Below are 283,674 nucleotides of genomic sequence, written 5' to 3' on the forward strand. Positions count from 1 at the left end.
TGGTTCTATCCGCTGTCTGTTCTTACCGAAACTTCTGTTATCTGATTTCATCGCGTGACGCGAGAAATGCAGAACTTTGTGCAAGACACGCGAGTCCCAGGGATTAGTCTGGCACATTCGATGACTGTTGTATAAAAGCCGACACGCTTGACCCGCTGATCATACAGATAGAAATTCAACAAGAGCGTGGTGGTAATAAAAAACCTTTGGGACACGGTCAAAAACTGGCAAAAGGAAACACGTCACACCCAGTGTCAACTCCATGCGTTAGTTGACGCGAGCATCAGAAAAAAGAATGCGAAATGAACGTACAGACAACTTATTTTTTATTCTTTCCCGCTAAAACTAAAAGAAAGTTTTGCATTAAACGAACTTATACTTTGATACTTATTTTTCTTGCGTTGCCTAGCAACAAGCTAGCGGCACGCCAGACGCGCGTGCGTACGTCATGCACCAGACATGCCACATGAGCGAGCGAGGTCGGCTGCGCAAGTGAAGCTCGCGTGCTCGGCGACCCGTCTGTTTTGTATATACCCGTTCTTTGGGCTCCCGCCGTTCTCTTGTGTTCCGTCTGCATTTCTACACGGCACCGCTGCAATACTAGACTACAGCAAGGTGAGGAATTTTGTTTGACAGTCTGCGACGCACTTCCGGCACATTTAGGCTTACTGCACAAAACTGAACCTACATAGTGACGCAGTTATCGAAAAACGGCTCCCCCGGCCAAGCCTAGTTAGTTCGAGTTAATTACTCGTACTGGGAGTTGTCTGCGGCGCTTCCTATGTGCCCAAGCTTTATTATAACTTATTTCGGTAGTTTTTAGGCACGCTCGCCGCACCTGACTTTGTGACGAAAAGCACCTCGGCCGTGTGATGCAGTTTCGCGTGTACTGAATCTTACCGGGACAAGTTTTGGCGCTTTCTCTGACCCCAGACATTATAGTAACTAATTTCGCTACTTCTTGGGGTACTTTTCAAGCACAGTGGCCGTGCTCGGCGTAGAGGCGCAGTTAGCGAAAAGCACCTCGACCGCATTTCGCGTGTACTTAATCTTACTGGAAGAAGTTCGCGACTCATTCTCTGACCCCAGAAATTATTGTAATTCATTTCGTGACTTTTTGGCATACTTCTGAGGCATGCTCACCGCGCCTGGGGTTGTCAAACTGTTAGCAAAAAAGCAAGTCGGCCGTGGTGAGTTAGTTTTGCGTGTACTGAAGTTTAGTGGGACACGTTAATGACGCATTTTATGGCCCTGCGACAACATATACTTTATTTCGGTACTCACGCTTGTCGAAAACGCGACGAGCGATTGCCGAGAGCGATAACACGCAAGTGTGTTGCTAGCGCCGGCAGGACGCGTAAAAGATAACACCGAGGAGCTCAAGAACTTGACATTTCTTTCTTCTGAGCGACTGAAAACAGGCTTCGCGCCCACGACTCTGTCTTGAGTGCGACTACAAGGCATTCTGCGAGCGTGTAACATGGTCTGGTCTGTGTTGTAGCCACCTACGTGTATTTTTGCTCTTAAAGTGCAGGAAATAATGCCCGGGAAGGGAGGGATGCTTGAAAATCGGATGTTTCCTTCAAATTTCATGGCATTGTTTGGGAGGAGTCTATTTGCTACGAAATGTATGTAAAAGTGAATTTATCTGTAATTCCGTTCATTCGCGACTTACGCACCTTTCGCCTCTAGACGCAATATTCATCTGATGTCAATATACCAAAATTATACATGCTTGTAATTTACTTTTTTTCAGCTTATGGCATCCGGTGCAGCTTCGTACTCCTACGACTGCTGTTTATCTGTTGCCACAACTTTGGATGAATGCAGAAGAAGCCCGGAACGAGCATGTAATAAAGTAAAATAAGCATTTCATCATTTCAGAAGCCGCATTGCGTTTTCTTTACAAAATTGCACGTGATACAAATTCGGTGGAGACTTGTAAAGATCGTTCGCAATCATTTTTACTAAATAATAAAACGATTCAGCGCCAAGGCCGCGCGTGGTTGAACAGTACAAAAGGAAAAAAGAAATGCCGCGCCGATCAGCGGAGCCGTCGTGGCATGTACCAATTGGCGTTCCAAACACGCGCGCCCAAAACCGGAAGGTGTTAATACCATCCGATTGATGCGCTACAGTCAATTCGGCCGCTGGACTCTTTGGGAGTGTCCGCTCTTGTTGAAATTTCTTTCTCTATGCGCTGATCAGATTTTCACGATCGCCGACTGTGTTCGCCGTTGTCGCCGTTCTTTAAGTGTAGCCTGTTTTTGTGGGCATATGTTCGCCCAGTTAAAGTTAGTTTCGTCTTTACAGCATTGCTACTGTGTTCTTCATACGTCGCTACCACGTGACAATAGTACGACAAGAGTGTATGACGAACATAAATTAAAGGTCGTGACATGAATGTCATGGCATGCGTGTCATGCAGGTCATGAAAGAGCGGCTTACGTCTTGGTGCTCTCATGGCCGTTTCGATAGCTTGGTATAGGCTCCCTGCGCACTGCTTCGCATAACACCAATTCCCGCCGGGCGGGGGATCTGCCGGCATTTTTTCTTCTGCCGCAAGTGTTCCCTTCGCGCACAGAAGGCGCTAAGCCCCATGAACCGCCGATGAACCACCATGTTTTGGAAGTATGGGCTTCTATAGAAGCTTGGCTACGAGGTATATTTACCTTCGTTGCACACCCGATCCCCATGCCTCTGATTGGTGCTGGCTAACACTGTTAGGGCTAGATCTAGTAAACATAAATACCAAAGTCAATGGACGAATTGTTAGCCGTCGCCGTAGCATAATTGCTTGTGCGACGCACGCGTAATGCGGAGGTGGCGGGTTCGGCTCCCACTGCCTAGAAGTTATCTTTCCTTTCACTTTAATTTCGCTTTTTTTCATTATTTTGTACATTCTAATTTCAAACACAGTTGATTTTACCAATCCTTTCCTTGGCTTCATTGTCTCTTGCCTTTATGTGTTCATGATAAAAAAATCGAGGCCCACGGTTTCTCTTCTCTCGTTTATTCATTACGAGGGTCTCGAATCTGGTAACACTGTTGTCATTAGCTAGCATTAGCAACGTGCTTGCTCTCCTAAGGCACGTCTTAAGCGACGTTACCGGCAAAAGGGATGTTCCACATCCGCCCACCATGGCTCTGAGCGGCACTGGCTAACCCTCCTAGGGCTAGATCTAGTAAACATTAAAAGCAGGCAGGATCCCACGCCCTATGGAAATCCAGCTTATGCGAATCAGTGTGCGGGGAGCATACCAAGTTAACGAAACGAGCATGACAGCTTCAAGACTTAGGTGGCTATTTCATGGCCTACATAACACACGTCATGATATTACTGTGATGACCGATCGTTTATGTTCATCACACACTTTTCATACTATGCCAATTTTGGTTCATACCAGGATGCAGGCGGCTGTTTTGACCTACATGATACGCATGCCATGACAGACCAATCATTTATGTTCGTCATACACTGTCGACTCACTGTGGCAATTTTGGTGCACACCAAGTTAAAGAAACGACCATGAGAGTACCAAGAGCTAAGCGGCTAGATAGATAGCTACTGTCAATGTGAACAAATGTTTGCCAAGAAATGCTTCGCATTTAATATCGAAGTTAGTGGACGAATTGATAGCCGTCGCCGTAGCACAGCTGGTAGTGCAACGCCCGCGTATTGCAGGGCTTATGGGTCCGGCTCCCACCAGCGAAACTTTTTTCGTCCACTTTCATTTCGCTTTTCTTCATTATTTTCTGCATTCCAATTTCAACCAGAGTTCATTTCCGCGATATTTTTCTTGACTTCATTGTCTGTTGTTGCCTTTATGTGGTCACGATTTACGAAATCGAGCCCCTCGGTTTCCTTTCTCTCCTTACTGGAAATGAACCTCCGGCAAGTGATAGAAGTTGAAACATTCTCGCTGTCTTCCGTGTTCTTGTCCAGTGTCCTCAAATAGAAGCACAGCGTAAAGAGTAGTTTCATCCCGCATATTGTGAGCACATCCCTCTTCACCCCGCATTTTTTATCAGCTACGAGCCACTTCTTAATTTCAAAGCAGTCCTATATAGTTTTCACGAGACGTAAACACCCTACAAAATATTTGGCCAGGTTACCTGTAGCGCTGCCTCGCCTTGCGGGCGGTAGCTGCAGTGCAATAGGTTTTCACAGCGCGTCCCTCTCTTTGATTTGAAGGACACTCTTGAGGCACAAGTTCTATTGTATACGTTTAATATATCATCCCTTCCTAATGCAACTCGTATGCTCATAGCACACATCCTTAGCCATTGTCATTATTTTAATACTCGTAGATTTTACGCAATTCATTGCGAATTATTCTTAGGCCTTTATACAGCCATGGAACATCTACCAATTACCACTCGTTTAATCATTTCATATTTATCGGGTGTCCCAGCTACCTTGGTCCAAGATTTTTTTAAAAAATAACCAAGAGCTCTAGAGAAATCGCACCGACTGTATAGTAGTGGTAGTCATGTGTACTTACAGTCAGTATTGTTTCCGTCACAAATTATAAAATAATTGTTTTCACTTAGTGATTTCTTTAATATATTGCGTTAATCGCAAGCATGTCAATTACAAAGTGGAAGGGCACCCTAAATAATTTCCTAATCAAGCATTTATTTCGTGCTGAAGTGCCGGGGTCTTTTTTCCAAGAAAAACAAAAGCCCGCGAAATATGAAATAGATGTGCGCTCGCGCGCCTCTACTCAAGCGCATCCAAACAGCCTTTAAAAGATATGCGGCTGCATTCGTTTATCGCCGCATCCTATAACGCTTCGTCATGTGTGGTGGGTCGGGAGGTTTCGCGATCTAACTAGCGTGGTGCGATAAACGTCAGCATCTGCGGACGCAACAATGTTGCGCTCGATCAAGGGGAACTCTGGGTTGCTTTAACATTCGCATATCATGAAACAAATCTACAAAATAAATTCAACGAATGTTAAGAGATACAGTGCGCGACAGGGCAAGAAAAAAAGAAGAACATAAAATAGCTACTCAGGAGTTTATTTCTATAAAAATCAACCGAAAGTACGTAAGGCGTCTCAGCCGCCCAAGAAGAAATATCCAAAGGCGCAACTGGTGCAGGTGTCTGCTCTTTCTGTATCTTGAACTTCGGAAAAGAGGCAAAACAAAGCAGGTTTTTACCTATTCCTATCTTTGTCGCAAGCTTTTTTTACATAAGGATAGGATTACATCATGAAGGTGCGCTAAACAGTCACGTTTTACGCCAGTATTGAGTGGTTATTTTCCACTGCCACTTATAGCAAGTGCTCAAACAGGTCATTGTCTGAAGCCAATACAGTACTTGCTTCTTTTTAACACTTGTGCTGTTGAAGCTTCGACCAACGACATGGAACCTCACGGCAGATTCTGCTTATTTTTGCCTTCAGTGTGTCCGGTGTGTTATTTTGGCTGCTATGCATGCGATCTTTCACGTCGTCTTACAAGAAGTCCGCGGTGTCATGTCCGGTGAACTTGCAGGCCAGGATACAGGTCCGTGCCAGGCAAACCACTCTCCAGGAAAAAGCTTGTCGAGCCACGCTCGGGAGTGACTACTACTATGCGCAGGAACACCATTTCATGTTGAAACCAGATGTTCCGAAGGTGCACAGGTGGAACGTTGCAAGGTGCAACAGATGTCGTTCACGGGGCCGTCGAGGATGTCGTTGACGTAGCGTTGCGTCGTTAGTGTGTTGTCAAAATAGATGGATCTGATGATGCTGCCATTAAAAATACCGCACCACTCACGAAACGACAATTGGTATTGGTGTCGTCTTTGTGCCAGCCAGTAGAGATTCCTATCGCTCCAGTAGTGCACGTTATGAAGATTCAATTGTGTGTTTCTGGAGAAATTGGTCTCATATGTCCATAGCACGCGACAAAGAAAGTCCGATCCCTCTTCACATTTCGTGAAAATCCAATTGGCAAACTCAAGTCACTTTTCAAAATTTCAGTCCAAGTATTTGATGAAGATGTACAGGTGCATATGGCCTTTTTTAAAAAATCCTCCACACCGACGACCTTGGTGTTCTGCCCTCCGCACTTGCGTCGTGTACACTACCGTTATGGTTATCAGCAAAGAATGCCAAAACGTTCGTTTCCGCTTTTTGAACTGCCGTCGCAGTCCTGTGTCGCTTTATTGTGAAGGCAGCCGTCTTGCAAAGGGCTTCGTACGTTCTAAGTATTGTTGACGGACTAAGGCGTCCTCCACAATGCCACATCTGGAATGGCTTGGCTGCGTTCCTTCTGTAGCCGTGCGCCGCCCCCAAAGCAAGCATCATTTTAGACTACTGATCATTCGTGAAGGGCTTGACTGTCTTCTTGAGGAGCAGGTCACTAGCGTGGAACCGTTGAGATTTCCGTTATTATGTACGCATTGACACGTCAAGCAATAGTGATTTCGTCAACATCTAGTCGACAACAGCATATGTTGGCCGCACAGATCCGCCAAAACGCATTAGATGGACATATTGTGCGCAAGGTTTGCCTCTATTGCTATGAGAACTAAAGGAGCATACGTTCTGGACGTGCCTACGTACAGAAGAAGGTGAGTGCGCAAACTTAGTGCCCACGTTTGCCGTCCCGGCTTCGAAATCTCCCCCCTGCCCTCCCTACGGCTCCGCTACGCTTATCAATACGTCAGCGGCGTGTTGTCATGATGCCGCGACCATGACATAGCGAGAAGCCCTGTGTCGAGCTGCCGCCTCCAATAAAGCCGTGTATCCGTGGCTATTCGCTTGGGGGCGCTTGAGTAGCAGCGCGCGAGCGCGTATCTATTTCGTATTCTGGATGTTTCGCTCACTTTTCTTTTTTCTCGGAAAAACCAACAAGTCAAAGCTGAGCACGAAACAAATGCTTCATTCGGAGGTTATATGAGGGGCCCTAAGACGTTGTAATTGATGTTTGCGACTCAAGCAGTTAAACATTTCGCTAATTAAAAGTAATTAATCATATCTCGTGATGAAAAAAGTACCGCATGTAAGTACGCACAACTGCGGCTACTATGCCCTCGGTGCGGTTTCTCTAGAGCTCTTGTTTTTTTTATATATATTGCTCCAAGTTAATTAACTGGGTCACCCGGTATGCAATTTATGGGTAATTCATCGCGATAAGTCATGGCGTTCTTTGGCCATAGCTGACACTTCCGCCATTAAACATCACATACATCATCATCATTGGCGCTATCTTACCTGATAAAGTTGACCTAGTGGTGTTTCCCTTATAATGGTTACACATTAGTACATGGCTGACAAGGTTACTGCAACGATATCCATTCAGCAATACTGCTGCATCATACTTGAAAGGTTCACAACTGCTTTAAATTATTCTTACTTAAGCTATGGTGCGTTTGTTGTGCGTGCAGCTTGGTTTTAATAGTAGTGAATATCCTATGTGGCTATGGTGTTGGGCTGCTGAGCACGAGGTCGCGGGATCGAATCCCGGCCACGACGGCCGCATTTCGATGGGGGCGAAATGCGAAAACACCCGTGTACTTAGATATAAGTGCATGTTAAAGAACCCCAGGTGGTCGAAATTTCCGCAGTCCTCCACTACGGCGTGCCTCATAATCAGGAAGTGGTTTTGGCACGTAAAACCCCATAATAGATATATATATATATATATATATATATATATATATATATATATATATATATATATATATATATATATATATATATATATTATCCTATCATTACTGCCGGTTGATTACACGAAGCTATGAGAACGCTTACCGAAGCTGTAGGCGCTATAATTTAGTTTTGCTGTTTTTACTCACTCTTAAGAAGTTCAACAAAAGCAAGGAAAATAAGGACTAGAGTGTTGCTGCTGAGTGGCCGGGTCTGATATTCACAAGACGTGTGCATTTCTGCAGAATAAGGGAAGAAAAAGAAAGCGTATCATACCTACACATGATGGTTGTTCGCGCGGTTTTTTCATCGGCGATTATTGAGATAATACACAAACACGAACAGTAATTTTTCAGCTGTTAGTACGTTTGTAGAACGGTGATACACAGAGAAAGCACTCATGGGGGGATGGAAAGATTGGGAGAGAGAGAGAGAAACAACTTCATGTAGTCGCCTGCATAACGACACCATGACTAAATGACGCCGTGACGTGGGCCCTGACGTCTTCCCAGCGGGTGGTCTCTACTCAACTCCAGCGCGTGTTACTCCCGCGGTCGGTCACACTGAGGGGCAACGTTCCGTCGGTTTCGCTCGGCCTTTGTCTTTCAAGAGCCGCCGAGGCCTGCTGGACGGCCCAGGTTTGGCTTTCGTGGCCGTAGCATTCCGCTGCAGCCGCGAGTCGCGGCGGAATAGTTGTACTTGTCGAAGCTTCGTCGGGGAACTTGGTGCAATCCCATAGTATGTGCGTTAGGGTGGCCCTCTCGCGCTGGCACAATGCGGCACACATCACTCACATGTAATTTCGGGTATAGATGAGTCATTAACATTGGGGTGGGTAACGAACCAGTTTGCAATTGTCTGAACAGCACCTCCTCCGCTTGGCGAGTTACTGAAGTTGCATAATGAGTACTTCAGGCACAGAAAAACACGTCATAGACCAGCTGACAATGAGAAAGAACATCTATTTATCAGCTTTCTCTACCGGTGAAAGGGAAGTGTAGCACAATCAAGGTGCAACGACATCGGGATACTCATGAAGAACACACATGCACAGGGGCGTGTTCGTCTACATGTGCGTTCTGACGTCCTTGGGTCTGCGCAATCACCTGTTGTCTTTAGGCACCCAGAACGACGTTATAGGGCTTGTTTTAACCCTTTCAGGCGCCACTTGCAATTATGCATAGAAAAAAATCTTTTTATATATAAACATTCTTTTTGGGACCTAAGAAACACAAAACCATCGAATTCTTGAAAGTTATTATGAAACTTTATTATTTGCAACATCGTACACAATTGTGTACACAGCGCCTCGGTGGTCACAAAATTCACTTGTGGAATGCGAGGAAGCAATTGCTCTCTTTCGTCAGGCACAGTTGCACGGCGCATTTCATGCAGAATATCCGGGTGCCTCATGTGCACTTCTCGAGCTTGCACCTAATTCGCACGTTCTGGTCGCGGGATTCGGACCAATGGTCAAAGGAGTCGTAGTGCGCGTCGGTGCAAGGACGCGATATTCTTGCTTTTTTGCCATATCTTTGGTTGTGGTGCTTGGATCTCTGCAAGAGAAGGCCTTCCACGCTTTTTCTCGGGTAGTACCGATTTAATTAATGCTTCGGCAGCTTGCAAGCGAGCGAAAATTCATCAAATATAGGAGGTTAGCTCCAGGCAGCGTTTGATTGTCACGGTGGTAGTCCAGCCAAGAATTGCAGGTACCCAGGTTCACAAAAGGAAAAAAACACTCTGTGTCCATTTCTTCAGCTTGCGTTTCCCCTGCAGCAGCGTCTTCCTGTTCTGTGAGGTTGGTGAACGCAGCTGCAACGCAGGCGTCGGTCGCTTCGCACGTGGCTTCTTCTTCGTCACTTTCCCCAACGTCTGAAACATTTATCAGCAATGAGCTCCAAAAGCCTTTCAGCTGTCTTTTGGGTTTTCTTATACTTGTTTGCATTGTAGAAAGAACGACGAATGGCCAAAAAACCTGGAAAGAAAATCAAAGCAACTCTGAGCGTTCTTCATTTTTGCAGCGATCACGGCGCTTTGTACACAATCGTGTACACATGCGCGTGCGAGCGTTAGCGTTCGGTCATCTCCTCAGAAAGGATAAAATTATCACTCCTCGGTACTTCATGTGATGCACAAGCGCATCTAATTTTTTTTCGCTTGCCACAATAAAAAAAAGTGGCTCTAAAAAAAATAAGAACTTGACTCACCGCTCTTTGCTGCTCCGGCGTCCGCCATTTCTTGTTTTGATATGAACATCTTCACCGAAATGCGACAGATGGTGCCCAAAATGCACATGGTTGTCAGTTTAAAGTTTGGGAATGTGCTAAAGCCAACCTAATAGAAAATTGCGTGCCCTAAACGCGAAAAAAACACCAGAAGTACAATGTACACAATTGTGTACAAGCCGCCTTAAAGGGTTAAGAGCTATTCGTGTACCACTGCACGATGCATGAGCGGTGCGAGTCGTGAAACGGGTGAAACATCGCGGAGCACAAGCACACAGCTATCGAGGATCACGAAACCGACGAAATTGCCCACGTGGGTCAACGCACAGCAGCACACGCTTCAGCAGCTAACGAAACATGAAACGTCATGCAGCGGGCTAAGCTGGCACCGGGCCGGCAGGCAGGCACAAAGACAGTCGAAGGTGAGGGAGTTGCGAGGGAGGGCAAGGAGAGAGGAGGGGTGAGAGGGCACGGCTTCATAGATCAGCGCGCGCCAATCTAGGAGGTCGTTTAAGGTAAGCGGGGGCTCTATTCTGGACACGCATGGCGGCTGCACGGCCGCCATTACCCGCCATGTTTACTCTCTGATTGGCTGTCGAGAGGTCACGTGTTTTGAAATTTGTGCCGGGAAACGGAAGTTTTGCGAAATGCCATTTTGCGTTTTCATCAAGATGACGAAACGTGACGTGGAGCTGCAAATTTTATGGACTAATACATTTTTTTGGTCCTTGGCAGATATATTGTGATGTTAGTGCTTCAAAAAGAATGTGAGCGGTAGCGTGCAGAAGCCAGTGCAATGCATCTGCGATTGCGCGAATATGTGGTGGCGATTCAAGATATGCGCCATGCCAGCTTGCTGATTGGCTGAAGGAATACCTCGTGAGGAGCGTCACAGGAAGGGCTGTTTCGTAATCGTCATTTTGACGATGCGTGACGTTGCACTTGGCCGCCATTGCTGAGATTTTCCGCCATAATTTTTGCTGCGACGAGCCGCGCGAATTATGCTAATGAGCAGCCATATGCAATGGCAGCCGAGAGGAATGCGTATCGCCACATTTTCCCTATCGTTTGGCGCCACGAAAATTTTTTGTTCATAACGCGTGCTCATAGTATTTGCATCGCTCTCGGGTGGTGTTGGCATTTGTGTTTGGGGCCATCATTTTTTTTAAAGAACGCGTTTATACAAAATAATATTGGTTGAACATAGCAAACTTTCAGCAATATTGTCCACTTTTCACTGCTGCATTTGTATTGTAATCGAGATTAGTGCCTTTTCGCACAATCAGACGTTATGACAACGGCCTCTTTCTAATTTATAAAAAGAAATGTACGCAAGGCGGCGCCTTGAAGTTTCCTCCCGCGGTGCGAGTAACCAGCGAAATGAACAAGAGATGGCAGCGCCGGCGCTTGCGTCGCGCTAGTGGTTATCTCTGGCGCCCGCAACGCTATCAGTGATATTCGGCCGTTTCTCTGCCAGCCGAGTCGGGCTGAGTCACTTACGTTTCACGAAATAGCGATAACGTGGCCTAGAACGTGCGCGCATCACCACTGGTAGGTCGCGTATGTTGTCTCAAGCAAGAAAACAAGCGCGTTGGCGCCAACATGCGATGACTCATTGCATTTTCCGGGGACACGCATCCTAGCTATTGAAGCAGACGACGGCTTGTACGCAGCAGACGACGGAAGCGCGAAGCGTTTTCGACGGAACAATCATACGCTTTGAGATAGCTGCTTTATTTTTACTGCGGAGGAAAACTGTTTTGCGTTACCGATAACGCTACATTCAGTGTCTTCATTTCAGTTTCTTAGGCAAAACGTCAAGTTGGCGTCACGTTACGTAAGCAAAACTGGGCCACCAGCGCCATTTTGTTTGCGTCGCGCCTACGTCACGCACCGAAGAAAATGGCGGAATGTCCAGAATAGCGCCCCGGATTTGCTTTCCCGCCCTCCTAATGGATGGCGCCAATTACCTCTGCCACCGAAGCGGCCGAGTTTCTGAGGCCGGGTGGGATCGCGGGTGGGATCGCGTGTTCGTTCGCCTCGTACCTGCAGTTTCCCGCCAGTTCAGGCACAGCAGTCAGGTGGGGAGGCTGTGTTCGGTTCGTTTTGCCGAAGAGCAGGCTGCGTTGAATGAACGGCAGCGGGCGCGGGCCGCGCGTTCGGCCGAAGAACAGGGAGCGTATGATGAACGCCGCCGGGAGCTCGTTCGAGGAAGGGCTCGTCATCGACGTGCCGACTTCGCCGTGAGGGAGCGCGAAGCCGAGGCGTTACGACAATGAAGTGCCGCGGAACTGAAGCTTCGCTTGCACACCTCTTTACAACAGTGGAAGAGCGGTCATTTCTTTTACAAAGAAAGAGTGCCTTGTGTGAAGCATTTGTTTGAAGTAAGCATCTTTTCTGTTCAAACAATATTGTGCCCCGACAACCATTGCGAGGGGTACAGACATGCTGCCGGTGTGCAGTGTGTAGCGAGACATGTCATTGTGGTCAATGTATTTCACGATTCCTGTGCATTTGTAACGGTCATGCTACATCAAACGCAATCGATTTGCTGACTATCAGCTTTGCCACTTGTTTCTGTCTCTGCACACGTCGTATAACGTGATGAGTGCACATATTAATATACCCAGTCATGTCATAATATACGCCATGCGACAGAGAGAAACAAATGACCAGCGTGATCGAGTCAGCATATTGCTGGACTGATTTCACGTGACCCATGAAAATGCACGGGAAGCGGTAAATACGGAGGCCGCAATAACATGTCACTACATCCTGTTGTACGAACAGCGTGAGTACCGCCCATAATGGTTATAGGTGCACGTAACTTGGCTCGTACGTTCGTATGTGCTTTTATATGTCCAAATGGTAGTGAGCGAAGCGGTTCATTATACTCCATAAATATATGGAAAAATCCCTGGGAGAATCTTTTTTGTTGGAAAGTGCATGTTGCCAAATGTTAGGTATGGTCGGACGCCAAGGGCCATACGTCATCCCCATAGCCTCTACTTGGTCGGACCCCACGGCGCAGAAGAGGTCATTCACCCGACCTTCTCCCAGGATTCGTCGAAAAGAGGATTGACTTCTCCTGCGAAGGGCAACGCCAGTCAGCTTGCGCACAAAGGACCTTTTCCCAGGATTCGTCGAAAGGAGGATCGACTTCTCCTTCCCGTGCTCGGTAATGCAGGAGGAGGGGCCCTCTCTCTGTGCCTGTCACGTGTCCTCCACGGAAGCAAGAGCCCGCCCACCCTTGTAGAGACCCTATTTAAGGGGCTCCGAAATCTACTTGTGATATACTTCATACTCTTCTTATTTCCTTTCAACTACCTTTGAATAAACAGTGCAAGTTTCGCACTAGCAAATCGTCTCGCCCTTGCTCGGTCGCCATGGTCTACTGGATGCCTGCAGCCCGCCTATAACGCTACGCTACCCCATTAGTAATGTCGGTCGCGCTTCGAAAGGCAGGCGTCGCTACTTCTCGGCAGCAGTACGGTACGCTACCTTGGAGTACGCAACAAACTGGTTGCTAATGGTGGGATCGCCCCTGAAGCGCAACACAACACTTACTTGGGACGTTTTTTGGTTCCCTCGAGGTCTCCTAGGGACGTCCAAAATGTCCCATCGGAACATCTGTGGGACGTTTCTAGCAGATAAGTGGTTTGATCGGCTGTGTGACTCAGTCCTACCATCTCCAAGGTGTTATAACAAATCATTATTTTATATCGTTATTACGCTATCCTGTCTAAAATAGAAGATCATTGGACTGAGCGTACCACTAGTCGCCACAAAGAGCCAGGCGTAATCAGGCAGCAGTAACCAAATAAACTGCGTTGTTTACTTCCTGGAGGATATGAATGACGACGTGTATGGATGAAGATCTACCACAGCCATACTAAACGAAGTCATTCGTGATCGCTAGTAACTTAGCCCTATGACTCCTAGGTACCATAACGGAGTCACCGTCTGAATGGCTTTTAATTTGATATCCATGAGGCGTAGAGACACATTTTGCCACTAGCGATAAGAGTGGAGCACTTGCATTCGCGACGACTACGTCGCTTACTGGAAGCTCAAAGGTGTACAATTAATACTTGATTTACGGCAACCTTGCGCCCGCAAGTTGCAGTAATACACGAAACAGTGCACGATTTAACAAACAGCGACATAGACCAAGAAATACACTGCGAAACGCATGGACTGACATTTCAATTCGTAGACCTAAAATTTTCGCATTTGCGAATAAGGAGAGAACAAACAAAGGTATTAGTTGATGCTCACGAAAAGGCAGTGATGGAAATTTGAAGGTGGTGTGTTGTGGATGTTGCGAAGACACATTTCAATGGGCAATTCTGTGACGCTAATTGCAGGGATCCCCGCAGGGGCGTCTGCGTGAGCAGGCGTTTGGTGTGTTGCGACACCACGGACCCGAGCACACGAGGGTTGGACCCTCCCGCGTATAGCCGTGCGCGGCTTAGCCGTGTCTGGGGAAAAGGGGATCCTGGGGGTTGAGCCGATGCTGGGTGTTTGGACCTTTAAGGCCCCCCGGCGGAGGCAACACACCCCTTTGGCCTCTGCTTCACATAGACGGCACCCCCGGACTGACCCACCCGGGGGAAATCGGCAGTCGCCTTTTCCTGTCCTCCTCTCCAATCTTCGTCTTTCTCTCCCACTTTTCCATCTTTCCTGTCTTCTCTTCACTTCTAATTACTTCCGTATTTCCTGGCGGCAAGGGTTAACCGTGTGTATCTACCCAGCCTTGGGTACATATATTAGGTTATAGCGGCGTTGTATAGCTGACGTCTACAGGTATGTTCGTAACCTCGTAACGTCCCCTTGTTGGGCTCGGTGGTGGGTGGCTACCATCGCCGCTGAATATTCTAAAAATACATGGCAAATGCATTCCCCTCCCTTGCAGATCGTCCTTACAAAAGAGGGCGCACCGAAGCAATCTTCGATTTCACTTTGAAAACCAACGCAGAAACGTTCCCACGCTACCATGTGATCCACAGTGAAGGATCTCTGCCAATGAGAAAACTATCCCCATTCCTAATAGTAAAATGCCTAATAGAAAAAATCGGAAAACAATACAAAGCTTCAAAGATGTCAAGTGGGGACCTCCTCCTTGAACTCAAAACCAAAGATCAAGTTGAAAAGCTCGCTGATCTCACCTGTGTGGGAGACATCAAAGTCACAATTTCAGCACACCGTTCGCTTAACACAAGCAGGGGCGTAATATCAGAAGAAGATTTCTTAAACCTGAGTGATGAAGAACTCCTGGAAGGTTTCCAAGAACAGAATGTAATCAAGGTTCAAAGAAGAACTCTCCGAAGAAATAACGAGCAAATCCCGGCCAAACACGTTATACTTACCTTTGGTACCAGTATTGTACCTACTACACTTGAAGCAGGCTATCTGAAGATCAACGTAAGACCATATATCCCAAACCCGAGGCGGTGTTTCAAGTGCCAGAGGTTCGGACATGCATCGCAGTCATGCAGAGGTAAATCAACATGTGCAAAGTGTAGCGCCAATGACCATCAGTCGGAGAACTGCAATGCTGCTCCACACTGTACAAACTGCAAAGGAGAGCATCCAGCATATTCAAGATCTTGCCCCTGCTGGAAGAAAGAGAAAGAGATAATTGCACTCACAGTGAAAGAAAAGATTTCCTTTTATGAAGCAAGAAAGAAACTAGCACACCTACCTCTAACAACCTACGCCAGTGCGGTGCGGCAGGGGACAGCACCGCAGTGGTCACAGGAGTCTACAGGGACCGCATTCAGTGGCCCAGTAGTAACTCCATCCGTCCCCTTGGTGGCAGCAGCCAGTGCTGCGCCATCATCATCACAGACGGGCCTGCAGACCCCGGTCCCACAGGGTCCCAGGCTAAATCGAACTCCCAGGCCTGAGACGCGCGTCTCAGCGCCCGGTTCTCGATCATCCAGCGTTCTCGATCATCCAGCGCCAGGGATGTCGACACCAAAACTCCGGCGTCATCGACGCCAAAACATCAGCGCTCCCTGGAGCGCAATAAGAAAGACAAACTCACAATAACTACGCGAACAAAGGGACTGGTAACCTGAACGGTTACCGTTCTTCCAATAGTACATTCCCACTAACAAATGTCACCTGCAATTACTTAGTACATATATGTAAATTACCATTCTCATTCTGCCACTATGGCTTTTATCGTACATTGGAATTGTAGAGGACTGATTCGCAATCTAGGTGACATTAAAGACATAACAAAAACCTTTTCGCCAATCGCATTTTGCCTACAGGAAACAAACTTAGGCCCTAAACACAGTCAATTCCTTAGAGGCTTCACCGTTGTCCGAAGGGACCGCGAATGTTCCAGCCGTTTGTCAGGAGGAGTAGCAATAGTCGTGCAGGGCGGCACTCCTACCCGAAATGTCCCATTAAATACATCTCTAGAGGCCGTAGCTGTCACCATTCTATCCTACAAAACAATCACCATCTGCTCACTATACATTCCACCCCACACACATTTTACTATCAAAGACTTAGAAAATCTAAGAGATCAGTTACCAGAGCCATTTGTCTTGGTAGGAGATTTTAACGCTCATTGTACTCTTTGGGGCAGTGTCAAAACTGACGAAAGAGGGCAACTCGTTGAAGATTTTATTCTTTCAAACGATATCTGTATTTTAAACTCAGGTGCGCCAACTTATTTCTCACCGACTTCTCGCACTTTTAGTTGTTTAGATTTAGCTTTTTGTTCACCCTCTCTTTTTACTGATTTTAAATGGGAAGCTCTCGACACGTCATATGGTAGCGACCACTTACCCGCACTCATCAAACACCTATCATCACCACAAACCCTGGTAACTAGACCACGCCGATGGAAATTACAGCTCGCTGACTGGCAGGTTTTTATGCAGAACGCGAAACTGGAAAATATCTTTTCGCCAGAGCTCAGTATTGATGAACTTAATAAAAAAATCACTGAACTCATAATCACAGCGGCAGAAAAGGCGATACCGCAGTCTTCCGGCATTGTGCGCAAAAAGCTAAATCCTTGGTGGACAAACGAATGTACTAAAGCCAAAAAAGAACAAAATAAGGCCTGGGGAATCCTACGAAGGCACCCCACTTATAACAATCTTCTAAATTTCAAACAGGCCAAAGCCAAAGCACGATATATTCGAAGAAATGCAGAAAAATTATCATGGCAAAAATACATATCTTCAATCAATAGTACAGTCACATCAAAACGAATGTGGGACTAGGTGAGGAAATTTAGAGGAGAGTACTCATCATAAACTATACCACTACTTACATGTCCAGGCACACAAACAACACTACAGGACCAGGCCAACTTATTAGGTGAACACTTTCATAACATATCCAGCTCAGCAAACTATTCAAGTACATTTTTAAAATATAAAGAATCGGCTGAGAAAGAGAGGCTGCCTACCACTGGGGCTTCAGCTGAAATGTACAATAAACTCCTCACAATACATGAATTGAACAGAGTTCTCTCTGGTGGTAAAAAAACGGCAACAGGTCTTCACCGTGTGCACTACACAATGCTGGCACACCTATCCCAAGCGTCGGTAGGGGCACTTCTTAAATTTTTCAATAAAATATGGGAGTCTGGGGTAATGCCCACAGATTGGAAAAAAGCGGTAGTAGCGCCTTTTCTAAAACCTGGTAAACCAACTACATCCCCTAGCAGCTATTGACCCATTGCACTAACAAGTTGTCTAGCCAAATCTTATGAGAGCATTATAAACATAAGACTAACATTCATCCTAGAAACAAGAAACCTAATAGATAAACACCAGTGCGGATACCAAAAGGGCTGTTCCACCACTGACCACCTCGTGCGACTACAGCATGAAATACGTGACGCGTTTCTTCACAAGCAATACTGCCTCGCGGTTTTCTTTGATTTTGAAAAGGCATATGATACCACATGGCGACACGGAATTTTGAGAGACCTGGCTGACATGGGAATTCGCGGAAGAATGCTAAGTTGTCTGTGCGATTTCATGTCAAACCGAACATTTCAAGTACGTCTCGGCACAATACTCTCGCGCACATTCACACAAGAAAATGGCGTTCCTCAAGGTTGCATTCTTAGCACGACGCTCTTCATAGTCAAAATGAACTCTGTAAATAAAGTCATCCCACCATCAGTTATGCACTCAATATATGTCGACGATTTGCAAATAGCTTGCCGCGCCTCAAACCTACCCACCTGCGAACGACAACTACAAATAACAATAAATAATCTTACACAATGGGCTGATAAAAATGGTTTCCGGTTCTCAACACACAAAACTGTCACAGTTCTCTTTTCGCAGAAGCGAGGGTTACACTGCACTCCACGTCTCACTTTACATGGTACAACGCTGCCCGTCAAAGAACACTATAAATTTCTAGGCGTAACGTTTGACACTAAACTGAACTTCCTGTCCCACATTAACGCAACTAAAATTAAAGCAAATAGAGCGCTAAATATCCTTAAGGTCTTATCACGTAAGCACTGGGGATCTGACCGAACATGTCTATTACGTATATGCCGGTCCCTTGTACGTAGCATCCTAGACTACGGTAGTGTAGTTTATGGAGCAGCTAGGCAGTCCTACATTAAGCGACTTGATCCGGTTCACAATCTTGGCCTACGACTGGCGAGCGGTGCCTACAGGACATCGCCTGTACAAAGTTTATACGTTGACGCTAATGAGCCTTCATTACAGCACCGCAGAGCACAACTTACACTTTGCTATGTACTAAGAATTCGGTCATCACCACAACATATATGCTACAACATCGTAACACAGTGCCAATCACGAATACACTACACAAATAAACCAAACATGATTAGGCCACTCATCTTAAGACACGAACAATATTGTCAGACCTATGATGTTCCTCCCGAAGCCCTGCAGGTTGCCGAAAGGCCAGCAAGATTGCCCCCCTGGTGCAATTTTACACAGCTGTGTGACTGGACGTTAACACATATAAAGAAAAAAGACATTCCACAAGAGCATATAATACAAGAGTTCGGAGCTATCCAAGAAAAATACAAAAATTACACAGAATTTTACAGTGACGGCTCTAAAACACAAGAATACGTAGGTGTCGGGATCGTAACAAAAAATTGGGAAAATAGCATTCGCATAAATAATTTTTCTTCAGTCTTTACCGCCGAAGTTTATGCTATATGGATGGCAGTTAAGAAAATTACTTCCTACAAGCAGAAGAATGCTATCATTTATACCGACTCGTTAAGTGCCCTAAGAACCCTTAACTTAAACTCCGCGTCTGCTTGGCGATATCTTAAACATAGTATTTAACAAGAAATACGAAGGAACCATACGATTCTGCTGGATCCCAAGCCATGTTGGGATAGCACGGAATGAAGCTGCAGATAGAAGCGCATCCATGGCAGCGCACAAAAGCATCACACACATAACACTTCCATACAAAGACAGCATCAGAGCGGTTCGTAAGGCCCTTGCATCAAAATGGCAGCAAGACTGGAACTCATGCGTAAATAACAAGTTACATATAACTAAACCCCTGCTTCGCGAGTGGAAATCATGCACACACCAAGAACGGTTCTATGAGGTAATGTTATGTCGACTTCGAATTGGACACACGCATCTAACACACAACTTTTTACTTCGAAACGAAAGTCCACCAACATGCGAGAAATGTCACGAAACGCTCACAGTAACCCACATCATTATATCATGCCCACACACTGAAACACAGAGACAGAAACATTTCAAAAATCTGTATCACTTACATATACCTCTGCACCCTGCCTTAATATTGGGCGATGACCCACTAGTGCCATTCACTAACCTGTTCCAGTTTTTAGGTGAAACCGATTATCTACATCGACTTTAAGGCAATACAGCTATAACTACCTTAACATTTGATCTTATACTGTCCTGTGACTGGCGCAGCATGGCCTTAGTCGCCTTTGCGCCATTAAACCCGAATTAACTAACTAACTAACTAATTGCAGGGATTAACTGTCTGTTAAGATGGAATATGCAAGCGATAAAATCAGAACAATGAACACGAACATCTAAAGACTACGAGTTACAATAATGTTACAATGTTGGTCTTATTTCCATCTTATCCGAATCTACACCGAATTCCCTTCCAAAGGCCCTACGACGGTGTAGGCTTTGCACGTACTGTAAAGGCAGCCACGTCAGCCTCGCCCCATCGTTCGTCCATTCACACTGCTGTGGGCGCAGTGTGCACATAACAGAATTCCAGGGTGACACTATGCGGAGTTCCAATGTCTTGAGGCCGGTACCATAAATCCTTTGCAGTGCAATAAGGTCTTTTGTCGCACAACCTCGAGAAACACTTTCCCCCCCAAAAGAAAACACTTCCCCGCACATTGGGGCATCTGGTCCGTTCGCAGAATGTCTAGGCGTGGTTGCGATTCAGCGGCGATGGGTTGACTTCAAAGCCACAGCACTGCTTCGGCGAACCGAATGGCGGCAGCCGCGACTCAACCCACCTACCCACTCCCCGTAAACCGCGACTGCCCAGCCTCCGCAACTCTTTGCCGCCGCTTTCGCGTCGAGCCGCGCGTCTCTTTTGACAACCATGCACGGCCCTTACAAGTAGCCGCCCGCACACACAACCCCGAAACTCCACTGTAATAAACACACTTCACACGAACAGGAGAATATTCTTGACGCACCGCTACTTGTTAACACTGTGGGAACACGCTGCGTCGTCTAGCTGGTCCCGCAGTTGGTTCAAGCGGTCGATCCGGTGATACTTTTGGTCCAACCCAGCACAGGCTAAAGGAAATTATCAGGCGCGGTGCTAAAAAAATGAAGCTTCGTTTGCCACCGTTCTGTCGTCCGTGATGCGGTCGCTAATTCCGCACGTAAGCGGCGATTCACAACCGCCGACAAGGGGCCAGTTGGCAGTCAGTGGGCCAGTGGGTACGCCGCTCTGCCGCGACGAAACTTGCATCTGTGCGCAAAGTTGACGCGCAACGTTTGGTTGGAAGCAGACGACGCGGGCATAAAACGAGGGTTCTTCTATTACCCGAGTTCACAGCGTTTGGGCTGCATACTAGGACCACGCCAGGCGTGCGCTACCCGGCGGCCCAGGAACGCGGTACACACGGTCGCTGAATCGGAGCTCCGGCTTTGTGGGATATAAAAGACCGGAGCACCAACGCGACACTGCTGATAAAAACGAAGCGAGCCGTATTAGTGCTATGCTCCCTCGTGGCTGCGAGCGGAGAAGGAACGGCGGCAGATTGCAACAGCGTTCAACTTTCCCTCAGATCTGCCCTCGTATCATTAACAGCGCAGTCATGAATCGTGCCGGCGCGAAAGAAAGCTGCGCGAGCGTGACTTTGCAGTTTCCAGCTGTGGACCCAAAACGTAGAGATAAGCAATCTCGCCTACAACCACGCCTACAGCGGCCGCCTACACAGTTTTCGAAGTGCGCGCTTTAGGTTGGTCGTATTACTCGCCGTGGTGTGCGATTTCAATAGTTTTTTTTTCGTTTTCTTTCTTTTTTCCATGCTCTCGTTCCTCCGTTTCGTCTGCTGCTCTAAGGTTCCTGTGTTGCCTGAACTGTGGACACTTTCCTAGCTTCCCATAAAGCCAGCGATGTCTGTGAATTTCGTGGTGTCGGACAGTGATGATTCGGTGCGTCGGTGCAGCAGTTCGTCCGATGAAGACACCGCTTGCCAGGATGCGGACGCTGGAACTCCGGCCTCCTCGTCGCGTCAGCATTGGTAAGTGGGAACACGCAGGGGCGTTTCGACGCTTCGCGAACAGCATTCGGTTCCCTGAAAGTACTTTTCAGCCGCCACGCTCTTGGTCCATGACTGAAAGCACACTTCCCTTCGCTCGACCAGCGCTTGGACGCCACGAGACACTAGCGGATAAGAGTCCGTGGCTGTGAAGGCAAAGCTACGGGTGCTTAGCTACCGCACCTTCATCAGCACATAAGTGGTACGTAATATACAGTACACCCTACATTTGTTTGTAGCGCCTTGTTCCTCGTAGCGGCGCCAGCACCGTCTGTGCGCTAGCAGAAGGCGCCCTGCCGGCCATGCGTGCGAGGAACCAGGTATGTTTGCTGCCATATTGTGAACTGGACGATCTTCTACTTGATGGTGGCATATATAAGAGGGTATGGTTTACTTATGGACATAAAAGCTGCGTTCAAGATTAGAAATGAGGTCACAAATAATCGATTGAAGCATGGGACGCTACGACGCGCGCTCTCCGGCTCTGTTCTGCGTTTCGCCGTGCATATAGCAACAGAAATATTCCGCTGGTAGAGACACCCACCGAACGGGCCAGTGTTGCAGTAAGACAGGAGATGCCTGCGGGCGAACCCTGAAGCTGTCCTCGTTCAACAGTACCGTTTACGATAAATAAAAAAATAATAATAAACTTCGAAGGCGCCTTCTCACCGTATGTAGTCGGCTCTCGCGACGGCTGCGCAAACGTGCCGTAGTCCACAGGCACCAGGTTTGTTTCGCTTGATGACAGCTGCGCGCAGAATTATCGGTTAGTTCAGGTCGCACGGCACGCTGCTGTTCACTCCGGAGGAATGTTCTCCTCGCAAGGTCGCCACCTTCTAAAGCTACTGCGTTTCTGAGGCGCTATGGAACAAAGCATGTAATGGGGACACGCGCACGCTATCGTAATTTTTTTTTCTAAATCTATCGCGAGACCTTCGACAGCCAGGCACTGTGTGACGGTGCGCGAGGGAAGAAATATGCGAGATCGCAAGATCAAGTGCAAGCATACTGAGCTATACGATTCTGCGAGGCGCATTCAACCACCGTCGCATTTGCGCTAGTCATGTACCGCCTTTGCAGAACGCCGCCAACATCACGTATCTGAGAAGAACCACGTGGTCGAGAGGAACGCAGCTTGCTGATAAGCCCATCCACCGATATATCCGACAGTTCCGTTTTTTTTTTGTGCCTTTTCATTGCTTCGCGCTAGGAAAGCGATTGCTCGCGAACACAAAAAAAGATTAATGCTGAAACTTGGTAACGCGACTTGACGTACAGTGCGACAGCATTTCCAGTCGCCGACATTGCGCTCATGCAACGAATGACTGAGCGCCCGAGCTACGCACGCCGCAGCTTGCTGTGTCGATGATTATGCAATGTGCTGCAATGTATTGCAACGATTTGTTGTAATTAGCTAATTGTTGAACCCAATTACCCGGACGTAACATTATTGGGCGGAATTAAGGTAATTTTAATTATTCTGAATTAGGGTAAGTAACGTAAAATGAACAATGCTTCATTACATTTATTAATCTCGATTGGACTTAACTGATGTAATCGTTTTTATTCTCAATTAGACCTGACATCTTAACTACCTTTAATTAATCACGATTGATCTTATTGAATTTAATGGCGGTCGATCTAAACTAGGCTTAATTATACCAGGTACTCTCAATAATGATTGATTAGGCTTCATTAATTTAAGCTCGTTAACCTCGAAGAGGCTGACTAATCAAAATTCATCTTCACCTGACTACTATTATTCATCCTCAATCGTCATGCTTAAGGGATTTCATCGTAATTAATGTCTAATCGTTCTAAGAATTTTTTGGCTTAGTTGCATCGAAATTATAGTTAGGCTTAAGTTAGCTTAATTTATCCTTAATAATCTCGGTTATCTTTAATCACTTCAATCAAAATTATTAACTTAGCCTTTACTAGCGATTAGGCCGAACTACGTTAGCCTAAATTAAGAATCATTAACATCGTTCAGTCAATTAGCAATTAGCCATGATTAGTAATTAGTATTCTCCCTTAGGCTAATTTACTCTTCATTGGTCTTAAGGAGGCTCGCTTATTAATGTTACCTTAACCTTGTCCTTTATTTACCTTAATCACTCCTAATACCACTTCAGTACTCATAATACAAAGCCATAATAAAAATCTCACTAGTAATACGTATTCATAAGGCAGTTTCATATACAGGGTGTCTCAACTATAATTCACCAAGATTTAAAGATATGCAAACCAAGGTAATGTTGTTTGCCGTCGCTTTGAGATACTCAGTTTCTTGAAAACCAGCTAATTACATAATTAGTCTGAATTAACCAACTTCTCAACTTTTTTAATTCGATTTAAACTATCAATTAGAAAATCGCACAGCAACATAAAAATTCCGATGCAGCTTTCTGTTGCTCAATACGTGCTACATAAAAGTGTTTTTCCGAGCGTGTAAGAAGCCCGCGAATAGACACATAACTGCCGCAGTGATGTCTATTAATATTGCTAAATACGTAATCAGGCGCTAGGAAAAAAATATGAATACCTCCAAGCCACAGCTACCAACATTACATCTGTCCTGTACAGCTACGTGGCACTTGCATATTTTAAAATATTTGTGCATGATAGTTGGGACACCCTGTACACCCCATACGACCCCACGTCTATGGACCTATAGAGCGCATCTTGTCACGCGTTGCAGACAGACGGACTGTTTTTCGAGGAAATTAAGTAGCCCGAGGATGCTTACCCATTGAAAACAAAACACGCCTGTGAATAATGAACCTCGGTAGCGATTTTGTATCGTGCGCTGGTTACGCGCTTTCAGTGCAAATCTGCCGTGCCATTTGACGTCTTTCCAAGTGTAACTCGTTTATCTTCATACTACACTCTTAAGCAAAATTACACCCTTCTGCCACACAACAATAATCGTCATCTGTCTTGTCCGTATTTCCTTTCTTTAACGCGGCGAGCCCGGTGCTTTCCAGTAACGAACGGCATGCGCGTTATCAGCATGACATAGCATTTCCGACAGGAAAGTAGCGGGCGCGGCGTTTTGAAGAAAAGACACGCAAACGAGACAGATGATTATTGCTGTGTGGCAGATATACACACCAAACGGCGTAACTTTGCCTAAGAGTGTATTGCAAGAAGAGTTGCGAGAAAACTTGTGTCGCATTTAGATATCGTTTCTGGCCTCGAAGGTATACGCTTTGGCATAACTGTTCAAAAATTTCAAATGGAGCTCTGGTTTTGCTAACCATAACCACTTTATGATTACACTCTTAAAACTGTTGCACCCTTTGGGGTGTAAATTTGTCCCACAACAATAATCGTCATCTGCCTTGCTTGCGTTTCCTTTCCTGAAAACTCGGCGCTCGCTACTTTCCTGTCGAGAACGCTGCGTCACACTGATAACGCGCATGCCGTTCTGACTGGGAAGTACCGGGCTCGCCGCGTTAGGGAAAGGAAACGCGGGCAAGACGGATGACGATTATTGTTGTGGGGCAAGATAAGCCCCAAAGGGTGAAAATTTTTCTAAGAGTGCACACTCTAAAAACGGTTACTCCTTTTGGGGTGTATATTTGCCGCACAACACTAATCGTCAGCTGTCTTGCCCGCATTTCCTTTCGTGAAAACGCTGCGCTCGTTACTTTCCTGTCGACAATCATCTGTCATGCTGATAACGGGCAAGCCGTTCGTGACTTGGAAGTAACGGGCTCGCAGCTTTAAAGAAAGGAAATACGGGCAAGACAGATGATTATTGTTGTGTGGCAAATATACATACCAAAGGGTGCAACTGTTTTTAGAGTGTACTATCAGCGTCAAATGAAACTTGAACAGCGGAGCGCGTGGCCCAAGTGAAGATATAGTGCGCGCCGTGCAGTCATCACCATTGACAGGCGCGCACATTCGGTTCGGCCGCACTGCGCGATCCCCCTCTAGTTAGATCATTTCGTTTCTTTTCTGGTTCTTACATTTGAAAGGGAGAAAATAAAAAATAAAAATGGAGCAAGTATATTGCAGTTTACGGCTAGTCTTGTCGCGCAGATCGCCGAAACCACAAGTGCTGTCGGCGCGAACAGCGGTGCTCGTGGTGCAGTTTGCATCGTCATCGCAAGTTAGATTCGCCCGCGCGGCGCGGCCGATGACGGTGCAAAGTGCGTCACGCGCACTTTGCACCATCAAAAGGCGCCGCCGCAGTGCTGTCGCACTGGCGGCGTTTGTGCGGCTTGCGCTCGGATGTCTAGGGGCTCTTCAGAGACGCGGAGTACCTTTTGCTAAGAAGAAAACAAAAAGACCAAGCGAAGTGGTCGACAGGCGCAAGACGAACTACATAACTTACTACGTTCAATCAACGACGGTGATTTCGCCGGTAGACGAGAACAAGTGCACAGCATGCAGCTCGTATAAACAAACCAAGCCTCAGTCATAAGACATTGCTATCCTGTGTGCGCAGTACGGTTCAGTGCTACATGACACTGGGGAGCACGGACACAACAATGAGATGCCTTATAGCCGTCAGGGCGCTGTCCTTAGGCTCTGCAATAGTGGCCTTGCCTTAGTTGCCCTGCAGTAGTTGCGATGGCCACAGAACTGATAATCAGTTGCCGGAAAGCGCATGTTTAAATCTCGTAAGGTGCAGTAAATATCACCGTTAAAATGGGATGACACCGCCATAAGAAATGATTCATTGCTGCGCATACAGCACGCGTCAGATATGTGAGGTGTGACTTCTGCGCGCGCTTCTGCGCAACAACTTGGTAACACAGCACATTTACGTGTCTTACCAGGAGCTGCCGGTAGACAAGCAAGGCGGGCATAAACACGGAGGTTCCTAGCCCTGCTTCTGTCAACTGGAGTATCTGTCCGCTCTTCGGTCGCGGCAACGTGGTCGCGGCGTGCCCTAGACACGACAGCAGGTAACTGACCTGTATGGAAAATTCAGCAGACAGACTTCAGACTGCTTACGTGTCGGAATGCGAAAGCATTGTAGTCGCTTCGGTGAAATGTTTTAGATTCATGCTTTCGACATGAAGTTCATTCTGTTGAATCGGCGTATGTGTGTTTGCGTATACGTTGGCCATAGGCTGGAAGCATACGGACCATTTTGCAGCAGAACGATGAATTCTAGTTTATTCCTATTGGTAGGTCTGTCGTGACTATGTCGTCTTCTTTTGTGTTCCATTGCTTCAACTTCTGAGGAGTGCTTCAGTGGGCGGCCACGTTTCACTGCTGCCTCTGAAGCAAACGCTTCGAAGTGCATCGCAGTAGACACAGCACAGATGAAATCTGAAGTGCCAGTGACGCGTGGGAGGCAGCGACAGAGGCAGTGACGTGACGCGTGCAATGACGCACGCACCAGACACAAATCCAGCGAATCATAACTGTGGAGCCACCGTGGCGTCGGGGAAGCGTGATCGTCTTGCACCACAGAGGCCCTGGCTCGATTCCATCCTGGACCAAAATTTACCTGATCTTTTATTCGAAGGCATTAGCTCACTTTGTTTACAAAACCATGCCCGACAAACTTGACGTCGATCCGAGTATTTTTTGGCGGGCTGTTACTCTTCGCGCCGTCGTCCATTTTTGGTATCATCTTTCGGTCATGCCGCCTACGACAACGCCGGATTTTCGCGTAATGGAGCACATAATGCTTTCTGATAATCAACAGCATTTCCTAGAAATTGCGCGTGGCAGTGCGCAGCCGCATCTGATTCCGCAAAACCGGCCGTCTACGTAGGCCACCCAAGTAAGGTACACTGCTCGCAGAACTGCGTTGCCAGACGAAATGGTGCGACCAAGCGCAATTCGGCGGATCGAAGTATCTGCCGTCTACTTTTGGCGTCAGTGCTGGTAGTTGTGACCGGTACGCCTCAAGGAAATATCAGGAGAGCTTACGGGCTGGTGCAGTGGCGGAGCAGTGAAGTGGCACGCTCAGGATGGACCAAGGCATTAAGTCCTTTAGAATAAGTCCCATTTTCGAGAGCCTGTTCGTGGCGCTGCCCAGCCAGGTTTAAATGGTTTCGTTGTGCCCTACTGTACGGGGTAGCTAAGGAGTACCTTTTTGCAGCACTCTTAACTTTCTTTGCGCTCTTGAAAGCAAGCCGAAACGGCATATATTCGGAGCAAAGTTTGCAGTAGCTCAAGTGTCTGGCCAAGCACGGCTAGAACTTTGCAAAGAAAACGAACACGCCCCGAAAATGCTCTGCTCATTCTCATTAAGTGCTTCTGGCACTTCTAGAATCGCTTGCATCTTTTCTTTCACAGGCTGAAGTCTCTGGCTGCTGATCTGACGTCCGAGATATTTCACACTACCGTGAAACATAGCGCATTTTCAGAATGAACGCGTATTCCGTGCTTCCGCAATCGTTCTAGAGCACACGCTGTGTTGTGCGCGCATTCCTATCGCGTTGGTCCTGCGATAAGAACTTAATCCAAGTGTCAGGTTGTTTTCGGAATACGTTAACCAATCTTATGCATGGTGAACTGAAAAAACGCAGGCGTACTCTCTACGCCGTAAGGAAGTTGTCTGGACCGAAACAACTCAAAATTAGTATTCAGATAGTATTGTGGGAGTGTTCGCCAAACTGTAACTGAAGATATAATTTCGACAAGTCAAGGACATTTACTGATTTTCGCCCTGCTGTATCCACGATAATACCTTCAGGCGAAGGAAGAGGGTGGTGGTCTATTTTGGGATCTGGATTCACCGTCGCGCGAAAGTATTCGCACAGCTGCATCGTCCTGTCTTGATTCTATGAACTACGACCAACAGCGTTACATATTCGCTCTGATGGATTTGACAGAGAGAGAGAAAGAGAAAACTTTCCTTTCGCTCAGTTGATTAATGACCAGGTGACCTCAGCCCGGGCTACCTTAAGCAATGCATAGGGTACCGGCATCGCATTGCATATTATGTATACACATATAAACACGTGGACTTCATTATATTTTTCAGGTAAGTCCTTTTCACCATCTTAGAAATGTTATCGCTCAGCGTGGGACGCGCCTGCATATATCGGAAGTTTCTCGAATGTTATGTTTGTTACCGAGCCTTCTGTAATCTGATTGCATGTATGCGCGACGCGAATGTTGTAGAACTTTCTGGAAGCCACGCGGGCACCAGCGATTGCTGTGTAACGTTCGATGGCTAGCGTATCAAATCCGACGGACTTGACCGGTAGATCAGATTTTCGATGAACGCAGACTGTGTTGGCCACTGTCACAGCTCTTAAATTGTAGCCTCTTTTTGTGGGCGCACGTTCGCCCAATAAAATGTGAGTTTCGTCATTCCCAGTTTCGCTGCATTCTTTACCGTCACTAGTACTTGACATCTGGTGGACGTGCTGGGTACGTTCGTGTACCGAACGCCCCCGCAATGCCGCGATCCAAGCCCTGAGCCCGAGGACAACACCAACGTCGCCAAGGACCAGTGAGCTAGCCGTAAGCAGCAAAACGGCTACCGGAATACGGACCTCTTCCCGAGAAGACCAGAGGGACTAAGCCCAAGTCAGCAACGCCAATGACTGCCCCAGCGACCCCCCCCCCCTCTGCTGCAACAACCTCGGGACCCACTAACCCTCCATAGATCATCGTCTGGGGACCCAGAAACCTGACTGGAGACCTATGAACGAACCGCGACCTTCAACAACTCAGACTCCGACGGCAAGCGGCGACATTGTAAGACGCCGCCAGGACATGGTTGAGAATAGAGAAGCCACTTTAACGATGTTGGACCTATTCCGAAGCGCCTTCCTGCAGACATTCACAAACGTCGTGCGCAGAGAACGAGCCCAAGCTCTCCTAGAAACCCGAGTGCAGCTGCCTAATGAGACCATCGCGATCTTCACGGAGATAAGCCGTCTATTCCGCCACGCCGACCTGTAAATGTCCGAGGACAAGAAAGCCCGCCTACTCATGCGTGGTGTAAAGGACTAAGTTTTCGCCAGAATGGTACCGAGCCCACTGAAGTCCATCGACGAGTTTCTTCGCGAGGCCACCAGCATCTAGAAGACACTGGAAATCCGGAACCGGCTATTCAACCGCCGCACGAACTCAACAAACTACGCCAGAGTTCAGTGACTAGCCACCGCGACGACCTCCGAGATACTATCAGAGCGGTCGTGCGGGAGGAGCTGCAGAAGCTGTTCCCTTCAGACAGCCTCAAGCGGCTTCGATTGCCGACGTCGTACGCGAGGAGCTCCAACAATCGCTCGGAGTACCTGAATTCCCGGAGCCTCAGCCGGAAGCGATCACGTACGCCGCCGTAGCCCGCCATCACGTTCCCCCTCAGCGCCTGCGCGAGGGCGCTGTAACGACGCAGTTCCGCCGTCCACCGCCGCGGCCAGCTCGCCCGCCCGTCGCTCAGCGCAGACACCCGAGGAAGACGGACATTTGGCGCGCCCCCGATCACCGCTTGCTCTGCTATCACTGGGAGAAGCCGGACGAGTCTACCGCCGATGCTCATGACGCGAAATGGCACTACAAGGGTTCGCCGTCAACGTTCCGCGCCCGCAGCAAGGTGAACACCCACGTTATATCACCGACTACCTCGCTGCTACTCAGTGGAGCCCTCGACGACCATCCCGTTCGCCGTCACCATAGCCACCCGTACACTGGCCCGGCCCGGGGCCGGTCTGTCAGCCCATATCCGGAAAACTAAAAGCAGCAACCGATGGAGGTGCAGTTGGTGTTTGTCGAACTAACGAAGATCCTCCGCGACGACGAAGACGCCGAAGAGACTATCTCGACGTCATAACAACGACACGCCGCCATCCCGACGAAGCATGAATGCAAAGAATGCACCGGCCAAAGACCTGGCGACGCGACGTACCAGCCACATGTCAAGACGGCGCAGCCCCGATTCGACGCCAAAACCTAACTGCAACGCAAGACAAAGGACAACCGACTTCAACGTGCTTCTCGACGGCCACGCAGTTGCCCCTTAGTGGACTCAGGAACCTACTACTCCGTCATCAATGGATTATTCGCCGCCAAGCTGAAGAAAGTCAAGACTGCATGAGACGGCCCTCGGTGTAGACAAGACGACACTACGAATCGTAGGCGAAAGTAACATCACCGATCACTCCATCATATGGCTCCCGGCACACATGGGCAGCTTAGGTTGCTGCGGAGTTGCTGCGGAATCTCAAGGAGATCGCACACGAGGCGGCGTGAGGACTCATCGACCGCGTCCCTCCGGTTACCCCCGCTAGCCCCGCTACCCCGCATATCGAGTACAGGAATCAATTCGCTTACAACGAGCTCACTAAGCACTTTTATCTAGGCAGACGAGAGTCCCCCCTTCCCGAATAAGAAATTAACGAGCAGCCAGTCGCTCGCATTACGCTTCCTCCAAACGAACTCATACCCCAACCCCTGGCGCATGAAGCACATAGACCTAGACTACGACGGAGAACATGTGCGTGAACATTGCAGTGAACGTGTAGACTTGAACCATAATCTGTGTGGTTGTGCATCGAGTGACGCTTACGCCAAGAACAAGGAACATTGGGACAAAGCGCCAAAAAGTGCCTCACCATACGACCAACTTCGGGGCTGTCCAGGAGGCCCGCGCGGCAGCGGAGAGCTTGGGGCTCTCTGTGCCGACGTGGGAGGTGCCCTCTACACCTGGCGCCTAGGCGAGTGTACTTCAGGACACCTACTTTGGGAAATAAAGTTTTACCACCACCACCACGGCCTTCATATTCGGACAGCTGGAGGACACCTCATAACGCCGACGGGATTCTGCACGGCATGAAATAGAGTTCATGACCGGACCTACCTTGCAACGTTCGTTCTCATCCAGCAGTGCTCGCGAGACGTAATTCTTGGCATGGACTTCTTCAACCAACACGGCGCAATCATCGAGTTGTGCAAGCAGTGCAACCCGCTGTATCGATTACTGATTGCAGACTGCGCAATTTACAAATATGTTACTTGTTTCTCTGATCAAGTTATGCTTAACTATAATTTGCAATTATTGCCACATCATAGTGCGAAAATTGGGACATGTCTATAAACTTTGACGAAAACGTAAACCTAAGCGTAACTAATAGCTACACTTCATTCAAACAAGCTACATTTTCCACACAGCATTTTAGAAAAATTCGTCAGGCTAGTAGAATTCAAGAAGTTGGATGTCGCCACAAGTTTAGGTTTGAAATGGACGAAGCACATCGATCACATATGTTGTGCGGTACGAGTGATGTTAGTTTTCTTAAAACATAAAGTAGAAGAAATGAATAGTTCACTTCGACTAAAGTTACAAAAAGCAATTAGACCGGCTGTCGAGTACGCAAACGCAGTGTGAGGTCCGCACACGTCGAACTACAAAAAAAAACTCAGCATCAAAATATTGTCCGTCCGATTCATATGCAATAGCTATAAACGTCATGCCTCTCCAACGGCAATGCTAGAACTACTACATCTTAAATAACCGTCAGAAAGGAGGAAGGTTGAAAGGTTAAAAATGCTTGATTCGATTGCTTTGGCTAGCTGTGAATTCGACGTGAGGTTGCTTTTGTCGAAGGTTCAAGAAGAGCATCCCGCCACGAACATATGCATAATATTAAATAAATTTTCGCACGCACCGGCAAATATTCCCTTTTTCCAAAGACACTCGCCGTGTGGAATGCATTACCAAATAGTTCTCATTTTCTTACGCCTTCTCAGTGAATTATACTGAACTGAAGTTGCATCCCGGTTTTCATTATTGTGGCGATAGCAATTATGGGATACTCCTGGCGAATTTCTGACGTCGACGCCGACGTGACGTTCCGCATAAAGTCCAAGTTCCACAACATCGCGGCCGCACGCCTTGTGCTTAGGTACGAGCGAAAGCTTGTGAGGGTGAGCTGGGAAGTGTGGTGGCTTGGTGCGGGGGTGTCTTCACACGCTCGCAAGGGAGGAAGGCGGGGAGGGTGCGTGCCGTCCGTCATTTTTCGAGCGCAAGTGGGGGAGCAGGTGACATGGGCGCGCTAGGAAAGCACGGGGGGAGGGGGGGCACGTTAGTGCGCATCTCTTCTACTCCAGCTGTAGCGGCTGCGCGCGCTCATCCTGGCCCCAATCTATGCTGGGTTAAAGGAGCTGGCCGGGTATAGCTGATGGCTTCGTGTGCGCTTTGTTTTCGTGCCCCTCATTAGCAATGAAGCGATGCAGCACGAAGAATTCGTACGCCGCTGTTGCCGCTCTTCATCGCACCAGCCTTCGGACAGTGAGTGTCCGCGGTCACCGAGTAAGATGTGCCCATGCTTGCTTGTGCGCGCGTCACGACGTGTTTGTCGATTTAGTTAGAAAGCGACTGTTTACAGCACTTTATGAAGCTGATAAAACGGCTAACTTTGCTTCGTAGAACTGTATAATAATTTGCTATCTCAATCAACGCTTCGCCTGTCCGGTGAAACTGTGGTATTTGTAGATTTTGGTTTATTCTTGATTAGAAATTTTTGATATAATGTATGTATGCGTTGACAGATTTGTAGCGTCCTGCTTGGACCCTAAGTAGTCCGCAGAATGTAGCGGACAAAGTAAATAAATACATATTTTCCCAATGTGATTTACCCCACTCAGAAGACTTATTCCTGGTTCTTGCGGCGTTTTACGGTAAGCAACCGTGACAGCGATAGGTCTACAACGGTTTACAATGGTTCTCTCTGAGCCTGATAATGTCATTGTCATGTGGAATCTCCATAATATTACCGCAATTCTGGTAGATTTATTTATCTCAATATCAACAGAAGTCCCGTAAAACTTAATTACACAGCTGTTGTAACCAATTTTCGTCGTGTAGTGCACTGGAGCTCTACTGGTCAATGACACGTGCGATCAAATAAACTTCACCTGTGACACGGAGCTCTCGTTTTCGCGATAATCCTTGCCTCACAAAGTACGCTGGCTGCTGCTACCTAGAATACCTCGAACATATATGCGCAGAGATTTGGCCCTCTCAGTCATGCTCGGTCAGTGTCCGTTTGCGCCGCCTTTTTTCGGCCTAGTTGTGTAGAACGTATCGTAGGACTACTTAGATATTTCCTTGTTTCAAACAGTGACTGCCGGAAATCTTGTCTTAGGGTACGTAGACGAAGCATGTCTGTCTGCACAATGGGTGCAGCTGACGAGCATGCAGTGGCCGTTCTTGTCCCGATGTCCCTAGCATTGCGCCGAAGACATCAGCCGCTTGGCGGCAGCAGACGTCTTTCCTCGTTGGACTGAGTGTTCATGTTCCCCAGATATTTTGTCTCAATATCCTTGGCATTCCCAAAATGGTCCTTAGAATATCAACGGCGTCAGTTTAGCTGATTTTGCTGGTAAAAATCCACGCGATAGCTTTCACCATCCTGCCGTCCATCAGAGAACGGAGATAACGGAACCTGTCACCATCACTGTGTCGGATATTTCCATGCACTGATTGCCGGAACATGTCCCCAAGAAGGCTGCCACTATATTACTATCCCTCGCACGACAGGAGGTTTAATGTGGGCAGTTTTGGTACGAGAACGTTAGGGGCACTGACTTAAGGTTCTATTCTCAGCAGCCCGTTGGTAGACAGTATTGAGTGTAGAGAAATACGGACATCTGTAACGGCGGTTGGAGGACTAGATAGCCCCAAAATATGGTGTCGCAACAGGTACTTGGCCCTTCTGGTCCGGTCTTCAGATTCTTGTACGCACTCGTGGTCAGCTACGACATGATTTTCGGTCAACTGGGCATGAAGATCACCATTGATGATCGTGAGATCACTCAGGCCCTTCCCATAACACTGACGGTTTATCTGGAGCCACACGAAGTTGAAATCGTTGAAGTCGATCTGGTCGCTCATCCAGTTGACAAGGATTGTGCGCTGACCCCTTAGAGATTTTCAGCTGCACCATGATCCGTCCAAGTCCAACTCGCTGCTCCCTCGTTCTACACAAATAGGCGAGGACCTTGTTATTAAGCGAGCAGGTTCTGTCGTAGGCACAGGTCAAAGCCTTCGGGCAAGAGACAGACAGACAGACAAAGAACTTTATTAATGGTCCTGAGGAACCGGCGTTAGGGTACCCCCCTTTTCAGGGAGTCCCCGTAGCCGTCGCGGGCCGCACCCACGTCGGGGTCGGAAGATCGTGGTCCTCCGCCCTGTCGCAGGCCCTCTGGACAGCCCGTAGTTGCTCTGAGAGGTCGCCGCTCTTAAGGGCTGCCTCCCAGTCGGTTAGAGTGGTTAGCGATGAGCTGCGTAACGCAGGGCATTGCCAGAGCATATGGGACAAGGAGCAGTACGCCTCCCCACAGTCTGGACAGTGGGGTTCTACGTTAGGCGCGAAGTGACTGAATCTGCCCCTGGAGGGAAATGACCCCGTCTGAAGCATGCGAAACGCCGACGATTGTGGTCTATTAAGTTTAGGGTGTGGTAGCGGAAAGGCCCGCCGAGCAAGTTGATAATGTGTCAAGACTTCGTGGAAGGTGAGAAGCGAATCCCTATACAGCCCTAAGTCGCCGCCCGTGAGTCCACCTGAACCGCCGCGGTGTGTAAGACCTCGCGCACAGTCATGGGCCAACTCATTGGCGTTAACAAGCTCAGAGTGTACATTGATTCCCATATGTGCAAGAGAGCGCATCTGCTCGAATATAGCTTCATTCTCTTTTACGCACGCGTGCTGCTTGGCATGCGCGCTTACCCCGACTTCTTCCTCCTCCTGTCCGAAAGCCGCTTCGTGGAGCAGACGACACTGCTTCAAACGTGTTTCAACAGATGGTTAGATATTTGGCTTCAGGTGAACCTTATAGTCGTCCTTCAGAGTGCTTAGTTCGCGTAAGACCTTGGCTGGCCGTAATGCCTTGGTGGTTTGTACTCTGACAAGTAACTTGGCAACGCTAAGGGCTAGTATTGCCGGTATTCCAAGAAGATTCGCAGAGGAGGAGGAGGAGCAGAAACTTTATTATTGCAGAAACCGTTGTGCGGTTTCTTCCTGGGTGGTTCCCTCTGACAGGGCTCCACTGGCGATCGCGGCTCGCCGGGCCTGGTCGAGGGTCGCCAGTTGGCTTCCCAGGTCCAGTTCGGAGAGTCTCGCCTCCCAAGACCACGTAGTGAGTGTGTGTGTTGTGACTAGTGGCAAAATTGCGTCGCCCGGACGGTCGGTGCATTTGTCTGTTATGTGCGCGAGTGTCGCTGTGTGGTTGCTACACCGGGGTCATGTTCGGGACGTATAACTGTCTGGGTAGATTGCGTGTAGACGAGACAAGTGTGGGTATGTGTTAGTTTGCAGGCGGCGCCAGTCCCTTGCCTGGAGTTTATTGAGAGCTTTTGTTTGTGCAACAAACAAAAGAGAGCAACGTTTGTGCAACATGCGGGCACGCGCTGCTCTTCTCTCCTGATTGTGGGTGGGGTGCATGTTCTTGGGGATAGGGTCTACTGCAATGTCCTCTCTGATGTGGTTAGGCAAGAGTTGTGTTTCTTCTTTGCAGTACTGAGGTGTCAGCGGGTACCCTAGCCGTTGAAGAAGGTGTCTCCCTGTTGAGTCTTGTTGAGGCGCTCCCTCTGCGCTATGAGCGTGGCACTTGCTAGCTCCTCAAAGGTGTTGTATACGCCTAGCGCTAGGAATTTCTTTGTGCTTGTGCTTCACGGTAGCTGTAAGGCCGCTTTGTACGCGGTTCTTATAAGAGTGTCCATGCGTTCTGTCTCGCTTTTGCGCTTGACTTGATACGGTAGCGCGTACGTGACGCGGCTGATGACGAGGGCTTGTACCAGTCTTAAGGTTTCGTCCTCTGTGAAACCATCTTTGCTGCGCGCTACTGTGGCGATGAGTGATGTGGTGCTTCTTATAACGTGATTTAATTTCTCTGAGGCTAGCTTTATGTCGTTGTTCTCCTGGATGTGCATACCTAGTATGCGTGTGGTCGGGACGCGCTTTATAGGTTGCCCGGCAATCTCGAGATGTATTGGCGGGGCTCGATGTTCCTTAGTTTGCTTAGGCCGGACTTGAAGGTACTCCGACTTGTGTGGGGCACACCTCATTCCTGCTGTGGTTAGGTATGACTCGATGTATCCGATAGCTGTGAGTAACGTGTTTTCTCTGTCGCCGTATGAACCCTTGGTTGCCCATAGTGTGATATCGTCGGCATAGAAGGCACATCCGAGTTTTGGGATGTTTTCCAGTTGTAAAGCAAGTTTTCTAAGTGCGATGTTGAAGAGGAAAGGAGATAATATTGACCCTTGCGGAGTACCCTTCTGCGGTAGATCATATATGTCCGATTGTACGCCTGCTATGCCGATGCGAGCTTTGCGGTGGCTGAGAAAAGCCACGACATAATGGTATACTCGCTCTCCGCATCCTATGGCGGCGAGGCCTTCTAGGATGGTTTCGTGTGCTATATTATCAAATGCTTTTTCTACGTCGAGGACTAGGAGTATGTTGTTGTTGCTGCCCGGTTGTGGGTTGAGGACCTCTTCCTTAAGGAGGAGGAAGACATCCTGTGATGACATGCCTTTCCGAAATCCGTACAATGCAATTGGGGTGTAGTCCATGTTCTTCCATGTGTTGTTCTATTCGAGTGAGTACAATTCGTTCAAGAGGCTTGCCTAGGCAAGACGTAAGCGAGATCGGTCTTAATTGATCGAGCCTGCGCGGTTTTCCTGGTTTGGGTATAAGGACTATGTGAGCTGTAGTCCATTCCTCGGGTAATGTTCCGCCCAGTGCCCATATTTCTTCGTTTAGCTGCTTTGTAAAGGCTCGCAGGGTTTCATCGCTTAGGTTTCTCAAGATGACGTTGGTGATCCCGTCGGGGCCCGGTGCCATGTTTTTCTTGAAGCTCTGTGCTGCCGCGTATACCTCCGCATACGTGATGGGTGCATCAAGTATCTCGTTCGGAGCTCCCGGATATTGAGGGTATGGTTTCGGATGCCCGGTCCGGATTCCCGTGTACGTTTGCTGGAGTTCCTGTATGAGTTCATCCTCGGTTCCCGGATATTCGCCAACGAGTTTTTGTAGGGTTATGTTTGTTTCTGTTTTGGTATTTGAAGGATCGATGATGCTGCGGAGTATGTTCCATGTCTTTTTGGTGCTTAGCGTGCCTTTAAGCGAATCGCAGAACGTGCGCCAATTGTCCCTGTGAACCTTCAGGGCATAATCGTTGGCCTGTTTAGTGACGTTTGAAATCCTAAGTCTAAGTTTTTGATTTAGCTTCTGTTTGCGCCATCTTCTTGTGAGGCCTCTGCATGCTTCCCATAAGTGTATTAGATGGTTGTCGATTGCCGGCGTGTCGGTATCGGTTTGGTAGACTTTGGTGTTGGTGTCATATAATTCTTTGATGCGTTTGGCCCACTCCTTGATCGTCGTTAGGCGGCCTTGATGTTCCGGGAAGGGCAGACTTGTATCTAAATCGAGCTGTTGCCTCTCCCTAAACTTAGGCCAATTTGTAATTTTGGCCTTCCCTAGGGGTCGGCGTAGTTTGGCCGAGGCGCTGGTGATTTCGATAATGTAGTGATCACTACCCAGTGAGTCGTCTAGGACCCTCCAGCTTGTTCCCACGGTATCGTTGGTGATGGTGAGATCAGGAGTCGTGTCCCTGCTGGCACTGTTTCCTATTCGAGTAGGCGTACCTGGCACTGTAATTAGTGTGTATTCGTGGCGCTCTATGGCTTCTAAGAGCTTGGCGCCCTTGGTGTCTGCTTTCGAGTAGCCCCACGTGTTCTGCTTTGCATTGAAATCTCCGGTTATAATTAGGCGATCGTGGTGCTCCAGCATTCGCTGTAGGTGCCGGAACAATGACGCGAAGTCAGCCTTTCTGTCGCGGGGGGGACTGTATACGTTGCATACGAATTGTTTAGGTCTTCCCTTCTTGACAGGCCATATCGTGGTGATGAGATGTGTGATTTCCTCACCGGGGAGCACTGTGAGGGTTGTTGCCAAATCTTTGCGGACGAGCGTGGCCACACTACGGTAGCTGGGGTCGTACTGTATTTTATACCCCATAATTGGCTTCAGTTGCTCTCCCGCCTCTTGCAAGCAGATAATATCCGGGTGTACTAGCGCCACCTGTACGTATAGCGAGAGGGATGCGTGCTTGCTTTTAATGTACCTACAGTTCCAAGACCAGATCGTGATGCTTTCGGTTTCCATTTGAGGTTTACGGGCCATGATGGGACTTAGAGGGTATTGTGCTGTCTGTGTCGGAAGTTAGCATGCTACCGTGATCTGTCGAGAGGGTATTTTGCTACTTTTTCGTTTACGCTTGGGTTCCTTGGTTAGGGATTCGTTAACGTATTTCTTTAATTCTTGGAATTCCTTAAAGAACTGTTGAAATTGTTGCTGTATTTGTTGTATTATTTGTTGTTGTGGTTGTTGCAGTGCTTGTTGCATTTGGTCCTGGGTTACCAGGTTGCTCTCAGACGGTGAGTGCGCCTGAGGCTGCTTTGGCTGTGTTGTTTGGGGGGAGGGGAGCAGTTGTGTTTGTAGTGGCGGATGTCCGGTGAAAGTGCTTAGCTGTGGTAATTGAGATTGTGGCAATCGCTCACAGGTCGCAGCGTGTGCCGATTCAAGCATGGCTACTCTTTTCATTAAAGTTTCGATTTTGTGCTCGTAGTCGATTAGACGGTGTTTTTGCTGTCTATTTTCCTCAGTGACTCTCTGGTATTCTGGGTTTTCTGCGATCGGTGTGGATGTGTTTCGTGGCTTGGGAGAGACGACTTCCGCCCAGCTTACCTCGTGTGAAGGCTTCTGCTTCCTTGCCAGAGGCGACGGGTTCTTTTTGGGTGTCGGTGGTGCCCGATGCTCGCGGCTCGCTGACCGGGAGCGGGAGCGGGATTGGGAGCGGGAGCGTTCCTCAGTATTGACCGGCCGGCCGCGAGTGTCCGCCCTGTAGGTCTCTTCTTCGTCTTCCGAGGCGAACCATCGTGGGGCTTTCGACTTCATCGGGGCTGATGATGGTGTGGGTCGGCGTCGAACCGGTTTGAGTGACTGCTTGCACGAATGGTCACCGGTTGGGTGGGCCTCCCCGCACGAGGCGCAGTTTATCTCGCATTTGTGTCCGTCGGTTGGGTTAAACAGTCCGCACAATCTACAGATGGGTCGGTCTGGGTTTGGGCACACGTCGGTACGGTGTCCCTTTTCCCTGCAGATCTTGCAGACTTGGAGCGTCGGTCGAAATGGGTAGCAACGGAGTTCACCTCCGTAGTAGTACACAAATCGTGGTAGATGGGGACCAATAAAGGTAAGCGCTGCACTTTGAGTGGCACCGATCATCCTGGCTGTAAGGATTTCCACGCCTTGTGTTCTCACTCTGAGGTGGGCCATGAGGGTTTCAGTGGTTGTGTGCAGCGGTATTCCATGTACCACTCCTCTGAGGGCGCCTTCTCCTTGAGCGGTGTATGCGCGCACTGCGTGATTTCTGCCACTAAGCGTTAAGGTGTGGATGTGTCTTGCTTTTTCGGCGACCTCTTCGTACTGGGTCGACAGGATGGCTATGTTGGATCCCGGGTTGATTCTCAGTATGAATTTGTCATCCGTGAACTCGTTGTGGCACGCGTCGATGATCGCTCGTGCAAGTGTATCAGTGAGCACGTTTCTTAATGGCAGACCTTAGTTTGGACGAATGATTATTTTGTAGTCATTTTTCGCAAGCGGCGGAGGTCTAGCGACTCTCCGCGTTGTTGATGTCTTAGTGGTAGTTTCGGGGTCTTGGGGCTTCACACTACCGCGTCGCCTCTCCAAGGCTTCTTGCTTGCGTTGCTTTTGTGTTCGTACGGATTGCCAATTGAGATCTTCTCTCACGGTGCTATGGTACAGAGTTTCTTGGCTCACCGGTTCGGTAGTCTGGTCCATGCGTTCTTCTTCGTGTCCTCCGGAAGTTGTATGGAGGGGGTCAACGATCGTAGTCGCTTCGTTCACCATGGTTAGGCCAAGTGCCGTCGCGGGAATCCCCGTCGGCGAAGCGAGCGGCTGCCACCGCCGGTTAGGGTTAGCGGCTCACCCGGGGTGACGAAACTTTCAAGAATCCTCCTGGGGCCCTCGGTGGTCGGATTTCCACGGGGGTGGCGTCGATGCGGTCCTTATAACGTTAGGAAGTTGGTGAAAGCGTTTCTTGTCGTTTTCTGTTGAAAACACCCTAAAAAACTCACGAAACTACGGAGCCCGACGCGAGCCGGTGTTGACACTGTAGTCTTCTCTTCGTAGAGAGAAAATCATTGACAAGACTGAAAGGTAGCTCATCTTTCCGCGCCGCTAAAGTCAGGACGAGTAGAAACCAAGTGACCCAGAGCTTGGTTTTCGGGTCCATGGACGAGCGTCTCAATCTTTCCGAGCTTGGTAGGAAGCGTGGGGATTGCAGTGGATTGGAATATCAGACTTCTTTTCCAGCGTCGACTTAAAACTGAATTATCTAGGCGATGTCCATGAAGATCACTTTGGCTGGCGTACTAACGGCCACGCAACTTTCCTCAAGTTTTGTACAAGCGTTTAACGCTTACCTTCGCACAAAACCTGCAAGGCGAGCTGAACACTGGGTCCTGAGTGTGCAGATGGCGCGAGCAGCCGCAGAGCTCGCATGCCAGCAGCACAGCGCGGCGTTCGAAGGCGTCGCAAAGGCGCCGAGAAAACTGTAGCGACTTCGCAGCGTCGTGTTGTGCGCCACGGGAGTGTTGTGTGGCAAGTTGCGACTGCCGTTAATTTTTTGTCAGCGTCCTCGGCCTGATGCGCCTAACCCCGTATTCAGAAATGCGTCTTAACTTGAAGCCCATGCCTGACTTGATATGAATGACGTCTTATACGAACGCGCCGAAGACGCTCATTGCGTTTCTTTTGGTGCGTTGACGACAGGCGTCGTTTAAATCAGGTCAAGCATGGGCTTAGAATGAAGATGCATTTCTGAATGCGGGGGTAAGTGTACATGCTTCAGCAAAGGTCAATTTGGTCTCCGTACGCAAGTGATCCTAGAAACGCGTATCGCACAGGCCAAGGGCGAGTTTGTCGCACCGTAGCCATTCTTCGATACCAACTCTGATGGGTAGACGTGGCGTTTTACTCGACTGCTTAGTTCAGCATAGTACGCGTCCACGAATCAAATTGCTGCTGCATGCGTCAGTGAAAGCGCGGCCGGCGATCATACGGATCATTACTAAAAAACGCCTGAAGCGTCCGGCTTAAACGGGAGACGACCACGTTGTCCATAGAGACTGATGCTGCGTCGAGCGATAACGTGTCGAGGAATTGGCACGCTTCGCGGCCTTACAGTACCCGAACAAACGCAGCCACGTGTCCTCTGACGCATGCTTGAGTCCACGAATTGAGGCGTAGTCCACTAAACGGATTTTCCGCGTTGGACAACTCCAGGCTCTCGCCAAGTCGAGTGGTCCGGCCCGGCGTCTGTAGTTGATATCAAACTACTCCGGGATTGACTGACTGGTCGACATGATGACACCGTTAGCTAAGCCGCAAGCGGCAGCGTTCGGACACAGCTGAGCTGGCATTTTTCGGGCTAGGCCCAGGGAAACAGCACAGAGAATGGTTTGCTACCACGAAGCAGCAACTTTCCATCATTTTATTTGAAGATTCACGGTACCCGTTGGCGTTGCGCCCTTCACTGACAAGCTGCAAGTTAGGCTGTGGCAACCTTTACGCTCGAGCCGCTGTTGCGAGGCGCCGATGCAGGCGAACAGGAGGCAGTTGTACCTGCATCAATAGAGAAGGGAGCAGCAGAGGGGACAGCAGCGTCCAATTGTGGCCAACGTTAAGATGGCGTACCTGGCGATCACAGTGGCGATAATGGCACGTCGTGGTGGCGTCGTGCCATGGTCAAGATGGTGGCACTATAGTGTCCTTTGCGTATGTATTTGAATAACGATGGTCCTGTTTCCGGATGGTCGTGCGGCGAGGCGCAGCGTCACTACGCCAAGCTCGGTCTGTGGGCTAGCGGAAGAAGCGGGAAGCACAGTGTAGATGTTCCTCTTTAGAGCTCGAGCGTTCGTCGTCGTCTTTTGCCGCCAGCCATGCTCTGCTACTTATGATGATGACCTTGGAAAAGGTGGCACACGCTCAGTGTGGGGGACCGGTCAAAAAAATTATTGATAGAGACAGCGAGTGTCATCCAACAAGTTCTCGTTTTCGATCACATCTCGGTTTGCAGTTGTCCCTAGTCTATAACCTTAAGTATGTTCATGAGTCTCGAGTCTGTACAGCGGCACCTATTACAGATACCACTTCGCACACAACAAATTTGTTTTCAAGTTTGAAAGTGTGTTAGACAGAGGGAATAATGTTTCACAGCACAAATGCGCCAGGTTGTTATGCACCTTATGACTAAGATTATACGCGAGACACTTAGGCCGTAATGGCGTCATGCGTCTTTATGTCCAATGCGCACTCCAGCACTTGGCGAGAACTCTTTGCGACAGAGAGCTCCTGCCTAAATGTAAGAGGAACTGCCATCACGGGAGTGAAGAAATAAGCACACGTATGACGCATTAGCACGCCACGCATGTGCCTTGAGCACCATTCATAACGCAGCTCTTCTATTCCTCCATTGAGCCACATTCTCTACAGCACAAAATTTGAACCAGCGTATAGCGCGACGCGTCCCCAGTCACCGCGTATGAGAATTTTAACTCTGCATGGCACAATTACGCGCTCACCATCGAGTAGAAAACGCCATACAAAGCAACGCTCACCCGATGTGTGTACTTGCACTGCGCTTTTGTAGGAACTGCCTGCTGGGCAACAGAGTATCGCAAGCGCCATACACAGCAACGCTCACCCGATTTGTGTACTTGCACTGCGCTTTTGCAGGAACTGCCTGCTGGGCAACAGGGTCTGTAGCAGCCATTCCCATGCATAGGACTGCCAACCACAAATGTAAAGGGCGAATGGCATCCCGACAGGGTAAAAGCCACGAAAGCGCGGCACATGTGCTGAGCAATCTCCTAGCTGACGAGGTCTTCGTACGCCCATCTTCGTGCGTCCTTGGTCAAGACACGCTCCACCCCGGGCGGAGCTTCGAACGCGGTCACTCAGGAACGCGCAAAACGCCGAAAGGCATTAGCATCGGGCAAAGGCATCGCCACAATATCGCGGCCCTCTCGCTTTGCTCCGGTGTTCGATCGGCAAGCGGCCATCGTGGTCCACGAACGCCGCGAGCAGCTGCACACGACACGCTCGCTCACGAGCCGCGAGCTGGGGCGCGTTTTCTTCTTTTCTCCGACGAATACCCTATCATTCAGAAGTGTTCTCTTGTCAGTGGTGGTACGTTTTGTGTAGAGACTGTGCTTTCTCACGCGTACTCTCGCTGGATTCGGTACCCGCCTACGTCTGAGAACCCTGCCTCGGTCGCCGCATTCGGGCAGCACCTCCTGCGAAGTACAGGTCATCTTTTCGCAAGGTAAACCACTTCCTTGAAATCGGCCCATCGTGAGAGCCACGTCACCGTAGAGGAGACCAAGCTTTCGCGTCGGTTAAATCGCACGGTGCTTGCATACGCTATAGATATACGGTTCTGTACTTTAGATGAACGGTATGGAGAAATATTTTGCAATATTTGGGATAGTAGATTTCGTCTCGCACACTATCAAAGGCGGTAGCTTTGGCGAATTCTTCGGAAGTGCATCATTGATCTCATGACAGCCGGTGCACTGTAGTACCAATTTTAGCAAAGGAAGTCAGTCATTCCCCACACAATATATCGGGTATCTACCAACCCATTCTCAGACGGCCCCGCTCACTCTTTGTCGCTGACGGCTTTAAGGCGCAAGCAATCATATCTGCATTAATTTATCGTCATTACTTCAAGCTTTGCGACATGATAGCGTTCATTCCTGTTTTAGAGCGCAGCTCTTAAGGACGCCCCACATGCAGCGTTTTTACCGGCGTTTCCTGGCGTTGCGTCTCTCGGCGTCATTGCATGAACGCAGTCAGAGAAAGCGTCCAGCCACGCGCGCGGTAAGCGGACCAGCGCTGATTGGTCTGTGCTCATCGAGCCGCTTCCGGCGGCAGCAGCGAGATCTTGTGTCACTTGCACGCGCCTCCCTCGGGGTCGACGCCGAGCTGGCCGAGCGACGCCAAGAAAACGCTGAATGATGGGCGGCCTTTATGTGCGCCCGTTCCTGGGTTGAGCGTTGGCGTCCCTTCGCGTAGCCACGCCAACGCGCTCGTGCCATTGCTCGCGCTTTTGTCATCGTCGTCTTCCACAACTGGCTCTGATGCCGCTCATGACAGCGTTCGCATAATGCGTCGCCCTCTGCAAAGGCGATGACTGCATTGGCCCAGTGCCAGTCGGTGCGGTGATTTCGGTCCCAAATTCTCTGCCTCAGTATATCGCGAAATGAAAACATGTATACAGCTGCGCTAATATTTTCCGTTAGGGAATATCGCAATTATTGTAGGACACTTTTTTTTTATTACAGTCTTCCTCAGCGAGCAATCACCACTGTTACGTATTTGGTGTTTCTAGCCGTTTTTGTGGCTCAATCCAGGAGATAGTGCAGTGAGAAAATTTAACGCCTACACTCCTCCTACTTCCCTCACGTGAGGGGTGACGCGATAGTGCCCTGCCCAATAACTCCACCCCTGTCACAGCCCCAACTCGCTCAGGACACTGTATTTCATCGACTTCAACTACAGGTCGGATCGCCTTCCAGCACTTCGCCTTTTCCGCGTCAAGCTTGTACGGTTGAGCGCGCGATTCACTTGCAGCAATTTGGTATAATCAAGCCGTGCTTCTGAAATTGTGGACAATCGATAGAATGCTTGGAGAAGCCGTAGCGTATTCTGAGCCATAACGTAACCTTTTGAGCGTCCAAGTTAGCGTTAGGTAACTTGAACTTCCGTTCTTCGCGCAATCAGTAGCGATTGCTGTACATGTGTTACAAGACATCCGTGTCGCCGCCGAGCAATAAGACGATGGCAGAAACAATGGAATGGCGATGACCGCGTAAAGAAGACAACGTAATACCGACGTTGTGACGATGATGACTTCAAAACGACAGTGGTGTTACGGCCACGGTGTGACAACGTCCGCTCGACTAATGATATGCATGACAACAGACTGACTATAGCGTCAAGACAACGACAGCGCAACAATTACGGTGTTACAGCGACGGTATATAGACGCCCTGACAGTGTGACGACGACGATGATGGCGCGACGGGGACGTTGTGACGGCTGCACCATGACGAAGATGGCATGATAATAATGGATTGATGTCATCGTGACAAGGACAATGGTGTGACGACGACAGCGACAACGGCGCGATGGTGACAGCAGCATCACAACAATGGAATCACAAGAGCGGGACGATGACCGCGCGACCACGACGGTGTTACGACGAAGCCATGACGAAGATGGCATGACGACAGCGCGAAGGCGATGAAGTTCTGACGGCCGTCGCATGACGAAAACTGCATCATGACAACGACGATGACGACAGTGTGACGACGACGGAGATAACGATGACGCGATTATGACGACATGACGAAGACAGCAAGAAGAAAACGGATGTTACAAGTAGCGGCGACGTTACAAGCAGCCATTAACCCCCGTGGTTGCTTCGTGGCTATGGTGTTGGGTTGCTACGCATGAGGTCGCGAGATCAAATCCCAGCCACGGCGGCCGCATTTAGATGGGGACGAAATGCGAAAGCAACTGTGTACTTCGATTGAGGTGCACGTTAAAGAACTGCAGGTGGTCCAAATTAGCGGATTCCCCCACTACGGCGTGCCTCATAAGCAGATAGTGACAATGGTATGCAATACCCAATGATAGTTTTACAAGCAGTCATGGTATTACATGGATTTAAAAAAAAATGCAGTTGCGCCCGAAAGGCGAAGCACTGTTTGCGATAGCAAATTAGTAAATAGCGGTATGAAGTAAGGATAGCAGTCTTATCGGCCGTATAAACTTGTAAACATTCTCTTACTAACTAAATGAACACTTATAGAATGTGTAAGCGTGACACAACGAGGACGTAGAAACAGACACAGACAGCGCTGTCTGTGTGTCTGCTTCTTTCTACGTCCTTCTTCAGTCGCGCTTACACAATCTATCATGGATTCAAACAAACTAGCGTGTCATCGTGTTTGAACTAAATTAAGCAGCACGATGTCAGGCGCGCACAAGTAAACATTAACACATTTCGCTCGATGGCAGCGGAAACTGTCTGTGAAAACGCTGGAGTTCAGAATCGCGGCAGCAACCGCTAGCCAATTGACCTCCGTGCATCTGTCACGAACTAAACGTCAAAAGTGCAGCGCATACGAAGCTACCGGCACTATGCGCACTCTGCAAACATCGCAGATCGCTTTGAAAATGGGACCCGCGCCGGCGCACACTTCGGCCACATTGAAGGTCGCTTTCAAGACAAACGAGTGCCGGCAACGCGTACTTATGCGCCTGCTACGGCCTCCCCAATTCGTGTGGCCAACGCCGTAGCGGACGCGGCGATTGTCTCCACTCTGTACGGAGCGACGGGCGAGGAGGACATCGAGTACATAGCAACATCCTCTTAATTTTCTTGACAGAGGGTGTTGGTAATAATCAACGCCTTCTCGTGCTGGTAGTAGCGGTTACCTAGCAGCCGCCGGAAAGAAACGCCCCGCCTCCCTCGCTTGACCCCCTGCCTCGCGCGCCACTTGACAGGGCACGCATCTGGGCGGGAGTCTTGTCTGAACCGCCGTTGGAAGATGTCAAGCCGGAACGCGTTCTGCTGTTGCACGTCCCTCTCCGCGACGCCAGTCGCGTCCCCGCTCTCTCAGTGCGCGGTGTTTCCACCGCACCCTTCGAGCTGCCAACTGGTGGGACACAGTGGACCACACGTGGACTAGTTGCTTTTGATCGACGCTAGCGCATAGCGCCACCCCTTCGGCCACAACGATGGAGCCAGACACGTCCACCCCCACGGTATCAACTGTGAAAGGAACACAGCGGTCCGGTGAGCGTTCAAGGTAGCACAAGCGCTCGGAGAGCGTTGCGCGCCCGCGGTCTCTTTGGCACATGATTGCCCAGTGCGTGGAGACCCTTCAACGCCAGGAGTAGGCACGGCGGCTCTGCGCGGCCGCCAACTGGCCCAAGCGTTCACGCGGATCATCCGCTGCTGACACGATTACCGGCACGATACCGCAGTCTGCTCCGGCAGCGTCGGTGGCTTACGACACCGGGGCACGAGGGACGCCAGCCGTGACTGAGTGTCAAGCTTCACCACCGAAACGCCAACTCGCAACACGGCCGCAGACGCCGGTGCATACGCTGCCTCGCTGATCCTGCCTGCTGCTGCGTGGGTTCTCGCACCGCGTGAGACGCCGAACACTCCAGTTCTTCTGCCGAACTCCGTAACTTCCGCCGCCATCATGAGTGCTACCGTTAGCGCTTGCCCAGCTGCGGATGCCAGCGAGCTATCGAGCGCTCCACTCCCGGGTTCGAATGACGATAAACACGTGATCGACCCCTCGTCCTAGCGCAAGCACTCGCGCCCGAGCGAGTCCTACAGCGACGACGACGCCCCGCGAGAGCTAGCGACGACCGGTTCTGACGAATCATCACCCCCTCCTGAGACGCCCGTCTAAAAAACGCCGTGATGCAGGCGGCGGACTCTGTAGAACATTCAGACGACGGCACGGACAATACAACGCAAATCCAGAGCAGCCCACGTGCCACGGAGCTCCGCGATGAAGAGATCTTCACAAATGTCATCTCACGCAAGCAAAAACCGCGCCTGCTTGCATCAACACGAGAAGGGATTGCCGTTGGTGTCGCCCCTGCCGTCCACATCTCGGGACCAGCTGCGGCATCAATGCCTGCTGCCGGGCTGCCTGGTGACGATGCTGGTTCCCGCCTAACGGCAGTTCCTGCTGCTGCTGGGACCACAGGGGCTGGCGTGCCTGCACCCAGTGTCGCTGGCACGGTGCTCTTCAAGCCGGCATCCGCGGCATCTTCGCTTCACCGAACATATCTCCTCGCCATCGTGAAAGCGCTCTCCGCGCTGCCTGGAGTCCAGGAGGTGCGTGTGAATACGGAAATGAACATTGTGGTGGCTGACGCCGCAAAACCCGCGCGGCTACAGTTGCTGCTGGCTACGACCGAGCTGGCCGGGATTGCTGTCACTGCTCGTCTCCGTGCACACAGTTCCCAGAGCACGGGCACGGTAGATGGCGACAACGGTGACTTCTCCGACGAGGCCCTGTTGGCGGCAGTGACCTCGGTCGTGCCGGTGACTGCGGTCAAGCGGAGCAGTCGCACCCTGGTCTTGCGCCTCGCCGCCCCGAGCCCGCCGGCCCGCATCCTCCTTTTCCGGTTGCCGTCACGGCCCCGGCCCTTGCAGTGCCGGCGGTGTGGACGCTATGGCCACGTGATGGTGGCGTGCAAATGGCCGGAGCGGTGCCTGCGCTGTGGCGGTCAGCATGCGAGGGATCACCAGTGCACAGCCAAGCCAAAGTACTTCCACTGTGTAGGCGCGCACGCTGCCGACGCCCCTACATGTAAGCTGTGTCAGGCTGAGAGGCGCATAGCCATGATAAAGGCTTCAGCGCCGACCCACATGCCTCACCGGGAAGCTCGAGCAGCTATGCGCTCCTCCACAAAGACACAAGCCTCTCCCATCGCTTCGGGTGTCCGTGCACTGGAATCGGCGGCGCGCCCCAGCTGTGCAGCTGTGGCCACCGGCTTTGCCAAAAGCACCTTGTCGAAAGGAACCCGGCGTGGCCAAGATAAGCCGGGCTGCAATGCGGCCTCGGCAAAGGCAGCAGGCGCACCCCCAGCCGCAACTGACATGGCGCCGTCCAGGCACACTTCTGAGCAGCAGTCGGGGGCCACCAGCCTAAGGCTTCTTCTGCGCTCCGTTGCTGACCTACTTCCACTCGACAACAAGTTGCGCTCAATTTGCCTCCAGGCAGGTGGGCAGTCTCCTCAGCAGAGCCACCATGGCTAACGCCCCAGCTGCGAACCACCGCCGCCGGCCGAGCGTGCTTCAGTGGAACGCGCACTCGTTGCGGCGGCGACAAGCAGACCTCTCCTTGCACCTCCTACAAAGCGACTACGACGTACTTGCTTTGAAGGAGGTGTACGTCACTGCAGATGATTTGCGCCTACCTGGCTATGTGGGCTACAGCAGCTGCACTTCGTGCACGTTGCAACCCTGCGCGGCGACCCCTTGTCTCCACGAAGAACATCCACAGGGACTCCCCCCCCTGCGCGGTGTGCGTGCGGGCGGGTGTGCCGCAAGCTGAGGTCGATGTGGCGGATCTGAATGGAGGACCACTCGAATGTTGTGCTGTTCGTGTGCGTCTTGGAAGCATTGACACCACCGTGGCCAGTGTGTATATCCGACCGTGCAGGCCCTGAGATCTGACGTGCCTGCTGCAGCTAGCCTGACGTTCCTGCAGAGACTTCGTCCTCTGCGGAGACATCAATGCTCACCACAGCATCTGGGGCAGTCGCCGCTGCTGCGGGCGAAGTAGCAGCCTTGTGGACGTTGTTAACCAGCTGGGTCTGAAGATTCTGAACACCGGGGCTCCCACTTTCGTGCGTCGCACTTACCGTGCCGTCAGCGCGGCAATTGACGTGAGCCTGGCCACTGAGGGCTGCCGATACACTTGGACCCCGCAGCCAGACACCTGAGGGTCCAACCACTTCCCTATCGTGCTGGCCCCGTTCAGAGGCAATACCCCCAGGATGCGCGTGTACTGTCGATTGGAGTGCTTTCCCTAAGCTACGCCAGCAGGACACCAGTACCAGAGACTTTCTACAGCTTGTGGCGGACAGCGGCCGCAGAGCCACAGTGTGGTCGACTGCGCAGGAGGGCCAACCAGCACCACACATTCGGCACCTCCAGCTACGAGCTGCCAGGTGGAGGGCTGAACGTAGGGCATTGTGAACCAATGAGGCAGAGCACTGGACGGAACACCGTCGCATCGACGCCGCCTGCAGACGACACACCCGGCAATGCAGGCGCCAAAGCTGGGCATCTGTGCCACGATCATCAGGGCGCCGGATGGAGCTCGTGCCTGCTGCCTGCTGAGGGTCTTGCTGATAGGACCTCGTGTACAACGCCAGGTGCTCTCCGCAGCCATTTGCCTGTGCATCCCCGCATCTACTCTGCCCGAGTTACTAGCCGACCGGTTTACCATCAGGCGCCTGGTACAGCGGGTCCTGCCTCCGGCAGCTGCTGGGCTTCCGTACCTCCCCCGCGCCTATCACCACCCGGAATGGGTGCCCGAGCAGATTGATGCCCTTTGCTGCGAGCCCACCCGGGTGCATGAGCTGAAGGCCACCCTAGGACAAAGCAAGTGACGGAGCGCTTCAGGAGCCGATGGAATCACGTTCCAGATGCTTCGGTTCCTGTAAGATGCAGAGCAAGATAGTCTCTTGGAGTACCTCAACACCATCTGGAGCACTGGGGCTCTCCCGGACAGCTGGCTCGCCGCGGTGGTGGCGCCAGTCCTTAAGCCACGGAAAGCTGCGTTGTCACCCTCCTCGTACAGGCCAGTGTCTCTCACCTCTGCCATCTGTAAGGCGATGGAGGATTTTCCTGGCACGCATGAAATGGATCACCGCGCAGATGCAATACTTCCTGGAGCAGCAGACCGGCTTCAGGCGCCATCGCTGCACTACCGACTCCATCGCCGACGTCGTGGCCACACTGGAGGATGCAAAGAACAGTGGTGACGTGGCCCTTTTCGTGCAGCTTGACATGCAGAGCATCTTTTACAGCTTCCCCCATGTGGTCACTGAAGCCTCATTAGATATTTTCGGGATCACTGTCAGCCTCAGGCGCTTTGTCTCTGCCTTCCTTGTGGGAAGAACGTTCCGAGTACGAGTGAACCAGGCGCTCAGCGCCCCTGGAGCCATCGCCACCAGCGTGCCGCAGAGATCGGTGCTGAGCCCGTTTCTCTTCAATGCAGCCCTGGCAGGTCTGCCAGCCACACTACCGGCAGACACCCGGTACCACACACATTGTTCCATGTACGCCGATGATGTGGCCCTCTGGGTCCAGGTACAGAGGCGGTGCCTTCCAGCCGTCCGGAGATCACTACAGGGAGCCCTGGACGCGATGACAATAATCCCGGGGAGCATCGGCTTAACCGTCTCTCCTGCAACGACGGAGGCCCTACTGATGCACCCGAAGGCTGTCTCCCGCCTCAGCGTCCACCTGTTGAGAATCGGCACCAACCCCCTTCTGTGGAAGCAGACAGTGACGTACCTTGGCCTCATCATAGACCACCGGCTGACGTGGATCCCGGCTACTAAGGCCCTCACCGCCAATGTGTGCCGAGTACATGCAGCCGTGGGCCGACTCCTTCAACGAGGCCGAGGATGCTCCACCAAGTGGGCCCTGCGCTTGAACAAGGCTGCAGCAACATCGTCCTTGTTGTATGCCCTGCCGCTGGTTTCCCTGACGCAGGCTAGGAAAGGGCAACTAGAGGTCCTGCACAGGACGACCATCAGAAATGTTCTGGGGCTTCCAAGGCACTCCAAGATCGCCCCAACACTGGCTGAGGCAGGCGAATGGCAACTGTCACTGTTCATGTTTCAACGGGGACTGGGGCATACTGACAGGCTACATCGCGCACCAGACGGCCAGGCTCTTCTAGACCGGCTCAGGAGCCTGCCGGCATCACGTATGGGCAGCCTGTGCGGCCTCCATAAGGAGACAGTTCCCCACCTACCTGTGGCAGTAGCTCTCCCTCCTCCCCATCGCGGACATCCGGACATGCATCTCTCCCTCAAGGGGATAGCCATGAGGAGAGCACCATCCGCAGCCCTGCAGCAGGAGTCAGCCTGCAAGCTCCAGGAGGAGTTGGAAGGACGCCTGCTGGTATTCACGGATGGTTCAGTCCTCCCCAGCGGGTCGGCAGCAGCGGCGTGCACAGTTCCAGCTCTCGCCTGTCACAGACAGCGTACGCTCCCGTTTACAGCAAGTTCTACTGCAGCTCAGCTCGCGGGGCTGCACCTGGCTGCCGTCCTCCTTGCTGAGCATCCTCCCCAGCAGCCGGTGGCGGTGGTGTGCGACTCAAAGCCAGCGCTCCGGGCCCTCGTGAACCCACGGCGGGCAGGACTTACACGTGTGCTCCTGCTTGCCAAGTTAACGGCTCTAGCTACCGCCAGAATGCGAATATCCTTCCACTGGCTGCCCTCACATGTCGGGGTAGCGGGTAACGAGGAGGCGGATACCTACGCCAAAGCTTCCCATCACAATGTAGTCCCGGTTACCAGAGCGGTAGCGGCTTCGGACTACATGAGCCATCGGCTACGGTGCCTCCTCACCTCCATTTAACCGGACCCCCGATTGGGTAGTGGCAGGGCCCCCAAGCCGCTTCCAGAGAACGGCCTCTCCAGAAGAGACCGTTCCACACTCCTGCGCTTGCGGACTGTCTGCACCTGGACTGCGGCCCGGCTGTACGCCAAAAGCCGCGTCACGTCACCTGCCTGCAAGAGGTGCGGGGACTCCGAGACTCTGGAGCGCCTTCTCTGTGCCTGCCCATCCTTGGCGCAGGAACGCTTCACGGTGATCAACACTTACAGACGCCATGGCCTTCTAGCGGCCACAGTGACTGACCTGCTGTTCCCGGTGTGTCCCCAGCTGCCTGCGCTGCGAAGCCTGCTGGAGTTTATAAATTCCACTAGAATAGACACCCTACAAGAATGGGGACGCCGAAGACTTGAAAAATTATAGACCGAGCAGCTTACTGTCTGTTGCCCACAAAGTATTTGCTAAGGTAATCGCAAATAGAATCAGGATCACCTTAGACTTCTGTCAACCAAAAGACCAGGCAGGATTCCGTAAAGGCTACTCAACAATAGACTATATTCATACTATGAATCAGGTGATAGAGAAATGTGAGGAATATAACCAACCCTTATATATAGCTTTCATTGATTACAAAAAGCATTTGATTCAGTTGAAACCTCAGCAGTCATGGAGGCATTAGAGAATCAGGGCGTAAGCGATCCGTATGTAAAAATACTGAAAGATATGTATAGCGGCTCCACAGCCACCGTAGTCCTCCATAAAGAAAGCAATGAAATCCCAATAAAGAAAGCCGTCAGGCAGGGGGATACGATCTCTCCGATGCTATTCACAGCGTGTTTACAGGAGGTATTCAGAAACCTGGATTGGGAAGAATTGGGGGTAAGAGTTAATGGAGAATACCTTAGTAACTTGCGATTCGCTGATGATATTGCCTTGCTAAGTGGACTCAGTGGACTCAGGGGACCAATTGCAATGCATGCTCACTGACCTAGAGAGGAAAAGCAGAAGGGTGCGCCTAAAAATTAGTCTGCAGAAAACTAATGTAATCTTTAACAGTCTTGGAAGAAAACAGCAGTTTACGATAGGTAGCGAGGCACTGGAAGTGGTAAGGGAATACATCTACTTTGGGCAGGTAGTGACCGCGGATCCGGATCATAAGGCTGAAATAATCGGAAGAATAAGAATGGCTGGGGTGCGTTTGGCAGGCATTCTCAGATCATGAACAGCAGGTTGACATTATCCCTCAAAAGAAAAGTGTACAACAGCTGTGTCTTACCAGTACTCACGTACGGGGCAGAAACCTGGAGGCTTACGAAAAGGGATCTACATAAATTTAACATTACGCAACGAGCTATGGAAAGAAGAATGATGGGTGTAACGTTAAGGGATAAGAGCGGATTGGGTGAGGGAACAAACTCGAGTTAATGTAATCTTAGTTGAAGTCAAGAAAAAAATGGGCGTGGGCAGGACATGTAATGAGGAGGGAAGATAACCGATGGTCATGAAGGGTTACGGACTGTATTCCAAGGGAAGGGAAGCGTAGCAAGGGGCGGCAGAAAGTTAGGTGGGTGGATGAGGTTAAGAAGTTTGCAGGGATGACATGGCCACAATTAATACATGGGCGTGGTATTTGAAGTATGGGAGAGGCCTTTGCCCTGCAGTGGGCGTAAGCAGGCTGATGATGATGAAGCGCCCGCTACAACGCTGGCAACATTACTGAGGACTGCCACCTGTCGCGCATAGTGGAGTCTATTAGGCCACATCCTCCCTCTTTCTCATGTTTTCTTCCCACTCCCTCTCGCCTGACGACGCTTCGCCGTGCTCCCTCACGGGTTTGAGAATCAAGCGTCTTTCTTTATCACTATCATCATCAACATCATCTGGGCAGCGTTCCTCGCTCGCGTGGCTGGCTTCCCTCCATTCGGCTGTGGACATGCTGGTGGACGACCAGCCGAATTCCCCGGTTGTGATCCTCTGCGACTCGCGAACGGTGCTCCTTGCTCTTCATCGACCGGAGACCGCCGGCCTTGGCGTTGCCCTGCTGGCCAGAAATCTTCGCGCCCTTGTTTCGGGTGGCTTGAAGCTGTCGCTGCAGTGGCCCCCCTCTCACGTTGGCGTTCAGGGGAATGAGGAGGCTGACGCCCTGGCAAAGATAGCACACCAAGCCACTGTACCAGTTAGCACCACTGTAACCGTCTTCGACTATGCAAGGCCCACGTTTCAGCGACACCTGACGGTGCTCCACCCGGATCGGCGCGTCGCCAGCGGTCACCCTTCCCGTCCACTTCCTGAACGCGGCCTCACAAGGTAGGAGCGGTCTCTCGTGCTGCGGCTCCGGATCGGCTGTTCTTGGGCGGCATCCCGGAGCTAAAGCGAAGGCGTGGCTTCATCCCTGGCTTGCTCAGTGTGCGGCGAGGACGAAACAATCGACCATCTACTTTGTTCCTGTGCCGTCTTCTCCAAAAAGAAGGCTTCTGTCCACGTCTCGTTCCGACGCCTTGGACTCCCAGCGGTATCGGCATCCCAGCTGCTGTTTCCCGGTCGGCACCGCGGCTCCGCCTTCAGCCACCTTCTTACGTTCCTGGCGGACACGGGCCTGTCGTGCACATTGTGAATGCACCGCATTGCTACCGCTGACAGCGGTACCTAACGGTACCGAGCTTTTCAATCACCTCGACCTTCTCTCTTTTTTCTTTCACCTTTAAGTGCCCCGCCCCTTCCCCAACGCGCGGAGTCGTGCTTCCTAATGGGCTGCAGAAAAGAGCGTCTCTTCCTTTCCACAGTCACTCTCTCGCAAGATTGAACCGCGTTCACCGGGACACCCTCACACGCTTTCGCTCATACTGAACCGGCGGACAAACGGAGGGCGACGGCAAAGGCAGAAATACGCTTGGTGTCTCCGTATGATTGCTATCGCAATAAATGTAGCGCCTCTGTTGAAAGCAAAACAAATAAATGCAATAAAAAGTCCGTTTCTCCCGACAGGTGAAGCATTGATTGCGATAACAAATTATTAGTCAGTTATATATATTAACTAAAGTTAGTCATTTTATCAGCTGCATAATCTGCTGTAAACATTCGCTTCTAACTAAACTAACCAGCACATTACGACGCGCGAACAGGGACACATGAACGCATCTCACTCGATGACTGCGGACACTCGCTGTCAAAAGGCTTCGTCGAAGAAGAGCAGCAGCAGCAGCGAGCGAATTGTCCTTCCTACTGCGATTCGTTTCAACGCGAACCGGCGGGAGCACAGCGCACATGAAGCTATCATCCCTAGGTACACCTAGACTTTGTACCCTGTGCCTAGCGCAGATTGATTTCAATACGTACGGGGCCCGCGCGGCCGCCCCATGTGCAGCCGCAGCCAGAGTAAAACGCCTCCGTCCCCTGCTGGTTTACACGCGATAGAAGAGGGCGCACTTTCTCCCCGTGCTTCTCCCATGCGCTCACGAGATCGAGCCACCATCCTTCTCAGCTCGCACTCGCAAGTTTTTACTCGCACCCCACAGCACACGGCGCGCGGCCGCGATGTCATGGCACTTGGACTTCGTACGAAACATGGCGGTGCCGACGCAAGAAATTCGCCCGGAGTGTCCATATACCTGCTATCGAGTGTGTTAGGCTCTGGGGTAGCAGAATAACGTGTTGGAACGTACAGAAGCAGCAGGTGAAGGGAGCATCCGAAACAGACACCTCCGCGTCGCTCCTAACCAATTATAGGCGCCCCGTGTACTTCCCGCGTGGGGCAACCGCATCGGAAGTGATTAGAGACTATTAGCAGTGCCGTATTACGGTACGGTAAGTGCGGTATACGGTACAGTGTTACCATTCCGTACTAATTTACAGCGATGACCGGAGACGTTTTAGCTGCGTGTGCCGCTCGATACGTACGGTAATGTGATAATGATGATAGCGGCTAACATTCTGGCTTTGCAGAATGCAATAAGTATGCGCTGAGCGCGAAATATTCATTTTGGCGAATACTTTTAGGCAGCTTTAGCTTGTCCATACGCTCATTATTTTTTTACAGAAGTGCCCGACTGCGGCAAACTTAGACGCCAGTCACAAGACCGATAGCGACATCTTGTGACACTTGCCCTGCAACGCGTGGAACCTTTTGTTACACAGGTGTTCTTATCTAATCAATACATAAAAAAGGGTATGTTTCTTGTAAATTGCACCGCTGCTGTCACTTTACACCAGCAAATAAGTAGAATATAGTTAGTTACTGCAACAAAAACTCTGCGTCTCCTCTAAGTAAACTCTGCATAACTAGATGGCACCACCTGCCTGGTTATTTTTTTTATGCCACTGTTTACTTTTTGTCACTTCGTCCCTCCGCAGATGGTGATTTAAGTAACCTCTTGCCTTGGTATTATCACGGTAAAAAAAAAACATGTGAGACGTGGACTCTGTAGCCGTCATCAGCTTCTCTCTGTTTTGGCTTGGTGCATCTCGGTTCGCGACACACGGTGCCAGCGGAGCCTTACCGACTCCTTACCGTCTAGTATGCCGTGCGGAAAGTCATTCCGTACGGTAAGGTTGGCGCTTCGCAGTCCTCGACCGGTACGGTATTACGCACTTACCGTACCGTATACCGTACTTTCCGTAGCACCGCTAAAAGTCCCTATTGAGGAACGAGTTATACGCTGAATCTGGGAAGTGTCTATCGATCGAGAATAGGGACTTTTAGCGGTGCTACGGAAAGTACGGTATACGGTACGGTAAGTGCGTAATACCGTACCTGTCGAGGACTGCGCATGCGCGAACTTTACCGTACCGAATGACTTTCCCTACGGCATACGAAGCTGTAAGGAGTCGGTAAGGCTCGGCTAGCACCATGTGTCGCGAGCTGAGCTGCACCAAGCCAAAACAGTGGGAAGCTGATGTCGGCCACAGAGTCCACGTCTCGCGTGCTTTTTTTTTTACCATGGTAATACCAAGACAAGAGGTTACTTTAAACCACCTTCTGCGGGGCGACGAAGTGGTAACAAGTAAACAGTGGCATAAAAAAAGACAGGTAGGTGGCGCCATCTAGTGATGCAGACTTTACTTAGAGGGGACGCAGAGTTTTTATTGCAGTAACTAATTATATTCTACTTATCTGCCGGTGTAAATTGTCAGCAGCGGTGCAATTTACAAGAAACAAACCCTTTTTTTATGTATTGATAAGATAAAAACACTTATGTAACAAAAGGTTTCACGTGTTGCAGGACGAAGTGTCACAAGATGTCGCTGCCGGCCCTGTGACTGGCGTCTAAGTTTTCCGTAGCCGGGCCCTTCTGTAAATAATAATGCGTGTATGAACAAGCTAAAGCATTCTAGTATTCGTCAAAATGAATATTTCACGCTCAGCGCATAGTTATTGTACTCTGAAAAGCCCCAATGTTAGCCGCTATCATCATTATCAGATTACCATACGCATCGAGCGGCACACGCAGCTAAAACGTCTTCGGTCATTAGACAGTTTTAGTTTAGCGTACGCTATACGCTATAAAATAGCGTACGCTAAGCAGCGCACGTTTTCTACAATTTTAGTTGGCCGACGATATCTTTGGATCTCTGAGGCCATATTCCGTCGTTGCGGCTATTTGGCGCCTGTAGCGATAGGTGGCGCTGACATCTCAAACGTTTCTTTCGTTAGGCTTCGACTCGTTCGAAACGAGAAGCGATCTCGAAAACACCACGAAGTTATCCATAATACTCTGTCGTCGAAGTGGCCTGAGACTAAGCGAAAGCCGTTTACACAGTCATTTGCTACGAACGAAGTGCATTTTACAAAAGCAACGTCAAATTCAATTCGAAGCGGGCAGCCGGGATCGCCGCCATGTTTCCCGCAAACTCCACAAACCCCGCAAAAACGCTAACGCTAACTCGTTTGCGTTGCGTACGCCCGCTATACCCGCTATTTCGTTTAGCGTTCAGCGCATGCGCAGTGACGACCCGCTGTTTTTTAGCGTACGCAATGGAATAGCGTACGCTATACTAAAACTGTCTATTGCGGTAATTTAGTACGCAACGGTAATACCGTACCGTATACCGCGCTTACCGTACCGTAATACGGCACTGCTAATAGTCTCTAATAAGTACTAAGTTGTGACTTATGCTATAAAGAACTGAAAATCTATCGGAGCGTTCCTCATCGCGACATGTAGCACAGTATCGTTTATTTGGCTCGGAAGCAAGCGCTAATAGATAGTTTTAGTTTAGCGTACGTAACTATAGCGTACGCTATACGCTATGATATAGCGTACGCTAAACAGCGCACGTTTTCTACAGATTTAGTTGGCCGGTGATATCTTCGGATCTCAGAGGTCATATGCTGTCGTTGCGGCTATTTCGGACCTGTAGCGATAGGTGGCACTGCCATCTCGAACGTTTCTTTCGTTAGGCTTCGACTCGTTCGAAACGAGAAGCGATCTGGAAAACACCACGAGGTTATCCATAATACTCTGTCGCCGAAGCGGCCTGAGACTAAGCGAAAGCCGTGTACACAGTCATTTGCTACGAACGAAGTGCATTTTACAAAATCAACGCCAAATTCAATTCGAAGCGGGCAGCCGGGACCGCCGCCATGTTTCCGCAAACTCCGCAAACCCCGCAAAACGCTAACCCGTTTGCGTTGCGTACGCCCGCTATACCCGCTATTTCGTTTAGCGTTCAGCGCATGCGCAGTTACGACCCGCTATTTTTTAGCGTGCGCTATGGTATAGCGTACGCTATGCTAAATCTGTCTAATGTGTCTCTGGCCGCCACGAGGGACGCCGGAGAAGAGAGAATAGAGAAATGCTACAGACATTTATAAATGTTTCCGACAACGCGGTGTTGAAGCGGACGCGAGCAGGCGACCACGAAGACGCTCATAGAAACTAGACAATTTCGACAAGCTTGGCATTTGAAGCAGAAAACCACGCTGGAAAGCGCTCGAACGCGATCACAAAGATTTCTTGATTTTGAGTCTTGATGCTGGCTCGACAGAGATTATTCTTCAGTGCTCGGTACCATGTTAGCTAGAAAATAGCTAAATATAGCTAAAGATAGCTAGAAAATATTTGGCAGAAACCATCGACGATGATTGTCGATGTAAGTGAATAGCCCGAACGAAAGAGTGAGCGAACGCTATCCTTGTTGAGTCCGGCCACAGATCATTGCCTTTGTAGTGCAAAGCCGCTTTTCAAGAGGAGCATTAGCTCGTTGTTATTTAGGCAGTTCTACGCTCCTTTTTTCGGGGCACAAAGCTTTTAATTTCATTCAAGCAGAATTAAGTCATTTACTATGACTAATTTAAACAGGTGTTCCGTTTTTTTTCACTGGCTTATTTTTTCTTCTCGGAACTGTACTAGGCCGCGTTAACACTCATTCACACTATAGGCCCACACGACATCGCGACGCCAACCGTCGGCCGACTAGTCGACAGACTGCTTCACTGCGATGCACTCTGCCGACTAGTCGACAGACTGCTTCGCTGCGATGCACTCTGTCACACTAGGCCGACAACACCACCGACCCGACTGAGGACAACAAGTCGTCGTGGTATGAGAGGCTTGACGCCAGAGTCTTTCAATGAAGGACTGTGGTCTCAAAGATATTAGGTCACAAACTCCATGCGAGTCACGACAACGACAGAAAAAAAAAACAAAGGAAAAGCTCCTCCCTTTTCCGCCTTTGATTACCCCCCAGGCGACGCCTACTGAATGGAAGCGTCACCGAATGGTTAGTGACACACAATGAACACTCGCCTCTTCGAAATACGCAGGTGGTCATCTTTATTGACTGGCTGACACGAGCCCCGCTCTTCCCTGCACTTTCCATTTGGGGGAGAGCGGACCTGGTCTGTGAATCGCAGCATGCGAGAACAAAGCGCAGTGATGTTGCCTTTTGCAATGCTCTTGAGCCAAGGCCCCGGGGCTTCACATCAGTCCGCATAACATTATGCCTAGGCCCACGGAGCTTTCATCCGAAATCTCCGAATTTGAGCTTCGCGAAGCATTTGCCGAGCAATGTTTATTACCCATATTCACAGGACAAGTAACGTGCGTGCACCGTTGTGTTGTTGGCTCACTGCAACTTCCGCTGCGCGCTCCCTAGCTCACTGATCAAGCTATACTCCCCCACGTACAGCCATAAATACATTGTTCTCGCATTTTCTCCTGTCGGAGAGAGCAACGTGACGCCTCTGATAACACGCGAATACAGCGGCACAGATGTCGATGTTGGCGACTCCTATAAACGAAACTCAGCTGCGGGCGGAATGTCATGTTCGGCACAAGCCACAAATTGCATCGCCGTGGTGTCCCTGGAAGCGCGCCTTATAGAACTCCCGTTGGCCGGAACGTCTGCGTCAGCGCCTCGTAGATCCGTGCAGCGAGCGCGAAACAATGCGGGGGACACGGGCAGCGATAGTTCCCTCAACGGGCATCGGGGCCCCGATTTACGACTTCGAGTGCGCGCCAGGGACTGCGACTCGGCCGAGCGTCGTCGCCCAACGACAGCGGTGGTGCTATATCACGACGGCTGGTGGCGTTTCTGTGCCGCGCCTTGACCGCGGTACCATGACTCTTGTTCGCGAAAGCCGTGAATGAGAACTGGAGGACCCCGTGCAGCAGGGGTCTTAAGCAGGCCTTAGTGAGAGGGTCTGGGGAGACGGATTTCGGAACGCGTAGAGTGCGCAGCGTACAATAAACAAGTCGCGTTTATTCCGGTCCAAGTCTCTTCTCCTCATCGACGAAGGAAAGAGCCGGCGTTCTCTGCAGCGTTCTGCACTGGAGAAGAGGCGGCTCGCGAACATCATACTGTCTCCATTCTGTTTCTAATAAACTGCAAGCAGGAAACGATCTTAAAGGATCGATATCTAGAGCAAGCGCTCCAAACAATGTGTTCACAATAATCCACCGGTCTCTCGCTATGCCTGTGCACATGTTTTGAGATTCCTATCCAAGAACGAGCCGAACGTTCTCACCCTAAAATTTTCTGTTTCGTCAGTCTTCATTTTCCGTACCCTGCATGAAGCATTTTCATGTCACAAAAAATATTTTAAATTAACCTGCAAACCCGAGCACGCGCGGACCACGTAAGTCGCAGCGGCGGAACTTTCTCGATTTGCAAATTCCTGTTCAACGTGTTTTTTCTAGACTACATTAGTTCAGGCCAATAGTCTTAATTTGGGAAATTTAAAAGAAAATCGAGGATAGCCTTTAAGAAAAATTTGGAGCACTATTCATCCAACCATAGGCCTATCCTTGAGCACTTCATGTGAATTTTCAATGCCGCATAGGACAAAGATACTTCCCTTAAATTTCAACGACTTTCGTGGCAACAGGCTGACAGAATTTGAAAACTGTTCCTTTCACAGATGCGGAGAGAAAAAATCTCGACTTATGACCAATATTAGGTAGTGTTCGAGTTTCGCGATTGCCACTCAGCATATAGTCGTATTACGCAATAATAAGTTAAAATCGATGCTATTGACCCGTACGCTATCATTAAATATTTTTAAAGAGCCGCAGCCACGACACCTCTTTTTGAGCTAGCCGAAATTCGCAAAAAGCGCTTCTGACTGACTTTCATATTCTTTTTTCCGCGAGGACAGTTTTTTTTTTCTCTCAAAAGTAATACTGATTTCATCTTTCTTGGCACTCAAGCAGCAACGAATATTTTTTGTTGTTGTTGGAAATCAAAAATGGCAACCGGACATGCTTGGCTATCTCCACGTGCGCTGCGGCTTCGCTCACGAAAGCTCGTGCTAACCGCTAGCCGCAGTATCTCTGTCGAGCGGCCTCAACGAGCAGCTCCTTCACACCGCACCTGCCTCCGCGTCGCAGGTTCGGCGTCAGCAAGATTTCCCTGCGACCTTCATTACATGACGCCTCGATCTAGCTTAGCGCCGTGCGCTCTACGCCAGGTGGCGTCATTATGACGGAATTAGCACAGCTTAGAGAGAATGTAACCGCGTATAAAACTAGTTTCCTACGTAGAAGGAATTCGATTACCTTCTTGAGGCGAATCACTGGCCGCACTGTTCACAGCACTTCGCCCTCGGTCAAGCTAAAGCCCCTGCATCTACGCGCCACCGCCGGCCAGGTTAAAGGGACACTAAAGGTTACTATTAAGTCAACGTGGACTGTTGAAATACCATCCCAGAAACCTCGAAACGCTTGTTTCGTGCCAAGGAGAGACTTATTTTAAGAGAAAATGCGTTCTAGAGCGTCCGCGTACCTCTAGCGCAGTTCAAGTCGCCCGCCCTCCGATCGAGGAGTACTGACATCATGGTCTCATAGTGACGTTGCGCCATCGGTGAGTAGAACGGCGTCCGCAGATGGCGCTACGGTTTTTCTGCGCAAAACGCAAACGCGCGGCCAGAAACAGAACCAAGACAGAGCCGACAGCAGAGCGAAAGCGGGAGTATGGTGGCTAGCGGGAGGAGAAACGCGCGACCAGGGGGCGCTGCGAGAAAGGTGCTAAAAAGCGCCATCTGTCCTTACATGGGTCGTACCAAGCTCGGTCGTCTGCTTCGGAAAGCACGTTTACAATATGGACCCGCCACTTTCGGTTGTGTTGTAGCACGGCCTGCTGCGTATATCGGAACCCGAAGATTTTTTCAGTGGTGACACGCTGCGTAAAGGCAAGAAATTATGCAGTGCCGAATACGTGTATACGCCGTTCAAGAATTAGGCAGTGAAGTTTTAGCACGGTGTCAATCGCAAGAGAAGCGAGTGGCGTACGAAGTGGAACTACAGGTATGGTTTGCACGCTAGCTGCTAGATTCAGGCGCACAGACGCGAGGAAACGCGTGCTATAAATGAATCCACAGCAGCGATAAGCAGACATCATGTGTACGGAACTGCTCGAGCACACGACGGTACGCGCCGCGATGTACGAACTGCTCGAGCGCACGATCGTACGCGCCGCGCAGGCAGCGGTCTTTCGACATGCCGCCAAACGGCGGGCCTCCTGCAATCTTTGTTGACTGCATGCCGGTAAACTGATGCAATGGATATGAGCTCGCACGTGCGTGCGAATCGCGCTGTAGCGCGAGCTTGTGCGCTGCTCGCTTGATGTAGCTTTTAATGGCAGCGCTCTAACATCGATGTGCTGCAATCAATACTGCCTTGCTGCGCTGCCTCAACGTGCTCGCTTGAGATCAAGGATGAGCGCATTTATCTCTCTTAACCTGTGCTGCTCGTAGTGGAGTAGTGAATTGTCATCGAATGAGCCCGACCATTTGTGCTCATTTGCACACACTTCACCACTTCGCATCGGTCGAATTGTTAATTGTCGCTGTGGCCGGGTCTCGAATCGTGAATTACCAGCCATGCCTGCTGCTATGTCGGTCTGCTGTCGGGACTGTAAGTGCAAAAGACCGAAATTTCGAACGCAGATAATCAAGTAAGCTTCAAGACAGGCGAAGCAGTCAGCGTGGCACGAAGTTTCGCTTATTCAGCGCGACGAACTGCAGCTATGCAGCGCGCCCGACGCTCCACTTCGTGAGGCCTTGAAGGAAAACGGTAGAATCTGATGTTGAGATTCAGGCCTCCTTGTTCATGGCAGCCCACGACGCAGAAGTAATGACGGTGACGCCTTTTCGAGGCTGGGCTAGGTCTCTCCGAATCGGCATCACCGATTTCTTCTGCTCCCAGCCTTACGTCCCACGGCACACGGAGAGTCCGTTTTCGTTAAAGTATAGGCTGCGGCGAGCTCGCAGCGTGGTCGGCGTGGTCTGTGAGAAGTGACGAGCCTTTTCGTACTCGCAACAGGGCATAAAAAAGTGCGAATCGACGCAAAACTCGGCCTCAATACGATACAAGCTGGTACGACCCAGATGTCGTTTCCCGCACCGCCACCAGGCGCCTCTACTATACCTCAAACTCTAGTGCTCCCTGCGGGAACATATACAGGAACACTATCAAACTCCAGCGCAAGACGCCCATAAGCTGGTACTTCATTCTATGACGCAAACTTCGACGCTCGTCGCAATGGACCCTGACACCGACAGATTGGCTCGCGATGGTGGGCTCAACTTCAGCGATTTGAGCACTGCCGAGCGCGACCTGCTGCTGAGGGCTCGCGCTGCCGGCGTCGTTGCGTACTACGACGGCGGCCTCGACACCGGCTCTGCGGAGCGGGAAAGCAACGAGGGCTTCCCACGACATCACATGGACGTGGCATTCTCGCTGCTTGTTCCAAATGAAAGTTGCGCGAGCCAGCAGAACTCTCACAGCACGACGCGATAACCAAACTACTGAAACTCCAAAGCGTGCGCGGCGCAGAGTCGAGCGAAAACGAAACCTTTCGAACACCCATATAACTGAAGGGTAACGTCAAAATGTTATTTTTTCTTAGAATCGAATAGACGTAGACAAGTAGCATTTCTTCCGTCTTATAATCGAATGACATGATATTTTTAATACGAGTAGTTGAGTATTAGTAACACAAATTACGAGGAGTGCTTTCGTCATCGGGCTAGTACCGGAATGTCACTGGGGGGTCTCAAATCGTGTCATGCATTTACCTCAATTTCTCGGTTACTAAAGCTCTGTTCGCGATTATATTGACGCCTTAGACGTTCTAGAACATTGCTCTACCACTTTAACTTGAGTTTCTGGTAACCTTTAGTGTCCCTTTAAGTACCGCCAACCTACCCTCCTCTTCCACGCTCCTCTCCTTCTCACCCCCTTAACTTCCGGCGTCAAGCGGAACTTACGTAGCTTCAGCTTCCTGTTCCGAGTGGAAGTGACGCTATGTTTTTTAGCATTGTTTACTTTCGCGTCGATAGAGAGCTGCGGTTGAAACTGTTAATGCGATTCCATCCAAGAACCAGATTGCCTATCGTAATCGGCGATCTGGTCGTGTTCGCTGCTTCGCGTCAACCTGCGACAGCTTGTGCCACGAGAGACAACGTACAGTGGAATGTAGTGCCTGGGTGCTTGGAGACCGCTCCCGTTTTTCGTGCATTTGGAAAACAGCGACCGCAAACTACTACTTCAGCGTAATACAACAGCTTGTCCCCTTTGAATTCTTGTTTTGAAGCATAAATCCCATCCAGCCGGCACGTATGGCTGGAGGGCATTTTAGCGAAGGAGTTCGCGAGGCCAATTTGTACGGCAGACGCATAGAGTTTATGCTGTTGATTCTGAGTTTGAACTTGTCTCGTACGGCAGATCGAAGGTAACGAACGTCTCAAGTGCGTGCGCTACGTGAAGAACTGCAATGACGTGAAGCTATGAAATACAACAAGTTCAAATTTGCGTTGAGGGCGTTCAGTGACATGGTGAAAACAAGTGTGCTTTTCTTGCGTGATATGAGCGGAGGTGTGCAGTGAATTGGTGCGTGCGCGCGTGTTGTAACGCGTGCGAAGGTGTACGGCGAATTGTGTGGATGACGCGAGCAGATGCGCACTGCGAATTGTGTTAGTGTGTTAGTGACAGGTGAGTCATTCCAGGTCGTTATCGCCGAGAGGCGCCGGGCGGGTGATTTCCAACATGCCGGACACATGCCCATGGCTCTCCGCACTTTGTCAGCGAAAGAGGACGACAGGCAAAGCGTACGGGCGCAGCGTACGCAAACAAGCGCGTAGATGCACACGAATGACGCTTGGTGGAATGGCTAGTGCGAGCAACTCAGATTTGTACCGGTTGCTTAGCACGGGCGTCTCAGCATCGTCTGCAATCGGAGCGGAAATTCTCGCAGCGCAACTCCAGGAAGCGGAAACGCCGGAACCGGAAATGCCGGAAGCGGAAAGACCGGAATCGGGTTTGGTGTGAGGGGAAAAGGCGGCGCACAACAAAGGTTATCGCTACTTAAGAAAGCGGCGGTGGCGCGTAGATGCAGGGGCTTTAGGTCAAGCCACCTTGCTTGGGCTCCGATTCTGATGTCCAGCTACAGTGTACTAGAATAGGGGCAGTGTGTTCAGGAAGCGCTCGCCGCTGAGGCGCTTCATGTAGACAGCACGAGATGGCGCTGTAGGAACATGGGCTGTACGGAACGTACGGCGCAGTGCCAGCGCTGCACGCTGATATTTTGATAATCGTTTTCTGTTGCAATCAAATAGACGTGCAAATGCTCGGCGGATGCTAGGATGCATCCCCGAAACTCGCTACATATAAGAGATGAATGGTATGTGCACTCCTAGCGCATCTCAACGCCCATTAGACGCATTTATTAACCTGACAGCAAAGGTTTTGCAGACACAGAAGTAATGGCGTAAAGCCGTTAAATTTGTTTTGAGCCACGTTGCCACGTAACCAGAAATTATTCGAACAGAAAAGTCGGCTGCAAATAACGCCGTAGTAAAGGACATCGAATTAATTTAAACCAGCTCGGATTCTAGGTGCACACATTTTCTTTTGCGGTTCTCATTCATAAAAAAGCGGCCGCGGCATCCGCGACCCAACGTCAAGCGCTTAGTTCCTCAGCCGCTGTTGTAGAAGAGAAGGCAAAACAACATGTACGTACATAGCCCAAAGCCAAAGAGCTTCCCTGCTTAGCATTTACCTTCTTTCGCGATAACATTTGTCCCTCGTTCTGTTTCGCGAGCCCCCTGCAACTACATAAGTTTATTCGTGATTTTTTTTTATTTACATCATGAAGTATTCCTGAACGTCAGGCTCATGTGCGAGTATGAGACACACCGACATCCTACATTTCTATGGAAGGAATAAAACAGGTAGGAAAGGCGCTAAGTAAAAGGCATCTCTGCAAAACTACACACAGTATGCCAAAACACAGAAAAACAGTGCAAGTACATTCCTACCCAAACAATGGAGACCTACAGCGGAATTAATATGCGCATATAAATTACTTCATTCATTTTTAATTATATTAACAAAATTAGCTTTTTGAATGCCCCAGAAAAAGTTGTGCATTCAGATGAAAAAGACAAAGAAGGGTCAGCATACATATGTTGCACCAGCCTGCTAAGAACAGTATCGCTAACTTTAAAGTGCAATTTCTTTTTTCGTCATGCTTCTCTTCACTGATTAACACTTTTTACGTAAAAGTGCAGCCTTGTTAGGACATAAAAACGCACAAATGCTGATGTGAAATCATCAGCATGTAATTTGCAGCATATATGGCATAGCCAAATTTAAAGCTTTCACTAGAATCATGACATCAACTATGCTGTCGCTGCAAAGCTCCTCTTTGCGGAAGAAGGTTGTGAATATATTCCCTCAAGTTTCTTTAGTGCTTCGAAAAGCAACTTGGACGGATACAGCAATCCTCCCCTGTCACAAATTTCGTGAATTTTGAGACTGCTACTGACACTAGAGTTCTGCAAAAGAAGAGAGCGGCAGTCCTCGCATTTCTTGCGAGCAAAAAATTTCTTCGCGACATACCCTGCCGTATATAACGGATGAGGCGGTCACCGCTCCTTTCCTCCACATAAGCCCGGTGCTCTGCCGGAGTATTGTTTAGCCTTTGCTCTAGCAGCGTAAGATTTCCAGCTTCAACGAACGCAACAATTGTGGCACAACGTCCCCTTCCTTGTCAGAATTATCAAGTGAGTGAAGTAGCGATAACAAGTGTTTGCTGACCTTTGTGTTCCCTGTTTGCATTGCCTTCGCCAAGATATAAAAAGGCAATTCACAACAATTAAAAATTGAGGCGGCGTTGGGTGATCGTTGGATCCGCACGACTACTCCCCCTTCACAAGAAGTTCTCCAACTTTTATTGGCTTAGTCTAGATGTCAATAGGTATTTAAAACCCTCTCCTTCCAAGTATTCTAACAGAGCCAAAGTGCTGCACAATGTCGCACGGAGCTCATCTGCCGTCGACTGGCTCAAGCCGCAAAGTCCTTTTGCAATGGAAAGCATATTTAACGCCAGCGAACAGGGACAGAAGGAAGACGACACCAGAATGCGCTAACTTCAACAACTTGATTTTCAGGAAACGCCCACATATTTAACCCATGCACAGTTAAATAGGCGGGTGTTTCCTGACAATCAAGTTAAAGTTAGCGCATTGTGGTGTCGTCTCCCTTCTGTCCTTGTTCGCTGGCGCTAAATATGCTTTCCAAGTCAGTCTACCAACACGCCCAGCAATCATTTGCAATCATGCAATCATTTTGCACGTGACTCCCAACGAGACAGTGAACTCGAGAAATTCCTTCAGAGCCCTTCAGAGCAAGCACATATATGGCAAGCACGCTGCAACTGGCCGCAACACCACAGAACGCAACACACGGAGAACGCGTCCGTACAGCCCGTGCGACTGCAGCGCCGCCGCATACATCCGGGACCTGTCTACGCTCCCGGCTTCAAAGCGATGCGTGGCGCGCTGCGCCGTCTGAACACACTGCCCCTATCTAGTACACTGTAGTCCAGCCTTCGAACCCACCTACGATGCAATGACGGGGCAAGAGGGAAACGTGGGTCCACACTGTTACCATGAAAGTCATCGACGTAGGCTCCTTGCCGCAGTTAGTGGGCTCTCCGTGACGGTCAGCTTGTCGAGGTCGGGAGCCGGGCCTTGGCGGTCGTTACCGCTTGCACAGAATGCGGGGATTGTTGTCACCTAGAAGGGGGCTTCTTTGTTTACCCGCAAATAATCGGCGTCGGGCACCGTCGCCGTCTTGGCGGGTGGAGGCGAAGGGGTCACCTCCTGGGAAGCACCTAAAGAATACCCATTGCCGTTTTGAGACACGACACTTTGCAGAACACCTAACAGCGGATGGAGCATGGCCCCCGAGGTCGGGCGTGCTTTCGGAGTCCATGGATGCTGGACAGCCACAACTACCTGCAAAATGGGGTACATAAAACATTGCTTCCCAGAATGCGCGGAATCGAAACAAGTTTGTTTTTTTCGATCTTTTTTATCTTAATTTTTCTGACTTTGCCAGAAGCGCAGGCTATAGGTATGCTAACACTGCGGGTGCAGACGAGAGGCTTAATTCGCAGCATGTTTAGTTTGCAAGTGGTTTCTGCCATTCGCCAGCCGTCTTCGCTAAAGTATATGTGCAGCCTCTAGGTTGGCTGAAATTATCTATTTTCGAAACAATCCTAGCGTTATAATATTTTTGTAAATGCGCGCCCAGATGCAGTCTTTTTTAAAGACCGAAAGAGGTCATTCAAATATCAGCCAATGATTTCATCTTTAATTTCCTTCATATATACCTTTTTTCGATATTCCTAAGTATTCCTAAGTTTCATGTATGCATTGTGACCTAATGGATATATTACATATGTGTCGTTCTTCTCTCTGTCTACCTTATTCTGCCCCTCCAAGGATCACACAACGCCGACGTATCACAGAGGGTATACACATGAACTGGCGGTTGCATTTCGAAATAACCATTTTCTTTTTTCAATTTTAGATGTAGAAACATGGGAATGTAGGCTACGTGAGAGGCGGCTATCTCCAAATCCCAAATTCCTTACTCAAACAACAATAAAAAAGGAAAGGCAACAGTCAAATTTAACAAGCCTTATACGCACACAAACAGAAGCACACAAAGAGGTTTTCCTAAGGTTTTACTTCGTTTCATCCGCCGGCACGATAAAGGTGATCGCCAGACAAGGCGCGGAGATTACATTGATATTTAATTCCTATTCTCCCCGATTCAGTCCGCGTCCGTTTATTATCGTTTCTCTAATACTATTCTTAATACTAGCGTCCAATAGTTGCGTTGATGGAGATCAGAAATAAATAAATTATGGGTATTTACGTGTCAAAACCACGATCGATGATAAGGCACGCCGTAGTTGGGGACTCCGGATCAATTTTGACCTCCTGGGGTTCTTTAACGTGCGCCTAAAACTAAGTACATGGAAACGCTGCCGCCGTGGCCGGAATTCGACCCGCGATTTCATGCTTAGCAGCGCAATCGATGGGCATTTGCTGGCGGAAGACAAGACACTCATACTATGGCACATTGCGAGCCGCTGCTCGGTACGTATGGCGTGGTCCGGACGCGCTCCGAAGAAAGTTCTCGCTTTCGAGGCAGGTGGCGTCGTAGAATATGAGCCCTTCCTTGCGAGCGATCGAGTTCCACAACACGAACCCTGCACACCACGTACCGTGGCACGGCCGTTGCAATCGCCGGACGCGCGACACGTTCGCCTGGAGTGGCCGTATGCGTGTCCCCGGGGATGGCTTTTCTCGAAGGGGGGGGGGGGGGGGGGGGGGGCTGCACGTGCGTCCGCCGGGCCCGTGGCACGTCCAGAATGGAAAATGAATGAATTGGAACGTTTACAACATAACGGTTTCTTATGCTACCGAATACCTTAAGTGCAACGGATTGTGTGCGGCCAACGTCTCCTCGCTGTCTCGCGTAGCATTTCTACATAAATATCCTGAAGCGTGATGTCGGCGCTAGTGTCTATATTCATCTGCGCTCAGCGATATGCTTCATCCATTGTGGGGAATGCTGGCAAGCGCACAGATCTGCCCAAATTTTGTTCTTCCTTGGCCTCGAACGACCTTCCTTGTTTATTCCATTGTTGGCCTTCTTGCACGGTGCTTCCTCCTCACAGCGAAATCGTTGTATGGCGATAATTACTCTCATTTAGCCCCCGCATTCTGCGATTCGAATATTTGTGTGCAGATTACAAGCAGGAGCTGTTGTACAACATAAAAGAAAACCGCGGTGTACTGAACCTTTAAAGTCGATAGGTGATTTTAATGCTATTATCAACCTGTCTTATGATTGGTGGCATGGTGAACGTCGCCAATCATCTCCGAAGGACGAATGCACTGCCAATTTCTATTTTCTTGTTTCTGCCCCAATGTTGACACAAACATTTTCTGGTAGCATTGCTGTTTTTGCTTAAGATGCTGCCTTTTTCGGGAACAATAGCAATGGTACTGATAAAATATTTGCCTTGATGTCCAATTAATTTTGCTGCTTTTATACCATTTACGCGCCTTTTGAAGCAATCCAGTTTTTCTTTACAAGCATTACATTCTCTGCGCGTTTGTTCACTGGAAGCTATAGGCTCGCAGCAGATGAGCTTCAGCAATATAGAAGCGTGTAAACATCATCGCCATCATCGCAAGCTCATATTATGACAGTCCGATAGCTAACCCGTTTCGCGCGCGGGAAAGGCGCCTTCAAGGCCTATCTCATCCGGGTGACGTCACCCCAGCGTGCGGAGGTCTTGTTGCACTCCCTCTCTCTCTCTCTATCTATCTCTCTTTTAGAAGTGGTTTTGAACTTTCCTAGATGATATTTCAGTGCTCAGGCACCAGGGTTGCCAGGTTTAGCGGTTCCTCGCCAAATTGGCTACTTATAGAGGCTCTCGGCAACCAAAAATCGTGCTTGGTGACTTGGCTGTTCTCTGGCTACTTTTGGCGGCGGTAATTCGTGTAGGTAGTGTCGGGATCACACTCCACCCGGCGGGCCCCTCGAAGCAACAGCCCCAAACGCCAGATCATGAACGCCGTGCCTTTATGTGTTGCAAGCTTCGGAAGTAAATTTAGAAAAGGTATATCGTATAGCAGATATATGATCAGTGGGCCTCTTCGACTTGTCCTGGGCTCTGCAGGACTGCCTTAGATGTTTCATATGCAACGCTTGCTGACTGAAATCAACGCATCGGGCAGTCCGGGACTGTCATGTACGGATACATAAACAGAAAAAAAAGTTCAAGCACCTCCCTCTGAGTGACAGGAATTAAGCAATCTTAAAGACAATGCTTTTGCATCCTTCGTAGGACAGAAACAATAGATATATCGTATAGCAGATATATGATCAGTGGGCCTCTTCGACTTGTCCTGGGCTGTGCAGGACTGCCTTAGATGTTTCATATGCAACGCTTGCTGACTGAAATCAACGCCTCGGGTAGTCCGGGACTGTCATGAACGGATACATAATTAAAAAAAAGTCCAAGCACCTCCCTCTGAGTAACAACAATTAAGCAATCTTAAAGGCAATGCTTTTGCGTCCTTCGTAGGACAGAAGCAATAGGTGGTGTCCGAATATCACCCCTAGGGATGGCTAAGTCTATAAAGAATCTCCATGACCAACATTCTCGGCGCTAGAAACGACTGCAACAACTGATAACACGTCATGGCAGTCATGACATTACAGGTGCCAATGTCTACGTGACTGCGTACGAGGGAGAGTAGGGCGTGTGTGACGTCACATAGTTCGTAAGTGAACGTTTAAATTGAAGTCATAGTGGTGCAAGGAAGGCGTTCGGCGAGCTTATTGCAAGGAAACTGGCGACACCGCTTCAGCTATGAGAAAGCACGCAAGCGTGCGGCAGAAATCATCACAGAACGTCAGCTGGTCATTATGGTAAATTACGGAGTAATAATATGTGATAACATTTGTTTTGTTCTGTTATTTTTCTTTGCCATCTTTGCAGCGGGAATCTACAGGTCCTTTTCGTCTTTTTCTTCTTTATTTTGGTGTAAAAAATGGGCAATTTTTGGTTTCTCCCACCGTGGCTGCATTTTTTTTCTTGGCTACTAATTAAAGCTTTTACCCTAGTTGGCGACTTTCTTGGCTACTACTTCTCCCGAAGAGCTGGCAATTTAACCCACTCGGTCACGGCCGCTCGATGCAAAGGAGTTTCACTGAGCGGCCGTCGTTGCTAGGGCATCTCTGTGCCTTCTTCAAAGACTGAGAGAGGGGAGTCGTAGTAGGCGACACCCCAAAGCAGGCGCCGCCGCGGCCAGCGTGTCTTCGACCACCCGCGCGTTGCTCCGCACATGGCGTCGCCCCCCCTCCCCCCCGGCGAAAGCACCGCGTCTCGACACATCACTCGACGCCGGCGCCGCGAGGCATAGGCGCCCATTGCCTCCGCTGCCACCGGGGCCACCCGGCCGTGCTTGGTCGCTGTTTGTGTGCACGGAAAGGTGGTTACAAAGACAACGTAAGGGAATACAAGTGCGGGCGAAGAAAACAACTTGGATTTTTTTTTTTCGTTTTCGCCGCGAACTAGTGGCCACGCAGGCGTCGTGTGCGCGGAAACGAACCGGGCGCCTCGCTGTCAAGTTGTCAACGATTGTCCGTGCTCCCAAATGTTCTTTTTGTTCGCGCTGCACAAACTCACTTTTCGAGAAGCATGTAACGTGCCTTAACGAGGCAAATAGTTCAGATACAAAAAAAAAGGGAGGTACGTGAGAAAAAGAGAAAAGAAGCGGATGTATCTGTTCCCTTTTGTTAGCCACATTTCTTCCTACCCTTCTCTTTTTGTAGCAGTTTCATTCCAACTAACTTAAGAGCAAACTCTAATGCACCATCTAGCCCGTCAAGGCGTATTCCGTCCTTTGGAGCTTCCAGACAGCACCGAGTTTTCACGCAATGTTCGGTTTCCTTTTGTCTATAAATCACACCGATTTTGTTAAGGGGGGGGGGGGGGGAGTTCCCTAAAGGTTGTCGTGCGGTAATGAAGGCCAGCGTGCGATGGTGTGGTCGATGCTGGGTAACTACCACCGAATATCGATTATACTAGTATTTGCTAAAGGTATTGAGAAAATGTTGCATTTCCGGTTCTCAAATTTTTTTCAATAAAGTTGACATTATTAGTACTTTCCAGTTTACTTTCTGCAAAGGAAGATCTGCGGAGTTAACCTCTGTTAAGGCTCAAAGAGTTCATTTTAGAAAACATGGACAACAAACTCTATACATTACGTTTGCTCATGGATTTCACTCAAGCTTTTGATTCACATGACCACAATTTACTATTGCATAAGCGAGAAATGTATGGTGTTCGGGGCACTCCTCTGGATTTAACTAAATCATATTTAATAGATAGATCACAATGCGTGTGTCTAGGCAACTATCGCTCATCTTCATTGCCGATTAGTAGAGTGGTCCCGGAAGTGTATTAAGCCCACTTTTTTTTAATGCCTTTATAAATGACATTGTAAACATTGACATGACAGTGAAATTTACTTTATGTGCTGATGATTCCACAGTCTTACTGTCTTGCGAAAATGCAGGTGAGTTGGCAGAAAAATGTAATCTTTTATTAGATAACATTAAATCATGGTCACTGTCAAGTAAACTTCGAATTAACCCCAGGAAAACAAAAGTAATAATTTTCAGAGCTAGAAACAAGACATTGAACATTAAACAAGATATGATGTGCGCAGAACAGAAAATTGTTGATGAACACAAGATCCTTCGTGTGACATATTCATCTCATCTAAGTTGGTATTCTCACGTAAATAATTTATGTAAGAAACTTCCTTTAACTACGGGAATTTTATCGCGTTGCCGAGAAATTGTCCCAACACAAATAAAAGTTGCAATGTATCATGCACTATTTCAATAACACATAAACTACTATAGATTGGTTTGGCTTGCTATAACTCAGCGTAATATAAATAGAATACGGCTCTTACAGAACAAAGCTGTCCGTCACATTGCTAACATTAGTTGTTCATCTCCGTCCTGTACATACTTTCGCACTCACAGGATAATTAAAATCCCATATATGCACGAGTTTCGCATCCTGCGTTCATTGAACATCTGCTCTTCTTCATTGAAACACTTCATTGAGACTACTATATTTCTGCAGCGCAACAGCCATCATATGAATACTGGTAATGTGGGAGAGTGGCTTATACTCCGTTTTCGTACCGTCTACAAACACCAGTACACGTCGCAAGTTCCGAGAAACGGCACGCGAGCACAGCTGGCGTAACATGTGCTAACAAAACATGAAAGCCAGGAACCGTCGGGATCGTGTTGTCAGTGCTCGAACACGTGCGCGACGCGACCAGATTCCCAGGAACAGAAGGCCATGTGGGGCCATAAACAACCACTTGTTTGCAAGCCAAACTGTCACTGAGGAGCGCGGGATAATTGTCCGCCCGCCAAGGCCGGCCCCGTGTCCGGGCCGTAAGCCGAGGAAAACATTCCCTCGGCGCCTCGGAACCGAGACAAAGCCGTAGGCTCTTGTGCGGTTCCAAGAACCCTCACGCCGGTCAGCGTGCTGTGCAAATCCATAAAAAGTAAGGAAGCTCGCGCTCCCGGCTGTCGTCGCGCGATCCCCGCTGCCCGCGTCCAGACCCGAACCACGCATACTCCAAGGTCACCCGCCATAGCACCGCGGAAGTCAGACGCGCACGCCTCTGACGCCCATTCGGGGAACCTCTAGCTGTGACTCAGTTCACACCCGCCAGCCCGCCGCGCGCAAGGAAAGCGCCTGTGGGGAGGAAGCGCAACGCGACGCAGGTCCCAAGCTCCCTTTTCACTGTGATGCGCGCAACCGCTACTGTGGTGCTGGTGGTCCACTCCGCTCCCCCGAGCTCCGCGGTAGTGTTAGGGGTGCCGGCAACGTGTTTACTTTGCTTGCGTGCAAGGTCCCGCTCGGTGCCAACTGTTGACAGCCATTACACAAGTGTGCCAGACAAGCTCGTCGACACGCAAGCCCACTGCCCAGATGGCCGGCGCCGTGTTTCTGGGTTTGTGCTGTCGCCGCCCGAAGCGGGGCTTACAAGCAGTCTTTCAAACATAACCTTCCATTTATTCTAAATAGACATAATGATTTAGACAAATGCACAGTAAATATTTTATGTGAAATATTTCGAAACTACTAATTAATTTTTTCATTCAATTTATGTATTAAAATGGCGTCTTCATTTGTAATGGACCTTGTTTACAAAATAGGTTACTCTGGTTTTTTATCCCGTATGTATTATTGTTTTATTTTTGTTAATTGGTATCGATATAACTGATGGTATTTTATAATATTGCGATTAGATTTTGCATTAGTGGCGCTACCATTTCTTTCTATTATTAGAGTTAGCGTTACGTATTATGGTAGAATTGGTACTTCGTTAGTCTCTTCAATTTCCGTATCTTGTGCATTGCAACACAAATGCATTGTTTCTTTTTCGAGTAAGAGTGCACGTTATTAACTAATGTATAATTATATTCTACTATCTGTATAAATAACTTTCATGTGTGATGCTTTTAAAACATCTGTTCTCAGTTTACCTGTCACCTGTGTGTATGGTCTCCTGGGCCCCCTCAAGCTGTTTTCTTTCAGCTTTTAGCCCAGGAGTCCAGCCAGGATATTTTCTGGTAAATAAAGAGAATTGCATTGAATATAAACGTAAATGCAAGACAGAGCCTGGGCCTTAAGTGTTATTTGCAGCGTAACTGTAAATGAGTCTACCAGGAAAGTTACCCTTCGTATATCTCATTCGAGTAGACAACTAATTTGTGCCCTACCTTAAGTAGTACTCCGTTATTTTACTTTCTCATGGCGCGTTACCGCCGGCTCCACCTTGCGCATCGGCTAGGAGATTGTGCGGCTTCAGCGGTGAAAGCTGAGGCCGTGGTAATAAAACGTAATTATTAATGATTGTAAACTAAAACTGCCTCGCGTATGCACCTAGATTATAGCTTGCGCGCTATTTTCAGCCAGTAATTCGTAATTTATTTCTTCTCACGCCCCCATTTGGCGACCTGACTTTGGAATTAAGAGTTCTTACGACGGTAAAAAACTGACGACGTTGTCAAACGATGCCGCCTGCACGGAAGCCCGGAGCGGCCTGTACGACCAAGCTCATCGGTGAGAACACGCAGGCGGTGTGGGTGATTAATCATTAGAATCAAGACTGCCAACAAACATGAGCTTACTAATTCTGGAGCATTAAGTGCCAGAAGCACAGTAAGACTGTGAGACACGCTGTAGTGGAGTACTCCGGATTAATTCTGATTTGCAGGCTCAAAATACAGAAATAATGTGCGTTTTTATCAATTTTTTCTTCTCGCCGCGAGGTGGCGTCACGTCGCGGAAGCGCCTTCCGGAAGGCTAGAAACGCATTCCATTACATGGTCTCGAAGTTCCCTCGGCTGTCTCCTTAGGTGTCTCCGATTCTGGCCACAATTGGAACACACCAGAAGTATCAACGGCGCGCGTCCATCGGTCCGGTGCCGGCAGTACCACCTATCGACGGCACGATGCAACTTCAGTTAAAACTACAGTTAAAAGGCGAGAAAGGAAAACGCGGATCACACAGACCATGGCGTCTGCACGCGCTGCCCCCATTTAGCTCTCTCCTCACCATGGTTACCTACTTTCGTGCGTCACTATAGTCTTAGTGTGTCCACTATTCCGGCAAAACGGGGGTGGTTTAGGCGGAGGCGTTAACGTGAGTGGCCGGAGTGGTGCAGCCACCTGGTGGTGTATAGCTCGGCTAGACAAACACAGAGCTAAAATTGCAGTAACCAACTACATGCTCTGCTGCTGGTGCAATTTTTTGGCAGCGGATTAATTGTGAACACGATTACGGCACTGTCGAAAATTTACGCCAGCAGCTAAGCAGATTATAGTAACTGACTGTGTCTTTATATGGTTGAGCGTTGCACCACGAGCTGGCGCCACCAATCTGGCCGCTCACGGTTACGCCCCCGCTCATCCGGCAAACCGCCCGCGCTTGCCGGAATACCGGACGCAATAAAATTCTCTACTCAGTCATTTCGGATTTCCCGCGAAACGTCGGTTGCTATACCAACGAGAAATAAAACATTTTCTGTCTTGAAGTTGAGTCGTACCACCGATAGGTAGCCGTTGCCGTGGACGCGCACCGGCGTCGCTTCATCTGGTCTATCACATCTCGCAAGGAAGCCGAGGAGTGTCCCCACCTAAAGAGTATACCGGGTCTTTCAGCGAACGCTTTCAAAAATTTTTTAAAATTTATACAGTTTAAACAACTAAATAAAACACATTAAAATTTAGTTAAAATTAAACAAATTAAACAACTGACACAGCTGAGGCATCGAACTCGTCTTTCGTATATAAAATTAACGAAAATCTTGGCTGTGATTCCAGTAACGTCATGTACAAAATTCGATGCGAGGTGCGTAGGCAGGAATATATCGGACAAACAGAGACCCCTTTTCGCCTGCGGTTCAACAATCACCTCGCGCATGTGAAAACTCTCCCGAATTTACCCTTCTCCAGGCACGTCCAACTACCAGATCACTCCTTTGAACGCGTGGGCGTTGTGCTCTTGCAGTCTGGTTTCCAACAGACCCGTGCACGCGAGCAGAGTGAACCTTTGTTCATCCACAAATTTGGAACGTACGCTGAAGAAATTTATAAGAGTCCGGGGCGGCTGAAATTCCATCGGTATATGGAGTGAGACTGCATGGGGAGCGCGAATACATGTTGTCTACTAGAAAATTGATACGCTGGCCACGCCTGCTGCTCCCTCCGCCTGCGCCTAACGGGGGCCAGCGGAAAACTAATAATTCCAGGTTCCTCCGCTTTGCCACTCAAGTAGTCATTCTGAGTGACTTACTGCCCCTTCTGGGAATCCGCACGAGCTGACGTGGTGTCAGTTGTCCGTTAAACGTTCGAAAACTGGACCACAAGGAGGCTCCTTAACTCGGCCCCCTAAAACTAAGCCCAGGGATGTATTTGCTTTCCGAACCCCGCTTGTATATTCTCTTTATATTTTTTTTCCGCACCTCAGCTGCGCAACAATGGTGCCGGAACGGGCCGTGCCTTGTACATGTGTATTGTAACAGTGTTACATTCCACAAATTGCCGCTCTTCTGTCTTCCTTACGGGCCCCTTCTCTATTGTGCACCCCGCCACCCTATTCATCTTGCCCTCTCGCCCGCTACAACGGCGGCACGCTGTTGTGACGGTGACGTCTCAACGCAGCCGCCACTGTTGCGAAGGAGGATCCAAGGCGACGGTGATTAAACGAAACATTTATATGCAGTATGTACAAGGGCGCTACATGAACGGCTCAGAGGCCGCGGCATAATAGACTCGCACAAAAGCGTGCGGTGAGAAACGGGAGCGCGCCTCTGCTTGCTTTCGTCGTTGTCGTCTCTTCGGCATCCCGTGGTTCGGGCTTTTATAACCGCAGGAGTCGTTGCAGTTGCCATCGGTGCGAACTCCTTCAATCAGGACCCTCCGCGGGTTGCTGTGCGAATTTCGACGAATGGACGAGAGGCACCTGCAGCAGGCGATCCCGGTGAAGTGGTTCATCGGCGCCGCTCCGGCGGCGCCACCGGATGTAACCCGAACACGACTCGCCGTCGGGCCCGGCCAATTCGCTCGGCGCCCACCTTCAGCCGCATGCCGGCAAAGCGAACTTTTGTTTGGGAGCTCTAGCACAACAACGCACACTGGTGCTGCGCAGCGACCGTTTTCTCCCTCCTTGCCTCGTGTCAACGGGACCCTCGCTGCCGCTACTCTCCTCCCCCCTCCCTTCCATTCTCCGACTTATGTATCCTTGCTTTTGCCCTGCAGCGTTGCCAATAAGGCAGCTTTAAATCTGCCAAAGCGGCGAGTCAATCCCGGTCACAACTGTCGTTTTCGGTGTGATGTATCTCAGACGACCGGGCACCAGGTCTGCTGTCTTCACTATCCGTGCTGAACTGCCATTTTCTTATAAACCCTGATGAAGATCGGTCCACCGCTCTAAACTGTGGAAATTCAATACTTATTCTGTTTACCTTGCAGAACGCTCCAAGTTCTTTACGTTTGAAAGGTAGCCTGAAACATTCGTCCATACACACGCACACTATATATATATATATATATAATCTGCAGGCTTTCTGTGGGTGTGTGAACACACCAAGAGTCTCGAACTGGTCAGCAGAGTCTGCCGCATTTCGCCACACTTGTCCGAAGGTCTGTCGCGATGCTTTGAACTTGAGCGAAAGGAGCACGAGCGAACAGGGGATGGGGGGAGGGGGGCGCGTTCGGGGTGAAAACTTGATCGGGGCTGCAAGAGAGACGCGCCGTGTGGCGCCGAACTATACGGCTTGTACACTCAGACGCTCGTTCGCTTTTTTCAAAGATGCCAGGCTGACGTCGTTTGCGCGCGTGTTTGTGTGTGTATGCGTGTGCATGCGTGTGTGTGTGTGTGTGTGTGTGTGTGTGTGTGTGTGTGTGTGTGTGTGTGTGTGTGTGTGTGTGTGTGTGTGTGTGTGTGTGTGTGTGTGTCACTTCATTGCCCCGAGCCCTCTGGCCCCCTGCTATGGTGGCTAGAGGGAGAGGTGTCAGCATCGGCTGGGCTGCACCGCGTATGGTGGAGCGACCTTTTTTCATGACAACGACACGTGGCGCGCTCGTCGTCTTCGAGATGCCTAGCGCGATGTTGTGTTTGAGCAATCTCTCCGGCTCTAAGCGAGCGTCGTGAAGTTAACTTCGCCTGCCCCACTTTTGTTTGCTTGTCACAAGGTGTTCTGAATAGCCTTCTTGACCCAAACCACTGGAAAAATTTGGTCGATATGCAGAGTAAGCTGGATGATCTCCTGGATGTGGGCCACCTAAATGAAGTTCAAGAGATGGTAAAGGCATGCGATGCGATGCCAGATCATCATGAAATGGTAGGATCAAATACCGACTCTCCCAACCTACTACGTTAGTGGGTATGTGGCCAGGAAAATGCTAATGAGAACAAAGTGCGAAGAGTGTTCTCAGCTGCTGCTTCAAGCAAAAGACTCGCGCTTGCTTCCGGAAGAGTCGTGCCGTAGCAACCACATGGGTAGAGGTGGCCTACTTTACTCATCTCAGGCACTAAAAGACTTGGTTGCTGCGATGGAAGATGACTTCACGCATTGTTCCAGCTTTAACAAGTTGAAGGCTGACAGCATCATGGACCTTATTACTTGCCTGTCAATGAATGAGCTGGCAATGGTTGGCTGTGCGCAACATGGTGTAGAAGTCACCAACAAAGTGATACGGTTTTTTGTTATCACGAGGTTGCACTTCTTTGTCGCAGGAGAGAACGCATTGAATAAAGGGAAGCTAGAAAAAATGAAGTACATCAAGCTGAGATGCATCACATAACTGCATAACTGCAAAGTTTATATCTGCAAGACCAACACAACGCGTTTGTATATGTCAATTGTTCACATCACATTGTATGCCCAGAAATATCTGCATATCTGAACAGAACTTCCCACTCGACAAATTATTATTGTTTGCACTGCACCTTGTTCACCGTCTGTGGCCACTATATATTAGATTTGCGCTCCACTTCATGTCATATTGTTTGTTTCAGAGCTAACAGCTATGCATATACAGTCGTGTGCATTATTTTATTAAGAATAAATATTATATTTTTTTCTAAGGCATTCTTGGCATTATCTGAGCGGTACTACATACGCGAAATTAGTTGTTTGCAGGTTTCTAATATTGGAAACCAAATTTTCCTTTACACTCTCGTTATGCTCAGTTTTGACCATTGATGCCTACAGGTCCACCTTCCATTGCAAAATTAAATAAACTTGAAATAATCTCGGTTCACTCGAGCAGCCCGTTTCAAGTGCTGAGGCGCGCACCATCCAGTAGACTATCAGGACAAGCGTCTGTAGCTAAAGGCACTAATAAAGTCACCGCCAGACACAACTGCATACGGCACCTCATAATAGACCCTTAAACTGTAAAAGCGGCACTGCCAAACCGCAAACGACCGACTGCGGAAGCTTTCCCTGTTCGGTGCAAGTATGAGTTTCATAATTGTTGCACTGAGCGCGAAGCTAGAGCAAGGCGATAAAATAAGCAAAATTTAGTAGTACGTTAGGCCAGCTGCAGTGATAAAGTCCCCTAACCTTTAAAATGATTTGCGGAGCGAGAAAGCTGCGGAGCGAGAAAGCACTTCACAGCGAACCAAATAAGCGCAGCGGACCTTAGCCAGCGTACGGAAGGCATCTCGGAGCCGACAGGAGCGTCGCCGCATTGTCCTGAACAAATTCTCCTTCTCGGGCGCTCCGATGCCGACACCTCCCCCTCTAGCCACCATACCACTGCTTCAACGTCATAATGGCGCTGGAGGGAAACGACTGTTACCCATTGCTACCCATTGTTACCCAATGTTACCCACGCCGCTACCCGTTGGTTCGGGCACTTCCTCTATGGTAACGCGGATGGCGTTTGACCATAGAGATTCCTTGGAAAAGATTACTAGAGATGTGCGAATATTCGAAACTTTAGAATTACGAATCGAATATTGGCCATTTCGATTCAGTCTTCGCACCGAATAGTCACTATACGTAATTACGAACATTTGAGTGAATTTCGAATATTTCAAATCGCCAACTGTGGTCAATTAGGCATAAAATTGTAGCGAGGGTGTTTAAGTTACATCCCCCGCCCGCCTTATAGTAGACAAAATACGAGTAATGTAGCCTTGACACGCTATGTCGCGCAGGAAACCAGACATTTCCGGGTAACCTTTCTCACTTATAAAAGAACCCGGAGAATGCGAAAAGTCCATATTTGCGAATAATGCACCATCAGTGGTTTCATTAAGCAAGGCTTCGTAGTGCGATGTAATTAAAGAGAGTTGCTACCGCTGTGGATGCATCAGGGTGTTAAAGTTGTTTCATATTTACGCTGAAAAACGCAGTTGATTATTCGATGTTTGAAAAGTATTCGATATACGATTCGATTCGCTTTTGGCGTTATTCCATTCGTATTCGAAATTACCATAGGGAGCTCTGGCGTTGCGGTACTTCGTGTGGTTTCGAACGCCCCGATGACGTTGCTTACTACGTTTTATCAATCTAAATTTCGAAGTACTCATACTTCTTTAAACACGAAAAGGCCATTTCTCCGGTGACACGGGTAGTCGCGGCGAGTTGCTACAATTCTAATGCTATAATTTGTCGCAAATGTTGAAATTACAAAAGCTGCAAAGCCGTTTGAAGCCAAAAGGTCGAACTTTAAGCAAATCTACGTAACTGCCCATCATTCTTACGCTGGTTGAGACGGCATATGCTTGCAGGTACTGTAGACACTGGCTGCAGAGTTCACTCTAGTAATTTTTGTAGAAAACTGTCTGCCGTCGCCACGCCGTGTGGAGGCATGCTCACTCGATGGGCGAGATTCAAGACTCTCCTTCAGAGTATGAAGACCGAAGGTAACTAAACTTCCCAAGGAGCCCTCGGAACATAAATGTGCGATGTGCTCCGTCTCTGCTGCGTCTTCTTCGACATCATATACTGAGCCCAGTAGGGACGTGAAGTCGCCAGTAAGCCGCAGGTTTTTTCCGTCTTCATGGGATCCGCTTCTCGGTGCTTCGCTTCCACGTACGAACGGGCTTTCCACATTGTCTATATGTTCAAAACATGTAAAGCCTGCATATTTTTGGTGTCTATACAGGGTTATAATTTTTTACGTTTTCCGGAATTTTTCAGAATCGTCTTTTGCACAGAACATAATACTTGTTTTTCAGCTGTATTATTCAGAGAGGCTGGCAATACTTGCACAACAGATCAAACCCATATTCAACCAATCAAAGAATTTCACTAAATAACTTCTTAACTATATATATATTTTACGGTATATCTTGTAACTTACGAATTGTAACCGGTGAGTTTGCAACGCGTGCCTCCTTGTAATGAATTGTCAGATTGTCACCGGTTTGGAGATATATATGCGCCATCAAACTTGCCCTATATATGCATTGTTGTTCCACTTACTTTTATTACAAAACGCTCTTCCATTCGCTGAAGCACAAAAGAACTGGAAGGCCCATGTATTTCGTCCCATATAATGACAAATACATCGAAATTAATGCCTTGGGGAGATTCATTTGAAGTGGATACGTCTTGCAAATTCACGGGCCACAATTAATAAATTATAATATGTGCTGTGAAGTAATTAAGACGAAAGTTAGTGATTTTCTTTAATTTGTTGAATATGTGTTTCGCCTTTCGTGCTAGTACTGTATGCCTCTTCGAATAAACCATCTCGAGAACAATTATTGTGCTATCTAGCACAGGTGATTTTTAATAAATTCCCGAAAACTTAAAAATGATCACCCGGTATATTCGAAAACCTGCAAGATATGGAAACAGGTTTACCTTACAGGTACACTAAATAGAAATAAGCAGCCGGGTAGCATAGACAGGATACTGCTGTGTCACAAAAGTCGCGTTATTTCTTGAATTCTCCACCCCCACACCTATTAAGCATCGCTTCTTTACGAATGGGCCGCAAGCCTACGTGCTGCACCGTTTAGCAAACTGTAGGCAACGTGATTTTGGGTACATCAAGAGCACGTGAGCTGTGTGCGTTCGTGACTGCTGTTTTGTGTGTGATTAACTTGTTCGACGGAGAAGGTGACTGCTGGCAGGGTAGAAACCATGGTGGCTACACACCCAGGCTACGTGAATTTGGCTGCGTCCGCAGCTGTTGTTTTATGTACTATTAAATTGCTTGCCAGTGAAGGTGACCGCTAGCAAAATCTGAACCATGGTGGAGGCACGCCCGGCCTACGTGAAGCCGTCTTCGTCCGCAGCTATTGTTTTGTGTGTGATCAAACTGACTGCCGGTGAAGGTGACCGCCAGTGGAGTCTGAACTATACGGCGAGATCCAGTGTGCGCGCGTGAGAACCATGTCTGGCCGCCAGGAGGGGAAGGCCGACGCCTCGAGAGTTTTGTAGAAACGCACCGATCCTACACTTCAGCAGCCTGCTCCGGGGAGAGAGAGAGAGAGAAACGATAAACGAACACCGAGCAACTCCCGGGAAAATAAGCTGCTGACATCACGCCCCGACACCGAACACCGCCAGCCACCGTGGGAGCCAGCCGCCGACGTCTCGGCGCCGACTCGAGGGTCACTTACAGGCCGCATCGGTTGGGACGGACTGTTGGCGTTCCCGGTTTACTCTGTCACTTTTGATTGTATGGACTGTGGACTGTAAATATTTGCTTTCCCGATTACTGTTTAGAAATGCAGTTTGAACTTATGTTCATTGTTCACGTTGTGATTGCACATAGTAATTGTTCAACCTTGTTACACCTGTTCATTGGAATTGTAACTCTCATGCTTTTTCTGTCTAACATATTCACATCCACTACTTAATAACGCCAGTTTGATTTGTTGCTGAGAAATCACATCAAATTACTCCTCTCTGCTTGATTTCATCAGTTCACGACGGCAATTGGCGAAAGCCAGGCACCAGACCCAACCCGTCGTGTCACTACACAGGAAGAGCTAACGCATCGATTCTGAGTCATGACATTATGCTGCTATGAAGAGCTCACTTTCAGTTATTTGGCGAAGATAGAGTTTCGATCGTCTGCTGTCCTTGGTTTTCCGTTGGAACGGGAATTTGTTCTTGGACAATAACTGGCAGTTGTTTATCGAATGCAGACAGGAGGCGATGGAGATCAGATGGACCACAAATATTTATAGGTAAACTTCTTTACATACATGACAGATAAATTGATTACAACTTGGAAGAATTGAGACACAGTCTCACCCTTCGACTGTCTCAATGACTGTTAGAGCCCAGACTCATTTTAACGTACATGATACAGAGCCTCAGTCATCTGTCAACGATCCTGATTTCAGCCCAGTCTGAGGGGCAGCAAATCATCTCGATTATTATAGCTCAGACGGACTATGAAAAATGGTAGTAGGGCCGTTGGCCCGTAAGTTTAATGTTCCCATAAATATTTGACGCCAAAGGCGCACTGACTTTTCCAAACTCGTTCGTCGGGCCATACAACGAAACAAGCCAAATAAACACACTATCAGACACACGGAGGAAGGAAACTAAGGAGAGGCCCTGACGTCACTCTTGGTGAAGCAAAAGTGAAGCTGGCAGTTGGCGTTGCTCATGGCGATGCTCCGCCTTTTGGGCCACCCTCCTCTCTTGTTTACATCTTTAGCGAAACCACGCCGTGGTAACGCGCGCGGAGCGCGCGCGCTCGCTCTGCAGCAATACTAAACAATCTCGATGTCTCATTGCGTTGCCGTTGCCGAACCCATGTTAAAAGAAGTTCATAATGATCTTCGCAAATTGGGCCATGAGGTAGAATCAGCTGCTTTTACCGGCTTTTATGAAAATAAACATTCCTTAAATATAAGGCCAGCCAACTGAACTGTTCTCATTAACCGCAGGTACCGGCCGCTACCCAGCTCTTGCGTGTTCTTTAAGAAAAGGTCCCCTTTATCGCTGCCTTCTACTTGCTTTTCTCTGCTTGGGCTTCCTGGGGCCCTCATACGGTCTTGCGAGCTGAACGTCTGGCGATGCCAAAAAAGATGTACGCATTCTTACTGCACTGCAAGAACGCACTGGAGACACGTACGACACACCAACCCATTTGCGATCCATTCGGAGTTTACGAGCACAAACACATTCTCGCTTGAGGAATCGTCGTGCTTTATTGAACAAACTTCGGGTGGCCGCGCATCACTTCGACAGCGCGCCGGCGAGGAGGCAGAATGTCATTTCTGACTCCGCGTTTAGGTTCATTGACTGCGGCTTGAGGTGCCTTCTTCGCACGATAAGTGAAGCGACAAGGAACCAAAGTTTTGCGATAGCCGGCGCACAATGCAGAACAGTACGCGCGTGGAACCGGCCTACCCGCGACCAAGGAACAGCCGTTTGCTGTGTTCGCAGGTACGCTCTGTGGAGCCTTGCTCACTTTTGCGGCGCATCCGCTAACCTTCCCTGCGCTTCGCGCGCGCACAGATAAGTTACGCCTGCGGTAGGGAGGATTATTTCCTTAATAAGTCAAAGCAGCCTCTTCTTTCCCATCTTCCCGGATGAAGAGTCCACTGGCCGGCGCACGGTGCGGAACAATACGTGCGAGGACCCGGCCTACGTGGGAGCATGGAATAGCTAGCCGTTCGACGTGTTCGCAGGTGTACCTTCTGTGGAGCCTTGCATATTCTTGCAGCGCATCCGCTAACCTTCACTTCCCTGTGCTTCTCGCACGCACAGATGAGATAAGCTTGTGGTAGGGAGGATTCGTTCCTTAATAAGTCAAAGCAGCCGTCCCGGATAAAGAGTCGACTGACCATGACTGCTTTTTCTGCGTTTCTTTCCCAGCGAACGATGCGCGAAAGGCACCGTTTTTTCAGTTTTCGTTCCGCGCACGAGTTGTGCGGACGCTTGCCTAGGTATCCGCTCATCCAATGCCTAGTTGTTGTGTGCCAGGATGCATGTCGCGCACGCCGAAAAGTGGACCGCCCATATCTTTTCACGTGTAAGTGAATTTCCTTATGTGCAGGGGCGTAGCCAGGGGGGGCTTATGGGGCTTCAGCCCTCCCCCCCCGAAATTTTTTCGTGCTGTCCATGCACCGCCGACCAAAGCGCCCCCCGGCGCCGGAAATCACTCTGGATTTTGTCTCGAATGTTTAGAATGTCTAGAATGTATACTTAAATATACTGTTGCGAGGTGTTGTGTATACATGCAGTGAACTTTGTTTCCAGTGACACTTTTTTGTCTTTTATCAAGCCGTATTTTCGCATTTGTATATCCCATTATATCTTTGCATTTCTAATGTACCAGGGGGAGTCAAATGAAAGTGCGCCTGCCCTAACCGCGCAATAATGGTTCGGTTCATTATCTGCGAGGCATGCGCGTAGGAGAACGGCATGTCTCATTTGCAAAAGTGACACGCAGGTGTGAAGATAAATATTCTTTAATGCTCTCATACACTGGGTTGAATATGGTTGCGTCACATAATGGACACTTCAAAAGTTGAACAGCTCGGTGTCACGAAGTTTTTGACAGCTAGAGGTGTTTCCAAAACAGAAATTAATCGCCGTATGGCTGCCTTTTACGTCGAGCACGGCATTTAATTGACCACTGTGAAGTGTTGGAGTAAACGGTTTAAAGGACGTTGTAAAGACATTCCAAGACCGGGCAAAACCATCGTGCAATCACCCCCCACACAATTTCAAAGGTTCATGAGCTGATTAAACAAGAACGGAGGATAAGCATCGATGAACTGTCAGACCGTCTGAACATCAGTCACGGTTCGGTTCACGCCATAATTCATGAGCTTCTCGGTTATCGGCTCTTTGCTGCGCAATGGATCCCCAAGATTTTGATCCATCGCGAGAAGACGGAAAAGTTTCGTGCTGCCTTGACTCATCTGATCGGGTATCACAATGAGCATGACGACTTCTTGTTTGCAATTCTGATCGGGGTCGAACCTTGGTGCCACTACTACGAGCCTGAAACACGACGGCAAAGCTTACAGTGGAAACATTCGAATTTACCACGTCCAAAGAACGCAAAGGCCATCATTTCCGCTGGAAATGTGTTGTTGACTTTTCTTTCGGCCGTCAGGGTCCATTACTGATAGAATTTGCTAAATCTTGAGAGGCTATCAATTGTTTCCGATATTGTGAAACGCCAGAACGGCAGTGTGTCGCAGTCAAGAACGAACAACGTGGAAAATTGACGAATGGGGTCATCTTGTTCCACGACAATGCCTGTCCCCACGTCGCTTATGTGGTTAATACAAAACTGGCAAAATTCAAGTGGGAAACGCTGCAGCATCCGCCATACAGCTCAGACCTGTCACCTTGCGACTTCTACATTTTGGGGCAGCCAAAAAAACAGCTCAAGGGAACCAGATGCAGACTTTTTGAAGCAGCAACCCAAGGAGTTTTGTAAGACGGGAATCACGCGACTCGTTAGTCAATGGGACAAATGTCTAAATTCTCATGGAGACTACTTTTAAATAAAGTACCCCGTTGTTGGCTCACATTCATTTGACTTGCCCTCATATATCATGCAGAATTCCTGCTTTTTATACGTGCCCTCTGTTGCGACTAGGGTTTCGGTGCAATTACTCACGGTGCAATTACTCACGGTGACAGCTGCTTTTGCGTAATACATTAAAACAAATTACAGCGTCATTGAGGTTTTTCACTGGCCATTGCATATATACAAGAATGTAAGCACGGTTCTTGAATGACAAAGTTTCATTAACATATTTGTCCTCAACTTGTTCAGTTCATTGACTTTTAATTTTTCATATCAGCGGCATGCACTGCTTTCCTGGGTTCGAAATGATATAGTTCTAAAGTTCGTGTGATATTTTCTTTACCTAATAAATAGACAAAAAACATGGAAGCATTGACGTCAGTTACGTTGGGCACAATTTTTGGCACATACGAGTATAATATTTTATGAAAAAATACATATTTTACTTGTATTTACAATGCGTAGCTTTCAAGAATTTGTTTACAGCCTCTTTGGCAATGACAATGCAGTTATTATTCATGTATTTGATCCCTCGATAAATTGTTTAAGAGGAAGCTTTAGCTCGGGCCCAATCCGACGCGGCCTATTCAAATACTTGTAAAACGCAGAAACGCTGCTCTGAGATAATCCTGCTAATCGCTTTTATTGAAATTGGTTGCATTTGAGAGAGAAAGTTAAATCCTAGTGTCTGTTGGAAACAGAACTTCGATTTAGGGCCTGAATTTTGTTTAAAATATTTTGGAAAATTCGAAAGTTTGAAAAAATAGAAGCACGGCGTTTACAAACTAATAGCTATGCATGAAGAACAGATATTGTGGTTCTGTAACCGGCATTTATTATAACAGTCAAAGCGGACAAGTTTGCTGTGTCAATTTGTATCTTACGTTAATTGGTTACGTTGTGTACAAGGGTTCTGCACAAGCCGTATTTCCACAATACTGAATTTTTCTGAGATTCATGTGTAACATATCCATTTTGTCCGCTGTAGATGTGCTATTAGATGCAATTCACAGAATTGTGATATCATTTTTCATTGTTGAGTCACGGAGTTTTAAACTTGATAGTTTCGTTTTCTGAAAATTTTCGATTTGGCCAATTTTTAATAAATAATGGACCACCTAAGTGAAAAATTCGAAACCAGTAGTCACTAGAATCAAACTTGTTCTTTTAAATGCAACAAACTTCCTCAAATTTGGTGATGTGGTTGCAGGGAAAAACGAAGTCCCCTTCTACATGTATTGAAATAGGAGCACCCGAGCTAAACCTTCCTCGAACAAAATTTCTGGCTACGCCACTGGCCCCATATATATATATATATATATATATATATATATATATATATATATATATATATATATATATATATATATATTACGTCTAAGCGCGTAAAGGGGACGTGTGGATCAAGAAGAGAAAGAAGTAGGAGAACGAATACTGTGCAGCGGCCCTTCCTGTGGTTCGTAGCCTGCCGTTCCTGCTCTCGCACGCCTAAATCAACCCCTTTTCTCCGTGCTTAACGTAAGAATATATATATAGATATATATATATATATATATATATATATATATATATATATATATATATATATATATATATATGGGGCCAGTGGCGAAGCCCCCCCCGAACAAAATTTCTGGCTACGCCACTGCTTATGTGGTTGGTGTTTTATCAGAGGAAAAACTAGAATTTAAGATACAGGTATTCACATAGCGCTAATAATTCTATAGTTATAGTATAACAGCAAAATATTTTATTCGCGCAGTATAAGTTATCATCTAATACATATGCACGTGATTCTTCATTAACAGGTTTCCCGGTGACACCGTTCGTGCCACAAATGCAACATGCGCTGTCAAAAGCAGGAATCACAGACCTGCAAGGCGTTCACTGTCAGATTCTGAACCGCATCGGTTTCGGTCTGCGATGGCACGTTAGCATGATTCCGCTGAACTGGAGGCATAATTTCCCGCGGATATTTGTTCGTCCGTGGTCAGTGCCGTGGCGCGGTACATTGCGTACAGCGTGTCAGGATTGGGGGCTCAATCCTATCGCTCGTGGTCCGTTGTCAAGATTGGAGTCCGGCATGAATTCGAAGGTAGCTGGCCCATGCCGTCGTCGAACTTATCCACGCTGAGGACGTTGATGAAGGGAAGAACTGCTTCTCATCGAGAACGAGGAATATGGGTTTATTTACAATATATATCAGTCTAACATGACTGTTTGAGAAAGATTGTCAGTCCAACATGACTGCTCAAGAGAAGTGCCCCGAGCATTCGCACCACAGCAGTTTTTAAACACTCGGTCCTCCCGCGATACAAGGTGACGCGAACGTTCGTTTACTAACTGTAAATTCGCCACCGCCTCGCAGAACAGTTTACGCACACAACGGCACACACATTCCGATGTGCGGAGGCGACGTCAGAGGGGCGCCGTTCCGGGAAGCTCGGAGCCATTCTGGGTAGCTCGTTGTCTTGCGTCGCGGTCGGCGCGTGGGAAGCAACAAAAAACGGCTTTCCCGTGGCACCTCGCTCACGCGTACCAGATCAGGTCCGCGCTGGGGAGTTCGGGCACAATAGTTCGTCCGCCGGACTCATTCCGTCACAACGGCGATGGGGCTAGATGATGGCGGCGGTTTTCAGCACAAAGCCCGCTTCATCGAACGCATCCTAGCTGAAGCGACGGAGAGTGGGGGATGCGCGTCTTGTTCTCCAGTCCTAATTGAGTGGCAATCCTGCATTGCAGCTCGCCATTCTTAACAGCGCCTCCATGGCCCGAAAAATCTCGACTGTCTAGCGCTGACAACCGCAAGGCAGGAAGAGAACGGCTGGTGGTCAAGGGGGCGGGGGGGAGATTGATGCCGTGGCTCGCAGCGACCACTTGTGTATTGATGTCACCGCCCCAAAACATCCACCAAGGACGGGGAACTGCAAAATGAACCCCACAACACGGCTCTGCGCCGAGATGACGTGCATTGGCTCTCACTTTAGACCCGCTAGGCTTCAAAAAACAACAACATAAGTGCAGAAACAAAAAGATTGCTGCATTTCGCTATGCCAATTTTTGAAGCAAATTCCTGCTGACAAATTCAGCAATCATGGAGGGAATCCTGCTAAATGAGAGGGGATCTTCTTCGCTTAAAAAAAATTAACACTAGTAACCCTAAAATTTAGGCGGGACCCTCAAACGCAGAATTCAAATTAGCCTGCTCAATCCATCCGCATTGCTATGCAACTATCCCTTATATCTAACGGAGAAGTTCTACTCTTGGAGAGCGAGGCTCCATCGGAGCAAGCGACAATTTTTGTGTGACATTTGATTGAGCCACATCAGAGGACAGTGGGCGGTCTCGAAGATGAACTTCGCTCCGTACAAGTAACACGACAATTTCTGTGCGGCCCAAACCAAACAAGCGCATTCCTTCTCTGAAGCGCTGTAAGCTTCCTCTCTTACATTTAGTTTACGGCTGGCATAGAGGATAGGATGCTCCTCGTTATCGTCGCCGACCTAAGTACCACGCCCATACCTCTGTCGCTTGAGTCGCATTGAACTATGAATTCCTTTGTGTAGTCTGGCGCGCGAAGCCCAGGGCGAGAAACCAATAGCGTTTTCAAACTTTGGAAAGCGTTCTCTTTGTCCTTATCCCAGTGTTCGTTACTCGGTGCTCCCTTTCGGAGGGCGTCCGTTAATGAACTTGCCATTTGCGAGTAATTCGGAATGTGCCGTTGATAGTGCCCCACAAGTCCCAAAAATGAACGAAGGTCTGTTTTCGTGCGCGGCTGAGAAAATTCTCCAATGGTAGGTATTTTCAGCTCGGCCGGCCGTCTCGTGCCCTGACCGACAACATGGCCCAGATAAGTAACCTGCGAACAACCAAACCTACACTTTCCCGCTTTCATCGTTAAGCCGGCTTCCCTCAACCGTGAGAACACCTGTTTGAGGTGCGATACGTGTTGTTCCCAGCTGTCCGAAAAAATTGCTACATCATCAAGATAGGGCAAGGCGAACTCCTGCAAGTCTTTTAGGACAATATCCATTAACTTAGAGAAGCTAAACGGCGCGTTCTTCAGCCCGAAGCTGATTGCGAGAGGGCGAAAAGTGCCTACAGGTGACATGAATGTGGCATAGCGGCTGGCACTTTCTGAAAGGGGAACTTGCCAGTACCCCCGCACGAGATCTCTAGTTGAAATATATTTAGCATCGCTAACTCTTTCAATTCGTTCCTCAATATTGGGTATCGGGTACAGCTGATCCCTAGTGATGGCATTTAACTTCCTGTAGTCAACACACGGACGAGGGTCCTTGTTAGGGGTTTCTACGAGTATTAGCGATGACGTGTAGTCACTCTCAGCGGGCTCAATAACTCCCAACTCTAGCATGCGCTGTATCTCTGCCTCCGTAATCTCTCTTTGTCTTGGAGACACCCTGCAAGGCTTTGATCTTACTGGTTCGGTTGATGTCAGCTCAATTTCATGCGTTATTAGTTCGGTTCTACCCGGCCGATCGCTGAATTTGTCGAGATATTCCCCTAACAGCTCTTTTAGCTCATCTAGCTGCTCGGGTCTTTGAGCGTGCGAGCTTACCGAGTGTTCCACTACTTCTTCTAGGCCAATTTCAGAGTTGGAGGTCGCGCTATACTCCTTATACTTGGTACTAGTGCCATCCTGCTCTTTGATGGTATAGTTAACGACTCCGCTCCGCTCTATATACGGCTTCATCAAATTGCAGTGATATATCTTCACCTCCTTCCTGCGACCGGGCATTTTCAGAGCATAGTTAGTATCTGAAAGTTTGTGCAACACTTTAACGGGCCCGTCCCAGTGAACTTCAAGCTTGTTCTTTCTTGAAGGTTAGAGGATCATTACCTGGTCTCCGACGTTAAACGTACGAAGCCTCGCATTCTTGTCGCAATAGAATTTGGCGTTCTTTTGAGCTACTCCCATGTTCTTTCCGACTAGTCCTTGGGTTGCGCTTAGCCGTTCCAGCAAATTTAGCACATATTCAACCACTGCTGGACTCTTCCCTCTTTCCTCACACATCTCTCTTAACATTCTCAGTAGAGAACTGAGTGTCCTCCCATACACTATAGTTCTGCTGGCGAGAACCCTGTCGCTTCATGTGGAACCGTTCGCAAAGCAAACAATGTTGCCGGCAGACAGTTCTCCCAGTCCTCCTTATGTTCGTAACAGAGCACAAGCAAAACTCGCTTAAGCACCGAATGCCACCTCTCTACACTGTTTGACTGAGGGTGATAGACAGAACTTTACTCCGCACTTCTTCAAGAATGTGGAAGTCAGTGCGCTCGTGAATACTGACCCTTGATCTGCCTGAATTTCGGCTGGAAACCCAACTCGTGCAAACACTGTCAAAAGCGCGTCTACTACTTCGGTGGAACTGAGCTCTTTCAAAGGGATTGCTTCTGGAAACTTGGTAGCCGGACACAGCATGGTGAACAAGTACCTGTAGCCCGATTTTGTTTTTGGAAGAGGCCCTACCGTGTCTATTACAAGTTGTCTGAAAGGCTCTGTTATTAAGCGCACTACCTTCAGTGGAGCTTTCCATGTCTCTCCTGGTTTACCAGAACGCTGGCAGGCGTCGCATGATCTTACAAAGTTTTCTACGTCTTTGAAACAGCCAGGCCAGTAGTATTCCATAAGCAATCTTTCCTTTGATTTGTTTATGCCTAGGTGGCCGGACCACCCATTTCCATGACAGAGACTCAAAAGGTCCTCCCTGTACTTAGTAGGTACGACTAACTGATCTAAAATCCTACCCTTTCGATCTCTGTAATTTCAATATAACAATCCTCCTCTCTCATGTATCGTCATGTTGCGCCTAGCAATGCCTTCTTTAGCTGTGTCATGTAATTTAGCTAAGCTCTCATCATTCTTTTGCTCGACTGCCGGTGACTGTCTATCCACACGTAAAAGCTGATCAAAGTTCTTCGAGGCCGGTGATAATAACGACCCTGTCACGCTTGTGAGTGCGTCAGCTTGCTCTTCCTGCAGGCTAGAACTTTGACACTCTAGTGCTACGCTTTCATTGAGCTGGTCAGGTGGCAGGCTCTCCTCGACTGTTCTTTTGTCCCTAGGGCCTAGCTCGGATTCGGGTATTGAAGTTATCCCCTTTTATGTTTCCGCTGGAGGAGCTTGTGCAATTTCAGCCGAAAGCGCCGCGATCTTACGAGCTTGGCCTCGGGTCAATGCTTGTACTATGCAATCTCCCAGTTTGAGCCCTTTGTCGCGCAGTAACTGATTCGAATGATTCGAAAAAATGTAAGGATACTGCAGTGACAAAAAATTGGAAACTGCAGCCTCAGTCTCTGGCTCCCCGAATGGTCCATTGATTTTGACTTTGGCCATGAGCAGACATACGCTGTATTCTTCTACAATCTGTTTTTTCCATGCTACTTCTCCGGTGAAGTCATCTACCGTCACGTAAGATGGATGGACAATGTCCATCGTGGCGGCCCTGTCTCTTAGCACTCGGCATGGTTTTCCATTAACTTGCAGGTCGTGAAGATATGGACTTAAAAGTTCCATATTCTCATCTTTTTCCTCCACGTAGGAGAAAACTACGCTAGACTTCCCGCAGTTTACAGCTATACGTCCCAGTTTGTGGCATTTGTAACAGCGAATTGGTCTAAAAGATTCGAATTTTCTTTTCTATTCTTTTTGTGCGGTTTCTCCATTAGGTTTCTCCTCGTTCTTTTCTACGGGCTTTTCCGCCATGCCTACAGGCTCCGATCGTCTAGTCTGCTCACCCCTTTTGAACGGAAATGGTTTCCGCGGTCCACTTCGACCGTCCAAGTTTCCGTCCTCGGCGTTCAACTTTCTACGGGTTGCGTACTCTTCGGCTAATTCGGCCGTCCTTTCCACAGTGTTTACCTTCCCTCTGTCTTGCACCCACAGTTTCACAACTTGGGGGATGGTTTTGTAAAACTTCTCTAGACACATGCATTCAATGATCATGTCTCTGCTGTCGTACGCTTCCGCGCTTTTAAGCCACTCGACTACGTTGGCCTTTAAGCTATATGCAAACTCCGGATATCCCTCGCTATCTTTCTTGCCTGTGCTCCTAAACCTTTGCCGAAAAGCTTCGGCTGAAAGGCGGTATGTCTTTAGGAGACCAGCCTTAACTTTTGCATAATCATATGTATCCGGAGCACTCAGTCTGCCGATTGCTTCCGCCGCCTCACACGGCAACATAGACAGCAACCGCTGTGGCCATGTACTCGGGCCGAAGTTCATCTTTTCGCCAGTCCTTTCAAAATTGCTTAGGAACACGCCTATGTCGGTCCCGACCTCGAATGGCTTTAACAGCCTCTCCATGAGGTACGATTCTGCCTCACTTGATCGTCCAAGAGCGCCTTCACTTCCTTGAGACAACTCCAAACGTTTGCTTTCAAGTTCAAGTTGCATTTTTCTTAACTCGCGATCTTTATCGCGTTCCTCTCTTTCTCTTCCCCGCTCTTCTCTGTCCCGTTCTTCTCTTTCTCTGTCCCGTTTCTCTCTTTTTTTGAGAAGTTCAAACCCCATTTCAATTTCTTCCTCACTGGCCTTTTCGGAAATTAGCTCCAATAATTCCGATTTTAGCATTTCCTTGCGCACATCTAGGCCGAGTTCCTCACCAACAATCAACAATTCGTCTCTCAGCAGTGTCCTTAACTCCATGATTGCTGCTTTACTGCCTTGATTCTGCTCTCTAAATCTAGCTAGGAAAACACAACCTAGCTAACACTCAACAATCTAGCTTCCCTACAGTTCTAAACAGAACAACCACAAAATGAAGCCTAGAGAGTCAAAGCAAGAACCAAGCACTCACCGCAGATACAGCACCATGTCGCAAAGTCCATCTCACCGCTATCAGCCAGTTGTCCGGATTGGGGGCTCAATCCCATCACTCGTGGTCCGTTGTCAAGATTGGAGTCCGGCATGAATTCGAAGGTAGCTGGCCCATGCCGTCGTCCAACTTATCCACGCTGCACTCTAAGCCAAAAAGGACTAAAGCGGGTATGGCTGTTAGTCTCTTGGGGGAATAAATGATCTGCCACAGATTTTGAACCAATTTTGGACTAACTGCGGGAGCTAATGCGGCGGCCTAACTGGGGGAGCAACTACTGCAGACTAAACGTGAGGGCAACGAGTGAGGACAACAAGTGAGGGTCCCTCCCAGTTAGTCCCTAGAGGATCAACGGTTAGTCTGTTAAAGTTAGTCTACAGGAGTAACTGCAGGAGCAACTTTTAGTCTTTCCCAGTTAGTCCCTAGAGTACCAACTGTTAGTCTGTTCAGGTTAGTGCACAGGGAGTAACTGCAGGAGCAACTTTTAGTCCATCCCAGTTAGTCCCTAGAGGATGAATGGTTAGTCTCTTTAGGTTAGTTCAAAGAGAGTAACTGTAGGAACAACTTTTAGTCCCTCCCAATTAGTCCCTACAGGTTCAACGATTAGTCTGTTTGGGTTAGTCCACAGGGACTAACTTTACGAGCAACTTTTAAGCCAGGGAGGACCAATGGTTGGGCTGGTTAAGTTAGCCCAGAGACTATCTGTTCGCCCTTCTCTGGAGAAATGTTCTTCCTTTCAAGTACTTCCACTAAACCAACAATTTTTCCCCCAAGATTAAATGCTGCCCACCATAAAGGTAATGGTTATACCACCTTAATGTTCTTCTAGAGGCTAACGGTTCAAACAGGAACGATTAACATTCAATCCGAAACAGTGTGTTTCGGATTGAATATAGTGTTTGGAATAAATCATACTTTTCAGTCATGCACCGAAATCACTTTTCCAATGATTCCAGGTTGCCATAGCTTTTCAAGCAAAAACAATGATCGAACTCAAGTAACCCATGTTTATTTTTAATTACATATTGCCACCATCATCTTGAGCCACAATTAACAAAACAAAAAAGGAATACTAGAATACAAATGCCAAGTCCTTGCTGTACAGTAATGACATATAAATACCGAAGATAAAAAAAAAATTGCCTGAAAATCTGCAGCAGTTCAAACAAAATAAAACAACTCCAAAGTATACAGCAGATGAAACGTGTCATAGCCAGAGTAAAATCATGAAAATAAGATTAAGTCAGGAGCAGTCACAGTCAACTATAAGTTAGAAGCACTCTACAATAACCCCCGAATGCAGAGATCTAACTTGGCTCGAACTTGACTTCTGGCAGTCTCAAGACAGCTTCGCCGTGCGTCGTAAATCGTGCTTGATCTTGCGGACGACTTGCGAACAACTTGGCTGTGTCGAAGTCCGCTCAAGTTTGAAGTCTGCTCCCGGCTAGCTTGAAACTGACTTCGTGTGTTATTCCAACGTGGCAGCCTCTCGAACGGACGTCGCACGGAGGTTAGCTGCTTTCGAGTTTGCTTGCTACGCCACGGATACGGCATTTTCAGAGGCGCAGCCCTTGCCGAAAATTCCGCGACCCACCCTACGTGACCGAGGGAATCCGATGGAGCTGTACGACAACGAACAATTCCTCGGTCGCTAGAGATTCACGAAGAACGCCGTGCGACTTCTCGCTATGTTGCCTATCCGGGTAAGCGGGGACAACACAGGACCGACTGTGTGCCTCCCATGCTGCAGTTGCTGATGGCTGTGATTTTTTACGGCGCTGGCACGTTTCAAACAGTCACCGGAGGTCCGGTCCGCATTCCTCAGTCAACAGTGTGCCGCGCAGTTGGAAAGGTGACTCTGCTCATCGCGAAGCACCCGCGCCCGATGCTGGTGCGCTTCCCGCAGTCGCGGAAAGATTGATTGCGAGCGTATTTTCTCATTTCCTGTGACTACACATAATAAAAAGTAGCCCAAATAAGTCAGTCATGCAGATCATGTGCGCTTACCAGTATTGTGGCGCTTTCCCTTCCGCAGCTTCCTCTTTCCGCTTTTGCTTCAGGTTGGTCCAGCATTTTTTCAGTTGCTGGTTATCGCGCCGCGTAATCCCGTGGTTGACATTCTACACTCTAAGAAAAAAAAGGACTAAAAGGGGTAGGGAGGTTGGTCCTTTCGGGGACTAACTGATTTGCCACAACCATTAGTCCTTTTGGGGACGAACTGACATGGGATGAACTGTTACTCCCCATGCACATACTCCTTCGGGGACTAACAGTTGCCCCTGCCCGATGGTCCTCAAGGGGGTAACGGTAATTCGTTCCGATGCTCCGCAAAGGTGGAATTAATTAAATTAGGCATTTATACCCTAATAAAAAAAATTAATGAGCTGAAAAAGAAAAACGTGCCCTAGAGCAGGATTCGAACTCACGTCCTCTCGCTCACATCAGGCACTCTAACCACTTCACCACGCCGCTTGGTTGTCAAGGCGAGATATTTAGACGAGGTTAAGCATGGGAACACAAGTGCGGTAATATAAAAGCGACTCCGTATTTTGGGCAAGCTATGCAGTGAGAGTGTAACGTTGAGTGTACTTGCAACCATAAGCGACTGCGAAAAGAAATCAGCCTGAGTATTCTTAGGGTGATTTAAAATGAGGCACTACGCCAGGTATACATGTAACGACCTCAAACGGGGCACCGAAGACGACGAGTAGGGCAATTTCTCTGTCGCTTAGGGTGTGCCGCTTGAGATATATACACATCGCTTCAGTTCGCAACCTCCTTGGAACGGAAGGAACTTAGGTACTATTCACCAAGAAAATCTAGCCGTCTATCAATGACTTGCGCGTTTGGTGTGTATCGCTCACTTACGGGGTGCGCACGAAGGGCATGCCTCTTCACATTCCAGTTTTAAGTTTCACGTAATTTTCTCACGAAGAGGCAAGGTGCTGCTTTGCATGTAGTTCAATAGACAGTGCACGAACTTCGAACCATTCACGATTTATAGACAATACTGTTTTCGCCGCATCGCTCCATGACACGGACGAAAACAGCGAAGTGCCTGGGGAGTAAATGTTGCCGTTCGTCCTCCCATTGCTCTCTTTCCGAGCAGGGACTAAACACTTACTCTCCGAAATTTGCACACGGCACGCACATTCATGTAGTTAGTCCTTTGAGGGACGAAAGCGCCCTTTTTAGTACTAACGGCGCACTTACTCCCGTTTTCCCCGGGATTTTTCTTAGAGTGTAATGTTTTGTTATTTCTTTCCATGTCTGATTCTTCTTGGTCAACGACGCGACATCAGTTTTCTTGCATTCCACAATATGCTTGTAGTCGTTCAGGAGTGTCGTCGGCAGGCTCTTTTCGTCTTCTTTAAAACGGGCTGCCGTCTGGCGTTGCCGTGCATTCTCTTGGGAGGAGACCGTACGTGAGTGCGACATTTCAGCGTCAAAGCCTGTTGACAGAACAGCAATTTCGTACCAAATGCGGCGCGCGGCCGTCGCGCGAGCCCCACAACTTGTTTTCCTAACAGACGACACTTTCCTAGCAGACGAAACTCACTGCCAATTTGCGATGTCTACGACTGTGCCGCACTCTCCCTCTCGTTGTTCTCGACAAACCCTCCATGTGAAGCAGACAAATCGTTTGCACGTGTCATTTTATTTATTTATTTTGTTTTTTATCGGGTGTTGTCACCCATATGGGTCCGGGCAGGGGACTCAACGGCGCTCGGTACTCTTCGTTCGCAGCACATGTTGCAGTTTTTTTCTTGTTTGTGACTCCGGCCTAGTGCGTTCGAATAGGTTGGCATTTTCTTCAAAGGGTCACGTAGCCCGAGCAGAACACGGGCCGTCGCCTTCCTCCTGGAATGCCTATAGGCGAAAAGGGACGCGCGAGCTCCCTCAGAAACCGACCGTATGCCTCGTCTCGGCCTCTTGTATCCGGTTGCCGGCCCAGACGGCGCATGAACGCCTTGCGGCAATCGAGAACAAAAGCCGTTTGAAGACGACCATACGAACCAACCATTTCGTTCGCTTCTCTACGGCAACAAACATGCAACAAGACCTCTGAGTTAAAGATAAACTAAAACCAAAATAAATGTGACGATAAAATAGATTTGCACTCAAATACACTGTCGCCTAAAAGTGTAGCGGCGACTTGAAAAGATGGTGAAACCTGCAACTCAAAAAGCGCGCCAAAACACCGAAACTTAAAGACCACTTAAATCCGCCGGGAACGCGCGCGTTCCGCAAGCAACACTGCCCATCGCAGCGGCGGACGTAGCCAGATGGAATAAGCTTACGCAAACTATACTTCAGCACTTATGCCCTGGTGAAAATTTGGAAAGATACATACTTTTTTGCTGTACAACGTGCCTTACGCTAATAAATTTATTGTTTACCTCGAACACAGACGAGCAACCTGCTTTTGTATTGAAGCACAGTCTTGACTTGACGAAGCAAGTCAGCTTGAGCGTCTATGAAACGCGAAAGCCGACTTAGGCGTTTCGAACTCCGCCTCTTGCTTCGGGCCGACTTCGTCAAGTCAAGGCCAAGCCCGATCCAAGTTAGATCTCTGCATTCGGGGATTAGTGTCTCTTTAATATCCTGGTCAGATGCGCAAACTTAGGGCACCTTGAGTGAATTTAATTTACTTCGTTGAGTGTCACTTCAGCAGCAGGGTGCTAGGTGGCAAACCAAAGTGCCATTCAGGTATACTGAAAATGATCCTACAGTGAAATCTTAATATAATAAACTTCAGGGGACTACAATAAATTGTTCGTTAATATGAAAGGTCATTATAGCAAAAGCCCCAGAATTAACAATTCCGTGCATCAAGGCATAAGTGTGTAAGTTTTGACTGTGTGGGCCATCCACAAAAACTTGAGTTGGCCCTCTGCCTATTCTGTTGCTATTTTCCATTGACTCGGCCACCATATACCACCAAAGCACCGCGGCGCACATGAAAGAGACGCTGTCGACAAAACCACAGACAAGCTCCCAGACGCCTTCAAAGCACAATGTTCTTTTTTCTTCTTATCTTTTTTGTCACTTTCATTGCCGCATGCGGTCACAAAACCTATTATGTCGTCACCTCCAGAAAGAACAAAAGAAAAATTTGTGGTCTCCTCGCTACGCTCACGGCGCGCACGCTCCGATTCCGCGTGCTCCGGACGACCACCGCGGGTTCGAGCACTCCGAGGCGCCATGCGTGCAGGGCACCGCGTCCGCGCCTGCTGCGGCCCGCTCCGTGTGCCGACGCACAGCTGCGCGCGTACGCGCCCTGCCGGCCCCAGCTCAGGGGGAAGGCGAGACCGCGCGCGCAGCAAGGGAGACCCTAGGCAAAGCTCTCGAGAAGCCAGAAAGTACATTTATTAAACTGGGAGTCAATACAAACATCAATTTTAACGTCCCGTCCGAATCTGAAGCTAGTTACACAAAACATGGCCGAATGGTCGCCGGTCGCCACTAACGGCGCACCGCGACAGAGAGAGAACAAAGAAACGAGGAACAAAGAAAAAAGAACCCCAGCAGTAAGAAGTTGCCTATCCTTCGGTCAGCGCCTGCCATCGCGCGCCCCACAGCAGAGAAAAGGGAAACAGAAAGAAACGACAGACGAACAGACGGGGGCACGATCGGCAGACGCTGCCTCAGGACATCGAGACGACGGAAGAGTGCGCGCGTGCCCGCCGATGTCGGGAGCCCGACGAGCCGAGGTAACCGTCGGCCGGCGGCGGACAAAGGCGGCCGCCGCCGGCAGAGAGGAACACGTACGCACCTTCAGACGCCCCGATGTGGTCTCCCCGGGACCCGACTTGCGCGCGCTTACCCGGAGTGCACGCAAGCAGGGCCCGAATCCCGCAAAAATGTTAGCCAATGGCGAAAGCCTGTTGACCTTCGTGTGGGCGGGATGACAGCAGAGCGACGGTGTTTTATGACCCGCTGCCACCCCGTCCAGGCAGGGAGGAGAGGGAGTCAGAGGACTAAATTGCGCCGTTGATCCCCACCGTCGACCGTTACCTTGCAAGGACGAACATTTGGTCCCTCAAATTTGCGCACGACACTTGGCCTCTTCACACGGCACGCACGGTGGATCAACCGTTGATCCAAAGGTCCAACGGCTGCCGTTAGTCCCCTTTTCCCCGTTTTCGACTTAGAGTGTGAGGACGTTGATGAAGGGAAGAACTGCTTCTCATCGAGAACGAGGAATATGGGTTTATTTACAATATTTATATCAGTCTAACATGACTGTTTGAGAAAGAGTGTCAGTCCAACATGACTGCTCAAGAGAAGTGCCCCGAGCATTCGCACCACAGCAGTTTTTAAACACTCGGTCCTCCCGCGATACAAGGTGACGCGAACGTTCGTTTACTCATAGTAAATTCGCCGCCGCCCCGCAGAACAGTTTACGCACACAAAGGCACACACATTCCGATGTCCGGAGCCGACGTCAGAGGGGCGCCGTTCCGGGAAGCTCGGAGCCATTCTGGGTAGCTCGTTGTCTTGCGTCCCGGTGGTGCGTTGGAAGCAACAAAAAAGGGCTTTCCCGCGGCAGCTCGCTCACGCGTAGCAGATCAGGCCCGCGCTGGGGAGTTCGGGCACAATAGTTCGTCCGCCGAACTCATTCCGTCACAAGGGCGATGGGGCTAGATGATGGCGGTGGTTTTCAGCACAAAGCCCGCTTCATCGAACGCATCCTAGCTGAAGCGACGGAGAGTGGGGGACGCGCGTCTTGTTCTCCAGTCCTAATTGAGTGGCAATCCTGCATTGCAGCTTGCCGTACTTAACAAGCGTTACATATGCGCGTTCATTTCACGAGCTTTAGTTCCTCCTGTCCCACATGGCCACTGCAACATCCGGCAGAGCACGGTGCAGGTAACACAGCGCAACAAGACACGGTGACTAACGCAAACCCGCCCACACAGCGCCTTTGCCACGGCACGAAACCTACCAGAGCAACACGTGTGAGCACTCAAAACCATAACAACGCCGCCATTGTGGCCCAAAAGGCGTGGCCATACGGCTAAAAAAATAAAAAAGCAGCAAAAAAATGAGAGCCTATACGTCATTTCCGCCACACTTTTCTCCTAGCGCGCGGAGGGGGTAGGGGCTCTCCTTAATTTCCTTCCTCCGTGATCAGACAAGTTGACAAAGCCCGCAGCAGGGCCCGATGGGACGAAGCGTTGTGGTGGTTCCTTCGTGCCATCGTGTCACAAAAATATATCAACATTTTTTTTTTCACGTGCGCCAAAGCATCCAGTGAAGACACTAAAGCCAGCCAAGGTAACTATGTTCTTATTTATTGTTTCTACTTTGACTTTTAATCGCGAGGACACGTTGAGTCTCATCAATTTTTTTGTGCTCGCTCCCCTATCAGGGGGCTTCCAGAGCCAGGAAGAGCGCATGCATTTTTCTCGTGTTGCACCGACCACCGCGCGGCGCACTTCGGTACGCGTTCGGTTTTCTCTGGCCGAGTGCATTTTCGCCTGGCAGATTTTCGGGCGCCTTCTAGCTAGCGGACGAGAAAAAGAAACAACGGTCGCTCGCCGTCATCACTCTGGGGACTCGACGGATTGCACGGCGTTCGCTTGAGCGCAACCTCTCCAGAAAGTCTTGTCTCGCCGGCGTAGGGTACCGAGCAGTATGCGCATGGTTCTTGGTGGACCAAGCGTCTCGTGTTTTCTTCGATATTCTTTTGACAGCCACATTAGTTGCCCAAAGTAGGCATTCGATTGTGACCAACATACCTTCCTTTGCGTTTTTTTTTCATTACGATTCCCCGCCCAAAAAAGGAAAAAAAAAACGTTGTGGCGCAGCAAGTTGTCGCATGGTGAAAGTTCTATTTTGTTACTTCTTTTGCGGGAACTAATGGGCCATGGGACGCTTGAGCTGCTGGATACTCTTATTATATTATTGTGATAGCAATTCTATGGAGGCTCTTGGCCCTTTCCTGCCGTCGCCCTCATGTTTCGCATAAAGTCCGAGGGCGATAACATCGTGACCGCGCGCCGTATGCATGTATGTGCGAGTGAAAGCGTGTGGGGGGTGGGGGGGGGGGAATGGGTGAACCGACGATGGTGGCTCAGTCTTGTGTGCGCAAAGGAGAAAAGCGGGGAGCAAGCGCGCCGCCTTCCGTCGCACGCGATACATCGGGGGGAGTGGATGGAATGGAAGCGGGAGCTAGGATTCTGTGAATCTGTGATTGCGCAACATGTTTATTTGCCTTGTTTGACCCATTATATACCATGACTTTTCCTTAGATACGTAGATTTATTGTAGATTATTGGAGTGCAGTGGACTTTGTTTCCAGTGGCAATTTTTTGCCCTTTATCAAGCTGTATCTTCGCATATGTATATTCCATTGTATCTTGTTTAGATATGGCGCCGTTTCCTGAGGCTACTTCGAATTCCCCAGACCTCATCGAATCGCACAGCTAATTGAGAAGCGCAGAAAACACGGAAAGCACATTCCAGAGGAGCGCCCGAGCAAACAAGTTGAAGGCCAGAAGTTCACATGCAAACAAGTTCGTACGCCGCCGGTGGAGCTATTCAATGCTTGAGATTTCCAGAAAACGAAGGGATAGCCCGGCATTGTTGCAAGGAAAGTGGGTCCCGAAACAAGACGGCTGTGATGTACCGGGAAGGCCCCCACCTGGCTTTTGTGACGGCGATCAAGCAAGGGAGACCAAGCGGCGACTCTCTCCGCCTGGTGTGGCACCGCGGCACGGGCGCCAACCATTGGCCGAAAATGGCGTCATCTGAGCGGACTCTCCCATTGGTCAAACATGACGCGACTTCCAGTGCTCGAAGGGTTTATAAGAAGCATTCCAGAGATACCAGAGGAGTCTGGAGCTTTCCCTGATTGAACTCTCTCAAACTTCTTGCCGCGGGCCGCAGCGTCCGAGTTGCTGCCGGCCCGTAATGACTGTACGACTGTTACTTGACTCTCACCTCTCTGTATATAATGTAAAATAAATACTCCCAAGTTTGTTTTTCATCTCCGAAGTCCTTCCTCAACCCCTACAATCTTCGCATTTCTAATCTACGAGGGTGAGTCAAATGAAAGTGAGCCTACCTACGCCACGCAATTATGGGTCTGTTCATTATCTACAAGGCCTGCGCGTAACACGCAGGCATCTCTCATTTACAAAAGTGGCACGCCAGGTGTGAGGATAAATGTTCTTTAATGCGCTCATACACTGGGTTGAACATGGTTGCGTGACGTAATGGATACTCCAGAAGTTGAGCAGCGTGGTGCCGTGAGGTTTTTGACAGCTGAAGGTGTTTCCCAAAAAGAAATTAGTCACCGTATGGCTGCCGTGTACATTGAACATTGCATTTCATTGGCCACTGTGAAGGGTTAGAACAAACGGTTCAAAGAAGGGCGTGAAAGTATCAAAGGCGATCCCATACCAGGCCAAAGCCATCGTGCAATCACCCCTAACAAAATTGCAAAGCTTGATGAGCTGATGACACAAGAACGGAGGATAAGCATCGATGAACTGGCAGAGCGTGTGAACATCAGTCACGGTTCGCTTCGTCGTCACTGTTCACACCATAATACATGAACATCTCGGTTATCGGCTCTTGTGTGCGCAATGGATGCTCAAGATTTTGAACCACCGCCAGAATACGGAGAAATTCGGCCATGCCTTTACTCATCTGATCCGGTATCACAATAAGGGTGATTATTTCTTGTCTGCCATTGTGGTCGGGGACCAACCATGGTGCCACTACTACGAGATTGAAACACGACGGCAAAGCTTACAATGGAAACATTCGAATTCACCACCCCCAAAGAAAGCAAAGGCCGTCATCTCCGCCGGAAAGGTGTTGTTGACTTTTACTTTTCGATCGTCAGGGGCCATTACTGATCGAATTTGCTAAATCTTGAGAGGCTACAAATTGTTTCCGATATTGTGAAACGCCGGATCGGCTGTGTGTCGCAATAAAGAACAAACTACGTGAAAAGTTGACGAATGGGGTCATCTTGTTCCACGACAATGCCCGTCCTCACATCGCTGATGCGGTTAATATAAAATTGGCGAAGTTGAAGTGGGAAACACTGCAATATCCTCCATAGAGCTCAAATCTGGCGCCTTGCGACTTCCACTTTTTGGGGCAACCGAATAAACAACTCAAAGGAACCAGATTCGTCTCGGACGATGACGTGAAAGTCAGTTGCAGACGTTTTGAAGCAGCAACCCAAGGTGCTTTATGAGACGGGGATTGCGCGACTCGTTAGTCAATGGGATAAATGTCTAAATGCTCAAAGAGGCTACATTCAAATAAAGTACCCCGTTTGTCATATATTCGCATTGGCTCACTTTCATTTGACTAACCCTCGTATATTCTGCAGAACTCCTGCTTTTTATACGGGCTCTCTGCTGCGACTATAATTTCGGTGCAATTACTCACGATACACGACCGTTGACAGCTGCTCCCGCGTAATAAATTGGAACAAGTGACAGCGTCATTGAGATTTTTCACTGGCCGTTGCATATGTACAAGAATGTAAACAAGGATCTTGAATAACAAAGTTTCATTAACATATTTGTCCTCAACTTGTTAATTTCATGGCCTCTACATTTTTCATTTCAGCGGCATGCACTGCTTTGCTGGTTTCGAACTGATGTAGTTCTAAAGCTCGTGTGATATTTTCTTTACTTATTAAATAGACCGGAACTTGGAAACATCGACATCACTTATGTTGGACACAATTTTTGGCATATACAAGTGTAATATTTTATTAAAAAATACATATTTTACTTGTATTGACAGTGCGTAGCATTGAAGAATTCGTTCGCAGCATCTTTGGCATTGGCAATGCAGTTATTATTCATGTATTTGATCCCTAGGCAAATTGTTTAAGAGGAAGCTTTAGCTTGGGCCCAACTCCGACGCTGCCTATTCAGATACATGTTAAACGCAGAAACGCTTTTCTGAGATAACTCTTGAATTGATTTTAATGAAATTTGTTGCATTTGAGAGAGAAAGTTAAATTCTAGTGTCTGTTGGAAACGGAATATCGATTTAGGGCCGGAACTCTGTTTAAGATATTTTGAAAAATTCGAAACTTCGAAAAACATAGAAGGACGAAGTTTACAAATTAATAGCTCTGCATCAAGAACAGATACCGCGGTTCTGTAAACGGCATCCATTACACCATTTAAAGCGGACAAATTGGATATGTCTATTTGTATCTTGCGTGAATTGGTTATGTTATGTACAAGGGTTTTGCAAGAGCCATATTTCCATAATACTTAATTTTTTGCGACTCACGTGTAACATATCAATTTTGTCCGCTGTAGATGTACTATTATGTGCAAACCACAGAATTGTGATATCAATTTTCATTGCTGATTTACAGAGTTGTGAACTTCATTGTTTCGTTTTCTGGAAATTTTTGATTTTTGCGACTTTTCAATAAAATACTGACGACCTAAATCAAAAATTCAAAACAAACAGTCACTAGAATTTTAGTTTTTCTTTTAAATGCAACAAACCTAATCAAATTTGGTGCAGTGGCTGCCGAGAAATATGAATTCTCCTTCTACATGTATTTAGATAGGAGCATCCGACCTAATGTTTCCTCTATGAGGAGGCCAAGCTGCAATGTCAGCCCCCTCGCCCCCCCCCCAACGAAATTTCTGGCTACGCCACTGTTCAAGAGGTGTAATTTAGGAATTCAGCTCGAACATATTTTGTTTCCGGTATCCCCCTTTAGAAGCAGAAAGAAGGGCAGAAGAATCGTAAAGAACTGTGAAAAAGAAAGAAACGAAAGTAAATAGAACAGAGAACATTGCGCCTTCACTAAATGGTTTTATTGGGCAGTGGCAACACCCTTTCTTTCGAACATGGGAAGGAGGAGCCTCGACGCTTCTGTGTTTTCTGAGAAATCGTTTGGACCTTGTTCTCCGTCCCCGCTCGGCATTCCAGTCTGAGCTAAAGCTGTTATCACGGCGGGAGTATCGCTACACTCCCATCCCCCAGCTATTTCCTGGTCTGCTTCCTTCGCTCGCAGATGGAAAAAAAAATATTTGTTTTAAAGCTTCGCTACGTCGGCGTATAAACCCCGGACGGATTCCCATGACCAAACACTCAATTAGTAGATATTGTGGGGTTTGACGTGCCAAAACCACCATCTTATTATAAGGTGAAAGCAAACTTGGCTGGTGTGACCTTCATCCGCTCTTAATATAAATAAAATTGAAATTGAAGTGCTGACTAACCTGAAGACTATGAAAAGTGAAACATGGAGAACACGTTCTGCAAGTAGCTTTGTTGTATCTGCATAAAACTGTCCTTCAAGCTTACATTTAATTTCCTCCTAAAGATACGCCGTGTGGCCATCCAAGCGAAAAAGAAAACATGCACGCTTTAGTGGGGAACGTCAGAATAATATTGATTCCCTTGTTTTTTTTTTCTTTTTTTTTTTGACGGGCAGCCAATTCACCTTGCACAAGTGCTCTTGCAATCAAAGTGCAGCCGTCGCGGCTGAGGTCAAACCCACGGCCTCGACCTCGACAGCGCAACGCCATAAACACAGTTACCGCGACGTGTAGTCCCCAATCACGGGGCCGCACTCCCTTTCTTCCCAGATCGGGAGCGCGGTGTAAACCGGCAGTGTGTGCAGGTGCCAGCTGGTGCTCGTTTTGTGTTGTCCTTTCCCACCAACACCGCTTGTTTGTTATCTGCATGTCTACATTGACCGGCCGTGCTCAACATCACTTGATTCATACACCACGTGCCAGGAAAATGCCTCCGACGAAGTAGGTTGGACACGCCGCAGTTTCGTTGAGACTCGTACGCATGGCAGCCCTTTTTGCAGTGCTACTACAAAGTTTGTTACTGTAGGCCCAGTCGTTCACCTCTACGGAATGTATTTATTTCAAGCGCATATGCGGTACATCGACATAACGTTGCAGTAGAAGTGTTAACCTGTTAAACACATTCTGCGAATATCTACTGGGAACTTGGTTTTCAGTTTTTCTGTTTCCTGACTACAGTTTATAGCATCGCAGCGAGAGACATTTTAGTCGAAGCGGAACAAATTAGGGCAGTTTAAGCATGCCTTTCGCATTCTACAAAATGCAGGCAAGTTCCGATGTTTTAATGCATCTCAAACAACTTGGACTACAATATGCTGCCCTGTGAGCGATGTTTGATCTCAATTAGACGAGTAGGTTGTGGACAGTAATTTTTTTAAGTCCACCGGCCAAATACAGACGACCCTGTATGTATATATATATTTATACTGTTTGTCTGTGTGTGTGTGTACGTCTGTATGCATCCATCATCAGCTCTAAACATGTATATATGCCTTCAGGCTTGAGAATAACCTGTAATAATCCCCTGTCTACGTTGTCGTAGGCTCCTTTAATATCTATGCATGCTATCCACAAGAGGTCTAGTCTAAGCTACTGAAGAATATGCACTGAATTAATACAAACATATTACCCTTGACGCGTCTGCCTCGCCTTAACCCATTCAATTGTTCCCCCTGTAAATCATCTCTTTTCCACCCACTTTGACAGTTCCGATATTATATATTACGTTGCCATTATATGTATCACCGAATTTACCGTAACTGGCCTATCGAGCTCGTCTTATATTTATCGTCTTTGTAGGTGAGGTTCGTCTTGCTCGCATGACATTCAACTGATGATGATGATGATGTGTGACCATACCCTTTGTAACTGACCGGTAAACTGGTACTCTGGTCTCAATAGATGAATAAAACTAATAAAAGAAGGGGTGGCACGGTAGAAGCGCCATCTGTGCACGCAACACGTGCATGATGTAGTGATCACGTCAGAAAAATTAAACCACAGTTACTCAATTGTTTTTATTGGCTATGTTTCATAAGGTATTGACTCAAACGTGCATGATGTTGGTATGCTTTATTTATACTTTATAACTTGTATATGCTCTTGGACGCAGTATTTATAAATGTTTCATGTGTCTTTCTGCATCCGTGTGCTGTAATCGTTAAACTGTCAAGAGGGATATCCACATAATAATGGTTGCTAATGTCATGTCAAAATAGACGTTTCTTTTCAACATGCGCGCATGCGTGCTTTGCAGTCGCTAATTATTATGAGCCGCATAAAGTTGTAGAATGGGACTGCTTGTTCTTCGAGAAGTTATCAAAGCCACATAGTTCATTTCCTTCACGTGCTTAAAGCGGTTGTAATCGGTTATTCACTGCGTCTTGGCTCGACGCACACGCGTCACTGGCGAGTATACGCGCAATGTTTTCCTTGCATGGATCAGTTTCAGATTCCAAATCAGCAGCTGCGTTATGAAAGATGTCGCAGTGAGACGACCTCTGAATTACACGTTCACGAGAGTTTCCTGCATTCCGCCTCCATCAGTATGCCAGTCTGGAGACAAACCGACAAAATCATACTGAAAGCAGCAGGTACACGGTCCCATCCGGCGTCCGGCGTACAGGAGCGGCAGCCGGAATCGAGGTGTTTTACCGTGCCGAAGCGCCGGATCGAACGGCCGAGGGGCGACAAACCGGGTAGGTTGCCATTGCCCGACTTGTCCGACAACCGCACCGTCGTTTGGGCGCAGCCAGTGACAGCATGGTCGGCATGTGACGTTCTCTGACTTTCCCACCGCAGAGGCGGCGCCGGCGAGCTCGTTTCTCGCTGTTTTCTTTTTTTCTTCTTGTCGGCGACATTTCGTTTCCAACACGGAAGTAGTTACCACTTCAGTAAAATTATCTCAAGCGTGTGTCTGTTCTGCAAAGCAACGCCTAGTACACTAGCACTAAACTACTGGCGAGATCGGGAACCGCGATGCGAGGGCCTTTCGCAGGCAGACAGCACACACCGACTGTCTGAGCGAGGCTGCTCGCTTGGCTTTCCCTTCGAAACGTCCGCGTCGAGTTAACCAAATTTATTTAATTATGGGCGAACTAAGTGTACAGTGTCAACCGCTTTGGAAAAAAATTAGCGCTCTTCGACGAGCTCGGGCTGGATCGCAAGCGCCGTTGGCCGCGGCGTCCGCCGAGCTAGGCCTACCGGCCCTATCGCTGGCTATCAGGGGAGCCGCACTGGACAACGCGCTGCGGTGAAGTGTTTTGTCATTCGCACAGGCGTAACTTTAGTGACAGTGTCAGCGATCTGCAGAATTGTTGATATCGCGTTTCTCGACGTGGATATGTAGTCATCCGAGCGTACAAACTGGGCGCTGGATCTGGGCGGAGCTTACGCGCCGCTCTTCCGTTCGGATGCACGTACCGTGGGCCCCGAATCATATACCGCCTGCCGTAAAACCCCTCAATTTTTCAAAAGTAGCGCCATTCTTGGACCTTTCCGCCACCCCGCTCACCCTGGCGCGTCCTCCTCCATGCCTCCTGTCGCCCCAGCCTCCTCCGCTCCCCCATTGGCCAATCTGTGTCACATGAAAGCAGGCGCCGCGCTTCTTTATATTTTTTTCTTTCCAGCGCGGAGCAGGCGCCGCGCTTTTGTAATTTTTCCTTTCCAGCGCGCGCCGACCTCCATTGTTGGGCCTGCACGACAAAAGTGCGGCAGGCGGACTGACGCAGCGCGTTAGCGTAATAGAATGTGCAGCGCCGAGAACTTGATTGCGATGCCATGCTGCTGCGCCTTCGGTTGCCGCAACAGACACAGTGAGGTCAAAGAGCTTTTTGCTTTGCCGTCCGGAGGGCGCAACGCAAGATTAAGTGTGGATTCGCAGGATCGGGCGGGCTGACTTCGAGGAAGTGGGAAAGAACGCACGGCTTAGTGAAGTAAGGGCCACGGCTACTCACAAGCTCTTATTTTGAGCCTAGTTCACGCCTTCCGCTTCGAAAAGTGTGTTCATGCTCTGTGTGGTTTTTAGCGCGTTGAATGACTTTTGTTTTTCGAACGTGCTCTCTTTGTTTCATGTAGTTTCATCTTGCGGTGAAATGCACGCTTCTGCAGCTGGCCTGTGACATAAAAGCGACTTTATTCTGGGTGTGTTTTGAGCTCCACCAGAAGATAGCACATCCTCGACGCTTTTGCAAGGCTCACTATGACTTACGATGCAGTCCTTTAGCTTCGAATGTACGCCCGCATGTATTGATTTGGTTTGTGGTGTTAACGTTTTTAACGTTCCGAAGCGACTAAAGCTAGGATGGAGGTCGTAGTGGATGGCTCCGGATAACTTTATCTAGCTCGCCTGGGGATGTTTAGCGTGCACTTTGATCGTAGAGTCGTACGTGGGCCGGTAAATTCCTCGTTGGCGTTTCATAATACTCGCGCGCTAGCTCTGCTTTAGAAGTTGGCGCCTCGGCGCGATTGTGTTTCTTCAATAAATTTTATTTACTAGTTGTAACAACTTGTCATTATTTTGTATTATTGACAGCGCCACCAGGACAACAAAGCGGCAACGGGAACACCAAAGCTAGAACCAGGGCTGGATGGGGCTCGCCGAAGCCTGTGCATGCCACGGCGGTATAAGATCGCGGACAGCCAATTTTGTATGCGAACACTCCCGCGACGCCTGCATTAGTGTAATGTTACGTGCTCTTCAGAGGCCTCCGTTAGCCATTACATGTGCCCTCCTGGAGCAGTACTTGTAAAAAAAAAACAATAAATCGTCACGATTACCAAAGCACCCCGCAATGAAAAAAACGGCCCTGTTGCCAGGCATTGCTGACCGCACACAGCAGGAATCTCTCACGCGCCGACCGAACAAAAGTGTCCTGCAGGTACGTGAATGAACCTACGAAACCACGTACACATACTTTCACGCTGTCAACACCTGAAACTTTGGTAATTACGCGCGTGTTTGAGTACACCGCGTGCTTGCATCGTGTTTCAGCAACACGAACTCTCAACGTCGCGCGCTTTACGCCTTAAATACGCCTTGAATAATGATCATTTTCTCTATTTCTTCCGCAATTACAACACGAACTTCTAAAGGCCAGTTACCGACTGACGAAGAAAGATCTCGATTGAAAAAACTGCTCCGCAGGGCTCGAACGAACTTTTCTGCGGATTTCCTCCCGTAGCGTGTTAGCCGTCGTCTGCTACGGCAGGCCCACCACCGGCGGCGCCACCATCGAGGCCGCGCCGAGCGGAGGAGGAGGGAAGCGAATGGCGCTACTTTGGGAGATTGAGGGGTTTTAGCCTGCCGTAGTGTTCCTGTATATGCGGGAGCATATACAGGAACACTAGCCTGCCGGAGCATGCAGCGCCGCTCGTCGGACCGGACACCGAATCGCTCTGTGCGTGTCCTGCTTAATCGCCGAATGCTCGAACCACACAATAATTACGGAAGTTTTATACGCAGCATGCGTGAATGCGTAGTTCTCAGTTACCTCAGAGGAGAGAGTTCGCGAATAGGGGCCCCAAAGAAATAGCGTGGGAACCACTGCTTACGCGCGAGACACAAACTGCGTTTTGCGTTCGGCACCCTATTTCGTTGACTTAGGGGGAACCCCAAAAGTTAGGGCACGCTATTTCACTGATTTAGCGAGAACCCCAAAAGTTAACTAAAAAAATTTGTGTAAACAAACATGGCGGCACCCATCGAAGTGACGGCTCTATCCTTGCACCAAACTGGGTTCGATTCGTGGTAATGCGTGAAGTTACCAGGCTAGCAGAAGTGACTGCGGTTATCGCTTTCTCTCAGCTAGCGTGTGTTATGAAGATTCGTTCATTAGATGCCGCTGATTCCGAATTCGATTGTGGATTTTATGGATCGTAGGCCTAAAGCCTGTTTCACATGCGAGCGATTGCGCGAATGGAGCGAACAGCGGCGCGGCGCTGCGAAGCTTTTCGCGAGGTTTCGTTTCACATGCATTGCCGCCGCGCGTTTTCCGCCGCTGCGAATACCAATGTTGCTGGCAAAAAACACGGGACTTTCAGCCAGTTTCGGTAGTTTGCGGCTACTAATATAAGCGTTGCTGTGTCCCTGATTCTCACATTATTATTTTATAAATACATTTCCTGCGCTTTAAGTATCTAAATCATGCTTACTTTTTATATTTTGTGTTGCTTTTGTAAAAAGATGCGCATATGCGGCGCACAATCTCGCGTGCGGCTCGGTACGCTGCCATAACAGACGCCAGCATGTTAACCGTGGTGTCAACAGAGATGGATTTATGTGCTCCACATGAGGATTCTACACAGATCTTCTTCTGCTCGCCTTAAAAAAAAAAGGCTTTGCTCTAACTCTGGGTTCCACGGCGCTGGTGGGTGAAACCTATCTGGGAGAATCGGAAGGAGGAATCCGAGTTGCACACCGCGGTGGGTTGTGTTTGCACAGAAATAGTACTTTACTGTGCAATATTTTTGTGCAGATGCCGCTGCTCCTGAACACCGACACCGAGTGTATTCAGGAGTAATATAAGATGTTGGCAGAAAAGTTTGAGGCGCTCCATGACCTGGTTGAAGGGCCGCTCACGATGCCCTTCGTTGTGCGGGAACCTATACCGTCACGCGCAAGACTTGCAATGACCGAGGTACTAGGTAGTTCGCCGCCTATAAATCACTTATCTGACTACGCCAGCTTTACTTCTTTGCTTCGTTCCCTGTACATGGCATCGGAGATGCAAATTCAAGATGTCGCCCTGGAATTCAGAGTGGGAATCTCCACAGCTGACAGTAGCAAGTAAATAAACATCGCCCTATGCGCAGGCTTTCCCGCATTAGTCCTCCACTGGTCACGTGGCGAGACGGGCCGTTCGGAAGCGGTGCTGCCGCTCTGCCGCCGCGATGAAATTCCAACTTGTCCGAACCTCGCCGCTCCCGCCGCTAGTGCCGCCGCCGCCGCTCGGAACAGATTTCTGCGGCGCGGCGGCAGGATTCGCGAGCATTTTCGCTTGCATGTGAAACAGGCTTAACACGGCTATGCTTGGCTGGTGAAGGCACGTAAAGTTGTTTTGCCCAAGGCGGTAACTGGTGACACGCGCGTGGTAGAAGCGAAATGCCATACCAAAACGCTGCTGCCACGCACGGAAGTGACGTCACAGTTATGATGACGTTGTTTAAACAAGTATGGCGTGTTCCGGTTTATAGTTTTGCGCGCGCTGCTGGAGCTGCTTCAGTGTTTCAGCTTGGCTAAAACAGAATTTTACGGTTTATTACTGTGTTGTGTGATAGAATGTTGTTCTAGTTAGTTGCGCTGGAAGAACCGGATGGTGTTCGAGCTTGCGATCTCGAGCCACACTTGGGCGCAACGCTGGAGCAGCTCGTTTCTTTATGCCTTGGAGCGCGTTTATGGTTGGTGGTGTGGTCTTGTGCAGCCCCTGTTACGTTTTTCAGTGCTGTTGCTCTTGTTTGTTGAATTTACTGATGTGAATGGAGCATATGTGGGCTCTCAGTTTCGCAGAACTTTTTGCTGTTATGGTAAAAACGTTTAAACTCGTTCCAAATGCTTGTTGCTGCAGTTGCCGCTTAGTGTTGTGCATCGATCGCGGGAAAAAAAACAAATGTTTCATCCTTCGTAGGATTGCTGTTGCAGATATTGCTTCAGATGATAAAGCATTTATCTAAACACGAGCACAGGGTGTAAATGATCGCACTCCGATGCATGTGATACATAATGACAATCACCACGAAAGCCTATCGCATTACTATTACTTCCACAGGTAATTTTCATGGCTGCTATGGAATGGCTGTCTCACTGCACCACAATCTATAGCAACTAATACACTGGGCATTTCAAATGTTTCATGAAAGCGGGTTGGGCCCTGGCCAGACTGAAGCAGCGGCACTCGAGACACACTTTTCAACGCCCAGCCTCGTGTGAGTCACTTGACACTCGTCACAGACACTTGCTGACATTGCCTTCAGGCGGGAACAGGCCTTTCTGTTAGATTCACGTTTCACGTCCAGGCTTTCGTTACTAGGCTTCTGCGTGCTTAAGGCGACGCGAAATGTTTGAATGCACTTTGCTCATCACTCTGCACAGCGATTTGGAAATGTGTATGCACCCTACATCGACGTCAATGCCGACGCGCACCACTTCTGCGTTTTCGAGCTCGAGAGCAGTGTGTCGACGTGGTGTCCAAGGCCAAACAGGCATCCGACTTTGCCAGAAGGCGTACACACAACTTAAAGAATCGCTACATACGACACACCCTGCAATATGCATGATCCGTGTCGGCACCATATGCAGTCGGCGCTGTGCTACCACGACTCTTCGAAACCGACAGTCCAAATGAGGCGACATGTCGTGCTGTTTCGTGGATGCAGCACAGTGCGTTCGAAGCTTCTGTAGCTTCGTAACGGCAACGTTATTCGTACTCGCCGATATTACACAGTGACCCAATATGCAGTCGGCGCCGTGCTACCTCGACTCTTCGAAACCGACAGTCCAAATGATGCGACATGTCGTGCTGTTTCGTGGATGCAGCACAGTTCGTTCGAAGCTTCTGTAGCTTCGTAACGGCAACGTTATTCGTACTCGCCGATATTACACAGTGATTCAATACTACAGTACACACCACACAGCCACAAGGAATCGCAACGGTCCTCCTATTGCGTGCACGCGTGTGTAGGCGCCGACAGTCATTTTCGATTTTGAAACGCAGCATAATATAAATGCTTTATTTATTTAGGCGTAGTGTATTTAACAACAAAACGATAACGTTAGCATTTCATGTATTTTTTACTAAGTTTTCTTTTTGTGACGTCATCATGCGTGGCAGCAGCGGACTCCACTTGGGGTCGTCTGCTGCCACGCGCGTGCACCCAGCGCCGGCCTTTGCCCAAAACGAAGCGCAACTAATTGTTTGCCGCTTACAGAATATTCTCTAAATTGTAATTGAACGCGAATACACGCAAGTCAACATTACTATTCCGGTCACAAAATGGTACGTATTATTTAATTATTTCTGATACCTTTTCTTTGACGCTGTAGTGGCGCTGTCAGCGCAAGACGCTATCCGCAAACGCAAAGCCCTCTTCACTACTGCGTGCCCATCGCTAAGACTCGCAAAGCTCTTTGGGGCCCCTATTCCAAAACTCTCTAGAACCTACCGCATTTTCCCACTAATCTCATTGACGAGCGCGTTCTCGGACAGCACGTTTATTTCCCGTTTTCCTTCAGGGACTTTAGTGGTTTTCTTCAGGATTTCAGTGACGGCCAAAGACCTCCCCCACGTTCAGTGCAACATACCTGACGGCTACGCCGTCCAGTTCGCCGCTACATCGTCGGAGCGCGAGGCAGGAAGAAAAAGAAATTAACTGGAAAAAAGAAAGCACTTACGGTGCATTGTCCGTCTGGTCGTTCATTTCGTCCGTTCTATCTGAGTCGAGCCAGCGACGTCGTCATCAAACGCAGGAAAGGAGGCGAGCAGTGGAGAAGCGCGTGCCTTTTCCTTCCTAACTACCCGATCTTTCCCACGTCCACACTTCAGGAAAGGTCGACAGCCGCCGCACGATGCCGCTTGACAAAAAGCTGTTTTCTGCCACAAAGACGACACCCCCATATTCCCCACCCCCCTCCCGATGCTGGGCCCTTCCGGGAGGGACACTAGACGGCGCATGACAGTCGGCCTTGAAAACACTTCGTTCACGCACCAGAGAGTACCCTTCCCCTCGCTTCTGCGAGCGCATCTGCGAGAAACACGTGGTCGCCTCTTCTCGCTGCCGTCTCGCTTCAACGTGGGTCGATCATTTGAGGCAGCGTGCGTCCCGGAGACGTGTTTGCCCTGCAGCCTCGCTGTGTGTGCGCGCTTCTCTGTGACACCTTGAGAGAACGCGTGCGTACGAAGCAGCCTGTGCCATGGGCCGCTACGGCAAGTGGGCGAGCTACAACGCGAGCCGTGGTCGCTGCGGCAGCAGTGTGTCGTCGTACTGCCGCGGCCGATTCGGTGTCGTGAACGTGCGCGGCGCTCGAGGCGGGCAGCCGCCGTGGAAGCCTTGGAACGTGCCGCCCAATATGCGCGCTATTATGATGGTGGTCGCGGCTGTTGGTCGCACCGCGCCGCCCTCGACCATGGCGCCCGATCGCCCCAACGCTTCGCGAAGCGACTTCCGTCGTGACGAAAGAACGGCGACCGATAACGGGTGAGTTGTGAACTTGTGACTACAGTAGCGATTCGGTATCCTTGCAGTCGGCGCTTTCAATGCATTTCTCTTTCATTCTCTTTTTTTTTTTTTGGGGGGGGGGCGGGGGATCAACCGCACGCTGGTATCGCTGGTAGCGCACGGCTCTAAGGGGAGCCTTATCGCATCGTCCTTCGTGACGGCTAGCTTTGTGAGGCGCGGCGACCCAGGTGGCAGACGTAGCAGGGGCTGTTCGGAAACGGTGCCTAGTAGTGTCGCTCGAAGTACGGACTGACTCCTGCGGAATGAGGCACGGGGTTAAGGGGAGCGCTGCCGATACCGCTTAAAACGGCATAACATACAGTGTCACAAATGACCATCTCCCAAGGCATATTAGCTGCATTCTTCGATAGCAGCCGTGGTTGTTTGGTTCATTTATTTCTTTGTCGCGGCCGCATTTCGATGGGGGCGAAATGCGGAAACATCCGTGTACTTATATTTAGATGCACGTTAAAGAACCCCAGGTGGTCATAATTTCCGGAGTCCTTTCACTATGGCGTGCCTCATAATAAAAAGTAGCTTTGGTACGTAAAAACCCATAATTTACTTTTTATTTTTGTGTGGACTATACCAGACAAGCCGAGCGCCGCCCATATTTATATTTAATATGGGTTCGATCTCCGCAATTGCTTCCGGCAGAATCGCGATCTCTAATAATCCTGTCAGCAGCGATTGATTCCGCAATGAATTTTGCACATGCTTTGTTTCACTGTGCTCAGTATAGCGCTGTTACGCTCAAACAGCCTGATTGATTTGTGTGGGAATTCTCGCAATGCGCGGTGCGGGAAAAAGCGCCAAGAAAAAGCCCGGATGTCGGACACAAGACCAGAGTTTTTTTTTTTTTCACTACCTGGTGGTTCGGTTATGCCGTTAAATTTGCTATGTTTGAAGACCAAGTAATCGGTGAACATTTCTTCAATGACTGGAAGGTCATTGCTACATTCTCGTATGTTTTACAGTTCTGACGCCTTCATGTCTTCGTTTTTCTTTGTTTTTTTTTGCCGCACTTCATGTTTTCGGCAGCCAACATTCCATTTGACACCTCATTGCTGCTGCGCTGTCCTACGTTTTTGCCGTTTTCAGCTGTACATGAGCGGTGTACCGGCCTTCATTCTCCAAGTATGCCCCCCTTCCCTACACACATACACTTTTTTTGCTTTTGTTCTCGCCCTGTCGGCGCTGTAGATCTCATTCTTGGAACGAACACATTCGCGTTCCCCTGCTGCTGTTGTAGCGTGACCTCGCGGGGAGATGGGCGCACTCTGCACCGAGGCTCTCCTGCCCGTAAATCTTGCTTTCGTGCGTTTCTCGGAACAGTTCGTCATCGGGGCTTTTTTTTCTGTTTCTAGTTGCTTTCGGTCCGGCGATGTTTCCCCAGCAGCGCGGAGAGAGGGGGGTCGAGTGCGGCGTAGGAAAGCCCGCTACGGCCGGACTGGTTCGGGGCCCGTAGTTTATGGCCAACCAGCTGCGGAGGAAGACTCTTTGCAGATCGGGCATCGCACCAGCGTTTCTACACTGCCAGGAAACCTCGGCGCCCGGTGGTTCGCCCCGTGGCTGTCGCGTAAACACGCCCGGAGCGACGGCGCATATTGTCTTGCGCGTGTACTTTTCAAGCAGGGCGTCAGCTTCAGGCTGGATCAGCTTGCTGTGCCCAGAGCACCGCCCCGCGTGTTGTGACTGTCGGTCCTACGGTGACGCGACAGCCGTCTACAGTGTGCCGTCTCCACACGCATGCGGCATTCGCGAGGTGCACGTTTTAGCTACGGCGTCTTTCGGGCTTTCCTTCCTTTTCGAGAGGCTAGGGTTCGACATCGAGCAGGTATTGTGCGTTAATATTTGAAGATGCGACTTTGTGTCCTTTCAGTTTGTCCCAAGTTACTTCAGCGTGCTTGTCCCGAATTGATCCAGGGTGAGGAGTGGAAGCCGCTTGTGACATATTCTGGACACTCCCTATTTACCTCGCCCCGATTTATAGAGCTCCTGGAATGCCAGCATTCTAGCACTCCTTATCAAGTGTTTGTGAAGTCACTGGCATAGGAGCGGTCCTCCTGTTTGTTCTTTTGTACTTCGTTTTAGCTGTAAAACAATTCAACTATGACGACTTGAGTATTGTGAGAGGTTGACACGGCCACGCGCTGGATGCGGTGACACTTGCGAGTGCCACCACACCTTATGGTAGGTCTGTTCCATCCGGCTGCACTTTCTGCACTAGTGTTCAAAGAGTGAGTGCAGCAGTCTATCCCCTCCTCCCCCCAAATTTCCGCCTGCCCACTTTTGCCCCCCTCCCCAAGAGCGCCGAAAAACTCATCCAAGGTTGGCGGTGTGAAACAAAACGTGAATTTTGATGTCTTTTAATTTGGAGGCAAATGTATGAGAGCAGCCCCGCCTACAAAATACGGCCTTCTTTAAGCATAGCAATTTATTACAGAAAACTTCTGATCACAAGCAATTTCCCTCCTGCTTCTGATAGAATCGTCGCTTGAAATACAGCGCGAACTGCTGCAATGAGCTAGAAATGATTCCAACAGTTCTAAATAGATAAAAGATCGGGCTAAATTTTCGTTGTTCGGTCTGCTAGCGTGAACCGGCAAGTTCGTGCCTCGGATGCAATGGCCTCGGCTACGAAATCACAAGTGGGGTCAAACGAGTTCAGAGGTCACGACCCTACTAAGCCGTAGCTTTTCTCACAGCGGTCGGGACGGTGCTGCCTACTCTCAAAACGACGCAGCACCCACCCTCGCTTTAGGACGTCACCACTTAGCCATCCGTTTCGCCTGTCGGTAGAGAGGACGCGCGCCGAATGCCGCCGCACTTGGAAGTGTTGCGGGGCTGCAAGTGGCGTTTGGGCTGCAGGAATCCGCCGAGCCGACCGACCAGAACATTCGGTACTAGGAATGAAGTACAAATTACGCAGATGCCACCCACTGTGGGAATCGATGTATGCGAAGCTTACTGTGCTGTTTGCTTCGATTGTGATACGATAATTAGCGGTGGTGTTTACGGTTAATGTTTCATTTCTTCAACGTTCAGTCCAACGCCAGAGTGATGAGTTCACGTTAACCGTTACTTTGCATGCGCCCCTGCTGTTTATCTGCGTAGTAGAGGGAACACAGAGCGAGAGGTGTTTGCTTGAGGCATTGTTGTGCGCCTAATTTTTTGACGTCTGAGATGGCTGAGTATTGTCATTGCTTTACATGGCCCATCGCATCCTGGCAAAAGTATCAAACTTTAATTGAATCATGGCGTTTTTCATTTCGCCCCCGTCGAACTGCGGCTGCCGCGTTCGGGATCAAATCCGCGACCTTCAGATGTGATATTGCCGCAGGGCTACCGCGGCGGGCACTGAAGTGTTGATTTGACGTGCCGACGCTACCGCGGTGTCGCCTAGACCCTGCGGTGCGCTTTCTTAATGCGGCTCTTTTTCTGCACGCCCTGCGTAGGTTCCCCGCTTGACATATTTGCGTGGTGTTTATTTTTCAGAAATAGCAGGGACGCATCTTGCCGTGCCTTGAAATTCATCCCGTTGCCCCGCAACCGCTCTCGTGTCTCGAGTGCTAACGTTTCGTTGCCTTCTCATGTCACCTTTTCTCTATCCCCCTCCCTTGCCGTCGAATGGGAACTGGAAGCGAAAAGTGGCAAGACTGTTATTCACTAGTTTAGCGACTGCGTCTGTTCTACCCCATCTCTGCTTCCTCTAATCCCCCCTCTCTACCATTCTATCTAGTTAGCCTCTGGACTTGCACGTTAGTGGAAAGGTAAGCTCTGCACTTTCTGCAATGCTTTTTCCGGGGGTCACGGATAATTACAGCTGTCAAGAGGCTAATGTGGCTTCGCCCAGGGAGCTCCAGAGAGTATGTGCATATTCGGCAAAGTCCAAGCGAGTTTCTCGCGTCCACTTCCCTGCCGCGCTACTGTCATGTATGTACGCGCTCTGAATTTCACGTCGGTCCGCCGAACTCTGCCTCCGATGGTATGAAATACGTGACTGGTAGTGCAGAGGATCCGATTCCGGCGCCGCCGCCGTGAATGTCTGCACAACGAGCGGATGTTTGTGTTTGCGGCGCCCGCCTCCTCGGCGTGGACGGCACGTACAAAATAACGCTCAATTTCACCGCCGCTCGACTGCTCGCCGGTTGCACTCAAAATTCGTTCTCTTCTCTGCGCGTGTCTGTCTACAGCGGACGCATTTCGCGCCCTTATAGGAACCGGGCAATCCAAGGTCGACGCTGCTCTTCGGTAGCCGTCGGCTTGGCCCCCTTTCGTCCATTGGTTCAGCATGTCATTTTCAGGTAGGTCTTTTCCTGACCCGAAAAAGCTGCGTTGACTTCTGGGTAGGGGTGGATTGCCTCTGGTAAACGTCCAAGAAATGCTCTTCTTCGTATTGAGATGCAACAGGAGCTTCAGAAGTGAGCGACGACAGCGCCGCAGCTGCGATCGCCCCTCGGCACAGCAGTCGCACTGCGGCGCAGCCGTTCCCCTCATTGTACTGACCATTTCTAGTCTTCTAGTTCACTGCATCAGTGGACACAACCACTTCAGCCGGTTTGTTTGCACGCAGTGTTCGTGTCGCGGGAGGAAACGCCAGCCCATCTCGCCGCTAGAATAGGCTCCAACGTGTGGTCCACGCCACAGGACCTTTGGGTTGCCTTAGGATGTCGCAGAAAAGGTCAATTCCCGACTTTTTTTCCGGATGCAAGCAAGCGCGCCAAACATCAGTGCGTCCACACCGAGCTTTCTGCTTCATACAATGGGAGATTCGGAGACGCTGCATGAACAAGGAATTCCTCAGCGCTCCGTTTTGATTTCGCGTGAGGAGCCTGTGAACAGCATTACTTCTGACGACGCTTGTCCGTCGTCGTCGGTGCAAATAGATGAGTGCGACGAGCTTTCCGCATCGTGTGCAGCAAGGGATGAACCTGATTCCGCGACCGAATTCACTGCCTCGGATGTGGAGCATGCAGGCCAGTTGGACACTCCGAAATTTAAGGCAGTCACCCACGCAGCCAATACTGAACCCATTTCAATCTAAGAAGTACGGCACATTGAGCAGAAGCTTCCATTCAGACTGGTACTGCTTATTTCCTTACGGCACATTGGCACCGGAAGCGGAGTGGCCAAGCGGATTTTCAACGCGTCGAGGCGGTGAGCACGCGCGCCTGTGCAGATCGGACGGCTTGCCTGGCGGCCCGCGCCGCAAAGGAGGCGGAGCATCTAGCGTTTTTGTGGCGCACATGTCACCATCTCTTGGCACCGGTCGTCCGTCCTCAACGTGTGCCATCGTCGTCTGGCCAGCCCTTCTCGCTGGCTAACCACTTGTGAAGAATGATCAGCTCGGACAGTTGGCATTCTATCACCGCTTCGTTAACAGCTTTTCAAGACGAGCAGCAGAAAGCTTGGAGGAAGACAGCCCGCCAGCGCCGCTGATGGGTTTGCCCCGCCTTGCAGGAACGAAAATAAACTTCGGCACAGCGCTGTCTTGAGGAACAGCTGCTCGCTACATGTGCAGTTTAAAACACGGACAGTGCCTATATTAAATCACTATCTGCACACTGCACTGCATTGCAGCTGGCAGAGAAATTGCGGAAACGTTTACATCACGGAACGAAGAAAGCCCCGTGGGCTTCGCAAGCACGTTGCTGGTTGGCTTGAATCGATGAATAAGCCACAACACACCATAAGCATAAACAGCAGCAAAAATAGCTAGATTGCTGCTACAATACGCGACCAAACACCAACATCGCTCCGACCCTACCACGCTGGCGTCGCAAAGGAACTGATGGCGATTGCGAAGGTCTTCCTCTTTGCCTCGGACCACTGGCAAATTTCAGCGCATGCGCGAGAGAGGCATGCGACATTCTTTCCATCCATCCGCTTTGCTTTGACCACCCCCGGTCTAAAGCCCCTCTTTGCGCCGAACCGCGCACCCCCCCCCCCCCTCCCATACCTTGCGAGGGTTGACTGACGCCTAGTCATGCCTCGCCTCTCAGTGACAGGTGTGGGGGACCTTTGTGTGCGCACTCCTTTCTGGAAACTGCGCTTAGAGGGTGGAATGTCATGCCTCGCCTCTCAGTGACAGGTGTGGGGGACCTTTGTGTGCGCACCCCTTTCTGGAAACTGCCCTTAGAGGGTGGAATGTACCTTATGGCCGAGGTTGAAAAAGAACCTGACAAGACAGCCGGCTCAACTTTCTTGTGCATAAGTCGGGTAAGGCGCTTGTGCCGTGTTACCATATTATAAATATGTCGTCAATGTAACGAAGATAGGTTACCTATCTTCGTTACAGATAGGGCACCTATAGACACTTTTCAAGAGGCAGAGACAACATTCCAGTGGCTCGCTGGCACCGATTATGGGGTCGATTTCTCTGTACAATCAATGAATCATTTGTTTCAAGAATCAAACACGACGCCGAAATTCACTTTCTGCCATTTCTTCAAACGCGTTTAGCACCGCCACCCGCTCTCCTCCTTCCTTAGAAACGCCAGCGCAACAACCTAAGTTCCCAACGGAAGCGCCATTTTCTCGAATTAAACTATGGATTGGATTCAAACGTGCCATGCCGCAGCCGCCTGTTGGATCCAATGCAATCCACCAGACGCCGTATTAGGGTGGCTAGAAGGGCCACCCTAGCCGTATGATCGCTCCAAACTTCCAAGCTCCCGTCGGGTTCGGCGCCTAGCTGACGAAGTGCTCGGTGGGAGGATGATTTACAGGAGCGTGTCGTCATTCTGACGTCACCAAAAACGTGGCCGCGCCCCGCGGCTGGCGACGTCGGCGCGGAGTAGGCCAATCGCGCGCGCCGGTAACCGAACGAACGCGCCGAACAACCATCTCCGATCGCACCCTTGTAGGCGACGAGCGAACGCGACAGCCATTTCCATCGCGTCGCTTGTCGCGCCCAAGATAGCTTGCATGGGTTTATACTTTAAACATGTCTGAAGTCACGCATAAGATAGATGTAAACATATGAAGTGCGCGACAGCTGGTGCGAGGATTTACCGGGCCACATACAACCAACAAGTTCAGTTCTTGCAAACTTCAGTAGCTGCAACATACAACATACTGCGCTCGCGCAGTCGAGCTGCCCAGGGGCCGTATTCTGTAGCGGTTCGCTTTGGAACAGGTTCGGTCTAGCTGTTACGTCTGGATTACGTCACTCGGAGAAAGAGTGGAACGGGGCGGCGTGAGGGGAACCAATCAACGAGCGGCGGTCTGCCAGAAGACCACGTCATCATTTTTGTTTTTGCTTGGGGGACGGTATAACAATTGAAGGATGTTGGTGGTTTGATAAAAAAAAAAAACATCGGTTTGTATAGAACACTTGCAAATATAATTTTCAGTAATAAATGTGAGCTTGCGGCGCACACGGCTACTGGGAGTTGTAATTTTATTTGTGTTGTTTTCTTATATAGTCGCTAGGTGGTGTGCCATACGTTATGCAAACAATTTGCCTCGCTTTGTTTAAGTTTTGGACTTCTTCGCGCGCCGAAATCGAAACGATGTCGTCGCACAAAAACAGGTGGCTGGGTCCTCATGTTTCAGCGAGGCAGCGCGAAATACTCGTTTCATTTGTCGAGGAGCACCCCCACCTAGCAAAGGCGTCGTGTGTGTTGGGCCAGCAGCTGACGGCGGTTTTCTGTTGCGCCGTGGATGGGAACCTAACCCATCACTTTTTTTTTTGCCCACAACGGTAATGGCCTTGGCGACGGCTGTAATGATCCGGCTGACCGAAGGCTGCGACAGTGCAATCGCTTCTTCATTCCCGACGAACTGTTGAAAGCTCCCGGTGGCAAAAAACCGCAGGGCGCACAGCACTTTCATCGTAATGTCTACACCACGAAATCTTTGAGGTCCGAGATGTTCTTCCAGCTCATCGCAAAGACGTCGCACGACGACTTTGGAGAGCCTAAAATGCCTTCGAAACTCTTCTTCGGCCATGCCGAACGCGTCGCGTCCTTGCCTCTCGTCGTTGTCTTTCGGCGCTCGCTAGCAGCACAACCAAAGGAGCCGCCGTTGCCGTCTCTGTCTCGTCTCGTCTAGGTGCCGGCTCATCAGCTGGTGCGAGACTAGCCGGCAGCCACGGTTGCCTTAGCAACCCTCAACATCATGCTCGCCACCACGCGCGACCCTCGAGCGAACCACTTCTCCGCGGTTCCTCTCGTAGCAGGGGACCGGTTCTTTTCCAGATGATTGACAACCTGCGTGACGTCAACAAAATTTGTCATGCCGCCCACCAGTGATGACGCCATTGGTCGGCGCTTCGTTGTCAACAGCCAGACCAAACCGGTTCCAAAGCGAACTTTGGAACCGGTTTGGTCGGAAAACAATAAGCGGAAAACAATATAAGCGGCAAACGGCGTTCCGAACTTTAGCGAAATGCCTTGAGACCGCATGCTGCACTGTAGACGAACTTCGTCGCTTACGCGTTGTTCTGCCATTACCACCAGCCCGGATTCCGAATCTACAAGATGCAGAATTTATCCTGCGAGCGCCCTTTGGACGAACCCAGGGCTGCGCCGAAAGGGGCTAGCGCCCTAATTCTCCCTTGACAAGTCAAGATGCTGAGCCGTCAGACAGCGGTGTCCTGCGGAGAAGCGTCGGCGAGCGACATGTCCAAACGTGCAATCAAGTGCTAGACTGCCCGGCGCCGTACCTCCTTTTGCCTGGAGGTCACCGCGCGGCAACCTTAAACCGGGTGGCCAGCGCGGCCGCTGGTTGGACCTCTCGGACGACCGTCGAGTGCTGGCTTTGTATTGGGCCGTTTGAGTGACAATGGTTTCTCGGGGCATTATAAGCCGCGACGCCGCCGCCTGGAAAACCCGATCCACCAACCCACCGGGAGCCCAGTGCCGCTCTCGAGTGGAGTGAGATGTGTCACGCGTTGCAGTCTCGCCGGACGTCGCAGTGCGGGAACAGTCGCGTTTGCTGTGGGCTCTCGGCCCCCGTGCCGATCCGATCTTTTCCTGCCCTGCATAATGACCTGTATATAGTGTATAAAGTCCCTTTGGTTATTCTCACCGACGCCCGACTCGGAGTCTTCGCTGCCAACGCTCTGTGACGAAACGGGTGGCGAGCACAACGGGACCACCTCAAAGTCGTAATAGTGGTGCAGGGTGTCTACCAACCGGGAAAACCGGGAAAACCGGGAATTCTCAGGGAATTTGAACAGTCTGGAAAAACTCAGGGAAAACTCAGGGAATTTGTGCTTCTATCAGGGAAAATTAGCTGTAACTTTATTGAAAGGGAACGAAAGTCGTGTTAATGCTGGCTCCAGTAACAGAGGAATCGCAACGAATCGTCATTGACGCCGTGTCATCGACACTACGTATTGCCAGAGTAGTTAACGACCGATTTTCTAGACGCCCGATTTTTCGGACATGCCCGATAATTTGCACGGTTTTACGGCACCACCGCGTACTCCATATACTCAATGTATATTGCCCTGACTGCAGGTCTGAAATGGCATTAATCAAAGCCGCCACCGCCGCTATTTTGATTATCTCGCCGCCTCGAACCGGCACTCTCGCAGGCAGATCCGCTGGCAGCCGTAACCACCACCGCGGCAACGTTAGGCCTAGCTGCTTCTATGTTCGCTATTAAGCTTCTTGCCGTGCGGTGCCGTGTTTTTCATTGAAAGAATTCGCCGCTATCACCAATGGCACCGACTCCGCCTTTGTAATCCTCGCGATTGGCTTTGAAGCTCCCAGCGCACAGCGCGTTGCGTAATGCCAGTCTCTGAAAGTTAGCTTCGCCTCAGTACAATAGTGTTACGCTGTGAAGCATAACAATTGTAGGAAGGGGGCAATTGTCACGGGACATAGTATGTATTCCTTAATTACCCATGCGTGCACCCCCTCTCCTGTCACAGTACAAGCCCTGATATGCCTAATAAGGGTACTGGCAGGCCTTCAGAGCTTTTTCAGGCGTGCCTGTGGTAATTTTAGCCCTTAAAGGCAGTTAAAGGCATGCATTAATTCTTTCAGACTGCCCGTTTTTTTTTTTTCAATTTTTTTTGCGGCCCCTCGGAAGTCCAAAAAATCAAATGTTGACTGTACAACTGACCAAGAGGATGCTTCAGATGATCCATGTGGTGAAAGCGTGGTAGAAGGAGGATGAGAACAGAAAGGTCCGATGCACTGAGGAATTCACGGGAAAGGAAGGGTGCCGCCGCCTTTTTGAAGGAGCTGAGCTAAAAAAACTAAGTGTTGGCTGACGCTGAGACACAGGTGTCCCTCATCCAAACCAAAATAAATTGTTTAGGCAGTGAAACCCAACACTGAGATGTTGTGTAAGGGCTGAGAGTATGTCAGGACAGTTGAGGTTGACTTCCCAGCTGCGGAGAGAGAACCTTAGTTGTGACAAAGTTCAGGACCTCATACAGATGAGCTTGCTATCAGTTGATAGAAATAGCTGATCGTAAAAAATATTTACTTATGTATGCATCTCCTTTTCATTCGTATTTGAAAATGTTCGACTCAATTTGGAATGGGCTTTACCATTTCTTTTGCTGTGCATTTTACTAACACCTTCCTTCTGTTTTCTTTTTAAATAAAATCGATATTACTCCTTACTATTCAAACTGGATTAAGTCATTTTTTTGTTTCAGCATGCTTACTAGAGAGAGACAGCATCGGGCAACGTGGTGTCAGCCTGTCTTGACATAAAACAAAGTTCTGGCTCATTCAGGGAATTTCGCAAATGTGCTGAGGGAAAACCTGGAAAACTCAGGGAATTTGGAAATGTCAACTTGGTAGACACCCTGTGGTGGCAGCGGTGCAAAGTCGTAACAGCGTCTATGAGAAAGTGGAAAAGAACACCGACGCGACCGAGGAAAGGATGAGAACAAGAAATTTCCCGCCGAAGCAAAGATCCATTGCTACCGTTGCTCCCGCTGATGACGCCTTGCGGGGATGATTAGAACCGTATCGCCGGCACGTTTCGCCGGTATTCGAACTCGCCCCCCCCCCCCCCCCCCAACCTGCGAGAATTCTTCGACATTCCTTGAAACTTTGGCTGTCCCACACATGCCTATTTTGCTCTGAAAACGTGAATAAGACTGAGAAGCACTATCAACGACACAACAAACTACGGCGCGCGGCTGGCTCCTCTCCCGTGTTTTGCGCAAGGCCGCCACCAGTGGTGCGTCCATCGGCGCGCACTACGCGTATAGTCGTTGTATTTATGGTGACGACGGAGCAGTTTCAGGTGGTACAGCATTTCATAAAATGGGCACAAGCTGGGGGTCTGTGCATTCTGTAACTAAATGCTCACTGTACAGGCATCACAGGGTATGGGGACACGCACAAGACCCGGTATAGGGCGCACAAGATCGCTATCTGGAATTGTCTCCCACAATAATGCAATGCAAGCATTTCGGTATTGGGTGCAAGAACAAATTAACTACATTACAAAACGGCAGCTGCTTGCTTTGCTTCAGCGAATCCTAGTCCCTGTAACAACGAAATTATCTCTAAATTAAGCAGTCACATTGTACGCTCGTTCTCTCTGACGCACATTTCGGAGCACACTAGCTAGGTGACGCCCATTAAAAGAAAAAAAAATGCATGCAGTAATGAATTTAGTCGCACAGTATCAGCCGGAATCGTTGCTGCTGAGGCAAGCTAAAATGTTGACGAATTGAAAAACAGCAGACATGCGTACAAAGCGAGCAAAACACGCCCTTATAATGCATCTTCTAGCCACGCAACCGCCTCCGCGAGTGAGCTATTGCAGCGCCGCCGCTCCGCGCAGCCCCTTCGTTCCTCACCGGCGGCGTCAGCTGCCCCACCGCACACGCGCGCCACACTGCGTCCCGCCGTGCCTCTCGCTCTCGTTGGGCAGCGTTGTCGCTTTTCCTTCCCGCTTAATTCGCGCTCCTCCGTACGCCCGCCGGCGACGCTCCTCCAGTAAACACATGCGTAATACGCCGTACGCGAAGCGTGTGCGCTGTTCCGGTTCTGCGGCGACGCGCTTCCCGCCTTTTCGCTATCAGATCGTTCGCGCGGGCGGTTGGAAGCGGTGCTCCTGCCGACGGAGAACAGCTCCATGTGTGCTCGCGCTGCCTGCGTGCTGTCGTCGTCGTCCGAGCGGGGCATTTTGGTGCAGCGGCGAATATGTGCCGGCAATGTAGCTGCCGCCTCGTGCATCCCAGCAGTTCCCGCTGACGTTGAGCCCTCATCGGCTGCTCTCCGACCTCCGGCTACGATCGTTGTGCTTGCGCCAGTGACTCGCGTCGTTCTGTTTCACCGACGGCTCCGCGCGGAAGACGCAGATAAGCATCTTGCGGTTGCGGACTGCACGAAGACAACCATAACATTGTGCACATCACGCAGGGTACGGCTCTTTGGTGCCTCGCGAGTGACCAGCATTTTTTCTTGTCGAGTTTGTACTCGTGGAAAACGCGCAATGCATGTTGTTCTGGTGCACTTTTGGGCATGTGCCGTCGATATCAGTTATGGAGTGCGCACATAACTTTGTACCTGCCGTATATGTGCCGGTAACGATGCCCAGGTCTGTAAGTGATGTAGCTCGCTGCCTCCGGTCATGTGTTTTGCTAGGGCAGGACAAAGATACATTGCAAATGTGTCGGGATGCAAATGGAAGATACTCAACCGGTAAGTCTTTCAAATACAGATACAATATACCAGCAGATTAATTGTGACCGATGCCATACTTTTATTTGTCTCAACATACTTCAATACATTAGTAAAGTCCTCTTTATAGCTCCACTGTAGGAGCCGCTGCAAGTTTACAACTGTTTGCTTGCATATTTTCATCCCTCAGCAAACCCCCTTCTTTCCAAGTTTCCTTTAGCAACATAAAAAAATTGTGTATTCTAGCACAGTACGGTAAGCACTATGTAGTACTGTGGTACAGCATAACGTAGTACAGTGACACATAGTCTGCGGGGCCATCTGGACCTGCAAATAGCCGTTGTGTGTGTTGTCAGGACTGGGGGCTCAATCCCATCGCTCGTGATCCGTTGTCAAGATTGGAGTCCGGCATGAATTAGAAGGTAGCTGGCCCATTCCGTCGTCCAACTTATCCACGCTGAGGACGTTGATGAAGCGAAGGACTGCTTCTCATCGAGAACGAGGAATATGGGTTTATTTACGGTATTCATATCAGTCTAACATGACTGTTTGAGAAAGTACATCAGTCTAACATCACTGCTTGAGAGAGAGTCTCAGCCCAACATGAATGCTTAAGAAATGTGTCGAGCGTCCGCACAACAGCAGTTTTTAAACACTCGGTCCTCCCGTGATACAAGGTGACTCGAACGTTCGTTTAGTCATTAGAGAGTTTTAGTATTGAGGACGCAAGGCGTTGGGGCCCCAAGCGCTTGGGTGCGTTTGCGTACGCAAGCAGAAACGTGTTATAGGTTAGCGCCCCCAAACGCAAACCGCAATGAGGTCGCATGCGCTCGCAGCACCACCAACGTCTGATCGTTGCTGCGTTATCATGTTATAAAATATGAAATGAAGCATATGAAGTAAAGTACATTAAACTCTTTTTATTAGAAGCAGTTAATAGAGAGGTTTACAGCGTCCGGTAATCGGGTAAACGCAGGCTGGGGCGTTGGGGTGGAGCCATGAACTAGAGCGGCCTGCATGGTGCTGCCACCTGGTAGCGCAAAGCTCAAACAGACAAAAACAGCTAATATTGCAGTAACCAAGTGTATTTTACTTTGCTGCGGGTATAAATTTTTGGCAGCAACACAATTAAGCCAGTGCGGATAATTTACACCAGCAGCGAAGTAGAATAGACGTGGTTACAGCAATATTAGCTGCTTTTGTCGATTTGAGCTTTGCGCCGCCAGGTGGATGCACCAAGCAGGACGCTCCCGTTTATGGCTCCGCCCCAACACCCCAACTGCGTTTATCCGAATACCAGACACGCTAAACCCCTCTAATACACATAGAAACGACGTCTGTCGACACTTGGTGAAATATTTATTAGATTATCTACCCGCTAGCTACTCGTAAGTTCTCCTACACCGCAAGAGTCACGTGGGTAACGTGACCTCTTAGGGGCAGCGATGTTTTCGGCCGCTCCAACAACCCAAGGACGCAAGTAGACGTAGCGGTCTGCGCATGCGCAGTAACGTCGCCCCTAGTTCTGGCGTACGCAAGCCGCTTGCGTCCCCAACACTAAAACTCCCTATTAGAGAGTTTTAGTATTGGGGACGCAAGGCGTTGGGGCCCCAAGCGCTTGGGTGCGTTTGCGTTTGCGTACGCAAGCAGAAACGTGTTATAGGTTAGCGGCCCCAAATGCAAACCGCAGTGAGATCGCATGCGCTCGCAGCACCACCAACGTCTGATCATTGCTGCGTTATCATGTTATAAAATATGAAATGAAGCATATGAAGTAAAGTACATTAAACTCTTTTTATTAGAAGCAGTTAATAGAGAGGTTTACAGCGTCCGGTAATCGGGTAAACGCAGGCTGGGGCGTTGGGGCGGAGCCATGAACTAGAGCGGCCTGCATGGTGCTGCCACCTGGTGGCGCAAAGCTCAAACAGACAAAAACAGCTAATATTGCAGTAACCAAGTGAATTTTACTTTGCTGCGGGTATAAATTTTTGGCAGCAACACAATTAAGCCAGTGCCGATAATTTACACCAGCAGCGAAGTAGAATAGACCTGGTTACAGCAATATTAGCTGCTTTTGTCGATTTGAGCTTTGCGCCGCCAGGTGGATGCACCAAGCAGAACGCTCCCGTTTATGGCTCCGCCCCAACACCCCAACTGCGTTTATCCGAATATCAGACACTCTAAACCTCTTTAATACACATAAAAACGACGTCTGTCGACACTTGGCGAAAGATTTACTAGATTATCTACCCGCTAGCTACTCGTAAGTTCTCCTACACCGCAAGAGTCGCGTGGGTAACGTGACCTCTTAGGGGCAGCGATGTTTTCAGCCGCTCCAACAACCCAAGGACGCAAGTAGACGTAGCGGTCTGCGCATGCGCAGTACCGTCGCCCCTAGTTCTTGCGTACGCAAGCCGCTTGCGTCCCCAACACTAAAACTCCCTATTGTAAACTAGCCGCCTCTCCGCCGGACGGTTTACACACACACATGCACACACACACGTGTTCACGGTGCGAAACCGGCACCACACGAATTTCGTAGAACTCTTAGCCGTCCCGGGTAGCGCGTTTACTTGCGTCTTGGTCGGTGCGTGGCAAAGAGCCTTCGGCGTTTCCGCGGCAATTCCCCCACCCGTAGCAGATCATGTCCGCGTTGTCGTGTTGCGCACAAAGCCTGCTTCGTCGAACTCCTTTAGTCACAACGCATCCTAGCTGAAGCGATGGAGAGTGGAGGATGCGCGTATTGTTACCGACACGAAGTCGACTTAGTCACGCCGTGGCTAGAGGTTGGCGGCAGCATTCCAAGATGAGGTTGCCACCGCTGGCGTAAATGACTGGCAAACTTGCACTGCAGCTGGCCGTTCTTAACAGTGTGCACTCGCTTGACCTCATCGTCAATGCGCCTAATACAGTCGAGTAGGGGGCTAACGCAAATACGTTGCGCAATCGGCAATTTTGCTGCCTTCTTTATCGGTACGATACGTTGCCTTGCAGCCCATTTGTATTTGTAAAGCAGTCATTTGTATGAAAACTGTTTCATAACTATACTGCTGCTGCTGCTGTGTAAAGGGGTAGCCACCTCGTCAAGCTACTAATCTCAGTAGCTTTTTGTGGCTACTCCTTCCTTGTGTATTTGATCAAGGAGAATAAAAATTCAATTCAAAATTCAATTCGTTAAGCAGCGCACTCTCGTATTTCTACGTGTTAGTTTGTATATTTTCGGAAGTGTACAACATTAGGCTGATCTGCGTAATCTGCACATTACATATTCAGTAGGCATCACGTGTTCTCTAGACATGTACAACTACAAACAGTACATCGTGCTATGTACTCTCTTGTTTTTAGGGGTTAGTACACCGTAGTAATTGAAGCCTAGTATATGGAGGTACTTAAAGATTTAGACAAATTTAAAGGAATGGGCTAGGTTACATAAGCCACCATCCAGTTTCAAATTGGAGACTGATCATCATGATCATGACAGCGGCGTAGCGGGTTTGCAACACTGTAGAAAGTGCGCGTAGCTTTAAGTGAAAGTTGAAATTCAAAGTGGAACATTGTGCTCTGCTGATGCTGGTCCTGCAAAACGCACAGGACAATTTCACTTTGCGTCGGTTACACGAAGATGTAGCTTTTGCTACAGTAGATTCTAGGTGTTGTCTAACGTAAGCTAGATAGCATGCCTACTATCATCAGTAGCGCTCAGCCTTTCAGAAGATATACTCGCCAACGGGTGCGGTAGATCGATGGCCCGCATTTGGAACAGACTTGTTCGCATTCTGACTAGAAAGCATCGGAAAAAAAAACAATGGCAGTAACTTTCGAAGAACGTTGACTCGCACTGTTGAAAATCTAGATATGTGCCGCGAAACTGACCAATAACTATCATGTTAACGGATACGTCGACAGCGGCAGAGCAAAGGCTGTTACCCCTAAAGTCAGAGATGAAGAAACAGCATACAGAATAGAGGAGACGGAGTGGAAGTAATCTATGAAGCTGTATCGAACAACATAGAATGAAATAAAGGGTTTTATGATTATACAAAGTGCTGAGCAGAACAGTTCGAACCCATATAAAGGTACACCGTTTATAGGAGTCTTATTAGAATGCAGTGTCCGCGGAGAAAATCTGACGATGACTGTTCGCCTACGGCGGTTGGAAGTCGCTCTGAAACTATAAATCGTGATCAGTTTTAACGCCAAGGTATCCATTCAGAGGTAAACGACGATGCAGATATTGTCGCAGGCCTTGAGGCTTACAGAAAGTAGGGGAAGATTAAGTCAACCGGGGAAGTTGTGAAAAACTAAACAGATAAAACGGGCTCTACGTTCCAGCATCCACATCGTTCTGACTCACGTTGCGCAGATCATTTCCAAATGGCGAACTGGGTGAAGGCCGTACACATTTCTGTAGCCGACTAATGTCTTTCCCGAAGGTATCCGCTTGAACATGAAACTGAGCATGGTCGTCTGGGATGAAGGAAACTGCTGGGCTTTTTATGATTTGTTTTGCTTGTCAGAGGCGTGTTTTCTAGGTATCCTGGATATCTTCTTTCATTGTGTGACGGAAACTTCGCTGAAATCGTGCGTCGGAAAGGCAGCGATTTCGTGTTAAATGAGAACAGCATGACGGATATTGTGCGTACAATGCCAAGACCGGACGTGCGTTATTGGATCTTGCCGTTGAGTGCGGGAGTTGGCCGACGTTGAGGACGATTTTGAGATGAAACTGGAGGTTTAATTACACTATTTACAGTACCAACACAAATCAATTAACAGTCATGAAGTAATTGACGGCCGGCGGCAAATCGGACGCTGTGGCCCATGGCAAGAAGTACGACAAGAAGAATGAAGGAATGCTCTCTGCTCCGTGTCTCTCGCTGTTAACCCCTTCGGTATCTCGGGGTCACATTATTTTCGGCCAATCGTTGAGTCCGCTCAGGTTTCGTCATTTTCCTCGAATGGTAGACGCCCGTGCAAGTGCCGTCACCTTCGGCAGATGGGGTGCTCCAAGAGCTTCACTGTCGGACGGGTGACTTGTCACCGGTGTTGCCTTGGAGAAGGGTTGAAATCTGGGCCAGTTGGTACATACTTAAACGAAAAAAACCAGTCAAAACACAAAGGACAAGAGGAAAGGTTCAGAGAAGACAACGACTGGACTATCAACTGAGGTTTATTAGAATCGGTGTAGTCCCAGCAAGGCCAACAGAGCATGCGCAACTGCATCATCGCTAATCACATAGCATGAAAAGACAAGAAATGTTTCTATTGGAACCGACTTAGAAATTCAAATTCTTTTTCAAGTAAGCGCACCGAGGTTGTACTAACGCAGTCATCACCTAATAAACTGATGTAGTACGCTTCCAAGATTTCTCGCTCTTCTTTGCCCTTGCCCCTACCAAGAATCGTTACATTGCTAAACAAAGGATAACAACGACACTCATTGCAATGGCGAGGCAAGGTTGCACCGTTATCTGACCCCAGGGAGGAGTGGTGCTCACGCAGGCGGTCATTAATACATCGACCGGTTTGGCCTATGTAAAATCTTTCGCACGTGAGAGGGAACTTATAGACAAACCCTGCAGCACATGCCGTAAAACGGTTTTCATAGTGCGTTGTGCAAACATGGTTCCTTGCCTGCCTCGAGAAATGCGCGAGCACAGACCCGAAAGCTTACAAGGGGCAGAAAACACAACACTTACTCCCTGCTTGGCGGCAACCTTCATGATATTGTGGCTGACTTTATGCACATACGGCATAACTTCAAGTTTCCTACGTTCAGTAGCCCCACCATCTACCAGCTTCGTACGTTCCTTCTTTAGCCTCTGAAGCAGCGATTCAGACACCGTTTTCAAAAGAGGCGGAGGGAACCCTGCGGCTTCTAAACGTTGGGATTGTGCGTCAAAGCTACTTTTAATGGCGTGGTGACAGCTTCTTTCACTTGCATTGCGGAAACAATTGATTGCAATCCCTCTTTTTACAATCTTTGAATGTGCAGATGCAAATGGTAAAAGAGCTTTCTTGCTTCTAGGGGAAAACATCCAGCACAAATGCCCGTCATCAAACAATGTTAGTTGCAGTTCTAGGAACCTGATGGAATGATTGCTAGGAAGTTCATGAGTGAAATTAAGAGTGCGTGAAGAAGCTTTAAAAGCAGTCAATACTTCGTCTACTGCTGTGGGCAGAGTGTCATTTGGTAAAAGCTCTAAATGTACTAAAAAATCGTCCACATACCTAAAAACTTTACATACACGCTTGTTTAGAAGGAAGCCTTGAAGTTTCCTGTCAAATTTTGCTAAAAATATCTGGGAAAGCACTGGGACAACACTAGAGCCAATACATATTCCTTTTTTCTGAAGGAACAAGGAACCTTTGAATTCAACAACAATGGATGACAGATAAAAGGATAGGAGCTCTAGAAAGGCATCCACCGACATGCCACATGCATTCTGGAAGTTTACAGCACTGCAGTGATCAATAAGTTCACGCACAGCTACAAAGAGTTCATCATGGGGAATGCTGTAGAAGAGGTCTTCAATGTCAACTGAAAAGGTCATGTTGGCACCAGGGATTCCACTATTAAGGACCTCTACCACCGCTGCCGAGCTAGCCACGCTGAATGGATCCTGCACTGGGAGGGCCGTCAACTGTCGCTGAAGAAACTGACTCACTAACTTCTGACATGAACCTGTCTCCGTGATGATGGCTCTCAGAGGGCAACCCACCTTGTGTGTTTTTGCTGAAAAGAACACTTGCAGGCGGTTCCCCTTGCAATTCATGACACTTCGCGAAAGTTTTTCCAAGTTGTTTTCTTTCAGGAGCTTCACCGCTGCCGTCTTCATCCTTGAGGGCTTCCGATTTGTAGACTCGAAGTTCTTCGCTACAGCAGCCATTGCCTTCTCTCCAAAAGACCTTGTCGGACGCACCACGAAGCCACCATCCTTGTCCGCTTGGAGGAGGATCAGATCATTTTCGATGAAGTGGTATCGCCGCCTGAAAGCGCTCAGCTGGGGGAGATGAGTTGTTTTCGAACGACCTTCCAAAGCTGCAAAACAGCTTTGCTCGGGACCAAGATTACTAGGAAACGTGCCAGACTCCCTTGGCACTTTCGGGAAGAGTCAAGCAGGGGATGGGGACAATAGCTCGACGTTCGGCGCTCGAGGTGGGGTCGCCAACTTCTCGATAGGTCCGGGAACGTGTTAGACGTGCTCCGGCGCACCCTAATTTGAATGCGACGGCGTTTGGATGTGGTCGGGGAACTCGAGGGATGCCAGGAAAAGGGTCCGTATCTAACAGGGTATAAAGTGCGTAGGTCGTTGGCTTAGGTAAACAAATACCAAAACGGATCTTTTCGTAGAAGTAATTACTTTCCAGTGTGGTCAACATTCCCTACATATTGATTCTGGGGCATGAGCCGATGAACTTTTTTTGCGAACCTTGCATTGCGAACTGCCGGGGCTACTTTCAGCACAACAACGTCCATATCAGTTTTCGTTAACTCGGCACAAGCTGTGAAAAATGGTAAATAATTCCAGAGTAAGCCCACTTTGACATAATAGTTCTACGGAAACCCGCAAGTTACAGAGAAGTAATCCATAGAGAGAAGTAAGGCCCATTTTGATACTAGATCACCGCTACCGCAAAGCTCTGTATATTGTGTTCATATATTCAAGCAGTATTGTCGTAGTAAAAGTTATCCCAGGGCTGAACAAACCGGCAGCAAGTTAGAAGGTCGGAGAAACGATTTTAATGGAACCTAATGTACGTGTTCATCTTGTAAGGAGTGTCAATATATAACGACGCGATAAGAAGACGTAATAAATAAACCGCATACGTACATATTGTAAATCCATCTTCGAAAACTATTAAGGGGCAGCGAAGTGGAACCTGAGTGCCACCTATAATGTGCCTTTCACCAGTTCTCGCCAGGAATGTTTTATAATGCGCTGGAAAGATTTTGTGATAATTACGGAGGACAATAATGAATTGTCTTCTTCCTGTATGCAAATAGCAGAAACAGAAGCAGATGACAGGTTGCAATGCGATGGTGTGAAGAGGCAAGACCTCCGCGCTTGAGGTTCTGTCTTTACCAGCGTATGCAAGCGGCGTTTCTGTGCCTTCTCCCGTGCCGGACCCGATAGTACATGTTAGGTAACCCGTCACCGCACTTTTTCTTTAATAAAAAACATTCATGTTACAGGCGAACAGCAATGAAATTTCACTTGGGCTTTGGGCTGTGACTTTGCCAAGTAATCTTGGCAAAGTCACAGGGCTGATAATTCCCTAATTGTGTTATTAGCATCTATTAAATAGCGTCTGTGCAGGCGACGCGCGCACCTGGCGGAAAAGTTGTAGCGATGCAGATATGGCGAATATCGAAGAACCGTACTTAGATCTCCCAGTCGCGCCACTTGCGACTAGGCAGCAAGGCGCATTACTCACTCATCATTTGCTAGTAGACGGGCATCTCTCTCGGCGTGCGTTCTCCATGTTGCGCTCGTAATTTGAATGGTTGCAAGAATGCCGATGTGTTGCGTGACCGTCGGGTGCTCGAATGCGTACTCGAGCACGAGCAATAACGGTGGAGTACACAACGCTGAGTAGAGGAAGGACGTCGACCTCTTTCCTGCCCCAGCTTTCAGAGCGAAAGCGTGAACCGCGGCGCAGCAGGCAAGTGCGACGCGGAGCTGCCAACGCGCACAAAGCCTGTAAACAGCAGAGTCACTTACCCGTCAAGATTTGCTGCGCAAACGCTTTCACGGGGTGGCTTATGAGTACTATATGCCACGATGGCGCAGCAAAACCAGAGGTAACGTTCAAAAGTAAATTGTACTCAAGGTCGATATTCTCGAGCTATCATTTCCGGTAGTGTCCTCTTCATGATATCTCGCGTCGAAGATATCTCGCGTCTTCAAGATATAGCGTCGAAGCAGACAAACGAAATCCTTTCTGACACAGCGCCAGAAACGAGCAGGAACCGCACGCTGCATTTGGCACGAAGGAGAACGCGACGTGGCGGGCCACGGTGTAGATGCGGCGGCAAGCCATGCCGGAGTGCAGTGCCGCGAGGGAGAAATGGACGAATATTTCTCACGGCCGCAGTCTGGCCTGTCTGGCCGTGACTTTACGCGCACCAAGCCCCATAGCCCGGCTGCGTCAAGCCTCAGCTACTTAACACCCTTTACTACAGATGGCAGCGGTTGTCTGATCGGCCTGATTGGTTGACGTGTCCGGCGTTTCCAGCCTGACAGGCAGCGGCCGGTAAGTTGGATACGGCATACCGGAGACGCTAAGATCGGCCAAATTTGGCGGTCAGTTGTTGCCGCAGCGCTAGTGGACAGGTACGTGGCGAGCGAGCGCCTCTTTGTCGAAGGCGCAAACCTAACACGCTCACTTAAGTGAACGCGAACAGCATGCTGCTGGTCAATCAAGGTAGTGCGCCGTGCATCCTGTTCCATCTGCTTCGGCATGCGATAGGACATGTTCTATTCCCGCGGCAGTGACACTAGACTGTACAGGGTCCAGTTTTCGCCGATGTAGCCTAACTGCGCTACGCGTGGATCGCGCCGATGTTAAGTCGGACTATACCGCACCTTTTGCTTGGCCACCTCAATTCGTCCTTCGAGCGGACGGAGAACGCATGAAGGCCCTGCTGTTGAACATGGACAGTCAGATAGAGAGAACCGGCTGCACTCGGAGAATGTTTCGCATTAAAAGAACATCGCGGGCGCGCAGCCGCGTTGTCACTACGCGCGAAGCAACTAACAAAGTATACTGACTCTGTGGCTAGAAGTCGCGTGGGACCTGTTCGTTGATACACCAGAACGGAATACAAGCAAGGACAGCAAACCGCACGGGTGCTGGCTCTCCACATTTTTCACTGTACGTCACTTCCGTCCGGTGATAATGGCGGTGTTTTTTGACTTTCGCTATGAAAAGCATAATTTTTTTGCGAGCACTTTGTGACTGATTAACCTGTATTTCAAGCGTAAAATTTTGCATAGAGGCTACGGCCTGTCTAAATTATCTGAAACGGGGCTTTTTACCCGGTCAAAAGCTTCGCTGCAGTTGGCCTTTAAGAGGCTGCATTGCCTCGAGGGCAACTACGGTCCCCTTAATATTCTATGCACATAAAACGCAGAAATTCTCGATTCACATCCACTGAACCATTTCAATCCGTTTAGCATTCTTTGCCTACTTCAGGTACTTCAGATCTATCTATCCGATTAGCATTCTTAGGGCATGTGACGCACTTTCTGGTGTCTATCTATGCCTCTGTGCGTTTTCTCGCCAACTTGGCTCATTGGGTAGGGCATGTTCGAATAGGGGGCGCAACGGGCTTGTGTGCTGGGATCAGTGTTCGAAGCCAAACGTCCTAGAGAGAGACAAAAAAAGGGGAAAGGCAGGGACGTTAACGAGATGGGAAGATCCGGTCTGCTACCCTACGCTGGGGAGAGAGGGGAGGGGGAGGTAAAGTGATAGCAAAGTAGAGATAAAGAAAGGAGCATAGACATACAATCACAGTCGGCCACTGTCACCGCACAGCACAGTAGCACTTGCAGCACTATGAACATCTATCTATTCAGGCTACAGCCGCTTGTCCAATCCTGTCGCCCTTACAAACTGCAACAGTGCCCTCGTCGCCCTCCGCCGCGATGGCTTGTGATGTCGGCATTCTAAAAATAAGTTCCTCTGTTAGAAGTCGTTGGTCAAAACGCGCTATCACGATTGCGAGCGACCGTCTCTGTATTTTTATTGTATCGAGGACAGTCACAGAGAAGGTGTTGAAAGGTCTCGCTACCACAGTCATCACACGAAGCGTCGTCGGCCTGTCCGATTCGGGATGCAAAAGACTTAGTGAAGGCCAGCCCTAGCTATATTCGACAAAGCAGGGTAACGTCGCAACGGCCGAGTCCAGCTGGAATGCAAAGGCCTACGTAGAGAGGAGTCTAGGCTTGCAGCCGGTTGTATTGAAAGCTTGTTGCGTTCCACGAGGAGAACGTAATATCACGGGTGAGCATTCGAGCGGCATCTGTCCGTGATAACGGTATCTGCTCCTCTTCGTCGTCTTGAAGAGCCGACCGAGCAGCGTTATCGGCGTGTTCGTTCCCTGTGACGCCGCAATCACTTGGAAGCGACTGAAACGTCAAATGGTGTCCCTTCTCAGTCAAGGTATGGATTAGTTCTCCAATCTCGAACACCAGTTGTTCGTTTGGTCAACGCAGCAGGGCGTATAGCAAAGACTGCAGTGCTGCCTTCGAGTCACTGAATATTGACCATCTTCCAGGTTGTTTCCAAACGTCCTAGCTTGTCACTGGGTATGGTGCATTCGGTAGTGGCATTGGGAATGCGCTGTCGTTCATTGAACCTCAATGAGGACAACTGGCAACAATGCGCAACTAGGTATATGCCGAATTTCAATTAACTTGTTTGACGCCAACTTGGGTCACTGAGCAAGTGCCACTCATCAGAGAATCTCTTCAACTTGGCTCACTGGGTACGTGACCACAGGAATAGTGGCAGCAGCAGTGGGCGAATTGGTCTCCTTGCTGCTTATCGCTTCAACGAGAACTAAGCGGCTAAAACATAGCGCACACGAAGCTGTCAGCCCTCGGTGCACCTAGACTCTCCAGTGATCAATAGATAAACCAATTCAACTACAGAGGATACTCCCGTAGAGCCCAGCGTCCGAATATACTGTAGCGCATCAAGCAAACAGATGTGAACACCTGAGCTGCATTATCGGTTTCGGTTGTGCACAATTTGGACGTTGGCCAGTACCTGTTACGCCGGCTGCATCGTTCGGCGCGGCTTTTCTTTTTGCTTCCGCTGCTCGACCGCGCGCTGTCCTGGTGCGGAATGTTTTTTTTTTCTCGAGCAAAATATGATCGTGAGTGATCTTTTCAAGTCGCCATCGAACGTGCGACGTGTAATTTCAATATGTAGACGCTGGACAGAAACCTGGTGAAGTGGACAAATGTTTATTTTGCTTCCAAAACGTTCTGAGAGCAGCTAAGCAGTGGACCTACGAAGGTCCACTGGAGGGTATCTGCTGAGAAAAGGTAAATTACAAGCATGTGTAATTTTTATATTTAGACATTAGTGGAGGACGGCGTGTAGAGGCAAAACGTGTGAAAATTGTGAGTGGGCGACATACCAACAAAAACAATTATACAAACATGGTTCAGAAAAGATATGAATCATCCCAAACAATACCGTACATAACAAGTGACGAAAACTTCTGATTTCCAAGTGTTCGCCAATTCTCGGGGCCTTATCTCCTGTGTTTTACGAGCAGAAACACACGGGCGACTTCGCCTTTTCGGCTCAACTTGACCTCAGCCGACGCGATGGTACACCACGTACAGAGGTGGCCACAACAGACTCCCAGCCAGACCATGCTAGACGCTCGCCGGATGCCTTGTACTCGCACTGAAGAGAAAAGCATGGGTGCAAAGCCTCTTTTCATTGTTTCAGAAGACAGACTTTTCGAGTTACAAGTTTCTGGTTTGGAGCTCCTCGACGTTATCTTTCTCGCTTTCCGCAAGCGCAAGCAATACGTCCGTGTTATCTTGGCACTCTTGGCAATCGCTCGTCGCGTTTTCGACAAGTGAGAGTACCGTTGCAGCTCGGGGTAGCGTTTAGGCAAGGAATTCTTTGGGCACAGGGATGAGTACGTCCGGGAGTAGGAGCGAAAGAAAAAGGGTTAATTTTACATTATTTACACTGGCGTCAGGTATGGATGCCCCCTCCATATAGGAGCACGTAAATGTCTTAGCTCTTTACGTGTTTGAGCACACCTCAGCACACGTAGGGAGACGCATGTCAGCAGACGTAAGGACACGTCAGTACCTCTCACTGCACCAAATGTATGCCATTTTAAATCACTCTTCCATAGAATCTGATGACTGTATGTTGGCCAATCACAATCGTCGAATCGGTCGCAGTATCACTCCCATGATGTCGCACCGTTCCATCGGACTCTGCCCCCTGTGTAACGCCTTCGCCCCCGCACATGACGCAAGCCTGTAGCAATTTGCCAGTCCAAAGGGGAAGCTGTTCCCACGGTAGACTTAGGCGTTGGCCCCTTTCATCTATTAGTTCAGCTTGTCAGGGTCAGGTGCATGTAGAACGGTCTTCGCAGTACTTACCGCTGTCACGGAGGGCGGCGTTTGTTGTCGCGTCGAAGTGAGCTCCTTTGCTTGCGCGTCACAGTTATGCCGTGAAAGAAGGCGTCACATTTCTCAGTAAGATTCAGTACGCGCCAAACTGCACCACAACGGCCGAGCTGTCTTTCGCGAACAGTTCGCAATGCTGCGTGGGGCTAGCATGCACAAGTACCGAAGTAAGGTGCACTAATCTTGGGGTCCACAAAGAGCGCCGCAAACATGTCCCAGTGAGATTCAGTACACGCCAACCTCACTCGCCACAACGGCCGATTCCGTGCCGTAAGCTTAAAATGCAGGCAGACTGTCAAACAAAATGTCTCATTTTGCCAAGGTCCAATAGCGCAGAAGTGCCATGTCGAAGCGCAGCAAGAACGCAAAAATACGCCGAGAGCACAAGAGAGCTACATCAAAAAAGACAAATGAGACGTCGAACAGGCGAACGCTCACATGCGCAACCAGTCTCGCTCGCCTATGTGTCGTTTCTGGCGCATGCATTTGGCGCTTCTGGCATGTCGTTAGCTTGTCGTTTGGTAATGCAATAAAAATAAGTCGCAGATTATAACTTTATTTATCGGCAAAACTTTTTCGTTTTAGCGGGAAAGAATATATACTAAACGTTGGCTGTTGACTTCATTCTATTGCTTTATATTTTATGCTCGCAACCGCCGTTGTTAATAAGCGCATAAAAAGTGTTGCAACTCGCATATCAGGAAAAGTTTCAGGCCTCGGAAAAAAAAATGACCAACATAATTTCCCCTCACACTAATCACTTTTCCCATTTTCCAGGAAGGCTTTTTTTCTACCTTGAAAAAAGAATAGCTTCCTGGTTGCCAAGCCACTCCTCTGTGCCAGTAAGAAGCAAATTCAAGTCATCAAACCTCGCTTCCTTAAGGTGTCTGTTTTGATTCGTAAATAAATGTCACTCGGAGCCAGGTCGGGAATGTAGGGTGGGTGGTCCAACTGTTCGAAACCACTCTCGAATGGCATGTTGAAAGGACTAACGCAAGAGTGGACACGGGACACAAGAAGGCGACAAGGACAAGCGCTTGTCCTTGTTCGCCTTTTTGCGTCCCGTGTTCACTGTTGCGCTAATCACTTCAGCATGGAATACCAACTAGCTCGGTCTCACAACATGCTGGAATGGCAGCCTGCACAACACGAAACCTGTGAACTGGGGCGTTGTCGTGCAGGAGGAGGACTCCTCTTGTCGCTAATCCTCGGCCTTTCTTCCGTGATGGCTTTACGCAGTTTTCGAAGAACATTGGCGTGGTATTCACCTGTAAATGTCCTGCTGTTTTATAAATATTCAGTGAGCAGGATCCCTTTGCGTCTCAAAAAAGTGCGCCATCACTTTCTTTCCCTGAGCGTTGGGTCTTGGAATTTATTCAGGGGAGGGGACCCGAATATAGACTGCTGTTTTGTTTCTAGGTCCCACTGATACAGCCACGTCTCATCCCCAGTCACAAGACGGGAGAGTATCTTCTGGGTCGCCTGAATAGAGTTGTAAAAGTTCCCTTGATGAATGCACGCGGTGGCGTCGATCTTGCGCTGATAGGTTCTGTGGCACCCGTCGTGCTTAGACTATCATCGTGGATGAAAGTAAAAGCACTGCTATAAGAAATGTTGAACTCTCCGGCAACTTCGGACACCTTGATTGCGCGATTATTCATAAGGCTCTCATCTGAGGCTGAATGGTCCAAATCGGTTGAAGTGGTCGGCCGCCCTGACCTTGGGTCGTCTTCGACGTGCACACGGCCACATATAAACTCATTGAACCACCGGGTCATTGTAGCATATGAAGGGCATTCACTGCCATCTGCCATACACATTCACACCATCCTACGGTGGATTACGTTGGTGGAACTGCCTTCTTTGCACAAACATTTGATAGCGCTCCAGTACGCGAGCTTGAATTCGTAGGAGGATGCCATGTTTGACTGACTGATGCAGAGCAAGTAACAAACTGGAAGGCTTGATATTCAAACCTTGCTAGGCTGCAGAGATGACCTAAACGAAAGGTAGAGAGAGATAACTGTCAGTTATTTGGTTACAGCCATGCTGCAGAACCTTTTGATCTCCCCTCGCACTATAGCGTGACGCGTTTCCAGCTGCCAGTTTTCGCCTAGTCCGCTCTTGTTGAATTTTCTCTAATTGTAGATCGCTTTCAAGACAGGGCCAACGTGGCTGACTACTCATCTCTGATCACTTTCACGGTAAGGCCAGCGCGGCCGCGCCATATGCTGGCAGCCGCCGGAGTAGAACCCCCCTCCATCCGCCCCCACGCCAGTGCCTTGGGCAAGTTCTCTCTAGTGGGCTTTGCTTGGAAACGGTGGAAGACGGCGTGCTTCCTGCCCGCCTTCCTCCCTTGCGCGCGTTAGATCGAGCCACCTTCCTCCTCTAACCCTTACACCTTGCACTCGCACCTACAGCTTACAGTGCGCGGCCACGGTATTATCGCACGTAGACTTTATGTGGGACAGCTCGCCGACGGCGAGATGTGTCCGTATATTTGCTATCGCAATAAAACAAAACTGAAATTTATCTGCAGTTGAGTGGATCCGAACCGGCGTCACATATATCCAGAGACTCTTGAAATGTATGCACTGTTAGATACGGGCCCTTTACCTGGCATCCTTCGAGTTCACCAGACCACATCAAATCGCCGTCGCACCTAATTCCGTCGCGGTGACGCTTTTAACGCGACAGCGTTAAAGAGCTCGTGTCGCAGAAAAGCCGGTGTCGTCGGTGTCGACGGCGTTGGCCGTGAGCGATAACTCCCAGCAGGCACTTCATGAATAAAAAACAACTTGCAAGATGGGCTGGGTGGGAATCGAACCAGGATCTCCGTAGTGTGAGACGGAGGCGCTACCACTGAGCCACGAGTTCGATGCTTCAAAGCGGTACAAACGCGCCTCTAGTGTATGCGGTGTTGCCTTAGAAACGAGGTGTTTCTAAGGCTCAGGCGTGCGTCGCTTGCTCAGGCCAATGCCTTTGCTCAGGCGTACATTTCGCTCGACGCTCACCGCGTCCGACGCGGGGCGCGTAGTCGCTGCGCCGTAGCCCATTGTCTTACATCCCTTGGCGGGTCGACGGGAACGCTGTCGCGTTCCACTCTTGAAGGCGAAGCTTAAGCGTCCTCCAGTTTTTGTTGTCATACTTTCGTCGTCTTGCCATCATCATTGCTTCATTGGCGTCATTCCTGCTTCTTCGCCCAATTCTCGTCATAATGTCGTTTTCACGCCATCGTCGTCGTCGGTTTGTCGTCATGCCGTTGTTGTCACGCGGTGATCGTACCGTTGTCGTTTCAGAAACATCGTTCAGTTCTCATGCTGTCCTTGTAATACCGCCTTCATCGTAAAAGGCTAAACCCCATGAGCGCGATTTTGTGCGCGACAGCGACGAGCGATGGATCGGGCCGTCGCGTGAACAGATCGCTCAGTCTTGCGCGATCGCTCGGTTCTGCAAATCTAGAATTCGTCGCTCGTCGCCCGGAAGTGCTATCACTGGTGCTATGAGCGACTAGCGAATAGCGCGAAGCCGGAACTGGATTTACATAAATCAAGTACTTTCGATTGTCGCATGGAACGAGCAAACGATTGAATTTTTATACGTGCAAGGATAAAAGCCTACTGCAAGACTTTCAGAAATATTTTATGCTGCTTTTACAGTAAAACACATCAACTTACGTTAATAAAGGACGCGTTACGCTAGTTTCGGCGCCTATAATAGACAGTTTTAGTTTAGCGTACGCAACTATAGCGTACGCTATACGCTCTAAAATAGCGCACGCTAAGTAGCGCACGTTTGCTACAATTTTAGTTGGCCGACGATATCTTCGGATCTCTGAGGCCATATTCCGTCGTTGCGGCGATTTCGCGCCTGTAGGGATAGGTGGCGCTGACATCTCAAACGTTTCTTTCGTTAGGCTTCGACTCGTTCGAAACGAGAAGCGATCTCGAAAACACCACGAAGTTATCCATAATACTCTGTCGTCGAAGCGGCCTGAGACTAAGCGAAAGCCGTTTACACAGTCATTTGCTAGGAACGAAGTGCATTTTACAAAAGTAACGCCAAATTCAATTCGAAGCGGGCAGCCGGGATCGCCGCCATGTTTCCCGCAAACCCCGCAAAAACGCTAACGCTAACTCGTTTCCGTTGCGTACGCCCGCTATACCCGCTATTTCGTTTAGCGTTCAACGCATGCGCAGTGAGGACCCGCTATTTTTTAGCGTACGCTATTCCATAGCGTACGCTATAATAAAACTGTCTATTGCTGCCCTCATACCGGCAACACTGGGGAGACGTCGATCGAAGTCATCGCTCGCATGGGGTACGACTTGTAGGCGACGAGCGAACGCGACAGCCATCTCCATCGCATCGCTTGTCGCTGTCGCGTGCAAGATACGCTTGCATGGGGTTTATACTTAAATCGACGATGGAATGTTGTTATTCGTCGTTGGAAAACATACGGGAACTATGGTAACAGGGTTCTTAAAGCTGTTTTCTTTACGTTATGAATATTTACTTTGCCTGTAGCAGACATGCTCCTTATAGCTTTGTAAAAAAAATTATCCTGGCTCCGAGTTAAGTGTACGTTTTATGACAAAGTATTTAAACTGAGGCGTCGCTACCAAGCAAGCTATACTTGTTCCTGTCGATGTCGACAAGGTTAAATGATAGGAGACGAGACGATGACGTTGATTTCAAGAGGTTAACTGTTTATTCAATATTGAACAGGCGATAGAAAGAAAGCGTTTTACAAAGATTTCTCTGTACTTTCAGGAAAAGTTCCAATTTTGTGTCAATTTCGCATACAAACGAATATTAAGTGGCGGCGCCTCTCGCCATCGTTTGTCCAGGCACACTGTGGCACTAGCAATGTGCACACGACGGGGCTCCAAAGTGACACTTTCTGGAGTTACACAGTGCCGAGGTCATTGCCATGAATCGTTGCTGCACGGCGCCTCTTGTTTCAGCATCTCGCGGGACGCAGTCCGTGAAGGAAAATATCACCTCGCTCGTTGGACCGTCTGTTGCCGTTCGCGGAATGTTTAGGAGAAATAGTGTGGCGAAGTGGGGATGTGTCTGACTCTACAAAGCAACTATGGTTTGGTTCCCGCGATCTCGGTCACTGAAACATGGAATGAGCTCGTCCACTTGCGCGTTTTCAAGAAACCACAGCTTCCCCCCACTAATTCCGCCATGGCTATAACTCTTAGCCGGCGGTCTTGGTGCTGGGCCACGTTTCCTTTGTCAGCCATTGTTCTAGTAACTGCCAGCGCAAACAACGCCTAAATTCCGCCTTATGCATAGTAGCATAAATATGTAATTACTATAATAATTAATTCTAACTGCAATATTTTTGCGCAGATGTGCTCTCCATGTCTAGAAATAATGGCAAATAAGTAGTCGAAATTTCCATTATATGAAATTGTGTTGTGGTGTCACTGGCTTAACTTCCAGTCGCCACGCGACGAGGTCATACAATGCATTGGCACCCTCTGGTGCCGTCGTTACTGCAGCTTTCACCAACGAGAGTTATCACGTGTACGTGAGGCTTGGTTAAGAAGTTTGGGGCTTGTAAGGTTTGGCTAAAACCTTATCTGCTTCGCGAAAGCCACGCGATTTGCTGTTGGTCTCGTTCATCCATTTCCCGTGCGGCAATCCCAAGGAATAATTACGGCTTACTTCGCTTTTAAAGCACTCCACAAGCAAAGTAACCAACAAATATGTATAATTCTTTCTGTTGCCATAGCAATTAGATGGACACTACAGGCGCATTTCTGCCGCCGTTGTCGCCGTGACGTGTCGTATAAAGTGCAAGGGCGATAACGTCGTCCCTGCGCGCCGCATGCTGTATGTGGGGGTGAAAGCGCCAAAGGTGAGCCCACAATGGTGGCTCAATCTCGCGCGTGCAAGGGAGGGAAGCGGGAAGGAAGCGCGCCGTCTTCCGTCGCGTCCCCTTTGACGTCGGGTTCTCACGCCGGTCAGGACAGTCATGGCGCGTGTAAAGAGCGTCTGTGCTGTGCACACGTGGTCAGTGCACACGTCGGTGCCAGAGGCACACACACTTCGCCTTTACGCTTCAGCCGTCAAAACTTCACGAAAGACGCACGTCGCCGATTGGGACGCGTGTTTGGGACAAGTAGCGGGCGTCGTAAATGTGGTGCGGGCCGCGCAGCTCCATTCGCCACACTCCGTGGTAAGTAAGATGCGCGTGCGCCGCCGAAGGCCAATTACCCAAGTGACATTTCTTTGCGACACGCAGTTACGGCCGGCTTTGTAACACTGACGACCGGCTGCGCTTTCTCTTCGTGCATTCCGTGCGGCGAGCCCACCAAGTAGAAAGAAAAAAAGAAAAGCTGGCCTTAAATCCGATAAGTTGAAAGCAACATAATAAATCGGCGCCTTTTTTGCAGCAGCCGTACAGTATGCATCTTCAGTGGTGCCATGAAAGTATAGTGCAGATATGGGCTGTATCATCAAAGCCTTGTACAGAAATTTGCATATCCACAAGCCATATCAGGAGAGTGATCAAGCATTCTGACGGAGAGTAAGAGGCACCAGAGTGCCTCCTACTCGTGTACGATGTATTCAGTAGTGTGTGGCTTTTATGTTTAATGGAAATGGCCCTGTTGTAAATAGTAGTTGCAGTATATTTTTTTAAGCGGAAATAGCATGTTTTTAGCTAACAAGATGGGTTTTGGATGGGTAGGCTATCTAACCTCCGGTGCGACACCACTCACCATCTGCTGTTTTCACACCGTTTTTGTAGCTGCTGTCAACGCAGCTGCGCTCGGAACATGCGTGATAACATCATCCATCATCGTCACCGTCATCGGAGGCATTGTTTAAACTGGGTTTGCGGGGACGCTACGGAAACGTGACTGTACGAAGCGGATATTTACTTTCTCTGTGGCAATTCATGCGGCTTCTGGACTGGGTGTTGCCAGATGGTCGCTGCTCGTCGTCTTGCTGTACCGAGGAGAGATGGCCATGCCGTCGCCGCGTGGAAGCGGGAAGAGTCGCCGTGCAGAGGCCCAGAGGCGGCGCTACGCCTCCCCGAGCGAGGCCGCGAGGACGCGCAGGCTGCAATAGATGCGAGGGGCACGACGCCGTCGAGTTGTCGAAGAAACGCTCGAACAACGCGAGGTTCGACTACGGCGAAGGTGACAAGGTCGCCGCCGACGAGGAGAAACCTGAACAACGAGAGGCTCGGCTACAGCATAGGCGAGTGGCTCGTCGTCTGAAAGCCGCGCAAAGGTCGGCTCGGCAGAGGGACACCATGTTGCAGCAAAGGCGGGGACAGCAGCCACAACAGCAGCAGCAACTGTTTTTCGCCGGTGCTGAGAAGTGCTTTCGCAAGCGCCTCATCGAAGACGACTTTGGAGCGTCGCGCAGTGTGTCTGTAAAGTGCGTATGAATGTGTTAGCAATGGCTCAACCAAATGCTATTCGTATAGACATTGATCACTGACCCAGGACCAACTGGTGGGCTGGGTCAGTGTCTGCTTGAACATGTCTGCTTGAACACAGTGCGCAGTAAATTGACAGAGACGGACAGCGCTCTGTGGTGTCGTTACTCCCAGTCCCTGTCGATTTACTGTGCGCTGTGTTCAAGTAGAAATGATTATTGACACCAGTCACTTCCTGTAGCAATTTTCTTATTCACGCTAGAGTGGCCCAGGTGCATATACAGAGGACTGACTACAATTATCTCGGCGAGGAGTCCCTCCCGGTTGGAGGAAATCAGTGTGCACTCTTATTAATATCGAAAGTGATTTACAATTAATTCCACTGGCAAAATACAGGGTCGGCAAGTGATAGCACTGTATTTCTTGCATCTACTCTAGTAAAAGAAAGACTTCTTGCTCTCAACGGGGACCAAGGCGGGGGAAAAAAAATGTATCGTTATTGTTACTACAGGGCCATACCGCTACTTTGAGAGGCGAGAGCTTTATTACAGTGATTCCTTTTAATGACAGTGGTTCTAGGCAAGAACTTGGAACTATTTTTTTAAAGTCAGAAGACTTCGTTATCCGTGCTGACCGGTCTTCAGGTTCAGCGAAGGACAATAAGCACAAACAGGGCCGTTTAGTTGCCGTCTTTTTTTCCATAGCCCGGAGCAGTGCGTGTTCTCTTTTTTCACTGCATACACGGAGAGAGCTACACGTTATAAAGAATCGTGTAGATCCAACGCACACCTTCGATTCTGCGAAGCGGGTAATCAGTTGCTATAAAGTGGATTCCTTCATTCCTGCTCCGTGGACTATAAGGAAACGCTCGCGCTAGGGCATGTGCCAACGCGCACCCACGCTGCGCAATGTGACACACGTGACGATCATCATCTAGTTCATCATCAAGCGCTAGTTGGTACGATAGGTTACAAGTTAAATTGTGGCCTAAATGATTATAAGATCGTGCTGCTGTGCTGGGGGACTTTCGTTGCGGGAAGTAGTGTGTGTGAGAAGACGATGTCATGGTAGAGGAATATGTATGTACATAATATAATGCAACAGATGATGGTCCCGCCCAGCGTCAGTAGCACTTTGTCTCGAGTGAGCTTCTCAACAAAATTTTGCAATTTGGTGAGCATGGTTCAAATCAAATCCGGGACCTCGGAAGAAGTGCGACGCTCAACCATCAGCAGAAGCAGCGATGGTTCCCAAAGAAAGCTTCGCTTCAAAAGTTGCCGAGTAGAGTTACACCCGTTTTAACTCGAGGGTGTTAAGGGCCCCGTGTTATAAAAAAAAATACAATCCGGTGTCTGCGCCTTGCGTCGGACGTCGTTTCGCAAAAAAATAATTCCGAACCACAACTACACAGGCCCTCGGCGTGGCGCAGAGGCGTTGATGAATTCGTGCAATTCTTCAAAGCAAAATGCGTCAGAAAAATCGTAAAGTACTACTTAAGCGCAACCTACAGGCATGATAGCGTGGGACTGTACATTGAACCTACCGGAAAACATAATTCTGTTACGCGGGACCACAAACACGAACGCCTTTGCCAACGTTTCCACCTATCAGAGAGCGGCGTGGCCTGCTCGGTTCCTTACAACACCATCCAGGTGGCGCTCGCCTCCGCGCATCCGCAAGAAAGCTGCGGTTGCCTGGATGCGTGACAAGGAGTCGGGGATCTTTGAATGCTATCGCGTTCCACTCTTAAAGGCGAAGCTTAACCCTCCTCCAAATTTGTTTTCATTCTGCTCGATGCAAGCATTCTTATTGTTGACGCCGGCACTGCTTGTGAAATATCGCAGAAACCCGAGAAATCACAGATTGCGTCATGTTAATGTCAATGTTGTGACGCAGTATAATTTCGAGTCTACTGCTGTCGAAGTCATCAAGCTCATACGAAATATGTTCGTGGCAACGTTTGCCTATAAATCTAGGAAATACGTGTAAGACTTGGAACGACAATGGGAATCCCCTCGTATGCGATGTATAAACAGGCATCAAAACAATGCAAATATCAAAATTTGAAATATTGTGCCGGTAAATGTTAATTTGTTGGAAGAAGTCACAAGTTAGATTGCGCAACGCGACATTCGAGTTTCGCATGGCTAATAACTAACACCTTGGCGGGCGAGAAAGATTGGCTGAAAGAGAAGAGGAAAGCCCTGCTGACCACACTCTATCATTGTCTAGCGCGAACAAGTTTCCGCGTTATTGTGAGGCATTGAAAATGTCGGCATTGTGCCTCAGAGCAGAGAATAGTTTTATCCGTATCCCGCATAGTCATGTGGCCTGCGCACGTGCTCTCAATCGTCATGCGAAGTGTGTGTGCAGTTTCTTGCACGCAATGTGAAATACATAGCACATAAACATAAGTGTGTGCCTGGCCATCCTGTTGTTTTGCCCAGGAAGTTGTACGTACACCCGCGAGAAAAAGTATATGGACCAGGGATTACGTGATAACTCATTTTCTCCTCTGTCTGTGAACGTAACTAGAAATTAGACTTCAGTCCAAACTTGGCATTACAAATGTTCGAGTGCAATCGTCAGTTTCCGCTTACGCCTGTTAATTACGAGGCAATTATGTTTCTTCGGCAACCCTGTGGTCCGTATACTTTTTCTCACGCGTGTACGTTCACTAGTTGTGGTGCGCGGCAACCAGCTGCATTATTGACTACACAACACAGCTAAACCCCTTCACTATTGCAATATGTAGTACCGACTATGGTCTTTTCGGTGCATTAAACAAGAAAGCCAATTGCTGTTGCTTGCATTAAGCAATTTTCATCAGTGGTCTTTGTATGTGATGAACTTTATTACTTGCTACTATTTTTCCCGTTTGTTGTTTGTTTTGTCCCGTTATGGAGTGACACTTTCTGTAACGATTTGGAGCCGTAGCTTTGAGAAACACTTGTTCCCTTTGCAGTGCTCCAGAAAAGCAGCCTGTGGAACCCGCATCACAACGGCTGTTGAGGAGGACGCGGAAACGCCGCCGACGCAAGCTCAAGTTCCAGTCCATTTCATCGGGGGAGAGCTGGGGCGGCCACTTGGAAAAGCAAGTAATCGCCAATACCGACGCGTCCGGGTCCCACTCGACTGAGGAGGAACCCGTAGTTACGGGCAGCCAGCACGGACTCATTGCCGAACGTGTCTGTGGCCTGAAAAAAGCGCAAGGTGGGGAAACTGCAACATCCGATGCTGATGGGCCTGCTAGGTTAGCCAAAGAGAGCCTGCCAAAGCCTGGCTCCAGAGTAGACTGTGCCATGCCGGACAACTATACCGAAGCTGCCATCACTCGAACACAGGTGCGGTAATGAGTTATGAAACAAGGGAACAGTGTGTTACTAGATGTACCTTCTGTTTTTATCAGTAAAGGAGAGACGCCTGGTAATACACATATACGGATTCTTTTTAAATGGGCAAAACATATGCTGACACTGGCCAAATAATTGATCACGAGAAGTTTCTATATTATGCAGACTGTTTACAAGGTAGCCATTCTTATTGAATGACTCTAAATTATTGAACCGCGCTCCGTGTGCGTGATAATGCGTGTGCGCTCCGTGTGCGTGATCTTCTCCGTGTGCGTGATAATAAATTGGCGTTCCTGAGACAGTACCGCAGCCATCCTGCAGCAGAATCACTCGGAACAGTTCCCACATCCGTCTTTCTCATGCGTGAAATAAGTGTTTTGGTCACTTCATATATTCGAGAGGAACGAGTATTCGACAACATATTTATAAATAGTGGGTTTTCGAATCCAATGTAAACGATGTTCATCTCGTTTACCACAAGGTGGAATCACGCGGCTGCAACCGGTGTCTTGCTTGTGCAGCATGATGTGTGCTCCATCGGTAGAGCGCGCGTAACAAGAGCGGTTTGTTCGCGGAAGTGCTCAGGCAGGCGACGTCGCCGTAATGGCGACGCGCACCGCCGAGTCACTTCGGTCGGCAAACAAAAGTGCGCCGGAGGCCGAATCTTATAACGGCTCAGAAGGCGAACCGTTCACTTGACCTCACGTGATTGGTCATAATTTTGCCTGCTGTCAGAGGCCGTCAGAGACAACGGAGCGGCTCCGCAAATTATCAACACCTTACGCATCGGTCAACCATTTTAACGCGACAGCGTTAAGGAGCTCGTGTCGCAGAATAGTCAGTGGTGTTGGCAGTGAGCGAAAAGTCCCGACAGGCAATTCATCAATAAAAACAACTTGCAAGATGGGCTGCGTGGGAATCGAACCAGGGCCTCCGGAGTGTGAGGTGGAGACGCTACCACTCAGCCATGGGTTCCATCGTTCAAAGTTGGACAAAAACGTCTCTAGTGAATGCGGTGTTGCCTTACAAACGTGCCGTAGAAAGCTATGCTGCTGTGTATATCGGTAATTATGAGCATGTAAATTACAGAAGTCGCAGTTAAACGCGTAGCGAAGTACGTTTCCGCTACATTTCTTCTGCGCTTTCCGCACATGCAGAGCCATCTTGCGACAAACACAGAAGACCCCCTCCTCTCAATGTGCGGTGCTGCCCCGAGAGGTGGCGTGCTACGCGAGCATTGGTATGTGGAAAGGGGTAATGGTTCCAGGACTTACTCTTGGAAATGCGGTTGTTTGCTTTAAATCAGGGGTACAATCAGGGCTCGACGGGAACCAAAGGTCAGTGGGTCGCCTCACATTGGGCGCTCACGGGAAGACTACAAATGAAGCTGTGCAGGGGGATATGGGCTGGAGTAGTTTTGAAGTGAGGGAAGCTCGCAGTAAAATTGAGTATGAAGGACGGCTGAGGAATATGGAAGAAAGTAAATGGGCTGGGAGAGTGTTCAGGTATCTGTACAGGCAAAACATTGATTCACAGTGGAGGAAAAGAACTAGGAAGCTTACCAGCAAGTATGCGGCCTGTGGGGTGGCCAACACAGCAACAAAGAAGGTCAAACGGAAAGTCAGAGAGGCTGAATTAAGCTCATGGGTGGCAGCAATGGAAAAGAAACCTGCCATGAGTAACTACTTAAAAGGAAAAAACGAAATCAGGAAAGAAACCATTTATGATAACTCAAAGGGAAGCTCATTACTTTTCGAAGCGAGATAGGGATGCCTTAGAACACGCACCTATAAAGCGAGATATAAGAAGGAAGAAGAAACATGTGCTTGCTGCGGTAAAGCTAGGGAAACGACGGAGCATATTTTATTAGAAAGTGAAGACGTCTACCCAGCGGTCGATTTAGGCACCACTGGTCTCCTTAAAGCCCTTAGGCTCAGCGGGAACAGTGGTAAAGCAAACAGGTCCGCAATAGACATTAGTAAGAGGCGATTGGTGGAAGAAAAGTAGGGAAACGACAAAAGACGGAGACGCGCAAAAACACAGTTCGCAATAGGGGATCAGAAAATTTGGACGTGGTAGGTCGTAGTGTTTTTTTTCTTTTCTTTTTTCATTGGTTAACGTAGGTAGGATATTAGGCAGCATAGTAGGAAGAGCTTGGTGGCGCAACCCACCGCCCCGTTCCAAACGGGACGCTCATAACATCCATCCATCCATCCATCCATCCGGGGCTGCGTGGGGACCGGTGCGAGGCACGTCGCGGCCCCGACTCCCTCTCCCCTGACGACGCTTCGCCGTGCTCCCTCCCGGGTTGCAGAATCAAGCGTCCTTCCTTTCTTTAGATCGCTATCTCTCTGCCCGTGCCGATCACGACTTTTGGCTGGCGTAGATCGTTTCCCCCTCCGAGACACCGAGTTCTTTGGTTCGTTCCGCTTGCTCAGGCGCACGTTTCGTTGCCGCGCCGAACGCTGCGTTGCTCGACGCTCACCGCGTGATTGGTGGGTGCAAAAAAAAAACATTGATTCACAGTGGAGGAAAAGAACTAGGAAGCTTACCAGCAAGTATGCGGCCTGTGGGGTGGCCAACACAGCAACAAAGAAGGTCAAACGGAAAGTCAGAGAGGCTGAATTAAGCTCATGGGTGGCAGCAATGGAAAAGAAACCTGCCATGAGTAACTACTTAAAAGGAAAAAACGAAATCAGGAAAGAAACCATTTATGATAACTCAAAGGGAAGCTCATTACTTTTCGAAGCGAGATAGGGATGCCTTAGAACACGCACCTATAAAGCGAGATATAAGAAGGAAGAAGAAACATGTGCTTGCTGCGGTAAAGCTAGGGAAACGACGGAGCATATTTTATTAGAAAGTGAAGACGTCTACCCAGCGGTCGATTTAGGCACCACTGGTCTCCTTAAAGCCCTTAGGCTCAGCGGGAACAGTGGTAAAGCAAACAGGTCCGCAATAGACATTAGTAAGAGGCGATTGGTGGAAGAAAAGTAGGGAAACGACAAAAGACGGAGACGCGCAAAAACACAGTTCGCAATAGGGGATCAGAAAATTTGGACGTGGTAGGTCGTAGTGTTTTTTTTCTTTTCTTTTTTCATTGGTTAACGTAGGTAGGATATTAGGCAGCATAGTAGGAAGAGCTTGGTGGCGCAACCCACCGCCCCGTTCCAAACGGGACGCTCATAACATCCATCCATCCATCCATCCATCCGGGGCTGCGTGGGGACCGGTGCGAGGCACGTCGCGGCCCCGACTCCCTCTCCCCTGACGACGCTTCGCCGTGCTCCCTCCCGGGTTGCAGAATCAAGCGTCCTTCCTTTCTTTAGATCGCTATCTCTCTGCCCGTGCCGATCACGACTTTTGGCTGGCGTAGATCGTTTCCCCCTCCGAGACACCGAGTTCTTTGGTTCGTTCCGCTTGCTCAGGCGCACGTTTCGTTGCCGCGCCGAACGCTGCGTTGCTCGACGCTCACCGCGTGATTGGTGGGTGCAAAGTCCGATGCGGGGCGCCTCGTAAGTGATCGCTGCGCCGTAGCGCATTGTCTTACACCCTTTGGTGGGTCGACGGAACGCTGTCGCGTTCCACTCTTGAAGGCGAAGCTTGAGCGTCCTCCAATTTTTTAAAGTGAACCCGTCGTCGGCTAAGAGCGGTACCGGCGAAGAGATAGTACGCTTTGAGTTCCGTTGCTTGGGCAGAGGCGCCACTCTCTGCCTATCAGTCGCGTCCTCCCCCTCCATATCTGCCTTGGGAATCACTCGTTTAGGGACGTAAATGGCGAAGTTCGCTTTTCGAACCGTTATGATTGGGCCTCAGGCTCGCGGCAATGCGTTGAACTGCACAGCGGAACGATGGCGACCGGAAGCAGTAATCCTACCGCAAAAAAACGCTCTTACCCTCGCTGGATATCAAAAGGCAACACCTTGCTTCCACGGGCTGTGTTTGTTGCCTGTAGCAGCGGCCACGCGCTCCCACTGTTGTGGTTGATTTCGTGTGTACTGTACATTTCAAGTAAAGCTTAATATAGGCAGTGTTCACGCTAGCTGCGCGAACAAGTACTATAACAAATATGAAGCACTCCCTGAAATGCAGGCATTGTGTAGTATGTGATATAAGGAGCGGGAAACTCGTCTATGGGCAAAAGAATTGACAGCTGGGCGAGCTTCTGCCGTTTCATCGTGCAGAAAACAGCGCGAAAGCCGCAGCACGAAGGGAGAAGCAACAACTGGACAGGTCTCGCTAATTTTGAGCTCAAAAGCGCAGAGCATACAATGCGCGCCAAAGATCGTGTTTGGAAAGTATTACATCCCTACGCTCCGCGGAAAGGTATGGAATTTCAATCCGAACGCCGTTTTCGCTTTCCCTCGTGGCGACCGCGCTCCAAGCCGGACGGTCACGTAGTCTTGTCCCTGCGCCCACGTAGTCGAGTCCGCAGCGTGACTTCTTTCGTGGTGACACGTGACTTCGAGAATTATTCAAGGTAACATCTGTTATTTGTGTGATCTGTTGCTTAATACAGAATTGAAGTTTAGAGAAATAAACACGCAAACGGATTGTCTGCGTGTTTTTCTTTGTTTTACTTCGCACCAAAGAAAGAGATGTACTTCCGCTTCGTCTGCTTGCTCCCATGGTCGTGCAGTCACGTGCAAAGGTACCAAAATTATGTCTTTTGTACCGTGTTCTAGCGCGTGATCATACTCTGCGATGCGCGTTTTCTGATATTCGTGTAGCACTGAATTATGCGGCTAGTCATCTGACGTTGTGCACAGCGCGCAAAATATTGCGCTGTGCGAAACGAGACATCACAACAGCTCGCGCGCGACGCGTCTGCAGAAGTGCGCAGCGCTGAAAAAAAAAAAATCCCAAGGAAAAAAAAAATGTTGGCGGCGCCCGTAACGTATGCGTCACGCGATCCTCGAGGTCCGATGTGGGAGAACGCAGGGAAGATATTTCGCTTGTGGAGGCTTGACTGTGCAAGTGGAGTGTCCCACTACGTAGTGGGTTCAAATCATGGGTTCGCGGCACTGACATATTTTCATATCAGCTATCAATGAGTCAATTTGAATTTTTTTTTTGCGCCAGAACGATCCCTAGAGGGCACGAAACAACTTCTAGCGTATAAAGAATGTTTGATGTGGAGCCTGGTGAGGGGCCATTTAAGGGGAAGCTTGATCTTGAGCGCTTCAAAGTAAATGTAAAGGAAAAGAGAAAATGATAAGTCGGCAACCACTAAAGCTTCCGGGCCAACTTCTATGAATGGAGCGAACTTTTGCGAGGAATCGATGTAGGCGAAGTTTTCTGTGCTGGATGCTTTGATTGACGATAATTAGCGGTGATGTTGATCGTGAAAGCTTAATTTCTTCAACATTTAGTCTAATGTGAGAGTGCTGAGTTGATGTTAAACGTTACCTTGTGTGCACCACTGCTGTTTATTTGTAAAGTACGCAGAAAACACAGGGAAATGTGTTTACTTGAGGTGTTGTGCGCCATATTTCATAACGTCTGAGAGGGTTGGACATTGTTATTGACTCACATGGTACATCCCACCGTGGCAGTACTAAATTTGAATTGGGTCAAGGGGCTATACGTTGTTGTGAAGTCGGCGGTCCGTTCGGACAACGAGGTTTCCATGGACGGTGCCGTGCCAGGTGCCGGGAGAAAGGGTTCCGAGCGACGTTTAAGAGAATTTAAAAAAGTGATTATATTAAAAAGAAAGTACATGGTTGAGTTTTACTAAACGGCTCCAACTAACGGAGCACACTATTTTTCGCGAAAAGAGTATACCGTGGGCCCCTTTTCTTTTTTTCAGTGAATGTTGTGGGTTCCTCGATGCGGGGGAAGCCTTTGTGCAGACATGGCAGGGACGGCGCCTCGGGCATGTGCTTCCGCCCGGCCAACGCACCTGACAGTACGTGCACGTGTCGCGCCCTCTTCTCACGCTCGGCTGTATCTGGCGTCAAAAATTGAGTAATGTGCAAATTCATTTCGTATACGGAGTGTTTTCGCGAAGATTTTTTGGCCTCTTAAACTCTGGCCCTTATTGGGTCCCGTCGGCCTGCCTGATTGGTCGAAATAGGACATTGGTGGAGAAGCCTGCGCCTCCCGCCAGTCCGCGGGTCCCTTGAATGCTGCAGAAAATCATTTAAGGAATGTTCTGAGTGGTTTTGAGGAGAGAAAGGACACAGCAGCACAGGGTGCCACTTCACCACGGGGTATCAGGCAGGTCAGGTAGGCCGTCGATGATCGGTATGACTTCGTTTTGTATTTGATATGTGTAGAGTATAAACCTTAATGCCAAGTTAATAAACCTAGTTGTTCGAATGGTGCTTCGCATCGACTAAGTACCTGCGCATCTGCACTTGCCCCTGCCGGAGCTCATCCCCCCTTTATCGTCTTCCTAATGCGTCAGCTGCGTCACTTCGCTGCACTATAGTAGCGTCTTTGCATGCCCGAGTGTCTCACTGTTTCCCAGCGTCCCTGTCCTCCTCCACAGCCGTCTGGATCCCCTTTTTATGCCCTGCGTTGTCAACGTTCGGTCGCTTCTTTCAATCCGACGTCAGGAGACCGATGACTTCAGGTCGCACCAATCCAGAGGTTTGTTGCCCTTTCCCTCCAACGGGAGTTTTGTCGAAACGCACGCACATCACTGGGCACAAACAGGGGAACTCGGATCGTACACTGATACCCCAGTCACACAAGCATGCCAAAGGTCCTTTGAAGTTGAGGAGCATTGTGCTACACGGTCTCCAGATGGTCTCCGTTGAAGCTGTTAACAGAAACCGCAACGTATCCTTAGCGCTGCCATCGCCTTGTACGTATTAAAAAATATGGCCCAAATGCGCCTTATAATTTGTCATCTTTCTTCACCAACATTTGTTTTTCCTAATACACAGAAATATCAAAACAAAATGTACGCGTAGTAAAGGCATTACTTTACCAAATACAGGTGCATTTATTGTAATGATGGCCACCATGTGTACCGCTTCGTACACCGCATGGTAGGTACGCCTAAACGCGGTAAAATAAAGAAATACAAAACAAAAGTGACGAAGGAAAAAGACGCGCAAAAGAAAGCCGAGGGGACTGGGATGACTAGCAGCCGCTAGCCAAATCGCACATGGCACCCGTGTTGTGTTGATGTTGCTGCTGACGACAGGCCGTGCCGGCGCTGCTGTACCGGCGCGTTGATGATGGAGATAGCGGGTGTCCTAAAAGTGTTTAGTACTTTAGTAATAGTATTGAGTACTTATAAGCTTGTTCTGAAACGTACGTAAAAATTGAGCTTCCATATTTTTAGAGATATTTTTTTCTGCTCTCGGACGCCCTCTAGGCTCGAGAGTATTCCCTTGAGGTTTCAAAGCTCCCTTCCAGTAGGGCTCCTTTGCTGTGCCTGTGCGACAGTGCGCATTATCCGTTGAAGTAAAGGATGTTTGGTTCATAGGACTTTGAAAGTGCCCGTGTGACTGGGGTATGACTCGTCTCCGGCGTGGTCGTGCCGATTTGTACGGCTGACTGGTGTGAAGAATGCACGGACCTCATCTGCGGCGTGGAGGTTCAACATCCCATTTGACGAGGCCGGTGGCGCGTTTCCCATAATTGCTTCATCCGTGACCGGAGTTTTGCCGTGGAGTGAACGGCCGACCATAAGGGCCTTGACGGGCTCTTCGTGATGGTCAGGAGAGATGGCGTTGCTATCTTCCAGCGCACTGCCTTGAAGTAAATGATGAGGCGTGACAACTGCATGTCGCCGGGGTGACATCCCCCACTCTGAAGGGTCGTCGGGCACATGTCAAAACCACAATGGGATTATGATGCACGCTGTAGTGGCAGACTCCGGATGAATTTTGACACCGTGATGTTCTTTAACCTGTCCCAAAATATAAGTGCCCGTGCGTTTTTCTATTTCACCTCCGTCGAAAAGCGGGTGCCGCGGTTGGTATCAAATCCACGGCCTGTAGCAATGCTATCACCGCAAAGGTAGCGCGGCGGGCACAGATGTGTTGATTTGACGGTCGACCTCGTCCGTCGTGTCGCTTGGACCGTGCGGCCCGCTTTAATTAATGCGGCTCTGCTTCTGCACGCCCTGCGTAGTTTGTCCGCTTGACATATTTGCATGGTGTTTATTTTTCAGAAATAGCACCAACGTACTGTTCCGTGCCTTGAACTTAAGCTTATCTACTTTCCCCGCAACCGCTGTCGTGTAGTAATAGGGTTTCGTTGCCTTGTCACGTCACCTACCCCCACCCACCCTTACCCTTGTATACGAACTGGCTCTTGTCATCCCTCCTCTCTACATTTCTATCTACGTGCCCTCTGGACTCGCACCTTAGTAGAAAGGGAAGTGCTGCAGTTTCTGCAGGGCTTCTGAGGGGTGTCACAGATAATTACAGCTGTCAAGATGCTAATGTGGCGACGCCCAGGGAGCTCTGGAGGCCATTGTGCACATTCGACGCGGTGGGGTGAAAATGAGTTTCTCCCGTAGCCTTTTCTATGACTCGCTCCTCTCATGTATACACACTTTCTGAACCGCCCCCCGACGCGGCATGCCGGACAGCAGCAGCAGCAGCAGTGGGAAAGTCGAAGGAAGAGGCAAACAAAGCTTCGTTTGATATACTTGCTGGCGAATCTTCCGTACTGCTTCCTAATCTTCCTTACTCAACTGCAAGGTCCAGTATCTGGGAGACAGCGGTGAGATTGTCCTCCAGATCCATCAGTGCGCACGACTGATAAGAACCTTCAACAAAAATACCATCGACACATTTGGCTTTTCGAATTTTTATGTCACTGCTAAAGTAGATGCTTCGGCAAGTTGGTTCGACATGCTCGGAATTTTATCATTTTACAGCGAACCTTTATATGTTTTCCGACGTTTACATACGAACCATACATGTGTTGTCTTGTAAAATAACTTGCTGTCCAGGTTACTAATATTTCTTGGAACATGCGCTATAACAAAACGTTAACCACGCGGTCGGCATGGTTTAACCATGTTTTAACGTAGTATTCTCCAGCTTCACCAAAACATTACTTACAAAAGTCCCTTACGCGTTCAAATCTGCACCATATACCCCTTGTGTTTGGGACACTGATATTTGTGAGATGTGGAACGCGAATCATGCTAGAAGTGCTCGTCAACTGCAGTTTTCTTCCCCGCGCGTTTGAGTCTCTTAATGTACTTTCGACGTCTTTTGAGCAGCAATGATGTAACCACTTCAGAAATTGCTCGGCTGTATCGCACATGTGTTGTGTGTTGTCTTTGCGTGGTGAGCTGCTGTGTAACGAAAACACTGCAACTTTGTGATTGTTAGGGCTAGTGTTTCTCGCCTCGTACACCTTTCGCAAAATATACGTGAAAAATTGCGGTCTACGTCTTTTCAATCCTCCCAGCACACCTAGCTCACCTTCCATCGAGCACCAAAATAAGGTCGCTGTATAATGCAAGGTGCCCGCCAAAAAAGGTGTTCCAAGACGTTCGAGCCAAGAATAAACTTGGATTGGAACCATTTGCCCGCCTATAGTGCCTCCACTATACTAATCCAGGCATGTTTGAATCAGCCTAGTTAAATTTACATGAAACAAGTAGAAAAATATTGTTGTCGTTGGCAGGAACAGAATTCACTTGAGAACAAGGAAGTGCGACTCGTCATCTAAGATAAGCTGGAAAATGCGACAGCACGGAAAGCTAATTCACGTTGTGGCGGCTAGGGTGGCGTTCAGGAAATGGAATCCACCAAGCCCATTGACTACTACGTCAGGAGTGCAGAAAACGAAGGAAAAATGGTTCATTTAGCTTAGTTACACGGCTCCAGTACGGAAGCCCACTTTATGCGTGAGTAAAGCGTCTCCTTTCACACCAGTACCCTCTCTGTCCTCACGCTCGAAAAGTATCTCCTTTATGGCCGTCGTCACCCTAGGCGAGTCGAATAAAGAATCTGAAGACTATCCAGCAGCAAATCACCACCGTGGACTCTGTTGCGATACCACACCCATGCTTGCAATAACCCGCAGTAACTCCGCCTTCGAAGAAACTGGTTTGGGATCTGTGGAAAAAAATCATGCTCTTATTCACAACGCAGGGAGCTTTTTGTGGTTTTGTCTGCGGTTCACACCTGTAAAAAGATGTGAAGAAATCGGTTATGCCCAAGCCATGTTACGTAAACTGAGGCACCATCAGAAGCGACATAATACCCATATGTAAGCTTTGTTCACATCAGCTCCTTGTGCTATATATATATATATATTTCTATTAGTCGCAGCCCATAGCATGTATTTCTCATTTAGAGCCTAGTTCGTTCGTCGTTGCCCCCCCTCCCCCTCTTCAGCATCGCTCAGTCTGCTAGGCGGGGACCCGGTGCGGGCCTATCGTGGAATCCTGCAACAGCCTATTCACATTTACACGCTGTCTTGACGGCTGGATAAGTACTGAGGGAAGGGTGGTGATTTGACTCGCCTAATTAACTGTGCTAATCAATTCGTTGTCGTGGTTTCCTCTCTTTCATCCTTTGCTCTGGTTTCTTGGTAATGGTGAGGTGAGCGCCCTTCAGCTGTCAGTATCCACGCGGCGTCGTCGTATGGATAGCAGGTGCGCTGGTTTGACACGTGGCAAACATTTAATTAACTGCGCCTCTCAGTTGTTCGTCGTCCCCCTCGAGTTCATCCTTTGCTCCGGATTCGAGGAAATGGTGGGCTGAGCGTCCTTCAACCGTCAGTGTCCCCGCTGCGTTGACGTCTGGATAGGAGGTGCCGTGGTTTGACACGAAACGCTGTTGTGGTGCTGAGACGTAACAAAGTGTTCTATCGATTCGGCTAAAAATTGTTTTAAATGACTGCCGCCTGTGCCCACATTTTGTAATCAGTCATCGATGCAACCACCACCGGCAGTAGAGGTAAGCAGCGTTGGCGATACCTTGCGATGAAGTTGCACAGCGAGGAAGTGGGACCGGCCCCGCGAACGGAGAATCGTGCACCGGAACCACCATTTGTTGAACCGGAATCGCCGAGCAGACGGCTCGTCCCATGGTGAGCCTTTGGGAGTTTACGCCTTGCTTGTTATCTGGTGGTCGTAACTCACTACTTTTGACTAAACAGGTTCAGCACGGATGAAACCACCCGCGCTATAAAAATCTCACATACGTTGACAAGCAATACAATGCAACGTGTGATAGGGGCTTATTGTTACAGGTGACCTTTACGAGCGCGCTTTTCTCCACTACTATATATCGCCAAGTTGCATTGCATCTGATAGAGGCATCAACGCTCCCTTTTATTGAGGGCGCTGGAAAAGAGGTGTTTACTGCTAACAATACAGTAAAATGGAATTGTCCATTCTTTCCTCCCCACGCGCATATAAAATTCATTAGGAGTTACGTTTTTGTTGAATTAATCAAACTCTGTCTCGTTTTAATAAAAAAGATGGCTTTTTCTTTCTTTCTCAGTGTTTGTTCTTTCACGTAGTCGCGCTGCAATCGCTGCTGTCATAAGAACTCTTGCTGATGTCAGTGACAATGTGTTGGGAAGCTCTTTTCGCCCGAATCGTCGCGAGATATTTGGGGCGACCTTCAATTCAGCGCGTAGCGCCGCCACGTATTCGTCACCCCTCACTCCACGCAAGCAGGAGCGCACGAACGCTGCCCACCGCGCTGACGACGCAACCTGCGAGCAGTGATGTTCCCTACGTTGCTGCTAAATTCCCATTTCTATGCACTAAAATTCCCTGTTTGTTACAGCTTTCCCTGATTTATTCCCAAAAAATCCCCGCAGATCTCCTTGCATATATACAGGGTGGTTCAGCTAACTTTAACCAGAGTTTAAAAATATGCGAATGCCATGTAACTGGACAAAACCAATGTAATGTTGCTTACCGTCGCTTAGAGATACTAGTTTACTTCTTTTGTCCCGCCTAATTAGATAACTAGTCTTAGTTAATTAATGACCTTCTCAGATATTAAAATTAGATTAATGGTGTCAAAGTTGTAGAGCGACATGAAAAACTCCCGACACAGCTTTTGTTGCTCAATACGTGCTACATAAAGTGTTTTTCCGCGCGTGAAAGAACCCCGCGAATGCATGCAAAGTGCATCAATCGAGCAGTCGCACGGCAATATTGCGTGCTTTTGAGGGCTTCTTTCACGCTCGGTAGGAGTCTAACGCAATCCTGTATACACAACGCCTTTGCGACGCTACAACACCTACTCGGTAGCACACGAATGAACACAACATAAGAAAACCGCCATTTCACTCCGACAACATTGCCGTTACACAGAAAAATATTTGTGATTTCCTCCACACTTTCTTCCTAGCGCGCGGAGGGGGTAGGGCCTCTCAATTTTTCCTTCTTCCATAAGTTGGCGGCGAATATGTGGAGAAGATAGGTCGGCGTCGAACAGCGAGCTTTACATTGTGATGTTGTTAGGATCGTCACGTTGCAAAGCGTGTGACGCTAGGAAGATGGAGGAGACGGTGCATGATGAGCAAACACACAATTATATTAGACGGCACGTGAACACGAAAAAAATATCTTAAACTAGCCCCACACATACACGGTTGTTCGTAAACAAGACACATATAGTCTCACGAGGTTGCGGTAGAAGTACGGACTGTGGTGAGGCGTAGAGTTCTTGAAGTGGAACACTCGCTCGTCGACTGATGACCGGCGTGGTGGTAGAGCAGACGCAGCGGCACGGGGCAGGAAAAGGTGGACGGCCCACAGCTCCGTGGACGCGAACAGGCCACTCTGGAGTCTCGAGCAGGCCCCAGGCGCTCGTTTTGATGACGGACGCCTGGTCACCCGAACCACGCGCGTAGAAGCGGGTTCGAGGCTGCAGCAGGCCGTTCCGGGGTCTCGTGCGAGGCAACGACCTGAGGCGTTCCCAGTCCCGAAGACGGACGCCTGGTCAGGTGAACCTCGCCAGGAGATGTCGGTTCCGAAGGCCCGGTGGCCCTAGTCGCGTCGGCGTTCGAACGATCTCCGTGGCGCGAGCCCCTTCTCATGCGCTGCACGAGCCTCCTTCCTCTTTCTTTTTCTCTTGTTGAAGACCGCCGCAATGTCGTCTGCTCTTGCGCTCGGTCCTTTTTGTGTACTTCTTCACAATCACCCCCTACTTAAGATTCTTTCGTTCAAAGAACTTGAGGGTACTCGCTATCTGCTGGTCCACCGTATCACACACGCACCACAATAGCATTAACACTGCACCACAGTTACGAGCACCGCACACTCGGTACGTTTGAGTACACATAAGTATTACCACAGTGCGACAGTTCCGAGCACCGCACACTCGGTAAGTAAGAGTACACATAAAGATTACTACAACACTATAGTCGGATACAACTTTAGAAAAAAGGGGAGGCCCCGCCCAGATGACCGAAGCGGCGAAGTCACTGGCCGTCCGGCGCATGACGTTGGTCCAGAGTGCGCGCCCATTGGTGGATCCGCCTCGGAGGAGTAAACGCCCCCTTTTTTCTAAAGTTGTATCCGACTATAGAGTTTCGAGCACCGCACACTCGGCATGATGACTACATTAACAACACACAACACCACGATAGAGGGTGAAAAAAAAATCCACAAAGCTAACATGCCAGGAAGTGTTGTTCGACATTAAAGTTACACCCATTTGAAGTTCATGCTTTTGAAACGCCATGTTTAAAACACCATGAGAAAGCGATGACAATAAACTCGCGTCGCCCGCCGGTTGTTTTCCTTGAAACGGTACGCATGTCGATCATCATTTTCGGTGTCATCAGTCTCACAAGCAGCTGACGCTTTCGGTAATGGCGGTGACGTAGGTGGTCGTTGCTCATACTTTTTCAGTAAATTTATGTGGAACAGTGTCGCCCGTGTCCCGAGGTCGATAACGTAATCGACGTCAGTTCTCCTCTCAAGTACCGTGAATGGCCCTTTCCACGTAAGAATCAATTTGTTGTTGTCCGAAGGGAGCAGTAGAAGAACCTTGTCTCCTACAGCTAAGTGACGTGGACTGGTCTTAGGGTCGTAGTGCTTCTTCTGTACAAGCTTTGCTTTTTGAAGCTCCTCCTTGGCCAAACGACAAGTGTCTTCAAGACGCTTCCGTAGCTCAACTACATACCCGTATGAGGTTTTTGCGTCATCATCAATATGATGACCTGTCCATAATTCTTTCAATATCGCCATGGGTCCTCTGACATAACGGCCATACAACAAGTCGAAGGGCGAAAAACCCAGGCTTGACTGAGGAACTTCTCGATAAGCAAAAAGTAATGGTGCCAAGTACCGGTCCCATTGTTTCGGGCTCTCTTGACACATTCGTTTTATTATTTGTTTTAGCGTGCCATTGAACCTCTCCACAAGGCTATTTGCAATCAGATGATATGGAGTTGCTGGCAACTGCGTAAAAGAGAGAAGCCGGCTAAGCTCCTTCATCAGGCGTGACGAGAATGATGTGCCTCTGTCACTGATTATTTCCTGTGGGACTCCTACACGAGAGAACATCTCCAGGAGTGCCTTAGCTATTTTTTCTGTTTCAATGCTAGGCAGTGCCACAGCATCAGGATACCTCGTTGCCATATCGACCATTGTCAGAACGTACTTATTCCCTTTCTCTGAAATGAGAGATAATGGTCCCACAATGTCAATGGCAACTCTCTTAAACGGAGTGTCAATTACGGGAGTGTTTCCCAATGGTACTCGACCTATTAAATGTTTAGGAAAAGTCCTCTGGCACGTATCGCACGATTTAACAAATCGGGTGATGTCTGATTGGAATCCAGGCCAGTAGAACTCTTCGCTCACATGGTCTGTGGTTCGCTTTATTCCTTGATGTCCGGCAAGGATCCCTTCGTGAGCCATTTTCATCACAAAATGACGAAGGCTTCTGGGTACGACAAGCTGTTCCATTTGTTTCTTTGACCGCAGTGTGTATCTTCGGTAAGGAATTCCCTCCTTTATAAAGAATTGGACGTCGGCGAACCTAGTCTTCATCTCTTTGTCCACCGCTTCAAAGCATTTACGTAGACTACTGTCCTCCTTTTGCCTGCTTTTCAAGTCGATTGGGGTGATGTCTAGGGAGTTTATAGCTGGTACTGGTAATGAAGGCGGACTTGATCTTGGCTGTCTGGTTGTCGCTGCCACTTCCGGGTTGTCCCTGGTTTCTCTAGCAGACGATGATAAAGTGTCAGCAGAGATGGATTCATTGCTAGAACAGTTTCCACCTTCTGCTCTAAATGAGTCATCCGCAGCGCTCGGTGTATAAAGATGTCTTTTCCATTCATTGTCAGGATTGGAGGCATTTCGTACGCCTTTCACATTTCCCAGGACAACATCATATAAGGGATTGTCCATGCATAAAACTCTAGTCTTGCCTGTGAAGAACGGTGACGCGATCTCCACCGTTGCTTCAGGTAGCTTCAACACTCTTCTGTCCAGAAGACAGACCGAGGAAATTTTTCCTGTCAGCTTATTGTCTGGTACAAGGGACCTCTTGACAATAATAGAGTCACATCCCGTATCTCGCAAGACAGTAGCGGGATGTCCTTCAAGCGCACCTTCGGCAGTAGGCATAGACTTTTCGTCTTGTTTACGCGTCTGCGTTCTCCCGTGTTCCAAACTTCCGGGAACTCGACGCAAGGTCTGTGTCTCTTCAGTTACTGCCTTGGACATGTCTACTTGTTGCATCGAGCACGAAGCCTTCTCGGTACTGTTGCCTTTTTTCGGGCAGTCACCTGTCTTGTGCCCAGTACGGCGGCACATTCCACAGAAAGATGTATTTGTATTTGGACCCTTCATATTGGTCCAGCAACCAGCAGCTCTGTGACCGCGCTTACCACAAAGAAAGCAGCGTGGTCTTTCCTTCTCTTCTTGTCGCTCAGGAGTTCGAGCTTGACCTGGTGGCTTGCTAGGTTCTCTCTCGTTTTTACCTTTGCCAATGTTAACTAACCCCTGCGCCTCCATGTAATGATCAGTAGCTTCCGCTAGTTTGTCAATTCCTTGACAATTCCTTTCTCTTAAAAAGACTGCCAGTTTCTCATGGCAAGTCATCAGAAACTGTTCTGAGACAATCTTGTCCCGCAGAGCATCGTATGTCCGGTCTGTATTGGCCATTTCTTGCCAGTGATCAAAGTATCCCAATAGACGACCGGCAAACTGTCTACCAGTTTCGGAATTATCGGGTTTCGCCGACCGAAACTTTCTTCGGTAGCCTTCCCCCGTGAATCTGAAGCGTTGCAAAAGCGTCTGTTTTAGTATCGCATAGTCCATGGCATGATCCGGTGCCATTCTGCCAACAATACTTAGAGCTACGCCTGTCAAACAGAGGCTCAGCGATAGGGCCCATTTGTCTTGTGGCCAGCCCTGGCTCGTTGCGACGCGCTCAAATCGTTGAATGTATGCATCCAACTCATCGCGTTCTTCGTTAAATGGTGACATTAGCTTGTGCGGACATTGGTAGCTCTCGGTAGCACCTGCGTGCACTCTCTCTGTAAGCTGCCCAGTACTCATGCTACCCGCTGTCGCGTCTAACTCCCTCAACTTTAGCTTGAGCTCGAGCACTTCTCTTTCAGCCTTTAATCTAGCTAGCGCTTCGGCATCAGCTTCTTTTGCTGCATTGCGTTCAGCCAGACGTGCTTCACGCGCTTCCCTTTCGCGTGCGCGCTCTTCGTCTACCCATTGTTTCAGTGCCGGGCCAGTCAACCCCAGTTCTTTTCCAATTGCCGTAAGCTTGTCTGTCTCCATCCTCACCCGTCAGACACGCATATGCAATGTGCTGCTCTTCTCGATAGCGTAAGAGCAGTCCTGTCGCGGACGCCAGATATGTGATGTTGTTAGGATCGTCACGTTGCAAAGCGTGTGACGCGAGGAAGATGGAGGAGACGGTGCATGATGAGCAAACACACAATTATATTAGACGGCACGTGAACACGAAAAAAATATCTTAAACTAGCCCCACACATACACGGTTGTTCCTAAACAAGACAAATATAGTCTCACGAGGTTGCGGTAGAAGTACGGACTGTGGTGAGGCGTAGAGTTCTTGAAGTGGAACACTCGCTCGTCGACTGATGACCGGCGTGGTGGTAGAGCAGACGCAGCGGCACGGGGCAGGAAAAGGTGGACGGCCCACAGCTCCGTGGACGCGAACAGGCCACTCTGGAGTCTCGAGCAGGCCCCAGGCGCTCGTTTTGATGACGGACGCCTGGTCACCCGAACCACGCGCGTAGAAGCGGGTTCGAGGCTGCAGCAGGCCGTTCCGGGGTCTCGTGCGAGGCAACGACCTGAGGCGTTCCCAGTCCCGAAGACGGACGCCTGGTCAGGTGAACCTCGCCAGGAGATGTCGGTTCCGAAGGCCCGGTGGCCCTAGTCGCGTCGGCGTTCGAACGATCTCCGTGGCGCGAGCCCCTTCTCATGCGCTGCACGAGCCTCCTTCCTCTTTCTTTTTCTCTTGTTGAAGACCGCCGCAATGTCGTCTGCTCTTGCGCTCGGTCCTTTTTGTGTACTTCTTCACAACGTGTAAGCGTATATGGCCCCTCACTTTCAAGGTTCGCGATGCGGGTGTATGAAGCTCGGTAATAGAAGTTGGCAAAGTACCAAGAATGAGGTCAGCAGTGCAACTGTCACGGCTGATGATGGATGACCTCGGTAAGAATAGGTGAGTGGCGGTGCGGATGACGTTATCGCAACAACTGCCGCGGTGCCAACATATACAAGTAGCGCGGAGCGGATGGTTTCAGCGGCAGACACAACTCGGCGCTTGGGGAGTATAGACATTCAGCAGGAGCAGACACGCCCATAGGGGAGACGGTTTTCGGCGCACACTTGAGGCCGAGAGAGGAGGTGGCACGGGGAGAAAAGTAAAAACAAGGAAACTACCGGATGTGACGACAGTCATACGAAATATTGCGGCAGCTCGGTCGACGCTTATTAGAGGCTTCGTTGGCAATCGCCATCATTCACCTTCGTTTTGCGATTAATCAAGCACATAGTGCTGGCTGCCAGTATCGACTGCCAGTATTCTTAGCTTGACTTTTTTATTTCCCCGCAATCTGATCTTCCTCACAATGTTCGTCTGCTGAGGCGAACGATCTCTGTGCGCTACTAGCCATGTCAGTGACGCGGTTTAAACTGACCGAATTAATAATTAGAATTGACGTACCTAATGTGTGCAGGAGTGCGCATAAAGGGATAAACATGAATGTGGCTGACAATACCCGTTCAATACCTAGGCGTCCCGCTGGTATAGTGCGAAAATAACGAGTATTGGCAAGAGCAAACAAGAGAAACACAGTTAAAGCGAACAGGTGGAATGGTGGGCATCTGTCAGTGTTTTCAAGAGCTATAGTTTGCAATGTATTTGTTGTCGCAAAACTCTGTTACGTAAGGCAGGTATTGTGTTGTTCAAAAGTAAATATGCAGAAGCTGCATCGAGTCTTCGCAGTAGTTGTGTGGGCTTCGAATGGGGAACGATGCAGTCGAACGAATTTGTTCAGAGGAGTTAAAGGCGGAGGTTTGGGAATGATGCTGGTGATCACTGATCATTGACGCTCGTGATGACTGGTAATGATCACTGGTGCCGCAAACTACCGTACCAAGCAGTGTCACACCAATGAATCCTTCGAGTGGTCATGCTACATGAAAAAAAAAGAAACAAATGGGACTTGACCCTGTCCTGTAGTTTTGTCTCTTCAGCTTTCTCAATTTTTTGTTCGGATAATTCTAAAATATGCTTAACTTGGAAGAGTTTCCGCGGTCCAGCCGACTTGACTTCCCGTGGTTTTATTGTAAATGCCTTAGTCGAGCGCATGCAGGTTCCCATTCAGCATGGAGGTTGAGGCAGCAATTCATTATTGTCCTGGTTACATACTGAAATGTGCCAGCACAGCTTATCTAGAATCACTTGTCATTCAAGCTGCTTAAATCCTCAACAAAACGAATGGCAATCGTTTTGCTGTCTATGCGGAGTCACTTTGCCACATGCAAAGTAGATAAGCAGTTTCACTGGTCACTTTTATGCCATTGTGAACGAGGTGCCAATATTGTCACTGTGCAATATGAGTACAAACAATAATTTCAATGACCTGGCGTGCTTAAAACGCGCACCCAAAGCCTGATAAACGAACATTAATCCATTCCAGCCCCAGTGAGATGCGGCCACCGTGGCTTGAAATGAAGCCTCCGACCTCCCCTGTAACTTATGCGCAATGGTATGGCCGCTTTCTCGTGGCGCTTAGCAAAGAACACGTGGAGTGCGTTGCTGTTTTATCAGAAATATGTTTGTAAATGATTTCTATCAGATTGTATATGTGTACATGCCATCCTGTCCCTGTGTTTTTCCTAGAACGCAACAGAAATTTTGATCAGTGTGCAATGTGCAGTGGAAACCATTTTAGCGATCCCAGATATAGCGATTTATGGGTCATAAAGACCGCATTTCGCTGAATTTACGATTTTCCTAGCCTGCTTGTTGAACCTGCATCTTGATATAATTACCGTTTTACCGGCATAGTTTTGAATAAGCTAGTCGCCACGTTTCCTTTTTTTAGAGAGTGTTTTCAATGGAAAACTTGCTTAGCTGCGGCGAATTTTCGCGAACAAAAATGAAGATACTGAAAATCTCATTTTTGGACAATCGTAGCCGGCGACGTCAGCTTCAGGGTCTTTAAATCTTGCTCGTTTTGAGGAGCAAGTTTACGTATAAACAACAAGAACCACTTTTCGCTGAATTATCGAATTCGTGTGTACATGTTCCACTGTATTGCACAGCATGGTCACTGTGGTGTGATCCTAGGAGGAGAGATCATATTATATTGTCATTGGAGAGGGAAATCGTAGTTCTTAAGCATGTAGAAACTACATTTACATAAAGGCATGGAAGCATCCTCGCAAAGTGCATCGCCAAGAAACTTTCGCAAACGGCCCACCAGATGTTATACTTCAATGCCTTCTTATGCATGCATTTTAACAAATAGCTCTGTAGCAATATTACCTTTGAGTCATTTAGCATATTATTGAGCATACGGATTAAATCTAGCAAGTTCGTTGCTTCATGTCTAAGCATGACGTTGAACCTTTCATTCTTGGCCACAATGACTGCCTTCCAGTGGAGGAGGTGTGCAGAGACATTCCGGTGGTTACTTAAGTTTATATGGACGTAAAATATTTCGGGGTGTCCTCAGAATTCACCCCGCGTCCACTGAGTGTCTCTCATAGCCTGTAGTGTTAAGTGTTCCTGTATATGCTCCCGCAGGGACCAGAGTTGCGCATAGGTCCGGTTTATGATCCAGCTCTGCAGGGGAGCCACTCCTCGCGCGCGCAGGAGGCAAATGCCACGCAGTTCCACTTGCTTTTTCGGTCTGTTGGTCGCGAGCTGCACGCGGCAACTGTACGCAAGCGCTGAGCAAGATGACACTTTTTAATGCAGGCTAAGCTCGAGCGGTTGGCATAGCCGGAGAGCTGTCAACCCCCCGAAATTTTTCATTTCTGTGTACACACGCACGAATGTACATATAAAGAATACGAGCCCCCTCGATATAAAATCCTGACCGCGCCCGTGGCTCCAACAGCTCAAAATTTCGCGTGCAAACGCGCATTGCCTTGCACCAAAAAGCGGTGCAATGTTTTTCAGCATGCATATGAAGTTTTCCCGCAGAGGTGGAAGGCAAGAAATGATTTAAAGCGCATGTTTAAAAAAAAAAAAACCTTCATACACTTGTAGTAGACAGTTAGGTGAGCACATTTTGGCTGTCGAAACGAGACGAATAATGAATGTCGCCAACAGAACTATCGTGCCTGCAATAATGTCAGTGACCGTTGACCGTCATTCATCACTAAGGGCACATTCCCACCGGCGACTTGAGGAGGTCGCGCGACCATTTGCGACTCGCAATCAAAAAGCGACCGAAGGCGACTGATGTTCACACCGGCAAGCCCGGCTGAGCGCGACCCGCAAGTCGCAATCCCGGAGATTATCGTTCTCAGCGAGAACTCTCGGAATCTACGCGGAATTTGAATGCGACGCCGGAGGAGGCCGGATGTAGACACACGAAAGATCACTTCCGGTGCGCCGCTGATTGGTTTATCAGTTTTGCGACCACGGTAGCGCGACTGAAAAATCGCGCAGAGAGCGACTCGCCCAAAATGGTCGCTTTTCGAGAAAGGCGACCGTTTGCGACCATTTGCGACTGGTCGCAAAGCGACCAACTTGGTCGTGCGACCTCCTCAAGTCGCCGGTGTGAATGTGCCCTAAACGTGGTTCCCAGCAGCTGCATGTTTTCAATGTATGCGGTGCAGACACGTAAATTTAAGCGCATTTCAAGTGTTCATATGCGCACATCTTATGCAAAGCTTATTTTTACGATTCATACCGCAAACATAACAGCTGCTTCGTAGCAGCAGATCTGCAAGTGGAAAAAGATTCAACATGAACGAGCTTCTAGATCAAATTTATTTCGTACAAGGGAATGGATGAGCAATGGCTGGTGGCGTCAGGGAATGAGTGCTGGTTCTTGGAGCCTTGGGGGGCAGAATTCAAAGCCACTGGAAATACAAGAAGTTATTAAGAGTAACAACAGGTTATTTTTATTGGACGAATCACATAAGAGGACAAACTGGCAAAATAATTATTCACACATTGCAGACTGTAATATGACAGCACATTTTTCTTTATCTCTTCATACCACTCTGGTTAATTTACTATAACACAGCGCTTATCAAACGTACAAAAATAATTTCACATTCCTCACGTCGACTATAAGGCTGATCAAAGAAGCAACCTATTGCGGGCGGTAAATGCTCAATGAGCTGTCGCAGCTGTCTCACAAACGGGAGAGCACGGTGTTTTCGCTTACTACAAAACAATGAACACCAGCACATCAATCGACTTTACACGAAAAATTAGAATGCCGACAAAAAAAGAATCGGAGCAGAGAAAAGCCAGGGTGCAGCGGGCAAATTGTACGTGTTAGTATTTACTCTGTTCTGAACACACTTTTCTGGAGCCGCATAGTCAGAACAATCGTAAAAGCAAGAAAAGAATTGAGGGAGTTGGTAAGTTAACATTCTTGGCGTATATGTGCAGTGCGACCCAGCCGTGTCGTCCTTTCTATGTACCGCGTCTGTGTCGCGCTGCACATATACACCAAGAATTACACAAGTGAAAACCTCTCATGACAGGTGTACGCATTTCAGCGTGTACAGGAGTTTTACTCGAGATAAATGCCGCTTTAGTCTAAACAAGCCGAACTCACCTCAAGGCGAACGGACCTCGCATATCCTACTTCCTTTCGGAGCCGGCCGCTCTCGTCCGTCCACACGGCAACGCGTAAAAATGTTTGCCTTTTTCCGTGCGATTTGCACAGTTTGGTGCGCTGCAACCCGTCATACTGGAATACAAGTGTAGAAATGATCTGCTTCGTAGCAGTTCACCAAAGTCATTAACTTAATATCCTCGAATACCGTACCTGCAAACCGGAGCCGATGGTTGCTACGCACGCTCGACGGTCCGCTGATTGCAATTTCGATGGCACTGACAGAAACGAGTCGGCGCCGTTTCCGTAAAGTTGGCTTCGGAGCGCGCAGTTGATCATTTGACGTCATTTGCCACCACGTGATCGCACTCGGCGAATAGCGTTGCGAGCGGCGCCGGAAAAGTTATGCACAACTCTGCTCCCAGCGGGAGCATATACAGGAACACTAGTAGTGTTGCTTTTGGCAGTTATACCCTATAAATCGATTGGTCAATGAAGAACAGGACTATATTGCTTGATGCTGTGGCATTGGCGCAATCACGCTGACTTTCAAGTGCACCATGGTTTCCAGTAAGGATATTGACTGCAAAAGTGAGCTAACGTTAGCTGGTGGCTACACACTTATGCAAAGAGCGCTAATGGGACAAGCACTCGTATTTGGCTTCATCTTTCTGTCACATTGAAAAGTGTTTCTTTTTTCTGCATAAACGTAATACTGGTTCATTCCTTGGCCTAGATTCTGATTGCGTTCCCAAACTTAGAAAACAATGAGCAGTTCACATGTATATTGCTCTGCAGGGCAACCGGTGCCAACCACATGTCGTGAAACCAGATTCGCGGACAGTGGCACCGGCGACGAAAATTGGGGCCAGCTTTGGTGAGCTGCGGAACTACAAGATACCCAAGATAAAGCAACAGCAGCCGTCAGTGGAGGTGCGTAAGTTTCTACATGTCAGGCAAGCGGCGTTGTTTAAGGCACTGTAATGTGTCCTGTAAAACATTTAGAGGTGATCTCATCCATGGTTCGCCGTGCGGTAGTTAAAGCCGTAACCAGTGATATACACTAGCCGGTGCCAGTGCAGCCGTTCAGCTGGGAATGCGTGTGCGGTTGCCTTTGTCAGGTGGTACTTTTTTTTATAGAAGTATGCTTGGAGATTATGAAGTATTGTGCGGCTAGACAGAGATGTGTTGGCCCGGCCTTTGTAGGTGCAACTGCTCGGTTCCTACGTGCAGTATATAGACGGGACTACGTGCCGCGCCAACCTAGAGGAAATATTGGGCTACAATAGAGAAACACCAAATCAGTTTCGGCTGATAGTGTTCTTTCTAAAGGCTGTCTTGTTTCATTTCATGGTGAGATGTTGATTATTATTGGATAATATAAAACTGAATATTATTTTTTGAATTTTGTGCCGATACCACACTGGCGGGTACGTCAGTGTGAAATTGCTCATTTCCAAATATACGTTTTCGTATTTCGCTTCTTGCGGTTCAGTAAATGTTACTGAAATTTGCTCAGTGTGCTCTTGAGCTGATTCAGTCCATATCCTGGTGTCGTTCATTTTTGCGAATTAAAAGTTAACTGCTGCGCATGAGCAGGCGTGATCTAAATTCATGACATCATGGAGGTGAGCTGGTGTGAGAACTTCCATGTATCGTCTCCACTCATTTTTTGTTTCTTGCATCTTTCCGGGCATACCATGCCCCCCACGTGGAAACAGTAGGCCTTTCGGCATTGTAGAGTAATTTCTTAATACAGATAATTATTCTTTTTTTAGTGTGCCTTTAAGCTATGGCTAGGAAGGCACCGTCAAAATGTCAAGACAACACATAAATCAAGTGTGGAAGCTTCTAGGCTGTATCAGCCGCACACTTATTTTTTCTTTCCTGGCTCACTAAGCCCCCTCTCATCATAGCTGCCGTGAGTCCTTTTCTGTTGTTGAAGTACATCGAAATAAGTTTTCGCTTTAGTTTTTTAAGGAAGTGTGATGGGTACGTTTTTATTAAAATTTTAGATAAGCCAGTTAAGATGACGAACATATTGTGGGTCGTCTCTCGCAGTGGTTAATTGTGATAATTGCATGGAATACATTTTTATAGAAAGAGCCATTGAGCATGACTCTCGTTGAAGAATTCGAATGGAGCGCATGCATGTCCATCCTTTTTGTTTTTGTATAAACTATTCATCAGATAACTATTTTCCCAACTTGTATCTAGCCGATTTGGTGTCATTTTCACCGCCCCTAATGAGGTACGATGACTATGCCAAGCTGTAGCAAAAAGATTCACAAGACAGCAAGTAAATGTGTCTGTGCTTTGAAAGGAAATTCAAAAAGTTTGTTAAATGTAAAATAGGTGTGGTATACTTGTTACCTTTAACTTGCGGCCAAGTATACATAGGGCACTCTGGCCGATGTGTTAATATGCGGCGTGAAAAACACCGCCTTCAGTTACTAGGAAAATATAACCGTTCACATTTTGCGTACCATTGCAAGTGCTGTTATTGTGACCCTTTTTCTGTGTGGGACGTAAGCTCCCTTTGCAAATAAAAATAAACACATGAAATAACCAAGGCCTTTCATATAAAAAACGCGCAGATATGTGCGTGAGTGAGCCATCCATTGGAGCAGCTGAAAAATAATTCGCGTTGTTCAATAGCATGTGTCCTTTTTATTTTGTTGCTGTGAGTCTTTTGCAAATGCTCATTACAGTTAGCGGGGTTATATATATGCACAACCTTTTCTGAAGTAAACTGAGTTGCGAGTGAGCGCTTGTTTGTAAATTACATGTCTCTGTAGAGCCGTGGTAAACGAGACGGACACACGTCTTTTCAGGAACAAGGTCTGGTTTATTATGTCGAAAGAGAGAGAATTGAGCGGGGGCGCGCAGGAAGTGACTAGGTCTTTAGAGAGAGAGGAGAAAAGAGGGAAAAGGAGCATAGAGAAGTGGGGTGCGCGGGCGTAGTGCGAAAGGAAAGCAGTAAACAAAGTAATCAGAAAAGGGAGCTCGCGCACGACGTTCCGCACAGTGAGTCGGATCATGTGTCCGTGTGTCGGGTGTCCAGCACTCTCGAAGGTCCGCTTACCGGAGAGCTCCGCGGAGTTGTTTATGGCTGCGGGGGTGGTGCGCAGCTCTATCGCAGCGCCGCCACAGGTTTAGAGAGGAAGCTGAAGCGACCAATGATGCCCGCAATACACAAATGGCAGCCCAGTGAACGCCCCGCAGAAGAGGTGATGAACCGCGCACTTGCAAGGCGGAGTCCGCATGTCCCGTGAGTGAGTGAGTGTCAACTTTATTTTTAGAATGGGTAAGGGATAAGGGAGGCTAAGCTACGTAGGCTGCCAGGCTGTGCTTCACGATGGCGTCTTCAGCTCGTGCCAGGACCCGTGTTTGGATATCTCGGTCGGTTCTGGAGTGAAGGGCCTCCCATTGTTCGTCGGTTGGGGGTGGCGAGACGAGGTCGGCGGGCGGGGGTGTCTTCGGGGCAGCCCCGAGGATGTGGTTCAACGAGGCAACGTCGTCGCACAGGCAATGTCCACGCAAGGCGAGATGATAAGCGCGGGTGCTTCGCTGAATGCTGGCTTGAGTCGCTCAAGCGCGATCGTATCTAGTGTCCCGTTTATGTGGACGACGAAGTTAGAAGGGAAACGGATGCGTTCTAAAACGGGGAATGGTCCGAGGTAGTGGGGCTGAAGCGAGCCGCGCGCAAGGCAGTAACGCACCAAAACATGTGTGGCTGTCTGGGAGTCCGAAGTGATGTACACTGCACGGAGTTTGTTAAAACGTGTAGGCTGCGGACCGAAGTTTCGGAACACATCGCGAAGCTGGTCGACGTACTCGCTTGCTGTTAGAGAGGAAGTGAGGGTGTTTTCATCGAAGAAGGCGGCTGACAGGTGAAGCGAGGTGCCGTAAACAAGCTCCGCAGTAGCGCAGGATAGATCCTCTTTGAAGGCAGATCGAATTCCGGGAAGCGCGAGGGAAATCTGTCAACCCACTTGTTTGGGCAGCCGTGCGCTGTGAGTGCTGCCTTGAGATGGCGATGAAATCTCTCCAGGAAACCATTTGTTTAAGGGTGGTAGGAGGCAGTTCGCAAGTGTGCTGTTCCGAGAAGTTGAACTAGCTCCGTGAAAAGGGACGATTTTAATTGCCGGCCTCGATCAGTGACAACTTTCCTTGGACAGTCAAATCGGGATACCCAAATGGAAACAAAAGCTCCGAGGACAGTAACTGCAGATCTTCAAAGGTAAGTGATTCAAGCTGAAGAGATGTTGACGCGTCACGCAGGTGATGGAGCTCAGAATCATTTGCGTGTTCTGTAGCCAATTCTTGGAGGTTGAAAGGAAATGATGTTGAGATAGAGCTCTTGGAGCGACTACGTGTGATAGCATCCACGCGACTGAGGGCGTCAGCTGGTGCGTTGTCAACGCCGCTGAAATGGCGTATGTCAGTTGAAAACTCTGAGATGAAGGCGAGCTGGCGCGCCTCACGTGGAGTGTATAATGATTCAGAGTGGCCGATTGAGTAGGTGAGAGGCTTGTGATCAGTGAATATTGTGAATGAGAAACACTGTAGCGTGTTTGTGCGGGGGTCATGCGTTTAGAGATAAAGGCAAGGGGCTGCCACCCACCGTTTACTTTTTGTTGCAATACGGCTCCGCCCACAGACCTGGAGGCATCCGTCATGAGCGACAACGGATAGCTCAGGTTGGGATGAGATAGCAGTGCGGCTTCGGTCAAAGCTTGCTTGATAAAATTGAAAGCTTCATCTGTTGTGCTGTCCCAGGGCAGTGTAGTTGAGGATTGTTTGCCGCAGTGCAAACGCTCGAGGGGTTCCAGCAGTATAACACAGTTTCTAATGAATCGGCAGAGTTTACCAGACCTAGAAACTGGCGCAGCTTAGGGATTGAAGCCTGCTTGGGGAACTCATGATTGCCTGCACTTTGTGAGGAATAAGGCGGTGGCCGTTGTTATCAAGCGATGGCTGAAAAAATCAAGTAATTGTACTCCGAACTCACTCTTGGCAGTGTTGACAATGATACCATTTGCTGATAGGCGCTCAAATGCTGATGAAGATGTTGGAGGTGCTCTTCGTGGGATGAGCTTGCCACAAGCAAGTAGTCAACGTAAGCGAACACGAACGGCAAACCATGCGCGACTGTGTCGATGAACTGCTGTGATGTCTGTGCAGCTTTTCGGAGACCGAATGGCATTATCAAAAATTCGGAAAGCCCAAATGGGGTGGTAATTTCTGTTTTTGGAATGTCTTCTTCTGCTACAAGAATTTTTTGAAAGGCTCGCACCAGGTCAGTTTTGGAAAATACTGTAGTGCCATACAGTGCCGACGTGAAATCTTGGATGTTAGGCAGTGGGTACCGATCCGGCATGGTTTTTGCATTCAGGGATCGGTAGTCCCCACACGGACTACAGTCACCTGGTGCAGACGCCCAGCTGCCGGACCATGGTCGCACGAGTCCAAGTTCCAGCATGTGTTAGAACTCTGCTCGGGTAATGTTGAGTTTGTCCGGGGCGAGTCGTCGTGGGCGAGCAAATACAGGTGTACCAGTTAGGATGTGATGATGTACATCATGTTGTACGGGTTTTGTCCAGTGAGGTGCTCGCGTGAGGTTGGGGAACCTTGAAGGAGGCAAGCAAAAGGATCACCAGCAACTGTTGTGGTTGAGGCGACTATAGGCGCCATGAACAGAACGCAACGTAGCAGTGTCCAGCAGGCGTTGGCGTTTCACTTCGACCAGCAGTCTATGGTGGTCCAAGATATCAGCGCCAATAAGAGCACGGCGAACATCAGCGATGAGGAAAGCCCAACGGAATACGTGGTGCAGGCCAAGGTTCAGGGTGAGGGACCGCAACTTGTAAACAGGTATCCTGCTACCATTGACAGCTTGAAGGTAGGAGGTCGGCGCTGTCGTTCGGTGGGAACGTTGCACGGGAATAATGCTGACCTCCGCCTCGGCGTCCACCAGGTATTGCTGGCCTGTGCTTCTGTCCATGACATGAAATAGGCGACTTTTGCTTTGGCCCTGACCGGTTGTCGCCATTAAAGGTCGGCCGCCTGGTTTCCCTGCAATGCGCAAGGACGGAGGCAGCGGCGCGCCTCCTGCCCGAAGCAGCGGTGATAAAAGCATACCCGTGGTGGCCTTTGAGGCAGGGAGCGCTCTTCTCTTATATGCCGTGATCTATTCGAGCTGCGGCACCTTCAGTGACAGGGTGGAGTTCGATGACGCTCTGCAGCACAAACTAATTGTTCAAGGCGATTGCAAATCGCGTCGATAGGAGAAGCGGCGGAGGATGATGTTTGCGGAACTGAACTCGCAGTGGTGCTTGATAGTGTTACGTTGCACACTAATGGCGTCACCACCTCCATGACTTTGTCCGCCAAGCTGGCCAAGCTGTTGAGGTCCATTACAGTGGCTGTAGCGAGTACCATCTGAACATTTACTGGAAGGCGCTGCATGAATAGTTCCCGCAGGAGGCGGTCATCGTTGACTGTTAAGTGCTGTGTTGCCGCTCATGGGGAGCTGTCGCATACGGCGAGGGAGCTGGCTTGGCCGGTGGTCTCCCAAATGCTCCGCGGACAGCAACTGCTGCGTGCGAGCTCGCTGCGATGTTGTTGTGCGCTCGAGAAGTGCAGCCTTGAGACCGCTGTATGGCGTGGCGGAAGGCAGTCCAGAAAGCTGGTCGGCAACTTCTGCAGCAGTAGGCGACAGTGCCTAAACAACTAGACGGTACTTGCGTTACGTGCGAACGCCAGAGAGAATAAATTGCGATTCTGCTTGAATAAACCAAACTGCAGGGTTGCAGTCCTAGTATGGTGGGGGTTGGATTGAAACCGCGGAGACGTCTTGTTGCCCGGTCGTGCCCGTAGGTTGTGTCTGGTTGCATCTCGTTGCTGTGCATGGTTCCACAATAACTTCCGCAGTGTCGCGAAGAAAACTACGGGTCACCACTTATTAGAGCCGTGGTAAGCGAGAGGGACACACGTCTTTTCAGGAACCATAGGGTTTATGCCCATAGTGTTTCTTGATGCCTTTGCCCCCCCCCCCCCCCCGAATGTAATACCCTGAAAGGTGTCCTTAAGGGACAATAAATGATGATGGTAACAAGGTCTGGTTTATTCTGTAAAAAGAGAGAGAATTGAGCGGGCACGCGCAGGGCGCAAGAAGTAGCGAGGACTTTAGAGATAGAGGAGAAAAGATGGAAAAGGAGCACAGAGAAGTGCGGTGCGCGGACCTAATGCGAAAGGAAAGCAGTAAAGAAAGTAATCAGAAAATGGAGCTCGCGCACAACGTTCGGCACAGTGAGTCGGATCATGTGTCTGTGTGCCTGGTGTCCAGCACTCGCGAAGGTCCGCTTAAGGGAGAGCCCCGCGGAGTTGTTTATGGCTGCGGGGATGGTGCGCAGCTCCATCGCAGCACCGCGACATGTCCTTCATTCCTTTTACGCGCTAGTGTAAAAGTAATTTACTACTACTACAGGGGAAGTCATTCTTCCCTAATTATTGCTATCATTTTCTTCTGCGACTGAATTGCGCATCAGCATAGCCTCAGCTCTCGCATATTATTGCACAATCTTCCGTGGCCATGGCATGCTGGCTATTTATTTGTTGAACGGCCCCTCATCAGGTCTGGTTATCTTGAGCTGACAAGCGCAGTGCGTACAATGTGTGCTAGTAATCGGGTTTGCCGAGTTTAACAGCGCTATGCGCCGCTGAAAAGAGCTCAAATTTCAAACCAAACTGCGTTTGCCCGTGTGATCGTGGGCGCCGGGCACAGGCGGAGAAGTGACGCATATGCGCTAGTGCGCCTACGTACATAGGCTGTGACGACGTTAATAGTGACGCGGGACTTGGATAATTATTCAGGACAACTTATTTTATTTGTATATTCTCCTGCGGAACTGGAGAAATTAAAGCTTGAAGAAATAATAGAACACAAAAACCTAATGCCTGCATGTTTTTGTTTTACTTCTTACGGTAGCAAGAGAGACATACTTCCGTTTCGTCAGCATGTTCCCTCCTTGTTCAGTCGTGCGCATAGAGAACAAAACTGTCATTTTATACCGTGTTACAGCGTGCGATCATGCTCTGTGGTCCACTTGCGTCTGGCTCAGTTGTTCGTGTAGTACTGACTAATGTCGCTAGTCATGTGTTCTCGTGCACGGTGCGCAAAATCCGGCGTGGCATGAAAACAGACAACCGCAACAGCCTGTGCGCGACGCCGTCAGTAAAATAATGTCGCTAGTCATGTGTTCTCGTGCACGGTGCGCAAAATCCGGCGTGGCATGAAAACAGACAACCGCAACAGCCTGTGCGCGACGCCGTCAGTAAAATTACGCCGAGAAGCAAAATAAAAACGGAGCGGAAAAAAGCAGGCAGAATTTTGACGTATGCGTCATACGATCCTCGAGCTCCAGTGTGGGAGAACGCAGGTAAGAAGTTCCGCTTGCGGACGCTAGAAGGGGCAAGTGGAGAAAGCCTTAAGTTGGTGCTGACGCTCACCTCATGAAATCATGGGTTAGCGGCACTGAAATATTTCTATCTCGCCTGTTAATGAACCGATTAGTAAAATGTTTGCGGTAGAACGCTACCACAAGAGGGCACGTAACAACTTCCATCGTATAACCGAAATTTCTGTGGGGCCTTTTAAGGTATCCGTTTGGCCAATAAGCAGAACAGTGACCAGATCAGGGATTTATTCGGAATACAGAAGATTAAATAAAAAATGTATCAAATTAAAGCATGCCCTTATTCATAGGGAATAGCTAGCTGTAGGCTGATTCATTGCGGTTGGCCCCTAGAAGAGTTGCAACCTGCTACTGTATGGTGTACACGCATGTTTTGGCCTGTTCTATAAAAAAATACCTTACTGTTATAAAATGTGAACACAGCAGATGCTCAGCACAGCACAGATGCACAGCAGAGTTTTATATGTTCGTTTGTTCTCGGTGATCTCAGTAGTGCAGGCAATTTCTCAAATTCTTGTAAAGATATTGTTTAAATCCTACTTCAGTTCATTGTAGCAAAAGCTCTGAACTACAGTTTCCTTGCAGAACTTTAACTCTTAAGAATACACTCTTAATAAGTTTACACCATTTGGGTTGTATTTTATCCCTAAACAATCCCTAAACCCTCGCAAGTACCGGTCCATAAACCGAGCCCGGTACTTCCTAATCACGAAGGGCGTGCGCGTTCTCAGCTTGACGCAGAATTCCGGACAAGAAAGTAGCGAGCGCCGGGTTTTCAAGAGAGAAAACGCAAGCAACGCAGATGACGATTACACTATAAAAAATTTTTTACACCCTTTGGGGTGCATATCTGCCACAACAATAATTGTCACCTGCTTTGCTTCCGTTTTCTTTCTTGAAAATCTCGCACCCTGTTAGATACGGGACCTTTTCCTGAGCCTCCTTCGAGTTCACCAGGTCACGTCGAATCGCGTCACACCTAATTAAGGAGCGCTGAAGGACATCTACCACGTCCCCGAGGAGCGGCACGTCCTAAGAGGTTGGCGTCGCCCACCTCGTGCGCCACATGTGGAGCTATTGTCCCACTGCTTGACTCTTCCCGAAAGTGTAGCGGGAGCCCGGCACGGTTCCAGGTAACGTGGGTCCTGAGCCAAGCTGCTTTGCAGCTCTGAATGGTCGCTCGAAGACAACCCGTCTCCCCCCATCCGCCTATTGTGACGGCGCTTGCAAGCCGCGAGGCAACGACGGCCGTAATGCACCGTGAAGCCCTGTGAGAAATCCTTCCGCCCCGTCCGCCTTTGTGACGGCAGTCGCAGACCAGGAATGCAATACCGCAGACAAGTAATCCCTCGGACAATTGGAGCCCAAGGAGCGACCCTCTGCGCCGGGTATGACTTACATTCGCACGGGCGCCTACCATTGGCCGAAAAGACGCCTCCTGAGTGGTCTCGCCGATTGGCCGAAAATGACGCCACCTGAGCGGGCTCGCCGATCGGGAGCAGCAAGAGAGCATTCCTTCATTCATCTTTCGAGCTTCTTGCCACGGGCTGCAACGTCCGAGTTGCTGCCGGCCCGTAAGGACTTTATGACTGTTAATTTCTTTGTACTCTCACTGTAAATAATGTAAATAAACCTCCAGTTTTCATGTCAAAGTCCTCCTCAACCTCCGCCAACTCCCGCACCCAACGGCAAGGTCCAAAATCTGGGGGACAGCAACTGGGATTGTCGTCCAGATCCAACAACCCCCTACATTCCTGTCAGCAATGCTCTGTCATGCTGACAACGTGCATGCCGTTCGTTATTGGAAAGTACCAGGTTTGAAGCGTTAAAGTAAAGAAATACGGACAGGACAGATGATGATTATTGTTGAGTGGCAAGGTACGACTGAAAGAGTGTAAACTTTTCTTAATGTGTATTGTTTGGAAACAATATAAGCCTCAAAAGGTGTAAACTTTTTTATAGTGTAAGCTGCTGTGTTAAAATTACGATGGCATGTGTTTCGTTTGCTTCTTATTTATTAAGATGAAACCATGTACGGCCTATATTACTAATCGTTGTGTAATGCTGGCTATACGGTCGCCTTGGAAAATACTTTTATTGCAAATAGAACTTGTGGGGAAGCAGTGTAGTCATTGTTTGTGCTAGCTGCTCATGGTTCTATCTCTGTATACAATCGGTAACCCAAGTATTCCATCATATTGCAGGAACGTGGCAGTCGCATTTCCAGAGCTTCACCTGTTTCCCAGAGGAGTAAGAAACGATGTGAAGAACAAGAGCATCAAAAGGGGCTCTCTAGATCTCAGAGCAGGAGCCCTCTCAGTGGCAGGTCGTCAAGCAGGGGTGTAGTGGATAGAATAATTGAAGATATGAACAAGGCCTACCCAAGGGTCCCCAGCGGCTACATCTCGTGCGGTGATGGCTGCCCTCTCCAAAAAGAAGCAGGCAGTGAGTTTCCAAGGAGTCCCATGAAGTGCCCTCCGGAAGACGACTGGGAAATTAGCGGGAAAGTAGCAAAGTCGGCCATACTCAATCGTATGCCATTCAGTAGCCATGCCAGGCAAAAGCAACAGACTAAGAAGGTTTGCGTTATGTGTAAACGTAGAGACATTTCTGACTCGGGGGGTCAAGACACCTGCATCAGGTGCTCCCTTTGCAAGGCGATCACCAAAGAACAGGCTGCAGTAAAGGAGCAGGTGGGCAAGGAAAGGCAGGCTGCTCCTGAACCGGACACACCAACTAAGTTGTTTAAGCGGCGTTCCTCGTCGGATGTCGAGAACAGGGAGCGGGACATCAGAAAACCTGCCTGCCCTCTTTCATCCAGGTCGGACGACAGAGTTAAGGTGGACACTGCGTCATTCCAAGGGAACAACCACAGGATTGTTGCAAAAAAGCGAGCACGCAAGACCTACCTCACTAAGCCAATCATCTCCTCTAGTGACGAATCCAGCAGCAGTGAAGATGGTGGTTCTGCTGCTACGGCTACTGCTGTTTCTGTGCCTCGACAAGTTAAGGCAGCTGTATCGCCGTCTGTGGAACCCCGGCAAGAACACGAAAACACCTCCAGCGAAAGTCGACGAAATATTGCTGCTACGGCTACTGCTGCTTCTGCGTCTCAACAAATCAAGGCAGCTGCATCACCGTCTGTGAAACCCTGGCAAGAACACGAAAAGACCTCCAGCGAAAGTCGGCGAAATGTTGAAAAAAACCTGCCTCTAAAGGATGGCAGTCAGAATTCCGAGAAGCGGTTTAAAGCAAGTAGCAATGGTTCGAAAGTTAGCAGAGCCAATCCTACGTTACAGAAAAAGAAAATTAACTGCAATAACAAGGAGAAGCTTAGACGGAAAGTGATGAAACAAGCATGGAAAAATGCAAAGGACACAGATGACTATTTGAGAGCGCTGAATGAAACGCCAAAGGGCAGAGAGCCAATGAAAACTGTCACCAAGAACACCGAGAGTGAGGAGTGTGAAAATTGTGAAAGCGTAAAAGATGATATTGCAGATACAGAAACTGCATCCTTGGAGCAAAATAATGTTTCCAGTGACATTGATGGATTTACCTCAGACTCGTTAATCTCACCAGGTAACCCAGCATTAGTTGTTGCATCATGCTGTAGTCTCAGCCTGACTGACTGGGAGGATCTAAAGAACGAATCAGAGATAGCCGATGGCATAACTGAAAGCATTGCACTTACACGTGCCTCGGCGTCAAGTGACAGTAGTCCACCTGGAGGTAAAAATAGCAATTTGGCAACAGGCCCTGAAAAATGTGCTGCAGAGGCAGGTTCGTCTCCTATCGTGATTTCTGATTTTTCAGGTGACGAATTAACCGAGAAGGGTTGCAATGCAGCTAAGAAGTCCCTTATGGGGCTACCATACTTGGTGCGTTTCGAGGATGATGGTGCCATGTCTGTCATCATTCAAGATGGAGCAAGTGGTGGTGGTCAAGAAGAACTTTGCCCTGCAAAGGATTTGGGTGTGCTGGCACAGCAGTCGCAGGAAGTGTCTTTCAATTCTTCTGGCACAGATCACCTGGCTTCTTCGGCGGTGTGTTTACAGAAGATCGGTACCACTGTTGTACCAGAAGGTGGTGCCGAGAAAGCTGCTTTATCTAAGCACGGGGAACCAAAGGGGAGCAGCGTGCCATGTTCAGAGGACCCAGCTTTGTCTGCAGAGCAGTTCCACGTTTCCAGGGTTGCTAATGCGCAGTCTTGTGACACGGATGGCACTGGGAATGACTTTCTGCCATGCTCCATGGGCCATGATTTGCCGACAGGCGAGTCGATGTCAGCCATACCAACAAACACGAAAGCAGCAGCCTTGCAGAGCTCTTACACAGCCGAAGGCACTGTTCGGAATACCTCTTTGTCAAATGCTGGAGCCTTGGTTTCAGACTCTGATCAGTCACTCCTGCATGTTATAGAGAACATGGAGACGTCCTGCACGAACGAAACTTCCACAGCCAAGGCCAGTGCTGGGAGCAGCTATCTGCAGTGTGCTCAGCAGCCTGCTTCAAGCATGGATCAATCGCAGTTGTCCATCGCACATTCGTCTTGTACGCAGCTCTTTCGTACAAACAGGCACATTGACAGAAATGCCTCACTGCAGAGTTATGAGGACCATTATACACATACACATAAGCTGGCGTTAGTCCCTGCCAAAAATTCGGACATTGCAGATTTTCCCATCTCTTCTGATACCATCTCTCTTGTCGACAATGTCATCGGAATATCGAGGGCAGCTACTAGCACCATTGACAAAAATTCAGCTGACCACCACAGCATGCTGCACGGGCTACTGGAAGAATATGTCCAAAAGTTAGAGAATTTCCTTGCGGCCCTCAATGAATGCACATCAGACTATCGTGAGAAATTGGTCGGTACACTATTGCCAGACTGCTTTGCCAAACTGAAGAGAATGGTGCAACTGGTGTGGAGAATGGAGGCTAAATTGGGACGCCTAGGCACAGGCAGAGTGTTGGATCTAGACAAGGGCATCTTCTCTCTGCAGATCGAATATGCAGGGACGCTCTCAGGGACGTCGTCAGTGGAGTCGGACCTTCCGCCCTTTATGTCATTTGAAGTGCGCAGTGTACCTCATCTGCTCACTCATACCAATCCACCATGCCCGGATGTAGTGGAAGGCGGGGAGGCAGCTAACAGGTGAGATTTATCAAAACGTTTTACAGTGACTGTGTGCTAATGTCCATGCAGGCTTGTACAGCGACCTGCATTTTTACTGTAACCACTTCATAGCAGGATGATGTGCTTACCACTGCATTTATTTGCTTGTTTTAAATTGCATGTCCTGGTCGCACTTTTCAGTGTTTAGCCTTGACTAAAACAATAAAAAATTATGCTATGTCGAGCTACCCCCCCCCCCCCCAAAAAAAATGTTGTATCCGCAGTTCGCCATTATAAAAATGGAGCTGCTGCAGAAAGGGGGCTGGTGTCATTGCCTGCAGGCAATTGCAAGTCCAGTCAAACTAGGCAAGGTGCAATGCACACGTTATTGAACAATGAATACTAAAAATCTCAATCATACTGCAAGTAGTGCAGAGCAAAGTTTCCCTCAGTAATTCTTGAAATAAAAATGCTTGTCACTCTATGTAATCCAGGTAGAGAAACTTTACTGTTATTGCCCCCTACTCTCAAACAGATTGTATTCATGAGCTGCACAAATTTGGATACAATAAGCGTATACTTTCGAACCTTATAAAGAGGTTGCATCCAGACATTACAATAACTTCTGTGCCTAACTTGTTTTAAACTAAAATAATTTACCTGCCGATATCGGAAATAAAATACTTTCGATTTGGGCTCTTTATACGATAATGCGTTATATTGAGATTCTACTGTATGGTGGACTTGCATTCCTACCCTGGCTACAACATTCTGCATCTGGACACTCACTCGGTGGTTAGTAACCTTCACACTATACTCATACGCATGATGAGGGTGCCTAGCGCGAGGGGCATGCGCGGCATGTTCATGCTGTCCGGTACAGCCATATGTACAGAGTCGACCACTGTTAGAGAAAACACATGAGCATGGCCTGCCAACTGCCGGCGCTTGGCGGCAGTTTCCTCGAGCGCTGGTCGGCCATGTACTTCCGTTAATGGCGGCACCATAAACTTCTTGTAGATGCGCTGCGATAGAATATACACACTCACGCAGGAGTTAGAATTCAGCACCAATTGTGCCGTTAGTATACTCACCTAAAATGTGGCGCCAAATTGCACTGCAAGTGGAAAAATTATTGAAATGGTGCGACACTGCGCCTTAGCAGCCTTGGTTCCGGAAGGCGCGGGGTGCGTTGTGTAGTTATTATTGCGATAGCAATAATTGGACACTAGGCGCATTTGGCGTAGGCATCGCCATCACCGTGATATTCCGTGTAAAGTCCACGAGCGATAACAACGTCGCCGTGCGCCGTATGGTGGATGTGCCATATGTGCGAGTGAAAGCGTGCGAGGTGAGCCGATGCGTGGGTGAGCCGATGATTGCGGCTCATTCTTGTGCGCACAAGCGAGGAAAGCGGAGAGGAGGCGCTCCGTCTTCCGCCGCGCACAAGGAACCAGGGGGAGGGGAGGTGGGGCGGGCGCTGTACTTCGGCAGCTACTGCGTATGGTGCGCCCACGTGCCGTCGCGCGGGTTTATCTTGAAAGCGATCTGCTTTGTGGGCAGGGTCTGTGAACAGTGGTCGCGCGACGAAGTTGGTCGCAAATGGTCATTTTTCTCGAAAGGCGACTATTTTGGGCCAATCGCTTGCTGCGCGATTTTTTAGTCGCATGACCATGGTAGCAAAACTGCTAAACCAAGAAGCGGCGTGCCGAAAGTTAAGTAGAATGGGTTTTCATCCGCGTCCTCCTGCATCGCACCAACTAAACAGTCGAAGCCACCATGGCAGACGACAGGAATGTAATCACAAAATCCAAGCCACCATGGCAGATTACAGGAATTGGGTCTTGCCTCATGATGCGCTGGGGCGCAGTGGTCCCAGCAACGTGTCGAATGTATGCGGTTGCATTCGCAGGAAGCTAAACAGAAGCAAAATAATGTGCAAAGGTTATGAACCGATTCCCACGTAACGTGAACTAGAAATTACAACTTACGCTTGATATTCCTCGTCACGTGCGCGGAGTTTGGGCAGCAGGTCGCTAACGTTGCCGGTCACTTATCTCCAACGGAGGCACGGGCGCACACACTGGCATCGCTTTTGCTTTGGAGGCTTCCGCGCTGCCACAAGTGACACCACGGAAGAGCACATCAGCATGATGCCGACATCTTTCTTTCCCCTTCGCTCGAATCGAAATCCATGGCTGTTGGCGGAATGCAAAACCAGCGAAGTGCGCGCTAACTGCGTAGACCCTTATAGAGTTGTCGCTGAAAACTATAATCTCCGAGAGTGCGACTTTCAGGTCGCGCTCGTCCTGGCTTGCCGGTTTGAGCATCAGTCGCCTTCAGTCGCTTTTTGGTTGCCAGTCGCAAATGGTAGTGCGACTGCCTCTAGTCGCCTGTGTGATTCAGTGTTCGCAGTGCTGAGCAGCAGGATTACCAAGACAAAAAAAAAAAAGCTCAGAGGGCGAGCTGCCGTGGGAATCCGCATGGGAGTTGGAAAGAAGCCAATAGATGGCAAATGTTGGTACCTTTAGCTTATTCCGGGGCTTAAAACCTTACACCCAATCACTCAATGCAAATTCCAGAAGTTGCGGGGGTTTTAATGACGCGCAAAAGGAAATCACTCGTGCAGAATTCCTGTTTGAACTAGTTGCTGCTGTTACATTACCTGGAATCGTATTTGAGTAAACCACTGTGGAGTTCACTGAACCTAGCTTCTTCAGATCTATTGGAAAACACCTTCAGTCATTTTACCAGAATTTCATACACAATAGTACGACAAATGTGTTTAGGCTGCTCTTTAACGTTTACTGAATGTGCAGAATGCAAGGTTTCTTGACCATTGTCCTATTTAAATATATGAATACGCGCGCTCAATTAACATTTATTTGCTCGAAGTCGTGCCAATGATATATTTGCCATAAGCTTGCTCCAAAATCAGAACACCTCTGCTCCAGCCTGCTCCAGAACGAAATCTTAGCGGACCCCGAAATTTCTACAAAATAAACCTCGCCATTCCCACTTCTGCTCACAGGGTGGGGGTACATGCACCAACAGAAGGCAGGGGCCATGGATCTTGTAGTCGGAATTAACAGGAATGGTTGAATGTCCAAATTGAAGGGGTCCCTGAAATGTCATGCACAAACTTTGTGGATGCGTAGAGTGCAGCTACAGTAAAATATTCCTGCCACGATTTGAGTTACGCATCTCATATTAACGGAGCTGCAGACGATTACAAGTTACCCTCCTCCCTAGCCACCTTTCCTCCTCAACTTGTTAGCCGAGCGATCGGGGCTAAGCACCACATTCACTGTTTCTGCATCATGAGGTGACATCGTGTTATAGAGACAACGCGTGAAGCCTCACCTACCTAGTTCCACCTGGCCGTCGATCCTGGAGAGCTATCCAAGCAGTGTGTGCGAAGACGGAATGGTGGAGGTGTAAACCTGAGCGGCCTGCTTGGTGCAGATACATGGTGGCACAGGGCTCCTCCAGCCAAACGCAGAACTAATATAACTGTGAATGTAAAACATCTCAAACATTTAAAAGGACAACGCGTTCACGATTATGCTGCTGCCGAAAGTTTACACCAGCAGCAAAGTGCAAGACACTTGTTTACTGCTACATTAATTCTATGTTTGTCTGGTTTAGCTCTGCGCCACTAGGCGGCTGCAGCCCCTACAGGCTGCTCATGTTTGTGCATCTGCCCATTCGGCAAAATGCCCAGTCCGCCTGTGTTACTGGAATACCAGACAAGCTAAAAACTCCATTGCGATAGTAATCCTCGGTAGCGAAGTGACAGCCTTAAACGCGTAGATCCAACAGCTCAATGCACTGCAGATACTCCGCTCGCCAGTTGCTTTGCAAGGGGACACGATGTCACAGCTTGACATGTCGAGGATCTATAGATTTGCAGCCCAAAACGTAACAAGCGCAAGGATGATCCATGGCACTCGAGAACAACATTGACCACGCAGCTCGCGTCAACGTGGAGCACATTGTAACACAAGCAGACGATGCTTGCTCTGTACTGAAGGTGCTTCGGTGTAGTGATAAATTGTCATTGTGTATTCTATCTCTGTTATTTATTTTATAGTTACAAATTAAGCAACATTCCAACTATTACAAGCAGCATTTGTTCACCATCAAGTTTCAGAAATTCTCGACGGCGCAACCTGGGTAACTAGTCGGATAACTCGTAGAAACGACGTCAGGCGTGCCAGAGATTGTAATGGTACGGCTGAAACCTCGGAGAAGCAGCGCCGCTGCGATCGGTAGCGATGCACATTTTAAAAGCCTTATAATAAGTTGCACACTATATGCCGAGCGCTTAAATGTGTGTCACTTAATGATCAGAAGGACCTACCGGAATGACCCAATACATTTGTACAAGATCGTCGAAATCTTTTCGGGTCCCTTTAAAGTATAGCGAGATGCGTGTAGTATACCTACCGGCACGTTAAATTTGTTGCTAACCTTTATAACTTTTTATTTGGTAGCTGCTGGTAGAAACAATGTGCAGCCCACATTGTAATTCGTATTATTCATTACAAGTCCTATTACTAATTTGTGAATTCACTAAAAGGAAAGCATGTTGGGGTGTAATATAATGTATTACTTGGTACAGTGTGGCATAGAGTGGAGTACCGCTAGTGATTGAGCTGGAGGACTAGATTTTCTGATTTTGCATTGCCAGCTTTTTAAAATGCTGCCACTGTTGCTCGACTCGCATGCCGAATGAATGTGGCCCACTGGCGTACCTTGTTTGCGCAAGGTGGCTTATAAGTCTACCTCGTGTGAAATAAGCATATTTTGAATTCCAGACACGTTTTTACTATTGCAGCCACTGTGCTGTCATATTATCGATGGGGTACGTACATGTGTGGCCGTGCTTATGTGTCTCGAGTGATGCGAGCAATGCACAGTGCATATGACTGCAAAAAGGGCCTAGCCAAGCGGATGCACATTCGTAGTTCCATGAGTTGGCTCTGCAGGGCAGGCAGAGCAACGTTCTGATTTCGTCTGTGGGCATGGTCGTTGTGCGCATACATACTTATTGTTCCTGCTGATAAGCATTGTGCATACCACATCTTGGTGTTTCCACACTGCTCCACACTGGTCTGGGGGGAAAAGATAGCAAGCGTCACAGTAAAACCACCTCATCATTTCATTTATTGCTGTCAAGCATCGCTGGTGTTTTGTCAGTCCCAACTCGAGCACCATTTGGTTTTTTACGTCTGCGACGCTGCTTGCGGCATTCCTCACCACACACCATCGTTGTCAGACCTGGTAACTGCCATTCTTGTGGATCAGCAGCAGTTGCCTATTGTGCTGCGAGAGACAATTGTGGTCATTTAATGCCTGCGTATTGTCAGAACACTGCCTGAAACGCTCGAGCGCAATACTAAACTTTGCTGTAGGTTTTTTGTGCATAGCCCTTTGGGTGAAACTGACAATATATTTTCACATGAAGTTGTTATGTTCAAATTATGTTTGTTTGAGTGCTAATTAGATGTTTACTTTAGAAATGGACCATACTCCATTGGCTTCTGTAACTATTGCTCTAATTTTGGTTTGGACCATATCTTATTGCACTTGAAATTATTCCAACGAATATCTATCTCTATGTAATCTTGTTAAACAGGGCAGTAAGATCGTTTGCATATGTGAATGATGTGGGTCAATTCACCCTACTTAGAAAGAAATTTGCGCTATAGTTGTTTTGCACCATTTTTCATTTCTTTTGCAGCATCGAGGTACCACAGCAGCACTCAGTGTTGAACTGCCCAGCAGATGGCGCTTTGGGTGCACTTGGTCATCATGAGAGATCGGGGGCTTCAGCAGGTTCTGGTGGTTCTTCTCTTGGTCTTGCCGTGACACAAACCGTGGCTGCTGCAGCAGTGCATCCACCTCTCGACGGAGCTGATCAGAATGAGCAGAGCAACGCGCTGTTGGCAAGTCGCCAGAAGGCAATGACTAGCACAGAAGCGAACGTTGCCGGAGGGTTCAGGTTAGACTTGAATTTTTATTCGTTGTTGCTGCAAGTTTCTTTAGTCATTACAAAGATTGTTTCGAACAGTCACCAATAATTCAGACAGGATTTCATAAATAATGACAGTTTTTGCTAGCTGTTAGTTTCTGCAAAGGTCACCAATAAATCATTATTCATTTTTCCAGTAACTCTAGCATGCACATCTCACTTGTAGAGCTCAAGCCAGGCTTTTCAGTTGTGCCTTGGAGTGATGACACCATGTGGCTGCATGCTGATGTAGAATAATCACAGTCCTTGTCAGGAAATCACGAGTTTTCTTGCCTAGCATAAACTGACTTGAAAGTACAAAACTACATACTGTTCAACGTAATAGTTCTGCAGAAATCCGCAAGGTGGAGAGAAATAATAAGGCGAAATGGGACGTCCACCTAAACGTAGCTAAGTGCTACCAAGGAAACCTCGAAAGAAAAGGTTCCTCGAAAGAAAAGCCTTGCAGTTGAAGAAAAATTTGACCTGGTCTGGGACCACGAAGAATTTCGCCCCCATCGAAGAAATGTTGATGGGGGCAAGGTGCGAAAATGCTCGTGTACTTAGATTTAGGTGCACGTTAAGTGTCCCCTCACCAGGCCCCACTGCAAATTTTGGTTGTACGCTGGAAGCTCTTACGTGTCCTCTAGGGAGCGTTCTGCTGCAAATATTTTTCAAATGAGAGCTCATTAATAGCCAAGATTGGAATATTCTGTATTTAATTTTTAAGAGGTTCGCTAACGTTACCTGGGACGACCTGGGGATACAAGGTTTTTGTGAGCTAGAACATTGAACTGGTGTAGTGGCTGTGCCCATCAGCCGCAACCATCTTTGCATTGCTTCGAAGCATTCAGCGCATATATGCCTGGTCTTACGTTTACAAGCGATTGTCGGTATATTTACAAAGAGCACCAGCTGGTACCAAACATGCAAGTCAGATATAAAAAAAATCTTGGCTGGTTAGATATCTTTCGGCCTAAAGTGGGTATTGCTTCAAAAGAAGGCAAAGTAATAATTTGACTTGTTCAGAAATAGGACTAGGCAGTGGAATGTTTTAAGGAATCTATTTCGACCTAAATGTGCACTTTGTACATTACAACATTACTGCGTTTTACTGAGTGGCCTAAATAAAAGAAAACGAGAAAAGAATTATAAAATGTGAAAGGGGTCTTGACATTTCACCACCCCTCGGACTTGGTGCAAAAACATAGTCCACAGATAAAATGCTCTCCCATGAACATTTCTGCCAAGTTTTGTGGTCGCGCGCGGTGCATGGAGCTCGCAAGTGGAGCGCGCAGTCAGCTTACTCCCAAACGCTCTTTTCAACAGAAGCCTGCTCCTCAGTCTTTTATGAACGTAATATAGCAGATTCCCATGCACAGCTACTATTTGCTAATAGCTGACATCAACCGCCATGGTTGCTTAGTGGCTATGGTGTTGGGCTACTAATCACGACGCCGCGGAATCGAATCCCGGCCATGGCAGCTGCATTTCGAAGCGGGCGAAATGCGCGAACACCCGTGTATATAGATTTAGGTGCACGTTTAGTGGCCCCTCGCCAGGCCCCATGGCAAATTTTGGTTATACGCTGGAGGCTGTTACGTGTGCTCTAGGGAGCGTTCTCCTGCAAAAATTTTTCAAATGGGCTCAATACTAGCCGAGATAGGAATATTTCAGTGCCGCGAACCCATCATTTCAGCAGGCGAGATCCACTGCCAAGCGAGATACTCCCTTCACTTGCCCCGTCTAGCCTCTGCAAGCGAAATTCCTTCCCTGCATTATAGTGAACTAGAAATTCACTGTACCTGCCGTTCTTCCATACCAGACCTCGAGGATCGCGTGTTGCATACGTCACGGGCCTTGCCTTCATTTCTTATTCTCCTCGTTCTTTTTTCCCTGTGTGGCGCACTTCCACTGATGGCATTGCGGGCGAGCTGTTGTGATTGTCTAGTTTCGAGCAGCGCGCAATTTTGTGCGCTCTGCCCAAGGACACCCGACTAGCGATTTAAGTCGTTGCTACACGAATAATGAGGCTTATACAAGCGAATCACAGAGCGTGATCCCACCCTGGAAGACGGTAGAAAATGACAGTATCGGTGTCTGCGCGTGCTCCTGCACGACACGTGGGAACAAGCAGACGAAACGGAAGTACATCACTCTTGCTGTGGTGCAAAGTAAAATAAAAACATGCAGACATTCGGTTTGTGTGTTTTATCATTTCTGTAATCTTTAGTTCATCTATTCAAGCAACATATTACACAAATAATTGGTGTTCCCTTGAATAAGTCTCGAAGCCACGTGTCATCACGAGGGACGTCGCAGTGCAAACGCGTGTACGTAGGCGCACTAGCACGTGTACGTCATCCACCGGCTTGAAGCGTGGCGGCCGTGAGGAGAAGGGAAAACGGCATTTGGTTTGAAACTTGAGGTTTTTCCGCGGCGCGTAGCGATGTAATACTTCTCAGATACGGCTGTTATCGCGCAATGTATGCTCTGCGCTTGTGAGTTCAAATGGCCAGACCAGGTGAGGGGCCCTTTAAAGAACCCCATGTTATCCAAATTTTTCAGTCCCCCACTACAACGTACCTCATAATCAGAGCGTGCTCAAATCCCATTATTTAACTGTTAACAGTTGACATAAATCCAGAAGGGTGTTTGAATCAGCCCAGTTGAAAAACACAACAGCAAATTTTCACAGTATATCGTATTTTGGGACGTTGTTTCTGTAGTTCTGGTGTCTGTAGGTCTGTTGTTTGTAGTGTGAAATCCTGTAGTAGAAAGTTCTGTAGTTCTTGATCAATATTTAATTAAAAATTGACAGAGACATCCTTAAGGCTATGTAAATTTGTTAGTACAAAAGAAGAAAAATATAAAAGTAAAAAAAAATTAAAAAAAACGCCTTCGCTTGGGATTCGAACTTGGCACCTCACGATTCCGAGCCCTGCATCTTACCACTGCACCAGCCCTGCCATTTTTTTTCTTTATTACATGGAAAAGAAAACTGAAGGTGTATTACTGAGTGGACACAACTAGACACCTAAAAATCAGGCAAACGCACACATGCATCCAACAAGTGCATCCAGTCTGGCGGAGGTTCCTGCACAGCGTACACACTTCTTACATACGCAGCACTTTCGCGAAAGAAGGATTTTGTAGTTCGCGGGCTTTCGGCATGGCGATCACAGAGTCTGCTTCTCCACAGGCTATATAAACCAAGCACAATGAGCATGTCATAGGGAGGACCACCTGTAACCTTAAACGGTAGAAACCTAATTGAGTATGGAGTCATGTCAATGTCCTTTTTAAGCGTCCTTTGGAGAATATCCCAAAAAAATACAGCGTCCCTACAGTCTATAAAACAGTGATCTATGGTTTCGGCACGTGGACAGAGCCGACAGTTTGTTGACCACGGCACAAAGCAACCCCTCGAATTCAACCAAGTTTTAACAGGGAGTGTTTCCGAATGTAATTTAAAGAAAAATGTTTTTACTCCAGGAGGCACACACATTTTTCGGACGCGTTTAAGTACATCCTGATAAGGTCGGTTTAAATAAGGTGCACGATACAAAGGATCTGGGAAAATAGAGTCAACCAGTGCCGCAGAAATTGCTTTTCGACTCGCTGTGAACACGTACTCCAGGCTGAATCTAACTTTCAAGAAAAGAAATGTGTCAACAACCTCCTTGAGAAAGCCCCAAGGAGCCTGTGGGACATCTTTGACATTTGATGACACTACTATGTTAGGAACATAATGAACTAAACGCAGTTGCAACATTTCACGCAAGAACGGATGGTCACTGTCTCGAAAGAAAAAAACAGGCGAGAAACAATTTGCCTGACGAAGAGGTGTACTAATCCTAGACCACCGCGTTCAAGGGGGAGAAACAGATTGTCGCGCCGCATCCATTCACAGCTCGAACTCCAAATGAATGTTGCAAATACGCGGTGCAGTGCCTGAAGGCGAAGTCTTGAGCAGTGCAGTACTTGCAGCACATACATAAGACGAGAAGCTAAGAAAACGTTACACACTTCAGCACGAAAGAACACTGACAGATTCCGCCCCCGCCATGAATTCACTTTACGTTGAATTTTGCCAACTTCTCCCGACCAATGAGGGTTGCTATTTCTATACTGCGAGAGAGGCACACCTAAATAACGCAGATCTTCTTTCCATTGGATTCCTGCGTAATGGGATGGCATTGTGGCCCATAACCCAAACCAAAAACTTGAACTTTTTTCAAAGTTAACGCTTGCACCAGAAGCAGCACAAAATTCTTCTGTAATTGCAAGAGCAGTGTTTACACTCTTTTTATCGGTACAGAAAAAGGCCACGTCGTCTGCATACGCAAGAACCCGAACCTCATTAGTCAGTAATTTAAACCCTTGGAAATTTTGTTCTTTAAGAATGCCCATACAAAGTGGCTCTAAATACAAGCAGAACAGAAGCGGTGACAAGGGGCATCCTTGTCGTACTGATGATAAAAGCCTAATCGGATCGGAGAGAGAGCCATTCACTATAAGCCGCGTTGAGCCATTAGCATAACAAATCCGGACACCTCTAAGGAGCAGAGATCCGATATTTATATGCTCTAGTAAAGTAAACAGGAATGAGTGATTTACCCTGTCGAACGCCTTAGCCAGATCTAGCTGTACCATTGCCACCTGTCCAATCCCCTCAGCTACACACTCCAGCACCGAATGGACCGCCCCCTGATGCCACATGTTTGATGATCACCGACCACAGATCTTACTACAACTTGCAAACGGTTAGCTAATACCTTAGCAAAAATTTTATAATCCACATTGCATAAGGAGATAGGCCGATATCCGTCAACTCGTTGCAATTTCTTTTCATCATCGCTTTTGGCTATAAGGACGGTGTGTCCTTCGTACATTGTGGCGGTTAGGTACCCTACTTCCAAGGCCTCTCGGTACACCTGAAGTAATAATGGCGATAAGAGGGAACGAAAACACTGATAAAATTCGGCAGTAAGGCCATCCGGACCGGGCGTTTTGCCCTTCGCTAACGAATCGATGCATGAAGTTACCTCATTGATATCAATGGTTTCGTTTGTATAATCGTACTTATCCTGATTTAACTGGGGCAGCAACGATACAATTTTTTTGGCAGCATCTGTATCCAATGGCATATGGTCTCGGAATAGTTTTTGATAATGTTCAAAAAATGCTTTAGTTATTAGAGTAGGCTCGTTAACAATGACTCCACCGTACTCTATCTCTAATATTTGTTTAGACAGCGCGTGTCGGCGCTCATCACCAAGGGCCCTACTGCAAGGCTGTTCTTCCAGGAAACGCTGCTCTCGCGCCCGCACTATGCACCTCTGTATTTTTCTGCGTTCAAAGTTTGTAACTGTGCCTTGACCTTATGAATATCATCTATATATTGACCCGGATGTATGCATTCAAGCTCATGCAATTCACTCAAAAGTCTATACAGTGCTTTGTAATTATTCTTTTTTTCAAACGCTAATATGGATGATTCTTCGATAGCTATCATTTTAGCTTCCTGTTTGAATAATTCCCACAAAGCAAAGAGTGGCAAGTCCTGGCGGCAAGACACATGAGCTATAAGGTCAGTGATACGATTTAAGAAACACTCACGCGAAAGTAACTGGTTATTAAACTTCCACAGCTCCCAGCACATACGCCGACTTTGGTACCGACGGCTGCCAAAAGATGCTGAGACTAGGCAATGGTCACTAAAGAATATAGGATGCACAGTGTAACCATGAATAAGAGGTAGCGCGCTAACTGAAACGTAAATTCTGTCAAGCCTTGCATGCGAGGTACCCTGGAAGTGCGTATATCGACATCCCGCCTTTTCATTTTCCCCAATGTCCACAAGCTGATAATCACATATCAGGCGTTGCAACGCATCACTACTTGGATCATGTCTCAGCTTCAGTGACGTACGATCGTGCGCATTACATACACAATTAAAGTCTCCAAACAGGACCAATGCACGATCAGTACAGAAATGATGTTCTAGAGATAAGAAGAAACACTCGCGCTCACGTAACTTGTTCGGGGCATAAACACACACAAATCTAAAGCTCGTGCCACTGATATCAATATCGCAGCAGATTAGGCGCCCTTCCCTATCTGTAAACAAATGTAGCAAATCACATTGTAAATGTTTGCTAACAAATAACATACAGCCTGCGGAAACGCCTACTGCATGGCTGACACAAACATTATAGTCAGATATGAATGGAGATAAAGCTACTTCTGTGTTTTCGTCGGATTCAATCTTTGTTTCTTGGATAGCAGCAATATCGAATTTTCTATTACGTAACAAATGAAGAAGCTGTACTTGCCGTCGCTTACTTCGTAAGCCACGGACATTTAAAGTGCCGAAATGGAAGGGAAGAGCGCCCGCCATGATTACCTATGTAGGTGCAGCGTCTAAACGCTGCTCCAGAGGTGCACCACTCCTTTCTTGATGAGGTGATGCACTATGGACTTTTTGGTGCACGTTAACACAAGGGACATCAGCAGGTGTAGGTGTTCCCCGGAGCGGTTTTGTCAACTTTTACACCTTGGGAACACGAGCCTCCTTTGCCGAGGGCGATGGATTGTCGGATGGCGCTGGACGCTTCTTGGCGGCCTCGCACATCGATCCACATTCCACTGACGGTGGGCGATCTTGAACTGGTGGAGAGTCTGCCCAAGACACAATTGGTTCGTCGTGAGGTGCCTTAGTCTCATCCTCGCTCGCAGGCTTCTGGCTAAGGCTAATGTCAGCCGATGACGGCTTAACCTGTTCTGGTCGATGAGTGTCAGGGAGTGTTTCGCCAGTTGCGTCCACAACTTCGCTCACGTCCATTAGATGATCGGTGATGGCATCATCCTCGGCTGGTCTATTTCCACGAAGTTTGTCAGCGTAGGTTCCGATGCATGCATCTGCAGGGTGACCATAGCGGTGACAGTTACTGCAGCGCGGTGTTCTACAGTGTCGCCGGATATGCCCAACTCTGTTGCACCGGAGGCAAAGTGGTGGTCGGCCAGGAATCAAGATATATATATCAACATATATGGCACTGGTGGCCATATATGCTCAATAGATGTGGCAGATTACTGGCAGAAACCCCATCTTTCAATGTGAACGCCACGTCTCGGTTGGTCATTTGCCAGCCCTCCATGCCGTCACACCGCCACATTTCTCTCGTGATGGACTGCACTGTGCCATATGGCTCTAGCGCTTCAACAATCCGTCTCTGTTCGAGGTGTGGGGGAAGCCAAAGAAGCTTCATCTTGATATTCTTGCATTCCGGGTCTATGACCAGGCATTTGAGGCCTTTCACCAGCAACTCGCCTTTGTCGACAAGTTTCTGTTTCGCGATGCTGCTAACACATGTGACTAACCACAAATGGCTCATCTGGTATTGTCCAGCGCCGAGGATATCAGTTGCATTTAGCACTGAAAGGAGAGCATCGCGAAAGTCCGGGGCCCGATACGGCCGCCCTGCCAGGTCAGCATGCAGGAAAACTGAATTGAGAACGGTGTTGCCGGTCGGTAGACGAGGGAGAACGACTTTATAATTACCGGAATCAGTAGTTGACGGTGGGTGCGATCCTCGGCCGAGGGCCGATGCGCTGTTTCCAGCGGAGCTCATCGCAAACGTGGCCGTTCGAACAAGCTTCTTCTTCTTCTTCTTCTGCACCAGCCCTGCCATGGTTTTCCAGTGTACATTTTGGCCATGTCAATAGTACGACGTGCTGATGCGCTGATGCTTACATTTGCATTTTAAGAGCCAAGATCCGCTATCACTCCACCACGTCAAGTGCCGCATCTCTAGAAGAGCAAGAGTGTTTGTACCATCGACAGGTACATCGTGAAGTGCTAGAACATCGATTTTGATGTACGATATCCATATTAAATAAATTCAGAAATAGACAACGTTGACTTTTAGGGTTATTACTGCTAGTTTCGACAGTTGTCTCTCGTACTTTACACTTTTGAGCGCGCATATAATTCGTGTGATCAATGCAAAATAGCTACATAAACATTCGTGGATGAGAGTTCTTTCTGACAGCATACTGGCTTCTCACGGCGGCACTGTACCAGATTAATGAAACCCGTGCGAGACAGCTTTTCACGCAATTTTGTGGAACAACCCAAATTTTCTTTACCGCTTCGCATAAGCTTGTGAAATATTCCTTGGAAATTAACAAATGTGTCAGTGTAACAGCACATGTAAGTCCACAGGCCTGTGTGCCACATCTTACCAAAGAAAAAAAAACGGATACGCAGCCATTCCCGCAGATGGTATGATTTTGATCAGCGGCCGATTTTGAGGAGGCCGGTAGGGCGTTGCTGGTGCCGCGTCGTCACGGCACAATTATAACTATTCGCCACGTCCACTTTAATACCGGTGTCGGTGCCATCAGCATTGCCGGCTTCAGAGAAGCGCGATTGAATACTGCTCAAGAGAAAAGTACAGTGCACACCACCGATGCGAAACTTACATACAATTTTAAAGGGCCGCGACGCAAAGCGCTTCTGTTGCGACTTCGGAACTTTTGGCCGTCGCGACCGAATGTTTCTGCTGCGACGTCAGAATTGGTGTCGTAACGTCGGAATCGCTGTCAGGATATAAAGCTGTTGTTCCGACTTCAGAACTCTTGTTATCGCGACAGAACGTTTCTGTTGCGACTTCATAACTATTGGCCTTCGTGACAGAATGCTTCTGTTGCGACATCAGAATTTCTGTCGTAACGTCGGAAATGTCGCTTAATTAAGAAATGTCAAGAACTTCTGTCGTACAACAGAATTTCTGTAGTTGCGCCAGGAATTCCTATTGTCTTTTTCAACTGGGCACTACGGAAGCTTGTCGCATCGCACAATTTCAGTGCACTTCTGTTGTCATCATTGGGTACATGTTGCGACGATAGGTTTCCGTTGTGGAACAGTTCTCTGTAGTACAAAAGAAGTTTGTCCAATACTTCAGGAACACTTCTGTTATGACAACTGGGGGCCTGTTGCAATGATAGGTTTCTGTCGTACAACAACATTTTTCTGTAGTACAACAGAAGTTGGTCGCATTACTTCAGGAACACTTCTGTTGTGACAATTGGGGGCCTGTTGCCACAATAGGTTTCTGTAGTATTTCAACAGCTCTCTGTAGCACTTCAGAAGTTTTTCGGGTTACTTCAGGAACATTTCTGTTGGGACAACAGGGTGCCTGTAGTGATGATAAATTTTTCTGTAGTACTACAAAAATCTGTTGTAGAGCTTCAGCTTTCTGTTGTAACAACAGACATACGACAGACTGTACTTCTGTAGACACAACGAGAAATGTCTGTTGTACATCAGAAAAGTCTGTCGCTCCATCAGGAATCTGTAGTTACTACAGAAAAATCCTGTTGTACAACAGAAATTTCGGTAGTACTGAACGCAACCTCTGTTGTCATTTTCAACTGGGAGTGCGCTTTTTTAGGCTGTTATACACATTGACGAAGTTTAATAATTGCGCTTAAGTAAGCGCATTTATACTTTTGAATTTTGATAATTACGTACTTCCAGAAAGCCGACTATTGTTTGCGCAACCTCGACCGCAACCGCCCGCGTACGAACTAATGTTTGGCTACCTTGCTTGTCGGTGTCGTAGCTGTCAGGTCTCGCTGATTTCGACTAGTTTTGAATGCTCAACTACCTCGAAACACGCTAAACTTAAGGTCAGACAACACGCGCGGTTGCCAGCACGCGCTCGCTCCTGGTCGCTCCTGGTTAGGCGCCTTGGAAGACTCCACTTCGTGTTGAGCTATTGAGAGCACTTCAAATTGTGCAGGTTGGATGTGGCTGTTGTCCTTCGGTCAAGCTGGTGCAAGACAAAACCGGTCCGCACCATGTAGTACGGTTAGACTGGAGCATATGAGCGCGAGCACGCACTGAAGCCCTGTCATGCACAAACCGACCGCTGCACGCACTACAGTTTCATGTAGCTGCGGTCAGCTACGTGGCAGATACCGCGGCAGCCGCGAGGTGCCGCGGCGAATACGTTGGCTCAGCATACTGCGGCTCGCTGAAGATAACTGCGTTTGACTTCTTGGCACGTCGTAGGTGCCACAATCTGATGTAGCAGCGTCTACTGTAACATTCCAGGTCAAATTTGAAGTGCACCCCACGGTTACATTCAGTGGTCGGAGGGTTGTGGGCACGGCCCGCTCCTCTGTAGCCTTCACTGTGTGAAGCATTGAAGAAAGAGTGGAAGCACCGTGAAGGGGGCGTTTGGTTGACAATGCGGCTTCTGCTGAGCGCATTGAAATACTTTTTGCGGCAAGGTATTTCTGAAATGCCCTATTTTAACTTGAAATGCATTTCTCCACTTTCGTCAAAAGTGGTTGAGTCGCTTTAAGAAAACTGGCCATTGACATTTATTATGCAACCTTGTACTAATGAGAGATGCGGATAGCATTTTAGAATGGGATTCTCACTTACACCGGGAGCTACAGGTTTTATAGAATACTGCCGTGCAGTGGATGTTTTCAAATTTGACAATGGGAAAAGCACCCGAGTGCCAAGATGAACTGCCTCAAAGTGATATCGGTAGCTTAAAGAAAGGTTGCATGCTTCTTAAGAACAAAAAACTATAAGAAACTATAAGGGCCAAAATTCCTTTGTGATCAGAAATGGTCACTTAGTGCAGGCTGCACTGTGAGCATTGTGTCTAGTGTCTTTATGCTGTTTAAATGTTGCGAATCTTGCCTTGGTGTATCTACTTATAAACCCGAAAGTAATGAGTGCAAATTTTATAGTTGTACTCTGCTGTGCTTTCCTCTCATTCGGGGCATGGTAATGCCAGAAACAATATCAAAAATTGGAGGACGCTTAAGCTTCGCCTTCAAGAGTGGGACGCGACAGCGTTCCCGTCCACCCGCCAAGGGGTCGACAATGCGCTACGGCACAGCGATCACTTACGATGCGCCCCGCATCGGACTTAGCGCCCACCTATCACGCGGTGAGCGTCGAGCAACGCAGCGTTCGGCGCGGCAACGAAACGTGCGCCTGAGCGAACGGAACGAACCACAAAACTCGGTGTCTCGGAGGGGAAACGATCTACGCCAGCGAAACGTCGTGATCGGCACGGGCAGAGAGATAGATAGTGATCTAAACCGGAAGCACGGCGAAGCGTCGTCAGGGGAGAGGGAGTCCCGCGACGCGCCTGGCAGCGGTCCCAATGCGCGCGCGGCGCGCCTCCTGTCGGGGCAGCGCCGTACATTGAGAGGAGGGGGTCTTCTGTGTTTGCCACAAGATGGCTCTGCGTGTGCGGAAAGCGCAGAAGAAATGCAGCGGAAACGCACTTCGCAACTCGTGTAATTGTGACTTCTGTACGTTACATGTTCATAATTACCGATATACACCGCAGTATAACTTTCCACGGCTCGTTTCGAAGGCAACACCGCATTCACTAGAGGCGCGTTTGCACCGCTTGGAAGCATCGAACTCGTGGCTGAGTGGTAGCGTCTCCGTCTCGCACTCCGGAGACCCTGGTTCGATTCCCACCGGGCCAATCTTGGAAGTTGCTTTTTATTTATTTTTTTTTTCTTTATTGCCGGTCGTTGGCCCGGATAAAAATTACACATTCACAAATAATCAAAAGGCACACTCACAATATGTTGAAAACAACCGCAGAACTTGTGCGGCTGCGCTTGTGCTAAAATTCCGTTATCGCCAATAATAATTCCACTCGTGGCAACCACTCTGGGATGCACTCCAGCAACTTTTGTTCCTCTACAAAGTTCCGTATGCTTTCTTTGAAATACTGGCGAGCCGCTCTTGCATCGAGATCGGCATGCCTTACCGCAATTCTACATTTCCAAATGCTATGCAGGGCCAAAAGCATGATCACATCGAATGGGGTACCATCATCACTTTCTATTGGCAAGTAGCGAATCCCATACGCATCTAGGGGGAAATCCTTTTTGATTGTGCGCTGGAGCACATCCCAGAGGAAAACGACATCCCAACAATGCAGAAAAACATGTTCAATTGTCTCCTCCTGCCTGCGAATTGTACAATGAGTGTGAAGCGCCTGCCGTGATTTATCGCTCACGGTCAACGCCGCAAACGCCGACACCCGACACCGACGCCGACGACACCGGCTTTTCTGCGACACGAGCTCCTTAACGCTATCGCGTTAAAAGTAGATTTTGAGTTTTTAGATGATGACATTCATGGTCGCATGTCTATTCTGGATAGCAGTGGCATGTTGCCGCCATCCGGTGCCATCACCGAGCAAGGCCAGGTGACTGGCCAGTTAGAGACACTGCAAGCGTCTGCGGGTGCTTTGACAGCTGAAAGTACAGTTCGTCAAACAGCCACTGGTGATACTTCCATTCTTGGGCGGGAACGGCCCAGCACAGGAATTTCTGGCCCACCACATTCTACTCCAAGAGTTCCAGATGCTCTTCTTCTTTTGATGTGAGTTGTCTTTTCGGACATTCATGGCACTCTTATCTAGAGCTTCTGCACTGAAATCTAGTAAATTAAGTGCGTGTGAAGTACTTGACTGATCGTCAGTCTGTCGATGAACCGTGCTGTATCTGCCCGAGACCTGCAAGCTGTAAATTAATTTGCCGAACTAGGGTGGTTGCTTGAGCTAGTAGGTAATTTATTCCGAATATACATTCCGAATGCATATTAAATTGATTTTTGGTACTACAGTCGTGCAAGCATCTTTTGTCCTGCAGAAATCAATTCTTCGGCTAATACAATGACCTGTACTTCAATTTTGTTAGTACAGCCATAATCGCACCAGGAGCACTTTTACGCAGTCGCCGGCTGATTATTTGCACATGCTTGATTATTTGAAGAAGCCCGAGGCACCGCCACTAGCCCCATAGAATTAATATATCAGGATGATCAAAATCTTGGATAGCTTACAGCTGGTCGTTTGATAATTTGAACTCCAACTGCACAAATGTGTGCCAGTTTGGCCATCGTGCTTAGTCGAAATGGCAATATTTTTTGTTTCGATATGTCGCGGGCATACTCGTCGGCCTTGTGGCCGGCGCTTCCACAAAACCAAAGCTAGCAAAACCTACTCGAGCTGATGATAATCGCTGATGAAAATTCAGGGCATGCTTTGACTGTATACTTTCGTCTACCTGCAGCAACAGATTCAAAATAGTCGAGATACGGGCCCGTGATTTCGTAGCGATGCCTTCCGTTCAATTCTGTGCCACTGTTATCGTCTACTGTTCATGACCGGCTGATTCCATTGTTCCATTGATAATGCGTGCGAATCATCGTTCTGAAAATATAGGAATAGTATAAAAGCGATTGCTAGCAAGTTGTAACCGCGGGATGACTAGCCCAAAGGCAAGCGCACGTGTGCGCAGCAATGCGTTGACAAACTTTGGTCATATTCTAGAATGATCACTTTCGAAGATGCCGTCAATTTCGCGATGTTTTGCTTGAATAGTACTGAAGGCATCAAAGGGTGGCAGCGTTTCTGCACTGTGATGTGCTCAAGACTGTGCTGAGAATGTCGTGGCTCGTAGACGCCGATGTGTCTACTGCTGGTCACCTAAAATATGCAAGGAATTCAGTTGGTCGTAGATGCCAACGCGTCTTGCACTAGACAAACAAAGGTAGCTTGCTTGGCTCTGGGCCAAGAATGTGGTGGCTCGCATAAGCCGCCGCGTCTTAAGCCTGTTTCACGTCATGCAAGTGATTTTGAGCCAGAAGTGGCGCGGTGCCCGTCACGTGAGCAAGCCTCCTTTCCAAATACCAGTTCTCCAATCTGCGCATGTCGCTGCAATCATGATCTAACATTTGAAAAATTCGCGAGCGGTGGGAGCGGTAAACAATGGCGTAGTGCCCGTTGGCAGTGACATTGAGATCAGGTGACAGGCGTGTACCCAAGTGCGGGCGATGTGGAGAACTCACCCGTTCGAGCAGAGGGTTTTAGCAGACAACACTTGTAGTGGACGACGTCCGCTGCCAGTTTGCAATGTCTTGCCTTGTCTTCATTGAGCTGTTCATCACGAAAGTTGTGCAGCGTTCACCTGTTTGGGATGCTAAAATGAAGGAGTTTCGCAACAAAGATAAGAGGACGACTCTTAGGGAAGAAATTACGGACTGAAGCTGAAGGTACTCGTCGTCGCATTTGACGCATATTTCTGTAAAGTAAAACTCCGTATCGCTTGAATCGGCCATGTCCATTGGTGCCTCAGAAGTGCCGCTTCTTTCCGTGTCGTTTACGAGTACCATTCTATGGAGCCATATTGTTTGCACATGTTTTCTTTCTGCCTCTTCCTACCCCCCCCCCTATAGTGACTCCATATGGCTCCGGACAGACAGCCCAAAACAGTACTGAATAATTTTTGTTCGGAGCTCATGTAGGGGTTTGCCCTTTCTTTTTTACAACGTCGAGCTAGCGTGCTCGTAGTTTTGTTTGGTCTTGTTTCTTCAGCTAAAAAGTCACGTACCCCGAGGGTCGCCATACAAGAGTCGCCGCCTTTCTACATGAACGCCTAGAGGCGAAAAGGAACGCGAGCTTTCTTTGAAAGCCGTCCATAGGCCTCTTGCGTCTGTGTGACCAAGACAGCCCGCGAACGCTTTGACATTAGAAAGCAAGAACGGTTAGCAGAGCCGCATGTGCTTCAAGCTCAAATCGCAGAAATACGAACCAACCAATTACTTTGCTTCTATATGGCTAATTCTCTGTGCGTGTACTTAAGCAAGACTTCCAAGCCGTCGCCTGTAAAGGGCTAAAAGAGACATAGCTGTTCGACATGCAGTATTTTTATTTTCTGCAAGGTCACGGATGCTCAGTACCAACCTAATGCACCGATGAAGCCCGCTGCTCAAGCTGGTCAAAACACGGAAATGTGGAGTAAGGCACAGCTGTTGAAGACCACCGTAACCCGTGGCTCATGGGCACTTTGCACAAGCAACACTTTGCATCACAGCGGCACGCGTCACGCCAAAACGAAGCGTGTGAAATGGAACTGCATCTGTGCGCCGCGGTACCCCTCAGTCGCCGCGACCACCAGCACGCCGTCGCTTGCATATGAAACATGCTTTATGCTACTGACGCGAAACTGAAGTTATCTCCGAAAATTGACTATCTGATAATACGGCACCCTTTTATTCCACTATGTGAATAAAATCACTTGATTCAGATTTTTTGTTTGGTGTCCGTCGAGTCCAAATTATCGGTATGTGACTGTAATAGCACTCAGTGCTGGCATAGGCTGTGGCGCTTGTCGAAAGGTAGTCATTTAATTAGTTTAATTATGAATAACAACACATGTAGGACATTACCTGGGTAGCATGGTATACAGTTGAAACCCGTTCCTACGTTCGAAAAAAAAAGAAACACGAGAAAAACTTGCTAACCGGGATTACGCACGAACCAAACTCGCTGAAAAGGTTGGTAGAGTAAACTATACTTGACATCTACCTGATGCGAAGCGGTGCGCAAACTGTTCCTGCACGAGACGCCGATGCACGCAGAGCTGGTGGGTTCAAAGCGCCCCAATACATGCACTGTCGGTTTTTTTTTCGTTTCTTTTGCGGCTTCTTCAAAATTACCTTCGCGTTTCTCGAATTCGCCCTCTGTCAGCAGCTTTTTCGTGTTGGGCATCTTGTCGGGGAAGTTTTTGGCGTGCGCACTCGAATACCGATGTACTCCGGGCTCTTGTGCTCGAGCAACCCGAGACAGGCTTTGTTGCTTTCCGATTGCGTAGTGTAGGTGTAGGGGAAAACGTAACAAAATCTAGCTGGTGGGGAGCGACGTCGGAAAATACGATGCTGCCAGAGCTAAACATGACGCTCATGCCGTCTGCTGGTGTGCTGCAGAGAACGGTGGCGCGTTCTTCAGCGTGCCATATGTTTCGAACGGTGCTATATACCCCACTGGCATGCGCTGCCAAACAAGTCGGTTAAGAAGGTCGCCGCAGCGTGGCTGGCGGTGACAGCTGTGGATGTGCCGTGCGACGACCCGCCAGGTTTGCTGGTACTGGAAGAGCAAACTTGTGTGCATGCTGACATTTTCACGTGACATGGGCGGGGAGTACTCCGGAAAAACAATCGTGGCGGTGCGTACTCTTCTCGATCGCATGTGCCTAGCGCATTATCGTGGTCGAAAAACGTATTGTATGACCGTAGTCGTGCTCTGTTCTGTAATAATGTGCAGGATGGAAAAGTTCAGGTAAGCGCTTCAGCGGCAAGTGGGCACTCTAGCCTTACTGGCGGTCTGATATATCAGATGTTATTATTTATATATTTGTTTATTTACTTATTCAAATTAACTAAATCAATAAAGATTGAGTATGAATTGCTTTTTAGGACTTGTAGACGCAGATTCATGCAGAATCTAACCCCTGTTTTATTCTTGTGGCAGAAACATCTAAAGCATTTTGGACACTAAAGGTGGACCTCCATGGAGCGAAAGAGCGACGAACATTCGGCGCCCACTGCCCACTCACAGCCGCCCCAAAAACTGCCGGTTCACCGCCCATCAATGCTCTCCAGAAACTCGACCAGCGCAAGAGTTCGCTCCATGAAAGTCGGCTTTAACACTACAACTACCGCGCAGGAATACATAATTATAGTAACATATTTATTGTATTTATGTAAGTGTAAAAAAGAATGTTTTAAAGCCACAATGTCCTGTACTGTGGACGTTGCTGCATAGAAATCTGGAAGCTAGGTAAAGCAAAATTGCATTAGTAATGTTTTGGCACGCTAGTTACCATAGTACAAAGTTTGGCTGAAAAGGATGACAAAAGTTGCACTTCACCTCTCGTGAGGACGGCATCTGAACCGAGCTTTCTGCTCAATGTCTCAGTCCTCGCTGCAGTGATGGCATGAAACCCTTGAACAAATATGGAGGCTACGAATAGAATGCAGGTGTTAGTGACGGACGTGGCATGAAACTTGCAATAAGTGCCGACACAGTAAAAAGAAAGGAGCTGCATGTCATGTGAGTGCTGAAACTCCCCCGCTTAAAGGTAACTCAAACAACTCGTACAGCAAGGCTGCCTTGGCACACCTAGTTTAGTAACAGGTCGTAATATGAGAAATTAATGATTCCTTTTAAACTTCTGGCAGCATAACATGCTGCAGGACCTGCATGAACGAAAATTTATTATCAATGAGACATTGTGCTTTTCTCAAACTGTGGTTCGAGGGGAACGATAATGGCACCGCACATCTGTACAGTTATATTGCACCCTGCCTCCATTTGATTACATGTCAAGCTTTCATGTGCGAAATGGCATGCAGAAAAGTTCACCATTCAGGATAGAATTGATGAATTTGTTGTTTTATGGCGCAAGGGCCAATTATGACCAAAGAGCGCCAGGTCCGTACAGGATAGAATTGATGAGGGTGTGTAGGGTATAACAAATGCATTACAGTAAAACTGCATTGATTCATTTTCGAGGCACCATGGAAAAAATGGGCAACAGTACGGAAGGCCGCAAATAGCCACAGCGACGTCAGCAACAGCCCTGAATGGTTGCTAGTGCAGTTGTTAGACATTTCGTTGCTCGTTGCTCGGTGATGACGCATTGAGCATCAGGTACGATGTTCCTTGATAGTGGCGCCTTTCCACTGTTAGTACCATTCACCGCATAACACGGATATACTGCGGCAAAGCTCACTAAGGAGAACCCGCGAATATGCATTCTGGCCAGCCCCAAAATAAGTGTAGCCTGCGCTCGGTTCCCAGTAGGTTTGAAATGGTGCAAACTTGTTTGGGTGCTTCACCCAAGTCTTCATGAACTTCTCCGAGCATGTTTTCTCCTGATATGCTTGTGCAAACTTCATCTTTGCAGATTTTGGTCGCTTGTTGCAATGTATCAGTCATTTGTTGCAACATGTTGGTCGCGTGTGGTAGTGTATACATTTATAATCTTTGTAGCAAGTTTTCCTTTGCGTCACTAAAGTTACCTGGCTGCCGTGTTCAAACACAACGTATGACGGGGGTACATTACAGAATTGGTACATATTGAAGGGGAACATAATATACGTGGGAGGCTTATGTGGTTTGTTTCGGTACCGCGAAAATGTGACGTAGCAGCTGGGAAAGACAAAAGCAAGAAAAGATCATCAGCGATGCAGCTTCTATATATGCTTAGTCCAAACATGGCGGCCACAATGACATTGGTGCATCCTATTCACTGCGGTGGGTAACCTGCCTTCATTTTGATAACGAAATTGCCAGAACGCTGCTAGTGTCTCTGCCAGAATTCATACCGTGTCCACACCTCACTGCGAACGTGCCTTTCGTGTTCTTGCTTTTCCTTCTGTTAACTTAAACTTACGATATCACACCACCTTTTCACATGCTATCGCAGATGCAACTTATCGCCATGCTGGCTAGTACCGAATCATTGCTACTATGATGATGTCATTGCAAACCCTCTAAGCAGACTACCTGCATTTGTTCACCTACATGGCATTTGCCAAGAGATACCGAAGGCAAAAAAAAAATGATTTGTTCAGTATCAGTAAAGTTTCCTTCAGCGATAACGAGAACACCACCCTTACCACGGTCAGATCCTTGGTAAACTAGAAAAAGCGCAATAAAAAAAGACTAGTCGTGACGCTTCCTCGAAGTTCCCACCTAGCATAAACGTCATGGCCATTGACAGCGTCTTGTAGGGCTTTTTTAGGTGTGTAGCACAGCTCAGAAATAGCAAAAATGAAGGTGGAAGGGGCAATGAAAGGGAACGGAAAACATAAAAACCTATTAGTGCATTTTTAGCTAATTATTCGGTTGTGCACTTCCATCGTTTGTCCAAGAAGTCTGCGCCTCTTAGAGTAGACCAGTTCATTGACTGGAATTATGGTATCTGCCACAGGCAGTTACAAAAATTTTTGAATGTGTTCGCTGAAACACGCTGTACATTACACACGCACAAATATATGTTCGGGACAGCGCGGCGACCAATGGCCCTTAGGGCATATACCCAGTACCACCTGTTGGCCCGCGAAAAGAGGCTAGAAACATAACCGATACAGTAAAACCTCGTTGAACCGTACTCATTTAAACAGTAGTTTCATTTTAAAAGTAGTAAGTGAAATAAACCCCCGACGCAGCGGCCATTGAACATAATGTGTATTGTATCTGCATAAACCGTACCAGTTTATTGCGTACATATCGGTTAAGACACAGTGTTTCCACTTTTCGTCGCACAAACACGGCGGTGCATCGTCTCCATCGGGTGGCCTGGCAGAACAACAGGCCTCAGAGATTGGAACACCGGCCTCCAAGCGCCCTGTGGCTTCGCGCATGAAGCCACATCAACATCATTTCAGCGTTGTGCCAGAGAGCGTTGTGACGTCACGCAAGCGAGGGCTGACGTCCTGCTGAAGCTCGGATAAAAAAGACGCCGGATGCTCAGCATAGAAGAAAAATTGGACATCGTTCGTGCTATCGAACGTGACACGTAGAAGTCGGCGCTGGCACGCGACGGGGATCTGCTGTAGACTACAGTGTGTGGTATTTGGAATGCGAATAAGTTGCTCAGCAGCGCTGCTGCGATCGCAAAGACATGTTAGCTACGAGGTTCGACTTTTCGCCATTGTTGCCTCTGTGGTTTCCGAAGTATCGGCTAGCAAGAGTGATGAGGACGACACGGAAAGCGACAGCACGGGCGATTCAGGCCCGACAGTGGCAGAAGCTGCGCGTTACATCAGCCTCATAAATGCAATCGTCACGAGAACAGCATCCCGCAATGAAAAAGGCGCCCCACAACTTCTGCAGCGCTACTGCGCCTGTGCACGGAGAATATGCAACGCCAACGAGAAATCTGCCATGCAAGTGTTTGCCAAGAAGAGGGGACTGGCTGAAAAGCTGGCTCATAGCTTCAGCAAGTTTAAGGCCGCTGTCATCGCTGCTAGGCCACCGCAGCATCAAACATCAAACGAAAATGGCACTTTTGTCGCGCGAAGTGAATTAATGCTGCATGTTTTTCCCCCCGTCATCACACTCTCTCTCAGTTATATTTCTGTCAGGTAAGTTGATCAAATGCTATTTCGGTTAATCAGTACTACCGTTTAGTACGTACTTTTTCCAGCTCCGGTTAACTACGGTTTAACGAGGTTTCACTGTACAGAAATTTGTTGGTAACTTGCTGAGACTCTAGCTTTACAATCTGGCCTCTATCATTTCAGGTTTCTGAAACCAAAGAACTCGGAAGCTGCTTCTAGTGGTGGACTGTCTGAGAGCGTCAGCAGGAAAGACGGCACCAGTGTGCGTGTAGAGCCAGTTGTTGCAGACACTGCAGTATCCGAGAGCTCTCCTAGGCACAGGTGGGCTATTGCATTTTTCTGTAATAATGGCTTGAAGGTTTACCGATAGAAGTTTTTATTATGATAGCGATTATATGGACACTCCTTAGTGCATTGCGTAAGTTGCCGTGAAGCTCCATATAAAGTGCAAGGGCGATAACATCGTCGCCGTGCGCTCTACGCTGTATGTGCGAGTGAAGGCGTGCAAGGGGAGCCAATAATCGTGGCTCAATCTCGCCCGCGCAAAAGAGATGAGAGTGGGCAGGAAGTGCGCTTTCTGCCGTCGTTAGTGTTGCCAGGTTGGGCGCAAGGCGGCATAGCCAAAAGCTAGAGAAATTGTAGCCCAAATGTTGTCAAACACAAAAAAGAGCAAAAAAAATTGTAGCCAAATATAGCCATTATTATTTTCAGTTTTATTTGTATTTGACATTCGCCTGCGGCAATTCCTTTTTGAATAATGCGTCGTAACAAAATGTCCGTGATGCTGTAACGGTTGACCCTCGACATGAACAGCGACATCATGCTTGCACATAGAACACTTTTTGGCTGGCCCAGGAAACAAGTTCCAGCGAATCACTGCAGAGGGCAAACATATAGAAATGAATCTCGAATATAAGCAAACAAACAAAAAACAACTTGCGCGATGCTTAAAGGGACTGACAGCTGGCTAGAATGTGTTGTGAGACGTTGTTGAAAATGAAATGACCATTTGTCAAAAATCGCTGGTAATGTATTTGCACTCTCCGAACCGGAGGGTATGAGGCGACAACAAACCCACACCGTGTGCATTTATGGATGGTTGGACGGCTGACCGGCGGTAAGGTCCACGCCTGATCGACCGTGGACCAGAGACATCGAGACAGGAGGCTACTTAAAAATACGCGCTCAATTTAATAAACCAAAGTCATGCAAGTGACGTGATAAAAAGAAGGAATAAGCAAACTACAAGCAGAGGGTGCAAAGCGTTGCGTAAGACTTGCAGGTCACACGCAACACACTTTGACGCGACGCGCGACTCAAAGCCCACCACGTGGAAATTTACAATACTCACAAAAAAAAATGCTGTGCAAATGAAAAATACACGGGACAATAAGCGTGGCACACACTACACTAACAGACTATACAAAAATCAGCTCGCCATGAATAATTAAATGAAAGATGAAACGCGATTCACAAAAAGTCGGGCGGAAAGTCCTGAGAGCAGGTTAGAACACGAGGCTTATCTGTGGGGTGCTCGCCAAGACCTAAAGAAGCGTCAGGCTGCTGGCACTCATCGCTGCTGAAGATCTTGATGGACTTGCACCATCTATCGATCTACCGGCGAAGACTTAGGTCTAGGAGTTTCAGCCTGTCGACAGCATGTACAGCTTTCTCGGTGCACGACCACGCCGCTTCGTCTTCCATACTCGCCCCATTCACCGAGGCCACCTTGTCCCTCGTCACGCTCTGGCGACCCACGTGACCAGCCGGTCCGGCGAGCTTGGGAACAATAGGGAGCTTGACTCCTTGCCACCGTGTAAGCAGCGCTGCATTGACAATGGCAAAATGAACGCAGGCGCGCACTTTGTGGCACCATGAGTTATAGTTATCAAATCCAGCACGATCTTTGCGATTTAAGTAGGGATTATAATTTTAAATGGACAAAAAGAAGTCTCAAAAACCAGTAAGTGGCCAGGCCTGGCGGTAAAATCTTGGTACTTCAGATGTAGTCTGAGATTAATGTACTAGGGTGGCTGTAAAAAATTTACAACATAGTTATTGTTTAGCATTGCGGCTGCTGTATTATTGGGCACTTGCGTTTTATTCTGTGGTTCGGAAATCAAAAGCGCACGCGTGGCTACGGCAACATGCTTAACTGCGCACCATATGTAACAGCTTCGTTTCGCGTCTCGATCAGATTGCTTCCGCTTTGACTGGTTAAATACAAAAGCAGTTGGACAAGACACCACAAAAACCCGTAGCTATTATCGCAGAAATATGTTTTAACACTTCGCAAAACATGAATGGCAAGACATCAACTGGATAAACAAAATAATACTGTTTCATAGTTACTGCCGCACTTGTCCTCTGCCTCCTACTAATGCGGGCGTATAATCGCTGTCACGCATGCACACAAGCGCAGCCGCACTGCTGGCTCAGCCAGCTAATGCAAACACCACTTACAGTGAGTACATGGATAGAGGGACCGAAAGAATGACGAAGACGATTGCCGACTTCCAAGTATTGTTTATTTTGAGTAACAAGCATATGTACCAAGACGCCAAAACCAAAGCGTTCTCTCGATAGCATGAAGCCACACTTTCAAAATTCAAACGAACCATGACCGCCTCCTTAAGATGAACTAGCGCGCATGTGGGGTCTCAGAAAAGCAAGTTCTGTATCAATGCAATTGACGGCTTACTAACCGAGTCACCTTGTCTTCGTCATTCTTTCGGTCCCTCTGTCTCTGTGCAATGAGATGTTTGCAATGGAATACCAACTAGCCCGTACCTAAACCTTGCTTCAGCCAGCCGAAACATAGCCTTTCAGATTTGTTTCTACTTGATGAGAGCCGCCACCTTTGGAGCCTGGATTAGGGCGCCACATTTAGCCCAAACAAAGCCCAGTCGCAGATTTTCTGCAGCCTAATTTCGCTATATATAGCCAAACTTGGCAACATGGCCGTCGTGCTCGAGGCACCTAATGTTGTGAGGTGCCGAGGGGAGGAAGAGAGAGAGAAGGGCGAGGGCAGCAGTGTTATACTCCGGCTGCGACTGCGCTCGGTCGCCTGGCCGTATTTTGGGAGTGATCTACGTTGGGGCAGTCTATAGTCGGATACAACTTTAGAAAAAGGGGGAGGTCCCGTTCAGATGACCGAAGCGCGACATCCGATTGCCTCCGCACCTAAAATAATCCCGCTAAAATATTGTGCTTCTGAAACGCGCAATTTTCGGGTATAAATAAAGACTTGTATTTTGATGACTGGTTTAGTGGAGCTCTCATGTGCTAGAGAACATGCCGGCTCGCGACAGAAAAATAACCCAGTGACATCCACAACGCTGCCCGTCGTCTGCTCTTTAGCTTCATTGCAAGTGACAAAAGCAGAAAGAGCAGCTCTGCATGGCTTTTGTGCTTGTTTACATGCACACGGCACATCCGATGTTCAAATGAATCAGTTGCTATTGGACAAATACTTTTATAAAACAATTCATTTATTGCAACCATTACAAACTCAAGATGTTCAGTGTCAGCGAAAGCACAGTGTTCAAGGTGAGGAGGGAGGCCAAAGCTTCGCATATTTTGGGTGGCAAACTGTCGACGCCCTCGGGAAAGCGCCCACGAAATGCGGAGAAAGGAAGACGCAGCATGAAGTATGACACGTTGTGCACGCCGAGGTCGTATGCGCGATTTCTTTCGCCGCAACGAGATACCGACGGTCGAGAAGATCACTAACAAGTTCTCGAAGCGTATATGGTGTTATGTTTGTGCCGTGGGATTTGCCTGACGGGAGGCCAGTGCTATGGTGTGTCGACCATGGAGGCAGCATTCGTCCCCGCATGGTACCGGCTTCAGGCACACAACTACATGAATGGCTCGGTTTTTCTCGCGGCTGCACGGCGTCCACGACGGAAGCGGTCACCAGATCACAGACTGCTATTCGGCCCCTCCCCATGCCGACAGCAAAGCAACCCCCCCTCCTTTGTCCGGCGGCGCCCGCACCATGAACGACTCCCGCTGTGGTTGGGATGATTTCCAAAGGAGGGCTGTGTTTCGACCCCGTGCCTTGCAGTTGGTCCCTTTTGTCCTATGCGGGCCATACAACTTCCCTGGCGCACCATTCTGACCGACCGCCAGATCGGCCCGACGCCGCAGCGCGGTTCGAGGAAGCGCCGGCCACCGAGAGCGGCGTTAGGACCGCGGAAGCTGCCAGGATCCTCTCTCTCTCGACCTTGTTTCGTCCTTAGGGACTGTCTGGGGAATGTGGGGACTGAGGGGTGTTATTTAAGCAGCTTGCAGCTGCTCTGTTGGTCTCTCTCCTGATAACGACGGCAACATGCAAACATTGTATAAAGAATTCTTCGCCGAGAAAGCTTTCCTCGTCTCTAACTCTGCGTGAAGTGGAGTCCAGACCTCCTGCTGGCCACACATACCTTGGCACACGCAAAAATGGATCTCCCATCACTGAAGCGGTGTACTGTGCGTCAAGCACTGCAGCCAAGCATTGTCCCGTGACCTCTCAAATAAATAAGCAGTTCATGTGGTGACATATTCCTTTTAATGGAAGCCCAATTCTGAAAAAGCAGCGTCCTGCGCAGATCGTGCTCAATATAAATATTGGCATGGGAACGTGCTGAAATGCTGTAAAATCTGAATGCAAATACAGTGATTAACCCTGAATAACAATGTGGGGCCCTAAATGCTTATACTGGCAACCACTGTCCAGCTTCACATGAAAAAGCAGTAGTCAACGTGAAATTGACAGCCACTCTTAGCAGCCTGCACGCCAAAGCACATTGTGCTTTGCGTGCAGTTGTGCTGCCCCTACTGTTTTTTCCCAGCCCGTTGAGATGAATTATAACAATGTCAGAAGGCCCAAATTACTCTATTGGGAAGCCACCTACGAGCATGACGGGCCCTGTGATGAAATAAGTCATCGGGGCATGCTTGAAAGGCACATTTAACATCTGCACTTCAAAGCGCAGCCACGTTGTAGCCATTGTAGGTGAAAGAGCAGTAGTCAATGCGAAATTGACTGTCACTTTTAGCAGTTTGCACGCAAAAGCACATTCATGTGGTCGCATTCTTTATTTTCGTTATATGGCTCAGACAAGTAATAAGGAAAAGAGAACAATTATCAAACATCATTAGCTTAGTGAGGCCCAAAATACTCATTCGGGAAACTATTAATAGCAGTAGTCCAGGGCACGCTTGAAAGGCAGCATTAGCAGTCTGCACGTCAAAGCGCAGTCATGCCGCAGCCATTGTTGTATTTGTTTATCTGAGCGGGCAAGTAACACAAATGTAAGCACAATTATTCACCCTGAATAGCTCTGCTAGCATTGTTTGTATTAAAAAATGCTGTGTGAAGTTGAATGTGCTTTATTTAGGCAATTATTTAATTCACAAGCCATCGGCATAGCGATCGATGGCCAGGTACAGACAATGGCATTTGTGAAGTAATAAATGGTGAAAGTTGCAAAAGCTCTCGGTGCACTGCTTTGCTGGGCTCCATTCACTGAAAAATGTCTTTGCAACGATGAAAGCGTTAGACAAGAAATGACACCCCACTGCAGAATGTTATTTACCATCATTTTTAGCATCATGTGTGATGGGCAGCGAAACCGTCTGTTTACTAAGACTGAATGCATGAAAAATGCAACAGCATAGCAAAGCATTGTTTCGCAATATGCATCCTTTCATGTGCACTTTTGGTGAGCTGCAATATGCACTGATGCATTAACATGAACACAGGTAAAAGGCAAAGTTACTGTGCAACCCACATGACGCTCTTAAGAAAATATATCTCTAAACCTTTCTCTTTTCATAGGCGATCAAAATTTGTTTTCAGCAAGTTGGTTAATCACATTGCAGCAACAACACAAGAAGCAAGGACAGAAAACACAGTGAGTAAGCAAATCGAGAAGACGAGGTAGACCAGTGAGAAAGGTTTTAATGAGATGGAAGAGGCCAGCCCTGCAGTGTACAGGAGTTAGTGCTTTGAATGAGATTGGTTAATGAAAATTTGTAAGGACTTTGCTGAAAGAAAACTAGCAAAAACAAATGCTAATATACAATAAAAGGAGAGAAATAAGAGTAAGCACAAACACGCATGGAAGCTGGCACGTATTCACACACAAACGCGAAAACTAAGAAAAACTCAAATATAAAGAAATCTGGGAAATAAAAAAAATGCCAACCGCAAGAAAACACACACATTTACAAACAGGCACGGGTAGAGGTATTATTGGAGCGGGTTCACAAGCTGCTGTGCCTACCTTCTCGTATGTTTTTTTTTAACCGTTCTCTTAACACTATCTTGGGAATTTTTAATTGCAACATATCACGAGAATCAAAAAGCAGCGCGAAGCTATGTTGTGGGAAACCGTATCTAGCGTTGGCAACACAACTTATGCGTGACTGTGCCACAGCACGCATTCTACAGAATGCGGTGAGCACTGGTGGAAAGCAATCAATCGACGGTGCTACACAACGCTCGAACACCGCCGTTAGACGCTCGGCTATCTCGCTGCTGACAACGATCGTTCACGCTAAGTTGATAGCGACAAATCTTTGCGTTGGAGGCTTCTTTTGCAAATATTTTCTGTTGAGACTCTCATAGATTCGTTTCATGCGCGCATAATTTTCTCGTTTCTCCTGAGAATGGTTTTGCTCCATCGCTTCACCCCGTCCGACGAGAAACGCAGCGACACAGTACACGAACACACCCGCCGCTGACAGTAGGCACCAGACTTTGGCAAACTTTTCTCGTTGTAACTTCACTCGGGAGCGAAATAAAAAAGACATGGAACAAACAGGCAGGATGTCTGTTTGCAGCGGTCGCCGTGGGATCCTGTTTTCAGGCAAAGCGTAACGCAGCGTCAGTGATGCTCGCTGCAATGTTGCTTCGCTGGATCACAGCTTAGAACAAACGCACGCGGTACAAATGCCGCATCGTAAACTTGCAGTAATATTTCCGGCATGATAGACAAGCACAAACAGTTTGGGAAATAGCTGTGACAATGGGTCGACGCGCACAGCTGTTGCGACTTGGCACAGTTCGAAGCCCGGGCGGCCATCTTTTCCGACGGCAGCTTCACCGGCCGTCCGGCTCATGAGGTTGGTGCAAAGTGCGCGCCCATTGGTGGATGGTCGTGTGCATCCGCCTCGGAGGAGTAAATGCCCCCTTTTTTCTAAAGTTGTATCCGAATATAGGTGTGTCGGCGGCTCGTAGCTGTGTGCATGCTGTGTGTTCTCGGCGCTCACTTTTCGTTTAAGTGATACAGTACAGTTCGAATGTTGCTTTGCTCGTTGCTGTTGCCGTATCTGCTCATGCCAGCGTTTTGACAGCGAGTTTCCAGGGTCATTGACTGAGATGTTATTGTTTGCTTGTGGGCATGTGACGCCATGCTTGTTAATTTAGTTTAGTGTGTTAGTTTAGTTTAGTGTGCTCATGTTTATCAGCTTATACGGCCGATAAAGCTACTATCCTTACTTTCGTATAGCTGTACACTCAGTTGCTATCGCAGTCGATACTGCGCCTTTCAGGCGCGACTGCGACTTATTTGTTGCAATATATATATATATATATATATATATATATATATATTACACTCACACATTCATATATCCGGTACATCACGACAGTCAGTTGCCTCTGGGGTGCATACCCAGTACCCCATATTGACCCACAGAAAGCGCCTAGAAACATACACGATACAGGAAATTGATGGTACCTTGCTAAGAAAGAATTTCGCTTTACAATCTAGCCTTGATGATTTCAGGCCAGTGACGCTAAACAACTTGGAAGCTGCTTCTAGTGGTCGGCTGTCTGAGAGCGCCAATAAGAAAGACGGCACCAGCGTGCGTGCAGAGACGGTTGCTGCAGAGCATGCAGCATTCAGGAGCTCTAATAGGCACAGGTGGGATTTTGCCTTTTTAAGCATGAAATGCTTTTAGATCCAGTTGTCGGTTACATTCAAGTGACCTTGAGCCAAAAGTCGGAGCTGTTGTCCGGGCACTCAAACGAGAATATCCGGGCAAGTTGCGAGAAAACGAGACCATCAGCGCAACTAGTCAAAACTTAAGAAAATTCGGTATCTGGCCCCAACCCCTTTGTACATGACCGCATACATACGCTACTTACTGCCCAAGCAAGTTACAAAAAAATATTGTTTCTGAGTTATTCCTAATGTTCACCCTAGCACTCAAGCTGTAACATTTAGAATGTTCAAGTTTTATTTGTCTATTTCAATAGTAATGTTCAAAAGGCAGATACAGGGCACCATACACTTCATTGTCATCCTTTGGCACTGATACAGTGTTGCGTGTATTGTTTTGAACGCCAGCGGTCCCCGAGTTCCGCGGCCTGGGTTGTTTGTCACCTCGAGGGATGGCGCCACTCTGTGTGGCGCCTCCTCCAGGCGCATTTCTTCTTGCTGGCCACTGCACTCTCTCTGGTACGTTTCACTACCTGAGGTGTCCCCTTCAGCCGGTTTTCTTCTAGCTGGGCAGCGTCGATATGGACCAGTGCACAGTATGGCATGGTTCAGTGTGGTGTGGTGTTCCATTACAAACATGCAGTACACCAATTTTAATATTCTAACTAGTATCATCTTCAGCCAGGCGGTTGCCATTTCATGCTTACAGCTACTCTTGATCACGGGAAAGCCAGCAATTATTCTATAATAATGGCTTAAAAGTGTAGATATTCTTCAATGTATCTTTTAGGTAAATGGAGGTCCAAGCTTCCTAAGCCTAGCGAAAATGATGGCAAGTGCCACAGCATCTTAAATTATTTACTATGTAGCATTCAGTTCTACAAACCAGTTAAATGTTGGTACCTTGGAGGTGGATCCATCTCCTGAGCTTTATACTTGCCAAGTGCCATGCATTTATCAGTTAGAACCATGTGGTAGGCTATCAACGTCTAAAATAGGGTCATTACTCCATTAAATGCAGGAGGAGGTTATCACGAGGATCACAGCAAAATTAATGATCAGCTATTTTTTGTATGCGAGTCTGGAAGTCGCACAGTAATGGGTGGACATTTGGTGGTATGTGGTATCATGTCACCATGTGCTTCATGGCACCGTTGCAGTCATGGATGGCCATTTGTGGGGGCGGGACTCCCGTACCAACTGTGCCTTTTTGATACTTTTTGAACTGTACCTGATGATTACCAACAGCGCATGAAAGTTCTCAAGTTGAATACTTCTTCTAAGCATGCAGTGAATAGCATTAAAGAGATTGTGTCTCCTTGCCTGATTCCTAGGTCACAAGGAATGTAAGCCACAGCAAAATCTTTTGACCTAATGAAACTGCCTCTTTCTGTTAGGTGGCGAAATTTCTGGTAGAAAGCCACACACTGCTGGGCTAGCAATATGAGTTTTCCATCGTATGCTGCAGCGACACAGAAAATACTAGGTATAATTGTGGTAACATATCTACAGCGTCTCACTTGGCACAGGAGAGCACTGTGTTAAACGGCAGAAAGTAAAATTTACTGCTGTCGATGGTCCGAGCTGGTCTTGGGTAGGTGGGGATTTTTGATAAAGGTATCGTTATGTGACATTGTTCATTGACTCGCTACTATCAGTAGTGTCTACTTAAATTCTGAAGATGCAGCAACATCTGGCGATATCTTTAAATGGGGTTTTCCTTGCAATTTTCACAAGCAGTTAGCGCAGGCTATAGTCTCCCTGTGGACACATTATTTAGGCTTTCAAAAATACTCACAGGAACAAATTTAATGACAGAAAGCTGTTGGCATGTCATGCGACCAACTTTAGATCTTTGTACAGATCTTGTACAGGCATTGGTTATACATTTAAAAGGAAGCCCATAGAGACAGACTTGTGCTTGGCAATCCCTTGTTTTCTTCGTTCTATGCCCTTTCTTCACCAAAGAAAATAAAACGGGACAAAAGTGGTGCACTCGGGTATGCTTTTCAAGAGGTGTGATGTTGTTCCTCATCTTACAAGCCATTGTTGATGTACATTGTCATTTGGATTTTGAGCATTTATGTATCCATTTGAAACCTATCAAGCCTTGGATGTACCTTAGCTCACAAAGCACCCTTTCTACATTACAGACGTATGGCGCGCAACATAAAGCAACATCGGCACAGCCATTCACTAGGTTAGGCTAGCAGGTTGTGTCATCCTGCAAATAGGCCAAAATATATATACTGTTCTCGGGCCTTCATTTTTGCACCTTGTTGAAGATCCTCCTCCTTTAGAGATTGTGCACCACTATTTTCATTGCTAAGCAGAGCATTTCTTTCTTTTCTCCCTGCGGACATGCCAGGAACACCGGTCCAGGTCAAGTGCAATTGTGTCGTTTGTTTTGAATGCAGAATGGTGCACGAAGACAAGAGATGTCATTTAGGACACCTAAGTTTTTTTCACCATTTACAAAAGGACAGAACTGAAAGGCGAAAGTGCGTCTAGCCGAAGTTTCACAAAAGTTGTCTGTGGCACAAAAATATGAAAGGATTGGATTTTACCCAAAAAGAAAGGACCCTGCTCATACTAAGGAGTTGTGCAAGACAAGCATTTAAAGTGGCAATTTTATTCTGTACTCCAATGAATGATTTCATTTGTGACTTTTTTTACTGATTCCGTCTAATGTGCAGTTTGGAAAATATTTAGACGAGGGTGGTACCCACCGCCGTGCTCATAACTGCCTGTAGGGAAACTATACGAAATAATTTGGGTATAAACACGGGTTTCCAATGCCTCATAAGCTGTCTTGATTGAAGGTGAGGCTTTCAGAAGCTGACCAATCACACATGGGGGCTAATTCACCAGATGAAGTGTCATTCAGAGGAAAGAATAAAGGAATCTTGCATGCTTTAAGAGAATCTTGTGCTTCAGAACGCAGCAGGCAATTATAAACTTGAGCATTGCAAGGGACATGACATAGATGAGAAAATTTGGCGGATACCTAAACTTTGCCTTTAAGAGTGGAACACGATAGCATTCAAAGATACCTGACTGCTTCTCACGCTTACCGGCAACTGCAGCATATGTAACCGTAATGTTTACCCGGACACGCTGGCCGTGAATGCTAGGCACTAAGGCGGGCTTTCTAGTAGGAACACGGCCTCTTCCGTGTGTCGCGATGCGGCGGAGGTAAGCGCCAGCTGGAGGTATTGCAAGGAACCGGCTGCGCCGCTCTGTGGCCCCCAAGACGCCCATCGTGCCGGCGCGCGCATAATTGTAGATGCAGTGGCCAGTCTGTGAATGCCGAGACCGGTTTGTGTGTGTGAAGGGGTTTTCTTGAGTTTTCACGTACCATAGTTGTTTTTTCTCATCTGAGAGCTATAATTTCTGTAGTTTGTGTGCAAGTCGTAGTCTATGTTTTTTCTATGTATTTTAGCTTGATAAATTTAATTAGTTCATTCAGTTTATTGCGTCACATGGAAGGCCTGGGTATACGTGATTCCAAATTGTTTTGCCGAAATGGTGTCCGACGCCGCACGCCGATGCTGCATTTTTTTGGACATGGGCTCCTTAACGCCATCACGTTAAAAGTCCCTGCCACAGCGGCCGTATTTTGATGGGGGCGAAATGCGAAAGCACCCGTGTACTTAGATTTAGGTGCGCGTTAAAAAAAAAAAACCTTGGGGGTCCAAATTATTACGAAGTCCGCCACTATGGCATGCCTCAACGAAATCGTGTTTTGGCACATAAAACCCCATAATTTTTTATTTAGCAGATGAAAAGCACTAGTGCTAGCCTCCAAGTAACATTATTCTAAGACCCCACACCAAAGGGGTATTCAGGTGCACATATGTAGGCAGTCAAATACAGCACAGGCCAATACAGTAGCCATACCTAGCTTTGAATTTGTATAGTTAGCCTCAATACATCTGTCAAATGCTCTGAGTCTTACTCGACATTACTAGAGTTGTTTGCAGTTCGCACTTTAGGTAATTGCATATAGGCATGTTCTGTTGTCTTGAGTCATAGGGGGTTCTCTCTCAGTGTGCATTGGCGAGCTCAAAATGAGCCAATCTGTTTGGTTCGTTTTAAAAAAGCAACGCATGTGCATAAAGTTATAATTGCTGTGCACATATTCAAAAATACCTCAAAGAGATGGAGATATGCATTTTTTTGTTGCTTTAGGGAACTGTCCAGGGAAACGGCTGCTCAACTTCAACAGCAACTGTTGGCTCCGGAAAGAACCATGCTGCCCATTGCATATAAGAATTCATTACTTGGATCTAGAATGGAAGTGGACCCTAATGGAGCCAAGAAACAGCTGCCTGGTCATGGAAATAGGCTTGGAAGCTTTTCCACAAGTTCGCAGGGGCAAAATGTTGTTGACACTCTCAGTGTAGTGCAGCAGAACTCTCAGACTCCAAAGGAGAAACTCCCTCAAGCATGTAGCCAGAATGAAATTCCACGGCACATTCGTCTACACCAAAACTGTAGGCCAGGAGCACAGAGTTCTTCAGCTCCTAGCAGATCTAGCCAGACACGCCAAGTGCGTTTTGAGCTAAGGGACCCTCCACCACTCATGTATGTGGGACCACGTGAACACACTATGCCCAATGAAGCGGCACACACACAACCAGGCAAGATGACTTCAAAACAACGGGAGGAGCTTGGAAGGCAGATCACTGCTTACTCTCAACACATTGCTTGGCTAAATGCCTATGGCCTTCCAGAGAACTCGCAAGGCTATGCAGGGTTTCCCTATAGCTGTGCCAGCCTGTCACTGTTGCCTCCAGACAACGTGCCACCAAAGGGGCAACCACTGACTTCTACTTCAGAACCTGCTTCACAACTGTACAATGCACCCCAGCCACATCCAGTACCAGGGACAAGTGTCGCACAAGGGCAGTTCCAAAAGCATCAGCGATGTTTGCCAGAGGAGCAGCAAGGGCAACAGACACGTAAAACTGCTCGCACAGTGAATTCCGTGCTTGCACTGTCTGCAAGAACGTCGACGATGGAAGCAGAGCACAGTTATGGGTCCCAAATCTCTCCCCTGGTGCTGCAATCTGATAGAGCGCAGGACATGAGCCAAGCCAAGGATGCTGAATTGATTCAAGCAGAGAAAGATGTAGACCTTCAGCTGAAGAAGCGTCAACGTCTTCAGCTGCTTATGCAACATCTCAAGGCCGCACAAATTGCTGCTGGCCAGCAAAGAGGACATTCCGGAGCTTCTAAACCAAGGCAGCTGTCAGAAAGAGAACGGTACCTACAGGAGCAGATCCGACTTGCTTTGAGTATGTTAACTGCAAGAAGTGCTGACCAGAGTAGCCAGCAGCACCATCCAGACTATGCATCCTTCCAGAAGTTGCCGCAGTATGTCTGTGCAAAGCAGTCATGTGAATCTTCGGCACAGCCAAGGACGTCCATGAGCAACAGCGCCGCGAGAATTTCCGAACAAAGCACTCCATCAGAATCTAACACGAGATTTGTGCGCCCATGGACTTGTGATTCGCAATGGCCCTACCCTTACAGTGCTTGTCAAGAAGCGGTGCAGAGGTGGAAAAGACAGCAGGAGAATGTAATTGAGCCGACAACCAGTGTGCTGCCACAAAGTGCTACAGTACAAGCTGCAGATGAGCACAGAGAACTTACGCTTGTCCAACCTCAGCATACAGTGATGGCACCTCACCAGGCAGCAGTGCAGCAAGTTCCCGTGGAAGAACCAAATCAGAACATGGTTGCACGGTCTGATGTCTCTGGTTGGAGAAACAGAGTGGGAATCTTGTTGGAGTGTAGTGCACCCCCTGCTTGCGATTCTCTTCCAGATGCTGAAGCCTCCAATGACCGTCTTGCAGAGAAGCAGCACACAAGCTGCATTGGACTGCGAAGCCAGCAGTTGTTGAGGGAACCCTTTTCAAAGCAGCTCTTGCTGGGGCAACCTCCAAGTTCAGCACAAGGCTTGCCGCCGCAGGGACAGCCGCCTCCAAGACAGTAGAGCTGCCATATATGTAGCCTTGTATAGGGCATTGAGTGCACTATGGAGTGTAGACAGAATACAACAATCTTCGCACTGATACCATTGCATAGTCTGTTGACAATTGGTCGACACAGCTTGCCTCAGCCTGTGATACTAGTGTCCAAAGGTCTCTCAAGAAATGCGGAAGGTCCACATTTCTGCAGAAGTGTTGAGAGGTTCTCACATTTTTTATTTTGCAGGTTCATTAGAGTAGCACGAAATTTGCTGTTTTTAAGTTATAATTCATCTGTGTGTGTTTATTTAAATCATTCCCACCAAGATGTGAGATATCTCTGTGCCACACTTCTTAATGCTCATTTCTGTCACTCCATCTAAGCATTAAAGAAACACATGTGCTTAGTATGGTTTTCATATAATCTCACTGCCACAAGCAAATGCTTGAAGTCAATTTTGTGTACCTGTACCAGATGTCATTGGTGTCATATTTTGCATGTTATTGAATGAAAATATTTGGTAAATCCATGTAATTTGTGAGATCATGGCCTTTATTGACTCTGCATAATGAAGATGCTTTTCTTGAGCGACAAGATAAACTGCGATGTGAGAAATTTAGAATTTATGTGAAATATTTCGTTTATAAGGGTCATCTTGAATTTGTGCAAAAAAAAACTGGCATCAATGGATCATACATGAGTGTTGTTTCTCCATCGCTGTTTTAAAATAATTGTAAATGGTGACTAGTCCTATGAAAAAAAGCAAGACTTGTGGACGTCTTACTTTTCTACTGATACATGATATGTATTATGTTCATGAATTATCAGGAGTTGTAGGGCAATAGAGAAGTAACGGAACCAAACGTAAATCATTCCATGCCTATTGGTTGTAGATGGCACTTATTGCTTGTAGATTGTAATGTAATTGTCCTGGTGAAACGATCCATGCTGTTCAGGTCCCATAAATTGAGTGCAGGTAAGAACCTTTTCTTCTGCAACCTACAAGCTACAATATATAAAGCTCTTGAAAGAGCTGACATGCAGAGAACAGGTCCCCTCAGCCTACTTTTGGCATGTTATAAATCAAGCTGTACGTTAAAGCATGATGTTATTATCATTTGCACATTCTTGCATATTCATGGCTTTTAAGAAGTTGCTGCATCGCAAATTTATTTCTGCATTAAAGGCTACCCCAACCTTCTAGGTTGCCAGAGAATTTTGCATTGCATTGGAACTTTTATGTTGGAAGAATATTACGACATATCTGGTTGATATTAACTCACTGATCTGTGCAAGTATTTCATAGGCACTTTTCCCCAGAAGTGATACACAGCCTGTGCATTGCAAAAAAACTTATTACTGTTGCTGAATGTAGGGTGTCTTAGTTTCCATATTAGCCATATTAGTGATGTGCTTAAACTGCTGCTGGTGTTAACCTTGTTGAGCGATTGTGTTGGAGCCTACTTGTTGTGCAGGTCTATGAATAATGGGCATCAAAAGCAATATGGCAAGCCCCACTAGTCGGCTTTTTCGTTGTTAAAGATGCTGATACTTGTTGTGGACTTGTTGTGGACTTTTATTAAAGGCCTGATGTTGGGCCTTCTAGCACCATTTGTGTTCAATCCAGTAAGTACGAAAGGGCTACGTCTTTGTGCAATATCCATTTATTGTTTCGAAAATAGCATTTTATTTCATGTAGCCCATACTTGGACTTGTGCTGTATAGATATGCATTGTGTGAATAGCATCCACACTGTTCTTTCTTGACATACTCCCCTTTCCTATGAATTTTGCTAGCTTTTCTTTGCCACCAAGCTCAGTGGATATGAAGTGATAACTTGTTTGTTACCAAGTGAATGTCACTCTTTTCTGCAAATACATTGATGATTTCAGTTTAGTTTTGTGCATACTCATTTTCTTTCCAAGTTTGTTTCCACATAAATATCTGCTCGTATGAGCCTACTTGTGTCCTGTTCAATCTTTAGTGATGAGACTTTCATATAATAGCCTCTACAATGAGACGTACCACTGATATGGTTCATTGTTAAATACTTACGTGCCTTAGCAGTTTGGTTTGCTGGGTCAGTTGGTGCATGGTGAACATATAGGGGGTTCCAGCAAGTACGGACGCGAGCCCAAGTACTAAGAAATGGACAGGACAACGCTGGACTTGCAACTGAAATTTATTGGGAAATACACTTACAAGCTGGCGTGCTTGTTCATTAGGTGCTTGGCATTTGTTAGTCTCGTCTTATAGTAGAGGTGAGTGAAACAATGTGAATGCAGCCGTTGCTTTAAGTGTGGTTTGGCGATTCTGAAGGGACCCAAACTGTTCAGTAGTTCCAACACGTGGAAATATTTTTTGTGTGTACATGCTTTGTACTATGCCGTGCACTTTTTTGAGCTTTGTTTTATTTGAATAGAAAAAAAATGTTGGTCAAGTTAGTTTGTTTCCAGGTAGATAACGGGCTCGTTTTCTAAGAGCTGGCGCTACTGAAGCTTCTCGTGGAAAGATACGAAGGCTCCACTTCTGCCGGCAAAGCAGATGAATGGGCAGTACTAGAAGGCACCATATGGTTGGCAGCCGCAGCCTAGCGGTCATTCACGTGATGTAAACACAGCTGCAGCCCTTTCGTCACGTCAATTGGTCAGCTTTACCACGTAGCAGGAAAAAATGATGACCCGCGGTAATGGCGATTGACGTCACTGCGGCAATCGCTGTTGGAGTGTTGCATACTACGCTAATCAGAATGCAGGCTCGGCCGTGGCCCACGCGCATGTATTTGCAGTAACTCTGGAGCAAGCCAATAACACCTAGGCAGTGACACCGTGGATGCAGTCCTATGTCCTACATAAGGCATGCTGGCTGACAGCATTAAGTGTTCATCGTTCGCCATTTCGAAGCCGCTTCCTGGAACGCAGCCATCCTTGTTTCGTTTGAATTCCAGGTAGCAAAAAAGATATACATCATGCTTTTGTAGTGTTCATGCAACAGTTTTGTTGTTAAAACGCAATATATGCCTGGTAATATGAGGCTTAGTTATTTTTTCGTCGAAAATCCAGAACAGGTCTCTAAAGCGTATTCAAAAGTCTGGTCTGGAAATAGGATTGGGAAAGGCACATGATAATCTGAAGCACGTTTTCGCGGGTTCCAGGTGAGTTGAAGCGTTGGTGTCTAGGGCAACAGAGCCCCTCGCGCACTGCGAAGTACTGCTGCCTATGGAGGTCGAGCCACCCTCTACCCAGTCACATAAAAATGATCATGTCCGCGAAGGTGAATACAGAGTACCACCTTTGGTATGCAGCAACGATGCCTACAAGGAAAATGGGAGTGACATCGCTAAAAGAATGGGCGCTTCTTGCCAGGCGGCCAAGGCTTTTGTGCCAAGAGCGCCTGAAACGAGAAGATGAGAAGGCAAGATTGGATTGGAAAAACTGTTATTTAATAAATGTCCTGCAGGACGCACGTCAGGGCGCAGTGGGCGTCTTCCACGCAGGGACCGAAAGGGAGTACCTGGCAGCCGCTGCGCGAGCCTGCTGGACGGCCCATTTCTGGTCTTCTAGGAGCGGGCTTCGTAGGGTCTTCTCCCACTTGTCGGAGGTAGAGTTGGACGGAGCGTTTCTGCACTCCCAGAGCACGTGTGCGAGTGTCGCCGTGACCCCGCACGAAGGACACGCATCATCTGGGTAGGCGTCCGGGTAGATGTGTAAGGTGGTAGGGTTTGGATAGGTATCTGTCCGTAATAAACGTATCATTAGCGCCTGCGGCCTGTTTAGTTTGGGGTGCAGGGGTGGAAAGAGACGGTCGTCCCAAGTAAAAGTGTTTGGCGATTTCATTGTAGGTTACTGGGGCGCCCCTGTTCGCCTCGAAATCATCGAGACGTGGTTGCCCGTGGGTGACGGCGCGGTCGGTAAGCGCGCGCGCAGCATCGTAGGCTGTCTCGTTGAGGTTAGGTGGGGCGCCCGGGATCCGACCCAGGTGGGCGAGAAACCAGATGACACTGGTGCTTGAGGGTGCTCGGATCCGCGCCGCGGAGGACGCGTAACGCCTTGTCGGAGACGACTCCTCTCGAATGCCTTGATGGCCGGTCTCGAGTCGCTGAATATTGTCGTTCGCTTAGCGTCGAGCATTGCCAGGCCTATGGCCACTTGCTCCGCCACTTCGGGGTCACGTGTGCGTACCGTGGCAGCGTTTAAAGTCCGCTGCGAGGATGTGACCGCGGCGAAGGCTCGGTTGCATCGGTAGGCGGCGGCGTCCACGAACAAGAAAACGTCGTCCGCTTGTTTATTCGTTTGAGGAATGCGGTGGCCCGGGCTAGGTGCCTGCATCGATTGTATTCCGGATGGACGTTTGGCGGAATGGGTGCCATCGTGATCAGGTCGCAGAGGTTGCGGGGAACCGGCGTAAACTCCGGTGGATCCCGAGTGTGCGGTGGGAAGTACCCGAGCTCGTGCAAGATTTGACGGCCGGTCTTCGTCGTCAGTCGTATCTGCGTTCTCTCCTGAGCCTCGGCGATCTCTTCGAGGGTATTGTGCACCCCGAGCTCGAGGAGCAGATACGTCGGCGTCGTGATAGGGAGCCCAAGGGCCCGCTTCACTACCTTTCGGATAAGTGTATTAAGCTTGTCACGTTCCGATAGTTTCCACTTATGCATTGCTGCGACGTAGGTAAAATGACATAGGACGAACGCGTGTACGAGACATAGCAGATTGTCTTCTTTGAGGCCGTGGTGACGGTTGGCCACCCTGCATACGAGTCGTATTGCGTTGTCCGTCTTTGTCGTCAGCTTGTGGACCCTTTGGATGTTTGATCCGGCCGCCTCGATAATCATTCCTAATATTCGGATGGAGTCGACCCTGCGTTTTGGGCGACCGTCTCTGGTGCGGACGGTGATGTGGCGCTCGGTCGATGGTTTCCATCCCTTAGGCCTTTTGCCTTCTCGTTTTGGGCTGTACAACAACAGCTCCGATTTGGCGGAGGAGCACTTGAAGCCTGTGTGGTCGAGATAGGATTCGGCAGTTTCGACTGCCTCCAGCAGAGCGACCACGCGGATCACCAGATGGTGATGTCTTCCGCGTATACCGTATGATTAAGGCCTTGTATCTTCGAGAGGCGTTCGGAGTCCAATCATCACCAGGTTGAACAGCGTCAGCGAGAGGACGGAGCCCTGGGGGGTGCCGCGCTGCCCGAGCTCGACTCCTCCCGACGTGAGGTCTGCGGCACGGAGCACAGCCTTGCGACGGATTAGGAAGGAGCGGACGAACTCGTAAAACCGGCGCCCGAGCCTTAAGTCCGCGATCGCCTTAAGTATTGCCTAGTGCTGGATATTACCGAAAGCCTTCTCCAGGTCAAGGCCGAGTATGGCGCGAGTGCCCCAAGTAGCCCCGGCGTCTATGATCTGGTTTCAGCAGAAGCATCGTATCCTGCTTCGAGAGCCCGGGTCAGATGTGGTGTGTGAAACAGTCCTTGTCTTCGAGATACCGGCCAACTCTATTGAGTACGACACGCTCGGCCACCTTACCCAGGCACGATGTGAGCGAAATGGGGCGAAGGTTATCGACGCCAGGCGCCTTGCCCGGTTTCGGAATGAGGATCGTCTAGGCTAGTTGCCAGGCATCGGGTAACTCGCCCTGCCCTCAGACGTCATTGATGGCGCCTGTGAGGTACACGACCGAGGGGTCGTCTAAGTTCCGCAGGAGCTTATTGGTTATGCTATCGGGGCCCGGGGCGCAACGACCGTTTAGTTCGCGGAGAGCCTGGCGTATCTCTTCGACGGAAAATTCGGCGTCGAGGAGGATGTTGTCGGTACCTGTCTAATAGGGATGTAGGGTCGGCGGGCCTGTAGGTATCGGCAGGTACTTATGAACAAGCGTCTTGACGATGTCATCTGGCGAAACGGTGCCTTTGGCCTGGTGAAGGACTTTGGTGAGCGAGTGGCGCTGGTTCGTGCGGGTGTTAGTGTCGTCGAGCAGGTGTTTGAGGAGGTTCCACATCATACCGTGGTAGACCTGACCGTGGACCAAGTTACACACCTCGTCCCATTGCTGTTTGGATAGAGTGCTGCAGTGTTTTATTATGGTCTGGTTCAGTTCTGCAATGCGTTTGCGGAGCTTGCAGCTGAGACGCTGGCCATCGTGTCAGTAGAGACTGTCTTCGTGAAAGTGGGTGAGGCGGCTGTCCATCTTCTCGGTTGGCCTATCCGTGCTGAATGTTTTTGTTGCCTTACCAACGCCGGCCTTGAGCTGAGCCGCCTACGTCTCGAGGTTCGGGGCAGTGTCTGGAGGGAGTCGTGAGGCGCGAGTATTGGGAAAGGTCCCAGTCGACCACGTGTACGATATGGGCTTCCTGACGATGCTGGGTAAGTGCACGGCCAGTATGAGATTGTCGCTGCCAAGATCCTCCCCAAGAGTGAACCAGCGGGCATCGGCTGTGTTCTTCGCGAAGCAGAGATCTGGAGTGCTTTCTCTGTGCGTGGACGTACCGATGCTGGTAGGGAACGTCTTGTCTGTCACAAGTGTGAGATCGAGCTCGTTCGCATGCTGCCACAGCGCGGTACCCTTGGGGGTGTCATATACGTAACCCCAGGTGCGATGCGCAGCGTTGAAGTCGCCAGTTATCACGAACGGGTTGGAGCCTGCCAGACGGATGGCTCTCCGGAAGAGGCGTCGGAAAAGGTGACTCTTTTGTCTCGGGCTGCTGTACACGTTGAGTATGTACACACTTTGTCGGGACGCGTTGCTTGGGAGAATCTCTGTCATGACGTTGCCCACCTCGGACGTGCCGAGATCATGCGCGAGACAGGTGAGGTCTTTAGAGACCAGTCTGGCGGCACCACGTCCTCCCGCGAGGCCTGGTAACCACTGGTAACCGGTGAACGTGGCGGTGTGTGTTAGTTTCTTGCAGTAGGATTACGTGGCGCTTGGCGTCGTGGCTGCGTAGGTATTGCTGTAGGGAGGCTTTCCGCGTAGTGAAACTCCTGCAGTTCCACTGCCAGATGTGGAACGCTTCATCTCGCCTGGCCATCTTGATGCTTGTGGGGGTCGGCCCGGGCGCCTGACGGTTGGAAGGGGGCCGCGTGTGCGGGTGGATTGGGCATGGGGTGTTGTGGCGAGACCGGCTTAACAGTGGCAATGTCGGTGGCTACGACATTTTCGAGATAATGTTCGACTGTCCCTAACCCATTACCGTAGGCCGTGAGGGTGGACTGTACGCGGGCCATATTCTCTCCGAGAAAGCGTAGGCTCTCTTTAATTGAAATTAAAAAAAATTAAAATATGATTGAAAAAATGAAAGCCCCTCCCTTGCCGGGAATAGCTCTGCACGTTGTTAAGAACGGCCAGCTGCAGTGCAAGTTTTGCCAACCAGTTGCAACAGTGGCCGCAACTTTCCAGGAGCGCCGCCGCCAACTTCTAGCCACGGCGTCACTAAGTCGACCTTGTGTCGGGGAACAATACGCACGCCCTCCACTCTCCATCGCTTCAGCTAGGGTGCGTTTGACGAAGCAGGCTTTGTGCTGAAACCGCCACCGTTACGCTCTAGCCTCGTCACCGTTGTGAATGAATGAGTTCGGCGGGCCAGCTATTGTTACCGAACTCCCCAACGCGGACCTGATCTGCTACGGGTGGGGGAGTTGCCGCGAGAACATCGTCGTAGGCTCCTTCCCACGCGCCGACCAAGACGCATGACAATGTGCTACCCGGGCGCGACCCGGGTCGGCTCCGAGTTCTACGAAGCCCCTCTAACGTCGGCACCGGACCGGGCACCTGTGTGTGTGTGTGTAACCCGTCCCGGGGAGAGGCGGCGTGTTTACAATGACTGGACGAATGTTTTCCTTCCCCTTGAAATCAAGGGGGAACCGAGTGCTTATAAGCCGCTGTTGTGCGGATGCTCGACACACTTTCTTAAGCAGTCATGCTAGACTGAGACTCTCTCTCAAGCAGCCATGTTAGACTGATGTACTTTCTCAAGCAGTCATGTTAGACTGATATATGTACTGTAAGTAAACCCATATTCCTCGTTTTCGACGAGTAGTAGTCATTCCCTTCATCAACGTCCTCAGCGTGGATAAGTTGGACGATGGCATGGACCAGCTACCTTCTAATTCATGCTGGACTCCAATCTTGACAACGGATCACGAGCAATGGGATTGAGGCCCCAATCCTGACAACGTGAAGCTTGTCCAACCCTAGAGAAGGGGCTAGTTCACGGGCCCGCTACCGCTGCCATACCTTCAACGCAGTCTGCTGTTCGGCAGCACGAACTAAACGCAGCCTCTCCGTCTTACTGCCGGGCCTGAAACGGCGAGCGCGAGTCCAGTGAACACGCAATCACACCCTTTGCCTCTTTAAGAGGGACAAACGCGCGCCTTCCTCTGCGTCTACTGCTACATGACCCCACTTTAAACGGGCGCGTAGCCACTGTCGCGGTGTAAGCTGAATCTGCTAGCGTGGAGGTCTCGCAACCCGGAGGTAAGTGGCTTGAATCCGCAGCCCGATAAGCAATTCTTATTTTCGCTCGGCTTCGGTCTATTGTACGGCAACGCCGACGCGAATGAGACAATCAATGCTTTGCTTGAAAAGTATTGCTTATGGATGGTTTGAGGAAAATATATGAGAAGTACAAAGCAAATCGAATTAAATGTACAACAACAATATAACTTGCAGAAACAATTTTTAATGAACTAAAAAGCGATGAACAATGACTGGAACATTAATAAACGAAATTCGTAAGTGCAGGAACGATAATGAACAGCAAAAAGCTATTCGACTCTGTGGAGGTGGTTGAGCAGCGAAGCTGTTTAGCACAGAACACGCAGGTGACGCATAATTTTGGACAAAGGTAAGAAGCTATTGTCTTCATGGGTGGTCATCGTGAAGAAAGGTACCCACTCCATTCATTTTTCTTGATAGGGGGTATTTGACTCGCAACAATCACGTTCTTAGATAATGTCAAATCGATGTACCTACGCAGCTGGGTTGTCTGTTGGGCGGGATCGGCATGGCGTCGCAAGAGATATGTCTGCAACACGAAACACGTAAACCACTCGCTTTTTACTCCCGACTCATCCACACCGAAATCCCCGATAATGGCAACATGGGTAGTCTCATCGCAGCTAATTCACGCAAAGTGAGTAGCCACTTGCAGCGGTGCAGCGGTGGCGTAGAGGTAGAACACCCGCCTCGCGTGCAAGATGTCCGTGGTTCGAATCCCGGTGCCAGCAATTTTCCACCGGATTAAAAAAAAAAATCCGCGTGCCGATAAAATTGCATAAACAGGCCTGGAGTGTGGCCTGATCCCGGTGACCAGAACCGGTAACGCACTCCCTCACCAGAGCAGGATTGGCCACCCTGGTGCACTACTTGACCACAACCTCCTATATGAACAACACAATCAAACCCCGGCCCTCAGTCGCCAGCAGCTGTGAAGAAACTGACCACGGCGGTGGTCAGACCTGCGACGCAGCAGAGGGTGCTAAGAATCACTGGCTCCGGACAGGCCGCCATTGGAATATGAACCTGGCAACGTTTAACGCTAGAACGTTATCTAGAGAGGCGAGTCTAGCAGTACTACTGGAGGAATTAGAGGGCAGTAAATGGGACATAATAGGGCTCAGTGAAGTTAGGAGGCCAAAAGAGGCATATACAGTGCTAAAAAGCGGGCACGTCCTGTGCTAACGGGGCTTAGCGGAGAGAAGAGAACTAGGCGTCGGATTCCTGATTAATAAGAATATAGCTCGTAACATACAGGCATTCTATAATAGCATTAACGAGAGGGTTGCAGGTCTTGTTGTGAAACTTAAAAAGGCGTACAAAATGAAGATTGTACAGGTCTACGCCCCTACATCCAGTCATGATGACCAGGAAGTCGAAAGCTTCTATGAAGACGGGGAATCGGCGATGGGTAGAGTCAAAACTAAATACACTATACTAATGGGCGACTTCAATGCCAAGGTAGGCAAGAAGCAGGCTGGAGACAAGGCAGTGGGGGAATATGGCATAGGCACTAGGAATATCAGAGGGGAGTTATTGGTAGAGTTTGCGGAACAGAATAATATGAGGATAATGAATACCTTCTTCCGCAAGCGGGATAGCCGAAAGTCGACGTGGAGGAGCCCGAACAGTGATGCTAGCAATGAAATAGACTTCATACTCTGCGCCAACCCTGGCATCATACAGGATGTGGACGTGCTCGGCAAGGTGCGCTGCAGTGACCACAGGATGGTAAGAACTCGAATTAGCCTAGACCTGAGAAGGGAACGGAAGAAACTGGTACATAAGAAGCCGATCAATGAGTTAGCGGTAAGAGGGAAAATAGAGGAATTCCAGATCAAGCTACAGAACAGGTATTCAGCTTTAACTCGGGAAGAGGACCTTAGTGTTGAAGCAATGAACGACAATCTTGTCGGCATCATTAAGGAGTGTGCAATGGAAGTCGGTGGTAACTCCGTTAGGCAGGATACCAGTAAACTATCGCAGGAGACGAAAGATCTGATCAAGAAACGCGAGTGTATGAAAGCCTCTAACCCTACAGCTAGAATAGAACTGGCAGAACTTCCGAAGTTAATCAACAAGCGTAAGACAGCTGACATAAGGAAGTATAATATGGATAGAATTGAACATGCTATCAGGAATGGAGGAAGCCTAAAAACAGTGAAGAAGAAACTAGGAATTGGCAAGAATCAGATGTATGCGTTAAGAGACAAAGCCGGCGATATCATTACTAATATGGATGAGATAGTTCAAGTGGCTGAGGAGTTCTATAGAGATTTATACAGTACCAGTGGCACCCACGACGATAATGGAACAGAAAATGGTCTAGAGGAATTCGAAATCACACAGGTAACGCCGGAAGAAGTAAAGAGAGCCTTGGGAGATATGCAAAAGGGGAAGGCAGCTGGGGAAGATCAGATAACAGCAGATTTGTTGAAGGATGGTGGGCAGATTGATCTAGAGAAACTGGCCACCCTGTATACGCAATGCCTCATAACCTCGAGAGTACCGGAATCTTGGAAGAACGCTAACATAATCCTAATCCATAAGAATGGGGACGCCAGAGACTTGAAAAATTATAGACCGATCAGCTTACTGTCCGTTGCCTACAAACTATTTACTAAGGTAATCGCAAACGGAATCAGGAACACCTTATACTTCTGTCAAGCAAAGGACCAGGCAGGATTCCGTAAAGGCTACTCAACAATAGATCATATTCACACTATCAATCAGGTGATAGAGAAATGTGCGGAATATAATCAACCCTTATATATAGCTTTCATTGATTACGAGAAAGCATTTGATTCTGTCGAAACCTCGGCAGTCATGGAGGCATTACGGTATCAGCGTGTAGACGAGCCGTATGTAAAAATACTGAAAGATATCTATAGCGGCTCCACAGCCACCGTAGTCCTCCATAAAGAAAGCAAGAAAATCCCAATAAAGAAAGGCGTCAGGCAGGGAGATACGATCTCTCCAATGCTATTCACAGCGTGCTTACAGGAGGTATTCAGAGACCTGGATTGGGAAGAAATGGGGATAAGAGTTAATGGAGAATACCTTAGTAACTTGCGATTCGCATATGATATTGCCTTGCTTAGTAACTCAGGGGACCAACTGCAATGCATGCTCACTGACCTGGAGAGGCAAAGCAGAAGAGTGCGTCTAAAAATTAATCTGCAGAAAACTAAAGTAATGCTTAACAGTCTCGGAAGAGAACAGTAATTTACAAAAGGCAGCGAGGCACTGGAAGTCGTAAGGGAATACATCTACTTAGGGCAGGTACTGACTGCGGATCCGGATCATGAGACTGAAATAATCAGAAGAATAAGAATGGGCTGGGGTGCGTTTGGCAGGCATTCTCAGATCATGAACAGCAGATTGCCATTATCCCTCAAGAGGAAAGTTTATAACAGCTGTGTCTTACCAGTACTCACGTACGGGGCAGAAACCTGGAGGCTTACGAAAAGGGTTCTACTTAAATTGAGGACGACGCAACGAGCTATGGAAAGAAGAATGATAGGTGTAACGTTAAGGGATAAGAAAAGAGCAGACTGGGTGAGGGAACAAACGCGAGTTAATGATATCTTAGTGGAAATCAAGAAAAAGAAATGGGCATGGGCAGGACATGTAATGAGGAGGGAAGATAACCGATGGTCATTAAGGGTTACGGACTGGATTCCAAGGGAAGGGAAGCGTAGCAGGGGACGGCAGAAAGTTAGGTGGGCGGATGAGATTAAGAAGTTTGCAGGGACGGCATGGCCACAATTAGTACATGACCGGGGTTGTTGGAGAAATATGGGAGAGGCCAGTAACCTGGTTACGCCCTGCAGTGGGCGTAACCAGGTTGATGATGGTGATGAATGGGCCAAGGCAAATAAACTGCTAAATTCTGATAACAACTCAAATGATATTATTGAAATAGGTGACAAAATGCAGCACATGTAAAACTATAGTTATGACAAAATTTGAAAAGCACCTTGGCAAACTGCGGGAACCCTCGGCATTATGCCTGTTCTACACGCACATATGTTGCAGCACAATCTCTATCTCGGATGGAGACGCCTCCACACACCACTGTGTGATCTCCTCACAATAAGGTTAAAAAACCATCTGGCACAAGTTACCTGATGTGATTCATTTTGAAAGTGCTAGTCAAGTGCTGACGGTGGTAGAGCGAAAGTGAACTTCGTCCTTGTATGGAAGACTCGGCCGATGTTTTATCAATTGTGGCAGCGAAGCATACCATTTACAGCACACACAAATCTTAAATTAGACTGCTTGCTGATGCTGTACAGTAAATTCCTGTAAAGATACTAAATCACACAGAAAACATTTAGAATACAGAACTAATCGCATACTGGCTTGAATACATCTGTGCATTAGGGAAGCAAGGTACACAGTTGTAGCAAATTTTTACTCATGTATGAAATACTTGTATGACACTGCAGAGTTAATTTTTGAGTTCTTACATAACACTGGCTACATATAGTTAAATTTTGCAAGGCTTGGGGAAAATAATTAATAGTAAAACTATATATGTACACTGGCACTGAGAAATTGGTTATAATAGTGACAGCTTATAAGGGACCAGTGCAAAAAAATGCCCGTTTGTGAGACACCAAGTACCCATTTTACCACGAAGTGCTTCCTGGCCTTAACCCATATACAGAGCACTGGGAGGACCAGAGAGGGTAGAGTACATTGGCTTACACTGATCATGATGAGGTCCCGTCATCCAGCTAGCGCCAAGGTACAAGAAGGATGTCCAGCCGGCTATTGAGTGAAAGGAACAAAAGAGAGCATCAAGTCAGTTGAAAGACAGATTCGCAATGACAAATGAGGTGACCCGGTCACAACCATTCATTAGTAAACGCCAAGCAGTCGTGATTGCACTCCCATATGAAGCACTTATTAGGCTAAACGTTTGTTTCTTATTTAGAACAACACAAGTGAAATTTGTACAATAGCAGACGACTAAATTTGGTATGGTATAGATGAAGTAAACATTGCAGTTATATTTTTGTTTTGCTACAAAGTGAGAACGCTACAAGCGGCATAGTCAGACACAGGCGCGCGCGCAGGCAACGCTGTAACACATGCAAGAACAAAAGGGCACAAAATAGGACGAGTTCAGTCTGGTTCAGGATTACAGCCAGCACGTCGTCTTCGAATTCACTCCCTTCGGTTGATTCGTGCTACGTTAACCACAAAGACTAAAAAGCAGAACTAAGTTCTGACTGGTGTTGCGGAAGTCGTGGAGCGCGGTAGGTGCTGAACTGCTGAACGCAAGCAGAACCCTCGTATAAAAGTAAAGATGACGAAAACCCGCATGGCAGAAAAGCCCATCCATCAAGAAATGTCGCGGGTAACACATACAAATATTCACATTGTTGACGAAAAACGAAGTGCAATCTATTTCACTTACCGGAAAAAGTGTTATCCGAACGTGCGACGTACAAAAACGCATTGAAGGTGGCGAACGCAGATTCCGCCATTGCGGTAGTAAGCAGTGGGCGAAAACACGCACTACAGCCGATGTCACGAAGCACTGATGCAAAACACTCGGCAAACAGCATCAGTACAGCTAAATGACTCCAGTTAATATCCAGTATAAATGTACAGAACGGCTTAGAATGATGCACCACTGGTATAACGAACACGCGACCGAGAAATTGCGAGCGGCAGTGGCCGTTTTTTCAAACTTATTGCCTCCCAGTGTTTCCAGCACGGAATGAGATGTCTGACAAATTTGAGACGTGCCTACTTGACTGCCGACGAAGTGATAGCAGCGCGGTGGCTCACACCGCTGTGGTCACTGCGACATCGGCGTTTCGCTCCTGCTGCTGTCGGTACCTGCTACGCCAGCATAAAAGAAAGGTTTCCAGGCGTCGTGTGCGCGCCCCGCGTGGAAAACAATAACACGCCCTTGATTGTTGAAGTTCTTGTCCGATATCCTGTGGCGTAGCTAGGTCGTCTGGCACCCGGGGCCCATAGGTCTTCTGTCAGCCCCCTCCCCCCCCCCCGGCTGTAGTCGAGGAAGGCGAGGATATCAAGTTCCGGGTGTCTTCAGACGCCCCCCCCACCCCCCCCCTCCCGCTGGGCTCTTGCACCCGGGGCCCACGGCCCCCCGGCCCCCCTTGTTGCTACGCCACTGCCGATATCATTTAACATTAACGCTAACTTATTATGTTGCTTCCAACCAGTTCGATTTGTCTGTGGCGTCTTTTATTCGCTAACGCCGACGGCCGACAAAAAGATTTAAAAACGTTCTTGAGTTAAACGTTCTGGATGTTTTTACCAAAATAGGCTCTAGTGACACAAATAGTGCGTTTTACCGCAGATAGAGCATATACTAGCGTATTGCAACTGCTAAGGTTGTTTAGAGAGAGAGAGAGAGAAGAAACGTTATTAATGAATGGTCCGGCAGTTTCGTTGTGGTGGCCTCAGGTGGCGGCTCGAAGTCCTTCGACTCGGGCGGCATCTTTGGCTTGCCGGTCGGCACAGAGCTGGTCTGTCAACTCTGAACTTTTGAGAGTCGCCTCCCAGTGGCTGCGACGCCGATGGAAAAGGTCCCCGGCGGCCTCCGCAGCCGGGGCGGCGTCGGGAAGAAGCGAGCTCGAGGCTTCCCGTACTGTAGCAACGGCCGCGATTGCGGACGCGTCGTGAACGGATGTGGTCCCATAACCATGGTTTCCGGCACATTCCCAGAGCATGTGTCGCAGCTTTGCTCGCTGTTCGCAAGCTTTACAGGCATCTGTTGGATATAAACCCGGGTAGCAGTGATGTAGGACCGCGGGGCTAGTGTAGGGTTGTGTCTGGAGCAAGCGTAAAGTAGAAATTCTATTTGCAGTCTTATCATAGACCAAGATCTCTATAGCCATTTGTAGCCTTTTCAAGACGTTTTTAGGAGGTTCTGTGTTTCGTGGGAAGGCGGGTTGCGTGAGGGGGAATGCCCGTCTTGACAGATAGTAGTGTGTGGTTACCTCAAGGAACGTGAGCAAGGGTTCCTCGCGGGGCAGGGGACTGCGGAGGCGGCGCGGTCAGCGAGTCCTCGCGCGGCCTCGTGTGCGCCCTCGCTAGGGTTAGAAGGAGCACCCTCACTCGACCCCAAGTGAGCGGGATACCAAGTCTGAGAAAGCGGAAATCTACTTTTGGCCCTTTGGAGAGAGCGGAGAGCCTGATGGGAGACTATCCCGGTTTGGTAGGCCTTAATGGCTGCCTTGGAATCGCTACATATTGCCGGTCTGCGGCTATCGAGCATAACCAGCGTGATTGCAACCTGTTCGGCTACCACGGACCTCGAAGTGTGTACCGTAGCGCAGCAAGTGAGCCTGGAATGGGAGTCGACGATGGAGACGGCGAATGCCTCTTGGTGGACATAAGCCGCGGCTTCCACGAAGCTTGCCTAATGTGGTTGTGGCGAACATGTTCGAGTAGAGCTGTACCACTGGCCCGACGACTGCCGACGTTGTTCGCGGGGTGCATATTGCGGGCAATGGGTGTGATGGAGGCCTGACGTCACTGTGAATCTGCACGGTGTCGGGGCACTGGTCGAGAAGGTTGGGGCCCATCTCGTCGACTATCTTGCAGCCTGCCGGTGTGCTGGATAGCCTTAGCAGATGTGAGCGCTCTTGCGCCTCGATTATGTCTTCGATCGTGTTGTGCACTCCGACCTTGAACAGTTTTCGGTGTGAGTGCTTACGGGTAAGCCGAGGGCAAGCTTAAAGGCCTTTATCATGAGGGAATTGAACTTGTTCCTCTCTGCAACATGCCTTGTTATGCATGGGCGCCAAGTATGAAAGGTGGCAGAGCACAAAAATGTGCATAATGTGGATGAGATTGTCTTCCTTGATTCACCGGTGCCTGGTGACGATCCTCCGGATGAGGCCGAGAGCACTCTCCGTCTTGGCGGTGATCTTTCTGAGTGCGGTTCCAGTGGCTCCGTTAGACTCGTTATACATCCCCAATATTCGGAGCGAAACCATTCTAGCCACCGAGGACCCGTCACCAGTGAAAAGCCGTATTTCGCTTTCGGACGCTGGTTTCCAACCACGATGGCCACCGCCTCTAGGTCTTTGCTTGTAAAGAAGTAATTCAGATTTGGATGGAGAACATCTGAGCCCAGTGGGACGGAGGAAGCGCTCGGTCGCATCGATGGCGCTCTGCATGGCGGCTTCAACTTAGCCGTTGCTCCCGCCGACGCACCAGATGGTGATGTCATCTGCGTAGATGGTATGCTTGATTCCTTGAATCTCCAATATCCAACATCCAATAGATCTTATCTAATAGATACTCATATTGACAACACTTGCATTCACAAGATATCTATTGTACTACACATGGCTGTTTCTGCACTATCTAATATATATCCACTCGATGTGCCTTGTACTATTTTTGGCTGTTTCTTTTATTCGTCATGCATGCATGCACTGGGCCTCTTCAATTTGTTGTCCCAGACTAGCCCACACTGCTCCAGACTGCTTGTGACACTACTACAGCTACTATTACAATATTGGCGTACGCAGCTTCTCAGACAGTCGACTGTTTGGGACAACAAATCAAAGTGCTGCTGTTACTAAGCAAAGAAAACTCCGTTGCCACCACTAGCATTTTTATAGTGAAACTTCTTATTCGTATCAACCGTTTGACAAGTATGTAATGATGTGCAAAATATTTGCAGTGAAATACTATGGCAGACTGCAGCTGTCTCATGAAAATAACGTGAACAATAAAGATAGAACATAATGCCATCTCTTGGTTTCTGAAAGGCAGAATGAGCACTTGACACACGAACCAATATAAAAATATCACATATGCACAACCACTAAGCATAAACATACTAAAGAATAAATAAAATAAGTCATTAGCAGCAACGATTGCAAAGGAACACTTCTCACAGTGCAGTGTTGCATTCTCTCCGGTAAAATAAAACACGAATGGCACATTGTCAGACTTAATTCTCATGAACGAAAACAAGATTCACATATGGAAACTTCAAAGCCCTATATGACTAGCCTTGTATTCAGCAAAAGAAAATATAGAAACGTAGTGAAACATAAAAGAGAGCAGCAGCTCAAGGCCCAAAAGAGCAATATATCCTATACGAAAAACAATCTGAAAACCATCAATACGTTAGCACAATGTTAAATTCTGTACGAGAAGCAGGCAACCCCCTGCAGCACAAGGGTGCCAAATTAGCTTCTCCATAAAGGAGAAAAATTAGGAACGCAGTTGCTGCATAAAAAAAAATAGTTTTAACATTTGTTTTTGCTCTCTTTGAAGACTGTTGTAACGAGGAAGTCATTTTCCTCGTATAAGTAAGCATGCAGTACAAGTACAAAGATGGTATGCTGTATAAGTTATTCGAGTAGAATAACTATACGATATTTCCACGCGAGTGAGACTACAACCAATTCGTGTGTATATTCATGGATCACAACGAATGTCAATGTAGTTGTAGTTAGTGGTTATCTGGCACCACAGCACACTTGGCTTCCACTAGTCAACCAAATGCAGTGGTACTAGGCCACGCCATGCTGGTGAGAGTGCTGAGCCACTTGTAGCAGTATCAGATCAACCCTTTACATTTAAACTGCCTCACTGCTTTCCGTACTCAGCCTGACATCACGTAACATGATTCTATATTTGTCACATTTTTGAAAACATACATCTCTACTTAAAATGCAATCAGGTGCCACGAAAGGCCAAAGCATTGATTCAGCTGATGCTGGAGACGAACTGCTTTATCTATATCTGAACATTATCTGGTTCGAGTTCATAAACTGTGCTCAACATAGCAGCAGTGGTTAATTGCATTGGCTCCCGCAGCACTAGTACCAAGGAAACAAGTTACAGTGAGTGCTGATCTTAAGGTTGCCACTTCAAAGGGAACATTATTTTTGGGTGCTGAAGATAGCGAGGTTTAACCTTGTAGTCACTACCGTGACTACAAATTAGACCGCTACCAGGTTCGAAAGAGGAAGATAGTTTGTCAGCACTGCTAAATACACACGGTACGATGTTATGTGGGGCAGGAGGGCGAACCGTACTTGGAAGATCACTCTCTTGCTGGCTGGCTTGAGCATTCTAAACCTGAAAAAGAGGACAGAATCTTTACAGCTGTGCAAACACATCGCTTATTACTTACCCCGCATTTAGATATTCACCCTTACTTGAAGCCCATGCTTGACTGTCACTATAACGACAGTTGCGAACGTGCCCAAGACACTCACTGCCTCTCCTTGGGCGCGTTCGCGTCGGTCTTGACCGAATGAAGCATGGGCTTCAAGATAACGCACATTTCTGAACGTGTGGGTAAGACATACAAGGTAGCTTAAGACGCCTAAAGTGACAGGTTTTCAGGTTCTCTAAATTCAGTGATAAGGTTAAAATCCCAGAGTATAAATCCACACCTACAGGATCTTTATCATGGAGGCATCTGCTTAAATGGTACCACTGACAATAAAATTTGTCCTTGCAAGTAGCAGAGCACAACAAAGCTTTGTATAATGTGCAAGAAGATCGACTGTTCAAGAACACGTGAGAGCACATGGCTTGTGCCTACAAATGATACAAGCACGTAATAATGCACGCTAGACACAGGAACTATGTAAACGTACAGAGGAGAAACAAAGCGTGCAAAATATCGTGTAGCTCTACAGACAGCCCTTATTACAAGAGACCTCCACCGGCAGACAGAACAAAAGCAATCCATGCATGGTGACTACCTCACAATATCGAGCACCACTATGGAAAACGTGTGCCAGAAGCACTGAAACCATCGTGCCGTTTTGCACAAAAGCGGCGGACCGCGAGAAGCACGTACAGTACAAGACCAGGGCGAGTAGATGATGAACTGAAACATGGGACAAAGCGAGACAGATAGGAACGTAGCTTCTCTATCGCCATTTGTTTCAGGTTGCAGTTCAGTTTTTCAAACTAGTCTTATACCCGTGCCACATTGGCGAGGTTAATGCCATTAAGAGTTTAAGACCTTAAGCTCATTAATTTCATTAGATTTCGATTGCTGCTACACGCGCATAGTTAATGACATTAAATGTTGCGATGATGATAGCTGCAGTGAAACGTAAGTTTCTTGCCTATCGTAATACTGTAAAAAACTGTTATCTAGGGCACAGATCTTTAAGAAATGGCGTGAGAAATATTAATAGGGGCATTGTATGTAGTCTGCTTCAGGAAGGTACCCAGCCGTAAACTGTTTGAAGCCAAAGCTAGCTCGACGGCCGATCCATAGTGTCGCCGAAGCATTGAAATTGGAAGAATGGTGCTCACAGCTTCCAAGCTCTCAAGCAGCGATACTGAATAATTTGACTGTGTGCTCCAGTTCATTCTGGAGTACGTGCTTCTTCGAGCCAAGCATAGTTGAGAAATTCAAAGGCTTCAGTATGAGGCCAACAAGGCACGGAGCCGCCGCCGTGCAATCGAACAGCTTCTCCTGGCTAACGCGCTCACGATTAGTGCCCTAGCCATGCGTAGCGGCAAGATCGCCTGCTGATCTCTACGAAAATAAAGAACTCCTCTTAAAAACTTTCAGAATACAGTAGTTGTTTTTATCTACAAGTTAGCTTAATATCGTCAGAATGTGGTCACCATGGCCACGGCGAGGACATGCATTGTAAACGAGAGTACGCATTCGACGGCCAAGCGAGTTGTCATAATTGTAAGAACGCACTACGTTGCGAGAAATAGCAATTTTTTAAATAAAGTGAAGAATATATTAATTGTTATTCACTAAGAATTCGTTTAGTCTCGTCAGTATGTGGAGACACTGGGAACGAGAGTACGCATTTGACGGCAAAGTGAGTTACGCGAACGCACTACGTCGCAAATGGCATTAAGCTTTGATGTGATTAAGCGTGTCCGTGTGGCAGCCCGCGAGTGACCTTAAACTTTAGAGCATTAGCCAGTTAATGTCATTTTCTGTGCCCGTCTGGCAGGGGTATTAGCTATGCACCAATTGACTCAGTTTAATACTATTCCGAGAAGAAACACCACCGACATGCCTTGAAGGGTATTGCCGAAACCGCTGGGCGTTTGCGTTGTGCATCAGCTCTTCCGGCCCATGCTAAGCACTCATTACCGGCATAAAAGAGAAGAAAGTACAAAAACAAACCACCAACGTACCTTGAAAACCATGTGCCTACTGACGAGCGGACATCACTGCAGACATGACGAGAATAAGAAATGAAGTTTCACAGCATCAGCGCCGCAACCTAAAAGTGGTTCGTTGTGAGAAAGGAAAGGTTGGCGCTATCTTGCTACCTTTTGCAGCCCTTCAGGGAGCACTGTATAGAGCAGCACGGCTCAGCCATAGGAAAAGCTCAGGGCCACTATTGGAACACAAGCTCACACATGCCCGCATATGCTTGCTTGCTGCACCATTGCCATGGCTGCGCTTATGGTGACGTATGACCGGCACGCCACTGTGAGAATAATTGATAATTGGGCAATAATGCTGCGTAAAATCGCTTTCAATTTTTTAACTTTTCTGATGTCTTTAAACGCGATTTTCGATTTAGTGCAAAATTTGTGGCGGGCTTCCGGCTCCTTGTTTTCGAGCATGCTTTCGACGCACATGGCCTGCGAGATGGAGTGTCAAGTGTCGGAGGCCACAAAATAACTTCCACACGGGAAGTTTGCCACAGTTTTAAAAACGTTTCTTGGTACTCAACAAATGTAAAGTGCCTTGATATAATTTTCATCAGCTGTTTCTACTGTATATATCATTTAATTCCCAAACGTACTGTACCTTGTTTTTTCAGTTACTTTTTCAAAGTCGGAAATAAAGAAGTCATTAATAGCAAAAAAAAGCAGATGTCTATGGACATCCACTGCATCGTAACTGATGACACGGTGCGATCGTCGCTTCAAACTACAGGCTCCAACTGCGCAGCATCTTCCACGTCAAAATCATAGAAGCGTGCGTAGACAATGCGAACGCGTTGGGGGACCTACAATGCATGTCTAAAGTACAAACCTTATGAACGTTCCATGGACATCCAAATTTTTTTGGCCATACGTCTGATGAACGAACTAAATAAACGTTCATTGGACATTCAAAACTTTGATGCCATTGTACGTCCCTTAGATGTATGTGCATGCAAAGGGTGTCCATAGGACATCCCATTTTTTGCTGGATGTTTTGGATCAATCCGGCACATCTATTGCATGTTTGTGGCTATCTGGGTATCTACAGGATATTGTGGACGTCTGTTAGATGTTGCATATATCCAACCCTGACATCCCCACAGCGTACCACTTACATGTTCTGGATGCATTTGCGATGACCCATAGTACATCCAAACAATGCTTTCTGGATAAAACTGGATATCTATTGGACGTACTGAATGTCCAAGGTGCACCATATTATGGACATCTAATGGATCTATCGGGGTTTAAGATTCTGCACTCCCGCTGGCAATGGAACTGCCGTACATCTTGGTAGCTGAACTGTTTTCTATGTAGACACGCTTGCTGCCCCGGACAAATAAGTACGCTCACGTTGTGTCCATTGTACTGGTGCTCGATTTTGTCGAAGTGGACACGTATGCTGCACTACGCTGGTAGTTGAAATGTTTTTAGTGCAGATGCAATGGTTTCTCCAGAAAGACTGGCCCACATACCACCGCTGGAATATGTGTGCACTTGCTCTCCAATTGGTAGCACTGAACGTTTAAGTATTCCCTCTATGTATGCTTGTCAGATAAGTGGGCAGGACTACATAATCAAATTTTTGCGGCTTGCAATTAAACATATAACAGCACAATTAGGCTACAATGCAAAATACATACTAAATTCTGTTATGACCTCCGAAAATGAATCTGCCTAAAAGAAAACGCTGGAGTTAGGAATCGCGGCAGCAGCCGCGAGCCAATTGACCTCCGTGCTTTTGTCGCTTCAACGCGTACGAAACATGGAAAGCACAATGCATATGAAGCTACCGACACTACGCGCGCTCTGCAAACATCGCAGATCGCTTTGAAGATGAGGCCCATGTGGGCGTGCACTTTAGCCACGTTGCAGACCGCTTTCAAGACACGCGAGCGCCGGCAACGCGTCCCTACGGCGGTCGCCAAAAGGCTGTTTCACATGGCTGGATTTTCAGTCAGCGACACAGCGAATTCCGTCGCTCAGTGACCGCCACGACGTCGTGGCCTCTCCGCGACTGGATTCCAACAAGTTGGTCGCGCCTTCGCTGAGTCGCAGTGATCGGCGCGATGTTTGAGGGGAAACGTGTGACGAAACATACAGCCGTCAAGAATAGGCGCTTTCTTGTTTTACCGCGCGTTGGTAGCTCTGTGGAGCAATGTAGCGCGCCAGTTTTAGCTATGTTTTAGTAGGGCGTACCCGCCAGCATTTGCGGCTTAGGAGTTTCATAAGCATTTTTCTTCTCTTCCGCTTACACAATTCGTTTAAAAGGAGAAGCTGCACGCTATCCAGGTCGGGAGAAGGACGCCGCTTCAACATGAGGCACGTACCCACTCGATCGCCATCGTCGTCAACCTCTTCATCGCTACAAATTGCGCCAGCTGCGTATACATGTACACTCAATAGTAGCTTGTTCTTCTGCGAAAGCAAATACTCATCCAGGAAAAAAATGTTGTGGCTTCCATAGTAACAACGAAACTAGAGTACTAAATGGAATCACCTCACCGACGCTGCACAGGCCGCGCGATCATACTTGCGGTGTTGTGCAGCGCCTTAGTCACCATATCTGCAAGCTGTCGTAAGGTCTCAACGCTTTTAAACGTTGAAAAATGGTGTACTTATTCTATTATCGAAAAATAATAGAAAAATTCCAATATTTGACTAGTTTTGATGTTTTTTTATTTAAAGATGTAGGCATGGGTACTGTTTGATCCGCACCGATGGCACCGGCTGTTGGAATCTCAGCGCGGCCACCAGCTGTTGGAACCTCAGTGCTGACGCCCGTTATTGCAACTGGGTCGCAAGCCCCAAGGGTAGCGTTGGCCTGGCGGCCTGGGGCACACTGGAAGCATCCGAAGGTCCCAGCAAAGCATGAGGCGACTGCTAACAGAACAACTTGTTTATTCTAGCATCGCAAAGAGCGGGCGGTCAGGTCGACCGAAGTAGAGAGACGGGAGAGCACGTTACTCAAGAGCAGAAATCGGAGCCTCTCTCCTGGCGTCCGGGGGCAGCTGCTCTTATACTCTTGGGGTCGCGGGCAAGAAGGAAGGTCACGAGATGACACCACGTGACAGCGGCGACGGACGGACTGAGAGACACGTTGGAACAAGGAGGTGACGCATCAGACGGGCCGGCGCCGGTCAGACCTCCTCGCTTCACACTGGGGGAGCTCCTCTCCCCGGCTGCCGCGCTTTGACAAGCGTGGGCACACACACACACACGCACACACAAAGACACGTGGCACTGAACATGCCGGGACGCGCTCGCCGGGGATGCGTCGCGGCCGCTCCGAACGGGCCAAAATGTCCGCCGCTTTGAACGAAGCCCCGGCGTACGTTGCATCCGCGCCGGCTTTAGTGCGCGTCGTAGGCGAAACGTAACAGTACTTCGTGTGTAGGCGCGGGGGAACCTTGCGCATCGCAGCGGCGGAAGTCGCGCTGCCGCAAACGCATGTGAAAGCCATCAGCGAAAATCGCTCTGTGACGTACCCGGCAGAACAATCTTTTTCGCCCCAATCGCGCTAAGCGAAACAGCCTAAAGGCGTCCGCTACTGCGTCCGCGATTCGCGTGGCAACGCCGCAGTAGACGCTGCGGTAGTGTCCACTGTACAGAGCGGCGGGCGAGGAGGACGTCGAGGCACCGTAGCAGCAGCCGGAGAAAAACGCCCCTTCTCCCTCGCCTCACCACCCTGCCTCGCGCGCCACAGGAGAGGACACGCATCCAGGCAAAGGTCGCGTTCCTCGCTCGCGCATGCGAGACTGAATCGCGTTCGCCTAAAGCCACTTATGCAGTTTCAGGGGCTTTACTTTCGGCGGCTCACCCTCACACGCTTTCACTCATGGAACCTCAAGGCGACGGTGACGCCGAAGGTAGAAATCCGCCTGGAGTGTCCATATAATTGCTATCGCAGGAGGAGGAATAAACATTTATTGATGAGGCATAAAAAAATGGCGGAAGGGAGCGGTGCAGGGTGGGTCCCTATTCCAAGACTCCAGTGGCCATCGCGACCCGCTCAGCTTGGTCCAAGATGCCCTTCTGGGCCTCGAGGTCAGCATGAGTGAGGATGGCCTCCCAGGGCTCCCTTATAGCAAGGTGAGTACCAAAGGTGAAATAATGGCATGAGGTCTTTTGGCGCGCTCCTATGTTACGTGAGGCAATGAAGGCCATGACCCGCACCACGGGCAAGAGTTAGTGTACAAGGTTGGGTTTATTTTATGGTATCTACCCAAATGTGGGTAGGTATCCATCTGTATTCTTCCATATTTCTGCGCCTCCTCTACATTGAGTAGTTTGTGTGGTGGGGCGTACTGTTGCCGGGTTCTTCGCTGGTGCTCCAGTATATCGCGGACCAGTAAGCGATCGTCTTTTTCATCCTTGTGCGTATCTCCAACTCGGTTAGTAAAGCCTCGAGCTAGAGTGTGTGCCTGTTCGTTTCCCGAGATACACTCATGGCCAGGACACCTTAATATTGCATAATCTTCTTTGAATGTGTCACCTATGATCTTAAGGGCGACTTGTGGCATGTTGCCTTGTAGATACATTCTGCATGCCACTTGTGAGTCGGACATTACTAAAGCTGAGCTGTTTTGCGTTTCCTTGTATGCGATAGCGAGAGCAATTACCGCTGCTTCCGCTGTAGCAGTGCACCTAGTGCGTATCGAGGCTGATGTGTGAAGCGTTCCGTGGCGTGTGGGTTGAACTGCCACTATTACATGTCCTTTGCTAAATCTGGCTACATCAGTATACATTATGTCTTGATTACGGCCAAAGGTTTTCTGAAGATGTTTAGCTCTCGCTTGTCTTCTCGCTGCGTGATAAGTTTTGTTCATGCTGCGGGGGATTGGGGAGACCACTATGCGCTCGCGTATTGGATCCGGCATTGGGGTCGTTTGTTCCTTGGAGTACTGCGGTCGCATTGGGTAGCCTAAACGCGACAGAACGTTTCTACTTGTGCTTGTGAGGCATAGTCGTTCTCTTTGTGTCATAAGAACGGCTGCTCTTAACACTTCAAATGTGTTGTATATGCCTAGAGCTTGCACCCTCTCGTTTGCCGCATTCTTAGGATGCCCAAGCGCTGCCTTATACGCGCCACGTATTAGTAGGTCGATTTCTTTGATTTCCGACAGGGTTACCTCTTGATATGGTAGTCCATATATTATTTTGCTAAGAATAAAAGCCTGGACTAGTGTTATGGTTTCGTTTTCGTGGAGCCCTTTGCCTTTCTTTGTAATTCTGCTTATTAGTCTAGCGATGCTCCTCGTGCTTGACTTTAGAGTCGCAATGGTGTGAGTGGCTTTTTTGTTGTTTGTAACCAGAGTCCTAGTATTCCGATCATATTTCTTTCTGGTAACGTCTGGTCACCCATAGTTAGGTAGATGCTCGACTTGTTTCTGTCGTTACGCCCGTGGATCCGGATAAACTCATAACATCAGGCTGTGGTTCGGACTATGTGCTTTCGCTCCTGATCTCGAGCTCTGATTTTTCCGGAGCGCATTGCATACCGTTTTGTTCGGCGAAGTCTCTCACCGAGTCGATAGCCTCCTGGATAGTTTGTTCTTTTTGCCCTAACGAGCCTTTGCAGGCCCATAACGTGATGTCGTCTGCGTAAAACGCGAAGTTGAGGTCGTTAATTTTCTCTAGTTGTCGTGCCAAGCGGTTCATTGCGACGTTAAATAGAAGTGGTGAGACGATGGCACCCTGTGGTGTGCCTCTGTTAGGCATTGGGAGTTTGGAAGATTGAATATTTTCCATACCTATTGTGGCTTTACGTTCAGTAAGGAAAGAGCGGATGTAATTGTGGATCTTAACTCCACAGCCCATTCTTTCGAGCTCTTCAAGTATGAGGGTATGGGAGATCGTATCAAAAGCGCTTTTTAAGTCAAGCGCTTCTATGATGTTCTCTCCCCCTGTAGGGACATTTTGCAGCACGTCATCTCGTAGCCTTACGAATATGTCTTGTGTAGAAAGATGTTGTCTGAAGCCGTACATGTTGTGCGAGAGAAGTTCGTGCCCTTCGATATAGCTGGTAAGCCTGATATGAAGGACCTTTTCGAAAAGTTTGCCTAAGCAGGAGGTTAGAGATACTGGCCTGAGATTCTGCAATGTTCTTGCTTTCCCCGGTTTAGGTTATAAGATGATGGTCGCTTCTTTCCATTGATTAGGAAGCTCTCCCGTTTCCCAGATTTTCTCATTGAAGTACCGGGTTAGGCGTTCCAGTTGCTGATCACTCATATTTCTTAACATACCATTCGTGATGCCGTCCTCGCCTGGGGCTGAGTTACGTTTTAATGCTAGAGCGGCGGCATATACTTCTTGTTTCGTTGTGGGTGCATCAAGCTTGGGATTGGCCATGCTTTTGTAATCTCTCTTATCGATGTTATCTCCTCCTGTCCCGATGTGTCTGTCTGCCAGGGTTTGGGTCAAGGATGCGTCATTCCCCTTAAATTCTCCTACCAATGTGCGTAATGCTCTAGTAGTGACAGTTTTTGTATTGTATGGGTCAAGCATGCTCCGCAAAATTACCCATGTATTCGTTGTTGAGAGCGTTCCTCGTAACGAGTCACAATATTGTATCCAGTTGCTCGCTTGTAGTTGCCTAGCATACTCATTTGCTTGTTCTGTCAGTTGTTCAATTCTAGCTCAGCTTTCTGTTTAAGCGCTGTCTCTTCCATCGTTTAGTAAGACTTCGCCTGTCTTCCCACATATGGACGAGGTGGGTATCCACTACTGGTGTTTTTTCGCTTAGCGCGACGTGCTTTGTGTTAGTTTGGTATGCCTGCATCATTTCGTCTACCCATTCTTCTATTTTATCTATTGGGTGCTCAGGGATCGGGTAATGTCTATATGCAGTCCAGTCTGTAAGTTTCGCGTTTCTGAAAGGCTTTTTTAATTTGGGAGTCGTAGTGGAGTAACTAATAATGTAATGGTCACTTCCCAGGTTTTCATCCAGATTCATCCACTGTCCCTCTTTTGCGTTAAATGTAAAGGTGAAGTCTCGGTACGTCTCCGCAGACGCTATTTCCAAGTCTCGTGGGGGCGAGGGGTGAGGTTTCTAGTTGCATGTTATATTTCTCTACTGCTTCTACTAGGTTTCTGCCCTTTTCTGTATTTGTCCTATAACCCCAATTGGTGTGGGGAGCATTAAAATCCGCGACTAAAATAAACCTGTCTTTTTTTTCCAGATGTCCAAGTGCCCATTCAAGCATCTCGGGAAACGCAGTCTGCCGTTCTTTCGGTGGGCTGTACACGTTGCCAATAAACGTTTTGGTTTTACTCCTTTTTGTAGTGTGTAATTCGATCAATTGGTGCTCTGTTGAGCGTTGGTGATAATAGTGTTCAGTGGCCGCGATATTCTTGTGCACCAGCGTCACCACTCTAGGATACATGGCATATTGAAAGGTGTAGTAGTCTCTAAGCTTAACTACTCCCTTTCCAATTTCCTGAAGACAGATGACGTCCGGTTGAATAATGGCGGCGTCTAAATAAGCTTGTAGTGCTGCCGCTTTTTTCTGAAAAGAGCGGCAGTTCCATTGCCATATCTCAGCGGTGTTTGTGGTTCGGGTTGTTTTACTGGCCATGGTTAGCTACGATTTAGGTATCCGTCGAATCGGAAACAGCCCCGCTTTTCACCTTTCTCGCCGTCGGTGTTCCGGGGTTACTGCTGGCTCTTTTTCGTGATGTTTGCTGCAGTTTAGACATTTGTTCGTCTACATAAACTTTGTGGTTCTGCACCTCAGCAAATAACTGCTGTTGAAACGTTTGCAGAGGCTGAATTTGTTCTACTACCTGATTCATCATTCTTTCAATGTTGCTAATTGTTGTTTGTTGGGCGGCAGGCTTATCCCCTTGTGCTGGTTTAGCTTGCCCAATTTTGGTATTCTGAAACTGTGACTTCAGCGTTGCCATCTCGATTTTAAGTTCTTCTACTGTTTGTTTAAGCAGACGATTTTCAGAAAGGTTTCTTTGGTACTCAGGGTTGGCGGTTATTGGAGCCCCTTTTCGTGCCATCCCCGCCCAGCTCACCTTATGTCGGGTCGAGTCTCCCATTGCCACTGATGTCCTGGATGGGGTAGGGGATCTGGATGACATTCGGTGGTGTCTGGAGGTGGAGTGGTCAGATAGCCCTTGGTCTCAATTCTTTTGTAGTTCTTGTGATATTGGTTTTCGAATTTGGGGTTCCGACGTTGGAATGTCCCCTTGAGTCCGCAGTGGAGGCCAGTCGTCATCGTCCGTATCGTCTGTGTCAGACCGTCTCCGTTTTGGTGGCGATGACTTGATTGTCTTGCCCGGCGTTTTGCCGGCCATCTGGTTTGGTGATTTTGGCTGCGGTCGCTGTGGTGGCAGCTTGAAACGACGTTTACACTCCTTGGATCCCGTGAGATGCTTTTCTCCGCAGGTGGCGCAAACAGGGTTGCAGTCGTGGTCTGGTTGTGGCTCTCGAGTGCCGCAGTTGTGAGATACCGGCAGGTGGGGGTTCGGGCAGACGTCTGTTCTGTGACCCGTTTGCTTGCAAGTCTTGCAGAATTGTGTGGTATTCTTGTATGGGAAGCAGGGAAGCTCCCTTCCCATATAATAGACGTATCGCGGTATGATGGGGCCAAAGAAGGTAATTACCGCTGTTTTCATTTCACCCAATATCCTAGCTCTTAGTATATCGACGCCTTGCGTACGAGAGACGCTGGCATCGGCGTCGAGAGCAGTCGCACCTCACGTCGGATCCGCCAATTTTCGGCCCTCGTGTCGGTTCTTCTATCCCTATCCGGACAGTTTCTTCATGAGTGGGTGAAGCAAGTCGTCAGGACCATATCGATACCAATCGTATACCAATACTCGCCCGGGGTGGCCCAGGAGAGTTTTGGGAAGCCCTTGACCACGCCGTGCGCCGACCTAGGCCTATCCGGCCTAGCTCGAGTGCGGCCGCCAGCACGCCAGCGCGCAGACGAAGGGACGACCACCCGGCCGCCCGCCGCCGCCTCGTCGCCCATCTCCCGGCTACCCACCGCCATGGAGATCGCTGTCCAAGGACAAGAGGTGACCCCCGATGAACTTTCGGATGCTTCCTGGCAGACGCCAGGCCTCCGCGCCCAAGAGAAACGCCGCGCAGCGTTGCGCCTCGCCGCCGCCGACGCAGCTAAATCGCCGCGTTCGAAGCAGGCAAGTGCTTCGCCTCCTCAGCCCCGCCGCCACGCTCCACTCCCTCGCCTTCCGGCCGACACGATTCACCTCGTCGGCCGCCCCAAAACCCCCGTCGACCTCACCAAACTCCAGCCTTGGCATTTGTACACCGCCTTGCTGCAAGCAGCGAGCCTGCAAGACCTCCCGCCCGCATCTCGCGACACGGTGCGGATCCACCCGGTCAACAACACCTTTACGCTCAGCGTCGCGGAATCGGCTCGCGCTCAAGCCTACCTCCGCATCACCTCCCTCACGGTGTCCGGCACCACTATCGCCATCCACCTCTACGCCCCACCGCCGGACGACGCCCTACGGGGCATACTCTACCACGCCTTCGACGACTTCACAGATGAAGCCATCCTTGACGATCTGCAGGCAAGCAATCCTGCACTTTCTATTGTGGGTGCCCGCCGTATGGGCAAGACTCCCCACATCTTGGTCACCCTCACGGACCCCAAACTACCCCGGTGGATCTTCTACCATGGAGTCCACCTTCGCCTCCTCCCTTTCCACAACAAGGTGGAGGCCTGTTTCAACTGCCGCTCGACTGGCCACCGGACCGACGTGTGCCCCAAGCCACAGCAAGACAGGTGCCGTCGTTGCGGCGACTTTCACCCCCCACCGCTCGAGGGCTCGCCCCCGACTTGCACCCCCCGCTGCATCGTTTGCAACGGGAATCACTCAACGCATAGTTCCAACTGTAAGCACCGCTACGTGCAGCGCCCTCAACCCCTGAAGCAAACGGGACGCCGTCCTCCGCCGCCTCCGCCGCCTCCGCCCTCCAAGTCGACCAGTGACTTCCCACCCCTCGCTCCAGCGGCGCCCAAACCCGCCTCTAAGCCCAACCAGTCGACGTGGTCCCGCGGCCCCCCCGGCGCTCCCTCGGCGTCCTCCTCGCCGCAGGTCGTCGCACTGCAGCAGGAAAACGCCTCCCTACGGCAGCAGCTCACTGCACAAACCGCTACACTTGCGGCACAGAAGACCCAAATTGAATCCTTCCAAGCCCAACTACGAGCTCTTGAGGAGAAGCTTGAGGCAGCCATCACGCTCCCATCATGTCTGCCCTCCTCAATCGCCTCCTCCTCTGACATGGATGTTCAGACTTGCGAAGGAGGCACTAGCAAACGCCGCAGACCCAACACCCCTCCTGCATCTCTCCACTTTTCCGAAGAGGTCCAGGCAGCCATCAAGACGACCCTGGTGGACCTAGAAAAACGGCTGGATAGCCGTTTCAGCTCGATATACCAGCTTCTCACGGCACAACAAGAAGCCCTCAATGCCATGCGCACCGACCTCACTGCCTATCCCCCCGCCACGTCCTTCCAATCTCTCCAAGAGACGGTGGATAGCCTTCAAGCTTCCATGCTCGCAACCATCCGAGCCAAGCCACCGCTCCACGTCCGCACCACCTCATCCTCTGCCGCCCGTCCCTCGCAAGCACCAGCCGAGGCAATACCTCTTTCTTCCGCTACTAATCATGGCTGACCGCTCTGTCGTCACCGTTTGGCAGTGGAACTGCCGTGGTTTTCGCCCCAAGCGTAACCACCTCCTTCTACACCTTCAACAACTGGACCCCTCGGTCTCTCCTGACGTCATCGTTCTACAGGAGACTCACGCCACCACTTCCCTCTCGGGTTACGTCGCCCATGACCAAGTAGCTCATCACCCTCTGCCCCATCCCGTCACGGCCATCCTCACTCGGCGGACGCTCACGGTCAATCGAGCCGATCTGCCCTTCCCTACGGTCCACCATGTCTTTATCGAGGTCCTACCTCAGCGACGTGAAGACCCCTCTCTTTTTATTCTTAATGTTTATACCCCCCCACGCGTCACCAAAGACCTGTCGCTCGTTGCTCTGCTCCGTGCCGCTGCAGCGAGAGCAGCCAAATCCCCCCTCCTCGTTCTCGGTGACTTCAACGTCAGGCATCCGGACTGGGGTTACTCCAAGGCCGATGGCCCCGGCGCGAGGCTGTGGCAGCTCGCACACGACCTCCACCTCTCCCTGCTTACCGACCCCACGCAACCCACGCGCATCGGCAACAGCGTGTGCCGCGACACCACTCCGGACCTCAGCTTTTGCCGTTACGTGCACGACACGCGCTGGTCCAATACACATCAGTCCCTGGGCAGCGACCACTACGTCCTCGCCATCCAAGCCCGTACCTCCCCGTGCAAACCGCGCCCACACACGACCCGCTATACGGATTGGGATGCGTTCCGAGCCCGCCGGCTGCACTCTGCCACCCCCGACATCGAGGACCTTTCGATGTGGACCGACCAGCTACTGGCGGACCTCGACGGGGTCACCGCCTCGATCCCCACCACGGAGGACCATCCGGCAATTGACTCCCGCCTCGCCCACCTCTTAGCCGCTCGCACGAGCCTCACCAACCGTTGGCATAAGCAACGTCACAACCGTCGCCTGCGCCGCCGCATCGCATACCTCGATCGCGAGATCGAGCATCACACAACTGTACTCGCCCGCCAACAGTGGGAGCAGCTTTGCTCAGGGATCTCCGGTCAGTTGGGCTGCAAGCAATCGTGGCATCTCCTCCGCCACCTCCTCGACCCTGCTTCCGCCAAGTCAGTCGCTCGGCAACAATTACAACGCATTGTCCGGGCCTACCCCGGCGACACACCGTCGCTGATAGCAGACCTGGCCGCCAAGTACCTCCAGCTGACACCCCCTGGCACCTCTTCTCCCCCTCTCCCGTCCTACTCCGGGGCCCCCAACCCCGAACTAGATGCCGATATCATGGAAGCTGAAGTCTACGCGGCGCTACACAAGCTCCGCACCACCTCTGCCCCCGGTCCAGATCGCATTCCCAACAAACTACTCCGAAATCTTGATGCCCCTTCGGTCCTTGCCCTCACTTCGTTCCTGAATGAGTGCTGGCGCTCCGGCAACCTCCCCCAGTCGTGGAAACACGCTCGCGTGGCTTTCATCCCGAAGCCGGGCAAGAAACTCACAATCGAGAACCTCCGGCCCATTTCACTCACATCGTGCGTCGGCAAGCTCATGGAGCACGTCGTCCTAGCTCGCTTGCAAACGTACACCGACGCTCACCACCTCCTTCCCCACACCATGATTGGTTTCCGCCCCCACCTCTCCACACAAGACGTCCTCTTGCAACTCCACCACGACCTTCTCGATCCGCCCACCTTCTCGGACACTAAGGCTCTCCTTAGCCTCGACCTTCACAAGGCGTTCGACAACGTCTCCCATTCGGCTATTCTTACCGAACTCGCCACCATCAACCCCGGCTCTCGCACCTACCACTACATTCGCTCCTTCCTCACGGCCCGCACGGCCGAAATCATCGTGGGAGATCTCTCGTCTCCCACGTATGCGCTTGGATCTCGTGGTACCCCTCAGGGCGCTGTCTTGTCGCCTTTCCTTTTTAATCTCGCCCTTCGCTCACTTCCCGCCAAGCTCGACCGTATCCCCGATCTCAAACACACCCTGTACGCGGACGACGTAACTCTTTGGGTCACGTCTGGCTCCGACGGGCACATTGAGCAGACGTTGCAACGCGCAACTGACGTCGTCACAAGTCACGTGCACGCGGCCGGTCTCGCTTGCTCGGTGGCCAAATCGGCCCTCCTCCTCATGCGGCCCCCCGACCGGCGTCGCCACAAGACGCCTCACCCCACCATCACGATTCACGCCAATTCCACTCCCGTTCCCGTCGTCTCGCATCTCCGGGTGCTCGGGCTGATAGTACAGTCAAACCGCCATAATGCTCACACCATCGACCAGCTCTCGCTTTCGGTTCAGCAAACCGCGCGCATGCTTGCTCGTGTCAGAGCGCGGCGCATGGGCATGCGCGAACACGATCTCCTCCGCCTAGTGGACACTTTCGTCGTTTCCCGTCTCACGTACGGCCTTCCTTATACTCGTCTTCTCAAATCGGAACGCGACAAGGTCGACGTCCTCATCCGCCGTGCATACAAGACTGCTCTCGGCCTTCCCCCCAACGCGTCCACGGCACGTCTCCTCCGCCTGGGAGTACACAACACGCTCGACGAACTGATCGAAGCTCACCGCACCGCTCAGGTGCAACGCCTTCATCGTTCGCCGACCGGTCGCTACATCCTCTCTTCCATCGGTCATGACACCTCTTCTCACCCGCCAGACCTGGTCTCACTACCGCATGCTCTTCGGGCAGCCTTTTCTATCAAGCCGCTACCCAAGAATATGCTCCCGGGACACCACGACGCCCGTCGCCAAGCCCGTGCGGCCATGCTTCACGCCAAGTACGCCGACCACCCGGCCATCGCCTACGTGGATGCGGCCAGATACGCCTCGCCCGGGGACGCCTTCGCAGTCGTCTCCGTCTCGCCCTCCTCGGTACCCTCGGCACCCTCGGGGCCGACAATCACGGCCGCCACCGTTCGAACGCCCTACGTCGTCGAGGCTGAGGAGGCCGCCATCGCTTTAGCCGCCACCTCGACCAACGCCAGCGTCATACTCTCCGACTCCAAGCACGCCATCTCCAATTTCGCCCGAGGTCTCGTCTCGCCTTCCACCTTACGGCTCCTTCGCCCACTTCTACTGGAGGACGAGCCGGGTCACATTGAACTGGTCTGGGTCCCCGCCCACTCGGGTCACCCCGGCAACGAGTCGGCTCACCAACACGCTCGAGGATTCGTCGACCGAGCGGTGGGCCCCTCCGCGTTGGACGCCCCGGTGCCGGAGCCCCTGGTCACCTACCACGACATTACCCAGCACTATCGCCTCGAACGGTACGCCTACCCACCTCCACATGGCAGTCTTCCCAAGCGGTCCGAGATCGCCTGGCGTCGCCTCCAGACCCGCACCTTTCCGTGCCCCCTAGTGTATTCGCACATCCACCCTGGTGTCATTGATCCACGCTGCTGCCTGTGCGGCGACGTTGCCTCCTTGAACCACATCCTCTGGGGCTGCCCGGAAGATCCCCCGCCCGCCGACCTCGTCTCGTCACCCCCCACCGACGAACAATGGGAGGCTCTTCTCTCCAGCACCGACCGAGACATCCAAACACGGGTCCTGGCACGAGCTGAAGACTCCATCGTGAAGCACAACCTGGAAGCCTACGTAGCTTAGCCTCCCTTATCCCTTACCCCTTCTAATAATAAAGTTGACACTCACTCACTCACTTGCGTACGAAGACGTAGGTTGGCTAGCAGGGTTTCAGGGCTTGTGTGAGGAGCGATGCCATGTATCACTCCTTTCTTTGTGTCTTCGCCTACTGCTGCGCACGCACTCACTGCGTGCAGTCGACCGTGTAAGGTGAGGCCTGTAATTCTTCTTGCAATATCCGCCACCTCTTCGGTAGGGGTTGAGATAATAAAAATGTTTGATCCTGGTTTCACTCTCAGCAGGAAGTAGTTTCCATTTACTTTTCCTTGGTAGGCGCTTATAACTGCTTCTGCGATCTGTGGCCCCATGAGTTCCCTGGTAAGGAGACCTTGGTGAGGGCGCACGATCACTTTAAAGTCGTCCTTAGGCAGTGGTGAAAGCCGCCTTGTCTTGGATTTCGTTTTATTCGCTGGTTGTACCGGGGGCTTGGACGGTGGGCCCGATGATTCGTAGCCACCCTCGGAAAAAGTGGCCTTTTGCCCGCTCGTGCGAGCGCCTTCTTTTGGCGCACGGTCAAAACCGTTTGCCAATCTCCGTCGTCGTCTTGGCGTCTATGGGGTCCGCCAGTTCCTTCGGTGCTCCGGAGTACGATGCAATCCTCATTAACGGTTTCTTGGTACTCCATCTCATCTCGGTCCACGCCCGAGGAGGTGAGTTGCGCGTTGGGTGTTTTCTCAGGGCCTACTGCCTCGTTAAACGTTGTCGTCGGCGTTCTCGGCGCTTCCGTAGCTGGAGTCGGCGCAAGCGTCGCCATCTGTCGCGGCCGCGTCGCCGACGCGTTCCGCGTACTAGCGGCCGCCGCCTCACCGCCGCCGTTAGCGTTCACACTTCACACACGTTTTGGCCCGTCACAAAGGTTTCGCGAGGTGCTCACCGGAAAGTTTGGTATCCACAGTGTCCCCACAGTTTGCCGAACCTCGTGAAGTCCTCGAAATCCAGGTCACGGCAAAAGATCACTCTCAAAATGTGAAAAGGGATGGAAGCCTATCTTGAGCTGACCGCTCTAGTCGACGCCACCTAGCGGTCCCCCTGCTATCGCAGTAAAAACCGCGCGAACACTTCGCAAACCCCGTGCGTACACATGGCACTTGCACGAGCTCGGCAGGCCGCCGGCGAAGTACCGCGAAGGCCGCGCAGCGTAGAGCCCGACTCAGTCCCGAGCTGCAAAAGATTGTAACTGCCTGGCGAATATATATTTTACACCAAGGGAACACACGACTCGCGTGTGCAGTACCCACAAGTGAGTTATGAAGCGTATACGGAGTATCCATTCGCGAACTAAATTCTTGAAAAAACTTTACACCCATTATGCCGTATCTTGTCTCGTAATAACCGTCATCTGGCTTGCTCGGATACCGCTGCGAGCCCTGTAAAATAGAGTCAGCTTTTCTTGATGCCACCAATCACGAGGGCGGACGCAGCCTCCCTCCGCCTAGCAGACGGCCGAGATCCACTGGGGTCTCAGCGGCTGCTTAGGCTAGCTGGACGGCCTAGACTTGGGGCGGCTTGTGGGAACATTTAATAACGAGAATAATAAGGAATTTAAGAACGCGTTTTTGTGAGGACTAGGCGTTGTCAAGGGAACATTTAGGAAGGCGTCCTTAAATTCGTTTTTACCGCGAGAGCATTAAGAAGCTCATGTCGCAGATAAGCCGGTGTCGGTGTTGGCCGTGAGCGATAAATCCCGGATGGCACTTTATCAATAAAAAAACAACTTGCAAGATGGCCTGCGTGGGAATCGAACCAGGGTCTCCGGAGCATGAGACGGAGACGCTACCACTGAGCCCCGGGTTTTTTTCTTTATTGCTGGCTTTGACATACACAAACAATACAGAAAAAGGAAAAACATGTCAACAAGTATTTTGCTGGCACGACATATCAAATTTTTTTCAATGCTGCAAGTTTATCTAGCATGTCAATCCATGTTGGTTGTTCAGGGAGTGCCCGATGGACATCCCTGGACCGTACTACAGATTCAATGAAGTGATCACGTGTAGGTCGCGAATCGACATCAGCATTGTTGAACTGCGCTCTAGCTTTCCACAAACTGTGGAGGCCCAGGAGCATTATAGCGTCATACGGAAAAGCCTCCGTTTCTATCGGTAAGAATCTTATTCCATGTGGACCTAAAGGTAACTCTTTTTTTTAAGTCCTTTGTAGCACATCCCAGAAAAAGATGAGGTCCCAGCAATCTAGAAACGCATGCTCTATCGTTTCAGGTTTCTTGCACAAGAGTTCGATTATTCAAAGCCGGACAAAAGCGCCTTTAGTGAATGTGGTGTTGCCTTAGAAACGTGCCGTAGAAAGTTATACTGCAGTGTATATAGGTAATTATGAGCATGTAAAATAGAGACATCGCAGTTACACGAGTAGCGAAGTACATTTCCGCTACATTTCTTCTGCGCTCTGCACACACGCAGAGCCATCTTCCGGCAAACACAGAAGACCCCCTCCTCGCAATGTGCGGCGCTGCCCCGACACGTGGCGCGCCGCTCGCCCACTTCTCCCCTTCGGGCCGTGCGGGTACCGGTGCGAGGATGCCCCAATACCCTTGCCAGGCACGTACCCAGGGGGGGGGGGCCGGGGGGGCCCGGACCCCCCCCCGAAATTAGATGGCATACCCCCCCCCCCTCCCCACCCACGCCACCACTCCTCACACATTCCTAAAGCGCGGCCAGATCAATGTTGAGACTTGGCAGTTATTCATCGGTCAGCATTATGCTGCCTATTTCACTCCTTTTCGATGGCGGCAGTTATCAGCATCTCTTGGAATGTGAAGGCCAGTTTTCTCATAGATTCGGCGCCCGCGAGATTAACTCGAGATGTGTTCATTTGTCACCATCCATTCAACTGTCACGCGCATAGCTGTTGCTTCTGTTAGTTCAACCTTCTTTGTTTACGCTCATCCTGGCACCAGAAAAGGGATTCGGCTGTTAGTCAGCTGGTCTGTACTCTCGTGGAACGAGTTGCGGGCGGAGAAAACGCCAGCTGCGTTTAACTTTCCCTTTTGCTTCATTATTTTCTTGAATGACAGTTCGTCGCGACGCTGGCAGATGCCCGGAATCGTATACACGTGATATGGGTTAGATAAGGTGGGAAATAAAATAATGTGAAACAGCGTCCATCACGAAAACCTGCAATAACCCTCAAACCCATAATCAAGATGACTGTCGCCCGTTACCTCGTCTGGTTTTTCCCTAATTTTGTAGCACTTTTCGTGCAAAATTGGCAACTGGAAACAAAAATCGCAAGGAGTTCAGAAATCAAGCGACCTACTAAGGGAGAGAGCCAAGGCAACAACCAAACTGCAAGGAAAAGCGAATTTAACAACAAATCTAACAAACATAACCGTTGCTTCATAAAATATTTATGGATCAACATCTTTTTATTTAAATAGGAAGTAGAGAAAACGCCGTCGGAATTGGAGAACAATTACGTGTTTTGAATGACGCATCTACAGTTATCGGTCGAACCGCCTCACGTAGCCACTTCTCTATTGTGCTTATGTGGGTGTTTTTCTAACCTTTCGCGGTGGGCGCAGTACGTCTACAATCGCAGTATCCTGCGCTCTACGTGGTTGTATGGGACTGGCGGCCACACAGCGGTACGCAACTTCCCAAATAACAACACGAGTCGTTTTCGCACTTGGAGCAGTAAACGAGGAATCCAAAAGGACTGTGATTGTTCCGCAAAGGTATATTTCGCTGTAATTCTTCCAGAGCTAATACAAAAAATGCTACTATAGTCGGAGGCAATTTAAGTCTACAGTGAAGCCTCGCCCACGCCCTCGTTACAACCAGCCACTGTTCCTCCACGAGGCTGTAAATAATCCGTACTTCAAACTTTTCCTGTTACCCAAGTAAGGCGGTAACCACAATAAAGTAAAATTATTAGCGCCTAATTTTACACGTTTTCCCTCGCCTATTACAGTGGAATGACGAAAGCCTAATTCTTTATTGAACTGAAATGCTTGCTTCGCTGCAACTATTTATTGTCAAGCTTCACTTCAGTTGGCAGTGAAGTTTCATGAGTAAACCGGCTCAGCAGTGAAAAGAACTGTACCGCAGACTTTTGAAGAGTGAAATATACTCAGACTCCGTACACTTTGTCCATGTCTGTTGCATACCTCATTGGTTCCGCCGATGGAAAAACTCTTCAAGAACAGCGGACGATGCGGAGCTATCAAGCACGACGCCATTTTGATAAGGCCGCATGACGATGATTTTGTTTGCTTCTGTGATTAACTGGCGGAGTAATATTGCTACATGCGTGTGGTATTCGTTTGAACGAGGCGCGTGGGTGCCATCACTCCAGAAAAGAGGAGGAAGAACGAACTGGGCTCGCGCTGTGAATCTAACCGGTCAGCGCTGCAAGCGTTGTTTTAAATATAACCTATAAATAGTTTCTCGTCTAAGTGACTCGTGTTTCGCGTAAGAATATCTACAGAGGTTGTACAGCTACCTTAATTCTACACAAGAAAAGCAGGGAGATACCTATAGAGAAAGGGGTCAGACAGGAAGACACAATTTCTCCAAAGCTATTCACTACTTGCTTAGAAGAATTCAAGCTATTAAGCTGGGAAGGTTTAGGTGTAAAGATCGACGGCGAATATCTCAGCAACCTTCGGTTTACCGATGACATTGTTCTATTCAACAACAATGCAGACGAGTTACAACAAATAATTGGAGACCTTAACAGAGAGAGTGTAAGAGTGGGGTTGAATATTAATATGCAGAAGATAATGATAAATACTCGGGCAAAGGAACAAGAGATCAGGATCACCAGTGGGCCTCTAGAGACTGTGAAAGAGCACGCTTACCTAGGTCAATTAATCACAGGGAACCCTGATTATGAGAAGGAAATTCACAGAAGAATAAAAATAGGTTGGATCGCATACGGCAGACATTGCCAGCTCCTGACTGGAAGCTTGCCATTATCATTGAAAAGTAAGATGTGCAATCAGTGCATTTTGCCAATGCTGACATATGGGGCAGAGAGTCGGAGACTGACAAAGATGTTTGAGAGCAAGGACCACGCAAAGAGCGATGGAACGAAGATTGCTAGGCATAACATTAAGATACAGAAAGACAGTTGTTTGGATCAGAGAGCAAACGGGTATAGACGATATTCTAATTGACATCAAGAGGAAAAAATGGAGCTGGGCAGGTCATGCGATGCGCTGGGTAGATAACCGTTGCACCATTAGGGTTGCAGAATGGGTACCGAGAGAAGGAAAAGGCAATCGAGGATGACAAAAGGCTAGGTGGAGCGATGAAATTAGGAAATTCGCGGGCGCTAGTTGGAATCGGTTGGCGCAGGACAGGGGTAATTGGAGATCGCAGGCAGAGGCCTTCGTTCTGCAGTGGACTTAAAACAGGCTGATGATGATGATGATGATGACGACGACGACGACGATGATGATGATGATGATGATGATGATGATGAAGGTGGTGGGTCCCCCCCCCCCTTGCGTTTAATAAGTTTTCTCGCTCTCTCCCCTTCCAACTTCCAGCGTGCGTCACTCGAAACCTCGTGTTTACGTGACGCGGCTCCTCTTTCAGCTCACGGTGCGATTCCTAGGTGCAGTGTCCGATGCGGGACGCCTCTGCCGTGATCGCTGCGCCGTAGCGCGTCTGATGGGAAAGCGTCCCCTGCGATGTGTGCCGAGCTGCTTCCGAGGAGCCATGCGTCTGTGTGGTGCTCCCAATCAAGATAGAGGACGATCCCATCTAGACGTCAGCCCCATGATCGCTTCCGCCTTCATGGCGCGTCGCGGCCCGGCTGTCCGTGCCGATCACAACGTTTGGCTCGCGTAGATCGTTTCTCCCTCCGAGACACCGAGTTCTTTGGTTCGTTCCGTTTGCAGAGGCGCACGTTTCGTTGCCGCGCCGAACGCTGCGTTGCTCGGCGCTCACCGCGTGATTGGTGGGTGCGAAGTCCGATGCGGGGCCCCTCATAAGTGATCGTTGCGCCGTAGCGCATTGTCTACACCCCTTGGCGCTGCGAACGGTGTGCGATAACGCTATCGCGTTCCACTCTTGATGGCGAAGCTTAAGCGTCCTCCAATTTTTCACGGTTCCGCTCGCTAGGGGTTCCACGCCAGCATCTATATTCTCCATATTCCGCGGCGTTACGTAGGCCACGCCCTCTACATCATGGTGTTTGCGCTAAATGTGGCGCGCCCTTGCCTCTCGTCGCTCCTTACGCCCACAGAGAAAGAAATTCAACAAGGGCGGACACTCCCATGGAACCTAGCGGCCTAACTGACTGTAGCGCTCCAAGCCGCCGACATTAACACCTGAACCGCACTTCCGGTTTCGGTTTTGGGCACGCGCGTTTCGAACGCTAGCAGGAAAGCGTTACGCCGGCTGCGCTGATCGGCGCGGCATTTGTATTTTTGCTTTTACTGCTCAACCGCACGCGGTCTTGATGCGAAATCGTTTGTTTTATTAAGTAATAACGATTTCGAACGATCTTTGTACAAGCCTCCATGGAATATGTGCCACGTGCGCTTGCAAATTTCATAAAGACGCAATACGCCTTGTGAAATGAGAAAATGTTTATTTTGCTCTATACAGGGTGTCCCACATAACTTGAGCCAATAAATTAAATATGAAAGGCACGTCGGAAGCGAATAGAACCGAACGCTTACTATGCGCTTTAGCCTACAGTAACCCAGACATTTTTTTTTTGTTTTCCTCATAGCTCGCTTATTCAGTTTATTACCCAATTGTTCAATTATTGGCGGAGGACCCCAAGTATGATACGGAGATTTGTAGAGCACCTTCAGAAACCACCGAGTGAGTTGTTTCCTTTACTATACGGCTCGCGTAGTCCTTTCTTCCGGGTCGCAAAGAAAGCCCGCGAAATATGAAAAAAAAAAGCCACGTCACGGAGCCCTTGCGCAGTGGTATCACGCTGTTCTCAAGCGTGCGTTCGGTGAACAAGGGCGGCTCCAGTCGGACGACGGCGAAAATGCACGCTGCTGGCCGAGCGCTGCCGAACACCCTGCCGCTTACTCGTCGCCAGTCACGATGCTGCCGACCTTGTTCACTTAACGCACGCTTGAGAGCAGCAATTTACCACTGCGCTGACGCTCCGTCACGTGCCTTTTTTTTCATATTTCGCGGGCTTTCATATTCAGGTGTTGGGGTGCTCAGCCAATCATTAACCTTGATTAGAGAGTTATGGGGCAGAACGTCTGAGTACTATAAGCTATTGCGGGTAGTATGCGTTCGGTTCCATTCGCTTTAGACGCGCCTTTCCTTTTTAAATTCTTGGCTCAACTTACGTGGGACACCCTGTACGAATGCTCGTTCCGGGCTTTTTGAGCATTCATTCAACGTTCTCGCAACAAGGACGCGATCGAAAATCTTCGTTCGATACGCCTTCTGTTCGGTTGCTGCAACGTCACAAAATTACAGTATGGAAAACTTGTGAGAACGGGCCGGAGAGGAGCAGTCAATCGGCAAGCGGTGAACTCCCCGAAAGTTTATTCCACTCGTTTGTAGTGTGCTTGCGGACAGTATGCTACAAAACGAAATGTTTCCCGTCTTCCAATGAATAAAAGCTTCATGTAAAAATGTATTTTTTTTCTTAAAAGCTTAAACACGTTTTCAAATAGTAATACGTGTGTATACTACAATTTATAACTATTAGTTTGAAGTATTAGTATCAAGGTCGAGCCGTGGGAAACTACTGGCGATTCTGCTCGGCGAGGTCGTTTGTACTGCTTCGTGCGGTACTGTTTGCAATCAGACCACTCAAATAGTGTTTATAATTGGATATGCCATGTATTTATGCCTTAAACGAGAAGAAAATGGGTTAACCGTGGGGACCCATTTTTATTAATCATATCGTAGCAACGCAACAGACATTGACACAAAGGACAACATAGGGGAAATTACTTGTACTGAATAAATGAATTAAAGAAATGGTAAAGTAATGGAAATGAAAATGCATGAAAAAGCTGCTTGCCGCTGGTGGGGAACGATCCCACGTCTTCGCATTACGCGTGCGATGCTCTATGAATTGACCTACCGCGGCGCATTTCCCCCATCCACTTTCTTGGGTATTTATGTTTGTTACTACAGCCCTGTTAGCCTGCGCCACGACTCACAAACCTTATCGGCGGATGTGGAACATCCTTTGTGCCGCTGGCAGAAAGGATGTGACTTGGACTCCTGCAGAATCGCAGAGCTTCCCTGTTTAATATTATCAGCGTCTCAATTTTATAAGCTGGCCTGCCGGAAAACGAGACACACTGAAATTCCATGACGGCTCGGACATGCATTTTATCTATCAGTATTAATGTACGTCTTCGCAAGCCGTATCATCGGTTACTAATCATGAGTAACCGCTCCACGGCATGAGTTGCCTTAAGGCCGGCCCACGTGAAACGAATTTTCTCGACGAAATTTCGGCGGCGAACGCCGGCGCTGCAACACGGCGGCGTGCCTTCGTCGTTCTGGGCACACATGCAACGGAAAATAGGCGGCGGCCGCCAGGCCATGATTTTAGTGTTACGAGAAGCGCCTCTGTATTGTACACAGTAAAATGAAAACAGAAACAATTTTGTTTTTACAGGAAAACCACTTATTATTTGTTGGCAATATAGAGAACGACTTATTATTTAGGTTTTGTGTTAACTTAACAATGTTACTTTTTTTTCAACAGAACCTATAGTCGGATACAACTTTAGAAAGAAGGGGAGGCCCCGCCTTGATGACCGAAGCAGGACAGCCGTTGCCTCCGCCCGCGACTAACATAGTTCCGCTAAAAAAATCGGGCTCCTGAAACGCGTAATTCTCGGTATAAATAGACTTTTGTATTTTGATGTGTGGTTTAGTAGAGCTCTCATGTGCTACAGCGCATGCCGGATAGAAACAGAAAAATAACCCCGTGCCTTCTACAACGCTGCCGGTCGTCTGCTCTTTAGCTTCATTGCAAGTGACAAGAGTAGAAAGAACAGTTCTACAAGCCTTTTGCGCTTGTTCACATCTACACGGCGTATCTACTACTCGTTTACCAAGCTTAAAATGAATCAGTAGCTATTTCTACTTATAGCTTATATTGCTACTTATAGCTTTATATAAGTTGCTACTTATATAAAACAATGCATTTATCGCAACCATTACAAACCTGGGGCGATAACCTAGGGCAACACACCTTATGCGTGATTGTATCACAGCACGCTTTCTACAGCTTGCGCCTGCAGTGAGCACCGGCGAACAGCACTCAGTCGACGGTGCTATACAACGCTCACACACCGTCGCTAGGCGCTCGGCTATCTCACTGCTGACAATGATCATTCACGCTAAGTTGACGGCGACAAATCTTTGCGTTGAAGGCTTCTTCTGCAAATATTTTCTGTTGAGACACTCGTAGGTTTGTTTCATGCGCGCACACTTTTCTGATTTCTCCTGAGAATGGTTTTGCTCCATCACTTCACCCTATCCAACGAGAAACGCAGCGACACATTACACGTACACACCCGCCGGTGAGAGTAGGCACCAGACTTTGGAAAACTTTTCTCGTCGTAACTTCACTCGGGAGCGAAATAAAACAGCATGGAACAAACACGCAGGATGTGTGTTCGTAGCGGTCGTCGCGGGATCCTGTTTTCAGGCAAAGTGTAGCGCCAGCAGTGCTCGCTGCAATGTTCCTTCGCCACATCACGGCTCAGAATAAACGCAAGCGGCACAAATGCCGCATCGTAAGCTCGTAGTAATATTTCCGGCATGATAGACTATCACCAACAGTTCTGGAATTCACTCTGACTAGGGGCTGAAGCACACAGCTGACGCGACCTCGCCCAGCTTGAAGCGCGGGCGGCCATCTTCTCCGTCGGCGGGGTCACCGGCCGTCCGCCTCATGACGTTAGTCCAGAGTGCGCGCCCATTGGTGGATGCGCGTGTGCCTCCGCCTCGGAGGAGTAAACGCCCCCTTTTTTCTAAAGTTGTATCCGACTATAGACTGCAGAAGGCGGAAAAATTGCTCCAGTTGCTCACACTCTGCAGTGGTAATCTTCCGGTTGTTCCTTTTCCCACACAGAATAATTTCACCTTTCCGGCTCCAACGTTCAAATTCATACTCCCTTGTTTTTTTTAAACACTTAATTTACTTACCCGATTAATGCCAATACATCAAGTGGGTATGCACCACAGCCACTCAGGATAACAACGAAAACAAATCTTGATCGGGTGTAGTGGCGGCAAAGTTCTGTGCGACAAAACGCGAACTTCTCGTTTAAAAACGTCAGCGTCCACTTTTCGTACGCGCTAATTTCCCCAAGAATGTCACGAACAGAACAAAAGACTGCATCAGACTGCAAGCGGCAGGCGGGTGTGTGAACCAGTGCGGACCACCTAGCAATGTGTCGCGTGCGGCGACTTATTCTGCTGAAATGGTTGCTTTTGGGAAACAGGAAGAAAAGAAAAAGAGAATAAGGTTCTGGGTGCATCCACTATGGCAAAAGAATAGGTCCGAAGGAGAGTATGACACATAGGGGAGCATGACCTTGCATAGTTTGATGCTTCCGTGCTTGTATACTGGCTCTCGACGCTGCATGGAATGTGCTTCAAAGCATAAAAATATGGGAGAATGGGGCACTCGCCCCCCATTTGCAACTTCTTCGAAGCGAGCTACCTGCTGCTTCTTTCTTTTTCTCTCTTTTTTGGAAGGAGGGGAGGCGGGGGCTCTTGTTGCCCGGATACTGTCGAGTAGTAGTAACGAACAACATAACTACGAAGACGAACACAAGTATACTCGAAACGGTGGCTCGCAAACTGACGCTTCTCCTGTCTTCGAAACTCTTGATCGGTTTGTTTTGATGTTACATGCAAGAGATCAGTATGAAATCGTTGGTGGAGCGTCTTTCTCTTTCACGCTCACCATGCACTTGCGTATGTATGGCTACATATTCCCACTAGATAGTATTTACTTTAGTCCTTTTGGTCGTCTGTCGGCGGTTGAGAACATGGGAATTTCGCATGCTACTCGACGCAATAGAAAATTCCGAAGGGATTCGTAGCACTCGCGCGGTACTCTGATTGCTCCTCATAGTTTATTCCTTCGACAAAACAGTCTCTAGACAAGCAGGGGCCGTGGGAAAAGACAAGACGTTCAGTTTCTACAAAACAGCCGATCGGGGACAAGTGCTAAGTGAAATTATGCTGCTTTTATCTGGAATGCTTGCCCTAAAGCTTCCCTAAAGCTTCCACAAATTCCAGATGGAGACAAGGCCATAAAATATCCCGGCTGGTTTCCCATGCTTCGTCGTCGTGAAATTTAAATTGGGAGGTTTTATTGGGAAAGCTGCTTCAACAGTTCGTTTTGCACTCGCAGAACATGCCCTCTAATCGCATACAAGCAGTTCTTGTGTTCAGAACCGTGCGTAGTCATGATTATTATTTTTTTAGTTCCAGGTGATGAGTAGGATCCTGCTTTATTCTTCAAATATTATCGCACTACTCCTCAGAACCTTGATGAGTTACATGGCATCGTGTAAATCGCAGTGAACAAAGTGTTCCTTTGCCGAACACCCTTGTGCTACGAAGAGAGGCTAGCTAACACTCTCAGGTACAGTAACAAACTTTGCAATGATGCTAGTTCTTGAGGATTTATTGTGTGCTATCATCTTGTTTTAGTATACAGGTACCTCTCGTCCGGAAATGCTGTTAAAGACATAGCACTGGCCTTCAGGAAGGATTGGCATCGAGACATACAGAACCGTAATTCACCATACCTGTCGAATGCTGTGGGAGAGCCTAAATGAGCGCTACATGCCGGTGAGTATATACGTACCGAAAAACTGACTTAAATTAAGGGTGTTCAAATGTTCGAAAATTACAAATAAGAGATTGAATGCACTATTAGTGAAATTGCTGAATGAATGAGACAGTGTACGTTCAAAATTTTGCGAAACTAATGGAATAATGCCTTGAAGTGTTAGAATAGATTTTGAATAATTTTCTCAAATTTTGAGTAAGTCGTGCTCTGGTTTTCTCCAACTAAGATGTGATACAGCATGCTTCCATAAGCAGTGTACGCAGCATGGAAGGCTCACCTCCGCAATAGTCCTGTAGCCTAGATGTCCAACCTCCGACGCCTTGGCTCATACATAACTGCCATTCCTACTAGGTATTGAAATGGAGGGCAAGTTTTTTTCTTCTTGTGAGCATCAGTAGGAAACAATTTTGCAAGGCGTGTGGCATGATGCTAAGGTTAACATAACAATGAGTTTTGTAGGTCTCACTAGAAATCAATGCCGAGTCTTTCGACACCTCTAGCTGTAAATCCGCATGTTGTAGTGCCGTACCACTGAGGTGCTGCTAGTGCTTAATTTTTGTTGCACAATTATTAATTGTACAAATACCTGATAATTATGTGAATATTTGTTTTCAGTTTGGTAGCAAGCCTGCACTATTCATATTTGGTTGGATCTTGAAAGGGTGCCGTTCGCACGCCCTTACTTTACACCACGCATCAGTGTCTACAAGTATATCTCCTTTGAAGTTAGAAACTAAAAAAATTGCACGAATGTCTTTTGGTGCTTGTGCAACACTGTTATAACAATAACTTAGCTACATTTATTACAGGACAAAAAGCTATCCCATTGATGCCCTGCACCATCTGTGAGAACCGTATATTTGCTCTCGTTATTCTCGCTAACTTTGTCTGTCTACCTGAATCCCTGCTGCCTTTCGCTGCATTTACCATTTGCGAGAAGCCATGGCATGATGCTAAGGAACAAACGACTATCTGTTCACTACATTACATGACCTACCTTTCAATGCGTCTATGCATATAGTTGTAGGCATTACATACGTTTTCTGTACGCATGCACACATTAACTGTTTACATATTAACTCGGCAGTTTTGAAGGTATGTATATATATTTTGTGAGGGCCTCTCTTTCCTTCCAGATGCCAGGAATCTCAGGGTGGCAAAAGGTTGCCCGTGGTTTACGCAGGCAGTGGAACTTCCCCAACTGATTAGGTGCCATAGACGGCAAACATGTTCAAATCATGGCGCCACCAAATTCTGGCAGCAATTACTTTAACTACAAGGTAAAAACTGTTATTCATTTTGTGTAAATTTTTTTGCAAGCTCACTTCACTGCATGCTCAGGCAAGTTATTTCGTACATGTTCTAAAGCAAGCCAAGCCAGAATTACAAACGCCTGGTTTTTCTATATTTTAATGTGTCATTGACCTCAGGTACTACAGACTTTCACGGAAGGCACGCCATTTGCGATTGAATGCGTGAAGTAAGCTACTTTTACTGACAAGTCAACAAAATCATAGTAAACGCCCTGTTCTATCTGAATTCCTAATGTACATGTTCCTCATTATGACGCTACAAAAAAACATTATATCTGCCGTATCAGCCTATGTTAGGTGTCATTTGACTGAATAACAAAAATACATTTGGCCAATAACGAAGTAACAAACAGTGCCATGTGAAAAATTATATACTACCCTTTCCTTCTTTCAGGAAACATTCTCTATTGTGCTGATGGCTGTAGTTGAAGAAAACAACAAATCTGTCATGGTCGAAGCAGGAGCACCAGGACGCCACAGTGATGGTGGAGTCTTTAAGGCATGCATGTTGGGGCGACAGCTTGAATATCAGTCTCCAGAGATTCCAAGCTCGGCAATACTGCCAAAGAGCACCACGGTGAGAGCACATGTATTTATTGGTGATGAACCATTCCGATTAAGCATCCATCCATCCATCCATCCATCCGTCCGTCCGTCCGTCCATCCGTCCGTCCGTCCATCCATCCATCCATCCATCCATCCATCCATCCATCCATCCATCCATCCATCCATCCATCCATCCATCCATCCATCCACCCATCCATCCATCCATCCATCCATCCACCCACCCACCCACCCACCCACCCACCCACCCATCCATCCATCCATCCATCCATCCATCCATCCATCCATCCATCCATCCATCCATCCATCCATCCATCCATCCATCCATCCATCCGTCCGTCCGTCCGTCCGTCCGTCCGTCCGTCCGTCCATCCATCCATCCATCCATCCATCCATTCTACGCCGACCTAGTGGCTGAGGTAGTCTACCTGCTTGAAACACTAGGTATGTGCACCTTTCATTGCTAATGACGCCAGAAAACCAAGCCTCATGACCCGAACGCTCAGAAATCTAATCGAGAGCGCAGACAATGCTCCTGCGCCCCTTTTGGGATGTACGGTGACGTTGAGGCGTATCTTTTATAATGCAGGAGAGTACATTGCAAAGACAGGTGCATGGTTGGGCACATGCGTTCTAAGTTTATGAACTTGAATTGCATCATGAAACCTTGTTCAAGCAATCGCACCTGCTTTATCAGAAGCCTATTGCACCGCGAATACACCAGCGGTATTTTTCAACGACACCGAATTTTAACAAATAGACCAATATGTCTTCCTGACGAGATTGTTATTATTCGAATATTCAAATGGTAACGTCCAGATACGGAGCAAGTTGAGCAGTAGTGTGCGTAATTGAAGAAGCCACGTAAATATCTTTTAAATTATTGATTATACATAAAAGAAGTGAAGGGTGTAGACAGGACACAAGAATAGAGAAGTGGACAACACGAACCCCGACTACCAACTGAAGGGAGCACTGAGGCGAAAAAAGAAAGAAGACACAAAACTCATCTGCGCAAGCTCAGGAATGGTATCACTACGTGTCAGTCGGGAACATGTGCCGGTCTAGTGAGAGATAACTGTTGTCCCTATTCTTAGCAATATTTACCAGAGTAAGGTTGACAACTGCTAAGAGAAAGCCCTGGGTGATAGCGTTATCAATATATTTCGTTACGTTGATGATTACCTGATTTTCTGCAATAGGGAAGATTCAGCTGCTACCTCAGTAAGCGAGCAATTTAAACTTTATGGAGGAGGATTAAAGTTTACCAGGAAATTTCCCCAGCGGCGCGTAATTCAGTTTCTCGACATTTCCTTGGGTCTTCGAAAAAAATCACGTTCTTTGGCAGTACTCCCCAAGATTTTCGAAGCCGTTGCTAAACTTTCAATCCAAGCATTCCAAAGTAGTAAAAAACGGAATTGCCATGTCGTGCCTTAAGTCTTCCCTCACTAGATCCTGCATGCACAAAATGAGCGCCAGTTTTAATGCGCAGCTCCGGCGCCTATTAGAAACAAGTTATCCTAGTGTAGCAGTGGCTACTGTGGCTGAGCGCCTAAAGAAGTCGGTTTCGAAGGGGACGGACGTGATTGCAGAAAGCAGTAAGAGCAAAAAAAGAGTTGTGGCTATTCCGTACATTAATTCAGTGTCGCACAGGCTTAAAAAAGTTGCAAGTAGATATGACGTTAATGTTGCTTTCATTGCTCCCAATAAGCTAGGTAAGATATGCGCTGCCGTAGAGAGGAAAAAGGAGCGGGTAAAAGGGAAAAAAAAAGAACAGATATTTGTCCAGTGAAGAACAATAAGAACAACAGGGTTACTGACTGTCGTATGGGTGTGGTTTATAATATTCCCCTTTGCTGTGGCCAGTCCTACGTAGGGTAAACGGGAAGGTGTATCAATCAGAGGCTAATGGAACATAAAAGGTCGTTAACCGGTGGATCGCCTTCTAATCTTTCCCTACATTGCCAAGATTGTAACTGCACGCCATAGTTAGATGAATGCGTGACATTGTATAGACATAAGAATGAAGATACGCGTCTTATGGTAGAGGCATGGCATATCTATAATGGTGGACGTGCGTGCGTGAGTCAGCCTTCGATTACATTACATAAGGGAAAGATTAAGTGTCTTAACAGTTATCTCTCACGTAGACTGGCACATGTACCCGGCTGATACGTGGTGATACCATTCCTGAGCCTGCGGAGATGACTTTTGTGTCTTCTTTCTTTTTTTTTGCCTCAGTGCTTCCTTCAGTTGATAGTCGGCGTTCGTGTTGTCCTATTCTCTACTCTTGTGTCCTGTCTGCACGCCTCACCTCTTTTCTGCATAATGAATCCCTGCCAACTAGCTCAGCTTTCTGTCATTCTAACCTTAAATTATTGATCTTGGGTGGCTAAACCAAATGAATAGTTTGGAGCCTGTCTTCGACATTGTGTAGCTGAGCGAATATGTTTATTAAACGTGCTCGTGTCATAGGTATGAGCAGATATTTTGCAATTAAGCGCTCTCTGAAAGCGTAACTGACGCGGGAAGAAATCCTCGTTAACATCGACCTGACCTCTTCCCGCCTCTTGTGATAATGTCCTCTGATTTGATTTGTATTGATTGTTTTTCCGAATGGAAGCATGTTAAAGTTGAGATGCCATGGTAGCAGCCATCGTGTGTTGCCGAAAGCTTGCTCGGCCAAACCATGCACAATTCAATGATGGCGGAAATTTAGCTCGTCATTGCCCTCAAGACATTGCGCTTCCGCCGACGGAAGCAAGATAACGCACACACACACACGCATACACGCACACACACACGCACACACACACGCACACACACTCTCTCCTTCGCACACCCACAGACAGACAGGCGAATTCTCTCTCCCGCGCACATACACACAATACGCACGCACAGATATACACATGCGCACACAAACATGCACTTATTTGTCCACACGCAGGCATGCTGAAACACATACACACACGTTCGCATACGTACACATCCACATGTGCCCATGCATGTACCGCAACCACACACACACATGCACTAATACGTTCGTACGCGTGCACGCAAATGGACAGACGCCGCGAACGCTCACACAGGCATACACGCACTCGTGCGCGAATACGGAGGCATACGCATGCGCACACATATACGTGCGCACACGCGCATACAACCATACACAGGGACGCTCAAGACGTGCACACGCATAATCACTCTCTACCGTCTCGACTGCCTCTCAAAAACCTGCGCGCGCAAATAGACTACATAACACTTCCTTCTACCATTGCCGTTTCAATGCCAGCTGTAATAAATCGCGTTAAAGTTAATGTGCCCTCTGCCAGGGGGGTGCCAAACGATTTGGTCCTGTCGTGTGACTTCACCGCCCATCCCTGACCAAAACTCCGCTTCAACGCACCACCACTGTTCCGACTAAGTCTCAAAATGCACATGTTATTAGAAAGGACTACCCTCCCGTTGTAGTCAGTTGAAACTTTTTTATCCTCAGGCGATATTCTGAAATACATTTTTTTTTATTTTCCCATTGAGTTACAATTGTGCATTGCCGTGAAGTTCCCAAGGAGAGTGTCCAGACAGGGCACAGGGCACATTTCCTTACATTTCCTGACAGGGCACGTTTCCTTACTTTCAGTAAGTAATGCAACTAGGG

General features: G+C 48.7%; 1 protein-coding gene and 1 pseudogene across 9 annotated transcripts; one reads left to right on the forward strand and one right to left on the reverse strand.

Moving 5' to 3' along the window:
* The first annotated feature begins 19,841 nt into the window (after window positions 1-19,841).
* On the forward strand, window positions 19,842-233,289 carry LOC135900944 (serine-rich adhesin for platelets-like). 9 transcript variants are annotated; one of them, XM_065430568.1, is made up of 9 exons: window positions 19,842-21,635; window positions 155,291-155,669; window positions 178,686-178,820; window positions 188,572-191,528; window positions 197,236-197,496; window positions 209,729-209,950; window positions 217,664-217,801; window positions 225,262-225,399; window positions 229,609-233,289. In XM_065430568.1, the coding sequence occupies exons 1-9, from the start codon at window positions 21,508-21,510 to the stop codon at window positions 231,416-231,418; spliced, it is 6,168 nt and encodes a 2,055-aa protein (XP_065286640.1). In that variant the 5' UTR covers window positions 19,842-21,507; the 3' UTR covers window positions 231,419-233,289. The 9 variants fall into 9 exon arrangements, with proteins under 9 accessions (XP_065286640.1, XP_065286635.1, XP_065286634.1 ...); XM_065430562.2 differs by lacking the exon at window positions 19,842-21,635 and adding an exon at window positions 43,393-44,000 and having other exon boundaries at window positions 225,298-225,399; XM_065430561.2 differs by lacking the exon at window positions 19,842-21,635 and adding an exon at window positions 43,394-44,000.
* LOC135900966 (uncharacterized) lies at window positions 204,059-205,042 on the reverse strand (annotated as a pseudogene).
* Window positions 233,290-283,674: the final 50,385 nt, after the last annotated feature.

The sequence above is a fragment of the Dermacentor albipictus genome, chromosome 2, assembly GCF_038994185.2.
Source record: "Dermacentor albipictus isolate Rhodes 1998 colony chromosome 2, USDA_Dalb.pri_finalv2, whole genome shotgun sequence".
NCBI classification, from domain to species: domain Eukaryota; kingdom Metazoa; phylum Arthropoda; class Arachnida; order Ixodida; family Ixodidae; genus Dermacentor; species Dermacentor albipictus.

What these genes read in the sequence shown, in the direction of transcription:
- LOC135900944 (XM_065430561.2), top strand. Translation starts at nt 43,453, where the DNA reads ATGCATAGGACTGCCAACCACAAATGTAAAGGGCGAATGGCATCCCGA. An exon ending in ACAGGTCATCTTTTCGCAAG is followed by an intron (nt 44,001 to 155,290) that starts GTAAACCACTTC and finishes TTCCCTTTGCAG; the next exon opens with TGCTCCAGAAAAGCAGCCTG. An exon ending in AGGAGCTCTAATAGGCACAG is followed by an intron (nt 225,400 to 229,608) that starts GTGGGATTTTGC and finishes TTGTTGCTTTAG; the next exon opens with GGAACTGTCCAGGGAAACGG.